Genomic DNA, 231,195 nt, shown 5'->3' with positions numbered 1-231,195 from the left:
AGATCAAGTAGAGTTCTGCAGGAACAAGACCCAGTAACTATTTATGTGAGAGAGAGAGGGAGGGGGCAGAGGATTCCCTGGTTTGGAGGCCCTCCTCCCCGCTTTAGAAAGCATGGGGGGAGGGAAATGTCTACTGGGCACTCTTATTCCCTATGGAGAACGATTCCCATAGGGAATAATGGGGAATTGATCCGTGGGTATTGGGGGCTCTGGGGGGGCTATGTTTTGAGGTATTTTTATTATAGCATCTAGTGCCTCTCCCCAAAATACCCCCCCCCAAGTTTCAAAAAGATTGGACCAGGGGGTCCAATTCTATGAGCCCCAAAAGATGGTGCCCCTATCCTTCATTATTTCCTATGGAAGAAAGGCATTTAAAAAGGTGTGCTGTCCCTTTAAATGTGATGGCCAGAACTCCCTTGGAGTTCAATTATGCTTGTCACACCCTTGTTTCTGGCTCCACCCCCAATGTCTCCTGGCTCTGCCCCCAAAGTCTTTCAGTTTAATTACTGAAAGAGCTATCTCAGCCCCACCTACCTTGCAGGGTGCCTGTTGTGGGGAGGGGAAGGAAAGGCAATTATAAGACACTCTGGAACTCTGAGCGAAGGGTAGAAATCCAGTCTCCTCCTCCTCCTTTTTCTTCTTCTTCCTTCCACAATGCAGCCCTCTGAAGCAGCCTGGAAATATGTATTGATGCATGACTTTCCATAGGCAACAACACATTTCATTGGATTGAACTTTATGAACTGCGGACAAAGGAGGAGCAGTGCTTTGTGAGGGAAAACAAAAGAAACAGAATGTAACTTTAGTGCCAAAGATGCTAGCAAACAAGGAGGCAATGAAAGGGCATGCAAGAGCTCCCCCTTTAAAGCTGATTTCGGCTACAGAATCAAAGACGTTAGGGTTGCCAACACTAGTTTGGGTGGAATCTGTGGAGGGCAGGGTTTGGGGAAAGGAGAGACTTCAGGGGGGAATAATGTCGTAGAGCCCACCCTCTGAAGCATCATTTTCTCCTGGGAACTGATCTCAGTAGTCTGGAGATCAGTTATAATTCCATGAGATCTCCAGCACCCATATGGAGGTTGGCAGCCCTGGGATTCTTTCCCTGCCTAAACATACTGGCCATGCCAGGATTTCCTCCTCCTGTCCAGAATCATGTATAACACAAGAGAAGCAAAGTTATTTTTATTTTCCGAAATGTTTTGATACTGAAAAGGCCCTATTTCTACAGGGGAGGTATGTGAAAGGGACTTTGCACATGCTCAGAGACACCATGTACAATCCATATTTCAAAACAGAAGATGGGTTCCTTCACAAAATAAAAGCATCCTGCATATACACAGCCACAACTTCCCCTTCAAGTATTATTATTATGAATTGTCACATGGTCACATATGACTGGTAGTTGGTGTTCTGCAATTCGAGATCTACCCAACTTCTTGAGAATTACAGATGTATCTTTGCAGCATTCTTGTTGTTCCAAGTGACACTGTCTTCTGGAGCTAAACTGGTGTTATTTGCTCAATGTCCAAAAGTTTCTTGAGACTTCTAGCCATTGCTCCAAAGACAACTGGCATGATGGTAACCTTCTTCTCCCAGAGGTGATGGAATTCTGTTTGTAGGTCTTGCTTTGTGATCTTCTCCTGTTCTTTCTTTTCTATTCTGCTGTCTCCTGGGATTGCAGTGCCAATCATTCAAACCCTATTTCTCTCTCTCTTTTTTGAGATATCAGGTGTCAGGGAATTATGCTCTAGTTGTATACCTGTTGTAACCAGAAGAAGAAGATATTGGATTTATATCCCGCCCTCCACTCCGAAGAGTCTCAGAGCGGCTCACAATCTCCTTTACCTTCCTCCCCCACAACAGACACCCTGTGAGGTGGGTGGGGCTAAGAGAGCTCTTACAGCAGCTGCCCTTTCAAGGACAACCTCTGCCAGGGCTATGGCTGACCCAAGGCCATTCCAGCAGGTGCAAGTGGAGGAGTGGGGAATCAAACCCGGTTCTCCCAGATAAGAGTCCACACACTTAACCACTACACCAAAGAACCGTTTCATCATTCTCCATGACCTTGTCTCATTTGTGCTCCTATGGATTTCTGGCTGATGCTACCATACTTTGCAAAGATCCAGTGCAACGTAGCTGCAACTCTACCATGGAGATCTTTGTAGTCAGTTTGAGCAATTTTACTGCAGGCACTGACCATGTAGTCAACTGTTTCATCCTTTCTCTTGCAAAGTTGACATTGCTGTAATTGGTCTTCTGAATCTTGCCTGTTCTTTTGCAGCTAGAATGAGTCCTTTCATTTCTTTTTTCAAGTGCTCATTTTGGAGCCACTTCCAGGTAGTTCTACTATCAACTTTTTTTCCTCTGTCTTTCAAATATTGTTCATGTAAGTGCTTTTTCTTCCAGTTATTAAAGTGAATTTTGATTTCAACCTTTTTGTAGTCTTCTCTGGTTTCTGTAACCTTAAGTAAGTCTGCCTTGTACACGTCAACTAGAAGCTTCGTTTTTCTTAGTGTAGTCATTCAGTGCTTGGTTTTTTTTTCTTCAACTGGTTGCTTAACTTTCAGGAGACCTCTTCCTCCTAACTTTCTTGGTAAGTAAAGATGAGCAACATCACTTCTAGGGGGTACTGAGTGATGCACCGTCATTATCTTGCAAGTTTTTGATCTATTGCTTCTAATTCTACTTGTTTCCTATCAATAATGTATCTTAGATGTACCGTCAAACTGGGACTGCCCATGTGTTAATTGCCTTTACTGTGCTGCCTCCATTTAATTTTTTGTTCACAATAGCTTTTCAGATCTTTGGTAATACTTGTTTGTATTTTTGTTAACAATGATAAGTTTGATGTCAACTTCCAAAATTCGAAGATATAGTTTTCTTCAAAGTTCAGTGTTTTGATGTTGTTTGGCATTTTGATTTCTTCTTGTTTAATGGGCTTTTCTCTATTTACTGCTAACGCTGCACACTTCATAGAGATGCCAGCCTCCAGGTGGGTCCTGGGGATCCCCCAGCAGTATAGCTCATGTCCAGAAGTTTCTCTGGAGAAAACCGGTATTTTGGAGCGTGGACTCTACAGCTAGGTTTGCCAGCCTCCAGGTGGGGCCTGCAGATCTCTCACTTTTACAACTGATCTCCAGCTAGCAGAGATCAGCTCCCATAGAGAAAATGACTGCTTTGAAGGGTGCACTCTATGGCATTGTACCATGCTGAGGGGCCCCTCCCCAAACCCCAGCCTCTCCTGGCTCCACCCCCAAAGTATCCAGGTATTTTCAAACACAGACCTGGCAACCCTATATATGGCACTGTACTCTACTGAGATCCCTGTCCTCCCTAGACTCCACCTCCAATTTGAAGCTGGCAACCCGACCCCCCCATCTCCTGCTGGTGGTCATAGGGCACCTGGCAACCTTACACACTTGTCAAGGCCAAATTCCATAGCTATGAATACTCAAATTGTGTTTAGTAAAGAATCAGTCTCTGATTATGGCTTTCCATACATTTCCCAGTCGTCCATATACAATAAGTGTGGACTCTTTGAGCCTTTTTTTTGAAAGATGATATCCCAGACCCGTGCCGTTGGCAATGATTGTGAGTGGTATTGGGGCAATAACAAAGAACAGCAGTGATAGCGAGGAGTTGTTATTTCATGAAAATAAATTAGCTAGGCACAGGAATCTGCTTGCACTCCACCTTCGCTCAGAGGCTCAGAGCTTAGAACACTAACATTTCTGAACACGGAAGATAGCTAAACCAGCAAAGGGGAAAGGAGCCTCCTTAACAACACCTGCTGTCGGAGGTTGCTATGGCAGCGGCAAGAGGAAGCAGTCCCGGGCAGTTCAGAAGCACTTCCGGGCGACGAGGTCTAGCTTTGGCTGGAGGAACAGGGAGGTAAGATATGGTTTGGAACGGAGTAAAGGGGCTGGATCATGGTGCTACCTGATCCAATGCATACGTACTCCTAAAACATTAAGTAGAGGGTTGCAGTATTAGGCACCTAAAAACAACCAAGCAGAAAATCTCCTGCATGCAACAGCGGGTGAGATTGGTCAGCTCCACCCCTATTTTTTTTTTCTCATGCTAGATCAGTCTGCGCCCTGGTCGGGATGCAAAAAGTGCCTCAAAAGCATCCTCGCCTGTTCTGATTAGACTTCGCTTCGGGTTTCTAAATCCCCCTCCTCCTTTTCTTAACTCGTGTAAAATAATGCGTTACTCGCCCACAGTATAATTAGCAATTAGTCTAGTTCTTTCCCAGCGGGCCGGAGTAAGAAAGTAGGTTAGTTAATGTTATTTTATTGGCTCAGCCTTCCTCAAAAATATAACGACGGAAATTAGCAGTGGGTTTAGGAACGTATGTTATTTTGCAGAGAGAGAGACTGGGCCCAGCCTTTGAAGCATATTTTAAAGAGGACCCCTAGTCTTACATCTTTCTAAGCCCATTGTGTTCCATAGTGTAACTGTAGGGTTGACTCTGTGAGTGGGTTATGCTGAAACAGTATTTGGGGTTTTAGCAGATAAGGTTGCCAACCGCCTGGAGAAAAAACGTATCTTTCTTTAAAAAGATGCAAAAGGGATGTTGATTTGTTTCCAAAGCCTCTATTACAGGACATTTTTCTCCAGGCCTACTGGCAACCCAGCACCTATGTGCTTCTGGAGGAGGGGTGGTGGTATTGTATGGAAAATGGGCTTATGGTTAGGATTGCCAGTAGGCCTGGAGAAAAAATGTCCTGTTCCTTTAATGGAAGCCTAAAAGTGTGGAAATGGATAGCTAAAGCTTTCAAGGGGAATGAATAAATAACATTATCTAGTAAATAACATCTCTTTAAAACCTCTATTCCAGCAGTAGCAGTTGGCAAACCTTCTTGTGGTGCTTCTCACTATGTGGGTCCAGCATCCATGATTAACTGGATCAAGATTTTTGTGTTTAGTACATTGAAGCCCCTGTTTTGCATATGTTGTGCCGGGGAGAAAAGTGGTGAAATATGCAGTGCTGTTTGTTGGAAAGAAGATTTAGGTTCAGTTTTTCACCATATTGTGATTGTATGCAGCCTTGTGAGGCAAGTATTGTCTCTTGCATGGCCTACTTTACCCGGTTTGGTGTAGTGGTTAAGTGTGCGGACTCTTATCTGGGAGAACCGGATTTGTTTCCCCACTCCTCCACTTGCACCTGCCAGCATGGCCTTGGGTCAGCCATAGCTCTGGCAGAAGTTGTCCTTGAAAGGGCAGCTGCTGTGAGAGCCCTCTCCAGCCCCACCCACCTCACAGGGTGACTGTTGTGGGGGAGGAAGGTAAAGGAGATTGTGAGCCGCTCTGAGACTCTTCGGAGTGGAGGGCGGGATATAAATCCAATATCTTCTTCATCTTCTTCTACCCTATGTTGCAATATTTATTTTTGTTAAATAGAGCATTTATTTGTGTTATGGTTGTAACTAGAATTACTAACTGCCTGGAGGAAAATTGTCCTATCCCTTTAATAGAGGTTTTGTGGGATTTTATTTATCAGATGTTATTTAACCTTCATGGCATAAGAAGTTTCAACTGCCAATTTCCTAACATAATGCCTATTAAAGGGACTTTTTTTCTCTAGGGTGCTGCCAACCCTGTGTTTTTTCCTAGGGGGCCATAGTGGCTTATAAAACTCAAAACCCCAATAAATAACCACAGACTAAAACATAATTAAGAACATCACTAAAAAATAAAATAACTCCCCAAACAACCTTCCTCTCAGGTATACAATTGTTCTTAACAACCTGCATGGAATCTGTTCAGTGAATGTCATGAAAGGCTTGCTAGAACAAGTTTTGTCTCTCTTTAAAAAAAAAAAAATGCCAGGAGATTTGGGGCAAAATGCAGGGCTTCTGGCAAGCTATTCTGTAGTGCCAGAACCACTGCCAAAAGTCCACAAGGTGGGGAGGAGAGTGACAGTCTGTCCAGGCTGAGATGGGGGGATTTTAAGGAGGCCCTCCTGAGCAGATAAGGATTTTAAGGTTAAAATCAGTACATTGAATGGGACCTGGAGCAAACAGCCAGCGTAAAGTTTGAGTCAACATAGTACCTGTTGTTTCATTGTGCAGCTGGAAGTGTCACATGATAGTTTCTTCCTGTGGCTGTAGCTGCCATTTGGTAAGATTTAAGTGCCTTTGCTCTGCAGATAATTCAGGTGAAATTGCCCTGAAATCTTGGGTTCTCAAGATGCTGTCCCTGTTTTATAGCAATATGGGTACTATATTTTACATTATCTCCTGCTTCTCCATGGCCATCCAGATCAACTTGTTCAATTAAAGGTTTTATGGTTTTTGGACTGCAACGGATTCATTCCTTGCTTGGATTCTGAACCTGAAAAATAGTCAAAGTACTACTATATGCCACTGTGTTGCTTTGATAACTTTTACAAAAAATAATGGAAAATGTGTATTACAATACTGTTCTTTTCATTGCAAAAAGAAGAGATTTGAGGTCACTGGAGGCACAGCTGGAAATACACACCATGGCTGCTGAATTGGACTTCACACCCCCAGAAATCCCAGAGCCAACATTCATGGAGAACATCCTACATTATGGCTTGTTTTTTGGAGCCATTTTCCAGCTCATCTGTGTATTGGCTATAATCCTTCCCATTCCAAAGTCATATAAAACGGTAAGCAGTTGTTACTACCTGCAGAAAAAAAATTGAGGTTGCTGGTGAAATCTTGTAAATCTTGTTGAAATGCTGATATTGACTCCAGTATCAGGATTTTGAGAGTCAAAGAAAAGGGAGATTTGATTCTCAAAAGCTTATAAGGTGTGGCTGGAATAAAATATAGTTCAGGGTGGCCAACGGTAGCTCTCCAGATGTTTTTTTTTTTGCCTACCACTCCCATCAGCCCCAGTCATTGGCCATGCAGGCTGGGGCTAATGGGAGTTGTAGTCAAAAAACATCTGGAGAGCTACCGTTGGCCACCCCTGATCTAGCTGATTATTGACTGGCAGTTTTGCAACATTGTTAGGAGACTTTCATACAGGTATTGAGTTTAATTTCTTCAACTTACTGAGATCCTCAAGGATATATTAATTATATGGCCTATAGCCCTGAGCTGGGTAGCCCAGGCAAGGCCGATCTTGTCAAATCTTGGAAGCAAAGCAGGGCAAGTACTTGGATGGGATACCTCCTTGGAATACCAGGAGTAAAGAGGACAGGGGCAGGCTTTATTCAGCCAATTCTCTGAATATCCTCCAAGCTTCTAGTAGGGGTCAGTCACCAAAGATTGCCATGACTTCCAGGTGTAGACACACACACATAAAATTTAAGAATACCAGTAATTTTTTAAAAAATGATATGGCCTATGGATTTCAGAGAGGGGCCATGGCTTGGTAGTGGAGTACCTGTTTTTTGCATGCAGAAGGTCCCAGGTTCAGTCTCTGGAATCTCTAGTTAAAGGAAGCAAATAGATTATGTGAAAGATCTCCATTTTCACCTGTGTACATTTGCCTGTGTACATTTGTTTGTAAGAAAGAGCCAACACATGTTCACTTTACAGATAAAATTGGAGATCAATACCTGAGTAAGTGTGGGGTTTAAATCATAAGTTCAGTTGTATATGTGTTGACTTAACATAATTACTCAGTGTACATATAAAGAGAAAATCAATTGTGCATTGATTGTATGTATGTTCAACATAACTTGTGAACAGGGCTGCTATAAAGCAACTTCATGTGTTCACCAAAGGTGTTTTTTTCCTAAACTGATTGGTCCACAGCCTTCAGTAGTCTTGGAGAAAGGCCCTGGTAAACCCAGTACAGACTGAGAACCATATGTTTCCTTGTCACTGTTCAGAAGGTCTCATGGCCATAACAGTACTCATAGTCAAAGCTGCGTGCATGTATTTTGTGGATTTGTAGGTTTCTCCAGCAGAGGGTTTGGCATCCTGAAAGTCACCGCTTTTTTATGCTTCCAAAGCATGTTTGTAGTTCTCTTGGCTGCGAACAGTACTGTGGGTATGTCAGCAGGTGAGATTTTAGTAGGCTGCACAGTTGCCTTTCTCATAGCTGCTATTAGATAGGAAGTGAACTGATGAATGTGTCTGCCCAGGAGATCTCTTTATACAGTAGCTTCAGCTTCTTCCTTGGCAGTTATGCAGCAAAGCACCTCAGAAGGGGAGGGTGATTCATACTGGCATTTTACTCTTGGCTTGGCTGAAACGAGCCGGAAATCCATCTTGGCCCAGAAGAACCATTAGACTGATGACCTTGTGGTCCATCTCCTTTAGGTTCAGTATGTGTTCTTTTTTAACTGCATATGAGTAATTCCCAGAACCATCTGAGTCTTAAATCATACCAAAACAGAACGTTTTCAGTGCTTTGCTTTATTTCTAAATGATCACATTACAGTAATAACGAACATAAGACAAGTGGTTATGAATGAAATGAGAATAATTTCAAAGCCTTACAAATGAAATGCATTTTAAAGTAACAGCCAAAAAAGAGAGAGACATATTTCTGTATTTTTTTAATTATGCAAGCAGTGCTTTATACATCAGGAAGACAATAAAACCAATTCATAGAAAAATACAGTTGAAACAACAGAAATAGGAGTCGATTAAAGAAGAAATATCAGTGTAGCCATTTAAGGCTATGGGCAATTTTCTTGTTTTTAGCTAGATTAGAGATGAAAATGACTTCCTGTCGAGCAGGCCAAAGTTGTTCAACGCACAACTGGTATTTAATGACAACCTGGAGTAGTTACCTTAAATTGGTTCAGAAATATTTATCTTGCTATTCCATCATCCATTGAATACACGAGACCTTTGATGAAAGATTGAGGCTTTGATTATGCCATTCCTTTAACAATCCCAGAATAATTTTTATGCGCGGATTGTTGACAACTTTTATTTATTTATTTATTTATTTATTTAGTTCCATTTATATCCCACCCTTCCCACCGAAGTGGGCTTAGGGCGGCTTACATGCTCATGCGTATGCATGGGTATAAACATATAATAGAACATAAAAATCATAAAACAATTTAAAAACATAGAAAATTAACATTTTCATGCTATGATCTTACATTCAGATTTATGTTTTCTATAGGCAGATGGTCCTTTCTGCTGCTGCTATAGAGCAGCTTGCAAGAGGTGGTCCAGATGTTTCCTGAGAACTGTAGTGGCCAGCAGTCTAGATTGCAAATGCCTGGTGGAAGAGTGCCGTCCTACAGGCCCTGCGGAACTGTATGAGCTCTTGCAAGGCCATAACTTCTTCTGGCAACTCATTCCCCCAGCATGGGGCCACTACGGAGAAGGCCCTGGCTCTAGTTGTCATGAGCTGGCCTCCTTAGGACCCCAGATAGACATTTGCCTTTTGCCCCCAGATAGCTTTTGCCCTCAAATAGACATTAAGGCCTTTATTTCCAGTCCAGTAGTACTCAACCTTGTTCCTGGCATCAGATGCCTTTGGTATAACTGATCTTTTTGTCTTGCATTTGATATTTCTTCAGTGTTTTGCCCAGAGTTGACCTAAGGTGCTAGTAAACCAACTATGGATCTTGAAATTGCTCCCCTTTTGAACAGGAGCTGTTTCATCTTTTGAAGGGGAACTGAAGATTATGACTTGGATTCTGTGAACAAATGCTGCATGCACTAGACAGACTTGGCCACAGTGCTCCCTTTCTTTTCTGATGGCACTTTTATTTGTGCCAGGTCCATGATTTTCCATGAGCCCTTGCATGAAGAGGAGGTGAGCTCTGTGGCAGAAGCTGTCCAGCATGTGCAGCACTTGTTCATAGGATCTCAGTCTCTATTTTCAGCACCTTACTAGTGTATTGATCTACAGTGGTCTTGCATCTTAGGACTTGATCTTTCCTCCCAGCAGACCAATATACACAGTGGATATCCTGATGCTCTTCAAAAGCTTTTTCAATAGTCTTTTTAATATTGTGGGTGGAGGGAGAGATCCTTTATGCTGCTTCTGCAGTTGACTTGATTCATGATAGCTTGTTTTGTTAGCTATACACTAGTCACCTTGAAGGCTCTCCTTGGAAGGAAAGATACAATATAAGTATTTTAATAAATATAATACTTGAAACATGTGCTCCAGGAATGATTCTTTTTAAAAAATCTTAGTAATATATTGATAATATGAGATAGGATTCTAGATTAGATGGACCACTGGTTTGATGCATCAGGGCTCTTCTTATGTTCTTAATCTTGTTGAGACTTAAAGTGTATTTACAACTTAAATGATGCAGTAAGAGCTCCATAATACTTACAAACAACAATTACTCAATAGTATTTTTCATTTAAAAAATAGAGGCAAAAAAGCAGGAGCTACAAGATGGTTGAATAACACAGTGAACCATTATAATACATGTAACAGACAAGGTAATAAAATGGATTACAAAATTTAAAGCAATTGAATAAATACAGCATAATATACAAGTTTATCATGATTCAACTATAGCTCAGCTAACCATAAGGTTGGATCAACTAACCACCTGGTTGAGTCACATGATGCTCTTGTGAGTCAACTGACCATCTGTCTGCATCTAAATGTTTAAATAAACAGCTGGGGGGGATCTGTGGATTGTTCTGAAAGAATTCAAGGTTGCTTTTCATGTCTTACTCTTCTGCTTTTAATATGTTTTGAGCTATGCTGGTTTGTTACCTTTTCTGTAAGCTGCCTTAAGTCTTTTTTGTACCCTTATAGAAGCTAATTGATTCGCAAATCTTGAGCAGCAGAACATACTTACTTCTTATTTTTTTTATGAAAGGCTGCCTTAAGTCTCCTTTCATGGGAGGAAAAGCAGAACTTGAATATTCTAAGAAATCAAATAGAATAAAACTACGAGTTTTAGGAATGTAGGGCTCTTCTGGTTGGATTAAAGGTGGACATCTTAATTGGTGGGAAATACACTAGAAGGGATTCCCATCACGCTGCCAGAAACTACTACTACTAATTTCATTTTTAGTTTTCCTTTCTCACTGAGACTCAAGGCCAATTACAAGATATGAAAATGAATTCAGTCATACAGCAAGGGTCTCAAATGTACAATAGAATATGACTAAAATTAATCTCAAAAATTGAGGATAATATTTTTTTTTAAATCAAAAGCTGAAATTTTGGGGTTAGATCCTGCCTTCCCAAGACATGAAAAAAAGCTGATGGTAGAGATTGTGGGACCCACAGGAACCAAAGGAACTGTGGTCTGGGGGGATGCATTGAGGGAGGGGGAACCAAGCAGATACAGTCAAGTTGTAACCAACTTACTACAACCCCAGCAAGGGGCTTTGTAAGCAAGTAAGAAGCAGAGATGGTTTGCCATTGCTTTCTTTTGCAGAATCTTCCTTGGTGATCTCTCATCCAAGTATTAAATGTGCTTTGCTTCCAAGGTATGATGAGATCTGGCTGGGCCATGTCACCCTCCCTCCTCTAGTCTTAGCCATCGTCGCAAGTTTTCAGAATGCCAGGCAAGCTTTCCCATAAGGTAGGGACCCCAGCAGAGAATGTATATATACGGGCACTTTTTGATCTTGCCCATTTACAGCACCTGAACAAGGCTGCGCTCAGATGAATGATTTTGATTTTGTAATAATGCTGTAGGAGAGCCTTTTTATTGGATTAGGGAAAGGTTTCTCGTGTTCTGTGTTACTGTTTTGGGAGGACTTTTACTTGGAATGAAGGGAGAAATGTGCACCATTCTTGAAAGTTTCAGTGCTGTCACATCTTCCTTTTTAAAAAGTATCTTAAGATTATTTAGGTGTACATGTGGAAGGGTGAACCACAGAGGTTGATAAACTTGTTTTGAAAAATACATGTACGGTCCTTAAGGAGACAGCTTAGCCTGAGGCTTCTTGTCTATACATTATTTGGGAAGGCCCATAGTGAAGCACCAGGCCGTAGTCTGTGCCAAGTACTTATCTACAGTGAATATAAACTGGGACCTATTTTGCAGAATGAGTTTGTCTCTGTCTCAGACCAGTACTGGTAAATCGGTGGCCTTAAAATAGTTGAGAATCGATAGTTGTACTACACAAACCTGCACAACTATTTTCATGGGTACAATGGCCTTTTGATGGAGAAATCTGCCGGTATCCTCTATGGAGAATTACTGTAGGGTGGAAAAATCAAGCCCCTTGATTTGGAAGATGTATGAGAGTATCTGTGGGAGTGGAGGGAATGGTCGTATTGCACTAGCCTGCCTGCTCATTTGTTTCTGACTGATTGTGTTTAGCAAGCTAATAAACAAGGCAGAATGCTCCCTAGTTGGGCTAGCAACACTGCTCTCTTCAATCTGCTTTGTATTCCAAGTGACCTCTATGTTTGCACAGCAATCAAGCTTTGGAAGCTTGCCTTGGACTGAACATTAGAAGGCAGTAGTGATCTCCTTGCAGTGACTGTGAACTTTGAGTCTCTGGATAATAGAAGTCTATTGCTCTAGTTTGTTAGAGCACTGGAGCTCTTTTGGCCAGCTTCCTGTGAGTGAATCACATCCCTTAGGAAGTGAGCCAAGTCTCCTTTCTCAGAAGGCCTCATGGACATGAATGACAATAGCCCTGTAACTTGAGAAAGGCTTGAATGAAGCTCATGAATGATAAAGATACTGTCAGCTATTCTCTCCCTCACCCTTGTTCACTGCTGTTTTCTTACAAGCATGGCGGATTAGCACATATTTTCCCCTGCCATTTTTGTAATGGCCTTTTCCAGTTGGCTCACATGGAATCTGAGAATCTCTAGAAGCCTTAAAAAATATTTATACCAAAGCTTGTTTAATGAGAGGAAGCAATCTGCGTGTGCATGTGGTTTTTCCCAGGAGCCTGGCTTTTCTCCCAAGCATGTGGGATTTTAAAAACATTTTTAATGAGATGATGAGATTTTAGTTCCCAGAGAAGAAATGTTTTCTGTTGTTGCCTCTGACAGATGACAGTGAAACAGTTGCTGGGTGTGTGTGTCAGGGGAACTGTATTCTTGTCACATTTCCAAGAGGGAAAAAAATTAGACTGTTTTGTGTCAAAGGAACCCATCAGAAATTGTTCTCTTTGATTGCCATTCCAAATTAACTACCATATTTCCCTGAAAGGTAGATGGCCCTGAATGTAACTCAGTCCTGCTAAAAAAAAAAAGTTTATCAAAGTTTTTTTGTTACTGTACAAAATGGTAACTTTTATGCAAACTGCAGATGCCTCCCACTCTCTTGTTCTTGAGAAAACATGTTGGGGGGAAACTGAGTCTTCCTCCATTTTATTTTGCATTGGCAGCCTGAACAGACAGGTTTTTTCATGTGCTGAACTCTGTGACACTCCCATGCATTGAAACTTACCTGGATCAAAGGGCCTTTGATCCAGGGTTACACTGTACAAAATGGTTCACAGACTTGCTTGGATAAATGATTAGAGACTGTGGTCTATGCTATTATGTTCCTGTTATGTAATTTTTGTCCTGCATAATGTGTCACATGCTGTGCTTCAGTTGTTTCTGGTGGTTTCAGACTTTTAAAATCCTAATTTATTGGATATTAAATGTCCCATTTTGTTGATTGTACTGATTCATTATGAGTAATCTGCCTTGTGTCCCTGTGAGAAAGGCAGACTTTAAGAATAACGTAAATAAATAGATTTAGAAAGCCTCTCTGGAGATATGCATATTGACTTAGAATTCCAAAGTCTACGGGCTGGTGAAAAGTAGAGGAAGTGGTTCTCTTTTGGTCACCCAAAAAGCCTTTCATGGGAAAAAGTTGTAATGATGAGGGTAAATTAGGTGAGCTCAAGTTTAAAAAGTTGGCTGGATCTAACCCATTGGTTCCTTCCCCCCTTCCAGGTATGTTATTCCTCAGATCTCAAAAGCTAAGCAGGGTCAACCCTGGTCAGTGTTTAGATGGAAAACCACTAAGGAAGTCCAGGGTTGTTACACAGAGGCAAGCAATGCCAAACCACCTTTATTCTTCACTTTTCCTGAAAAGCCTACGGGGTAACCTTAAGTCAGCTGCAACTTGAGGGCACTTCCCCCCAGATCTCTTATGCACACATACAACTGAATAAGTTAGGGCATTACTTTAGTGAAGCACAAAGAAGGTGTTAAAGAGACCCAAACACCTGGCATGGTATCTGTTTACTGCTTTTTTAAAATCCTTGCCTTCCTGGGAAGAGCTCAAGGTATTGTTTGCATGGACTCCCTGACTCCATTTTATCCTCACAACAACCCTGTGAGTTAGGTTAGGCTGAAAGAGAGTAACAGGCCCAAAGTCACCCAGCAAACTCCATAGCAGAGTGGGGATTTGAACCTGGGTCTTCCAGATCCATTCTAACCATTCCACCACACTGGCTGTCTGTCTTGGGAATAAACATCCCTGAGCTCCATGGGATTTGCTTCTAAGTACAAATAAATAGGATCTGGTGGCATAATTTTCCCCCATTTCCCCTGTAAGTGACATTACTCTACAACATGCAGTAGCTAGAATTTGCGTTTGATTATAGCATTTATTTATTTAGAACGTTTCTGTGCTGCTTTACCACCCGAATAGAGTCCCCAAGGTGGCAAACATCAAAACATTTAGTTTTGACACCACAACTGAAAAGGCCCTTTCCTGAGTTTTCACCCATGTAGCCTCAGATAAGTGGCACCTGAAGCAGGGCCTCCAAAGATAAGTGCTTGGGCGAGTTCTTATGGGAGTAAGCAGTCCTTCACATAGGCTGGCCCCAAGTGACAAGAGTTTAAAGGTCAAAAACGGTACCATGAGTTTGACCTGGAATATGGTTCTCCTCCATTTGTGTCCTGTGTTAACAATCTTTGCATGTGTCAACAAACAGCAAAAGAGAGGTTCGCTTGAAAGAACCTTGTAATGATGTGAGAAGCAGACACCGGTAACTGCTGTTGACTTTATCTTCCTTACGAAACTGTTCTAGGATACAGAAGGCTTCGAATCAAAAAGCTCAGAAGTGGTGAAAAAAAACAAAGCTACTGCTGCATCAGCAAGCAAGAAACCAAAGAAAGAAACGAAGAAGAAACGATAAAACAGCAAAAAAGATTGTTTGTGAACAGTTTTGTTTGAATACATTGGTGAAGAAGAACATAAGACATTTTAAAAGCACCCAATACACCTATGCTTATATCCTCATTCCTGGTATAGCAAAGCAATTTTTAAAAAGGTGACAATTATTGTTTCTTATGATGTGCATTTCCTTCTTTAGGATGCAACGTCTTACCAAGAACTGGAGGTGGGAGGAAAGTGGGATATTTCCTTTGTGACGCTTGAGGTGTGAAATACAGGTCTTATAAAAGGAAATTGGATCATGCAAAATGCCTCCCCCCCATATTTGTAAGAGCAAAGGGATCATGTAATACACTTTTGGATTTTGTATGTTAATGATGTGTTCAATATGCCTGATTTTGTAATTTAATGATCATATTTTCACTTTATTAAAAAAAAGTCTCTGGATTCTAATAATGGTTTTCATGAGTTTAACTTTCCTTGGATAATGACATTCTTTGACTGTCTTTTCTTCCTGTGTGTGCCTAATTATGTAAGTAACTCATCTCTGCTTTGACAGACATTTGGAGCCTTTCTTTTTAGGTTCTGGTGAGCTGAATGAATGAGATGTATGACTCAACCACAGTGATTCAGGTCTTCTTGTTAGTGGAGATGTTCTTCCAGTGGAATGCAGAGGGGAAAAGACAAGTGACACCATACTGCTGAAAGTCCACAGTACGGTCAAAAGTAGCAGTGTACAGAATTCTGCAACATTAAGGAATGCTGTTTTTATTTCTTCTACTAACCAAGTACAAAAGCCATTCTGATAGTGTCCCCAGCTTATTCGTTTGCAAGTAATGGGCCACTTCCCATATTGCTTTTTGCTAAGGGTTTCAAGCTGCCTTTTCTTTATTGTATTTATACACTGCTTCATTAACTAAAGTTCCCAAAAATCTTGTCAATCTCATTTTTGAGTGATCAGATCACTTTCAATCCTGGAATCTCCTGCGTGTCAGTTTCACCCAGGAATCAAGCTTTCTGGGGGAAACCTGGAATTACTGTGAAATAGTACTCAAAGATGCTATTGATACAGGGCAAGAGTACATGGGATGTTACCTTTACAAATATGCTTCACCTTCAATTGAAAGAAAGGATATGAATCTTGTGTGGCTTTTGCCCCTTTTGCTGCTCCAGTAAGATGGTGGCAATCAAAGTGAAGCTTATCAGAACAATTAAGGCTCTAGTCCTCTACCTGCTTCTTCTGTACTGAAGAAGCCTTCTGAATTCAGTGAGAACCTGCTTGACCTTCTCCAGATTAGTTGATTGTGCCTTTTAAACCTTCCTGTACAATCCATTCAGTAATTTAAAGATCACTTTTAACAAAAAGCCCCTGAGTTCTAGCCTAGCTAGAATGAATCATCTGCCGGTGCAACAAACATTAAGTTGCTGAAACTTTCCCTACTGCATCTTACAGAGGACAGATATTTGTAAAGGGTCAGCGGTCTTCTGGTATGCATTCCACCTCAGAAACTTCAGGTGAATAACAATCATCATTGCTGTCCCCAGCTAAGTGCCAGAGGCTGCTTTCACCATTTTTCATTATTAAATGAGGTCATATCACACACTGCATCCCTCAAGCAGTTCCTCCTTGAGTGACTTAAGAGAACAGCATATTTTTGGATACTTTGCCTTCCTGGTAATAAGTAGGTCTCCTGCAACCGGAATACTATAGGGCAGTTGTAGAGGTTAGATAACCATTGTTCCTTCATTTCACTACCCAGTAAATCTTTCACTACACCTTAGAGGATTGCCATAACTTTTGTTTAGGAACTGTAAATAGGGTTGTTGTTTTTTAACTGGAAAATCAATTTTTTTCTCTCTTCAGAGGTAAACATAATAGGCACACAACCTCCAGTCCACTACAGGCATGGTGCCTACATATGGAGGATTCCCAGCAAAACTTTTTGCCACTGCTTATACCTTTGCAGGTAGTCAGCAAACTGTTAGGACATTCTTTGTGCATGCCTCTTATATTCCCACTAACTTCTTTCCCCTCTGCTCATTGCAAACTAATCATCCTCTGTACACAAGTCCCATATTTACCCTAAAGGAAGACCTAGACTTTTCATTCTCCCAGGTGTGATGTAAAAAAGGAGGGGGGTGTCTTATATTTGCATATAAATTACAAGAATGCACAGTAGTGAAACAGATCTCCTTGTATATAATATTTTTTGAGGGGTGTCTTACATTTAGGGTCACCTTCCAGGTAAATATGGTAACTGGTACTGATGTGAGAGGAGGCAGAACTGAGGGATCGGGGAGGCATGCAGTGTACTGCTTATGCATGTCTAGGGGGAGGGACTCGGAACATTTTGGTGATTGTACCTTTAAACCTTCCGAGGAGGTTTTGGAAGCCTCTGCCAGGGGGGTGTCGAATCTGCAGTTGGCAGGGTTGTTGCCAGTGTCTTGAACTTCAAAGCTGATTGGTGATTCATTGTGCTTGAATGTTGTTTGTTACCAGTGTGCAATAAGCATGATGTGTAGATTGCATCTGGCTAGAAGAAAAGAGTTCGTGTTGCCAGGGAGTTGTGCCTTGCCTCTTTCTGAAAAGGGATCTTCTGCAGCTTATGCTTTAAGCTGAAAACTTTAGACTTCTAGTCTAAACTCTGCGGGGCTTGCTGAGGCAAGTCAGTGGCATGAGAAATGCTCTCTTACCTTGATTTTTACTTTTTTGGAGTCCATGGATTCCATCTCTGTAACTAAGCGCTACTTCCCCTTCTTACAGGCACTCTATATTGATTTATTTAGATATTTATATCTTGCTTTTCTCCCCCCAAAAGTGTACAGCATCATTCTCCCCTTTCCCACTTTATATTCACAACAGCCCTATGAGGTAGTGTATGCTGAGATTGTCCCAAGGTCATCCATGGCACAGTGCGGATATGAACCTGAGTCTCCAACATCTAGTCCAACACTCTAACCATGACACCATGCTGGCTCTCAGTGTAAGACCACATCACAACCCCTTGGAAATGGAGGTAGTCTCTTACCTGCACATCTCCAAAGGAGAGAAACAACTTACAGCAAGACAAAATGCCTTTCTTTTTCACAGGATTCTTACTCTGAGGAGGGAGCAATGACTAAAATGCACCTTGAGCACGTATTTCCCATTTATTTCAGCAGGCTCTGCTGCAAAAGTTCCCAATGGACAGTGCCCCAGATTCCTGCAGTGACTTCTCTCTCCTGGACCCAATTTTCTTCCTTTCAGCAGAAACGAGGTAGAAAGCTCGTGTTCTGTTTCAAACGGGAAAAAACCCCACATTTTTATGTTGAGATTTTTCACCCTCCCTTTGCAATATATTATGGCAAAGCTGCTGCTGCTATTGTGGGCCTGCTGTGTGTGTTCGTCCCTTCCAGGGAAAGTGATTATGTTAACAATGTGTCCTTGTGCCGCTCCTGTGCTGGTGGCACAATCCCCAGTAATAAGTAGCTCATGACCAAAAAATCCTGGTGGGCACAGTTTGTTGAAATCCTCAGTAATCTCATTCAGACCTCATTTACTTTCATTCCAATGCATGCCTTATCTGCTTCAGATGCACCCGGGCAGGAGAGAAACGCGAAGTCTTTGTGTGGGTTTGGAGAAGACAGGGGCCTGCCTCAATCACTTCTCCCACGATCAGAAATGCTTCACAGCCAGATGTTTTACACCTAGCCAAGCAAGATACTGGAGATGAAAATATGCCTAAAGAACTTAAAACATCCAATCTTAACACAAAGACTGATTTGATGCATACCCCACTCCATCTCAAAGACTCCAAGCAGCTAACACATATTTAAAATTTTATATTGGTAAACAGAGGAGAGCTCCTAGGCAAAGTGGGGGTCTGGATGTGCCCTAAAAGTAAACCAGGAAAGAGGCCTCACTTAGATCACCTTATACACAGAAATGCCATTTCAGTAGCGGAGGAAGGGAAGAATTAAACTAAGCTTAATTCACAATTCAATGTTTGTTGGTTTGTAAGCAGTGTATTTTAAGTAGAACTGGGCCAAATTTTTGTCTGTGAACATTACACTTTTAAGAGAGAAGAACTATATACACTGGGTGTTTCTTTATTCTGTATTTCCACTTTCTAATAGTCATGACACTATTTCACTGGCTTTAGGAGGGCTTTTGGATTTGATATTACTACAGGTCCTGATTGCTTGAGCTGTTTTGTCAGCTGAGGCTGTGTGTATGTTAGGCAAGCAGGACAAAAGCCTTTGCTTACATATGCCCAAAACTGGGCAGGGCAGGTGGTGGAGGGATAGAGGCAGAGACTGTGGCTTCACTGCCATCTTACCATATGATAAATAGGTAGAGCTAGCCAACCCACATGCCATGTAGAGGACAGAAGGAAACACTTTGTTTGTTCTAACTGGCAGGCAGGTAGGACTGCAGAAATGGAAGGAATAGCGATGCATGCTCCCTCCTCCCATGATAGGGGACCCTTCTGCCCTGGAAACAGATAAAGGCTAGGGATTTAATCCCCAAATGATTTTCCTCCTGTACAAATTGTCCCCTCTCTCTAGCTACTTCAGCCTCAGTAAGGGGGAAAAGATAACCCCACTTGCTTTATGTGTCAAAAAACCTCACATCCTATTCAATATGCTGGAGAAACATGCAGAAACTGCTGCAGCAAGCACAGTAAGGGCTTAGCTCCTGTGGCCTGCATAGTCCATTTTTGTTTAAAAATAGAAGCCCACTCTCCCTTCTTTCTCAAATGCACACATGCTGCTTGATGAATCTGGGAAAGGTGGGAAAAATACACTCCCAGGACAATTCATGCTTGTCTTTGTCAGCTCTGCAAGTGAGAAATTTAATTACCTATAGAATGGGAGTGCTTTTTCCTATCTGCCTGAAAATTGAGGGTGAACAGGCGTTCTTGGTAAAGCGTACAAAACCTTAGGGAATTTCATATTAGCTAGGGGAGGAGGTCCTAGGAAGAAGTGTATTTCCCATTAAATCAATGAGAACAGTTATCGAATGAATTTTCTAATATGGCTAAACTTCTGATATTGGAGAATCCAATGCAAGTTTTAAACTGACTTCCAAATCTGGTTTACCTTACATACCCCTATACTCTGCTAAACCACAACATGTCATTAAATAATCAAAAATATATGTTGTTTATTTTATATTTTGCTTCAAGTTAACCAAGTGAAAGATTTTAACATTTATTTGTGTGTATTTTGTGTGTTATGTGAAGTAAAGTCACTTGTGAGTTATGGTGACCCTATGAATTAATGACTTCCAAAACATGCTATCATTAACCGCCTTGTTCAGGTCTTACACACCAAGGGCCGTGGCATCCTTGACTGAGTCAATCCATGTCATGTTGAGTCTTCCTCTTTTCCTGCTGCCTTCAACTTTTCCTATTTTTTCCCCAGTGAGTTTTGTCTTCTAATGATGTGACCAAAAATAAGAACCTCAGTTTAGTCCTTTTAGCTCCTGGAGAGAATTCAGGATCGGTTTGATCTGGAACTCACTTATTTGTCTTTTGGTGATCCATGATATCCGTGAAACTCTCCTCCAACACAACGTTTCAAACAAAACAACTTTCTTCCTGTCTGCTTTCTTCATTGTCCAGCTTTCACACCCATATTAATGAAGAATACCATAGCATCCAAGACTATTTTATATCCCATTAAATTAGCCCAACCAACACAAGACTACATAAAAGCCAATAACAACTTCCACTGGGTAGACCTCAAATCCCATTGGTCTTACCTAGGTATCCATATCCCTCTGCGATGGAATCAGTTAATGAAAGTGAATTATGACAGTTCATTCACAGAAATCTCCAAATTATTGAAACAATGGGACCTCTCATGGTTAGAACAGATCAGCACCATTAAATCCTTTGTTTTTCCCAAATTACTCTACCTCTTTCGAGCACTGCCTCTTGACCTAGCACCCACACAAATCAACAATTGGCAAAAGCTCTTCCTATAATTTATTTGGAGTAACAAGAAACCTTGACTTAACCTAGCCACTCTCAGTAAACCCAAATCACAAGGGGGCCTACCAGTCCCTAATGTACACTCATACTATCAGGCTACTATCATGACAGGTATATCCAAAGTGCTCTGCAATAAAATTTTACCCGCATGGGCCCTAATCGAAGAAGCCCACATCACCCCGTGTAAGTACTTTGAATACATCTAGCTCAAAAAATCAGCCAGACCCCTTTGGCTGATTATTAACCATTTCATCAAGGCAATCACAACAACATGGGATCTACTGAGACGCTGCTTAGCTCCAGGCATATCCCCTATCTCATCCTTTGTAGGCCAACCTTGGTTCAAGCCAGCTCAACCCCCAAACTCCTTCCCAAAGTGGAGACAGGCCTCCCTAATCTACCTCTCAGATATCATATCCAAAATTGAAATCCTTCCAAAGTCCAAACTCGAGGAAAAATCTAGTGCCACTATACCCTGGTTTGAATACCTTCAGGTCTCACACCTATTGGACAGTCCGGAAGTTAAGGCTGGTCTGAAACACCCCCGCACAGCTTTTGAATCCTTGGTTATGCAGTCTAAAATACAGAAAAAAGGACTCATCTCCAAAATCTATCAAATCTTAATATCCCTTTTCTTTGACAAGCCTCTGCAATACACGAACTCTTGGCACAAAGACTGTGACACAATGTTATCCTCTACTAACTAGGAGTCAATCTGGCAGCCAGAAGCATACCAAACTAAATCCCTAAACAGCTTCCAACAAAACTTCAAGACATTAGTGAGATGGTACTATATTCCAGCCAAACTAGTCCACATTGTCCCCAATTACCCACCCCTATGTTGGAGAGGGTGTGGTGAGACAGCAAACTATCTTCACTGTTGGTGGGATTGCTCAATAATCAAAAAGTTTCACTGATTTTTCTCAATCACTGGCAGGAGATCAAAATACCTACCCACAAACAACCCCTACTAACTACCCTCCTAATCTCAGCAAAGTCTGTAATAGCCCAAAGCTGGAAAAATACAAGACTCCTTACTATTGATTAGTGGCTATCCAAGACTTGGGACAACTTGATCATAGATAAGATCACATCTAGTTTGGTACAGACTGACCCATATGAATCTTATCTACAATTTGTCTCCAAATGGTCCCTGATCCTAGAGAAAACAGACACAGAATATAGGTGTTCCACCTGTTTTAATCAGAAAATAATGTACAAAGAAATCTTGTTGTTATAATGATGCTGCAGGCAACTTAACACAGTACTATTCACATGACATGGTATCCTTACCTCATATGGGGAACAGTTGTTATTGTTTTTGTTATCTATTGTGTAATTCCTCAGTAGTCATTGCATTTATCTTATTGTGTGTATGTGTGTGCATCTGCACCTGAAAGTCATGTTGACCTAGGGGGACTGATCCCTACTGGGCACTTGGAGGACATTCAGGGGGGTGGCTGAATAAGCCTGCTCCTGCCTCCCAACTGGTGTAGTGGTTAAGTGCGTGGACTCTTATCTGGGAGAATTGGGTTGGATTCCCCACTCTTCCATTTGCAGTTGCTGGAATGGCCTTGGGTCAGCCATAGCTCTCGCAGAGTTGTCCTTTAAAGGGCAGCTTCTGGGAGAGTTTTTTCAGTCCAACCCACCTCACAGGGTGTTTGTTGTGTGGGAAGAAGATAAAGGAGATTGTGAGCTGTTCTGAGACTCTGGGATTCAGAGTGAAGGGTGGGATATAAATCCGATATCATCATCATCTTCTTCTCTGCCATGCATTCCCATTCAGTGGGCAGAGGGAATACATATCCTAAATATAGATAGCTCAATCTAATAGGATATACACTGTGTATAGTTCAGTGGTAGAGCACATTCTTTGTATACTGATGGTGACTGGTCCCATCTCCTGTGTGAAAGGCTATGAGCTAAAGGTCTAACACACCAGGAAGCTGAATTCTTTGTTCAAGCCAGCTACCTAAATTTCACTACTTCATTCTGACTGAGAACAGAGTGGTCTATAGCAATCATATGGTGCAACGACAGTACAGTATCAATGATGTGTGGATGTACAGAGGCAATAGAATATAGAACATTTTCAATCCTCAAGAAGCAGTGAATCATACTGGGTTAGATCCACCAGCTGAAGAGGGAAGGAGGGGGTCCCTTTACCCAAAACCACTTTCCGGGGATCATTGGATCTGTCTGTACAAAAGCCATTGGCAGTGGGGTAGAAAGGAAGAAAACTGGGTAAGATTGTGTGAAAAGAACCTTTGTGGATCCAACTTATTATTATCAATGTCATTGTTTAACGTGTGATCATTATTGCCCCATCCTTTCTTCATCACAGTCCCCTCATCTACATTCATCTTACGCCTCACCCTCTACCTTTCAGTTCACCTCAGTAGTCCTCATGGGATGAAGGATTGCTCAACATGGCTGACTGTGGCCCTAGTTCTTTTCCTTGTAAATCAGCCTGTGTGATCAGCTAATCTGTTCTGTGAAGCAACTAGACTGAGGGAAGAGTCTCATCTTGAGCACCCTAATTGTGAAAATGCCTCAGGTTACACATCTCTCTCTTGAAGGAGATTTATAGTTCTGAGGACTAGGAATAGTTTAAGGTCACACACTTTGCTGGCTGACCCAACAGATTTACATTTGATTGATGCTCCTATACACTTGACTTTTAATAGCACCAGAGCACATACCCATTGCCGGTAGTAAAATGAGCCCCTTTGTGTTACTTTTATAGAAACAGTCCATATTAGATTTGGAATAGTTAGTTGAGTTTGTTTTTATAGCTGCCTTAAGGGTTTTTAAATTAAAGATATCTCAATGCTTTGCTAGAATTATCCTTTATCAAATGGAAGAAAAAGACGACGACATTGGATTTATATTCCGCCTTCCACTCAGAGTCTCACAGCAGCTCACAATCTCCTTTATCTTCCTCCCCCACAACAAACACCCTGGTTCTCCCAGATAAGAGTCCACACACTTAACCACTACACCAAACTGGCTCTCTTAACCACTACACCAAATTGGATTGTTTTAATGTTTTCTTTTTTCAAAATGACTCACATATCTTTATGAGTGTTTAGATATTGTAAACTACTATAAGAGCACTTCTGGAACATGTGGAAAGATATACATTTCAAAAATAGACAAATAGATAGCTAGATTTAGCCCACTCTGTCATGAGGCTTTGACCACTCGCTGGTTTCCAGCTGTGCATGCCAGATTGGGCTTGGGTAGTTATGATTGGTCTGTGGTGGTCTCTTGGCTATTTGCATTGCAAATCAGAATCATAATAAGTGAACCTACTGAGTGGGGGAGGGCTACAGACAGCACCAGTAGATCAAAATAGCTGTAGTGTTCTCCTGTACATACTTCAGACCTTTGCAGATTTGTGCTTGGATCCAGAAGAAGAGCATTCAGGAATACGGATGCAGCAAATTTGGCAATGAATGGGCTCAGCCGCTGAAATGACTACTGTGAGGAACCCGGTCAGAGACTTTACTCAGGAGGCAACCACTTTAAAATTTCTTTTCGGTCACCTTCCCTCAATCCCTCTGTAACACTCCCAGAAATCCTGTCAGAACTATTTATAATTGGCACCAGGTGGTTTTAAAGTTAAAAACCACAAAATATTTATTAGGTAACAAAAGGCAAGGAGGGGGATGAAATAATATTGATTATAACTGTTCAATATTAAAAGGGCAAATCAGTTGGCAGCTGGTTGGCAGAATAAAATAATGACAGCGAGTAGAGACTTTTTCAGGCTGAGGTAAAAATATAACAAGACTTTGGCAGAAGACCCTTAAAATAAATAATAAACCAGGCAGGTTTCAGAATCCCACTAGACTCTACTTCACACAGGCTGTCTGTGCCTTCTGGGCACTCAGAATGCGGTTTCTTCAGATGTTTTACCCTAACTTAGGCAGTGCCAAATCATATAAATAACAAACTTCAATCACTCTTCCACACACACATAGATAACTCCTGACTGGTGTCAGTATTCTCCCTCACAGATTCTTTCACACTAGCTATATTCCAGGACTCGCACCCCTCAATTCCGATGCGTCTCAGCACCCCCCCCCCCACACACACACAGCTAATCCTCTGGTTTGAGTCTTGGGCAACCCTGCTGACCACCAGAATCCTATTCTCCCTTCAGTGTGTATTTGTGTGATCTAGTCTGTACCTGGAGATTGCCTGATGCACAGGCAAAATCTTCCTCAGAGAGTTTCAAACCGTCTGAAAACTCCCTCTTCCAGACAGAGTCCACTTAGCTCTGTCTCCCACAAGAAGCCCAGCCACTCTGGCTGCTCTCAGCCCCTCGTCCAGTTGGTTTTACAACTGCCCAGACTAAGCCCACTGTCTTCACTTCAGACTGATATACTAAAGACTTCTCTCGAAGACCCCCTGGCTAAGACTAACTATCCTGAGGTGATTTTCTGCTGAGCAAACCTCCAAAGGATACTTTTCCATTGCTTGGGCAACGTTCCAGCCAATCGCTGCAAGCCTGTTTCTCAGCTACTCAGGCTAAGAGCCTGAGTCCGTCACAACCACATTCAACTGTAACAGTTGTGAGTTGGTCACTGGGTCTGTTCAGTACCGAATTACTCTAAAGTCTGATGGACTTGCTTTTTGCGTTTGGGTTTTTCACAACTGTGTACACATGAAAACATTGCTGATTCAAAGATACCAGCACCAGTGTTCCCTCTAAGCTGAGTTAGTGTGAGCTAGCTCACAGATTTTTAGCCTCCAGCTCACACATTTTTGTCTTAGCTCAGGAAGGATGACCCCAAAGCACAATAATTTATGCAGTAGCTCACAACTTTAACTCACAATAGCTCACAAAGTAGAATTTTTGTTCACAAGACTCTGCAGCTTAGAGGGAACATTGACCAGCACCCGTTAATGTCACTTAGGATCTAGTTTAGACCATCACCAAATGGTATGGTCTAAAAAAAACAAAGTACTATTTATTTATGATCAATTTGTATGACTTGGGGCTGATTTAACTGTTAGTTTAATTGCCTGTTGATCATAGCAGCAAAGCAAACTAGAATTCAACATGCATCTGCAAAAACATAACTTCACACATAACGTTTCTAAGTGTTATCTAAGCCATCTTAACTGTACAACTAAAAAGCATTAAGATAAAAAGTGGGCCATTGTTCTGTACATTATATAAGCATAGTATACACATATATGGCAGTCTAGATGTGCTTGGGGCCATGTTAATCTTCTCTGTGCTTTTTGATTGCAAAGTTAGGAAAGAAAATGGCAAAGCAGCCTGCTGAACAGCCACAAATAGGTTGATGAACAGATGAGCAGTCCATTAAACACTGGCTTGTTCACTACTGGCAAACAGGACATCAGCCAAACTGGTGGGAGTTCCAGCATCCCTATGAGAGAAGCCCATACAGAAGAATCTGAGTTTCTGATCCATGATTGTCATTTCATACATCCCATCTCCACAGGGTCACTTCACACATAACGTTTCTAAGACATCTTAACTGTACAACTAAAAAGCATTAAGATAAAAAGTGGGCCATTGTTCTGTACATTACATAAGCATGGTATACACATATATGGCAGTCTAGATGTGCTTGGGGCCATGTTAATCTTCTCTGTATCAAATTTTAGTATATGTGCAAAGAAGTTGTGTGCACTTGCATGTGCCTTTTCAAAGATAGGCACATGTGGTTAACATAAAGCTTTTATGAAGTGTAGTTCAAGAGATCACAAACAATTCTAATCTACTTAGCTTTTTTTATAGGGTTAAAAAAATCCTAACAGTGCAATCCTAAAACCACCTTCCGGGGGATAAGATCTCACTTGTTAAGATATGGCTTATTACCCTATTACATCTCTTTGATCAGTTAAATTCTTTGGCTATCCATGAGACTAATCAAAAGGCCCAGGTTATGGCATCATCATGTCGTACATCGCTGCCCCAGGAAATTAATATCTCTGTAAACTTGCATAAACTAGTCTGTCTACTTTCAGTTTACAGCTGTTCTACACAGACCGTACATTCCATAAAGCTATTAAGGTGTCTTGCTGAAGCCCCACTGTCTAGACCCTTGTGAAGCAAAATTATACATTAATTGTTTATTTCATAACTTCTGTTTTGTGACTGTGATTCTCTCTGTACCACCATTTTGAAGGATCACAGAACATCTACCTGAATCTGAACTTGCTGCCATATAGAGTGTCAGATCTTTCAAGTCCAGAACGATCTACTTTAACAGGACTCAGGAAGAGGTTTCCCTAGCTTTGATATTAGTCAGTACTACCTGGGATTGGATCTCAGACCATCTATATGCAGGGCTTTTTTGATCAGGAACACAGTTCCAGCTGGCTTGGTGTCAGGGATGTGAAGCCTAATATGCAAATGAGTTCCTGCTGGACTTTTTCTACAAAAAACCCTGTGTGAAACAATGCTGGCATCGTGGGTGTGACCTAATATGCAAATGAGATCCTGCTGGGCTTTTTATTTAAAAAAAAACCCCTGTCTATATGCAAAGTGTATGTTCGTCCCTGACAAACAGCTCACTGGAGGTGTTAAGCAGTAAGTCTGGAACTCTCAGTTCAGGTTGTGAGAGACTGGCCAAGGGTGACATGAGTGACAGGCAGCAGAAGAGGGGTCCTGGGGGCAAGGCCAAGGAGAAGACTAGAGGGGGGGGAGGAGAGGGGAGGGGGAGGAGCCAGGTTTCCCCCCCCACACCTGTGCGTAGGGCCATTCCACAGCCGCCTTCCAGCACTCTGACCTCTGGCTGGAGTGTGATGAAGAAGGCCTGCCTTGGGCCCTTCATCGAGGCTGCTGCTGGGGCGCCCCCAGCAGAGGTGCCATTAAGTGCTGGCACTGAGCAGGAGTCTGCTGCTCGGGCAGTCTCTCTTCCAGCTGATGTAGCTCGGCCTCAGCAGCCGGAGGAGGGGCAGCAAGAGCAGCCCTCCTTGGCGATGAGCTTTGGGGACAGTTTTCTATCCAAAATGATCTCCCCAAGGAGGGTGCAGAGTGTCGTGCAGGAGCTGGAGGAGAAGCTGGTTGAGGAGTACCAGCCCCCTTCTTCGGTTCCTTTGGGCAGCAGCAGTCCTCCAGGGCATGGCCAGGAAGGCTGCATGGGGTGGAGGGTGAAGAAATGGAGACACACGAGGTGCCTCCATCTCCGCCCACTTCCCCCCGGCAGCCAGCCCCTCCTGCCACCCCAAGACATGATGTGTCTGCCCTGAGCACCTCACAGGAGGTGGCTCCAGACACCCAAGCTGCCGGTAAGCTTGGGCAGCCGTACACCTCCAAAGTCTGGAAGCATTTCCGACTTATGGAGGATCCACGCTATGCGCAGTGCCAGCTGTGCAGGGCCCGGATCAGTCGTGGGCAGGACCCTGCCCACCTGACTCCGGGGGGAGATGCGGAACCACCTGCGGAAGCACCACCAGGCGGTGCTTCATAAGGGGGAGAAGCAGGCTGGTGCTGGGGTGCCCAGGTTGCTCGAGGTGCTGGGGTGCTAGGGTTGCTCGAGTACCTGGCACCCTGCTACAAAGTTCCTGCTAGAACAACCATTAGCAGGACCATTGTGCCATCTGTTTTCAGGGCGACCAGATCTGTGGGGAAGGAGCATTTGTCCCGTGCTGTCGGGGAGACTGTTCATTTCACCTCAGATATCTGGAGCTTCCAACATGCGTTCGAGGGGTATCTCTCCCTGACTGCGCATTGGTGGCAACCCAGTGAGCTGCAGGGTGGGGGTGGCAGTAGCAGCAGGCAGGGTCAGGGCCGCCAAGCCGGCTATTGCTGGACCTTGCTGCACGCCAAAGCAGTCGATGCACATCACATGGTGGACATCTCGGAGCCACCCTCTCACGGCAGTTAGAGGGCTGGGTAGGCAGCAGGGACGTTGCCACGAGCTTCGTGGTGACTGACGGTGGCTCCAACATCAAGGCGGCTGTCCAGCATCAGGGCCTAAAATGCCTTCCTTGCGTGGCCCACCTTCCCCACCTTGTGGTTAAGGACATATTTGGCCATACGAAAAGCCAGGATCGTCGGTATCTAGCCACAACCCATGAGTACCGACTTCTGCTCCAGAAGTGCTGGCACATCACGGGTCACTTCTCACGCAGCAATACAGACTCGTATCAAGGGAACATCTCTGCCATGCAGGGCCTATCCAAGTTTTTTGGCACCCTAAGCAAACTAGAACTCTGGCACTCTGGCACCACCATTCAATACACAGAAATGTTGGCTATCTACAATTAACGTTTTATTTACTGTCCATTAAAAATGAAGGATGTAAAAATAGATAAGCTCTTCAAAATCCCTCCATGTTCCATTATGGCATCTACAGAAGATTGGAGTCAGAAAATGTGGAAATTTCTAAAGCCAGTTAATGTCAGTCTACCCTTTAAAGTCAGTAAAGAAGTCTCCTCTCGCTTTCTGGCACCCCTCAGAATCAGGTACCCTAGATGACTGTCTAAGTTTGCCTAGTGGTTACACAAAAACAGAGATTTTTTTTTTTCCTGGGAAAAGAGGTGCCAGAACTCTCAAGAAGGAAATTAAGGAGAAACACACAGGTGCCCCTCATGAACTTTTAAACATTTTCTGAGAATTTTGTTTCCACAAAGAGGTTCTGGAAGTCCATCCCATCATGTTCCACCAGAAAAAAGACCTACATAGAAAACTCCCCTGGTCTTTGAGCTGCTCACATTGGATGACTTACAATAGAAAGGACAGCAGATTCTCCACCACTGTGCCTTAGGTACTGCATCCTTCTGTAACTTAGAGATCTGTACCTTCCTAAGCAAGGAGCATGTCCTATATTTTAACTTTGATAGGACATGTACGGAAAGTAGGGATAGGCACGAACCAGAAAAAGATCTGATTCAGGGCAGTCCCAAACTGAACCCAAAATCCCCAGATCAAACCAGATGATTTGGGCATTGCTTTCTCCTGATGACGGAAAGCTATGGCTGGGAGAAAAGGGAGGGGAGAATCTCCCAAGAAGGGTTAAATGGCTGGCAGAAAGTGGAAGGGAAGCTGGGAGTTCTGATCCTTCCAGCGAGCAATTCCTACAAAGGTCAGGTGGTGGGTTACCAGAGAGGGAGAAAAGCATCTCCAGGTGTTGAGAAAAACTTCGAGGGCTGGGTGGAACAGGGTCTGCAAGCCAGAGCAGGCCCATCCCACCAGTTAGTAAAACATATTCTAGTTGCTTCAGATACATTATGCTGCTGTAGTAATCCCCGCAATACTCCCATTAGGTAGATTAATATTTCTAAAAAGTGACTGAGGTTAAGAGAGAGAGAGCTTTTTATAGAGAGAGAGAGAGAGAGAGAGAGAGAGGGCGTTTTCGCACTGACCTTAATCGGTAGTGACGTTCCTCTTCACCACACAGGATCTGCGCGGATTTCGCACTAATTGCCGCGGAGCACCCGGAAGAGCCGGAAAGTCCCGCGGCTTTTGCGGCGCAAACGGAAACCGCCAAAAACCAGTTTCCACTTGCGCCGCAAAAGCCGCGGGACTTTCTGGCTCTTCCGGGTGCTCTGCGGCAATTAGTGCGAAATCTGCGCAGATCCTGCGCGGTGAAGAGGGGCGTCGCTGCCGATTAAGGTCAGTGCGAAAACGCCCAGAGAGAGACAATTTGGTGTAGTGGTTAAGAGCAGTGGACTTAATTTTGATTCCCCACATCTCCAAATGAAGCCTAGTGGGTGACTTTGGATCATTCCCAGTTCTTTCAAAGCTGTTCTTGAAGGGTGTCTGTTGTGGGAAGAAGAAGGAAAGAAGATTATAAGTCTTGTAAGAAGGGAAGAAGATTGTAAGCCCTCTCAGCTCCACCCACCTCACATGGTGTCTGTTGTGGGGGAGGAAGGTAAAGAAGATTGTGAACCACTCTGAGATTCAGAGTAAAGGGCGATGTATAAATCCAATATCTTCTTCTGCTTCAACCCATATGGTGCAGTGCTTAGAGTAGAAGCAAGGTCTTGTGTTCAAAACCCTACTCAACTATGAAACTCAGTAGGTGTTAAGTGGGTCAGTCACCCCCTGTCAGCTTCATCTACCTGCTGTGAGGATAAACTGGAGGGAGGGAGAACCAAGTATGCCAACCTGAGCTCCTAAGAAAGCTCAGGAATACAGTAGTAGAGATAAGATTCCAGGATTCCTGATTTATTGCTTAGTTAATACCACCTCTCAGATGGTATAATAGTTTATACCACCTCTCAGCCCAAGGAAGTGGTGAGATGCTGTGTAGGCAGAGAAGCTACATGCAGGGCATACCATTTTTAGTGCTCTCTTGTATATCTCTATTTAAAAGCCTCCCCGAAGAGAGTCCACAGGCACAGCTGGCAAAGGGGGGAGGCTAATAGAATCTTTATGCATTAGTTTTCTTTATATAAGGGAGCTTTATATAAGGGAGTGTTCAGTTGTGGCATCCCCTTCTGACAGCTTGCAATGGTACAGTTCACTTTACCACCTCAACAGGCTTCCTCATCTCTAAACTCACTCTGACTGAAGTAATGAATTGACTTGCTACAGGGCAAATTTGAGTGCCTGAAGAAAGACAGGAAATCAATCCTTGCCTTGGCCTGGTTCCTCTCCCCTACTTTCAAGCCCTGTTTCCTCACCAGCATTGGGTTAGGTGAAAAGGAACATGCACTTTGACCCAGATAACCCACTTTTATAGTTCCCAGGCAGGCCTAGCTTTTATTTTATTTATTGACTTCATTTAGATGCCACCTTTCTCCCCAGTAGGAACCCAAAGCAGGTTACTTTTGTTCTCTTCTGCAGTGTATCCTTCCAACAACCTTGTGAGGTAAGTTAGGCTGAGAATGCATGCAACTGACCCTAGGTCACCTGTAGAACAGTGGGGATTCGAACTTGGCTCTCCCAGATCCTAGTCTGACACTCTTAGCATTGAAAAATGGGGCAGGCAGGGAGGCAGCCCTCAATGTAGACTGCCATTGCAACCCTCTGTGCGCTGAATTAGTGGAACCCACACCAAAGTAAAGCTGTTTATTTTCCTGAAAGTAAAGCTCATTAAATACATTTACTTCTATATAACCATGCAGACTGATGAATGTATGTATATTTGCAGAAGAGCAAGTTCTACTTAAATCAGTAGGACTTATTTCTGAGTCAGTATACATAGGACTGGGCTTTTGCATAGGACCTATAGCCATTTAGCACATTTAACACATGTCCAAGTGCAAAATAAAGATGAGCCATGTTCTATTCTTGCCCAGGCTTTTGTGGAGTAGAGGCCACTCTTCCACAGCTCTGAGTGGATCCTGCCTGAGCACACTTTATATAGGTATAAGGTATACAAATTAAAGGCTCAGGGTGGGAGAAAGTGCAGGGTGAAAGTGAATGCTGTGCAATTCAAATCTAATCATGAAAAAAACCTAAGTCATTCTCTAGTTATGCTAAGATAATTATTTAGGACACGTTTTGCTAAAACGGCCCAGGCTAGCCTGCTCTTGTGAGATCTCAGGAGCTAATTATTATTTGTCTGGGAGGCCACCAAGGAAGTCCAGGGTTGCTATGCAGAGGCAGGCAATGACAACCCACCTCCAAAGGTCTCTTGCTTGGGAAATGCTATGGAGTCACCATAAGTGACTTGACTGCACTGAGTCCCCAGCATCTTCAGTTTAAAAGAACCAGGTAGTAGGTGATATGAAAGACCTCTGCCTGAGACCCTAGAAAGCCGCTGCCAGTCTAAGTAGATAATACTAACCTTGATAGACCAAAGGTCTGATTCAGTATAAGTTTCATGTGTGAATTAATTGCAGACACAGTCTGTGGCAACAAAATAAAACAGGAGTCCACTGGCACCCAGAAGACTAACAAAACTTGGGTGCCATCAGACTCCTGTTTTATTATAATTGGCGAGAAATCTGTGGCTTTACTCCATCCAGGCAAGGAACCTCCGGAGGTCGTGTGAAACCTTTTTTCAAACCCCCTATTCAGAAATGCTGTTAGCCCAGGAGAACTCCTGTCTATTTTTGCTACAGCAAAAAAGCTCAGCTTCCCACCTCTGGAATTATCAACATTTCCAAAGAAGACGAGCAAAGGATCGGGGCCCACAGCTGCAAACTTTTGTGCGCCTGTTCGGACGTATGCCTCATTTAAAAACAGGAGGGAAAAAATCGTGAAGAGAGTGACAAGCGTGCACACAACTACGGCCCGCTGGCTCTTCCAAGCACTCTCCAACTTCAGCAGTTGCCCAGTGCCACCCCTCCCTTACCTACAGCTGTCCTCCATGGGAAAGACCAGCAGCAGCCAGCAGGTGGTCTCTCGATAGACAAAACACCCAGCTGGCCGTAGAACAAAGCAAGAGTCAAATTGCACCGTTAAGACCAACGAAGTTTTATTCAGAATGTAAGTTTCCATGTGCTAGAAGCACAGTTCATCATAAAAAAGTAAGGAATGGCAAGCAGTCCTAAATATAGAGAAATGGGGCAGTGAGTTAGCATGCAGTCATGGAAATGTTTTTTTGCAGATGAAGAGAATAACAAGTTGGGAACTGGTGTTCCTTAGTTTCTGTTAACTGGGCTGAAAAAACAAGGAAGGATAATTACGTAAGTTGGAATAGCAGATTGATGTCCATGTACTACACCCATTAAGTATCCTGGGTGTGAATTGCAATAAATGAGAGTCTATTGTAATGTTAGCTCTGGGTTCAAATGAGAGCATATTTTTGTCTGATGAAGTGCTTCCTTCCAGCACAGGAAAGCTTACATTCTGAATAAAACTTTGTTGGCCTTAAAGGTGCCACTTGACTCTTGCTTTGTTCTACTGCTTGCTTCAGACCAACACGGCCGCCCACCTGGATCTACCGGTCGGTTCCCTTCCCGGCTAGGCCACGTGCGCCCCAGGAGCTCCCACCTCCTTCGGCTAAACGCAGGTGGAGAAACGCGGGAGCGAGGCGAGCGCGGGCCTTCTTTTCCCACCCTTTCTTGAAAGCGGCTTCCGGTGTCGCTGCCATATTCCTTTTTTGGAAGGAGGAGGGGAGACAGGGCTCGTAAAGGAAATAAAAGGCAGGCCGCCGGCCGGCCGCGGCTGTGCTCGCAGGAGAAGGAAAGGCAACCGAGGCGGGCTTGCGCCAGTGCCGGCCTACCTACTGCCCTAGCAACGGCCCGCCCCAAGAAGCAGGGGGCGCGTATACGTGCCGGCCCCTCTTGGCTCGGCGGCTAATCCACGGAGATTCACTTTGGGGGAGAAAGAGCAACAGCAGCAGCCGGTGGCTGGAGCCGCAGGCGGGCGTGAACCTCCGCCGCTGACATCACTTCTCGCAATTGCTCCAAGTTGCAAGCAGCCTTTCTCCTCCAGCCTTTTGCCTTCGCGGCACCGGGAAGGGGTTGGGGCAGCGTAGCCAGGAGACGTAGCCAGGGGCTGGGGCAGCGGAGCCAGGGCTTAAGGACATCCCTCAGCCCGGCTGGGGAAAGACAGCCAAAGACACGCGCGACACGCTCGCCCATTTACCGGCAGGCTCTGCACAAAGCTGAGCGCGCGGCTTCCTTGCCTTCCTCGCTCCTCCTGCTCCTCCCCTCGGTTCTTTCTAATGGACAAGAAAAGCAGCGCCAGGATGAACCAGCCGGAGAGCGCCTAAGGTCCTCGGAGGCTGTCCAGCTCCGGCTGTCCCCCTTCGGGATCGTTTGCTGACTCGGACGATTGCGTAGTTCAGCTCGGTCCCACTGCGAGATCTGCGCCCGGCCTTGGGAAGGCAGAGACGGAGGGAGACGGTTTGAGGAAACCACCGTCTGACTGTTGTGGTTGCCTCTTAACGAGGCTGAAAGGAGGAGGAAATACGAAGGTAAGGAACTGCAGCTCGGCGCGGCTTGCAAGAGGGGGCTTGGCTGGTTAATGTGCAGCTAAAGGTCTCTCCCTTCCTAGCCGCCGGGCGGCGTCTGCTATTGACTAGCCCTTGGTTGCAATTGATCCGCGGAGCTTTGTTAATAGCCGGAGCCGGGGGAGGTGGGAGTCGGACGGCCCATCGGCTGCGAAACTCGGGATGTTGTTGTCCCTCCTTTTGAAAACGACAGCGGTTAATTTCCCGTGAGTGGCACCGATTGGTTAAGTCTCGGGATTTATTTTTTTTTTAAAGGAGGCAAAGAAAAGGGGTTGTTTGGAAAGCGGCTCTCTCGCTCTCCATCTCCTTTCTCGCCTGCGTGTGGGGGCTTTGTTTTGGGAGGGGTTTGCGGAGGAGGAACCGGCGGTGAAGAAAGGGAGGAGAGAGCCTGACGCACGACTTGTGCCGATTCACTTTCTTTTGTTGTGGTCCCGCCTTTGGATCGCTGGTGAGGATTTGGGTCCTCTGCGTAACTGAAGACCCTCGTTCCCTCCCCCGTAGTACATGTCAAATCTTGGGGGAAGAAACAAGGGCAGAGGGGCGGAGGGCAGCCGTATCTAGGCCAAAACATGCAATATTAATAACGCCCCGCGTCTATGATTTTCCAGTCCAGCTCCTTTTACACTTCTTCGTTTTCAGGGGGAGTGTAGAGGGCGGCGGGGGAAGGGGTAAATGGAAGGTGTGTGTGGCTACGTGGTCGTAGTATATGATCTGGGAGCGCCGCCCCCCGCCTCTCCGCCTTGAAACCCGGTCACGCCTTTCAACGGGTGGTAGGATTTAATCTTGTGGAAAAACGGGGAAGCGATTTCAGCCACAAATGGGGCAATCGTTGGCTGCAACTTCTGCTGCTTTGTGCCGAAGCGGCTGGAAGGGGTGGCCTGTCGAAGACCCTTCATTGTCACGGTGCCTGTTGTTCTTGGGAGCCTGGGGGATGGGTGTGTTTGTGTGTGTGCCCTTCAGAAAAATCACAAGAACGCCTAGTCTGGTTAACTCTTTCGTGGCTTCCGGGGAAACTGGTTAACCGGCATTTGCGGTTGAAGCGAGGGTCCCAGACCTTTCTGTGCTGCTGCTGGTATATTTTTGTCACTAGGCCGGGCTTGAAATGCTTGTGGAGTATTTGATCCCCTAGGATGGTTCAGTATTGTATCTTGATGTTGGCTGCTTGTTCCAGCCAGGGTTTTTCAGTGCCTCAAATGAGAATTGGATAATGTGTTCTGCCTGGCAAGGGTGTGAACTGCCAACCCGGGGATTCAATTTCACCTCCACCCCCAAATCACTAGGAGCTCTCTCAGCCTGGGATGATATAGTGGGAATGATGCCTTGCAGAACTAGGATAAAGCTGGCTGAGAAAACTCAGGTGAAGCCCCCTCTGAACACATAAAAAGTGTTAGCTGAATGCCACTGTGGATGTAGTAACAAGAAATCAATTTGTATATATGTAACTGTGTACTCTGTGCCACTGTTATTGCTTTAAATTCTGAGGGAGGAAGTATCTTAAGAGCAAAGAACTTTGCTTTGATCCAGCCATTCTGGTTTGGACAGTGGCTGGCCAGATGCCAGGGCACGAGGACAGCAGCCGGTCTGAAAATCCTGCTATTCAGAGGAAAAAATAGTTCTGAATATGGAGGGCCTGTTTCCATGCCACCTTTCCATTTTCATAAGGTGGCTAAGATCTTATTTTTAAAGTAAAATCAATCATTGGAAAGGAAGTAACAATAGCACACCATTATCAAAACAGAAATACAAACACCCTGACCTGGATAGTCCAGGCAAGCCCGATCTCATCCGATCTTAGCAACTAAGCAGGGCTGTCCCTGGCAAGTACTTGGATGGGAGACCTCCTTGGAATACCAGGAGCTGGGAAGCAGGGGCAGGATTTACTCAGCCACCTCTGAATGTCCTCCATGCCCCAGAAGTCTCTGTGACTTACAGGCCTGCAGATGTACACCCAAAAAAAACCACCCAGGAATTTTATTTTATTTTTAAACACTAGCAGGATAGAAACCATCAGCAAACTAAATCAAGCCTAATAGGTATTGTCCTATGCAGAGTTATTCCAGGCAGGTTGATAGAGGAGACTGTCCCACAGATAGTGGTTTAAAGGTCAAAACCACCTCCTTGAATAAAGGCCTTATCTGATCATCTCAGTTTGCAGCTGGGTGGAGGCAGTCCTACAAAAACTGTGTAATATTGGAGTTAAACTAGCATTCCAGTTGCGGCAGTCTTGACTACTTGATTATCATAGTGAATTGCTGTAGACAGATCTAACTTTCATGAGCTTGTTTAATCTGATTTAAACTATCACTTAATGGGATAGTAAATTGCATAAGTAAGTTAATTTGCAGAAATGTATTCTCTGCTGCCAATTAGCTGCTGATGCAGAGGCCTACCTGTCCCATTCAACATATATGCCTTCCTTTAACCATGAACCAAGAATGGGTTTGAACATCAAGCTAGTAAGAGTGATTACAAAGTGTCTCTTGTGTCACCTTAAAAGACAGACACATTTATTGTGGTATAGCACATGCCCTTCATATACCAGTCATCACAATAAATAGGTTAATCTTTTTAAGGTGCCAGCATAAGGTCTTTTTGTTTAGGCTAATACAGGCTAGCATTGGTGGCAATGTGTGATAAAAATGAGAGTATTGGAGACAAAACATTTAGAAGTACTGACTCACACATCTACCTCCTAGTGTCTCAAGACACAATTGCTCAATGCTCTGACTCACAGACAAATATGAGAGCTGGCTCCACTGCTAAGTATTGTGTTTGAGGGGATTGTCAGAGGGAACTGAAAACTCTATCATGTTAGATTAGATGTGTCTGATCCACATATCTAAGATACCATATGTAAACATGCCTGTGAGCTGTCTGCTGTGCTGAAAATAATTTGTTTTCTATAATTTTTCCTTGTTTGACACATTAAACATAAAATTATTTTTCAGTTTTCTAAAATGTAGTAGTCTAAACTAATCCTATTAAGAGATGAGTAGTTATAAAGTGGCATTGGTCGACTACTCTGTTGGTTTGCCAGGACTCTTACAAGGCAAATGAATATGATTCATCAGGAAGCATCCCTCCCAGTTGTAACTAGTCAGGGAGTGGCTGGTGTTCCTTCTGGGCTTCAGCTAGACTGGTTATTTTAATGCTCAGGGGGATGCCATTCAGTTGTGAATGTGCATTTATTTCTCAAATTTTTATTCCACCCTTCCTCCAAGGAACTCAGGGAAACATACACGATTCTGCTTCTAACTTCTTCCTCGGAATAAACCTGTAGGGTAGCTTAGGATAAGCAGATAGCAGTTGTCCCAAGGTCCGCCAGGGCATAGCTACACATTACATTTCCATACCTGGGTCTTGTTGTGGATGTATTCTGGGTGCTCCTTCCCTTTTGTGTTGTAGGTAAAGTCTGTCATGTTGTAACCAACTTATGGCAACCTTGTAGAGTTTTCAAGGTAAGAGGTGGCTTGCCATTGCCTGCCTCTGCATTGCAACCCTGGACTTCCTTGGTGGTCTCCTATATACGTAAGTGCTAACCAGGGCTGACCCTGCTTAGCTCCCAAGGTCTGATGAGATTGGTTAGCCTGGACCATCCCATTGTCCTGTGTTAGGTCTTTGGTGGGATTCCTGGCAGACTGTGGAGTGGAACCTGAGTCTCTTGTCCTAGTCCAATACTCTGACCTTTGCATGACACCTGTTCTTAGTCTGTTCTCATGCTGTATTTGTAAGGAGCTTGGTTCTTGAAAAAAAATAATTCATTCCAGTCCATAGACTCCAAAAGCAGTGGTGGTTGTAGGTCAAATAGTTGACCTTCAAACACCACTGCTTTTGGAGTCTATGGACTGGTATGAATTATTTTTAATGATATCCCTGAGGCATTTCCATATGGAAGGTCAGTGCCTGGGATCAAAGGGCCAATCAGTCGAGAAATCTCCATTCTAACCATTATTATGGAAGACAGAACTACAGTCATGCAAAAGGAGCACTAAACTCTTTAATTAATGAAATGCTTTGTTTTCAAGCCAGGTTTGCTTTTTGGATCTGTTTGTGGAGGTGCTCTGGTTCACCTCTGAGAGAGGATGGAAGGGAACCACAAAACAGTCAGTTTAAAGCACCTCCATGGTAGGATTCTCTTTTAATCATTCTTCCTTTCTAAAGCCTTCTAGAGATGGCTTGTCCTCAACTTCTGAGAACAAACCCTTGCACTGATTGTTTCATCAGTTATCCATTTGAAGCAGGATAAGACCTGATAGCCAGTTGTTAGGATGTATTTCTTCTGATCTTGTCCCTCTCCACTGCCTAGGAGATCTGAATCAAGCAAGGGAGAACAGATGGCTGCAGAATGAAACTGACCTAACACTAGGAAAATGAATCAGTTTTTCTGCCTTTACAAGTTGCGCAAACATTTTTTGTATGGAAATCTGTATTTTATATGTCTTTCTTGACCGGAGAAAGAAGTAACGTCAACTGAAAGCTAGTATAACTATTATAAGTACGAGGTCTTTTAAATTTTTATGGTGGTATATACTTCCTGTACCCTGTGTTTAAGAGCCCCGTGGTGCAGAATGGCAAAGCTTCAGTCCTGCAGTTCTAAGCTCTGCTCACGACCTGAGTTCGATCCTGGCGGAAGCTGGGTTCAAGTAGCTTGCTCAAGATTGTCTCAGCCTTCCATCCTTCTGAGGTCGGTAAAATGAGTACCCAGCTTGCTGGGGGGAAAGTGTAGATGACTGGGGAAGGCAATGACAAACCACCCCGTAAAAAGTCTGCCACAAAAATGCTGTGAAAGCAACATCACCCCAGAGTCGGAAACGACTGGTGCTTGCACAGGGGACTGCCTTTACTTTTTTTTACCCTGGGTTTCCCCATAATTTCAAATGGGGACTTTTAGATTTGCCTAGAGATGAGCAAGCTGGCCTCTGCCTCAGGATTTTGTGGCTCTTACCACAGGAAGAGGTGCCAAAGTTTCCCTTCCGCACAATGAATTGGAAATAGGAGGCAGAAATCGGTGGTAGTTTTTGTATCTATTACTGAAGCAGACCTCATTTTGGGTGTTCTTAACATGTGTTCTTCAAGCTTTTAATAAGTTTAGATGCTGGTAAAATAGCTCTCATATTGAAAATCAAGCAGTTTTTTTTCTGCCATGGAAGCAACTTTAATTCATCAGTCACTGGAAAGTCACTGGGGACTTGTTCATCTGTAAAGTCTGGAATTTCCCTCCAAAAGATGACTCTGCAGTTGCTTAGTTATCCTTTTGAAGCACTGAATCACCTGCCCTAATTCTGAAGTGAAGGTTCACTCTGTCTGCTGCTGAATGGAAAGAGAGGTCATACCTAGTGTACTAGGTGGCCTTTGTTGGAAGATATGAATCACTTCGAGGACATAGAATCAGTGTAGAAAGGTCATTGGTTTCATGTATTTAAAATCTGGATCATGCTACTGTGGATGGTTCAAGGAGATTTGCTCAAATCTGTAATAAAAGGATTCGCCTGTCTGTATAATCAGAAAATGAAACTAGGAATCTCAAAAAAACCCAAGCCCCTCCAGCAACAAAGAACTCACCACCTTGTGAGGGAGATGATTCCAGTGTTATGCACACCTGACCATCAAGAAGTTCTTCCTCAAATTTAGACAAGACTCCTTTGCTGTGATCCGAGTCTTCCAGCATGACTAAAATTTATCCTCCACATGCCATTCCTTTTGCTATCGGAAGACTGCAATCCCACTGCTTCACAGGCATCTCTTCTCCAACATGATGATTCCCGGCTCTTTCCCCCTTTCCTCATAGAACATGGTCTCCAAACCGCTCACCAGCTTCATTGCCCTGTACTAGTTTTATGTATCCTTATCCAACTGAAAGACAGCTCTGGCTGTCAGCGCGCTCACCTTTCAGCTCCTTTATAGTGGGCTTATTGAATATTTACTGGCAGAAATATCTCTGGAACTGAAGTAGATATTGCCTAATCTTGTATGTTAGCAAAAATGTGTTGAAGAAATAGTTTCTGGTTCCGAAGGCAGTGCTCCTTCCCAGTCTACAAGAGTTCTCATTCATTCCAGTGGGGCTTAGACTGAGAACTTGCCAGCACATTAGATCTAATGAAACTGATTGTCCTGTACAAGGTCAAGGTCTGAGAATTAATCACATAGATGTTCCAGCAAAGGCTGTGGGTGATTTGAGGCCTTAAATGCTGCTGCAAGGAGATGGAGATATTGGCTTCTCCCCTTTACAAGCTAGCTGTTGGTACTTAAAAGTACCATGTCTGATTATGCCAGTGAGTACTTCATTCAGATGAGGTGATTCGGGGGCTCAGTCCAAATGCAGGGCTTGTTCCCAGGGTGAGCAGGCTTGCTCAGACTCTTGGGGGTCCTCCTTAAAATTAAAGGAGGTGCTGGAGGTGTCTCAACTGCCTTATTCTGCAGTGGTGCCCAGCTTCCTTCTCTGAGTCTTCAGCCGCCTCATCTGAGGAGGAGTCTGCATGCTGGTCCAACACAGAGAATGGTCTTTGAAGTGATGAATAACACCCTAGCTTGACTTGAGCTGCTTCCATTCAGCTCAAAATGCCATGCTGCTTTCATTGCTACTACAGATGTAGAGACATGCAATGTGGTGATTGAGTTTCTACACACTTTCTGTCTCTTTTAATTGTTCTGTATGCTTTTTTGGTTTTTACATTTATTTCCTGTTCAGTTTACCCCTCTTTTGGGATGGGGAGACAGCCCAGACTGAATTAATTCAATTCATCCATCCCTTCCTTTTCTGACAGATTTTTAATATAAGCTCTGTCTTAGAACCACTTCTACTAATGACTGCATTTTTTGGCATCGCTTGAGGAAATTTGAAAGGCTATCTAAAGATCTATTGTTTCCTGTGCTGTCTGCTTTTTGCAGCTCCATTTCTAGCTTGTTCCTTTATCGGCTCAGAATGAATTCCCAGATGACCTCACTTCCTCTCGCCTCCTTTCTCACAGCCCTCCTGAAAACCCTTCCAGTGATCTTTCATTTTAGTGGGTGTTAAAATTCCTTGGAGTTAGTCTCCCCTTTGACTCCTGTCACTTTTAAAAAAAAACCCCTCAGTGGCATAGATCCAGTTTGTTTTAAAGCAAACAAACATTATTTTGTCTCTTGGAACCATTTGCTAGAATAGGAGAAAGTATTTTGTAGGCTAGAAATAGGCAAACTACTGCACCTGAGTGACCAAAAGGCTACAATGTCTTGTCTGAAATAGGGTTCTGAAATTCAGGATAGGGAAATTCCTGGAGATTTGGTAGTGGAGCTTGGGGAGGGGGAGTTTGGGGGAGGGGAGGGACATCAGCAGGAGCACAATGCCATAGAGTCAGTCCATTCTCTAAAGCCTCCATTTTCTCCAGGGGAACAGTTGTCATCTGGGGAGCAATTGTTATTCCAGGAGATCTCCAAAGCCCCAAATCTGAGACAATGTTAATGTGTCAACAAACAAACAATGAGATGGCCACCAAGTAGATGGGGTGGAGATGAAGACTGTACTTGGTCAGCTGCACAGGGTTGGATCCCATTTAAAAATTTGTGGAGTTTGGGGTTTTTTTTGCCAGTTCCTCACTTTTGCAGCAGACTTCCCTCCCCTCCTACTGTGGCTTAATCTCCCCGGAAGTCACATTCTGTGGATGGAAAATCTTGTCTGTGGGAGTATCAGTCAGGAGCTAGGCCCCTGGAAACGAGCTCAACCCACAAATGCTGCCCTAGTTCAGTGAGCAGAGAACAGAGCACTCTGCTGGCCAAACAAAATGGTCTGGAGTACTGCTCTTTAGCACAGATGCTGGGAATTGCCTACTTCTGCTTTGCACTGTACCACTTCACACTGTATGCAGATAGGAAAGCTTGCATTGAACGCTCTCCCATGCAAAACACTCCTTGCACATAGATGAGGAACACATCAAGGAGAAGTCTAGGCTGAAGCCTCCTCCCAGCCATGGAGAGTCATTCCATGTGCAGGAGAATGCCCCCCCCCCCTTCAAACATGCAGACATCTGTTCACCTGCAGCCTGAAGAAGTGCAGTCCAAACAGCCCTGGACTAACAATTAAGCAAAGTAAGCAGGTCCTGAGGGCACCACAGGGAAGGGGGACACCAGAGTTTTCCCCTGTGCTCTTAACTCCAGTGGGTGACCGTGTTGGTCTGAAGCAATAGAATAAACAATTTGAAAAGATTCTCTTACACAGACGTATCGCCTATTTTGACATATTTATTCCTTCAACCATTGTTCTCCCTCAATTGAATCCATACAGCTGTTGACCCTGTACACTTGGCTTGTTGTTCCCAGTTTGTCTCAAAATGTCTTCATCATGCTACATTCTAATTGGCTACTCAGCCCTGTCTATAAGTTTGAATGGTTTTCTTCCATTTCATTGTATCTGAGGAAGTGTGTGTGTGCACACAAAGCTCATAGCTTGAATAAAACTTTGTTGATCTTAAAGGTGCCACTGGACTCTAACTTTATTCTATACGACTGACTTTAGTTGTAAGTGAATAATTTAACTTATCTTGCTTACTGCTATTTAGTGTTAAACAAGTAACACACACACACACATACATATATATATATACACACATATATACATATATACACATATACATATATAAGAAAACGAGTGTTTAATTTCTTTTTTCACCTTCAGCACTTACTGAGTCTTAATGTCTTATCAGGTAAGTAATTGAAGGGCTGAGGGGAACCATTATTGGGCTGTGCTGATGGCATCAGTTGGCCTTAATCCATTCCTGAGTCCTAGCGAGCTTTACTATTTCCTTTTGCCAGTTATACAGAATGATTATTAAAGAATTTTTAATTCTATCCTCCAAAATGTAGAACAAGCTTACATCGCTCTAGCTTGGAAGAGACTGTTTCTGCTAGCTCATTTCATTCATGCTATAAGTGATCGTATTTTCCATTTTGACCCAAGCTTTGACTGTCTAAGTGGGGAAAGGATATAATTCTGAATTATATCCTCTTGCCCTAATCTAACCCTTCCCATAAGAAACTAGTTTCTTTTTGCTATAGTTTTAGGGTTGACTCCCACAGCCATGGCTGGTTCAAGATTGTTCTTCCTAGCCCTAGATGTGTGAGCCTGGTGTTCTCCAGAAACCCCACTGGGTGTCTGGGGTGTACTCTGAAATTTTGCGGATAACTGGTTATGCCAGAAGCCATGTACAAGCCTAGAATCACACACTGTTTCTAATAGATTAAAGCCTCTCGAATTGTGTTGTCTTAAACAGCTGCCTAGTCCATTACTGTAATGGATTTGCTTTGTTTTGAAAGATTACTGTAATAATCCAGATGCTAATCTTGGCTCTAAGCACAGTGTCTTGTTTTAGAGCATTACAGTGCCGTATCATAAGCCACCCAATCCAACACCATAATGTCTCATAATCTTCAGTTTTTCATTTTGCGTACCTTACCATTCAGAATCTCACCCAGTGGCGAAGACTGATAGTTGAAACGAGGCACATATTTAGAAATTTTGCAGGCTGTTTGAAGAATGAGTTGAAAATTAATGTGTTTTTTTGTGACCAAACTGCTGAATAGGGAAACAGGAAGTTCTGAGAGCTAATTCTGTCTCTCTGCCAAATTTCCCTCTGGACACTTATAATAAGGTCTTTATCATCAACTTCCCTTTTAGTAATATGAACATCACAGCCAGTAGTAGTCAGCTTGGGCATTTGGAAAGTAGCTTGAAGAATACAGATGGGGGAATGCCCAAAATGCACATTCTTATGAGTCCCGTCTGTCCATAGCTACTCCTTTGTTCCTCTCTCTTCTAGGTAACCAAGCAGGGAAGCTTTTATAAACTGGAAATTTGGACACTGAGACAAGTTTTGCACTAGACTTTTAATCCTGGTTTAACCCTGCCCCAAGATTGCATTCTACACTAAAATCATAGAATTATCAAGTCATAGAGTTGGTTTCTCTGATTCAAGTATAGAATGTCAGTTTGGGGACAGGCCTAAACCAGGATTAAAGGTCTAGTGCAAAACTGGTTTGATTTAATGGGCCTCAGCAGCAGGTATAACAGCTTGTTGTAGAACAGTGATTAGCAGTGAAATCCTAAGCAGAGGTACTGACCTCCAGCCTATGGATTTCAGATTCAGATGGGTAGCCATGTTGGTCTGAAGCAAGTGAACAAAGCTTGAGTCCAATGGCACCTTTAAGACAACAGAGTTTAATTCCAGGTATAAGCATTTGTGTGCATACACACATCTTCATATGCCATGCCTATCTGATGAAGAGTGCATTCACACAAAAGCTTATACCCAGAATTAAACAATCTTAGGTGCCACTGGACACAAACTTTGTCCTCTGGATGTCAGTGTGCTTTGACTGGCTTTGCCTTGGATTGCACTGCTGGTTCCCCCCCTGTAAAATGAACTCTAGAACTTGCGTTCACAGCCAGTGGGATTTCATTTGAATCAGGCATAGCTCTGGAAACCTCAGAAAAATGCCTATGAGTACACAGAGTGTATCTTTGTCACAGAGTAGCCAGCCCCAAACCCAGAGAAGGGTGTAGCTTCTAAGGCAGCTGTGATGCCAGAGCAATCATTCTTTAGGAAATAATCTCTGCCAGAATATTGTTGTGAACATGACCTCCTAGTAGTATTGCCGTTCCAGAGAGGAATATGTGTTAGCTTGTTGCAGCAAACACATAAGCGGGAGACTTAAAGGTATCATGAGGCCCCTAGTATTACTCTAAAGCGCTTAGTGCAATTAACTGGTCTGTCAAACAAGTACAAGGATCCTTGCTGAGAAGAATATTTGCATGTTACTGTAGGTATTTCTGCCATAACAAGAAGCAAAAGGGTTTAGATCGCTGATCTCTTAAACATCCTCATCCTCTTTCCCCGACTTCTGGAGCCCTCTAATGTCACTCTGTGCAGAGGTTATCTGTATTTACTGAAGCTTCTTTAATTGTCTGCAGTATTAAAGCCTTCAGTAGGTCTGACCAGTAAGATTCATCAGTCATTCCTATCCCGGTGAGTTTAATTCACAAACATTTAACAGCAATATACTTTTTACTCTCATGACTGAAGACATTTACTTTTATTGTTGCAACCAGTTTTTGTGGTGTTTAATGTCAACTATGCAACCAGTAGAGCTGCCAATCTCCAAGTGGGGCCTAGAGTTCTCCTGCAATTCTAACTGATCTGTAGATGACACAGATCAGTTCCCCTGGAGAAAATGGCAGCTTTAGAGTGCAAACTCTGTGGTAGGTTTTATGTGAAATCCCTCCTCTATAGGGCTGCCAAGTCCAATTCAAGAAATATCTGGAGACTTTGGGGGTGGAGCCAGGAGCAAGGTTTGATAAGCATAACTGAACTCCAAAAGAAATTCTGGCCATCATATTTAAAGGGACCACATGCCTTTTAAATGCCTTCCTTCCATTGGAAATAATGAAGGTTGGGGCACCTTCTTTTGGGGCTCATAGAATTGAACCCCCTGGTCCAATCCTTTTGAAACGTGGAGAGTATTTTGAGAAGAGGCACTGGATACTATGCTGCAAATTTGGTGCATCTGCCGCAAAAAATAGCCCCTCAGAGCCCCAAATAACCATGGATTGATTTTCCATTATACCGTATGGGAATCGGTCTCCATAGAGAATAATGGAGTGCCCAGCAGACATTCCCCCCCTGCTTTCTGATGACCCTGAAGCGGGGGAGGGCTTCCAAACCAGGTGATCCCTTGCCCCCCCACCTGGGGATTGGCAAACCTATTCCTCTAGTTTCTTCTCTCTGCAGGCACTGCTTTCAAATCTCCAGGAATTTCCCAGGCCTGAGTTGGCAACTGTTTGTGTGTATCGTCTGCAGGGTCATGTGGTTTGGCACTGCAGTCTTCAGCTGCTTGGTGGGTGGCCAGTTGAGTCTTGGAAGCTGCTGCTGTTGGCAGGGTTGCTTGAGGCACTGCAGTCAGATGAAGATCAGGGTGAAGAAAAGAGTTGCAAGGAATGCCAGAGAAGTTGGTGCATGTTTTCTTTTTAACCTTCTCTTTGGTGCAACACTTGGAGGCAATAGGGAGCAGGGTCTTGGATGGATGTAGTTTGCTAGACCACATGCTCTGATTCCTGAAGATTCCTGCTTCAGTCTCTGGCATCTTCAGTTCAAGGATCTTAGCAACTATTCGGAAAGACTTTCTTTCTTTTGTCTAAGAGTTTGGCACATGGCTGTCAGTAGAATAGGCAATCTGACTCAAGGAATAGACAGTGGTCTGACTCAAGTTCATATGTTCAAATGTCGATGTTCTTGGTGTAGCATGGTAGTCTGGAAACTTGACTATGAACTGGATTGCTGGTCTTTTACCTGTCCTATGAAATATCTCAAAGGCTTAAGCAAGCTGCCAGATCTCCTTGTCTCCTTAGAGTTGCCAATCTCCAAGTGGGGCCTGTAAAAATCCTGGAATTATAATGCATCTCAAACAGAGATCAGTTCCCCTGGAGAAAATGGCTGCTTTGGAAGGTGGACTCTGACACTATACTTGTGAGGACCTTGTCCTCCCCAGACTCCACCCCCAAATTCTCCAGATATTTCCCCACCCAGAGCTGGCAATCCTACAGTATAAGGATAGTATTACTGACCTGCCTGATGGGCAGTGCTCATGAACTGCTTTGAATTTTGGATATAATAGTGTGTGGACAGGAACAAGCAAAAAGGCCAGGTTCTTGTCTATAGTTTGACTCCAAAGATAGTCCTGCTTGGGAGGGTGTGGAAAGAAGATTTTGTTCTCCCAACACTGATTTTGATCTCTCTCTGCTTCACTGGGTTATTTGGTATGAGCTGGCAGGGCAGGTGCCTTTCTCATATGATGATCTTCCTTTGTTTCCCCGTGTGCAGAGTTGTGGGTAACCAGCCCTCGGATTCCACTTGCATATTTCCTTCCTAGTCCTGTCCATGTCTCTTAGCTGCTCCAGCTTTGCTTCCGCAGCCATAAATCTTCTTGGCTGCTTTGGCATGCTGCAAAAAACACAGTCAAAAGTCCCACTCTGAAGATTTCCTTACTTAGCGTGTTTTAATACTCTTATTAATTTCAAGTTGGAGGCTGCATGGCGATTGCTGCATGGAAATGTACCCACGTCAGAACAAAACTTATACAGACTCAGGCAGAGGTCTGTCCTTCCATACCCAGTAATTTTCTTCTCTGCTGGTAGTAGCTCACCAAGTTGTTTCCCCCCCTCCAGCCTGTTAACTGGAAGTCTTCTACCTGGAGATTCTGGGGATGAAACATTTTACAAGCAAAACACCTGGTCTATCATTGGGCTGTGTTTCTCTCCTCACATTCTGGAGGAAATCCAGCCTTGCTGTGGATTTCACACTGGATTTCCTTGTTTATAGTTTTAAACTCAACACAGCCTTGAAGGTGGTGGGGGGGAGGCATGCTCAAAACTGTGATCTCCCTGCACAGCTGTGTGAATAGAAAAGGCTCTCAGGCTTGTAGAGAGAAAATGTTGGGGGGGGGGAGGGGAAGAAAGAAAGAAAGAGCACTGCACTTTTGTCGCTATTGGAAAGCAAGATTCAGAAGTTGATGGGGGAAAGTTAGTTCTGTTTGTATTGTGAACAAGCATGTTGTAAGATGTTCCAGGGAGGCCGTAGAAAAGAATGCAGGTTTATAACTGAGTGTGCTGTTAGGGGCAGGGAGAAAAGCCGGCTCTGACTTCAGGTCAGAACTATTTATTCTACACTGCTGAGACTAAACATTCTGGAGCATTTAGTTTGTGAGGCACAAAAGCTAGGAGTCCTTTGCTTTACAAGGACTGAGCTGGGATATGACTGGAAGAGCAACCGCTATGTTTCCTTATAAGTAAGCAAGCCAGCAACAGCCATGGAACTGCTGAACCGATCAGGTGACAATTGGTCATTCTGCATTTTTTGCCCTTCCCCAGAGAAGGAAGCTCCTTACATTTTAATGAATTGATTTAAAAGCTTGAATGGGAATGTGACTCTCAGGCTGTTTCCAGGCTCAATTCAAAAAGTTGTAAATGGTACGGAGCACATGTATCTTGAGGGACCACTTTATCCAACATTAAGCCTGACCATATACTTGTTGTTCAGTCGCACAGTCGAGTCCAACTCTTTGCGACCCCATGGACAAAGTCACACCAGGCCCTCCTGTCTTCCACCATCCTCCGAAGTCTGCTCAAATTCATCTTTGTTACATCAGTAACGCTGTTCAGCCTTCTCATCTTTTGCCGTCTCCTTCTTTTGCCTTCTGTCTTTCCCAGCATCAGGATCTTCTCCAGTGAGTGCTCCCTTCTCATTTGGTGGCCAAAGTATTTGAGCTTCAGCTTCAACATCTGACCTTCCAGGGAACAGTCAGGGTTGATTTCCCATGGGACTGACTGATTTGAACTTCTTGCAGTCCTGGGGACTTTCAAGATTCTTCTCCAGCACCACATCTCAAAAGCATCTATTCTTCTGTGCTTGACCTTCCTTATGGTCCAGCTCTCACAGCCATACATTACTACTGGGAATACCATCGCTTTGACTATACGGACTTTTGTTGGCAGGGTGATGTCTTTACGTTTTATTATACTGCCCAGGTTCGCCATAGCTGTCCTCCCAAGGAGCAAATGTCTTTTAATTGCATGGCTACAGTGACCATCTGCGGTGATCTTGGATCCCAGAAATGTGAAGTCTGTCACTACTTCCATGTCTTCCCCTTCTACTTGCCAAGGTGTGATGGGGCCAGATGCCATGATCTTAGTTTTTTTATGTTGAGTTTCAAGCCTACTTTTGTGTTCTTCTCTTTCACCCTCAACAAGAGGTTCTTTAGGTTCTCCTCACTTTCTGCCATTAGAGTAGTGTCATCTGCATATTGATGTTTTTCCCGGCAATCTTAATTCCGGCTTGTGCTTCATCCAGGCCAGCATTCCGCCTGATGTATTCTGCATATAAATTAAATAAGCAGGGTGACAATATACATTCTTGTCGAACTCCTTTTCCTATTCTAAACCATTCAGTTGTTCCATATCCCGTCCTGACCATTTCTTCTTGACCATTATACAGGTTTCTCATGAGACATGTGAGGTGGTCTGGTACTCCCATCTCTTTAAGGACCTGCCACAGTTTGTTGTGATCCACACAATCAAAGGCTATAGCATAGTCAATGAAACAGAAATAGACATTTTTCTGATATTCCTGTTTTTTCTCTGTAATCCAGCAAATGTTGGCAATTTGATCTGTAGTTCCTCTACCTCTCCAAAACCCAGCTTGAACTTCTGGTAGTTCCCGATCTACATACTGCTGAAGCCTAGCTTGTAGGATCTTTAACATGACCTTGCTGGCATGTGAAATGAGTGCAATGGTGCGATAGTTTAAACATTCCTTGGCATGTTCAATTCTTTCTTTGAGATTGGAATATAAACTGACCTTTTCCAATCCTGTGGCCATTGTTGCGTTTTCCAAATTTGTTGACATAATGTGTGCATCACTAACAGCGTCATCTTTGAATAGCTCAACTGGGATACCGTCATCTCTGCTCGCTTTGTTGTTAGTAATGCTTTCTAAGGCCCATTTGACTTCACACTCCAGGATGTCTGGCTCAAGCTCAGCGATTTCACTGTCATGGTTGTCAAGGACATTGAGAGCCTTCTTTTATAATTCTTCTATGTATTCTTGCCACCTTTTCCTGATCTCTTCTGCTTCTGTTAGGTCCCTACCGTTTTTGTCCTTTATCATGGCCATCTTTGCATGAAATGTACTCTTGATTTCTCCAATTTTCTTGAAAAGATCTGTCCTTCCCATTCTATTGTTTTCTTCTATTGCTTTGCATTGTTCTTTCAGAAAGACCTCCTTATCTCTTCTTGCTGTTCTCTGGAAATCTGCATTCAGTTGGGTGAATTTTTCCTTTTCACCTTTGCCTTTCGCTTTCCTTCTTTCCTCAGCTATTTGTAAAGCCTCATCAGACAGCCACTTTGCTTCCTTGCATTTCTTTTTCTTTGGGATGGTGCTGATGGCCGCCTTATGTACAATGTCATGAACCTCCGTCCATAGTTCTTCAGGCATTTTGTCTATCAACTCTAGTTCTTTAAACCTATTCTTCACCTCCACTGTATATTCATAAGGGATGTGATCAAGGAGACCATATATTTAGGTCTCCTTAAAAGACCCTGGTTTGTGTTGCTCTGCTGTAGAGCTCATGACTGTCAGTCTGAAATGGAGCAATGGCCCGACTCATGTTCTTATGTTCAAATGTGGATGATCTTGGTGAGCCCAGTAGCCCAGAAATTTAGCTATGAACTGAATCGCTGGTTTTGTCTGTCCTAAGAGATCTCGAGAAAGCTTATGCAAGCTGTAAGATCTTCTCTCTCCTTCTACAATATAGTAGGGTTCACTGGATGCTTGTGTGAGACCAGGGCCTTGTCAGTGGTAGCACCAAGGTTGCAGAATCTTCATTTCCTGTGAGGAGGCATTCTGTCTCTTCCCTCTTAGCTTTTGTCCATTGGTTGGCTGGTTTAAAATAGCTATGGTAGTCCTTAGTGTGGCTGAACTGTTGAGTTGCTGTTGATTTTGCTTCGGGTATTGTTTCTTTGTTGATCTGTTTCCTCTTCTTGTTGTTTTAATGATATATCTTATATGGTAACTGATTTTGTAAATGGTGATTACATAGTGCTATGGGAGTCTTTGACAGAAAACAGGGTTAGAACTTTGGCTATACTGAAAAAGGCTAGACTGGCAGATCTAGATTCAAGCCCTGACTCTGCTACAGACTTCCTGTGTGACCTTGGGGTAAGTCTAGAAACTTCTTTCTTTGTTTGCAGGGAAAGCTTGCCAGTAAGGAGAATTGCTTAATATTACACAGGTAACTCATTGCATAACAAGGTGATGCTGCAAAGCTGTCGCTATCCTTGGTAGAGTTTGTGACAGACCATCAAGGGTTAATGACTCATGCTTTTGTGAAGGGTTAATGCCTTGGACTCTGTGAAGCATTAACCCTTGACAGTCCATCACAAGTACATACTGATCCAATGCTACATAGCAATTTCAAGCATTGATTCCCAAGTGATGGCTCTACACATCTGCACATCTTTGGGAACCTTTTATTAGCTATAGGTGGAATGAGGATAATGCAGCCTTAACCTTAGCGGTGCTTAAATTAGCACAATGCACATGTATGCAAGAACCAGTTTGGTGTAGTGGTAAAGAGCATGGCCAAAACCGAGGTGTTATCAAGAGGTCAAAACTCCAGACGTCCACTGAAGCACCACCAAAACACCAGTAATACAGAGCATCACTGCCCCAAACATAGTGTTCTTCTGTCTATTAGCCAGTGATGGATTCTGCTCCATATGTTCATCCAATCCCCTCTTGAAGCTGTCTGTGCTTGCAGCTGCCACCACTTCCTGTGGCAGCGAATTCCACAAGTTAATTACTCTTTGAGTGAAGAAGTACTTCCTTTTATCTGTTCAAAACCAGTTCATTTTTATACCTGAAGTTTAACTATAATGACTCATCTCCTCTTAGTCAAGTAGAATTCCTCAGGCTAAATGAGTGAGTCTGAACAACTAATCCATGCATTTTCTGACTAATGCTTTGAGATGATTTGGGAACTAGGTGACAGTGGTGGGGAGGCAGTTCTAGAAAACAGTGGGCTATGCATTTGTTTAATGGACATAGGGATGGCCAATCCTCCATCCTTACAAAAGACTCATAGGTCCTTGGTTACTGCCATGATCCCCAAGTGGTCCTCAGACCACTCTTTCAGAGCACTGGGTGTGATTGTGGAAGTACCTGGTTTGTTTTATTTGTTTATACCTATTATTCTCCCCAGTGGAGACCCAAAGTAACTTGCAGCATCATTTCCCTTTCTCCGTTTTATCTTCACAATAACCCTGAGGTGAGGATGAAGGAGAGTGACTGGTTCACACTCTCCCAGTGACCTGCCATGGCAAAGTAGGGGTTAGATTCTGGTCCTCCAGAGCCTAATCACAGTAACCACCGGCTGGTCAAATCTTGCCACTGCCACCAACTCATTCCTTGTGCTAAACCTCTGCTTCAGTCCATCTGCAACATAGGGGGTTGTGTCAGGGATTTTGAAATGCTTTGTATACCTGAAAAACATTATACTAGATATTATTTTTTTTAGCTATATTGACATACAATGACAAGCTCCCTAGCCATAAAGTCTTGATTTTTTTTAAAAAAATGGTACCATGGTGATTATAACTGGGTTTTTTTGTTGTGGTCCAAGGGTTTAGAAAGATTTTTTCTTTAAACATGAAACAAGAAGAGCCTACCAAATTTTTTTTTTACAGAAAGAGCAGCAGATTCTTGTAAATTCATGGACCCCCCCAAAGATGTACAGGGGCTGATTTTAAAGAGTATGGAGTTCTCTTGGGCATCCTTGATGAGAACAGAAAAAAGCTCCATAGACATGAGAGTTTGTTTCACACTTGAAGATCTGGCCTTTGGATAAGTATCTTTCACTGGTTTCTTGTGGGGGGGGCAGGGAAGGCACAGATGCTGAGTTCCATTTTAATGGTCTCTCTCCTCCCTCCCCTGCTCCCCCTGGGGGGTTTCCAGCAGCTCAGTTTGTGCCTTTGACTTGGAGACTGTGATGTGTTGCTAATGTAACTGGCTGAGGCTCCCAGAATTCCTTGACAGGCATCTTTTGTGCTCCCTGCTGAGCTGAGGCAGCTTCAGAGAGGGAAGAGAGCTACTCTTCATCTTAGTTCTTGTGTGGAGAGGAGGGAGTGTGCAGATGATTACCCAGTCCCTTGTCAGGAAGCGGCAGCAGCATGTGGTATGGGGGGGGGGGGGACTGGAGCAGGCGAAGCACTTAATTTGAGCTGCGGTGGGAGGGGAGGATGCTTATCTTTCATTTGCCTTTGCTGGGATTTGGGGCATTAATGCTTAAGGGTAGTGGGTGGATGGGAGATCTTTGTTGTTGTTCTCTAGCTGTGGTTATACAGACGGTATTTATTAGGGCTGTGTGTGGCAGCTGGTGTTTATGTGTTAATTTGTGGAAGTGGAATGGTGAGGGAGCCACAGTGAAGACCGGCTTGCTTTGACAGGGCTGAGGGGAAGACGAAACCCACTTGTTAGGAAGGCTGTTAAGCCCTTTATTAACTTTGAAAGGGTTAACTGGAGTGAACAGTTCTGAAATTAAAAGCCTTTCATCATAATCCCAGAAGTGTGGGGCTGCTTGTGAATTCTCAGTTGTCAGGAAAATGCATTTTTGTTTAAAGGCACATTTCTTCACTCCTATGTCCAGTGCAGGGACCCCGGCATAGAATTTATGAGGTTAAGCTGTGATCTGACAATCTGAGGGTGCCGTCATACTACACTAAATAATGCACTCCACAACTGGGTTTTTACTGTGTAAGAATAGCAAAAATCCAGTTGCAAATTGCATTATTTAGTGTAGTGTAAATGTACCACTACTTAAAGAGGAAGACTTTGTCTGAGTATATATTTTGCCTTCACTGCCTCAGTCTTTAGTACGGTATCTGAGCCTAACTGTGACTTCTAGCAGTAAGCTTACTGTTCTCTGTATTTCTATGACAATTGGGTAAAATCTATTATTTTCTCTTCACAAATTTGTGTCTTTTAGAATCACTGTACTGAGCTCAGAAAACTTGTGTGGATGTGGCTGTTAAAAAAAAAAAGATAGTTTCAGAATCAAAATTTTTAAAATTGAAACTAGATATAGTCTTTGATCCATCTATGCGGTAAAAATTGATCAGTATTCTAATGCCTCCACATGATGAATGGGATGGGACAATCAGTAGTATAGATTAGACCTCCTTTTAGATTATAACGGTCCTGTTATTATTGCACCACAATCAGTAGGGTTCCCAGCTGTGTACTGGGACCCCAGGGAGCTTTTGTAGGCCAGCATATGAAGAAGGGAGCATTGATGACATGGCAAGTCTGTTCTGGGTGATCACCTCGAAGTGCCACTCTAGGAATACCCCTGATCTCTATGGTAAAGACCACAGAGATTAGGAAAATTCCTAGAGCGTTGCAGACATGGTGGCAGGAAATGACTTCAGCATATGTACAACACCATTCCTCCCGCTCCCCATTTTTACCTCACCAGGCAATCTAGTAAGCCTAACAATCAGACAATCAGTTTGTCAGTCTTTAATTTGCCACATTGTTTGGTTTGTTTTCCTTTAATATTATAACCTTATAATATTCTTAAAATATTACAAAGAAAATGTATATATTGAAAAATCATTTATATTTATAAGAAACAGTCAGTGGCAGTGGGGTGGATCTTAACCCTATATTGTTACTTCTAAGGGCAAAGTTCAAAGCTTTCCTTCTACTTAAGTACAAGGAAGGACCTCAGGCTGTAGGAAGGCTCTTTGGAGGATGGTTGGATCCACCCCACTATAAAGAATAATGAATTAATTTCATCAGATGCAACAAACTCCAGTAAGGTTATGTTGCAATAAAGGTGGCAGCCTTTAAGGTGCCAGAAAACACATAGTTATTTTGACTGTAGCAGATTAACACAGCTACCCCTCTGGAATTCACAACTGTGGTTTTTCCACACTCTGTTGGGCAATATCCCCAAGCTGAACAGCTGCAGTGACTAAAACCATATCCTTTCTCAAAGCCTGTAAAGCTGCTGTGACATAGTGGTTAGCATGTTGGACTTGGGATTCAAACCTTGCTCTTCAAGACCCTAACACCCAACATAAAAGCTTGTTGGGTGACTTTAGCATAGTTGATCTCTCTCTCCTTCACAGAGCTGTGGCTGTGAGGATAAAATGGGGGAGAAGAAAACCCATGTTGTGAGCCACTTTGGTCCCCACTGGGAGAAGACTGGGGTATAAGTGTCTACGTAGAAAAGTCCTAGATTCAGTTCTTGCTTCAGCCACAGACTCATTTGATGATTTTAGCCTAGGTAGTCTTCTCTGTGTTCTCCTTTCTTCTTCAGTACAAGCATAATAGTACTGACTGGCTTCTTGTCAGGATTCCGGGGATAACAAAGTGCCTTGACTTTGAACTCTGGATAATTATCACCAAGGGCATTCTCCATTCAGTCCACTGTAAACCAATAAAGAACGTGGATTAATTAGCTTTGTGGGTCTTTTTTTACTCTCTTACTAGCCAAAAACGTTAAGAGGCAAATAAATAAGCAGGAGAAGGGAGATCCAGGAGGCTAATCGGGACTGGAAAAGTGGTTGAGGGAAGGGTTCTTAATTTTTATACGTCACCATTAACTCCTCCTCTGCTAGGGTTGCTAGGTCTGGAGATTTGGCCGTAGCGCTGGAGGAGAGTGAAAATTTAGGGAGCAGGGAAGAGCCTAGCAGGGATGCGATACCATAGAATCTACCCTCAGCACTTGCTGTTTTCTTCAGGGGAACCAATCTCTGTAGTTTGGACATCAGTTGTAATTCTGAGAGATGTCCAGGCCTCACTAGAATTTTGGTAACAGTATCCTCTCCTACCATGAGAGAAAGCAAACTGAACAGGCTACAGGCTATAGTCTCTTGCGTTAGCAACTAGGGGTGCTGGCAACCCCTGGAAGATGGTGTGTGTGTGTGTGAATCCTGTTGGTGTCATGGCAACACCACAAGATCATTTTAGGTGTGGCCTGGAAGTAGTATTACTGCATTGGGTGACACTCCAGGATTCATCTGAAACTCTTGAGCATCACCCCGACACAGTAATGTCACTTCCAGGTTCAAGCCAGAAGTGACATTATAGCCTTGATGTGAGCAGTGGTGGGCTGGGGTAGCCGGAGATCTGGCTACCTTAGAGGCAGCAAATGTGGGCCAAATGGTTCAGGAGATAGAGGTTGCTAGCCTTGTAACCAGCAAAGGAAGGACTGCTTAAGCAGAAAGCATGGCTGAATGGGCTTCTTAGACAAATGACAATATCCAGGGCTTGTCTGAACCAGCGACTGACTAGTTATACCCAGCTATCCACAATAATACATAAAACTTGCCTTTGCAGTGTAAGATACTAACAGAATTCTCATCTCTGCAGGCCTGTTAGAGCGAAATTTGTGAGAGAATGTCCTTTAGAATGGGCACCAGACTGACCACTTTTTTATTTCCTGTTTTTCTCCCTGAAGGGAATGATCCTTTTCAGGTCTACTTGGAAGTAAGTCCCATATTATTCAGTAGAACTTGTACCCAGATCAGTATCCTTAGGACTGCACCCAGAGGAGCATACAACAATAGTAAAAAAAGAAGTCAAATTACAGTAGAAGGGAAAGAAACAGTTTTTAAAAATTGTTTGTGACCAGAAATTTGATGTACTAGGAAGAGACTATATTCTCAGCAGGTGATTTTGTAACGCAATACAGGAGTTATTGGAAATCTATAAAGAATCATCCTTGATATGATTGCCTACAGTAATTTTGCTTGACTCTTTGAAACATGGTGGAAAACTTTGATAGGGAAGGTCATTATCAAATCTATTGATTGCTGTAAAAATGAAATGGGCTTTGGAAAACTGGAAAGCTGCAGTACTATCAAGCATTTGTAGCTGGATATGAAAACTCATTTCACTGAATTGGGTTTGCAAGTACTGCTGTAGTCTGTGTTGGTCATGAAAAACTATATAACTTGTAGGTAAATGGATTTTATTTACAAATTCCTGGTTCAACAGAAAGTTACAGGTGACCTTAATGTTGTGGTACAGGATAAAATGACAAAAATCATTGACTTTCTGTGGATACGTTTCTTTAGAGGAATGTATCACGTTTATAGCTGCATTTCAATCTTCAAAATATCATTTATACCCATGACACATCTGCATACTCTCCCTTTAAACTGCAGGGTGGTGATGCACAAGGCTAAAGCTTGGATCCATGAGCACATTTCCATGAATGGAAAGATTTCTGCCTCTGGAGAACACCTTTCTCAACTTTTCCCTCCTGCTCTAGCCCATAATGTACTGATATATGCTGGTTGTGAGGATCAAGGACCCCTCCCCACAAAAAAGGGCATTTTAGTACATATGAACATGAACATATGAAGCTACCTTATACAGAATCAGACCCTTGTTCTATCAAAGTCAGTATTGTGTACTCAAACTGGCAGCAGCTCTCCAGGGTTTCAAGCTGAGGTTTTTCACGCCTATTTGCCTTGACCCTTTTTAGTTGGAGATGCGGGGGATTGAACCTGGGACCTTCTGCTTATCAAGGAGATGCTCTACCACTGAGCCACTGTCCCTCCCCGAACACTTGGGTTGTGATGGGGAAGAAGAAAGTGAGAAGTAGAACTTCCATCCACACAAATGCTTCAGTGGATCCAAGTCTGTATGTCTTTTGTTGTGATTCCATAATGATTTGGTTCTGAACTGAATATTGGGAACTCAATTCAACAGCATCTCGAGAGCCTCAGCTTTCAGGTTTCTAGCCCTTATGGCAGCAAAAACAGTGTGAAAAGGGTGTGGGCAGTGTCTGGTGAAATATCATTCTGCCACTCCTCTAGCTTCTTGCTTTTTATCCAGGGACTGAGCTTCAGTGTCGCTACTTCCATGAATACCAGAAAGACAATAAATTATGCAGGTTCAATGTGTGCAGATGGTACCAGTTATCATAATTTACACAGCTCCCAGAACAGAATGTTTTCATTTTTGAAGTACAAAACACACACATCTTGTAATGGGATTGCTCTAAATCTCGATTTCTGGAATGGTCTGGGATCTTTGGAAGAGAAAAGGCCAGACACAACTTGGACTGCATGTTTTGGCATGTAGAAAACCATATGATGGAATTATAATGAATTATGCTACATTACATTTATACTGTTCATTTACTGAAGGCATCTGGTTACAGTGTTTGCTGTCTGGTATATATGCATTACAGATGGCAATGATTGCTTATGTTCCTTGGCACTGGACAAAAGCAGTTGCACAAACATGCCCAGTGGTAGCACAGTACTATGCCAACAGTTATTTATTGGTTACTCTGGTGTTGCACAAATGATAGGTGTTTCAGCCAAATCACAGCTGGAAAATGAAGAACATATCTTCTGATGCCGATGATTTGAATCTTTAAGGGTGGAATTGCATGCTAGCAGAAACTTAGAGGTGTTCCAGAAATGGTGTCTCTGTACCTAGTTCTCTCCCAGCACATTGGATATCAAAATTTACCCTGTGTACTTATATGCTCACAATAAGGATTTCCCTGTTCCTGTAGGTAGGAGCCAATCATATAGAATTTAATCTGGCGGTTGGGGGGTTATTCTAATGGATCAACATGGCTACTCACCAGGCTGTACCTCTTAAGCATCTGAGCTGACTAGAATTGTTTGGATACCATGGACTGCCAAAAAGACAAATAAGTAGGTTCTAGATCAAATGAAGCCAGAATTGTCCCTGGAAGCTTGAATGACTTAACTGAGGCTATTGTACTTTGGTAACACAATGAGAAGACAAGAGTCAATAGAAAAGACTATAATGCCTTGAAAATTTGAAGGCAACAGGAGGAAAAAAGACCCCACATGAGATGGATTGACTGAATAAAATAAGCCATGGCCTCCAGCTTGCAAAAAAGGAGCAAGACTGCTAATGATGGGACATTTTGGAGGTCATTAATTCATAGAGTCTCCATAAATCATAACTGCCTTGACAGCACATAGCACACACACAGGTCTTTCAAACATGAGCTATATAACCTGTGTTTGAATGGCAAATACTAAATCTCAGGGGTGTTCGGGAATGAGGGATGCTCTGTAGGCAGTGTGAGTCTTACCTGTGGCCATGAACAGAGGATGAGGGAAAGGGGGATACGGGTTAGAGACAGGCTTCAGAATAGCATTTCAACCCTTGGTTTTTGATCCTGGCATTTACAATTAACCTCTTATGGTTACGCAAAGAATATGTTGTAGTGGCAGGTAACTTTCCTCTCACTTTCCTTGTTAAGCACAACTGTTCATTAAAGGATGAGTCTTGTGTGCTAATATAATGGACAGTGGAGTTTTTAAAAGCACACAGTGAGTAGGCAGTCGGCATGTGTGAGTGAGTTCCAGTTATATTTTGATAGATGTCTGAGGGTGTGAGAGAGATGAGTACATGTGGGGCAGCTGTCAAGTATGAAAAATCTGTCCCAGTTGGCTTTGGGCCTCTGTGCACTGCAACCATCTGTCTAGCTCCAGAGCAGGTCTGCTAAAGAGGAGCATTCTGCTGGGAATAGATCTTTAGTACTCCTTTGGGATTAGGTTCAAGCCATTGTTCACTTGCCATTCTCAGCTCCCAGGAACTCCATAACCCAGAAATAAATCCTCACAGTACCCTGAAAGAGACATGGAAGGAGGCAGGCTATCCTGGGAACAGCCAGCAATTTCCTAATTTCATAATATGCAGAATGAAGAAACTATCTTATTTGGTGGCTCCTTCGTAGTACCATTCTTGTTAGATCCAGGTGGGTAGCTGTGTTGGTCTGAAGCAACAGAATAAAGTTTGAGTCCAGTGACCACCTTTAAGTTTTATTCAAGGTATGAGCTTTCATGTGCAAGTACACTTTTTGGATGAGCATTTTATCTGAAGAAGAGTGCATATGAAAGCTCATATCTTGAATAAAACATTGCTCTCAAAGGTGCCACTGGACTCTAACTTTATGCTATTCTTGTTAGTTGCACAAAGCCTAGCCCAGCATAGAGATTTTCAGCCTTTTGTTATCCCTGAAGATTCTTCTGCTACCACCAGAACGGTTGGTTCTTGGTGCAAGTGGCGGGTATACCCCCATCTGAATCTGGGAATCTAAACTGTGAGGGTGATGCTGAAGCTCTTAAAGCATGAGTGAAAAATCAAGGCAGAATACTTCTTTTCTTAAAGAAATATGGAAAATGGAGGCTTACATTGACATACCGATCAGATGAGACTGTCACCTGGCACTTGAATCTCTGATTTCCTGAGAACTTAATTAATAACAATAAAGATTTCTTGAGGGCCTGTTTACATGTTGCAGTGTCCATGGGGCTGCCTCATGTTTTAGGGTTGCCAACCTCCAGGCAGAATCTGGAGATCTCCCAGAATTACAACTGATCTTCAGACCTGGAGAAAATGGCTGCTGGGGGGGGGGGGTGTACTCTTTGGCATTATAACCTGCTGAGATTCAATCCCCACAACCCCATCCTCTCATGAATCCGTTCCCAAATCTCCAGGAATTTCCCAGCCTGGACTTGGCTGTCACTGATTGGTTGAAATGTAAATTCTCAGATACGTGGCAAGTCTAAAGGGCTGTAGGGAGCCTGGAGAGAGGGGAAGGCTTAAGTCCCCTCTCCCAGTTTTGATTTGGTTTGCTGCTGTCAAGTTGTAGCTGACTTATAACAAGCTCATAGGGTTTTCAAGGCAAGAGACATTAAGATGTAGTTTGCCTTGCTGGCATCTGTGTAGTGACCCTCGTGTTGATTGGTGGTCTCTGATCCAATTAGTAACCAGGGCCACCCCTGGCTTAACCAGGGCTTAGCTTCCAAGATCTGATGAGATCAGGACAGCCTGGGCTATCTAGGTCAGGGCACCACTATCATGGTTTCTGTACCACATTCAAATCAGCCCCCTCCCCCGGGAATTAAGTTTCTACAGTCACCTTTCAGTGCAAGTTGGCTTCACAGGAGACATGTAAATAGTGTAGCATGTCCTTTAGTGCCTGATAGTTGAGTTAGGCCAGCCATAAGGCGCGAATGTCTTTTTAAAGTTTAAACGGCCACTTTTCCAGCCAAGGTGGAAATCGTAAGGCTGGTGATAACCTGTCTTTCACTGCAGTGATGCTTTAACTGCAAGAATGCTTCCATTGTAATTATGCAAGACTGGATATTGGTTTCATAGATTTAAACATAGCTGCTGGAAGTCTTGGGTTTTTAAACAGGGAATTTGAGCAATAAATTTTTGGCAATGTCTTGGAGGTTTTGGCAGTGTTTTGGAGTCTCTAAAAGAAGGCTCATGCCAAACACTTGTGCACAGCTCTGGAAGTGGTATCACAAGATACACCAGCAACCAAAGAAACAACTACATTCGGGCATCTCAGTGTTCTGCACACTTAAGTTGTATCTTACTGTGACATCTGAATGCCATGTAGGATGCAAGCTATTTTAAAGGTTTTTGTAAGGCTAAGCACTTTCAAAATACAGATTACTCATAATTTAGTAGGAACCATAAGATGATCAGCCATGTGGATGACAAATTTATTGAATAATGACAAGGCCAAGTGACAAGGGCACTCTTATGAAAAATTACAGGCCAGGTTCTTTCTCCCACCAAAAGCCACCCAAGCAACTGCTTGGGATGTCATGAGGGGTACCAATATGACAGTCAAATTCCTGTGAACTGAGGGAATCTCATGAAGACTTTGGGGGAGATCTACTGGCTGTGTGTGGCTTCTTAGGCAATACTGCAAGAGGAATGAAGAATGGAAGTGGAGGAAGCAGTCCAGCACCTGTCTGAAGAGAAGTGTGAGGATGCAGGGAATCCCAAAGCTAAGTTTCAAGGTATGACCTTGAAATGGCCCTGGGCCTGAACAGGAAGTGACCTTTTTTTTCTTTGATGGGGAGCAGTAGCTTTTTCTGTGATCACCATATGTTTCTCAGACCTTGCCACTCACTGACTCAGAAGATGCCGGATCCGATGCACTGTGGCTTTCCACACTGAACGAATGTTCTTAAAGTGGGGACTTTGATCCCTACAGGATGGCCAGAAAGAGAATTGGTGGGGGTGATGGTTTTCTAGGTTAATTCAAGGACAGGATCTTGCATACATGCTGCAGTATAATGACACCCTCAATAGAGAATGAGAGGTAGCCTTGGATGATGATTTATTTCACCAGTCCAGAGGCTTCTTGTGTACAAGCAGGATCCGATGCCCATGGAGGTGGGTCATTCACAGACTTTGCATACCATTGGAAGCAAGGTGACTCAGTGTGCCAGAGACTGTGTTGAACAACTGAAGTAAAGACGGTGACAAACTGAGAGGAGGACATGGCATCCCTTTGGAGTCAACCACTGAGAGGATTTCATCCAGAAAACTGTTGCAAATCTGCCATCTAAATAGTTGCCAATTACAGGAAGGTCCACCATGTTCAGAATGTACTGCTCTATTGTGCAAGGAGAGATACCTTAACAGGTTATGTTCTCCACTTCCTGCCCTGACAGACACACAAACACACACACATATACACCCCTCATTTAAACAGGAGTCTGATGGCACCCTAAAGACTTAATGAAGGTTATCCCAGCCTTTGTGAGTGCATCTGAAACAGCAAGTTCTGACTCACCAAAGATGAAGCTGGGATAACTTTACTCAGCCTGCAAGGTGCCTCTGGACTCCTGTGGTGTTTCAGACTGACACAGCTACTCAACTGGAATGACCAGGTCTGCTCTAATGATCCAGTGGTAAAGTTCAGGTATTGATGCTGGTTTTTCTCCTTCTCTGCGACTGAGCGATTGCCAAAGGGTGAAGAGCTTACTCTCTGTCAAATGGGGCCTGGTTATCAAGGCATCTGAAACCCCTGGACCTATGGTAATCTGGTCACACATGATAAATGTGAGATGGAAGGGAAAGAGGAGAGGAACTGTACAGGGCCATGTTATGAAAAATGGATTAAATGATATTGTGGGATTAGTGGGGGAGGAGTGTATCTGGGCTCCTTCCTCCCACAGAAGGCTATTTCCAGGGATGCCGGAATAGGAGAAATAATTGCTTTTTCTCATGTTCACTTTTTATTAGTGAGGGGAGGGGCGGTAACCGTCGATGTCTCTTGGGACATGTTTTATGCCTGCCCTGCTGCCTAGATGTCTGCTTGCCCCATCTCTCTCTGTGTTTCAATGCACCTCTCTGCAGCAGGAGCAACAAAGGTGGGTGTGCCTATCTCACAGTGCTGCACTTCCCTTGTCTGACTTCCCCTCATAAGCTGCTGCCTTCTTCTGTGCTGAGCGCTTTAAAGGAAACGCTTTCAAATGGATTAGTCCTTCCCTTTTAATGGGGAGGGACAAAATCCATCAACCATTCCAGGGATTAAACCAATAAGATTTTGCCCCAAGACAGGCTAAGTGATCCAATCAGAAGGCTGTCTCGCTGTTTACATTGCTGCTATCCAAAAGATAATATTGGTATTTGATAGGATTTTAGACACAAGGGTTAATCCAAACGGTTGCCCTCTGTCCTTTTTTTAATTAAAACAGTGATGTAAGACAAGGTCAGTAAACCCTCTTTGTCTATGTTGATTCCTTGTTCAGCTGGTACTGGGTGTCTTTGCCTGGTTTCCATAGTTAATGGATATCATTGCTGATGGCACAAAGTGGGAAAATTAGCACAAATTTTAGGCTGTGATCTGCTAGGACTGCTTTTAATTTTTAACTGTCGCTTTGTTTATGTACCAAAGATTCATTTTCTAAGGAACCATAAAAACTCCCACTGGCATAGAACAGCTTCTAAGTAGCTGAGTTTATTTTTTACAAGGTAGTGGGTAAATGCACCCACACAAGTAAATCCTTGATCAGCTGGTGGCAAACCCTCCTTAATAGTAGCTCTGCTTTAGAAGGCAGAATTCTTGTTGCACCAATAAATTGCATAATCATACAAAAAAGCAGTAGGTTGATAAGATTTAAAAAGGCAGAGCAAATACTTGATGGTTAAAACAATCTGTGTTGACTTTGGTGTGTGTGTGTGTAAAGACTGTATCCTGATCTGATTGTCACATGGTTGTGAAATTAACAGCTGGTCTGCATACACAACACTGAAAAGATAGCAAAGTGCTGGCATGTAGCATTTCACTCAAAGCAACAAGCCCCATTGTTTGTTTGTCTCTTGCGAGCATATGTAGGCGGTGTGTTGCATTTTAAAAATATATGCGTTTGTTCATTTTTTTTAATGCTGTAGTTTTATGATTCCTGAGAATTTTTGCAGCCAGGGGCACACAGACAGTATTAAAGTGAGGGAGCTTAGCTTAGTGAACTGTCAGGACTGCAAATTCAGCCGCTGAACCCTCTTTGGGTGCAGATAAAAGGGTACCGTGTCCTTTCAACCCGTGTTATTGCTGGAAAGTATCAGAGGGTTGCTGATGCTGACTCTAGTTTTGGAAACTGGATTTGGGTGTGGTGCCTAGGGAGGGTGGAGTTTGGTGGGACCTAAGCAGGGATTTAATTCCATAGAGTCCATCCTTCAAAGCTGTCAGTTCCTCCAGGGGAAATGAGGAATGTAGTTTGGAGAACAGCTGTAATTCTGGTAGAATTCCAGGCCGTGCCTAGAAGTTAACAACCTTAACAGTATGATGCTCCTGAAGTGACTAGGCTTGGTGAAAATGCCATGAGCCAGACATCGAGTCATTGCTTGTGGTGGTGCAGCTGGAACTGGACTTTTGGGGCAAAAGTTCAGGGTCCTAGTTACTCCGGCTCAACATAGTGATTCCCAGTGCTAGAGGTGATCTCCACCTTTATGCTTTAACCTCCTTCCCAGAGCATCCTCAAGGAACCAAAATGACTCACTTGGCATTGATGAGGAAGTTCCCCCAATAATTAACCCCAAAGTCTAAACAAGTTCAGTTGATTGCCTGGACAACAAAGTACTACCTGCCAAACTTCAGACACTTTCCACAGTTGCTAGCTCAGTCAATTTCTTTTGATTTCAGCTTGTCAGCATAACTTCAGACCTAGAGTCTTATGAGAGTGACCAATTCTGGGTTGGGAAATACCAGGATATTTTGAGGGTGGAGCCTGTGGGGAGGGGCAGGAGCCTTAGTTGGTCCACCTTCCAAAACAGCTATGCACTCCAGGGGAACAGAGCCTGAAGATGAGTTCTAGTTTTGGGAGATCTCCAGACCCCACCTGGAGGTCGGCAACCCTAACTTGGACCCAGGGATGCTCTCCTATTGCTTTATTTGGGTCCAGGTTGCTTATTTTGATAACTCCACTCCTATGTCTTTGTAGGAATTCCCAGCATGCAGAAATAAATGGATGTGTCAGGGTTGATCAGCAAGAGAATCTTCTTCCGCCCCACCCCTGTAGAGGCTTCAGCTTTTGTTTTCTTTCATCCTCCCTGTGCTGTTTCAGCTAAGGTTGCCAGGTCTGTGTTGGAAAATACCCGGAGACTGGGGGTAGATCTGGGGGAGGGCTGGGTTTGGGGAGGGACCTCAGTATGATACAATGGCATACAGTCTACCCTTCAAAGCAACTATTTCCTCCAAGGGAGCTGATCTCTGCCAGCTGGAGATCAGTTGTAAAAGCAGGAGATCTCCAGGCCCCACCTGGCAACCCTATTTTCAACTCTTTGTACTATTGTGTTCTTGGAACACTGGTGCTCCAGGGACCCAGTTAAATTTCATGCAAGACTTCAAAACACATAATGGGTGGGTTCTTAATATTGGTGTTTTCCTTAATATTTTAATATTTATTTTAATGGCAACATGTGCTATCATCCTGGACACAAAAAAGAGATGGCTTTTGTTCATTCGGTGAAACCTATTAAGGAGGAGGGAAATCCCACTGAGTTCTTGATATGTGCGCCATTTTGATATAATTTCAAATATTTATATATTCAGTCCTCTCCCCCCCCACCCCCCAAAGCAGCTCCTAGAAGTAAAAACAAAAATACAATATAAAGCAAGTCAATACAGTTTGGGCTCATTGGGGTCCAGTAACTGGCCCATGGGGTTGTGAACTCTTAGGTAGGAAATACCTAGAGATTTTGGGAGTAGAGCCTCAGGAGGACAGGGTTTGGGGAGGAATACCTCAGGAGGGTATGATGGCATAGACTCCACCTTCCATAGTGGGTATTTTCTCCAAGTGAACCATTGTAATAGCAGGAGATTTTCAGTCACCACCTGAAGGTTGACTGCCCTGTATCATCCAAGGCACTGCCTGCAATCCAGAGGCTAAGAGCTTAAAAGCTACATAGGCCAAAGGGGTCATGCCTTTACAGTACCTTCAGGAAAAGGAAGACAACACTTAGCCTTGATGGAACGCAGCTTCTGTTTGCTTGCTGCTGGGAAACCAAGAAGATCTTTCTCATCACCACCCTGGTTCACCACTGAGACAGTTTAAGAGTTCCTGCTGTAACAAAAAGGTATTGTGATGTTGGAGGGCCAAAAGAGATTGGCTGTGCTTGGAAAAATACTTTATTGTTTTTAATAGGAAAAAAGTATTTCATCTGGGCACATAACATGTAAGCATGTTGTTTGTGTTAGTGTTGATATTTGTTCATTACTCCCACCCCAACATTATTGCATACTTAATATGTAATATTTGTTTCCTTGAGTCTCATACCTTTCTAAACTATATGCCACTGTCTCAGAATCTATTTTATTTGTTTTCTGCCTAAACTGTAAACAGCAAAGGAACTAGAGAGTTTTGTTCATCTCCGTAAAAACCCAGATCTTCTCATAGCTGCCTCTTCCTCTACCAATTTGTTACTCAATACCAGTGAGTTGTTGGAGGGCACTTGGGGAATAAAATGTGCATTTCTGAAGTACAGCGCATAGGCAGCAACAATCCAAGTAAGAAAGTAAAATCCCCAGGAACAGCTTTTCAGGGGATACAGGAGATTGTGGGGAGGAGGGGAAATCTCTTCTGGGAATTGTTTGTAGTTCACCAGATGTATGCTTCACTGCCTTATTCAGAATAATGTGCAAGTTTTGGTAAAAGTCCAGTTTACATGGTGGCATCATTCACCAGACCAATTCAACTCTTGTGAATCAATTGAACTTGGCTTGACCCAGAAAAGTAGCTGTGTGAATCCACCCAGAAAACAGGGTGTGTTGGAGCTGAGATCCTCACAAGTTTAGTTGCCAACAGCCTGGAGAACAAACACCCAACCCCTTTACCAGAAGCTGAATGGGATGTTGTTTACCGCCATGCCATGAGAAGCTTCAGCTGCCCATTTCCACAGAATTAAACCTCTATTTAAAGGGACATGACATTCTTTCTCCTGGTTGTTGGCAACCCTGCTTTACAAGCAGAACAAATAAGGGAGCTTTTCAGTAAAGTGGTTTAACAACAACGAAAATTAGTGTTAATTAATATAGTTTACAAATCCCTATTTTGGTGCCAAGATCAAAGTAGTGGGGGAGGGTGAGAGAATGTCGAAGGAGAAGAGGGGAAGGCATTTTGTGCCTTTCCCATCTCTACTTCAGCTGTAAAAAAGAAGCCCAGAAAGCTATATTGTTTGGGCCTTCAGCCACAGGAGTTCACAGTGGGACTCCTTTGATACAGCTTGGCTTTGATTGAGTGAGAGAGCCCCAAAGTGCCAAGTGGAGTTTTGGAGGGGGGTTTCTTCTCCTGTCTTGGAGCAGAGCACGTTTGACCGACAAAGGTTCACTTCATTCTGAAACTGAAGGGAACATAAAAGGGACTTTAATTGAATTAGAGGCATCATATATCAAGGGGAGTCTGCACAGCACCAGAGGGTCAGAATAGCATAACTTGAACAGTACAAGGGTTGCCAACCTTCCTAGAGTTTTCCTGGAAATACAACTTATTTCCAGACTACAACAATCACTTTTCCCTTGAGGAAATGACAGCTTTGAGGTGCATGTACTATAGAGTCTAGGAGAAATTGAAGTCCTAGAGTGACATCACAGCTCCACTGCACTTCCTCCCTTTTCCAAACTACACCTTCCCCAGGCATAATCCATAACCTCCCAAGAATTTCCCAAAGCAGAGTTGGCAACCATGTACTGGCCACGAACATGGTTGTTTTCCGGAGCTCTCTCACACAACTATAAAAAATATCTCAATCTTTCCTGTAAATTCAGCTTTTGAGGTTTTATTATATGCATGAGCATTGAGCAACTTGGAGTTGCTGGCCAGTCTGACCTTGTAGTAGAATTATTTGGGAATTACTCTGGTTCATTAGGAATATCAGGTGGAATATATGTTGCAGCATAGTTCAGAATGCCAGGCTAAACTTAGGTTTGCTGTCCTTCAAGTGGGGTCTGGAAATCTCCCAACTACAGAGGTTGGTTCTCCTGGAGAAAATGGCATCTTCAGAAGGCAAGCTATATAGTATATCCTAGAGTCTAAGTAAAATCCCTCCCCATATTTCCACCTCCACAGGTGTTGACCTCCAAATCTCTAGTAGTTTCCCACGCTAGAGTTGGCAAATTGCAGATTAGGGCCTTACAATGTAAGGGGTCTCTAAAAAAGAAAAGAAGTTAAATTATCCCAAGCCTTGAACAAAAAGTTACCTCCTGCCCAGGCTTGGACCAACAGCACCATCCAATTTGTAGCCCTATTATTATCTGAAGTTACAATATAAACTAAGAGGGGTCACAGTTATATGAAAACGATTCCAATACACTTTGCACCCAAATTACAATGATAGTTTGTAGAATAATTATCAGTTCATTAGTATCACATATGATTACACTTAGGATAATCAAATGTATGAGGCAAGCTTCAAAAAACGAATACACACCTTATTCCAATACAATACATAAAGCAAATGAGAGGATCAAATGGACAATGTAATCACATTTAAGTGCTGAAAAGTTCAAGTATACATATCTAATGTCCAGAAAATCCAAAATGTCCCAATGAAGGCTTTTGGAAATGTGTTCTTTGTTTTGAAGGGTGCTCCAAAGAGTGATGGTGAGAGCACAGAAGATTTGTGGATGTTCTCTCCCCTCATTGGTGGATCTGTATGATAAGGGATGTAGAAGGAAGATACAAATGATCTTAAGGGACCCTTCACATCTGGGCCACTCGCTATTTGAGATTTTACCGTCAGGTAGGCGATATAGAGTGTTGAAGGCAAAGACAAATAGATTCAAGGGCAGCTTCTATCCAAGTGCTGTGGTTAAGCTAAATGCAGGGTTATGAATGGTTATGTGTTTTTAGATGCATTTAAATGGTCTATGTATATGTCCTTTTGTGGGTGTTGATGTGTTGGTATGTTTGTGGAAGAGCACCTCATTTCGTTGCTCTCATTTTCTTGAGAACAATGACAATAAATTTATCTATCTATCTTTTACTAATGGACTGTACACAGTTGACAAAAATTGCTTTGATGGTTGCCGCACATAGAACCATAGAGAGCCAAGTGTCTTCCCTTGTTTCACTTCCTTGCTTGTTTCACTGCTTTTTAGTGTGTGAACTCTTTTTTTAAAAAGAGTAGATTTATATCTTTTCTTTGTATTGTATATATATTTTTTAATCTGCTTAAGGTCCTCGATTGAGGCCTGGTCTAGAAATAACTTAAATCAAGCCATCGTTTTTAAAACAGCATGATTGCTGGCTCGCCCTGACTTGGATGACCCAGTCTAGCTTAATCTTGTCAGAATTTGGAAGCCCTGCTTAGCATTTGGATGGGAGACCACCCAGGAAGTCCAGGGTTCCTAAGCAGGGGCCAGGCAGTAGCAAAATGGTCTCTGAGTCTCTTGCCTTGAAAACTGTACGTGGTCTTCCTAACTTGGCTGCATCGTGATGGCTTTTTCCTTGCTTCCGTTGCTGGCTCTCAAGAACTGCAGGTGTTCGTGAGGGACTCTTCATTAAAAAGGAACAGACACATGCACGTTCAGAGATTTTCATTTTCCCAACTTTATTTTTAAGAATGCAGAGATGGTGCAGCTGCAGTTCACAGTTCCTTTATTATGTGGACCTTGGAAATTCCACCTTGTCCTTAGAGCAGCACCGGGTGGCATATGTCGGGGCATCCATTTCAGGACTGGGAAATGAAATTGCTTGTGCATTCCGAAACATGACTCCTTCCTCAATATGTCCTTCTCCTTTTTATTTATTTTTATTTATTTAATTCCACTTTTATCTCACCCTCCCCGCCAAGGCTTTTTTCCTGACCCAGACCAAATGTGTTCAATATTAAAAGCTGCTTTTCATGGATTTGTTGGATTCGAATCGTGGATGATTAGAAACTGGCACTACTCTTTTTTGGGGGAGGGGGTATAGTCTCAGTGTTGGTTAATGAGCAATTTTTAAAATTAGGTTTATGCCCCTTGCTGCTGAAAGATGCGGCAATCGGCATAGAAATATTGTCTCACTACTTCAATGACTAGATGAGAGTTCATGTATTTGATAACAGGCTCAGCTCTGTCTATGTGTGTTTTTAAAAAAACTTTTAGCACACAGAGGCTCATCCAGGAGAAGGTAAAGCAAAACCTGTGCTTCTACATGCCTGATAATCTTTGTAAAGGAAGTTGAAACATGATCTCACTTGTGTGCAGACTCTTATCTGGGAGAACTGGGTTAGATTCCTCACTCCTCCACTTGCAGCTGCTGGAATGACCTTGGGTTGGCTATTGCTCTCGCAAGAGTTATCCTTGGAAGGACAGCTGATGTGAGAGCTCTCTCAGCCCCACCCACCCTGGCAGCAGGTTCTCTGTTGCACAGCACAGCTACTGAGCCAAGCCTCTCTTCCTTCTATTGGCTGAGGCTCCTCCCCCTCCTGGTCCCCTGAGGAAGGAAGGAAAGAGTCAGAGCTTGCTTTGCCCAGTTCTTGGATCACACAGGAGAGATTCAGTCCCTCTCCACCTTTAAGATCGATAAATGCTAATGTTTTAAGCATGTTTTATTTTAAGTTTTTAAAAATCTTTGTGTTTGGCTGTGTCCTTTATAAAGTTTATATCTCTGCTATCGGGCATTACATTTTATAACATATATTGCCCAGCCCGACAAAGTCTCATTTATGTCAGACCTGACCTTCATAGCAACTGAGTTTGACACCCCTGCTCTAGCTCTTTTTGTGGCGAGCTAGATTTATTTTGGGGGCTGAGAGAAATGTGACTGACCCAAAGTTACCCAGCTTGCTTCAAGAGGAGGAGTGAGGAATCAAACCAGTTCTCCAAATTAGAGTCCGCTGCTCTTAACCACTACACCAAACTGGCTCTCATTATTAAACCTATAATGAAAGTGAGAGGCCAGCCCTGAAGGAGCAATTGCTATTCATGATTTCCTTCTCAGAAAGGAAGGGTTGCTTCCCTCTGGTGTGGCTGACCCCTCCTTTCCACTTTGGATGATCCAACAAAACACCCAAACTATCAGCCAGCATAGCACAATTTTTTTGGGCAGAAAATGTGGTTTCTTTGTTGTTCTTCTGAAGTGATAGAGGGATCTTAGGGAACGGGATGATCTTAGGGAACGGGATGTTTTTCTAATATGATTGGTCTTTCCAAGGTTGAACTCATCTCTATAGATTCAGGTGGGTAGCCATGTTGGTCTGAAGCAGTAGAAGAGTTCTACTGAACCCAAAACTTTTTTCTGTGCGGTACTCACAATAGTTACTGAGAAGGAGCATCCAGTTCTGGGAGTCCTTTGTTGGTGCTAGCTTTTTAATGGGCAGTCAGAACATAAGAAGAACTTACGAACATAAGAGCTGGATAAGATCAGTGGTCCATCTCGTGCAGCATCCTGTCTCGCATGGTGGCCTTCCTCTGGAGGGCTAACAACAGGGCAGAGGCTAAGGCACTAAACTTTTGAATCCCAGGGCCAGACGGCAACATCAAGGGAAGGTCTTAGTCTCTGTGGCCTGTTGTTGGCCCTCCAAAGGAACCTGTTGGCCACTGTGAGATGGGATGCTGGACTGGATAGGTCGTTGGTCTGATCCAGCAAGGCTCTGAGGAATTAAATCCATGGCTAAATGGGGATTTGAATTCTCGTCTCCCCAGCCTGGCTTTGATACTCTCTAATCACTGCATCACCCTCACCTGGATAGCCCAATCTGTCAGGTTTCAGAAGCTAAGCAGGGTCAGCCATGGCTAGTATTTGGATGGGAAGTTCAGGGTCACAACAGAGAGGCAGGCTATGGCAAACCAGCTCTGAACATCTCTTGCTTTGAAAACCCTACTGGGTCACCTTAAGTCAGCTGCAACTTGACAGTAGCAGCAACAGCAAACACACTACATCCCACTGGTTTGTATGGTATGGTATAACGTACGGAGACCCAGACTGGAATCCCAGCTATCCTATGTAAGTTCATTAGGAGACCTTGGGCCAGTCACCTTCTCCCAATTTTCCTTACAGGATTGTGGTGAAGATAAAATGGAGGAAGAAAGAATGATGATGCAAGTGGCTTTAGGTCCCCATTGGTTAGAAAAGCAGAGTATACAATATTTAAATATTGCTGTCTGATAACATATTCAGTATCATCATTTGCAAAGGAAGGGTTTTAGGGGCCAACCTGTTCCTGGTTTGTTTTCCTCCCTTATCAGGCTCCTACCCAGGTCATTTATAGACTTTTAGCTCCTGAACGTGCGTGTGTGCGTGCTTTGCCAGTCATTTCCTTTCACCAGGTCTTCAGATAGTGATCCTCTTTTGGGTGTTTACCAATGGCTTCGGTGGAATGTTGCCTGTCTTAGCAAGTTATTCGCATCTTGTTGCAAAGAAGCTAAAACACTACTGATGGCAGGGATGTCTCTAATTCTCCCCCCCACCCCCAATCTGTGCAGTAAAGACTGAAACTCTTGTTTGCCATCTAGTCATGCAAATGGATTTGGAGATGTTTGTCCAGGCTTTCTTGAACAGATTAAGATAATTATTCACTTTGTGTGTGTGAAAGACTCTCTTGTTTTGTCCCCTAATAGATTGAAATAAAACTAGGATCACTCCACCCCTGTGTGGAGAGGGAGTGAATGCTCTAATTAAACTGTTCTTTCCTCCTTTCTGTAACCTTCAACCTTGTAAGGTCTCGCTTCTAATTAAGATGGCTTTTCAGATTTTTAACATAGCTGGCAAGATTTGGATGAGACTGTAAGCCCACTTTTGTGACCAGCAGGCAGCCTTATTTTGTCAATTGCATTTTCCAGCCCTCAATTCCGATAGGTAGGGGCTCAAAACAGTGTACAATACATGGTATTCCATCTCCCTACATTATCCTCACAACAACCCTGTGAGGGTGAGCAGGAGAAAGATGCTGACTCCAAGTTACGTCTGACTGGTGATCTGAACCTGGATTTCCCTAGTTCTACTCAGGCACTGTAATAACTGCAGCACGTCAAATACCTGAATAGAAATTATTTATATACTTCATGTATAGCCTGCCTCTCACCGAAACTCAAGGTGGGTTGCAAGATGCGTATTTTTTAATCAGTTGAACATAAGACATCTAAAACTGTGGCAGGCAGTTCCCTGCCACTAGACAAACTAAGATTGCCTAGGCACTGGCCTTCTGGGGGAGCTGAATGGGGCACCCCGCATGTGACTCGGTGACATTATCAGTGCGGGGGGTGGGGGGGGTGGGGGGGGCGCAGAAGTTAGCCTTGCCTAGGGTGCCAGACAGTCTAGGGCCAGCCCTGGCAGCAGGACTATGATTACAGAACTGGGAAACAATGTAAATAAAAAGAAACATTTTTAAGGTATGACATAACCACCCTATAATGTGGGAGATGGGTGGTAAAGGTAGAAGGCAGTGCAGTCAAAAGCAACATGATGCATACAGTAAGCAGCACATCAGAATGTCATCCTATTCCCTTATAAAAGAGTCCTCCTAAACTGTTCCATTATCCTGCAGTTCCAGTCCCTTTATAAAAACAGCCTCCTGAACTTTTCTGTTTTGCATGTTCTGTGAATTGACAGAAGGGCAGGGGCCTTCCTGATCTCTTCAAGCAGGCTGTTCCACAAGGTGGATGCTACCGCAGAGGAATGCACGTGAATGGGCAGTTGCAGATTTTTGTCCATTTGCAGTGTGGGACGTGCAAAGGTACATGTTCAAAGGGATTTTCTATACAGTGGTTTTCAAAGACTTTTTTGCCTAAATGCAGGCACTGGGGCTGCTTATTTTAAGGAGGAAAATGGTGCAGAGGGTGCTTTTTAACCCCTTGCCTCTTCCTTACTTGACAGTAGCAGCAACATCAGTAACAGTGGATAGTGTCCCTTTTTTGCAGTTGTGATCAGAAGCAACATTCCCTCTAAGCTAAGTTAGTGTGAGCAGTTTTTAGCCATTGGCTCACACATTTTTGTTGTAGCTCAGGAGGGATGGCCCCAGAGCAAACTAATTTATGCCCTAGCCAAATTGCTTGCTTATTACTTTACTGTCAGTAGCTCATGAAGTAGAATTTCTGCTCACAAGACTCCACAGCTTACAGGGCACTGGAAGAAAGGGTGGAAAACTCCTTCTCTCCTACCTCCTTCTCCCTCTTGCAAACGCAGCTCCAGAAAATTCCCACTTGGGAAAGTCTTTAAAACCATAATCTGTTGCCTGATCTCCACCCCCAATACATTGATGCAACATCTGTTATCTGCTGGTAATTTCCCTTCATTAGCCCTTTTCAGCATGTGTCCCAGGAGGCCCTGAATCTACCACTGAATCTTCTAGAGTCCTGGTTTGCATTTCTTAAAGCCGTACACATGTGCAAAACACATGAGGTGCCCCCATTCACATAACATGGTGGCCATGTGTATCCATGCTTCAGATACATGTAGTTTCTGGATACCCAGAACATGCAAGCATAATGTTTGTAAAGGACTATTTTCATAAACCAAAAGGAATACTGTCTTCAGCAGAGGATGAGCAGATATGAATTAAAAGTGGAGGGTCTCTTCTCCTTCCCTGGATGTTCCACTCCTGACGTAAAAGCAGCTGTTCTGTACTGAAAGGCACAATGCTTAGAGGATCAGAAGATGAAGAACCTGCCAACTTAGAATTCATTAACAAATCTGATACTGTGTCTCTTAGCTTAAGTAAGGAGTGGAGAGCTTATCTCATTAGAAAAAGTAATTATTGCTTAGTGGTCTTTGATGATCCAGCAAATACCAGTTACATTTTGCATAGTGTTTGAAGTTGCCTTCTAACCTGAGTCTAGATATAGAAAAAGAAAGCCCCTGTCTGATTCTATCTGATGATCAAGTGTCCTTGAGATGCCCCAGTGCGCTTAAGTTGGTCAGTTACAGTGGTCGGTGTCCCTTTTTTGCAGTTGTGATCAGGAGCAGCTAAGTTAGTGAGAGCAGTTTTTTTAACCTCTGGCTTACATTTTTTTGTCATAACTCAGGAAGTTTGGCCCCAGAGCAAACTAATTTATACCCCGCCCTCCACTCCGAAGAGTCTCAGAGCGGCTCACAATCTCCTTTACCTTCCTCCCCCACAACAGTCACCCTGTGAGGTGGGTGGGGCTGGAGAGGGCTCTCACAGCAGCTGCCCTTTCAAGGACAACCTCTGCCAGAGCTATGGCTGACCCAAGGCCATGCTAGCAGGTGCCAGTGGAGGAGTGGGGAATCAAACCCGGTTCTCCCAGATAAGAGTCCACACACTTAACCACTACACCAAACCGGCTCTCCAAATTGAAGCTCAGATTGGGAAGCTCAGATTGGGCAGCTATTAAAATCCAAATTTGTAAAGTAATAATCATACTGAGGGGAGTGGGAAATGGAGCTGATGATAGTTTTTCTTTTCATTTGGAGCACTAATTCCAAAACTGTGTGTACCTGAGTCTTTTGCAAGTGAAGATGCTGGCTGTTGCATCTCTGAATTATTCACTCCTAGCTTTGTTGTCATCTTTGGAACATTTACTACTGTGGTAGGTATGCACCCCATTTCTGTACTGACAAGCTTTAGTCTTGCTGTAGAGATGCAACAGAAGTATTCTCCATGGAGACCCACCCCAGAACAGAACCTCTGAGAGCAAATAATGTGGTTGGTGGAGGAAAGTGCTGTCAGGTTGCAGCTGAACTGTAGTGGCCCATAGGGTTTTCAAGGCAAGGGACATTCAGAGGTGGTTTGCTATTGCTTACCTCCATGTTGCAACCCTGGATTTCCTTGGTGGGCTCCCATCCAAGTACGCCATTTAGCTTCCCAGATCTGATGAGATTGAGCTAGCCTGGGACATTCAGGGCATTCAGCATCCAAGATCTAATTAGATTGAGCTAGCTTGGAACATTCAGGGCAGAGCCAGGTAGTTTTAGACCTACTAAAGAGTAGCCTCGGATGTAAGATTGTAAGGTAAGCCTCCAGCTTTTTAAAATGTGCTTTACCTGGAAGATGTTTGCAAAATACTGGTTTAGAAGTACCTGGGAAATGTAGACTTGCTTTGGAGATGGTCAGATAACCATGTTCTGAACCAATTGTATTTCCTGGTTGTTTTCTAGGGCAGGCTAATGCACAGTATGTTATAGCAGTCCAGCTGTGAGGTATCTCCTGTTTCAGTCAGATAGGTAACAGCCAGGACTGACTTTGGGGAAGAAGTAAATGGGCATCAGGAAATGCATCAGCAGGTACCATGGTAGCCAGGGGCACTATGTTTGGGACCACTGTGCTAGAATAGACATTTTGTTACCTGATGTTTCATGTTGGCAGCTCTGTGCTGGAGGTATCTATTTTACTGCCTCCCTAAACCAGTTGTGTTGTTGGGGTAGGGAGCCAGAATTTCTTCCATTCGGACTTCACTCCTCTAGGATTTTGTAGACATAAATATTTGTGGTTGTTTGTGCTGTCCTCCTTCCTCTGCTGTCCCTTATTGTGAAACTGATAAAGAGCTAGCTTTATCCCCATCCTTCCCAAGTGTGGTGTTAGGAGAAAAAAACCAGAACAGTCAACACTGCATTGATATCTCTCTAGCCTTGAGATATTTGGGTGCAACAAGCAGCCCTTTATGCGGCAAGGCAGCAGGCAGTCAATCAGGAGCAGCTCTCAGACAGAACTGAATTAACACTCCAGTGCAGCTGGATGTCCTTGGGCTGCAGCCATTGATGTGGTCTGTCTGTGGCTGGGTTGGCTTTCTGCCCCTGTTGCCATCTCTGTGCTTGCCTCCCGAGGGCAGGCCATGGGGTAAGATGTGTATATGTCCATAAAATGATTGTTTGGTCTTCTCAAAGGCAAGGCTCAATGTGCCATAAGGGACTAGTTTTATTTTATTTTACTTCATTTATACCCCATTTTTCTTCTCAATGGGGATGCAGATTGGCTTACAACATTCTGTACACTGCATCAGTCAGGCCGCAACTGGGGTATTGGGTGCAGTTCTAGAGGCTTCACTTCAAAAAAGATATGGATGAAATGGAGGCGGGTACAAAGAAGAGCAATGAGGATGACCAGGGGGTTGGAGACCAAGCCCTACGAAAAAAGGCTGAGGGCCTTGAGAGTGTTCAGTCTGGGGAAGAGGAGGTTGATTGCTCTTTCTATTTGAACTGCTCTTACTTATTGGCAGCAGAGGACAGGACTCGAAATAATGGGTTTAAATTAAAGGTGTGAAGATATTGACTGGATATTAGGAAAAAACTTTTTTACAATAAGAGTTCAACAGTGGAATCAGCTGCCGATAGAGGTGGTGAGCTCCCCCTCACTGGCAGTATTTAAGCAGCAGATGGACAATGTTGGGTCTGGGAGTCAGGGATGCTCAGTCTAGGCTGATCCTGCATTGAATGGAGGGGTTGGACTGGATGGCCTGTATGGTCCCTTCCAACTCTATGAGTCTGTGATTTTCACAGACTTAAATCTTGATGTTAAGAGGCTTTTGTTCCATTGTTTTCCCCCAAACACTTCATTACACTTTGAGTGTTCTATTTGAGTATTCTTTTGGTTTTCAGAAGGCTGGTACGCTTTTTCTATCTTGAAACCTCAATACTCCTCTTGACCTTTTGACTGATTCTTAAGGTCTCTAAAGGCAGTTTCTAATCACACTAGACCAGGGATCTCTGCATTCTTCAGAGCTAACTCCCTGTTTGACTGGTTAGATCTCTCCTATTTCATTGGCCCAAATGGGAGTTTCTGTCTTACTACTCACTTGTCCTTGTCAACTTTCCCCAGTTCTCTCATCTGTGTTAAACTGCTCTCAGTCAGAGCTGAATTCCGAAACTGTCAGAACGTGACTCTTCTCAGCTAGGGCTAAAATCAGACTGAAGCCTCCTTGGCGTCCAGTTCCAAAGTCTGTTTCTGTTCAGCTGATGCTAACCAGTCTTGAAACAGCCTCTCACTCAAGACTGTTTCTGTGAATAATTGACTCTGTACAAACCTTTAGCTGTTTGTACAGCACTTCTAAGCTTTTAAAAGTGTCACACAGGCCTGTACAACTGGCCTCTCACTTTTCTCCCCATCCCCCTTTCCACCAAAGCAATTAAAAACAAGATACAGTCAGCTGTAAAATTCAGCTTCAAGCATTTCAGAAATGGTATCTTCTGTCATCCTCTCCCCCACTATACACAACAACCCAGATCAATCCAGTCTTTGAACCCTCTAGGGCTCTTAATTTGGATAAACCAGAGGCAAGTAAACTGAGCATTAACATGCAAAGATCAGAATGACAGACAGATCAGGGCACTAGATTACTTAGGAAAGGGTCAAAAAAAGAGTCCTTGGGGGTATCAGCAGATCAGCTTACAAGCTTTTGTTCACACAAACAGTTTGCTTCCAGAATTCTTGGGGAACTACTTGTTTGTCTCTCTGTATGTGTAGGCACATGAAGGGGGCGGTGGAGAAGGAGAGACTAACTCTGGTTATGCTGTTATCCTATTTGTATATAACAGGTAACTTGAGCTAGTCCTCACACCTTTTCACTAAAGCTGCCCCCCATCAAATAAATAAAGCAGTTCATTAAAAAATACAGTTGCAGCTCCAGGCATCAATTAAAACAGTGCACCAGTTAAACAGGCGAACAAACCACAGCAATTTTGCATTCTGTTATCTGGCTGTAACCACTGAGATCACCTATTCCTTGCAACAGCAGTCTAGCCAAAGGTCTAAGGTCAAAGGTAGGTACTTAAAGGTGGAGGCAGTCCTTCAGATACTCTGCTCCATGACTAGTGAGAGCTTTACCAGTCAGGCCTGAGATTGCCACGATATCAGTTGCCCTTCTGTCTGCTGCAAGCTACAGGGAAAAGTTGCCAGAGTATGAGGAAGAAAGATGGATGATGAGGCAATTTCTTGTTTTTTCCTTGGCAGGAGAAAAAAAAAAGCGAACCACTATTTTTATGAGGATGGTGACATTCAGCAAGGGCCACAAGAGTGTCTGTTTGTCTGTCTGTCTCTCTCTTTCCCCCCCCCCCAAAACCCCATGGGCTTTTCAAGGTAAGCGATGTTCAGAGGTGGTTTTCCTTTGCCTGCCTCCACATTACAACCCTGGTATTCTTTGGAGGGCTCCCATCCCATCCAAATACTAGCCAGGGCTTCCGCTTCTTAGCTTCTGAGATCTGATGAGATCAGGCTAGCTTGGCCTATCCAGGTGAAGGCTACACAGCTACAGTTGACAGTAGCTACTGTTTGAATTGGAGTCCACCAGAGGTGCAAGGAGAGGGCTCCTGCCATGGAGGGTTGCTGGGTGACCTTGGACCAATCACTGAGGTTCCCTGCAGGTTTTTTTTTGTTTTTTGGAGGGGGTGTCCACAAAATATTGTCCCATTGCTCACTCCCAAATGTTCCTTTTCTCTGCTAAATGTTTTCCCAAACCTGCTTCAGTATGATCTTTCCAGAAAGAATAGGGATCCATGTGGACAAGAAGTTCCCTGCCTACATCCAGCACCACAGGTGATCCCATTCTCCCTTCCCCCACCACCAATGGGCTTTTTCTTTGCTTGCTTACTTCGTTTATACCACAATGGGGACCCCAAGCAGCTTACATTATTTTCATCTCCATTTTATCTTCGCAACAGCCCTGTGGCGTAAATTGGGATGAGAGTAGGTGACTGCTCCAAGATTCCCTCAGAGTGGGGATTTGAACCTTGGCCTCCAAGATCCTAGTCCAATATTTTAACAGCATACTGTCTCTGGCTTTCTTCTTTGAATAGCAGCAGGGATATTGCTATAATGTCATAACATGAGGACTACTATGATTTTTTAAAAAGAAGCTAGCAAAAACACCTTTCTGGTGGGAGGGTGGTCACAAGGAGATATCACAACCCCCTGCAATCTGGGCCTGCTTTGCCTCTATGAATACTTCTGCATTCCCAGCAGCAATGAGACCAATATGGCAAATTATCCCCCTAGGGGGAAACAATATAGTCAAGCACACAGAAAATCATTCCATGCATGCCATAATAGCAGAACTCAGGACCATCTGATGAAACTGACTGCCAATAAATTCAGGATAAGTAAAAGAGGCTGTTTAAGTTGGAACCAGCTTTCACCTCCACATTCACATCAAATGACTCAGTTTGCTTTTGTCTTCTTTCCTTCTCTTGAGTTCTGGAGATAGCAGTGGAGGGGAAATTTGCTCAAAAAAATTTAAGCTCTAGTATTTTACAGTGTGTTAAATTATATTTTGTTTGTTTTTGAAAAGGGAAGCATTCTAGATACTGTTTTAGGTGCTTTTGCAGGTTGCAGAGAGACAGACACCATTTTATCCATGACTACCTTTCAAATAGACCTGCAGCCCATGTTCTAGATGTCATCTGTGGAAGAGTCAACTGCAATGTGGGGGCCAGGAGGGCTCATTTGTATGTGCTGCGACCTTAGTTGAGACACTTAATTCCAGTGCCTGGCTTCATGCTGTACAATTATATCGAGGGAAGTATTAGTCAAGTACAAATTATAAACCCATTCTCTCTTGGAGTGCTGTCAGTCAAACGGTGATTTTCCTAATCAAGCATACTAAAATTAGGGGAGGGGAAGTCATTAAGAAAGATTGGCAGGGTGAAAGTAAGTAACTGCTTTATTTTTACTGCAGCATAGAATCAATGTATAAAGGCTGCATTTAAAACGATGGCTGAGAATATTACCCCCCACACATCTGCACACCCTTAATCAGAATAGTGCTTATTAATTATCTATGGATGGTTAGTGTCAGTTTTGCCTGATGCATTCTGGGAACTGTTGCTCAAGGCTCCCACTCACTCCATTATACTTCTGACTGGGGTCCCAGGTGGTGGCTTGTTTTTTGCCATCCCTCCAAAGTAAACACTTAACAAAGATGCTTGCTGCTTTTGCCATGTTCTTGATGTGACTAGACAGTGATAGTTTCAGGTCAGTAGCCATGTTGGACTGCAGCAGAACAGCTAGATCCGAGTTCAGTAACAGAGAGCTTTGACTCTTGAAAGCTTATACCCTGGACATCTTGTTGGTCTTTGAAGTGTCAGCAAGCGCCTTAAGTGTTTTGAGTCTGAACACCCCCTCTCCATACTTGCTGCCCAAAAACCTTTAACCAGGAAGGCCAATGATCAAGCATGGGAGCATCTGCATTCTTTCTGTCCTCTGCCACTGCACGATAGTTAAGCACTGAAGGGCCATAGTTCCATATGCTCTCAGATTTGCTTCCCTGGTTCAGTACACTGTCATGGTCAGCCAGAGCCAGCCCTAGCCTGTCTGGCATCCCACACAAACTGATAACATCACCAAGTCTCATAGGGGACACCCAATTTGGCACCCTCAGAAGGCTTGCCTAGTTAGGTAATTGCCTAGTTTGTCTAGTGGCAGGGCTAGCCCTGTGGCCAGCAGCATGGAAAACAACAGCCATAGGAAAGAGCTCTCTGTGTGTAGAGCGTAAGTAGATCAGTGACTGCCTTTCTGAGGAGTAGAAGAATGCTTGAGGCCAGTCTTTTAAAGATTTCCACAAGAAAGTCTTGTGGAAATCTTAATCTTCCACACAGTCTTGTTAAGATTTCTACAGTGAGTGCCATTTTTCTGACCCCAGTCTAGGGATGTTAGCCTCCAGGTGGGACCCGAGAATCCCCTGGAATTACAGTTCTGGGTGGGACCTGAGAATCCCCCAGAATTATAGTTCATCTCCAGACTACAGAGATCAGTTCCTCTGGAGAAAATGAATGCTTTGGACTCAATGGCACTGTACCCCTCTGAGGTCCCTGTCCTCCCTAGACTCCATCTCAAAATTTCCAAGAGTTTCCCAATCCAGATTATTTATTTATTTAATAGGTTTATATTCCACCTTTTCCCATTACGGACTCAAGGCAGATCACAACTTATAAAAACAACAATAAAAACCTACATATCAAAGTTAAAACACCAGTTTTAAATTAACAGTAAAAACAATAAATAAAACGCACCACCGGCGGACAGGGCACAGCATATCAATAACCAGTTGCACTGTAAGCATGATGTTACCACAAGGGAGGCCCGCTGCCTCAACCATAGGCCCGGCGGAACAGCTCTATCTTGCAGGCCCTACGAAATGTCAGTAATTCGGGTAGGGCCCGGATCTCCACAGGGAGCTGATTCCACCAGGCAGGGGCCAGGGCTGATTGAGGCAAATCAGACGTCCTTAGGACCAGGGGTGGTCAGGAGGTGTTGCACAGCCAATTGCAACAATCTCTGGGGCATATATGGGAAAGGCGGTCCCTCAGGTATGTTGGTCCCAGACCGCGTAAGGCTTTAAATGTTAGTACCAAAACCTTGAAGCGGATCTGGTATTTAATAGGTAATCAGTGTAGTTGGCGCAGCACTGGCTGAATGCTTGCCTGTAAAGGCAATGCAGTTAACAGCTGTGCTGCCACATTCTGCACTAGCTGGAGTTTTCGGATCAGCTGCAAGGGTAAGCCTGCGTAGAGCGAGTTACAGTAATCCAACCTGGAAGTGACCGTTGCATGGATCACAGTAGCTAAATTCTGGGGGTATAGGTAGGGCGCCAGCCGCCTGGCCTACCAAAGGTGGTGAAAGGCAGATCGAGCAACTACTGTGACCTGGGCCTCCAGGGTAAGTGAGGCATCCAGTATCACTCCCAGACTCCTCACCTTCTGAACCGGCGCAAGAGATGCACTGTCCAGGGTTAGGAGTCAGAGGCCCAACTCTAGTCCCCCACGGCTCAGGTACAGGACCTCCGTCTTGGTTGGATTGAGTTTCAGACGGCTTTGTCACAACCATCCAGCCATGGCTTCCAAAGTCCCGGTCAAATGCTCCAGATTGGTGTCTGAATGGCCGTCCATCAACAGATAGAGCTGGGTGTCATGGGCTTCCGGTTTTGGATTCATGGAGGATTGACGTGCTTCTCAGTGAGGAGCAGCCCAGACCCTCTGTTTTGGGCAGAGAAGGTGTTTCAATGCCTGCTGTCCACATCTTCTTGGCAAGAAGGTGGCTAAGACATGTTTATTAAATTCTGAGGAGATTTACTTTGGCTAACAAGGAATCCCAGTGGGGTTTCTTTTTGGCTTTGAAGAGTCTCTGAAGAAGAATCGCATTCCAACGTCTACAGAGGATATCTGGAGTCATTAAATCGACTTAAATTCATCATGAGCCAAAGCTTCTTTGGGACTAATTCTAAGGGAGTTTGAACGGTGCTTTTGAAGGATCATGTCGTTAAAAGGTAAAAGATCTTTGTCTACTGCTCCAGGACTAAATTAAGATTTATTTGGAAGAAAAATAAAAGGCTGGATACTAATATAAGACACTAAAACGAAGGAGGAGGAGGGGGAAAATTGGAACTGAGAAAATTAAAGTAACGGCTAAAAAAGGAGGAAATTGAAATTGTTATGCATACCTGTGGTCAGCTACTCCCTCCAAACTAGAAGAGGACTGCAGAACAAGATGTCACAGGAAGTGACATCATAGAAATATCATGAGACTTCTTTACCATAGAGAACGAGACTTCGTGGCAAGACAGGGAAGTGGTGGCCATTAAGAGAAGGGAAAAAAATAAGCCTAAGCCTCTCTAGGATCACAATCATAGAGAAACATCGGCAGCCATTATTTGGAAAGTACAATGTTTTAAAAATTAATATCTTGGCTTTGGAGCTTAGGAGGACAGCGATTTTGGGCTTGCCTGAAAGGGTATGTCCTGATCTATAAGTGTACAATTTTAAAGAACTTTGGTGACATCAACTTTGGTGCCTATATTTATAATGGGAAGGCAGTAATGTCAGCTCAAAAGCCAGGGAAACAGATACAGACAAGAGCCAAAACACTAGAAGAAGTTAAAAAATCTGAAAAAAAGAACAAATGGATGCCATGCAGGCAAGACTGGTGAAGGTGATTAAGGAATCTGTAAGTGAAAAAAAAGAGGAAATAGAGGCGGTAATTAATTCAATGAAATTGGGGAAAGCTCCTGGTCCAGATGGATTTACAGCAAAGTATTATAAAGTTTTGAAGGAGACTCTACTTCCAAAGCTTCTGAAATTGATGAACATTATAAGAGCTGAAGGGAAGCTACCTAATACTGGGAAAGAAGCAGTAATCTCATTAATTCCGAAAGAGGACAGAGATGCCACATATGTAAAAAATTTCACAACTCCTGAAGCAGCATTTGAATAACTTTATTAAAGAAGAGCAAGCAGGGTTTCTTCCCAGACGGCAGATTAGAGACAATATCAGAACGGTAATTGATATAATTGAATACTATGATAAGCATCCAGAAAAAGAAGGGGCTTTGTTCTTTGCATATGCAGAGAAAGCTTTTGACAATCTGCATTGGGAATTTATGTTTGCAGTAATGGAGAAATTGAGATTGGGTGAAGACACTGAGCGAATGGTAAAAGCAATATACGCTGACCAACAAGCAAGACTTTGTATTAACGCAGATTTGACAGAGAAAATGGTAATTAGTAAAGGAACAAGGCAAGGATGCCCTCTATCCCCATTGATATTTATAATGACTTTAGAGATATTGCTTATGCAAGTCCAAGAAGATAAGGAGAAAGGGGGTTTGAAATTGAAAGGTTGTTCTTTTAAGTACAGAGCCTTTGCAGATGTTTATAAATGAAAACCTGACTCAAGTTACACCGTTGCTGCTTCAAAAAATTAAGGAATATGGTGAACTGGCAGGCTTTTATGTGAACAAAGAAAAGTCAGAAATTCTGTGTAAAAATATGACAAAGAGCAAACAGGCAGAACTACAAAATTTAACAAATTGTGAAGTAGTTTCTAAAGTAAAATATCTAGGAGTAGAAATCACAACAAAAATATTGATTTATATAAGAATAACTATGAAAAGCTCTGGCGGAAAATTGATGGAGATTTATTAAAATGGAATAGGTTGAACCTGTCTATACTGGGTAGAATATCAGCAATTAAGATGAATGTATTACTAAGAATCATGTTCTTATTCCAAACAATTCCAATAGTGAAAGAAGATAAACAATTTAATAAATGGCGGAGGAAACTTTCAGAATTTATATGGGCTGGCAAGAAACCAATGAAGATCTTGACTGATGCAAAGGAAAGGGGAGGTTTTCAAGTGCCGGATTTAAAATTATACCATGATGCAGTTTGTTTGGTGTGGATAAAGGAATGGATAATGTTATTAAATAAAAAACTATTAACATTAGAAGGCCACGGAAATATTTTTGGTTGGCATGCATATTTGTGCTATGGGAAAAGTAAGGTGGATGGTTTTTCCTCACATCATTATATAAGAAGTAATTTGTTAAAAACTTGGTTGAAATACAAGAAATATGGTGATGAGAGGAAACCGCTTTGGATTGTGCCGAAAGAAGTAATAAAATTATACTCTGATATTCAGGAAGAAAAACGGATAACATACAAACAATTGCTAAAATACAAGGTGGCAAGGTGGAATTAAAATCAGTGGAAGAATTGGATTATAAATATAATTGGTTTCAATTGCAACAAATTAAAAGTCTGCTTGAACAATATATTAGAAATGATGGCATAAGAAAAGATCAAACTGGACTGGAAAGAATGCTGTTTGGTGAAAATGAAAAAATGATTTCGAAGGTATATAAACTATTATTGAAATGGTCTACAAAGGATGAAGTGATTAAATCTCAAATGATAAAGTGGGCAATTAACGTAAATAAAGACGTTCAGAAGGAACAATGGGAATATCTATGGAAGAACTCTATGAAAATATCAACATGTAATAACATCAAAGAAAATTGTTTTAAAATGTTATAAAGATGGTATATGACTCCTAAGAAACTGTCAAAAACGAACAGTCAGATGTCTGATCGATGTTGGAAATGTAAAAAACATGAAGGGTCTTTTTATCACATGTGGTGGACCTGTGAAAAGGCTATACAATTTTGGCAAATGATACCGCAAGAAATTACAAAGATTTTGGGTTACAATATAAAGAAGGCACCAGGAATCTTTTCGTTGGGATTACAAATGGAAAATTTTTCAAAACAAGACAGAACATTACTTTGGTATATGCTTTCAGCTGCATGGACATTATATGCGCAGTTGTGGAAGCAAAACAAAATACCAGAAAAATGGGACTGGATTATGAAAATTATGCATTGGAGCGAAATGGACAAGCTTACTAGAATATTAAAAGAACTCAACATAGATAAATTTAACAAGGAATGGGAGAAATTTCAAAAATATGTTGAAAAACAGTGGAAGGTGAAAGGACACTTGGTGATTTTTAATAATGGTTAATCTTTTTTAAGTGAAATGCTACTAAGTGTTAGTTAATTATAGAAATATATAATGTTTTTCATTTATAAGGTTTGGGACCAATGGATTACAATTAAGATAGGCAATGTTAAGAATTAAGTATAATAATACTATAAATGGATTATTAATTAAGGTAGATAATAATAGTAGTAAGTAAATTTGCTCTTATTTGTATCTTATTATAGTTATAAGTTCTTTTTAAAAAATAGGTTTTTAAAAAGGTTAATATTATCTTTTATTCTTTCTATATTTTAAGTAGAATGCACCAGGGAAGTCACAGAAAGGGGGGAAGGAGATGGGAAATGTGATGCAATATTCTGATGTTTATTTTTGGATAGTAATTGATTAATGTTGCTGAATAATAAAAAAATTGTTTTACTTAAAAAACAGAGCATATTGGTGACAACCCAACCCAAAACCTCAAGCAATCTGGGCAAGGGGGCGCATATAGGTGTTAAACATCATTGGTGAGAGAATAGCTCCTTGTGGTACCCCACACCCTAGTGAGTGTCGCAAGGAGGTCTGCTCACCAAGGGCCACTCTTTGTCCCCAACCACGGAGAAAGGAGGAAAACCACTGTAAGGCAATCCCCTGGACTCCTATGTCGGCAAGGCGGTAGGTCATTAGATCGTAGTTGACTGTGTCAAATGCTGCTGAAAGATCTAGCAGTAGTAGCAGCGCTGACCCGCCTTGATCCAGATGCCTTCTGCAGTCATCTGTGAGGGCAACCAAGACAGTCTCCGTGCCATGCCCAGGGCGAAAGCCGGACTGGAAAGGGTCGAGGATAAAGGTGTCCTTCAGGAAAGCTTTACATCCTCATTCCTGGCTGACAGCCAGGGGGACCTGGCAACCCTATCCCAGTCTGTTATATCTTTGTGGGGGGGGGGGCGCTTCAGTGTAATATGGGAATCTGTGTGTTGTTTTGACTGTAGGTTTGAAAATGACTATCCGGCTACCACTGAAAGGTGATAATCAATGTTAACTTTTGTAGAAGTCGGATGGGTACTCATTACAATTAGAACTTTCCAGCACAGCAGAACTGAAAATCTTTCGATTTACAGTTCCTGTTGTAAGATAACGGCTATGCAAAGCTGCTTCAGTGTTTCTGCGTTAATTAAAGCTGTTTTATCAGCAGTGCAATGTAGCAAATAATTACAAGGAACAAAACTATTAAAATCATGCCTTCTAACAGTAAAGTGACTAGCTCTTTTTGTGGTTATGAAAGCCACCACATCACCAGGCTACTCACGGACAAGGTAAAGGCTTCTACCTATCTGGGGAGGGAGTGACTTCTCAGGTAATGTAGAAAAACATGACTCTTTAAACAAAAAAAAGTGAGATATAAAAAGTGAGATATAAAAACTACTTAAAACGAAACTGGTTGCCAGTGCATATAAGCCTACTGGATAGGGAGGTGCAGCTTGGCAGTGGACAGGATTGCACACGCACAGGCATCTCCCGTATGGCAACTGGTGCTGGTGGTTCACACAATCCAGTCTGATAAAATTGCCGGTGGGTGACTGACACTAATAGCCAACTTTTTTGACTTAACTGCTTTTGGTTTTGTAGATAGCATTTCTTAATGCCTGCCTAGAAGTTGGCCCAAAAAGTTTACATGAAAGTTGACTAGATTCCACCTCTGCTAGCTAGGCACTAATAGTCATTAGTGGCTATTAGCCACAAGGTATAGATGGAACACTCTGTCTGAGGCAGTGATGTTCTGTATTCTTGGTGCTTGTGGGGCAACAGTGGGAAGGTTTCTAGAGTTCTGGTCCTGCTGGTGGACCTCCTTGGGTTTTGGCCACTGTGTGAAACAAAATGTTGGACTGGATGGGCCATTGGCCTGATCCAGCATGGCTTCTCTTATGTTCTTAAAGCAGAATTTTCATCCTTGTAAGGTGTCATAGGTTAATAATTTATGTCAGTCTGGAGACTCTTGTGTGAGCTCATACATCATCAAGTGCCTTGCTGCACAAGATCAGTTAGTAGCCTTGGGCTTCCAGCGGCCACAACCATCTCCTTTCTTTGCCTTGTTGATTTGGTGAAGTAGAGCAGAGAATTGTCCCTTTACACATGATGAATCGGAAAGGCTGTCTGCTGCGCCACCCGTTCCAGTGAGCCACCAAGGTAGAAAATGTGCAAGAAACCTATGTCATCCTTTTATAATGGTTACAGTGCTATGATGGTTTCTCCTTTCAAGACAGAATAGGTCTGGTAGTTATTCTGAAATAGAAGGTGTGGGGGGGGGACAAATATTAGGTGTTTGGAGGCCTTTTTTTGTTGTTGTTGGATATTGTAACTCTGTATCCACGAGGATTTGGGAGGGAAAGGGTTAAGAGAATTTCTTTCTCACTGGGATACACATGGAAGTTGGCCCCACCCTCTCATCTGTTAGATGTTGAGCCTCTTTGGCTGTTATTGCCTTCTGTTTTATCTCATATAAGACCTCCCTTCTCTCCCTTGCCTGGGCTTGGAGCTGCAGCAAGTTAACTTTTAGAAGCTAATCAGTTCACAATAGATTATTAACTATAGCACCTACATTAATATGTCATGTAAGATGTGCTTCTATTTTTGTTAGTAAAAATTTCTTTCTCTTGTTAGCATTGGAGCATGATCATCTTTGTAATTTTTTTGAACAGCATTTCCCCCCTAACCAGGAAATGTGGAAAATCAGGGATACTGCAGAAAAGCTTCTGTGCTTGCAAAGCAAATGATGATTGCTTTGGCTACATTTTCTTTTCTTTGGGGCAATCATTACAATGTGTGGGATCCCATATTTTTGGGAGGACATTACATTTTCCCAGTAGAAAGGACAACCCTTCTCTCTCACACCATGCTTGTGGCTATTCTGAATACAGCTTCTAGGATGTATCACAATTTCTGAACAGAACGAAGATAGTTTCGGGGGGGGGGGGTAGCAGGAGAACAGCTAGATTTGAGTCCTGTAGCACCTTAGAGATCAACAAGATTTCCAAGGGATAAGTTTCAAGGGTCAAAGCTGCCTTTGTCAGATTATCTGATGAAAGGCACTTTGATTCTTGAAAGCTGACACCCCAGAAATCTTGTTGGTCTCCTAAGGTGATACTGGACTCAAATCCAGTTAAACAGAATGAGGTCTTGCAACGTAGTAATGGCCACAGGAATGAATAGCTTTGAAAGGGAATCAGATAGACTTATCCTCCGTGAATCTATCAATGGCTACTAGCTATGGTGACTGAGGGGGACCTCCACATTAGAGGCAGTAAGACTCTGAATTCCAGTGCCAGGAGGCAACATCTGGGAAAGGCTTTTGGCTCTATGCCCTGTTGCTAGCCATCCAGAGGAACTGGTTGGCTACTGTGTGAGGCAGAACGCTGGACTAGATGGACCATTGGTCTAATCCAGCAGGGCTCTTCATTTTACGTTCTTAATGTAGTCCTGTACAGACTAACTGAAATCCATAGGCTTATACTAGAAAAACTGCATTGGATTGCATTGCTGGATACCAGGGCCAGTTTGATGTAGTGGTTAAGTGCATGGATTCTTATCTGGGAGGTTTGATTCCCCACTCCTCCACTTGCAGCTGCTGGAATGGCCTTGGGTCAGCCATAGCTCTTACAGAGCTGTCTTTGAAAGGGCAATTTCTGGGAGAGCTCTCTCAGCCCCACCTACCTCACAGGGTGTCTGTTGCTAGGGACGAAGGTAAAGGAGATTGTGAGCCACTCTGAGATTCAGAGTAAAGGGCAGGATATAAATCCAATATATTTTTCCTCCTCTTCCTCGATGCTCTAGTGATAAGTGATACAATTCTTTCCCCTCTACCTTCTAGTATTTTGGGTAGTTTGAAAAAGAGTTCCTGTTTGTCGAAGCATAATGAAAATATAATTTACATTTATTATCTGAGTACTCCATAGTGGCAGCACTCAAGTGCCAGGATGCTCGCGTAGGTCTTTTAAAAAAGAACAAACTGGGCGAACACCATTGAGGAGTTCCTATCCCCTGTGAAAATTATTTTATTTTATTTAAAACATGTTAAAGCTGCTTTTGCTTCCCAGTTGAGGGTCCCCAAGTCAGTGAACTATCAAATGTTCTCAGTTGTGTGTTTGTGTCAACACCAACACAGAAATGCATACACAAGAAAGGAAGGTCAATGATGGAACACCAAACAAACCAGAGAAATCAGAACTTTTTTTGAGCAAGAATGCAGTTCTGGTTGGCTTGGTGTCAGGGAGTGTGGCCTAATATGCAACTGAGTCCCTGCTGAGAGAAATTATCACTTGCTGGCTGATCAGTGGGAGGAGGGGACAGATGAATCTCCCAAGAGAGGATGCTACATAGTTTTGGTGTCAGTGTTGGACTTGGATTGGGGATACTGATTTGGGATCAAATCCTTTCTGAGATGGAAAGCTTTTTGGATGATCTTGGGCCAAGCATATACACAAGACTGTTATGAAGATACAAGCAGAACCTCAGGAGCGATCCTTTGGGCTTCTTACAGGATGAGGGTGATCCAAATTTAATTAATGGAATTACTCATGCCATTTCATGAACCCTTTACTTAATTTGTAAGGCTGTTCACACTTTCTTCATCAAATGCTACAACTCATGTTTCCTTTGCTTTGTGTTCAGCTTGCACATATTACTTCTTCTGAGCTTAATAAACAGACGGTGATTTTTCTTTCAAAATACTATTGTCGTCTTGACTGCAAGGACAAATTCCACAGGGGGTAGCTGTGTTAGTCTCCTGAATCCAAAATAACAGGGTCTTGTTGCATCTTAAAGACATGCAAATTGAAATCTCGGTGACTTCTTTAATTGTTCATGTGCTTAGGATCATGCTGTAGGTGTATGTCCTGTTATCTGCCTTTGATTATGAGGATTCTGAATTTCCTTTTCCCTTTTTTCCTTCTTAGATTCTCAAAGAGTTCTACCGGACTGATTGCCCACCCCTCTGTCATAGAAAAACTGTCTCCTGACAGAATTAAGTAAGTAATCTCTTCCTCTTTGAATGCAGCCAGCCAGTTCAAAATGCCCAGAACTTTAGGAGCCTTCCTTCTCAGTATGATGACAGTGGTTTTTAAACAGCAAGTTGTAAGTCACTCGATACACAGCAAAGTTTGTGTTTTCATTGAAACTCCAAATGTTGCTGTGGTTTGTGTTAGTAGCGTGTGTAAGTCTGGATGCTTGAGAAACATGTCACTTATGAATCAAACCCCTTGTTTAAGGAGAATTGGAAACCACCTGGGGTTTAGCTGTGCTTCAGAAATTTCACAGAAGCATTGAAAAGAGGATGTGAAGACACTCACACATCTTTTTGTAGCTTCTGGATGACCTTCAAAGCCAAATGATTGTGTTTTCACTTTATCTGCTTCCCTTTAACAAACCAATTTAGATGCACTATATTTGTTGAGCTAGAACTTGGCAGCCACCTGAAGGTGTATTCAAGCTTGTATTTGTGGGGGAGGGGTGGAATGTGAGAAATACAAAGCCAAAAAGGTGGTCTGAAGTGTTTGCATCAACTTTTATTGTGGAAATATGAGAATTCTGTAATCGTATATTGTTGGTTGTGAAGGTTCAGGACCTTCGTATAATGCCAGTCTCTCTCTACTGCTATTTGGATCTCTAAGAAGGAAGGGACATCGCGGAACTACCTGATTTAAATATTTGAAATGATGGAGGATGTATAAGAGTGTGATATGTATCACAATATAAGACTTTGGACTGTCCGGTATTCCTCTTAAAACAAGTGCAGTTTAGTAGACAAAGGACTGAGTTTGCATGCAACAGACCAAGTAGGGATGTAACTGCCAGGGGATAGTGCTGCCATCTCAGGTTGGGAAGCTCCTGGAGATTTGGGATTGGAGCCTGGGGAGGACAAGGACCTTAGTGGGGCACAGTGCAAAAGAGCCCAACTTCCAAAGCAGCTATTTTCTTCAGGGGAACTGATCTCTGTAGTCTGGAGAGAAGCTATAATTCCAGGAAATTCCCAGGCTCTGCCTGGATGCTGACCAAGTCTTCATTATGCAACCCACATTTCCTCAGCCTTAGCTCTGTACCTGCAAAATGGCAGCAACCATTATCTGCTTCACAGCTTTGTTGCATGACTGAGATTTAAAAATTATAAATTGCTTTGCCAGGGCTGGCCCTAGACTGTCTGGCACCCCAAGCAAGGCTAACTTTCTGATGCTCCCTCTGCACTGATAACGTCACCAAGTCACACGGGGGCACCCAATTCATCACCCCCAGAAGGCCAGCACCCTAGGCAGTCACCTAGTTTGCCTAGTGGCAAGGCCAGCCCTGTGCTTCACACAAACAAAAATGTTAGATCAGTAGTTATAATCATTAAAAAGCAAAACAGATGCAATACTGAAGGAAACCATGACTGGATCTTCCTGGTGTCTCTGAAATCTATTTGGATTGGGGTTGATGGAAAAGTGGAAAAGGGTTTTAACCCTACTTCTCCCTAATGTGGTTCTGTCAAATGAAACTGATCCCTGTGCTACTGGTAGCTCTGAAAATGAAAAGGCACCCTTTCCTTTCCAGTTTTTTTTTTCTTCCTCAGCTGCCAGCTGCATGAGGAGGGGTCAACCCACAAAACTGCATGAGAGAAAAAAAAGTTAAATTCTCCTCTGCTTCCCTCAGGCTTGATCTAAACTGGGAGCACACATGACTACTATTGCTATCTTCAAAAGTGCTGGGGAGGTGAGACCTTGCTGTGCTTAGTCATAATGTTCAGTGTGCTTAAAGGTATGAGTCACAATTTGAGGAACACATTTCTTGTTTAAGGAGGGTTTTTTATAAATAGGTAAAAGTTTCGAGGGGGGAACTGTTTTATTCAGGCTGTTACCAGCTCCTAGGCAATTTAGGGTTGCCAGTTCTTCCTGGGGGTTGAAGGGGTTAGGGTTGCCAGCTCCAGGTCAAGGAGTCCTAGAGATTTGGGATGGAGCCTGGGGAGGCCAGGGACTTCAGTGGTTACAGTGCCATAGAGTCCACCCTCCAAAGCATCCATTTTCTCCAAGTCTGGAGGTGAGGTGTAATTCCAGGGGATCCCTAGGTCTCATTGGAGGCTGGCACCTAGGCTTCCCAACCCTCCCGCCCTGGGGGGGGACCCCAGGATTTCCACCCTCTTCCCCCGCTCCCCCAAAAATGGAAGCGGGGGGAGAGGGGGGAAACGGCGCCGAGCCGCCAGATCCTGGAGCCGGCGAGGCCGCTGCGCCGCTGCCGCCCCCTCCCCGCCCACCGCAGTTTCTCCTCCGGGATGGGCCCAGGCTGAGCCCATCTCGGAGGAGCAGCCAAGAGGCGGCAGCAGCGCAGGGGAGGGCGAGGCAGGCCAGGAGCATGGCGAGCCGCGAATCCGGGCCCTTCTAGGACCCGGACTTGCGGCTCGCCACGCTCCCGGCCCGCCTCCACCCCCCCCTCCGCTTCCATCCCAGAGGTGGAGCGGGCGAGGCCGCCGTGCCGCTGCCGCCTCTGCTCGCCGTGGCTGCTCCTCCGAGATGGGCTCAGGCTGAGCCCATCTTGTAGGAGCAGCCACGGCGAGCGGAGAAGAGGCCGCCGCGCCGCTGCCGCCTCTACTCTGCTCACCGTGGCTGCTCCTACAAGATGGGCTCAGGCTGAGCCCATCTCAGAGGAGCAGCCACGGCGAGCGGAGCAGAGGCGGCAGCTGCGGGGCGGCTCGCCAGGCTCCCCGGCGCTGTTTCCCCCCTCCCCCCTAGCTCCACCCCAGTGTCTCCTGGCTCCGCCCCCAAAGTCTCCCGGCTTCACCCCCAAAGTCCCCAGATACTTCTGGGGTTGGATTTGGCAACCCTACTGGCATCCCTTGTGGGTTTTTTGACCTGGTAATAGAACTACAAAAATTTCTGTTAACTGATTATGGGGAAATAATTGACTCTTGCCCCCTTTCCATTAGAAGCCCCTTGAAGAAAAGTGGCAGCCTCAGCTAGGAGGGTTGGCCATGACCCTACTTCCGGTTCTGTGGTTCATGGGGTAGAGAGAGTAGAGAAGTTAGAAATCACCTTAGAAGAGGCCTCTGCAGTTCTCTTCCCTCAAGTCTCAACCAGTCTGAACTTGCCTGCATTTCTAATCCAGTTGCAGCCGTCTGATGCTCTGTCTAATCAGTTGGAAAGACTCTGCTGAAAACGCTGCCGGCTTTTGATTGCACTCCATTTCACCTTGGCACGGGGGAGGGGGGCAGGTGGGGAGGGACTGCGCTGAGGAGAAAATTCTATTGTGTCAAATATTCATGTCAAACCTCCTCACAGGAAACCAGGTGTGAAATCAATTGCGAGCAGATTTAAACAAATGGAAGGTGGGTTTTGCAAACGTTCCAGTCAATCTAATACGGTTCCATTTTATAACACGTGACTCACAATGTATGAAGAATGTAAAGCACAAATGACACAAGATAGGGGGAAGAGGGAGTGGGAAGTGTGTAGGCCAAGCTCTGTATAGTTCAAGGCTAGCTGCTGAAATGGTTGTGGAGGTTGCTGGTGCAATTAAGATCATCTCAACAACAAGTGGATTCAAATGTTATAGCTCTCATGTGGAATTCAGAGAAGTCTCTGTAGTATGGAAGTCTTCTTTACAGTGGGGTTTGGTGGGGAACCTAGCTGTGTGGGGCCTGGCAGAATAGCCTTAGTGTCTATGCTTTTGCATAGGTGCAACAGTTAGAGTTGCCAACCTCCAGGTGGTAGCTGGAGATGATTATGATAAATCTCCAGGAGAGAGAGATCAGTTCACTTGGAGAAAATGATCACTTTGGAAGGTAGACTGTATGGCATTCTATCCCACCCAAGTCCCTCCCCTCCCTAAGCTCCCCCCTCTTTTGTCCCCATCCCCTCAAATATCCAGATATTTCCCAACCTGGAGCTGGCAGCCCTAACAGAGGAAAAGGGGAGGAATAGGTGGTGAAGGAAGCAGCAGACAACAGAGGAATGGATGTGTGGGGATGCCAGTCCCACACGCTTCAGCGTTGCTTCCACCATGTCAAGGGCACATTTTCATACACTTGTCTGGAATGTGGCTCCCTCCTATTCCTGCCTCCACTTCATAAGAAGGGTTGCTAGCTCTGGGTTGGAAAATATCTGGAGATTTTGGGGGTGTGGCTGAGGAGGGCGAGGTTTATGGAAGGGAGGGACTTCCATGGGATATAGTGCCAGCTTTCAAAATGGCCGTTTTTTCCAGGTGAACTGATATCTGTCTCCTGGAGATCAGTTATAATAGCAGGAGATATTCAACTGCCACCTGGAGGTTGGCAATTGTAATCACAGGTCAACAGGAGAAACAATGAAGGGGGTTTGTCAGCATTGGGCTAATGTGACAAAAGTAATGCTGTGACCCTTCCCTCACCCCCAAATTTCTCCCTTAGTCTAAAAGCAGGTTTTGATTTGTTGACTGGAATCTTCTTCTGCGTGTAAGCAATGGCTAACTAGAATAGGAGCTCTTGATTCACTGACCATATAAATGATTCAGCAGTAATAGGGTGGTGATTATCTCAGGAGGGAGGAGTTTATAATTCTTCAGAGAAACTGACAAGCCGGTTCACATTTCACTCAGTGAGGGGGTGTGTGAAGCCCTTTGGCCTGCTGCCAGTTGTTGGGACTTGCAGAAAAACCCACACAACATACACACATGACACAGAATGTTGTTTTCCTTCAGCGGCTGACAAGGTGGCAGGCGGGAACTGGTCTTGGCTTCATACACATGGTGGAAAGGAGTACTAGGACCAATCCATTACCTGTCCCAGCTGCTGAGAAAAAGCAATCTGCTGCTCCCTCTCAGCAGCCAAGCAAAATGATATTAGGATACGAGGCAGCAACCGCAGCAAGAACTGAATTCCACAAATGCCCTCATTGAAGAGGATAAAATTATACCATTAATTTGTCTAGACCCTAGATCATAATAAAGCATAACATGCAATCATCAGCACCATACAATCAATTTTCGCTTAGCATTCAGACCACAACAAAATCCCATTAGGATTTTTACCATAACATTTTAAACTGATTGTGGTTTCTGGATATTTTTTCAAGGGCTGCCCACATAGAGAGAGTAATAAAGTCAGTTGATGTTACCAAGGCTGGTATAACTGTGGCTGGATTGAGTTTCTTAATAGCAATCAAGCAAGCAAGACTACTGTTACCTCTTTTCTCACCAGTGATTTATCTCAGCTGGCCCTTGACTCAGTTTTTGGATTTAGCATTGGAATTACTCTTGTTTTGTTCCACAGACAGCAGAGTTAATTGTGCCTGTACTCTTTGGTGTCCTAAAATGCTTCCTTTTTTGCTCTTGTGTTCTATTTTTCTGTACCCAGAGCCCTGAAAACACATGGGAGGGGAAAGGCCAAGCAAGACGTTGTCAGTAGGGAAGTGTGCCCCCCCCGCCATGGTTTGCTTTAGTTGTCAAAATTGCTATTCTTATATTACAGCTGTTACTTGTGTTTTGTTTTCTTTACAGTAATGAAGAGGCTTCAAGGAGCCAGTGAGGTGTCATGGTTAAGAGCAGACTCTAATCTGGAGAACTGTGTTTGATTCCACACTTCTTCACATGCAGCCTGCTGTGTGACCTTGGGCAGTCACAGTTCTCTCAAACTCTCTCAGCCCCACCTGCTTCACAAGGTGCTTGTTGTGGGGAGAGGAAGGGAAAGGCGATTGCAAGCTGCTTTGAGACTCCTTAAGGCAGAGAAAAGCAGAGTGTGAAAACCAGCTCTTCTTTTTCATTACATTTGCATGCATGCATGCATGCACACACTTCCCAGTTGCAATGACTTGCTGGGATTATACTTCCCGGAGGGTCCTTTCTGGCAGCTTTCAGATAGATAGCAGAAATGGTTCCCATTTTTAGAGGCAATTAAAATTCTCACTGGGATAATAGGCTGCCAAAAGCTTGCCTCAGTCTAAGAAGGATGGTCATGAACATAAATAATTTATTAAAAAAGGAATTCTCTTAGGGGTCCACTCATGCCCACTGAAAATAGGAGTGGAGTTGGAGTATAGTTGAAAACCAAACAAGAAGTGTAGAGGAACAAAACCTGCTGCACTATGGAGCTTGGAACATTCCCCCACCTCCACCTCAGATCCGATATTTTAAAAATGCTTTGGACACCAGCTGAGAGCACGCTGAGATATGGTGTGGTAAAAGATAGCGTTCAGTGCTGTCAGTGCTTTCCACTTTTTTTAAAAAAAATAGATTTCTTTTTAAATAGATTTTTAAAAATAGATTTCCTTCTCTCATTTTCTTCATGAATGAAAGCTAGTTTGTATAGCTGCTTACAAAAGTACATTAAAGACAGAGGAATCTGCCATTCTTTTTCCTCACTGATCTCTTAGGTCTCATCCAGTTTTGCCCATGCATCCACACAGTATGGCAGATGCTGTATACTGCAGGGGTACATATGCTTGGCTTTTGCCTCCCCAGCCTACCAAACTTGTAGCACGGCACCGTCAAACTGGCATGCTACAGTGTGCAAAGAAATATTTGAGCGTAAAGGCATGGGAGAAAATGCAATGGTAAGCAAACGGGATCTGCTGTACTTATAGAGAATCAAATCAAAGCACTGCCTACAAGCCAGAGATTGGTGAAATACTTTGGGAAGACCAGTCTGTTAGCACAGACCTCTCTGATCCAAGATAGTTACATGACACTGCTGATTGGTAAATGACCCTGTCACATAGTTGCCTAGTTCTCACCTGCTCCTCCCCCCAAAAAACTACTTAATTTTTTTAAATTTAAATTGGTACTTATAAAAGTGTTCACTTATAAAACTGACATCCTGAGCTGTTTCATTATACTAGATCTCTAATTCCTTTATAAAAATGACTTCCTGAACATTTCTGTTTGGTATCTAATATTACTAGCTACTGTTATTATTTGTTTTAAGTTTTGATTTGGTATAACTGCCATGGTACTCATGGTACCATGTGTTCAGTTTGAGTTTTGATTAGTGAACTTTGATTCCACATCCCTGCTTCTCTAAGAAGTGCCCGCTTGTCTAGCACTTGGATGTAATTCTCTGAGAAGTAAGCGTACTCCAAAATGCTAAGTCAGGCAAAATCCTGAACTCTGCATGGACGTGTAGCCAAAATAGTTGCTCTCCCAGACATAGTGATTATGGAACTAAATGGGCCATATGTTCATACTTGTCAGGTTTTGAAAGTCCAAAGGGAGGAGATCTAAATTCCTTCCTGTGACCTTGAATCCCTGTCTCAGACCAGTCTCTCCTAACTGAAAGTAAAACTAAGACTTTCAAGAACCAAGTTTTAAAATGTGCTCACCTTCAAATCAATTTTTTAAATATATATTAAAATGCAAAAATGATTTATAATTCAAAGCATAGCAGTAGTTTGCTTTTATAACAGTATAGAATAAATTCTAAACCAGATTGAAGCCAGCAAGATTACAAATCTGAGCTAGGTAGCATCTCAGGTTTAGCGAAGTTTACCATAACTCATAACACAGCTGAGGTCATGCAGGGAATTCTGCTTTGCTCCAGCAGTTCAGGTCCTGTAACATATATTTATTATTCAAGTTTGCAAAGGAATAGTTTTTCAATGTATAACAGTTTGCAACTTGAGTGTTGCAAACTTTAACTTCATTGTCAAATACACTTCAGAAAACCCAAGCAAAGTGGAAAATGGGGAAATGCACTTAATTTTTTTTTAAATGTGCCAGAATAAGATAGTTGGTCAGCCTTCACATTAGGCAAGACAATAAGTGGGATTCATAGCTTTTTTAAATGTCAGAAATTCCTGATTGCACTAATAATGATGGTAAAATGTAGGTCTTTTTATATAACTTTAAAAAGAAGATTTAATGTTAGCAACCATTTTTATCAGGAGAGTTGTAGTGTATTTACATAACAAAATCTACATAAAAAGAGTGCATGGTAGGTACACAGAATTATAGCATCTTTCAGGCCCTCTTGCGTAAGATAGGAATTGAGGTTTCTGTGCTCTAGCAGTTCCAGAAGGTAGTGTTGGGTGACAGCTGCTCTGCTTCTAGGCATTTACGCCTCTCACGCTGTGTTTCAAAAACACTTTGGTGGTCTGGATTCTGTGGGGAAGCAAACTAAAATTGTTTTAATAATAAAGTCAGAAAATAGGATGCAAAAATTGTGTTCTACTGGCTACAATGAAGACGGTTGCACCAGTTGGCTGAACTGGAGTAGTGGCATGGAACATTCACTTGCAGAGGAAGCTAGACAGTTTGCACAGAGCTCAGAGAGAGCAGAGAAGAAGTGCTACAAGGGTGAGGTTTGGCTTTCTAAGCAGCTGGGGAAGTTGCTGAGAATTTCTGAGTTTGTGTGACTGTGTGATTGCTGAAAATTCTGAGTTTGTGGTTGCTGGGGAACTGCTGTTTGTTTAGTTTGAGTGGGCTGAAGGTGATTGTTGCGGTTTGATTAGGAGTAGCTATGTTCCGGGGGCAGACTGAGGCCCCACCCTCTTTGCATTATTAAGCTGTGCCTTGCCAGAGGCACGAGCTGAAGGGCGAGAGCTAAAGGGCTCTTGGCCTATGGCTCTTAGCCTGGGGACTATGTAAGGATCAGGAACCCAGATCCCTATTTTCCTTGTGTTCCCAATAAGGTAAGTAGACCCTCCAGAAGGAGAGCCACATAAACAAACAGGATTTAAAAGGGGACTGTATATTTTGAAAAATGCTATCATGAAGGTAGAATGCCAACAGGGGGGTGGGGGCTTTCCAGTGTTTTGCACTGAGTGTCACAGGTATGACTGTCTGCCCACAGGACAGAAGTCTTGGGTGTGTGCTCAATGCAAGGAGCTCCTGGTCCTCAGGGAACAAGTTCGTATCCTTGAGGCCAAGGTGACTGACCTGGAGAAGCAGAGACAGTCAGTTAGGCACTCAGAGAAGACTCTTGGGGATGTATTAGATGAGCCCCATTCTGAATGTGGCAGCCTTGTTGCTGCCGGGGAGCATGAGGGTCGAGAGGAAACAGGGCACCGGGCTGAGGATAAGGGGAATGCGCCCTCAGTAGGGACCTCTTCTTCAGTTGGTGAGCGGGTATCCTTTCGCGCCAAGGAACCATCTCTGGGCAGGGAGAGAGGGGAGGGTCTTGGTAGTTGGTGATTTGATCCTTAGGCAAGTAGACAGCTGGGTGGCAAAACCACGTACTGACCATATGGTGACTTGCCTGCCTGTTGTGAAGGTAGCGGACATTACATGTGTTGTAGATAGGCTGATAGACAGTGCTGGGGAGGAGCCAGTGGTCGTGGTGCATGTTGGCACCAACAATGTGGGGAAATGCAGTCGTGAGGTCCTGGAGGAAAAATTTAGGCTGCTAGGCAGGACACTTAAGGTCAGGACCTCCAAGGTAGTCTTCTCAGAAGTGCTACCTGTTCCACGTGCAGGGCTGGAGAAATTAGAAGTCTCAATGTGTGGATGAGATGATGGTGTAAGGAGGAAGGCTTTAAGTTTGTTAGGCACTGGGATGCTTTCTGGAACAAGTGGGAGCTGTACAAAAGAGACTGTCTCCACTTGTCCCCAGATGGAACCAAGCTGCTGGTGCTTAAAATCAAAAAGGTGGCAGAGCAGTTTTTAAACTAAATCTTGGGGGAAAGCCGACAGGAGATGAAATGTCTCTGGTTCAGGAGGACTCATCTCAAAGAGATGAAGGGTTAGCTGTTACTTTTCTACCGAGTAATGGATCAGAGTTGTCCACTGAGATGGTGACAAACGGTATGGGCTGCCTGCCAAAGTTTCGAGGCTAATGTAGGGTTGCCAGATTTTTTTTAAAAATGCTGGATGCTCTGAGGATCTACCCCTTTCTCATAGGGTACCCCAAAGCATGCTTGTTCTCTGGTAATTGCTCCCAGGCCAAGCGTGAAGCAGCAGCAATGACTGCTGTTTCATACTGCATGCAGCCTCCAATGCGAATTGCGCTGTTTGCCCTGCCAAGAGCACCAAGACTTGGTGCAAAGCAGCAGCAGTTCAGGTGCCGTTTCTTGCTGGACACTGCCTCCTCCTGGGGCAAACAGTGGAACTCTGTTTTTCTAGGCAAGAGCACCTAGCCCAAGCTCAAAGCATTAGTGGGTTGGGCTGCCTCGGCGTTGCCAGTTGACCTGGACAGTCCAGTGTTCTGACTGACTGTTTGGGGAAAACAATGAAAAAATACTAGAAATTTCAATGTGAAAATACCAGACTGTCTGGGTTAGTACCAGACACCAGGCAACCATAAGCTACTGAGTGAGAAATCCAAGAAAAGTAGGAGAATAAGGTTTTTAGGGAAGTACAGAAGAGACTGGGAAGTGAAGCACAAAGGGCCTAGTTATTGAGAAAGCTCGGAAGACCTCTATAAGGTCAGTGTGGAGGTTTCAGCTATGGAAGGGAAAAGAACACTAAGGGCAAACAACATGGAAGGGGAGGAGGATGAAAAGCAGGCTTGCTTGTCACAGCAGCAGCTGCTTGCCTGGTTTTGGGGCAGGGTGGGTCAAGTGTGGGGGGCAGCGCCCAGGCAATCACCCTCTCCCCCAGGGCTTTTCCTGGTGGCCTTAATGGCCAATCCATATGTGTATAAATAGCTCCATGGATTTCCAAATTATGCCATTTGCCTTTTATTAAACTCATAGAACACCTGGTCCACATTTCCCACTGAGCATCCTTTGCATCCTTGGCTTAGTCTCTGCCTTCTTGTTTAAGAATCACAAATGATGGTGTAAAACAAAACAAAAAAGTTTATATGAGAAATCAGTTTGCAGATCATCCCTTGTTTCCCTTTACGGGAGGTTGAAGGCTTTTGGAGCCTGAATGGTCAGTGTCCATGCATGAACATTTACATAATGAGCACTGAATTCTTGTTTTTGTTTATTTAAGGGAGAGTCAATGCGGTAAATTGTTGTTCCCTTACTTGCAGCATTTGTATCCCACCTTTCTGCCCAATCAGGGCTACCAACAATTAAAACAAGCTTAATAAAAATGCATCATAAAACCAGAGCTAAAAATACTGCCATCTGTGAAGTGCATGGCCCTGGCAAGTATTGACCCAGTGTGATTTCCCTGGCCACATTCTTGCAGCTTGGTCTTCTGTCTATTTACTCTGCACTAACTCTCAGGTAGTGTCTGTCCATGCTGCCATTCGCATGCTATTCATCTTGTTATGAGAGAGCTGGTTTGGTGTAGTGGTTAAGTGTGCGGACTCTTATCTGGGAGAACCGGGTTTGATTCCCCACTCCTCCACTTGCACCTGCTGGAATGGCCTTGGGTCAGCCATAGCTCTGGCAGAGGTTGTCCTTGAAAGGGCAGCTGCTGTGAGAGCCCTCTCCAGCCCCACCCACCTCACAGGGTGACTGTTGTGGGGGAGGAAGGTAAAGGAGATTGTGAGCCGCTCTGAGACTCTTCGGAGTGGAGGGCGGGATATAAATCCAATATCTTCTTCTTCTCTTCTGTTGCAGTATAGCAGTGTCTCAGCTCCTGAATTGTTTTACCCACATAGGAAAATATAGTTGCAAATGATTGCTGCTGCCCAGCTGCAGCACAGTATTCAACAATATGCGGATTGCAACCTAGAATTGTATCCTTAGCCACCAGTCCTGTCTGGCACCAAGTGAAGAGGAGCTTGTCTTCTGAGAGAGTGGATGTTTTGACACCTCCCCCCTCCTTTCTCAAAGGGGTAGCCTAAAAGAAATGATGTTTGTCTCATGGTGCTCAAACCCTACAATCAAAGGTTAGCAAAGACACCGTAGCACCAGGTAGCGATCAGTTTAGTTCCTTGAAGTGTGAAAATGGCTGCCTCCAACTGCCAGCGTTGGCTTCACTCACAGAAGTTGTCTAATCCTCTTGAAGGTTGCTGTGACAATTTCAATTGTGCTGACATGTGGTCATGTCATTCAGGAAGCTCAGTCCCAGTGGGCCAGACTGTTGTGTGAGGAGCGAAGTTCTCTCTGTGTAGCTGGGTTCATTGTTCTTTTAACTGTCTCACTGACCTCCAGGTTCCTCAGCTAAACAGAATAATCAGAGGGTTTTTTTTAAAAAAAAAAAATAACGGTGTGCTCATGAGAGCTGCCTCACTTCTCTCCGTCTTGCCCACTTTCCATTTCCCCATTTTTAAAGTAAGAGATTTCTCAAGGAAATATTCTATACGCTTTTAATATTGAATACTAGTACTGTTTTGGATGGTTGCCCCTCTGGATAGCTCACTTGTGATGTCCCCTAGGAGCTATACTTTTTAAACATTTATATGAAACTTCTGAGGGAGATTCCCAGGAGGTTCTGAAGCAGGTTGTCATCAGTATGCTATTTTGCCTTTGTATCTGGACCAGGTGAGGAAATTTAATTCCATGAATGCCTGTCTAACATCCATAACTTGGGTTAAGGGTGAATAAATTCAAAATCACTCTAGCTAAGATGGAATTGCTCAAGATGTATAAGGCTGGTAAAGCTAAGGAAGTACCTTTGGCCTATAGTTTTGACAACACTGGAGTTCAGGCTTTCTTCTGAATGGACAGGTTGAAAGAGTGGCTCAAACCACATTTTAGCAGCTTTGGCTGATCAGCTGGTGAACTGACCAGCTGTTGACCTTCCTGGAACAGAATGTACATGTACCTGTTTTATATTGAGTCAAATAATTGGTCAGTCAACATCTGTTCTGTCTATTCCAATTGGCTGTAGCTTTCCAGTGCCTTAGATAGAGGTCTTTGTATCATCTGTTCCTTTTTGAACTGAAGATGCTAAGGACTGAACCTTGGGCCTTCTGCATGCAAGGAGATGCTGTGCCACTGAGCCACACACTCTTCTGACTGCTGTGGTACATACTATACTAATTTTATGGGCTGTGTTGGGGGCTGTCCTTGAAGACTGTTTGGGTTTAGATTGATTTCTGCTTTAATTGCACAGGTTGTGTAGAACTCTGGTACTCTGAAAGCTCCAGTAGATTTCCAGGCTAAATTCAAGGTTCTGATGCTGACCTTGAAAGCTCTTTACAGTCTGGGTCCTGGATATCTGAAAAAGTGCCTAGAATGAAATAAACTGCTTTAAATCAACTTAGACCATTGGTTCAGCTAATTTCTTGGTGGTGGCTGCTATGATGGGCAGCAGCAGCTCTCCAGGGTCTCAGAGAGAGAAGGCTCTTTCCCAGTGCCTGTTTGCTGAAATCCTTGAACCAAAGCTGTGAACAGTCTGCTGGTAGATCTTCTTCGTGGTCTCTGTGCCTCACACTCATGGGATAGTGCGCCTGCGCCGATCCCCGAATCGGTATCTGAAAAAGCCCGGGATTTTTCCGCGCTCGGCGCCAACGAGCATGCGCAGGCGACCCACTGCGCATGCCCACCAGCGCCCGCGCGGCAATCCCGCCAGTTCCTTTCTGACCGCTGCGCTGAGAGGTTTACCTTTCCGTTTTCCCCGGTCGGTGAGAAGTTTTTGGCTTCGCCTTTTCTTCTTGTTAGCCCGTTTAATATTGTTGTTTAGTAGTTAGTTGTAGTTTATAGTTGTTAGTTAGTTAGTTAAAAAAAAAAAAAAAAAAAGCGTTTTGTGTTCGTCAGGCTACGGCCCTTCGGGGCGCTTCGCCCGCGCTTTTCCCCCGCTCTTCTTTTTCTCGCTCAGATTGTTCTGGGGAGTTTTTTTGCGGCTACTTTCTATGGAAAGTCGCTGGGGGTTTTTCAAACGCTGCCGTGCGTGTGGGAAGAAGATCGCCCCTCCAGACGGTCATTCCCTCTGCCTACTGTGCCTGGGAGAGGCCCACCGAGTAGACGCGTGCCCGCATTGTCTCCGCTTTTCGAAGCAGACGAGAAAGAACCGGGCGGCTCGTTTATCGGCGGCACTGATCGAATCGGCGCTTAGACCCCATCGACCGATGGAGGCATCGGCACCGAAGTCGTCCGAAACCCCGGCACTGGAGCTCGCATCGGCCGATGCGGCTCCGATACTGACTCTGGACTTGCCGGAAGAGCGGGGCTCCACTAAACGTCCCCTCGAGGGCACGGTGGATATGCCTGCTAAAAAGCGCCAGGAGGATTCGGGGACCCGACCTCCGAAAAAGGCGAAGTCGAAGGAGAAGCGAAAGCGACCCCGCACTCCTTCCCCATCGGGCGGTACGTCGGCATCGACGTCGACAAAACCCCCGAAAAAACCTCGGACGCCTCCGCGCCGTAGCCCAGCTGACCAGCAGCGCCTGTCGGCGTCGGAACAAGAGCCGGAAATCGACTTGACCCAGCGGTCTTCGTCTTCGGGCTCCCGTCGTCGCTCCGAAAGCGGATCGACCTCGGAGGTTGACGCGTCGGCACCGGTGATCGATCCACCATTCAAGCCCCGAGTCAGGCGAGAAACTTTCTACCCTCCTCAACGCTTCCCGATACCATCGTGGGAGCAACGCAGGTGGCAGCCTCCCTACTCCCGGTTCGAGACCTGTCGTTGGTACCCGGACGACTACCCCGATTGGGAGCAGGCATCCCAATTTTCATCGGTCTCGAGGGTTTCCCATCGGTCCCGAAAGGCTTCTGCGTCGGCATCGGTTCCCCCGGATCGACAGCTGGTTCCGGTAGATGCGGATCGAAGAACACCAATCCTTCCACCGCGAGAGTCGACCCCGATGCTCTCGGAGCACTCTACACACAGAGACTCCTCGTCGTCGGAATCGGAGAGTGAAGTCCAGGGACTGGAGCCTTCACCGGGTTCCCAGACGGCCGAGGATCTTCCGATCTCACCGTCGGAGGATCTGAAGTCCTATGGGGACCTTGTGAAGCGGATTGCTGCCACCCTCAAGCTGCCTGTAACGCAACCAGAGCCTGTAGTGGACGACAACGTGTTCGATATAATGCAACGGAACACATCCACTGCGGTGGCTCTGCCAGTGACCAAGGTGATCCTTCAAGTGGTCAAGGAGCCTTGGGCACGACCCTCCTCGACGCCAGTCTCATCCAAACGACTGGACCATATGTATAGGGTCCAGGAGCCCGGGGCTGAATTTTTGTTCACCCATCCGCGCCCGAACTCGGTGGTAGTTTCCTCCTCTTCAAAGGCAAGGAAGGTCCACTCCTCCCCACCGGACAAAGAAGGGCGGAAGATCGATGGAATGGGCCGCAAGGTCTACTCCGCGGGGGCACTCGGCATAAAGGTGTCTAACTATGCCGCCTGCATGGCTAGATATCAGTATGCCATGTGGGAACAACTTTCCCCCTTCCTTTCCTCGTTAACCGAGGACAAGAGAGCTGCTGCAACCAGGCTACAGAAAGAAGGTCTCGCTGTGGCCAGACAACAACTGGCCGCAGCAAAACATATGGTGGAAGCTTCAGCCAAACAGATCACGTCTGCAGTCTGTATCCGACGGCACTCCTGGCTCAGGTCTACCACGCTCCACCAGGACACTAAGACCTTCATTGAGGATCTGCCATTCGAGGGTGACGGGCTTTTCAGTACAACGACTGACTCGGCCCTCCAGGAGTTCGACAAGAGCGTTAAGACATCTAAGAACTTGGGTGTCCAATCTGCTGCTAAGGCTTCCAAATCCAAGCAATGGTCCAAACCCTGGACCAAAAAGCCTTACCAGAAGTTCTCCCCAGAGCAGTGGCGTCCTCGCCCTGCCCAATCCGAACGATCACCCTACTCAGGCAACGGCAGGAACCGTTACGGGTCACAACCGCCCAGCAAGTCGAAGGGGGCTCGCTCCCAGAAGCAGGGGGTTTGACTTCTTCCAAGCACGCGTCATCGCCCCCATTGGGAATTCATCCATCCGCCTACGCCCTTTCCTACCGGCCTGGGAGTTGATCTCCACAGACAGGTGGGCTCTGTCCATCATAGAAGAGGGCTACAAAATAGAGTTTGTTCAGACCCCGAACCAGTCCGTGGTAGTCACCACTCCCCCTTCCCCACCTCTGCTGACGGAGGTGAACAACCTCCTACAGAAACAAGCCATAGAGGTAGTTCCACCGGAGGCCAGGACGGGAGGCTTCTACTCCCGGTATTTTCTGGTCCCCAAAAGGGACGGAGGCCTAAGGCCTATCATGGACCTTCGGAGTCTGAACAAATTTATTCTGTACCAGAAGTTCAGAATGGCTACGCTGCAAACAATCCTGCCCCTCATCAATCAGGGAGACTGGATGGCGACTCTGGACCTCAAGGATGCTTATTTTCATGTCAGCATCCATCCAGCGTTCAGGCGTTTTCTACGGTTTGCAGTGGGTGCTCGTCACTTCCAATTCAGGGCCCTGCCGTTTGGACTGTCTACTGCTCCTCGGGTGTTCACGAAGCTGATGAGTGTGGTGGCTGCCCATCTTCGTCTGCAGGGAGTCGTTGTCTTTCCATACATCGACGATTGGCTTCTTGTGGCGAAGTCGAGGGAGAGTCTAGCAACCCACATCGCTATCACTCTGCGTCTTCTTGGCACCCTGGGCCTGCAAGTCAACCTGGAAAAGTCCCATCTCACTCCTTCAAAGACAGTTCAATTCATAGGGGCTCTGTTGGACACTCAACAACATCGAGCATTCCTCCCTTCGCAGAGAGCGAAGGACATTATCACTCTGGTACAGCTACTTCAAAGGCGGCAGTGGGGCACGGCTCAGCAGCTTCAGCGGATGCTGGGGCTGATGGCCGCGACGACAAGCGTGCTACGTTTCGCAAGACTGCACATGAGAGGCCTACAGATATGGTTCTTGCGCCATTTTCGACCTCTCAGGGACTCACCTCGGAAGAGGTTCACCATTCCACCCGGGACTCTCCGCTCCCTGCAATGGTGGGGAACAGAGAGCAATATCCGTCAAGGGGCCCCTTTTCATCTGCCGACCCCTACAGTAACCATCGCTACCGATGCCTCCATGTGGGGGTGGGGAGCCCACCTGGAAGAGCTATGTGTGGGGGGCAAGTGGCCACCGAAACTGAGCCGGTGCCACATAAACTATCTGGAACTGCTAGCAGTTCACTTTGCCCTTCGATCGTTCCGCCCGCTGCTGGTGGGACAGACTGTGGCATTGCTTACGGACAACACCACTGCCCTGTGTTATATAAACCGACAGGGGGGGACAGTGTCTCGCAGGCTATGCTCGCTGGCGATGGACCTCTGGGAGGAGTGCCTCCAGTGGGACATTTTTGTAAAAGCTACACATCTGCCGGGGGTCCTCAACATACAGGCGGACTCGCTCAGCAGGGGTGGAGCCTCCCCTCACGAATGGGAACTGCATTGGAGGTTCCTAGAGCCGGTGTTCCAACTTTGGGGCTACCCACAGTTGGACGCTTTCGCCACAGCGCAGAACAAGAAGTGCCCATTGTTCTGTGCCAGGGGAGGTGCGGATCCGGCTTCCTTGGGAGACGGACTTCTACTTCAGTGGGAGGGCTGGTTCCTGTACATGTTCCCGCCCTTACCTCTGCTAACGAGGGTGGTCCACAAATTAGTGCAGGAGAAGCCACGTTGCATCCTGGTGACCCCGTGGTGGCCCCGTCAGAGCTGGTTTTCGATCCTGCTCCAGCAGTCGAAGGGGACCTTTTACCAGTTCCCGGCAGAACCGGACCTGTTGTCGGCCCAGGGAGGGCACGTGTTCCATCACAACGTGCCGCACCTGAAGCTGACAGCGTGGTTCATCGACCACTAGACTTTTCCACCAGGGTTCAGCAAGTGCTCCAGAGTAGCAGGAAACCTTCCACCCGTGCCTCTTACGAGAGGAAGTGGAAAAGGTTTAGTGACTTTGTGGCTGACTCTCCAATGTCACCTGACACTGTGGGGCTGCCCACAGTTTTTGAGTTTCTTTTGTCCTTGGTGGATGAGGGGCTGGTATTCTCATCCATTAAGGTCTATTTAGCAGCTATTTCTGCTTTTCATGGTTCAGTTGAGGGTTACTCCGTCTTTGCTCACCCGCAGTCCAAGAGATTTATGAAGGGGTTGTTCCGCCTTCATCCCCCGTCTAGATCCCCTCCACAGCTGTGGGACTTGACTTTGGTTCTGGACAAGTTGACTCGTCGTCCCTTTGAGCCTATGGCGACATGTTCCCTGCAACTTTTGTCTTGGAAGACTGCATTTTTAGTTGCCATAACTTCGGCACGTCGTGCGGGGGAGCTCACAGCGATGCGTTGTGACTACCCATACCTTGCCTTTAGGGAGGCTGGGGTCTCTCTGGCTCCAGACATTACTTTTCTCCCGAAGGTGGTTTCCCAGTTTCACCTTAACTTAGAAGTTTGGTTACCCACCTTTTACCCTAGTCCTTCCTCGGATGAGGAACGCAGACTGCACGCGTTAGATGTTAAGCGTGCCCTCCTGTTTTATTTGAATCGTTCACGGGGTTTTCGTAAGGACAATCAACTTTTTGTTTCCTACTCTGCCCCAAAGTTAGGGTCCAAAATTTCCTCTCAGAGACTGTCCAAATGGCTTACTGAGACGATCAAACTTTGTTATTTGTTGGCTAAGAAGCCTTTGCCTGGACCTGTTCGTGGACACTCCACAAGGGCGATGGCCACGTCGGTGGCATTCCTGAAGGGGGTGTCCCTTTCCGATGTCTGCAAGGCGGCTACCTGGTCTTCTCCGCATGCCTTCATGAAGCACTACGCGCTGGACGTGCATGCTCAGCAGAGGACTCGGTTGGGAGCTGCGGTGTTGCAAGCTGTTTCTTCAGGCTGACCGTCTTCCCGCCTCCAGGTATGCTTTGCTTGCTAATCTCCCATGAGTGTGAGGCACAGAGACCACGAAGAAGATAGACAGGTTGCTTACCTGTAACTGTAGATCTTCGAGTGGTCATCTGTGCATTCACACTACCCGCCCTCCTTCCCCGCTGCTGACGGTCTCTCTTCAGTAAGGGGCTTTCAGCGGTCAGGGAGGAACTGGCGGGATTGCCGCGCGGGCGCTGGTGGGCATGCGCAGTGGGTCGCCTGCGCATGCTCGTTGGCGCCGAGCGCGGAAAAATCCCGGGCTTTTTCAGATACCGATTCGGGGATCGGCGCAGGCGCACTATCCCATGAGTGTGAATGCACAGATGACCACTCGAAGATCTACAGTTACAGGTAAGCAACCTGTCTTTCCAACTTGCACCAACTGGTGGCCATTTCTGAGCAGCTGTTGTCCACCATAGTTCTCCAATTATGGAACCAGCTTTCTACTGTGATTTGCAGGATTAATGATCTTATTTTAAAAGAAGGGTTTTTAAGATCCAAATACTTGATGTCATCTGCCAAGTTGTTTAGTGATTACATTTATTGGGTTTTTTAGCTCTTGGGAAATCATTTAGTGTGTTATCATCTTGTAACAGCGTACCTCAATTTGGGAGTGTTCTTTCATTGGAAAGTAAATTGGAATTCTTTAAAAAAAACTTCTAAGAAAAATAACCTAATAAAATAAGCCACAGCTAAGAAAGATATTTAGCCGGCAGGTAGCTGCTAATGCTGCTATGAAATTGATTTGCTGGACTGTATGAGATGATTGAACATATGAACATATGAAGCTGCCTTATACGGAATCAGACCTTTGGTCCATCAAAGTCAGTACTGTTTTCTCAGACTGGCAGCGGCTCTCCAGGGTCTCAAGCTGAGGTTTTTCACACCTATTTGCCTGGACCCTTTTTAGTTGAAGATGCCAGGGATTGAACCTGGGACCTTCTGCTTCCCAAGCAGATGCTCTACCACTGAGCCACCATCCCTCCCCAATTGTATGTGAGATGTGCTTAATTGCTGCTGAGCACCCTGAATAGTCCAGTTTAGCCCAAGCTTGTCAGAGCTTGGAAGCTAAGTGGGGGATAGCCATAGTTAATACTTGGATGAGAGACCACCGAGGAAGACTGGGGTTGCTACAGGGCCAGGGCTGTGCGAACTGCTCTGGCTGCCAGTGGTATACCGGGTTCGTTACAAAGTGCTGGTCATTTCCTTTAAAGCCCTATATGGCCGAGGACCTGCCTACCTGAGGGACCGTCTCTCCCCATATGAACCCCAGAGAGTGCTGAGGTCAGCTGGAAAGAACCAGTTGAATATCCCTGGGCCAAAGGAGGCCAGATTGAAGACTACCCGGGAACGGGCCTTCTCTGTCGCAGCTCCACTACTGTGGAAACAACTCCCGGAGGAAGTGCGGGCCCTGCGATGCTTGGACCAGTTCCGCAGGGCCTGCAAGACCATTCTATTTAAATTGGCCTTCATTTAATGCTGAGATAAGATAGATACGGTGAAGATGTTAGCCACTGAATTTCATAAGATCTATGTTATAGCGCCTTAATGTTAATTTAATTTTAATATAAGCTGTTTTAAATGATGGTTTTATCTAAATGTATTATTATGTATTATGGTTTTATTGTATACTGTATTTATGTGTTGTAAGCTGCCCTGAGCCTGCTATGCGGGGAGGGCGGGATATAAATAAAAAGTTATTATTATTATTATTACAGAACAAAGTTCAAGACCAATGGCACCTTTAAGACCAACAAAGCTTTATTTGAGGCATGAGCTTTTGTGTGCATGCACACTTCCTCACATACATGGGAATGGGAGTTACCACTCCATGCATATAGGTAGAGGTTGGACAGCAAATTAGCATTCAACAGAATGAAGATGTTTTAACAGATGCAAACAGGAATAACAAGCTAAATTTATATGTTTGGATTTAATGCTAGGGGGGCAAATAGTGAACTGCCCCAGAATTCCCATACCTTGAATAAAACTTTGCTGGTCTTAAAGGACCCACTGGGCTCCAACTTTGTTCTGCTGCTTCAGACCAACATGCCTACCCATCTGGGGTTGCTATGCAGGGGAAGACAATGGCAAACCACCTCTGTTTGTCTCTTGCCTGGAATGCCCCATGGATGGGGTCACCGTGAGTCATGGTATGACTCATGGCGTCGTCTTCTGGTTGCTGCTACAGCCTGCTGGCAGCATAGGCATGAGGCCAGTTTTTAGAAGAAACAATAAACAAGATGCCTGTAGTAAAACAATAATAAATTGTGACAGCTGTTCATTTGTCCTCACAATCCATTCCTGGCAAGTCATATCAGTTTTCCTTATGGTATGGCTGGTATTGCCCATTTTTTGTTTGACCTTCAAACAAAGGCTGTGCTTTTTTTAGTGTATAAAGTGTAGGGTTACCAGCTCTGAGTTGGGAAATACCTGGAGATTTTGGGAGTGGGGGCTGGGGAAGGATGGGACATATGACTCCATAGAGTCCATCCTCCAAAGCAGCCATTTTTGCTAGAGTAAACTGATTGTGGTCATTTGGAGAGGAATTGTAATAGCAGGCAATATCCAGGTGCCACTTGGAAACTGGCAACCCTGCTTGAAATGATATTTGGAAATCTGGCAGATATTACTTGTGTATGGATAAGTTTGTCACATGGTGATCATCTAATGGGAAAATGGCACCATATGGGGGAAGTGAATGGGACCCATTTGCTACTTAGAGAAGTGAGCTTCACCAGAGCCAGTTTGGTGTAGTGGTTAAGTGTGTGGACGCTTATCTGGGAGAACCGGGTTTGATTCTCCACTCCTCCACTTGCACCTGCTGGAATGGCCTTGGGTCAGCCATAGCTCTGGCAGAGGTTGTCCTTGAAAGGGCAGCTGCTGTGAGTTCTCTCAGCCCCACCCACCTCACAGGGTGTCTGTTGTGGGGGAGGAAGATAGAGAAAATTTTGAGCCGCTCTGAGACTCTGAAATTCGTAGTGGATGGCAGGATATAAATCCAATATCATCATCTTCTTCACACACGCCAGTGAGTGGTTGATGAATCTGTATCTCATTTTCATGTGTGCTGCATCTTTTGAGTAAAGTGGGAGATGCCTTCATGAGCACACTCAAGAGGAGAAGTGCTGTTCCTGTTACACTCTCAGTCAAGCAAGTCAAAGACCACATCGTGATAAGGAGTGGATTTGTCTCCCTCTAAGTGGATGGTTATTGATGACATGTAGGGTTGCCAACTCTAACTCAGAAAATACCTAGGGACTTTGGGGGTGGAGCCAGGAGACTTTTCCATTTCCTAAAATAAATAAAAATACAGCAGTGCATTTCTCCTGAATATAGTCTTCATTTCATCATTCCCCAGGAACTGGCTGCACTTCCGCTCTCTCTCACATATGCACACAGACACACACGGCAGCCAAAATAAATACAGTTTGGAAGCACACACTTTGTGGTCTCACTGTGGCAATTTACTCATCATGGGAGTTGTCGATTGCCCTATACTCAACCCAGTTTGTCAGACTTAACATAGGGAAACCAGAGGTTACTATTTTAGTGTGCAAACTGCTTCTTATGGGACTGTAAAACAAACGGAGGTTCTGGGCTTCTTTTCTTCCCTTCCAACAGGCACATTGTTCTGCAGGCTCGCCCCACCCCCATTCAACCTGGCTGGAAGATTTAAAGGAGCACAAACACCTTTCTAGAAGCAAGCTGTTCCCAGCACATTCTTAAGCCTTCTGTGGTTTGAAGGCACATGGAGGCTGTTGGAGCCGGGCTTCCCCCTGCCAGCCAGCTGACTGGGGGTGGGAAAGAGCCTGCCAAACCAGGAGATCCCCCACTAGGACCTGTGGATTGGCAAGCCTAATGGAATGGGATTGCTGGTGTGGAGCCAATGTGGGTTAGGGATGCCAACCTCCAGGTGAGGCCTAGAGATTTCCCAGAATTACCACTGACCTCCAAACCAGTCCCCTTTAAGAAAATGGCTGCTTTGGAGGGTGAGTTCTATGGCATTATACACCACCAAAGTCTCTCCCCTCCCTAAATCTCACCCCTCAAGACTTCATCCCCAAATCTTTTGGAATGTCCCAGTCCAGAATTGGTAACCCTAGGATGAGTGAAAACAGAAAAGAGTCCTGTGGCTCTTTAAAGACTTATTTTTATGTCATCAAATCCATGAAGTCACCCTCTGCGTGACACTGAATGAGTACCCTGAAAGAAATGTTTGCAGACAGTGGGGCCAAAAGGCCATGAAATGCAGACTTGGCAGGGGGCTGTTACATTTCTGTTCAGAGGTCAATTGTATCAAAGGAAGATAAGAGGATTTGGTCAGCTGGCAACCTTTCATGCATCTGGCCATGTGAACTCCAGTCCAAGAAAGAAGACACTACCAAAAAACAAACAGTACCCAAGATATGTAGGTTGCAACAGAAGCCTTGTGCAGACAATCCATCTGTGCACTGAATCTCCACTCAGGAAGGGACAGCACACATGAACATGCTGGCCTGCCACCCCCCCTCCATGAAATTGCTATGTTTGCATGATGTGAACATGTGGAGGAAGTACCCATGCACACACTCCCTCCCCATAATTAGCAGGTGAGGGTGGTGTACATTTACATTTCCTCCACATGTTTGCTTCATGCAGACAACCCAGCAAAGGTGGATCAGCCCACTCTTCTGCCCCACACAGTGAATCGACACCAGACAGGTTGCCTGCACAGTCCTGTTCACAAATCATAGTGAACACATATATAGTCTGTATATACTTGACATTTTAAAGAATACATGTGTTACATATACAGAGATGTTTTAGGCTGATCCTGCAAGGAGCAGGGGATTGGACTAGATGTTCTGTATGGCCCCTTCCAACTCTATGGTTCTATAACTCTCACATTTTATTCAATGCATGTATAGCTGGGTGTGTGATACAAAACCCACATTTATGCAGCTACTGATCCCTAGTGTCCATTACACGGTGAACATGTGCTGGCTCTTTCCTACGTATGTATGAGATGCATGTAGAATATCTGTGTATTCACTGTAACACATGAGCAGGGTCTTTGTGGAATCATTTGCCAGCGCTGTCTGGTTTTCTAGATTATACAATCTTTCTTCCAAGCAGTTCAAGATGGTGTAAGATGGCTAATGTTTGAATTTAAAAAGGCAGGTACAAAAATGGGCAACAATATTTCCTCTGGCCAGATCTGGATCTTACTTGCCAGTCTGGTAGCTCTGAAACAGTGACTGTTACTTGGAATGAACCTTGACCTCTAAAGCATCTGCTGTTTCTTGTTCAGATGAGGGAAATGGTCATGGCTCGGTGTTGGGGCAATTGATATGCATGCAGAAGGTCCCCGGTTCAGTCTCTGGTTTACAGGGTTCAGTGATGTGAAACCTTGGAGAACTGCCAGTCAGAGTAGACAATACTGACCTCAATCAAGACTTTTTTTGAGCAGAAATGCAGTTCCGGCTGGCTTGGCATCAGGGGGTTTGGCCTAATATACAAATGAGCTCCTGCTGGGCTTTTTCTATATAAAAGCCTTTCCTGTGAAACAATAGTTATATCAAGGGTGTAGCCTAATATGCAAATAAGTTCCTGCTGGACTTTTTCTACAAATAAAAGCCCTGACCTCAATAAACCAATGTCATAAGGAGGCTGCATCTGTGTTCATGTGAATATTTTGATCTGGCAAACTTGTACATGATAAAAAGAAGATGATGATATTGGATTTATATCCCGCCCTCCACTCCGAAGAGTCTCAGAGTGGCTCACAATCTCCTTTACCTTCCTCCCCACAACAGACACCCTGTGAGGTGGGTGGGGCTGGAGAGGGCCCTCACAGCAGCTGCCCTTTCAAAGACAACCTCTGCCAGAGCTATGGCTAACCCAAGGCCATTCCAGCAGGTGCAAGTGGAGGAGTGGGGAATCAAACCCGGTTCTTCCAGATAAGAGTCCGCACACTTAACCACTACACCAAACTTTGTTCCCTCAAGAAACCATAAACTGGCTGATGAGTTTACTTCTTAGTGGGCAAGAGACTTGAGATTAACCTGTTTGTGACTTCTCTTTTCCTGCAGCTTGGATCATGGGGAGCAGTAAGAGCAAACCCAAAGACCCCAGTCAGCGGAGACGCAGCCTGGAATCCACGGAGAACATCCACGGGGGCTGTTCTGCATCACAGACACCAAACAAGACCACTGTCTCGGATGCCCACCGGACTCCCAGCCGTTTACATGGCAGCACCACTCCAGAAACAAAGCTCTTTGGGGGCTCAAATACATCTAGTATGGTCACCTCTCCTCAGCGCTGTGGGGCACTATCTGGTCAGTATGGCTCCTGTCTTGAGCAAGACTTTTGAATCCTGGTTTCCAGGGCTTTTTTTCTGCTGGAGCCCCCAGGAGCAGAGCTCCGCCAGGTCTCCGGCTGGCCTGACCCACCATGTGACAGCCACGTACTTCCAGACCAGGTGGTGTGGCCTAATATACACATGAGCTCCTGCTGAGCTTTTTCTGCAAAATAAGCATGGGTGGTATCTTTCACCAGTTTTATTCCTCTGTACTTAAACCTGCAGAGGCGGGATAGTTCTCAAAAGCTGCAACATTTACCTACATGTGCCGCAATCAAGAGGGCACCATAACCATTAGGATAGCATGTGACTAAATGTGTTAATTTCCTTGGTGCATGCTGCCCCTAAGGTATAATATTGGTCTCCAATAAAGATAATGTGGCCATTGAACTCACCTGAATCGGTTTCCTTCCCAGGTGGAGTCACTACATTTGTGGCCCTCTATGATTATGAGTCCCGGACAGAATCAGATCTTTCATTCAAGAAAGGGGAACGTCTCCAAATCCTCAATAACACGTAAGTACCATTGGCTCAGGGACTGAAAGATGCATCAAACAGCTCAGTAAACTTTTTCTTTGATTGCATGCTACAGCTGTCCATGCTTGTGCTCAGGAAGGTAGAAAGAGCAGCATGGTGTTGTTTTCTCAGGTTCATTTAGGCTGTTGGGTCACTTGAAAGCAAACCTACAGCAGCTCTGGCTTAGAGGGTTGAGATTGTCTTTACCAGCTCAATATAAACTAAAGTGCCCTGTCCTTTGCTGGATCATGGCCTTCAAGGAGCAGTTCTTGGTTTAAAGTGGCTTCTTTTTTTGCCTCTCAGTAATCTAGCAGTGCTGGAGAAAATTATACAGTACATATAAGCTCGCACGCAGTTCTTTCTCCTTTTCCTCCTTGCTTGCAGAGCTGCCAGTGACAGGTAATAGAACCCTGCTTTGGCAGGAATCTCCACCTAGCAGCCTTCCCTACCAAGGGCTGAACTACATATTGCAGGGCTTGAGTGGCCATTCCTCCACTGTGCTTCTAGCATCCCCCCCACCCCCCCAGTGGTGTTGAGTTAAACAAAATGTGTGACATGCAGACATTATACTCAATACATTCTTTGCTGCGTTTCACTTCTTTGGCCACCGCTGGCAGGGAGGGGCCATGAGTCCAGCCTTATGCTTTTGTCAGTGCAGGAGAGCAGACCAAACCTTTAACTTACAGAGAAGTCTCTTGGTGTGCTGCTACCCTGGAGGGTCATTGACAGCCAGGGGGTGAGCCTGAGAAGCTCCCCCAGTGCTGCAGGAGTTGCTTGGCTCAAACCCTTCAGCGGTGACAGTGCTCACCAGTTGCCTCCTTGCATGCCACTACCAGAGTCGGTGGCTAAGAGGATGCCTGTCTTTGGTGCTGCTGATGTAGTCTGAGCAGAGTGACCCCTGAAATGCTGGCTTGCAGTAATGCAGACATTAACCACCTGCCTCATCCCAGGGCCATTTTAATTTCCTAGTCTGCTCTGTGTCAGTACTTAAGCACTTGGAAAATGATTCAACTCCACATGTACTTTCTTCCCAGCTCTCTAGCAGCCAGTGGAGATGAATCTTGATGCCCAGGAAATTGGGCTAATACAGTCAGATAGTGGTGACAATGCAAAACCTCATTTGGGTGGAAGTAGAAGAACCACATGAGAACTTTCAAGCTCTAAGATAGCTGAGTCAAGTTTCTCAGCTAACATCCCTCTGTAATTTCAAATGACATGCTTAGTCAGGATTCCCAGCGAAGGTCCTTTTGTAGTTTCAAATGTAAACCTTTCCCCAAAAATTCTTTCTGTATCCATCATGGGCTATTGATTCTGGACAGAAATACCCCCATTTCAGCGTGAGTTGCAGAAAAAGAAGCATCTACAGGATGCTTCCTAGAGGGGATACCCACACATATGTGGAAGGGCAAAAACGTCTTGATGGGATGGGTCATTTGCTGTTCAGTTGGGCTCTGCAAGATCCAACTGTTCAGGTATCCATCTTCTACACCCAGGACCCTGAACAAGCAGCTTACATGAGCAACCTGTTCCAATGAAAAAAATCTACCCATGGCAAATTTGCCTGGGAGTGTTTAGCTCCCCCCCCCCCCTTTTGAGAACTAGAGCAGTCTAGTGAAGAGTGGAAGGTCTGTCACATCCCTGTTTCAGAGATAGGGGGAAAATATGGTGATACTTCCTGGGGTCACAGACAAGAGGCTGAAGATTGTAGAGCACTTAACACATTAAAAAAAAAAACCTTGGTAAACAATTACTGATATTATTGCCATATGACTGGGCAGATGGATGTGGATTCTTCGTAGCAGATGTTGCATCCTCCTCCTAGCAAGCATGTTTTTCAGCCACTTGCTGTTCTCTCTCAGTGCTGCATTTGCCCTGTCAGCTATTTTGACACACCTCTGGTCTATTGGTATTTTTCCCCCTCTGAGCCTGAAACTTCTAACACAATGAGGTCTTCGCAACAGGCCACAGGTTGGCTAACGGGTTTGTTGCTTCTTTTTAATCTCCCTTCCCTCCTTTGAACATGCAGTTTATCTCTTACCAGATGCTGCGGACAAACAACATATTGGTAGGAGGAGGGAATAGTTATCCCTGTCGTGGCCCTGTTTGCAGTTTCTCCTAGATGCACTTTTTGTTAGAGATGGAAAACTCTGCATGGCATATTAAGGGATTTCCAATTTAAAGAGGGTTAGTGGTGCATCGCTAAGATGGGTTTAATCTTAAAACTCTAAGGTTTTCTGGCACGCGGGCTCATCCCTTCAATTAGAGAGATTTGGATGAGTGGCCAGTCTCCTGGGGTGAGCAGAATTGAATGTCTGCCCCCTCTGAATGATATAGACGGTGTGTTCCAAAAAACACTTGTCGCTTGGAAGGCAGAATGTCATTTTTACCTCCTTGGTGGAAAAATCTGACTGAGGTCTTGGCTATGCCCTTCCTTGTGTTGCTAGGGTACAGGCAGGGGGAAAGCAAGATCTTGGGGCAATCGTGTTCAAATGCTACTTACCCTTCCAGAGGCCTTTTTTATATTGGCTTATCTATCATGGAGACCCTTAGCATTATGGGAGGATTCTGGCCCATACTTTATGGTGCACTGTTAGTTCATGCAGAGTGTTAGTCAGGCCTGCTGTTCCATCTGTATTGACTGTCTCCAGACAAGTTCCAAATAAACCTTGGAAGAACTCCATAGATCCCAGGAATGTAGTCTGAAAACCATGGTTTTACAGCTTTCGGTGCTTATGCATACATACTTTCATTCACTTTTGAATAGCATCTTAAACCTGCAGTTCTTTTAATCTAAGCCCTGTCTCTTTTTCTCTCTCTCTTTCTCTCATATCCTGCCTCCTCATGCTTTCATTTAGGAGAAAGGTGGATGTCAGGTGTGTATCTTCTATTTGATTGATATTGGAATAAGCCTAAAAGCTGTTCTGGTGCCTAAACTGCAGACTAAGGATGGTGGGTGGAGGGCAATGTAATGTTACATATTAACCTGAAGTGCTTGTGGCGTGGCTGCATAAGTATAATTCTTTCGTGGGGGTTGCTTTTACCTTGTATTCAAGCAGATGGCATATCCCAAAAGTATTGCTGCAAATGGATTTAGAATCTGCATTCCTGGTTTGGTGGGGAGATGAGAGGCAGTATGTAGAGTGGTTAGAATGTTGGACTGGGATCTGGGAGACCCAGGTTCAAATCGCTGCACTGCCATGAAAGATAGCTGGGTGACCTTGAGCCAGTCACTCTCTCTCAGACTGACTTACTTTACAAAGTTGTTGTGAGGTTAAACTGGAGAAGAGGAGAATGATGTAAGTTGCTTTGGGTCCCATCAGGGAGAAAAGTGCAGAACATATATCTAAATAAATAAATGCAGTGATCAGTTGATCCAAAAGAACTCTGAGTTATGAGCTACAATAATCAAGCTTAATACTTCTGATATATGAAAAGCTAGACATAACTAAATCCCATTATATCTTTCTCTATGAGTTATTAAGAAGTTGGTTCCAAAGGGTCCACTGGAGAATCATTGTCTTTGTGTTATTGGTCCTTATGCATACATTCTTCCATTAATACTGTCAACATAAATTTTAAGAATAGTAATGCTGTATTTCTTGTTCCTGAAGTATCATAAGCAGTGAAATCATGCGAATACCACAGTGTCTGCCAAACATGGTTCTTGGCACCTGCCAAGTGCTTTTAGAAAGTGGGAGGGGGCAGGTGAAGATTTTGCCCTCAGATCTTCTTATTGGCTATTGGAGATTTGATTGGTTGTGAAGATTTTTTTAAAACATTGCTTTCACAGCAGCTGCCACTACAGCACAAATAGCTTCATTGTATGAACTGATAGGAAGCTATAGTAGCCATTTGTGGCTGGCTCCACCTCCTGCAGCAGCCATTTTGTTGCAACAATTTCATGTATGTGCCTCTGATAGTGTCAGAATGTGCCTGCAAGCACAAAAATGTTGGGGACCTTTGCTGTAGGGATACCCAAGAGCAGGCCTTGAATTCAGCCGGAGCTCACAGGAGCACAGCTCCTGAACCTTTCTGAGAGTTCCACCTCCTCCTCCCCACCTACCTTGTCCATTGAATAGTAGGTACAGCTGCATAATAATCCCTGGGTTAGGAGAGTAGGCAGCCAGCCTGCCACTAGGAGCCTTGCCACACCCCCAGCAGCCCTCATTAATACTTGGAGAAGCTGCGCCACCCTTTCCCCACTTCTTTTGTGATTTTTGGTGGCGAGTGGCTTGCTGGCCTTTTGACTGTGGGGGGAGGATGGCCAAGGAGAGCCCCAGGTGAGTGAAGCCTGCTTGGGCTGGTTGGATCTCTAGCTAGCCCAAGCAGGCCTCACTCGCCCAGGGCTCTGCTTTCTTGCATTGGGTTGCTTTTGGCTGGTGGAGGGGAGGGGTGGCATATGCTAATGAGTTATGCTAGTGAGCTCCACCACCTATTTTTCTACAAAACGACCCCTGCTCAAGAGAAATTCTTGACTCTTCTTCCTCAGTTATAGTATCAAAAATCTCTGTAGTGGAAACAGGTACCCTGATAAGGGAAGAGACTATTTTCATTCCCCATGAGCACTTTCCTCATATTGTCACCAAAAAGGCCATACTTCTCTCCTCCTTCATTTGAATTCCACTCTTCTGATCTATATATGTAGCAAAATATAGCAGCATCCTTTGGAGGACTGTACTGTTTCTGAGAGCTGGTGGTGGGAAAACCATACTTTAAAAAAAACCTCCTTCCATGGTTTAAGCTGAGGGCTAGGATGGACTCTACTGTATTTATTCACATGCAAGACTAGATCCCCCCACACCTGTTAATGCCATCAAAAAGGGTGGGTTGTCTTACATTCCTGTACTAGTTACAGTCCAGTAATGAAAATATTTTTATTTGTATAACTTTGGAGTGGGGTCATCTTACATCCAGGGTTGTCTTCCTTTCTCGTAAAGATGGCATCTGTGGGTTTCTTTGGGAGGGGGTGATTAAAAATGAAATTTTTCTTTGCAATGTGAAGGGGATGCAGTCCTATAGGAACGCTATCCTTGTGACTTGGCAGGATATGAAGCTCAGCTTTTATGTGCACAATACAAAAGTATTATTACAGTATGTTGAGTAAACGGTACAATGCTTAGTAGACTGAGCCTGCCTTGGCGGGGAGGGTGGGATATAAGTGGAATAAAATAAATAAACAAAAACCTGTGAGGTAGGTTGGGCTGGTCCCCAGGTCACCCAGAAAGCTTCCCTGGCAGAGTGGGAATTTGAACCCAGGTCTCCCAGATCCTCTTCCAACAGTCTAGCCACTACATCACACTGGCTATCTAAACCAATGGCTACAGAAGGATGTGGGCCTGTTTGATTGCATTGTATAATAGCCATTAAATTCACCATGGCTCCACTTAGGTGATAGTGTTAAGCAGGCTATCTGGTATGCTGGAATGGTAGGACCCCCTCATCCTGCTTGACACAAAGTCTGCCTGCTCTTTATTGAAAAGGGAATATAACCAACACTCAGCTGACTTGGAACACAATGGAGTAGTGGTGGGCTGAGGTCTGCTAGAATCTAGTGATTTGAATTGGACAGAGAATATGTGAAGTGGGTGCACCAGGCACAGGCAGCATGAAAGCACTGTTAATTTAAGCTTATTCTAATGTCTGTGTGATTCCACCCCTCCCAGTTTTTCCATTCATTCATGACTTCCTTCTCCATTACTCTAATCATGCACAAAGCTGGGCTGCTTAAATTGCCTCTAGTGGGATACAAGCGACTTGGATGAGGATTGCATTCTCTGTCTGCTTGTGCCACTAAGCCATGCAGATGATAAAGTGTTACATCTGCCCCCCTGCACCTGCTGTTGAGGTTCCTTCAGCTGACCCAGCTGCATACACAGAATTTCTGCACTGCTCAGTGAATGTAGAAGCAGGAGCTCCACTGTGCCTTCCCCAGCAGGCACGCTGAGGAAGGCTGAAGCCATCAGGAAGCCATTTAAAGATGCCTCCCTGTGCCTTCCCCAGAGTGCCAGCTGGAGCCCCAGCCAGCCCAGGTGGAACTCCGCTCCTGTGCGCTCCTGCCCCAAAAAAGCCCTGGCTGTTGTGACTGCAGAGGCAGAAGCAGTGGTGCTTCTGTACAGAGATTTACTCAGTAGTCTCCCCTCCCACTTGTCTCTCCCTGCCACCATCAGACTTTTTTCTGGCCATCTTTTAAAGTAATATTTTGAGAGTTAGTACATCAGCCCTGACCTGGATAGCCCAGGCTAGCCCAGTCTCGTTAGAGTAGCCTTGGTCAATATTTGGATGGGAGACCACCAAAAAATACCAGGGTCACTACACTGAGGCAGGCAATGGAAAACCACCTCTGATCTTTTGCCTTGAAAACGCTATGGGGTTACCATAGCTTGATGGTGATTTAACAGTGTGTGTGTGGGGGGGGGAATTGCTATATATAACAAAATAGTGATTTACCTATTACTACTTAAAAACTTGGCAAAATCTCTCTGGTAGTAGGGTAGGGAGGGAATATGGTGCCTGATGTGGACAGGGAGGTCTGAAAACCCATATCTTCTCTTCCACACTTGCCCAAAGGCCGAACAGCAGGTGATCGTGTGAAGGGAGGGCATGGGGCCCAGAGAACGTGTATCCACTATCTGCCCTCCCTGCTGCTCACCACATGGGGAGGGTCTGTACCTGGTTCTTTATAAGTGGGTGGCTAGAATACTTCCTCACATTTGTGCATGAAAAGACAGGAAAAACATCTAAAAACACATGGAGGCAGCTCTTCCTGAGAAATGGTTTTTTCTAAGTAAAACTTTGTCTTGCACCTATCAAATCATCTTGACCGTCCCTTTAGGTTTTTCTCTCCAGATGTTTCTTACATTTTAAGAAATATTTAATTCATTTGTACCCCACCTTTCTCCCCAGAGGGAACCCAAAATGACTTACATTGTTTTCTTCTGCTCAATTTTATCCTCACAACAACCCTGTGAGGTAGGCTAGGCTGAGAGACTGTGGCTGGCCCAAGGTCACCCAGTAAACTTCCAGCCATGAATGTGGATTTGAACATGGGTCTCCCAGATGGTAGTCTGACATTCTTTGCCACTACATGACACTGGTTCTCCAAGAGATGCAACATTTTCCTGCACTTTAAATCTATAAAACCACTTTCAAAAAATGTTCAGCACTACATTTTGTTCTTGCAACATTGTTTTCTAGTAGTAATCTTTCCCCCCACCCTCAAAATACAAAAAACCCTGTGATCTTCAGTATGGGAGCACTGATGCTGTGAAGAAAATCCAACAGATTGGATCCTTTGAAGGCTTCATTCCAGCCAGAGCTGAGTGCCAGACTAGAACTGTTTTTAGTGCCAAAGGCACTAAATCTGGGATGATGGAAGCTATAATAAAAAGCATGCTTCTGAGCATGTGCAAAGTGCCTTGCCAGGCTAGAGACTGTGGCAGAGCAGACTATTAGAAGTGTTTCCTGGCAGTACCATGGAGCAATTGCCAGTGGCCTCATTACTCAGGGACACTTGAGAAGGCATCCAGTTAATAAGCGTAGCTTACCAACAGGAAGCTCTGTGTTCAAAGGTCCTCTTGACGTGTAGGGCAGCTCAGCTACTGTTGCTATTTTTGGCAGGACAACTGTCTCTTGTGCCAAGAACAGACAGCTCTCCCACACACATCGGAGTAGATTCAGATTGCAGCAACAAGAGACTGGAGTGTGTTTGGATTGGTGCATTTGGAGCACATTCAGTGTATCTGAGCAAGATATCCTGTTCTTACTAATGGGTTCTCAGCCTACCGGGAAGTCTCCCCACCCCCCGTACCAGTCCCATTGAAATGGGCAGGAACTGTTCAAAGCAGTATTTCAAATCCTCCACTCAGCCATGAAACTTGCTTGGGTGACTTCAGACCAGTTAAATACCTTTAGTTTGATCTATTTCACAGGGTTGTTGTGAGGATAAAATGAAGGAGAACCAGAGAGGATTGTGAGGCACTCCAAAGGGATCTGTTGAGGCTGGGTGAGTGGGTGTCAATGTGGCAGATGAGGTTCAATGTGGCCAAGTGCAAAGTAATGCACATTGGGGCCAAAAATCCCAGCTACAAATACAAGTTGATGGGTTGTGAACTGGCAGAGACTGACCAAGAGAGAGATCTTGGGGTTGTGGTAGATAACTCACGGAAAATGTCAAGACAGTGTGCGATTGCAATAAAAAAGGCCAACGCCATGCTGGGAATTATTAGGAAGGGAATTGAAAACAAATCAGCCAGTATCATAATGCCCCTGTATAAATCGATGGTGTGGTCTCATTTGGAATACTGTGTACAATTCTGGTCACCGCACCTCAAAAAGGATATTATAGCATTGGAAAAAGTGCAGAAAAGGGCAACTAGAATGATTAAAGGATTGGATCACTTTCCCTATGAAGAAAGGTTGAAACGCTTGGGGCTCTTTAGCTTGGAGAAACGTCGACTGTGGGGTGACATGATAGAGGTTTACAAGATTATGCATGGGTGTGTGTGTGTGTGTGTGTGTGTGTATATATATTTATTTGGCCACTCTGTGACACAGAGTGTTGGACTGGATGGGCCATTGACCTGATCCAACATGGCTTCTCTTATGTTCTTAAGGAGAGGTGAGGAATATGTAGAGACATAGAGCTGGAAGGGACCTCCAGGATCATCTAGTCCAACCCCCTGCACAATGCAGGAAATTCATAACTACCTCCCCCCACTCCCCCAGTGACCCCTGCACTATGCCCAGAGGAAGGCAAAAAAAATACCTTCAGGATCACTGAACCAATCCAGCCTGGAGGAAAATTTCCTCCTTAAGCCAAAATGGCAATCAGCATTATCCAGGGCATGTCAGAAAGGGCCAGGAGACGAGAGCCACTGGCTGAACCTTTCTTCTTAAGATCTGCCTAATTCACAGAATTGTGTGACATCCCTGATGCAATGACGTCACCTGGATTGGGTTTAAACCATAGATTTTGCACAAAACCCAGAGCACCCACCACATGACGTTCCTTTTTAGGTGGACCTCCTGATGGCAAGTGGTTTTTTGGCCATTGTGTGACAGAATGTTGGATTGAATGGGCCATTGGCCTGATCCAACATGGCTTCTCTTATGTTCAAACTTTCTGTCTAGAAGCTTGCACTATAAGAACATGAGAAGAGCCCTCCTGGATCTAACCAGTAGTCCATTTATTCAAAGCAAAATATTACCAGGAGCAGGCTGGAAAGCCAAAATGACCCTGGAAAAGGCCCCAACCCCACATCAGATACAGAGGTGGCTCCTACCCAGCTTGTACTCCCTGATCTTGTATGATGAGGGGGCTGCTGGTTCACAGTGGCCCCTACCTACATTCCCATGCAAAACAGGAGAGCTGCCAGTGGGTTGTGATGGCTCCCACTCAACTCACATGGGGCTGGCCAAATGTTGGAGGAAGTGCTGGTGGAAGGGGGCAGCCTTCCAAGCCACCTGCCCATAAGGACTTTTCCCAGCCCCTTTAATCGCCAGTCTGCCTCTGGGCTTTACTATCATCCCAGCTGAAATGTTGAAGGAAACCTAGTGTTCCAGCCCAGCTTAAGTTTTTTCCCTTCCTTTTTCATCGATCAAAATAAAAATAGGTGTTTCATTCCAAAAGTTCTGGACATTTAGTAACTGTGTAATTAAGCCTGAGTATGAGGAATATTTGCAGTTTCACAGCTGTTTTGTATACAGTGCTGGCCCTAGACTGCCTGACCCCCTAAGCAAGGCTAACTTCTGCACTGATAACATCACTGAATCAAATTGCGGGCGGGGGGGGGGGGAGGATTCGGGGGCCCCAGAAGGCCAGCACCCTAGGCAATCACCTAATTTGCCTAGTGGCAGGGCTGACCCTGTGTGTATGAATAACAGGAACAAAATGATCTTCCTAAGAAAATAAAGGAGTTTTTAAAAAATAAAATAACATAAAAGACATTCTAATGAAGTATGTAGAAGGGGAGTTGGATGACTTTCAAGCCATATATTCTGTGATATCCAATATTGCTTTGCTTTTGGGGCTGAGTTCTAACAGTGATCTTGTGGCAGTGATGAACCGTGACTTGTGGAATGGCTGAGGTGGATGGTCATCTGCCTTGGCAACACACTGCAATGAGAGGTTGGTCCTGGGAGAAACGTGTGCCTCATGCTGGGCGGTGCTGACTCAGCAGCAGAATTCCATAGTTGTGGTTTCAAATTAATATAGAGATTGACAACAGAATAGAATTATAAATCAATGGCAGCTTCCCCCCCCACCCACACACACACACTTCTAACAGGTGTAGTGGTTGTTGTTGGACTCAGATAAGGTTCAGATTCCCTTTGGCCATAAAACTTAGTGGGTGACACTGGGTACTTACTCTCAACATAACCAACCTTGCAGAGTTGTTACGAGGATAAAATGAAGGCAAGAAGAGATCCATGTGTGCCACTCTGTGCTTTGGAGAAAGGGTGGGGATGAAAATGCTCTATATAAATAAGCACTTTACCTGGCTTTTTATCCTGATGGTGGCAGGTGGCAGTTGTAAAATACAGGTTTATAAACAGAGGGACGTGGGGAAGCATCTCTTTTAATTAAATGAGGTCTGAATCCTGTCAGGATGAGGGGGCAGCTGGCTGCTTCCTCTTCTCCTGATTGTGAGGCTGGGGCTCCCCCATGGAGTGGAACCAGGACCAGTGCCTAGCAGCTTCTCCTAGAGTGGCATCACTAGACCTTGGTTTCTCTGGTGAAACCCATTATATTATACTTTACAATGGAAGCCGAAAATCAGTTCAGCTTTAGTATGGCAGTGCCAATGAGGACTGCACTGTGGTTGTGACTTCTTGAGGGATTGGGGGAGGGGTGGGTCTGGGCAAGGGTATGCAAATGAGAACATTATTTTTGTTACTTCTGCTGAAAGTAGCCCAGTGGATGGGACTGGAGAATTGCTCTTCTCAGGGAGTGTCTTCAGTTAAGGAGCCCATTCCACTTCTTCCATTTCTGCACAGGGCCGGATCTAGAGCAGGAGGGGGGTGCTTGCCGCGGGCGCCACCAAAGGAGGGGGTGCCAAATTGGGTATGGAGTCCATTATATTCTATGGGCCCATAAGATAGAATGGACCCATAAAGGGGGGCCATTTTTTAATCTTGCCCCCCCCTCAAAAAACATGTAGATCTGGTCCTGTTTGTGCAAGATTAGTTGCTGTCTTTTAGCAAGTTAGGGTTACCTTTAGCGGCATTGACAGTATTTCTGCATTGCCAGAGTAAGAACTGTCATATTTATTGTCCTCATACAATGTCTGCCTAACTGGTTTTGTTCCTAGCTTAAAATTGCACCTGTGGACTTTCAAACCTCCTTGTTCCACCTTTTAACACTCTTATGATCCACATTTAGAGAAAAATATGTCTACAATAATGATACAGTGTTGGACTGTATGGGCCATTGGCCTGATCCAACATGGCTTTTCTTATGGCTTTATGTTCTAATCCCCCCCCTTTAATTCATTGAAGTTTCCCAAGCAAAGCCTTCACAACACTTTGGATGAAAGTGACCAGAGCAAAAGCAAACTAAGAGACATGCAACAGCAGAATCAGGGCTGCTCCAAATCCAGTTCATGCGCTCATATGCACATGTGATCTGTCCATTGAACTGAATGCAGAAGAACCGTAGGTGGGGAGACTAAACATCCGCTGGACTGGGGATAATCATAAGCAGCTTGTCACTCAAATGAGGTAAAGCCAGCAGCATCTGCCTCTTAACTGTTTGCTTTATAATGGATTTTCCCTGGCACATGTTTACAAAAGCTGTACTTTTCTATCATGCTAGCCATACTGGGCAGTGTGGGGTTTTCCAGCCTTTTGGCTTTTCCCTTTGCTGCTTCCTCCCTTGTTGTTTCTCACTCATGCTTCCATTTCATACAGCTACAAACCTACAAAGGCAGTGGGAGAAGCCCAAGAAGCACTTGGTATTTTGGAGGTGGTAGGTGGTGATACATCCTGGCAGAGCCACCTCTGGTTTCTCTCCAGCTATGCCTGTTTAAGATTTGGACTTTGACATGCACGTTGCCATACCCCCTAGCACACTGATCTAGCCAGACAACCTTCCTGTAACATCTCCCTCCTCTGCCTCTGGAAGTGGTATAATAAACCCTCTCTGCTTCAATAGGGTGTCTGTGATGATGATGATCATCCGTATGCATAGAAGCTGCTCTGCATATAAGCCCTGTGGCTGTAACAAGCTTCAGGGAGCAATTAGGCAAGATGCTTCACTCCCCTAATCAGATCCCCAGACATCTTGTCTTTTTTGGGGGGGCGGGGTTAAGTAGCCATGGGGTAATCTGGTTGAGATTTGGGTTGCAGCACAAGGAAAGGATTTCTGGACCCTTTCCTTGCATGTTATTTCTCCAAGAGAACACCATCCAAGTCACTACTGTCCCTGGTAAGTTCAAAAGATCATGAGTATTATGTTGTCTCATACATATCCATAAAGAACAGTACTGCATGTGGTTAGAGTGTTGGACTAGGACTGGGGACACCCAGGTTCAAACACCTTCCCACATGAACACGCATGAAGCTGCCCTCTACTGAGTCAGAATGTTGGTCCATCAAGGTGAGGATTGTCTACTTTGACTGACAGCAGCTTTCCTGAAGCTCAGGAGGAGGTCTTTTGCAGCACTCACTACCATATCCTTTTTAAAAAAATAGAGATGACAGGGATTGAACCTGGGATTTTCTTCATGCAAAACAGGAGCTCTTCCATTGAGCCACAACTGCATCCATATGGGCAGGGCTTTTTTGTGGCAGGAGCTCCTGTGCATGTTAGGCTACATACTCCTGATGTAGGCTATCTTCCTGGAGTTTACAGTAGACCCTGAAATAAGAGCCCTGTAAGCTCTCAGAGGACTGACTACATCAGGAGTGTGTGGCCTGATATGCAAAGGAGCTCCTGCTCCAAAAAAAGCCCTGCATGTGTATGACTTTGGACCAGTCCTTCTCTTAACCTATCATACCTTAAAGGGTTGTTGTGAGAGTAAAATAAAGGGGGGGACCCATGTCCTTGGAGGAAAATTAGGTGTGTGGGGGTATACAGATGTAATACAGTTCTCTAGTTTTAGAAATTTAAGTAGTGTGGCTGCATCAAGCTAACTGTTGGTGTGAGTTTTCTAGTGGCCACAGATCCAGTGTTCAAAACAGCATGTGTGGTGGGGTCCAGAATCACTAGCAGTTGACTATTATGCTGCTAAGAAGAATTCCGCTTCAGAGTTTCTGCTAGAACAGTGCCTGAAGACCGTCAGACAGCTTGGTGTTTCTCACAGTATTTGAGGATATTCTTAAATCTTACCTTCCCAGGCTGTGTGTTAGAAAAGAAAAAATGGGAAACCAATTTTTTTCTAATTGTCTTGAGGGTAGGGAGGCTGGCAGTTTACATATATCCTTGTAAAATCCATTTTCCTCATTTATTGATTTCAATTGTGTATTATGCTTTCTCCCAGAAGTTATGATGGTATGGCTAAGAGAATGGTGCTATCATTTGAGACACCCCCAGTTCAAATCTGCTTATGAACTTTATCAAGATGAGCCTTAGGCAACCTACACAGCCTCAGCCCTCCATCAGAAACATGGCGGGGGGGGGGACAACATTGGCCTACCTTTTAGGGCTGTTTGTATAGGATTCAGGGCTGGCACCAGGGTTTGTGGTGCCCTTGGCTCCCAGCCACCCCTGCATCTGCAGCAGCAAGGGCTAGTGTGGCAGCAGCAGGTGGCACAGCGCCAAGCACCTCTGAGAGCACCTGCTACTGCGCTGCCCTCACTCATAGCCTTCCCGGTTCTATGCTTCCACTGGAAGCACAGACTCGGGAAGGCTGAGTGGAGTCAGCGGGGTGGCATATGCACTTGGAGGTGCTTGGAGCATGGCTCCAAGAATTACGAAAGATCATTTGTGAAGTCCTTCCAACACTGAAAATGTGTTAAAGATAATTTAATCCTCGTAACAGCCCTGTGAGGTGAATTAGTCTGAAATAAAAAGAGCTATTTTCTCACATGTACCCAATGAATTTCACAGTCAAACAGAGCTTTGAATTCAGGCCTGGCCGGTCCAAGGAAGGAGATTTGTACTCCTACTAAGTTATTCTTCATAGGTTGTTTTGCAAAGTTTATAATCACCTGTTAAACTCTCTCAAGACTGCTTGGAAGAAGTTGCAGTTTCTTTTTTAAAAATAGCCCATTTCCCCCCCATGGATGCAGTAAATTAGATGCTGAAATATCATGGGGGGGAGAAGGGGGGTGCTCTTTTCTATTATGCAAGGTACCCCTCTCAGTCGCAGCCGTCTTCTCAAGTGAATAACATTCCCACAGTTCTCTGGCATTCCTCCCTGCTTCTGCCCCAATTACAAGAACCCCCTTAGGTAGTAACCCTGTGTGAGGTGGGAAATCTGAGAACCATTTTTAATAGGCTTGCCTCTGTGGGCATGCAAACTTATTTTACCTGTCACATCCAACAAAGCATTTCACTGTGGCTGTGTTAGGAGGGTGAAAGGATTTATTGAACTATTGGTGGGATTAAATAGATGGGTTCATTAACTGTAGGCTAAATTTTAACTAAGCATTATCAATGTGTCTTTGTAGATGTTGCTTTTTTTTTTTTAAAGGCAATATTGCACAATTACTCAGCTGCTCCGTTCAATGTAGTCATCTGTCCTTAAGGTCACATTTCTTTTGTGGGAGAAATGCATTTACCTTGCACAGACAGCTGAATATTTGATACAGACTCCACACTTACCTAGCTTCTGGTCTCTGATTTGATTTATAAAGCAAAATTGCACTGGCTCTTCTTACATTCAGATGTATGTGTGTTCACTCCAAACAGGGCTACAGTCAGTGAGAGAAAAGGAATCTTGCCTCCAACCTTGCATATGGCATATCATTTTGAAGTCATGTTCTGCGGAATATGGATGTGAGAACACTGAAAGCTTCTGTTGGCTTGTGCTTGTGCCATCACTAATATTAGATAGCACAAGTCCTTCCTCTTCCAATGGCAGTACTAATCTGTGTGTTTTTATTTTGAGAAAATTATTATTTTTGAATTAGTCCCCTATTTTCCCTATTTGGGATGCATAAATAAAAGGTATGTGGATTTCAAGGGTCAGATGTGTTGAACAGGTATTCCTGATACTTGGAAAAACTATTTGTCTGGAACCTGATATCCTTAGCATAGGTTTTTATTTATTTTGTTTAGAATACCTTTATGCTACTTTTTCACCTACTCAGGGTCCACAAGGCAGCAAACATTAAAACAATTAAAACACAGTTAAAATATACTAAAACAATGTCAGAAGCAGGACCAATGACCATTATTGGGGGTATGCAGGACAAAACAAAAAAGTTTTCACCTGCTGGTGAAAGACACTGATGGGGGGAGGCAGACAAATTTCATTGAGGAAGGCATTCCAAATAGCCTCAGGTGTTAGGGGGCTCCAGGGATGGACCAGACTAAAAAGGCAAATACAATTTTGCTAAAAAGGCAAATACAATTTTGGACTGTATCAACAGAAGTATAGTGTCCAGATCACGTGAAGTGATGGTATCACTTTGCTCTGCTCTGGTAAGACCTCACCTGGAGTATTGTGTTCAGTTTTGGGCACCACATTTTAAGAAGAATATAGACAAGCTGGAACGGGTCCAGAGGAGGGTGACGAAGATGGTAAGGGGTCTGGAGACCAAGTCCTATGAAGAAAGGTTGAAGGACCTGAGGATGTTTAGCCTGGAGAAAAGGCGGCTGAGAGGTGATATGATCACCATCTTCAAGTACTTGAAGGGTTGTCATATAGAGGATGGTGTGGAATTGTTTTCTGTGGCCCCAGAAGGTAGGTCCGGAACAAAAGGGTTGAAATTAAATCAAAAGAGTTTCTGGCTCAACATTAGGAAGAACTTCCTGACCGTTAGAGTGGTGGGCTCTCCTTCCTTGGAGGTTTTTAAACGGAGACTAAATGGTCATCTGACAGCAATAAGGATCCTCTGAATTTAGGGGGAGGTATTTGTGAATTTCCTGCATTGTGCAGGGGGTTGGACTAGATGACCCAGGAGGTCCCTTCCAACTCTATGATTCTATGTAAGTTCATATGGGAGAAGGCAGTCCTTAAGGTATATTGGTTCCAGGCTGCACAGGGCTTTAAAGGTCAATACCAGCACCTTGAATTGAGTCTGGAAGCAAATTGAAAGCCAGTGTAGGTGGAACAAGACTGGAATGAATATGGTCCTTATGACCCACTCCAATCAGCACTTTAGCTGCAGCATTCCATACCTACTGTAGCTTCTAAACAGTTTTCAGGGTTAGCCTCTTGTCACCAGGGCATGCACCACAGTGGCAAGATATTTTCTGTCCAAGGGCCACAACCGGCTCAGTCTGGCCACCACTACCACCTGTTTATCCAAAAAGAGGCCTAGGTCCAGGAGTACCCCCCAAGCTACAAACCTTCTCCTTTAAGGGAAATGCAACCCCATCCAGAACAGCCCCATATCTTCAGATGATCTCTCCCAGTGACTTCACATAGATGCTGAAAAGCATGGGGGACAAGATTGACTCTTGGGGAACCCTAAGGCCAAAGGGCAGAGCAGCAGTCCCCCTGCACCACACTCAGAAACGTACCCTCAAGGACCAGAACCACCACAGAAAAGTGCCTTCCAATCCCTAAAGGTGACCCAGATCAATGGCAACCCATGGTCAACGGTATCAAAAGCCTGTGAGTGATCCAACAGAATTAACATGGTCTCATTCTCCTGGCATATGTCAGCCACCAGGACAAGCAAGGCAATTCAGAACAGCTAGACCCAAAAGCAGGTTTGTATGGATCTAAACCATCTGCATCATTCAGGAATATCTGAAGTTAGCTACCCATCATTCATTCAGTCAGTCACTTTGCTCAAGAATGGTACATTTGGGACTGGACGGTAGTTATTCAGCCTTCCTGGGTCTAGAGTAGGTTTCTTTAGGAGTAGAAGCACCACTGTCTCCTTCAAGGTATGAGTGGCCACATTCTCTCTCAGGGAGGCATTTGCTGTCTCCTGGACCCATCTTGCCTCTGCACCCCCAGTAGATTTAAGCAGCTAAGAGTATAAGCAGGTGGCAGGTCTCAAACCTCCTAGAATCCTGTCCACTTCCACAGACTGCACAAGCTGAAAGGTATCCCACACAACTGAACAAATCAGCACTGTTGGGATCACCCAGTCTTGTTGCTGCAAATGTAGAGCAAGTCAGAACAGAGATGAGAAATTAAGCAAAGAGTTAGCAAAAAGATTGCAGTGAGCTTCAGAGCAGTCCATCACCTCCCACTGGCCAGAACCCAATAGGCCTAGGCTTACCAGTCCCCAGGTCCTGGCAGGGAATCGCCTTATTTTGCAGGCTCCTCACCAGTGCCAGCCAACTGGCCAATAGGGGGAAGCCTTGCCCCAACAGCCAGCATGTGCCTGTAAGCCTCAGCAGGCGTAATAGAACTTTACAGACTGCTTGAGTTTTGGACTCTGTGTGTGCCTTCAAATCTCCCAAAGGCAAAACACACAGCTGAAATTATTATACAAAATTTCTACAATTTATCAAAGCACAGGTATCAAAAATTTCAACAAGGTGACATAAGAAACTATCATTCATACAATTTTTTTACAAATTCTTCAATAGGCATATGCATTAAGTAAAAGTCTCTAAACACTTGACTCGAAAAAGCCACATGCGCTTAAAGTTGCAGTAATCCATTTCATATTGTGTAACAACACATCCATGGTGCTTGCAGAAATCTTTCAAAAATTCATCTGTAGACCTGTTCCTTTGCTTTTCCAAATGCATGAATGTGCCCCGCAGTCCTCCGCAATGGAACCGCTAGCTGGGACAGCTGTTTCACTGATTGCTTCATCGGGCTTCAGATTGGGGGCTTGCACCAAATATTATCCTTAAAGCTATAATCAAAGACATATTGAATCAAGATAATGCTGGCTCCTCCAGGAGAGAAAGGAAGAGAAGCCAGTTCAGTCACTTTGTTTGTTTTGCATTGGTTTCAGAAATCATGTGTATAGTAAAATGGAGTTAACACCTGATTATGGCACTGAGGAACACTCCACCCCCTGAACTCTTCCTAGAAGCTAAAATGATTAAACTGAGGCTGTCATACTTTGGTCACATTATGGGAAGACAGTGTGCGATTGCAATAAAAAAGGCCAACGCCATGCTGGGAATTATTAGGAAGGGAATTGAAAACAAATCTGCCAGTATCATAATGCCCCTGTATAAATCGATGGTGCGGTCTCATTTGGAGTACTGCATGCAGTTCTGGTCGCCGCACCTCAAAAACGATATTATAGCATTGGAGAAAGTCCAGAAAAGGGCAACTAGAATGTTTAAAGGGCTGAAACACTTTTCCTATGAAGAAAGGTTGAAACACTTGGGGCTCTTTAGCTTGGAGAAACGTCGACTGCGGGGTGACATGGTAGAGGTTTACAAGATAATGCATAGGATGGAGAAAGTAGAGAAAGAGGTACTTTTCTCCCTTTCTCACAATACAAGAACTCGTGGGCATTCGATGAAATTGCTGAGCAGACAGGTTAAAACGGATAAAAGGAAGTACTTCTTCACCCGAAGGGTGATTAACATGTGGAATTCACTGCCACAGGAGGTGGTGGCAGCCACAAGCATAGCCACCTTCAAGAGAGGTTTAGATAAAAATATGGAGCAGAGGTCCATCAGTGGCTTTTAACCACAGTGTGTGTGTGTGTGTGTGTGTGTGTGTGTGTATAATTTTTTTTTGCCACTGTGTGACACAGAGTGTTGGACTGGGTGGGCCATTGGCCTGATCTAACATGGCTTCTCTTATGTTCTCTTATGTTCTTATCTGCCAGGCCATTTTAATGGGACACGTAGAGTGTTTTGGTTTGAGACAAAAATCCTTAGTATGGTGTGCAAGGAGATTACTGGTTTAGTTTCCCTTTGTCTAAATGTTCAGCTTGAATTTAAAAACAGACCCTCTCACTTGCTGCTTTGGATGTGAATGGGTCGACTCAGAAATGTGGATATCTCAGTTAAAAGTCATGTGCACTCATCACTACTTGCTTTCTTGGGTTGCCAAATATCTGCCTCTGTCTCCTCTGCAAGTGAGAATTTTAATTGCCTACGAAACAAGGACTCTTTCTCCTATCTGCTTGCAATTTGACAAGGAGAATTGTTTGGCAGAGGAGTAAATCTCTGAGAATTTCATTCCAATCCAACCCAAACTGGAAAGGAATAAATATCTTGTGCACATCCCTAATTTGCCATTGGCATTAATGTGTGGTAGGAATCTCTTTGCTCATCTCTACTGCAGTCACACTAATTTGTTTGCGGAAGGCAATGATCACTTGTCAGATAACTAAGTACCTTTTTTTTGTCTGAGACTGAAACTTCCTCGGTAAGCAAGTGCATCTTTGGCTTAGTTTTCAATGAGCATGCAAGTTCAGGTGCCAAGACTGTGTTTCCTGTTTCAGTAACAGTGTATGCAGCTGCTGAATTTTGCAAGTGTGCAACTTCTGTCCATTTCTCTAGTTATGAAACTCTAGTGAGGGGCAGGGGGCTGGTGGTGATATGGGGCTTTTGCTGATATTCTTTGTTTTTGTATAATAGCAACACACATTCCAAAGATCTGTGCAATCAAAATGCCCAAAGCCGCTGTTATCCGAGGAATTTGTGGCTTTTCAGAAGTATCTCTCAGGAGGACATTCAGGTAGTCAACAGGGAGAAATCTAACCAGGCATGCCATTGCTCAGTAGTTCTGAACGTGCTGAGCATGGCAGAAAGTTCCTGGTTCAGTTCCTGGCATCCTTCATTTAGCAGGAACAGGAAAAGTTTTTCCAGAGACCTTGGAGAGCCATTGCCAGTTAGAAAAGGCACTGAGTTAGTTGGACTAGTTTTCTGAACCAGTAGGTTGGATCCCATGGATCCATTGTGCTAGCAGTGGCACTTTTCTTCCGTGTAAGGAGCTTTCCCTTGAATCAGGCCTCTTGCATCAGGGAAATAACTCCTTACACCAGAGGAAATAATCACCACTAGCACAACAGACCAGTGGGATCCAACCCAATATAAGGCAGAATGATGTCCCCAGTGTTAAAACTTGTGCAATTTCTGTTCCTTATGCGCATCGTACAGAAAAGTTGCCTTTGACAGAACGTGGCCTTTTATTGGATGGCTGTGTGCACACCTGCCTCATTTCAGAATAATGGGAGACTGTGACTGCATTCAGATGTCCCAAACAAGCTGCTGTTTGTTTGGATGAAGCATGAATCTGGTTAGTGATGGGGTTTGCACAATCCATCTCTTCTCCCGTTATGTATAGATGGAGGACAGGAGACTTTCTGGTTTTGTTGCAATGTACAAATGTGGGTGCCTGAACAGACAGGGATTTGTCTGTATGGATGAAAATGAATAAAGCGGGCAGGGCTGGATTGCGACATACTGAGGCCCTACATTATTTCAAGCATAGTAGGTCCCTCCAAAATGATAGTTCAGTTGTTTTTAGTAATTTATTTGTTTAGATGCCTCCCATAATCTGAAGTCCTAAATTGTAGTGCTAAGTTTGCACATAAATCCAGATCTCAAAATAAGAGTCCAGTGGCACCTTAGAGATTTATCAAAATCTATTCCAGTTTGAACTTTAAGTCAGAACTCATTTTGCCAAATGTATGAAAGGGTAAACCCATCAGGCCAGCTGGAGGAGGGATCTTGTTTTCTGGCCTTTCTTTGTAACATTCCGCCCCCCCCAAAAAATCCTCATACCTTTCTATGGTATCTATAAAAGGACTGATGGGTTCATGCTTCACTGCTTTGTCTCACAAAAAAGTTATGTTGGAATAAATGTTGTTAGACTTCAAGGTGTTAGTGGGGTGTGCGTTTTTAGTGCCATCAAGTTGCTTCCATCCTATAGCAACCCTATGAATTAACAGCCTTGCTCAAGTCTTGCAAACCGAAGGCCTTGGCTTCTTTAATTGAGTCAGTCCCTCTCATGTTGAGTCTTCTTCATTTTCCTGCTGCCTTCCACTTTTCCTTGTCTTTTCCAGTGAGACTTGTCTTCCCATGATGTGACCCAAGTATGACAGCCTCAGTTTAATCATTTTAGCTTCTAGGAAGAGTTCAGGCATGATTTGATCTAGAATCCACTCATTCTTCTCTTTGGTGGTCCACAGCATCTGCAAAACCTTCCTCCAATACCACATTTCAGATGAAGCAGCTTTCTCCCTCTCATGGACTCCTGTTTTATTCCACTGCTAGAGACCAACAGTGCTACTCATCAGGGATTAAACTGGGATCCTCAGAAACTAATGAGTGGTGTTTGGGGTTTTTTGCAAAGTAGCTCCACACCAGCACTTCAGTAAAACTTTGTAGTTTTACTACAAAGAATAGGACTTGGCTTGAGACATCAGCAGTGCTATTCCCTGGTCTGGGTAGAGAGTGAGACTGGCTATTTGCTGCGTCCTCTTCCTCTCTAGTAGCACAGCATGCAGTGATTTTGCAAGATAAAGGCATTCCAAGCCACCTGGACATTCTGTGAGTGCTTCTGGGCTTATTCATGCAGAGCAGAAGGGAAAGAATGTGGGCCTGGGGGAGTCCTGGCTGCATTCTTCACCTCTGACTGGTTTTGCCCTTGGACATATTTGAATCTGCAGGACCACACCTTGCAAGGATGCAGCTGGAAGCTGCTTGCAAACACTGAGATTTCTTACCTGCTTTTGGGGTGGGCTGGGATATATTTGGTGCACTGAACTCCTCTCTTGGCATTGCTGTTGTCCGCAGGGCCTTTTTTGTAGAAAAAGCCCAGCAGGAACTCATTTTCATATCAGGCCACACCCCCTGGTGCCAAGCCAGCCAGGACTGCGTTCCTGTGCATTCCTGCTCAAAAAAAGGCCCTGGTTATCCCTATTTCCTTGAAAGTCATTTCAATGTGTGTGCGTTGTACAGTGTATGATCTTCTAGGAGAGCCAGCTCATTTAAAAAATCTGGTAGTCTCTCTGGTAGAGTGCAGAGGTGGGCTGGAATATGGCTTGAATGTCCTCCCCATCCTGTTTGACCAGCTGCAACTTCTTTTGGGGAACCTGATTTTGCTGCTGTTGAAATCAGTTTGATTGGTGTAGGCATTTCTTGCTCTGCTAAATTACGGGTGGAATGAAAGGGGTGGGGGGGGGGGAATGCCAAATCAGTAGAGATGCTCATTCTCACAATCTGAGTTCTTCAACACTGATCTTCCATCTTTTTCCTGCATTCAGTACCCCTGCAACTTTAATAAATAATCAGTCAGGTAGCTTCTGCTTGGCTCAGCAGTAATGAGCCCAATCTCATTAATTGTGCGTTAACAAGTTTTGAGTGGGTTATAGGCTTATATTGTCATGCCCTTGCCTCAAGAGAATTCCCCCCTTTCCTGCCCTAATTGTGGCTAAGGGATAAGTTAGCACCAACATTAATTATAGTTATGACAAATCAGTTTCCCTCAGGGCTTGCGCAACCACCTTCAGAAGCTAGCTTTAACTTTGTAGGGTTGCTAGCCCTGGATTGGGAAATTCTGGGAGATTTGGGGGCAGTGCCAGGGGAGCGTCTGGATTTGGGGAGAGGATGGGGCTCATTGGAGATGTGATGTCCCTCTAGGACATCTGTTCCTCCACTTTCTGAACCTACCATTTCCTCCAGAGAACTGTTCTCTGTAGTCTGGAGGTCACTTATAATCCCAGAAGAGCTTCAGGCTCTACCTAGACATTGGTAACCCTAACTTCAAGCCTCAGTTAAATGGAGGAAAACTGGTTAGTCTTCATCTTTGCTAAGGTTGGAGGGGGGGAATTTGCACCAATAAGAGATGGCCCAGGCAGGAGTGTGCAGCCCTTTGGTTACCTCCTGGCCTCTTAACTATTGCGAAGAGATTTTTCCATTATATCTGTTGGGGTTGTCAGATTCCTGGTGGAGGCAAGGGTCACTGTCATCTTTGCTCCCAGCCACCAATCAGCTGGCTGGGGGGTGGGGGTGGGAAAGACCAGAGGAAGGCCCAGACCACATTGATCATCACACCAGCACTGTCTGGGTGACACTGTGATATTTGGGCAAAAACTACATGGTAGAAGCTCAGCTGTATATTCCACAGAGTTTTTGCCCAAATACCAGAGTGTTGCAGCAGTGGTGCAACGTGATGGGGTAACTTCTGTGCAATACCAAGAACATGGTCTGGGCCTTCTTCTTTATCCTGGTAAGTCTATCCTGCCACTTTTAGCAGCATCTGAAGGAACTAAAACTAGCCCTTATTTAATAAGTCCCCGGTGCTTCACTTTCTTTTGCGTTCTGTGTGATGAAGAGTTCTGTGCAGCTTTGAAGGCTGTAGAATCTTCCATCAACAAAAGCTGGTTCAGTAAAATACAGTATCTTGCCTATTCTTTGTGGCTTACCTAATTCAGTAGCATTTCTTCCACAGTCTTTAAAAGAAGCCTGTTGGTCTCTTTTCCCAGGATATAATTTCTCTTGATCATCCCCCTCCCCCAAACCAGGCCATGTGTGTGAGTGCTTTAATATTTAGTTCCTAGTGTTGTTTTAATGCTGCTGCATTCTTTGGGTATATACTCCTATTTACTATCACAGTCTTTCTTTTTTGTTTATCTGCCTATTCCACCCACCTGCTCTCTTTCTACCCCTGCTTTCTTGGATTCCCAATGCTTCATACAGCAGCCAGATCTGGCTCAGATTCAAAGGGCTCCAAAGGTATTTTCAATGGGTACTTGACATGCCTTTTTAAATAAGGAAATGCCTTATTTAAAAGGATCTTCTGTTATTTGTCACTTAACCATACTAATAAGGTGCCAGCTGTGTGGAATCTCTGATAATGACATAGCTCAGTTGCTATGGGGACCACCTTAAATTGCTGGAGTGGATCCTCATTCCCTGCATAGCTAATAGTCACACACTGTTAGAACTTCCTGCTAAGAAACCTTGTCTTCTTTGGCTGGAATAAGATAACGTAAACTATGCATCCGCTTACTACAAAACTATTTGGTTTGGTGGTTTAGAATTTTATTGGAATGTTCCTCTTTTTGTCCAATGTAATGGCCGATGGGTCAGGTCAAGCCCAACAAGCCACTGTGCTATTCAATCACTAGGGCTGCAGTCACACACGCTAAATAATGCATCTTCAATCCACTTTCAGTCCACTTTCCAACTGGATTTTACTGTGTGAACTGGCAAAATCCAGTTGGAAAGTGATTGAAAGTGCATTATTTAGTGTGTGTGATTGCAGCCCTGGTGACTTTGGGTCTGTCACTTTGGATAACCTACCTCACAGAGTTGTTGTGAAGATAAAACAAGAGAGAGGAGGAGTACTGGAAGAACTATGAACCTTGAACTCCTTGGAGGAAAGGCAGAACAAAAATTTCATAAATGCATACTCAATGCAAACCTTTATCTGATACACACACACACCGTGGCCCTATCAAATATAAATCAAGGTACAGGTAAAAATGTTGTTCCTAGTTAAACTTGTGCACGTGCATTACTTTGAATATTAGAATGTTGGTGTAATACAAACTTGCTGAAAATGCAGATGGGTATTACTGAGCTGCCATTGGGGGCTAGGAAGGAAGCTAACTTGCCGTGTTTCGATTTCACAGATGCACATGTAATAGTGACTCTTTTGTTTTGTGTTTTCCAGGGAAGGAGATTGGTGGCTGGCTCATTCCCTCACCACTGGTCTGAAAGGCTACATCCCCAGTAACTATGTCGCACCCTCAGACTCCATCCAGGCTGAAGAGTAATTGAAACCTTTTAGACAGTTAAAAGAACAGTGCAATGGTTTTGTCAAATCGTCCAGTCATCGCTACCAGCAGTGCCAGGTCCAGGTTATGGAGGGCCCTGGACAGACAATGCCCTTATGCCCACCACCAGGTTCCCCTCATGCCTCCCTTTCCTTCCACCCCCCCACCTGACTGTGCATCCCACATTCCTGCTGGTTGCATCACATTTATGCCCTTTCCCAGACAGCACACTTGCTGTGCAGTTGCTGCAATTCTCAGGAGTACCATCTCTGTGCATTGTCCTCATACGCTTTCTGTACTGAGCTGGGAAGCTGGAAGCATGGGTGGTGGAGGGCTTGCAAGCAAATGGGCAGAGAAAGGCACATGGACAGGTGACAGGAGAGGTACATTGGGGGCGGGGGGTCAGTGACACTGGGCCTCCACCAGAAGCCTTGAGCCTTGGCAGCTGCCTCACCTCAGACATGATCAGGCCAGCCCTGATTAGCGATGACACCTTTGAGTTTCTAAATATAATTCTCCATGAGTTTGTGACCTTGGGCTAGTTCACACACACACACTTATTTGATTACTGCAGTGACCCAGATCGAGTCACCTGTGCAGAGAAGCTTTTACACATAATGGCATCATTCTGACTCACCAACAGGCCATGGCTTATCACTGCAGAAATTAACCTAGAGGATCAGTGAGCTCACACACAGTCTGCTGCTCCTCTCTTATGCATAGCTAGTTAGGGAAAGAGCTCCAGCTTTGCAGCCAGCTGTAATTTGTCATTGCAGCTGTATGATGAACTATGGCTTGCATTATACTTTACAGACCGGGATGCTGAACCAAAGTTAATCCTGGTCAAAGAGCACAAAGCATTTCAGGTGAGGGGCTGTGGCTCAGAGAGCCTCTGCTTGGCATGCAGAAGGTCTTGGCCTCAATCCTAGGCATTTCCAATTAAAGGATTACATTACTGGTGATGTGAAACACCGTGGAGAGCTGCTGCCCATCTGAGTGGACAATACAGATCTTGATGGACCAATGGTCAGGTTCAGAATAAGGCAGCTTCATGTGCTTATTGGTTTGAAATACCCCAGTGCATTTCTGTAGATGGAAATAATTTCTGTTTGTGGAGTGTGACTTTTTCACCTTGCCCCTCCCACTGCAGCCTCAAATGCACCCAAAATCCTACTCTTGGGACTGGGAAGTCCCCTCCTTTCTGCGTGATTGCCCTGTAGGTGTTCAGTCTTTAGTCTGCCTCTTTCCTCCACCCTGTGCCTTGGAGGGAAGGTTGAAGAAGGAAAGCAGTATGCAGAATCCTCCTCCTCCTCCCCCCCCCCTTTGTAACTGGCTTTGATATGCTGTTTTGATGACTGGCATAGAGACTGGCCTTTTTATGCTTGGCATGAAAATGTGACTGTTTTATCTAATGACTGGTCTGTGAGTTCATACACATGTGGAAGTTATGCACATTCAAGTGACCCCTTGCTATGAGCACAATCAAAAGGCTATATATGCGTGTGATTGCTGGTTGGCATTATGATGCTTGTCTGCCTCAGAAGGGCTTATTCAGAATCCAACAATACCCATCTAAACATTTGCACACAGTCCAGGGGAAACACACAAGGTTAGAAAATGGCTCCATACTTGGTGCTCTGTTTTTCTTTTTATGAACTTTGGATTAGAGACAATGTTGGAAAGTGTCTGTCTGCTTCTAATGGATTTAACGGCAGTAACACTTTTGTAGCCAGGGCAAGCTAGACTACTCTGTGGATGAATCCCTCCCTCTTAGGTCATAAAACTTAATGTTTACAAATGGAAGAAATGTTTGTAACTGGGTTCCTTTATATTAGCAGTTTTCCCACACATTTATCTTGCAGGAAACAAGAGGCTGTGGATATACAGGCCCCTTTAGAAAATACAGGGGGAGGAGTATTCAACAGACACCCTCCCCCTGGCCCCATGTGACAGCAGAAACTTTCCTGTAACCCCTGAACTAAATTCAGTCTGGAATTCTGATGGGGGAGCCACAGACTAAAGGAAATTAGGAATCCAGCATCTTCTGCCAAGATCAGCTACATTTAATGTTCTCTTTCATTTAAAGTTAAGTGATTGGGTAAATTATAGAAGAGCCTTGTTGGATCAAGTGAAGGGGTTATCTAGTCCCGAATTAGGGTTGCAAACTTCCTGGCATAGCCTGGAGACTTCCAAGAATTACAACTGATCTCCAGGCTACAAAAATCAGTCCCCTGGAGAAAATGACTGCTTGGGAGAGTGGACTCTGGCGTTGTACCCCACTGAGGTCCTTGCCCAGTCCTCGCCGCACAAATATCAAGGAGCTTCCAACCCAGAGTTGGAACTCTATACCAGAATCCTATTTCCTGCAGAGGCTCAAAGGCCTCCCCATCCCCATGCCACCGTTATTCTCTTCAACTACCCTTTCACAGGTTTGCTGCCTATGGCCATGAAGTTCTACTGAATCACCATGGATAATAACCATTGATAAACTTGTTCCTCATTAATATGTCAAATCCTTTTAAAAAAAAATCTATCAGTAGGTCTTATGGCAGTGAATTCCATGAATTATGTGGCATGGTGTATACTTTTATCAAACTTGGCAGACAGAAGGACTGTGTATTCATTTCAAGGTAGCTGGATAATTATCCTTGGTTCGCAAGTATTGTTATTTTTGGAGCCCAAAAATGACTGCTTACATTGCTTTGGGTTTTTTTGTTTCAGAGTACCAGGGCTCAGAATTTCAGTTCCAACATTCAGGGGGGGAAACATATTGGTACAGTCCAGATCGTGCAGTGCCACCTTAAAAACAATGGAAAGTCTGACCTTTTGCCATGTCAGAAGATCCTTATACATAGAAAATTAACATTTCAGGGAAAATAAGGGTTCTCCCTTTCCAGATGTGGTCTTTATCCAGATGTGTCAGTTTTTCAAGGATACGGGGAGGAGCATATTGTCTCCATCTACCTTCTGAGATCATAGAGTCCCATTCTTTTCCTCAGCATATAAATCAGCTGTTTTTTTCCCAGTTTATCCTTAACTTTGTGCACTGCCAATCTAAACATTTCTCTTTGCAGCACAGTTTCTTGGTCTTTTGGGGTTTTTTGTTTCAGAGTACCAGGGCTCAGAATTTCAGTTCACTGAATGTTCACTGTACCAGTTAAGAAGCTCTTTTTTCTTCCTCTCCGCAAAAAAGGGGGAGCATCTAGGGCTCAACACCTGGAAAATGTATGTGTGTGGTGTGCATGAATGTTTCTTTTCTAAAAAAAACCAAGTAAGCAGTGGCTGAAGGAACTTGGGGCAGGCTGACTTGATTATGGAGTCCCTCCATGCTCATATGTATTCTGCCATTGCAGGTGGTATTTCGGCAAGATCACCCGTCGAGAGTCTGAACGGCTACTACTTAATCCTGAGAATCCCCGGGGGACCTTCCTGGCTAGGGAGAGTGAGACAACAAAAGGTAAGGGGCATTTGGTGGAGGAAAAGAAGTATCACTGGAAGGGCATGGTCTATAGGCTGGTATTTTGAGCCCACATCTTCTGGTATTAGAATATAAATTCTCTGAGCTTCCAGAACTCTGTTCCCAAACTTCTGGAAGCTGAGAGACACCTTTCTGAATTACAATTAGATATACACTTCACTTCTTTATATCCATCCAAGGCCAGAGTCACTGTGCATGCAGAGATGCAACAGGGAATCTCCTCCAAAAGTGGATGTAAAAGTCTGCTCTTTTGGGACTGACGAGATGATTCAAATGTTATTTTAAAAAAGAAAGAAGAGAATTAGATAACCTCACTGTATGCTGGTTGGAAAGAAATGAGACCAGAACAGTAAGCCATGTAGGGATGCAGTGGCCAGCATCCTCTGTGGGTGAGAGCTTAATTGATTAATTTTCTCAGGGGACATCATTTGCAAATCACTGTTTTAGAAGGACCTTTCTTCCTCACACAAAAATGACTTGGAGCAAGTTCAGATATTAGAAATCGCTAGCTTAAACCACTATGTGGTGTTGTTGTGAGCACCCATCTTAAGATATGCGCCTGTGATAGTAAGAGGCAATGATTTATAGTGACTTACACTCAATGTCATACATTAGCAGGGTGCTGAATTAGAACTACTGTTATTTTGCAAATAATATGCTAACTGGCTTGAAAAGCAGGCCATGCATTGGTTAAAGTTCAGGCCTGAAATCTTAGAGCCTGTGCAGTCTCTCTAGCTTCCTTTGTTCAGGTTCAATACTCATAACTTTTTTTAAAACCCAAAGCCTCATGTGTCATGTTCATACTCCTCTGCTCATCCTTTTTTAATGCATGTATTTCATTGGTGGTCTGTCCTCCCCACTACACACATTTGATCCAATTGGTGAAGAGCTGGGGTAGGATTTAAATATGTAAACAGAGAGTCTCCAGTCTTGTGGCTGTTCTCTTTTGCAAGAGAATGGCTCTGAAACTGGGTCACTGAGCTGGGAATAGCTGGGTAACCAATGGCAACAGGGAACTCGGCTGTTCCTTCCTTTCTGTACTGCCAAGAGTGGCTTTTTGTTGTATTTATGGGAACAGGGTTCCAGAGTTTGTATGTGTGTGTGGCATTATGGGCATTGGTCAGATGCAGGATACTTTCAGCATACACATGGCTTAATAATAGAAACCTGCAGAGTGAAGAGTTTAGCTGTGGACATTTTCTGCCCTCCCATTCTTGATCCATACAGTGGGCTTGCCCAAAGTGGATGTTACACGATCTATGAACGAATCAGATAGTCAAACTTTGTGGGGAAGTGGGTGCTGGGAACAGGTTGGCCACAAGGCCATTAGTGCAAGAACAGATTGTCTTTATAGAGCACATAATCGCTCAGTTTGGAAATTCTCTCTACATTCTTTCAAGAAGATGAGTTGCTAGCCTCCAGGTAGCACCAGGAGATCTGCTGCTGCTACAATTGAGCTCCAGATGGCCAGGATCAATTCCCAATGAGAAAGTGGCTGCTTTGGAGGGTGGGCATTTTGGCATTATACCTTGCTGAGGTCTGTCCCAAGCCCTGCTCTACCCAAGCTCCACCTCCAAAATCTCCAGGAATTTCCAAACCCAGAGCTATCAACTCTGTCCCTGAAAATTGTGGCCAGTGTGTTGCTCCTTATCACACAAGGCACTAGTGTGTTTTCAGTGGTTGTTTTATGGTAGCTTTGCAGTAGTTTGCAACACTAGGTGAGCACTTTGAGTTGGAGCCTGTTTGCTACAGTCTCCTTCAGGGATCAGCAGGAGGGGATTGCTTAGCCTCAAATTAAGCCCAACAGGAAATCAGCACTTTTCTTTACACATTCTGTGCATTGTCTACATCTTGTAGAGAGCTACTTCTGATGAATAAATATTTTTGTAGCTAAGCATACTTGTCCTTTGGTGTTCGGCTCTCACAGCGTAAGAGGTAGCATGCAGGAAAACTGGAGAGAGTAACTGTTTTGAAAAGCCAGTTCCAAGTGCCGTGTTTCTTTGTTTTTGAAAAACCTGCCTAATGATCCAGGCCACTGTGTAATGTTCAGAAGCTGACACTTGAGACAAGTTAACAGCATTTCCCCCAATCTATATAATTGGAATGTTGCATTAGCAGCAAAGGAAGAAAACATATTTCCCTATAGATCTTCTGGCTGCCTCTGCCCCCCGCCCCCAACAACCCCAGGAGTTACAACAAAGGTATTCTATCTCTGCTGTCTGTGTTAACCCCCCACAAATTAACTTGCAAGGTCTGACAGGATCACAGTGGAGGCTGATCCAGCTACAGGCCATAATTAGACAGACCTGGCCTGGCTGTCTGCTTTTGTTCTTCTGAGATAATTTGCTCTGCATGTTCCTCCCAGTCCTGTGAATCTGCCATCCTGCTGACTGCAGCCCTCTTTCATTGACGTGGCATCAAGGCCTTCCAGCACAAGAGATTTGCTTGAAAACCTTCAACATTTCCTAATTCTAAAGTGCCACAAGGAAACGATACATCAATAGGGTTTTATGTGCTGGCTTTCTCTCTGTTCTCCTGTCTTAAGAGACAGGCCAAGGTGTATATAAAGCGAATGCTAAGTCCATGTTTCCCCTTTGGACAGCTTTGTTCCTTGAGCATCAAAACCTGACAATGCCATGAATACTTTTTTTGAAAACTTCTAAAGACTTAAAGAATGCCTGGTAGTGGAAAGTTCCATCAAGTTGCACTCACAGGGTTTTCAAGGCAAAAGACAGTGGTGGTTTGCCACTGCTTGCCTTTGTGTAGCAACTCTGGGCTTCCTTAGTGGCCTCCCATCCTAGTACTAACCAGAGCTGACTCTGCTTAGCTTCTGAGATCTGACAAGGTCTAGCCACCCTGCACAATCCATATCAGGGCACATAATGCATAGATGGGCTATAATTAGAAGATCAGTTCTGTTAAGCAGAAGACCTGACCTGTGTACATTTGTTCTTGCCAGGTGCCTACTGCCTCTCCGTCTCTGATTTCGACAACGCCAAGGGCCTCAACGTCAAACACTACAAGATCCGCAAGTTGGACAATGGCGGTTTTTACATCACCTCCCGCACACAGTTCAGTAGCCTTCAGCAGCTGGTGGCCTATTATTCCAGTAAGCCTTGTTTCTGCACAGCTTCTAATTAGGCAGGATGCTTCTCAGGATGCAGAAGCTCTGCCGAAGGTTCCTTGATCTAAATGAATAAGATTGGGCAGCAAGGGAATGGGGCTAGAATCAAACAGTTTGATGGGATCTTTCATTTCCCCCTGGCCTATGGCAGCCCTTGCTCTACATAGTTACCAGGCCTCAGTCAGGATGATAAGGCAGACCGACCAAGGTGCACCATAGGAGAAGCCACTGCTGCAGAACAAAGTTCCGTATTGGGTGGGGAATAATGGGTATGACGGAGAAAGCTTCATTTGAAAAGAATAAGCTGATACAGAGCCAGTTTGGCGTAGTGGCTAAAAGCACAGACTCTTATCTGGGAGAACCGGGTTTCATTCCCCGCGCCTCCACATGCACCTACTGATGTTACCTTGAGTCATTCACAAGTTCTTGCAGAGCTGTTCCTCTCGAGCAGTTTCTGCTAGAGCTCTCTCAGCTCCACCTACCTCACAGAGTGTCTATTGTGGGGAGAGGAAGCGAACGGAGATTGTAAGACACTCTGAGACTCCTTTGGGTAGTGAAGGGCAGGGTATAAATCCAGTCTCCTCCTCCTCCTCTGGCATTTCTCTCCAAATGAGCCCAAAGTAGTTTGCAGCGTCATTCTCCCCCTCCTCCATTTTATCCTCACAACAACCCTCTTTGAGGTAGGTTAGGTTGAGAGTGACTGGCCCAAGGTCACCCAGCAAACTCCCATGGCAGAGTGGGGGTTTGGACAGATCTCCCAGTTTTTAGTCTAATGCTCTTGTGAGTACATCGCCATGGCTTGTTGGATAAAAAGAGACAGAATGGCAAACAGTAAGATACAGAGAGAGTCGGATTTCATCTGACCATCCTGTGGAATTATTTCCATTGGAATGTCTAAGATGGAAGATGCTGAACATAAGAGTTCCTCCTCATGCATGACTGCATTTATGCTGCTGGGTGGTTGTTGCTTGTGGCTGCACCATCCAGCGGGGCAGGTTCTTCAGTGATGTTCTACATGGGAGCACTGACATGGGAGCCCTGAGTACACCAAAGTCAGGTGTATTGCATCCAAGATAACCCTATGGGAGAGTTTCTGGTCACATGCTAGCATTCTTTATTTCCAAAGAAAAAGCCCGAATTGAGGTACCTTTTGAAACCCAACAGAATGCTGGAAGATAATGCTCATATAGCTATTTTAGAAGACAACACCTTGTCGTGCAAAGTGCTGGGTACAACAGCTGGATTACAAATGCCAGCAGTGGATAGCAGCAGTGTGTTTCCTTTGCATACTAATTGCTGGATGTATACACATGACCTCTGCATGCGCAAGCCAATGGGTGTGGTGGCAGAGTGACAGTGAGCAGTCTGGGCTCCCATCGCAGCTGGGCACACAGGTGCACAAATGTTCATGCAAATGTAGACACACTGTCCCTTATGCACGTACAAACTGGACGTCTGTAGACTTTGTTTTCCATGATCAGGAACATTGCTTTTTGAGCGCTGAATCTTGGCAGTGGATTTGCACACATAGCGTTTGTACAGATGTAGGCACTGGAGAAATGCAAAGTAAACTGGGGCAGATCTTTTGTACTCGGTTATGTGAGGTAAGGAGCATGCTGGGTTAAGAGGAGGATCAAAGTGTGATGGGACACAGCACAGAGCTCTAGATCAAAGAGCCCTAAGCCATACTGAGATAGAGGCTCAAGAGGGATTCAGGCTGGGTTTAAGACAGAAAGAAGGGGCTGTAAGTCTTCAGAAATATTCCGTAGGAACTTATTTTGCTGTGTTCATTTCACTTTCTCAGAGCATGCGGATGGCCTGTGCCACCGTCTCACCAATGTCTGTCCAACTAGCAAGCCTCAGACACAAGGCCTGGCAAAGGACGCCTGGGAAATCCCTCGGGAGTCGCTGCGGTTAGAGGTGAAGCTTGGGCAAGGCTGTTTTGGAGAAGTATGGATGGGTAAGGATACCTAGCAGGGCCTTGAATCAAGAACACATCTCCTGGTCTGGGTGGCTGTCAGAGTTTTGTGGCAAGAAAGTGAATTTCTGATGATCTTTTGGGAGGGTGTGAAGTGGAAAATCAGTAGCCGTTGCACCTTATACAAGAAGCATCTTTTCGTGGTTGTCTTGAATTCATTTCCCTGCAGCCTGATCTTATGATGCAAGTCAAAAAGCTTACAGGATCTAGTGCAATGGCTGTTTTCACCAGTACATTGGTGGATTAGTGTAGCAGAAGATTTCCAGGGTGTTGCTCGAGGCACTACAATTGTCTCTTGACAGTCTCACAAAAGCTGGAAAAGTATGAAGTTGTAGCGTGCCTGGGGGCTATGTCTGATATTGAAAGCATTTTCTCATTTGGTTCAAAAGGGCCTTGTTTCTAAGCAAAGGAGGCTGCCCTTGTTGATCTCCTTCTATTTCTTCTCCAGGCACCTGGAATGGCACCACTCGAGTGGCTATCAAGACTCTAAAGCCTGGGACGATGTCTCCCGAAGCATTTCTGCAGGAGGCTCAGGTCATGAAGAAGCTCCGCCATGAGAAGCTGGTGCAGCTGTATGCTGTCGTTTCAGAAGAGCCCATCTACATTGTAACAGAATACATGTGCAAAGGTGCGCTGTTGATTAGTAAGGGCCACATAAAAGCTGAAAGGGCAGGACATTTTCTGTGCTACTCTTTTCCTCTTCTCCTGAGCAAAACCAATGGAGAAAACTGGGTGGGTAGGAAAGCAGCAACATTTGGAACACCAAGCTTGTCCGTTTTGCAGTACCTGATTCACACAGTCAAAGGGATGCATCATAAACATGGATTGTGGGTTCACGCAGTGTTTGGCAAGTGCTGAAGAGGTCATGTGGTTGTTTCAGCTCATGGCCAAATCACAATTCAGCATCTACCATGCTATGCCAGTGCCAGCTTGCCCAGAGTTCTCAGGGGTTGGGAACTACAGCCAAATCAGGAAATGTGACAAAATGTGATGAAATTTTCAAGTTTTAAACATTTTCCACACTTTTAAAGAACAGTTGCATAGCTCTGCTCAAATGTTTTCTTTCCTCTGAACTGGCCTCCCTTCTTCCAAAATTCTATGGGATTAAAAGAGGAGTGCATTTGTACAAAGGGGTAGACTCCTGCAAGTGTTCCTGTGTTGTTTAAGGTCATGTTCACCCAAACTTTCTGTATAAAACACCCAGGCCAGCTTACAAGCCACTCCAGATACAAAACTGCAAGACAAAACACTTGATGGGGATTGCTCCTACCGTACTTGCTGACCACTGTTTTCTCCTGCTGTAGGGAGCCTCCTGGATTTCTTGAAAGGGGAGATGGGCAAGTATCTGAGGTTGCCCCAGCTGGTGGACATGGCGGCTCAGGTGAGTGTGACACGCTGGGGCCCTTCAGAGCCAAGCTGCACCTGGCACAGGAGTATCCATAAGAGCTTTTCTGAGCTAGGGCTTCCAAGCTTCTGGTGGTGCGTGGAGTTCTTCTGGAATTACAATTGATTTCCAGGTGACAGAGATGAGTTCCCCTGGAGGAAATGGCTGCTCTAGAGGGTGGATTCTGTGGCATCACATTGCTCCTGAGCTCCCTCTCCAGGCACCACCTCCTGATCGCCAAGAATTTCCCAAACTAGAGCTAGCAGTCGTATTTTGAGCTGGTATGATGTTGGCCTACAGACAGGAAAGTGCTTCTCTTCAAAAAAGGCATTCTTGACATAAACGGGGGGGGGGGGGGGGAGTTACTTTAGGACCCATCTTCCCAACAAGCTAACTTGTGTTTGGAGAGGATTCCTACCCCCACAGTAAAAATGTTCAAACAAGTTGTTTCTCCATTCATAGACAAAAGAAATATGGCTGGAAAAACCGCACCATGAGATTCTGCTGCATGTATAGACTGATTCTATGTTTGCATTGCTTTGAAAGCTTTCAGCACGTGTTGTTGATGGTGGTGGCTTGAACTCATGCAGGGTCTGCTTAAATTCCCTCTTAATGGACTTCTGAGCCACCCTCCACCCAGTTTTCTGAGTGTGCTGAGTTGCAAAAATGCAACACGACTTAGGATTGCCAGGTCTCCCTCCCATTAGCAGTCTGTTTCCCTGTACCACTACTCAGCGAGGCCGGTAGGGTGCAGTGCTGTCATTTCTGGCATGACTCAGAAGTGACATCATCATATATGGGCAATACTCTTGCATTGTCCTATACTCTATGGTTAATTCTAGAGTGCCACCCCTACATGATGATTTCACTTCTAGGTTGTGTTGGAAATGGTACCACAGTACTATTGATGATTACAGTGTCATTGGTGAGCTCCCCATCATGCCAGTAAGTCTCCCACTTCCCATTTGTTCCAATCCTAGCTATTATGTAGGGTATGATGTTGGCCAAGGGCACTGCTAACTCATAGGAGCTTCCTTTTATTCCTTTGCTGACTATTTTCCCTTGAGTCACCATTTCAAGTAAACTGTGGTGTCATTGGGACCATGGCATTCTCTTTTTTTCATTGAGATCCTGAGTATTTAAGAAAACCCAAAAGCTTCACTGCTTTGGTTGCCATCTTCATTGGTGACTTAAGTCTACTTTGAGTGGGACTATGAGCTGAATAGCTCTTCTTCTTTTGGCAGTTCCTTTATTGGCAAATCCTGAAAAGGCAGTAATGATAGTTCTCATTAAAATCCGATATTCTTTCCTCATATTATTGGGTTTATGTGTCTCATCCCTCAGTCCAAGGGCTCTTGGGGCAGCTCACGGCAAATCAAAATACAATAAATATTAAACCTAACCCCTAAAACCACAGCAGAAGTATTCTTAAAGCAGCACGAACTGACTACGAGTAATTCAGACCCATCCTTGAACCCCCATCTAAAGCAGCAGAGTAACAAAATTAAAGTGAATGTAGAAACCAGAGCAAAATCACCTAATAAAAGAGGGAAGTATAAATTAACTGACTAATTGCAGAACAATAGAACAGATAGTAAGCAAGAAAATAATAAACTAAACCATTTAACAAGATGCATAGATGAACAAATATGCTTTTACCAAAAACTGCAAGTCCATCAGATCTGGCACCAGGCAAGCAATTAGGGGAAATGAGATTCCTGAAATGGTGAGCCACCACTGAAAAGACCCTGCTTTTTGATGTTATTTTTTTGCATTGGGATGGCTGTAGATTGCGTCTGGCATGGCATATGTGGAGAGGATGAACTACGTTCATCGAGATCTGCGAGCTGCCAACATCCTTGTGGGTGAAAACCTGGTGTGCAAGGTAGCTGACTTCGGACTGGCTAGACTGATTGAGGACAACGAATACACAGCTAGGCAAGGTATGGTTGGATCTTGCTCTCCTACATTACCTGTCTGGGGAAAATAACCAGCTACAAATTACTGGCTGCTTCAGAAAGGGAGGGGGATATCCATGATGCAGAATGAAGCCAGGAAGCTTCTGCCAAGACAAACTGAAAAGCACCTCCATGTGTCTTTGCATGTTTCCCTCATTACTACTTATGCTGCAGGTATTTCAAGGTTGCAGTTTTACTTATGTGTTGTCTCACTGCTTCCTCTTTGCTTGCTTTGGCACAGAATAAAGGTTAATTTCTGTATTACTTCATTAATACGCTGCCTTTCTCCCCGGTAGAGACTGAAAACAGCATACATTGTTCTCTCCCCCCCCCCCCATTTTATCCTCTCAACAACCCTGTGAAGTAGGTTAGGATGCAATCATATGACTGGCCCAAGGTCACCCAGCAAGCTTCCATGGCAGAGTGAGGATTTGAACCTGGGTCTCCCAGGTCTAGTTTGGCACTCTAATAACTATACAATAGTGTCTCTCACGGTCTTGTGGTTGGTCAAGGAGAACATCCAGATAGAAATGGCATTGGAGATAAGGCACACAGTTTTTTTGTTTTCTAACATTTTTACATCTCCTCCATCTTATCCTCACAACAATCCTGTGAGGCAGGTTAGGCTGAGAGTATGTGACTGGCCCAAGGTCAACCAGCAAGCTTCAGTGGCAGAGAGGGAATTCGAACCTGAATCTCCCAGATCCAATGTCAACACTGCTAACCACTACACTGCACTGGCTTTCTTGGTCAGTAGTTTACTGACTTAGCAGACTTTTTATGGTGGCTTAAGAGTCCCCCTAGACTAGTGATGGACGTCTCTGTCATTCCCGTTGTAGCTCCAGCCAAAGACTATGTCAGGTATCACCTCTGAATCTGTATATATGCTTGTCTGTCCTGTAAAGGTGCTAAATTCCCCATTAAGTGGACTGCCCCAGAAGCAGCTCTCTACGGCCGGTTTACCATCAAGTCAGACGTGTGGTCCTTTGGGATATTGCTGACTGAACTGGCCACAAAGGGACGGGTGCCGTATCCAGGTAAGTCTTCATCCTGCTCTCATTTTGGTCAGTAGTTTTTATGTTGTGGCCAGGCTTTGAAAGTCTGAATCACTGACATTCAATAGCTATTTTCACCACGGGCATCTGTGTGTGTTTAATGTTGGTAGTGCGCCTTAGGATTGTGTTTTGAAATTGGAGGCTGCTCTCCTTGGCAGGTTGCCCGTTTTTAAACTGTGTCAGTAATGGTTGCACTTTCTGTTGTTTTATATCTAATGTAATCTGCCATAGGGATCCACTTTGAGGATGGAAGGGGGGGCAGGGCTTAAAGGCTTCTAATGAATGGCCAATGGAAAAAATAAATATTAGATTGTGGGCTCACTCAAGAGACTCCCATAGTCCCCTAAAGCCTTAAAGCCCAGAGCTCTTCTCTGAGCTTTCATCAGATGCCATGATATGGACAGAAAGCAGAGAAATGTGTTCTGATTATGTCGTTTCCTTCTTTTATTAAATGTTTCCCTTCATTGAACATCCAATTTTTATCACTCAAATGGAAGCTCAGCTCTGACTTCACTTTGGCTGTCCATTATTGCAATGCCCAGCCTGCTCATTTCTCTCTGCCTCCCAAAATCGTGAGCGAAATCTAGAGCTTTGACAGATGCCGGATGACCATCATGGGTAATACATAAGAAGAGTACAAAGAGCATTACCAGTCCTCTGCATACAGCTTGTGAACGGGAAAATGCAACATATTATTTTTCCTCCCAATGGAGGATACACATGGACACTCAAGACCTTCCACACTGGAAGACAGAATTTGTTTTGTTTTTCTTTAATTTATGCTCTGCCTTTCTCCCCAGTGGGAATCCAAACTGTCTTACATCGGTCTCTTTCATTTTAATCCTCACAACAACCTTGTAAGGTTGGCTAGGCAGAGACTTTGTGACAGGCCCAAGGCCATGCACCAAGCTTCCCTGGCAGAGTGGGGATTCAAACCTGGGTCTCCCAGATCCTAGTCCAACATGCTCACCACTACACCACACTGGTTCTTCCAAGCATTGTACAGAAAAAGGACTTCCCCATAATTTGGATACAACTGCAGGTCTCCATTTACCTTCAGAACTTTAAACACATAGGCTAACGTGTTGCCAGTGAAAAACTGATTACTTCTCCCCATGGTCCAGTTTTTCATCACATCATTCCATGCTATGGATATTGTGATTTGTGTAGATGGTCCAGAGTGCATGGTAGTTTGTCCTGCCGGCCTCTGTGGTCCTGATGGAGGAAGGGAGGCCACTGGCTTAGGCATCAACTGTGGGATCTGCACCATCAACCCAGTCAAGATTTTTGTGTGCTACGAAGGTGGCATGGAGCTGGGCCATGAGAGGGAGTGTTTTTTCCCTATTTATCATACCGCAATGAGTTGAGTTCAGTCTTCCTCCATGGTGAGTTTCTGGCTGTGTGTTTTGGCATTGGGGAAACTTTGCCTGAAGACAAAGAAAGTGGGTCACAGATCTTAACGCTGAACTTGAGGAGAGCTTCTTCAGTGGCTGTCTTGAATCACAAGGGGAAACTGTACTCAATTAATGGAGCTTGAGATATTAGGTTGCATCCTACTGCTCAGCTAAATGTGGAGCCTTCCTCTTGCTTTGACTCTGCATACTGATTGAACCAGTGTTATTGAAAAGCCCAGGATCTAACATGAGCTTGCTAAGATGTATATTTAGGGTCACCAACTCTGGGTTAGAAAATTCCTGATGATCTTGGAGTAGAGCCTGCAGAGGGCAAGGTTTGGAAAAGCACCTCCTTCCCATTACATAGGCAGTATAATGTCATAAAGCACAACCTCCAAAGCAGCCATTTTCTCCAGAGGATTTGATCTGTGTAGTCTGGAGATCAATTGTAATTCCAGGCAGGGTTGGAATTCCAGCAGGAGCTCCTTTGCATATTAGGCCACACACCCCTGATGCAGCCAATCCTCCAAGAGTTTAAAAGGCTCTTTTTTGTAAGCTCTTGGATGATTGGCTACATCAGGGGTGTGTGGCCTAATATGCAAAGGAGCTCCTGTTAGAATTCCACCCCTGATTCCAGGAGTCCTCCAGGCTCCACCTGGAGGTTGGCAACCCATTATGTATACTGCATTTGTGCTAGTGGATGATCTCTCTCTCTCTCTCTCTCTCTCTCTCTCTCTCTCTCTCTCTCTCTCTCTCTCTCTCTCTCTCATTAACCAATAGGCATGGTGAACCGAGAAGTGCTAGACCAAGTGGAGCGTGGCTACCGAATGCCCTGCCCTCCAGAATGCCCAGAGTCTTTGCATGATCTGATGTGCCAGTGTTGGAGAAAGGATCCTGAGGAGAGGCCTACCTTTGAATACCTGCAGGCTTTCTTGGAGGACTACTTCACATCCACAGAGCCTCAGTATCAGCCAGGCGAGAACTTATAGATCTAGGAGTGAAATCCGGTGCCAAACCCTTTGCGCTGCTTCTTGGGCAGAGGTGTTTTGGGAGAGACTTTGAGACGACAAACTAGGAAGGTTCCAGAGCACCCACCAGGGCTGTGTCCTCATTTGGAGGAAATTTGGCCTTCCTTGCAAAGATGGTACGAGGCCCTTTGTTAATTGAAAGCAGCCAGGGGCGCTGTATTTGTCCGACAAAGGCCTAATTGATAGGTCGTGGATTAACCGAGTGTCACAGTTTTCCTTCTCAGTGTGGGATTGGCTGTGGTGCAGTAGACAGGGTTGTAGGAAAAATAGAAAGAGTCCTTCCAGGAGAGACATAAAGGATATACCGCCGTTAGGAAGCCAAGTGAGAACCAGGGATCCTATTCTGCAGGGCCCGTCAGCCTTCTGGAGTTCGTCCTCTCTCCAAAACCACTCTTAGGTTCAATCAGAAGGAACGACTGCTTCACCTCCAACATTGATAAGCGCTGCTTTGCAGTCTCCGTGACTTCTGAGCTCTTGGCTCATCTATGATTAACTGGAGTGGTTGCACGATAGAATGATGCCTTTTGGATTTATATGGCTTCCATTCTCTTTTCTTTCTAAACCAGCACAATTTCCCCCCCTCACCCTTTTTCATATCCAAATGCCACTGCCCAGAACTAAGAGGGAAGGTTGTACCCTACTGATGTTCTGGACACTTGATGTTCCATGTACTTGTGTCTGTCTTCTGTGCCGCTGATTAGGCAGCTGTGCCACTGTCAGCCTAGGCTCTCCCCTTGGCACGGGTGCAGTTGCAGATGTTAGGCGTGTATGACATGTTGGATGTGATGGGCTAGTATGGGGAACTCAGTTGGCAGGATTTGGGTTGGGTGACTCTCTGCCCTTTGCAGAGTTGTTGAAAAATGACATGAAATTTTGGGAGGGTCCCACATGACTCGTACAGACTTTTAATTTTGAAGCTTGTGGTTCTGGTGAGTATGTTTGCATTTTTCAGGACTGCAGGCTTGCCTTCCGGTCTAGTCTTTCAGCCCAATAAGGAGAGCCTGTCAAGACTAACATTTTTTAGACCCATAAGTGGATTCTCAGCTCCTCTTCCCTTACTCATTCCCTGCTGCCAGTTCCTTAATGGCTTTTGTAGCTAACCTCCCTCCCAGGTATTCCTCGTCTTCCATGTAACCTTTGAATGACCCACCAAGCACACAGATCCCTTTTCTCCCCACATGGATACATCTCATTCATCACCCAGTCTGAAGCTCCTCAGTGCCTCAGAAGCATAGTACTGTGCCTGGGTAAACCTCAGCCGGACGAGCAGTTTTGCAAGCCTGCATCAGTAAAGTGGATGCAATTCTGGTCAAGCAGGGTAAAGGAACCGTGCAGGGTCTTGTTGTCTTAGCCATAAAATAATATACCCTTAGATGTTTGTGTGCTCAAATTCTCTGCTGGTGAGCAGCCCCCATTCTCTCCCACCCCCAACAAATTACATGATTATGCGACATGGTGGGAATTAGATCCCAGCAGAGTGAAGTTAACAAAGCCCATCGAGCTTTACAAAGCTTGGGCCTGTCCTGAAGCCCTAGACCTACTTCTCCGGTTGTCTGTCATCCTGGGGATGAGTTTGCTAGCAGCAAATTCACATCGAAGGCTCAACTCAGTCTCCTGATCCAGTAAGCACATTCAGAGTTTGTAAGCTCCCTGCACAAAGTAATCTTTGAAGAAATCTCTTTAAAAAAAAAAAAAACCTTAGTATCTAGTCCCCATTGTCCAGTGGATGTAAATTGTCTTCCCCTCACCTCTTAGGAGCTCTGTGGTCAAAGCAATTGGGGAAGAGGAAAAGAGTAGCAATTCACAGTTTCAGGACAAGGGCAGGCTACACTTTATGCACAGCTGCATGCATCTTTTGTTGGAGACTCTCTCTCTCTTACCAAAAGCAACCTCTGAGGCTGAGAGTTTCAGTAGAGGAATTGGGAGTGTGTGTGTGGGGGATACAGATGGTCTGCTTAACCTTTTCCCTTCTGGAGGTGTTTCCATTCAGAATTTTTCTTCCCAAGTTGCTTTTCACCCCACAGGAAGAAGTAAAGAAGGGGCAGGGGTTACAGTATCTACATGAAAGTCTTAAGATAAAGGGTTAAGCAACCTTTCATCCCTCTTTTTGTTTTTATTTACTGAAAAGTCATATGCAGTTTCAGATGAGGTAGAGTTTGGACCTCAGAAACCTTATTCGCTCACCATGCGCCCTCTCTCTTTCAGTCCCTTGTTTTTCTTGAATTCTGCAGGAAGGAGCTTCCCATGCCAGAATCCGTCCTGCTGTGTCAGAAGCTGTTCAAACAGCCACTGGCATCTGAGCAGCTGGTAGCTGCTTGCTTTTGAGCTTGTGCATACCCAGCAGAAATCAACCTTGGCCTTGTGTGAAGAAGCAACTAGAAGCCACCACTGGTCTGCTTCATTGCACTGCTCATTTCTTAAATCCCCCAAACCATTTCCTTTGGAAGGGGAAACAGAAGAAAATTGTGGCAGGATGGAGATTTGGGTACCAGCTTTTGGACCCATTAGCAATGGGCACTCTGATGACCTTGCTCGCTTGACTCGCTTCTAGACAGAGGAGCAAAAAGCAAAATGCTGTTAGCTTGCTTGTCAGATGAGAGCCTGTGAAGCTGAGGAAACCAGTTCCTGAGGGTGGATGGAGGGATAATGTGCAGTGTGCTAGGAAAGCCTAAGATGCATCCCAGGAGCTGACATGAGAATCCAGATTCTGAGCCATGGTGTTTTCTTATCTGAGACAGCTCTGCAAAAATAAGATGTGTGTCCCAGATTCATAACCCGTGAACAGCCTTCAACATGATTGAAAAGATAGCCCCTCAAGAGCTTCTATGTGCCCATTAGGTGAGGCTGAAGCTCTTAAAAAATTTTTTTTAAGGTGAGGCTGAAGGAGTAGTTTAAAATCAATATAGCTGACTACCGCATCTTGGGCTGAAAGATTCTCAGTAAAGTAAGACGTAGACCACTGGGAATTAACTTGCTCTCTCTGCTTTTTTCCTCAAGATGAATTTTCAGTGCTCTCACTTGCTCTCTCTTGCTCTCTCTCACACACAGCTTCATTTCTGTCATCTGTATTTTGACCTTCCAATATTATCACCAAAAATACGTGTGGGACAGTACAGTGTCACTCTGACGTACTCCCAGCATCCAATTAGGTCTGGCCCTAAACATCCATGTTTCTTCCCCTTGAAACAAACAGACAAGAATAGTTTTGCACAGGTATTGATAGTACTTAGCTGGCCCCAGTACAAAGAAGGTTAGCTGTGCTGAACAGTGCCAATCCCATGCAGGGCGACTGCAGTCTAAGGTTATTGAAAACAATGGATTCAGGGTAATTCAGCATAGGATCGCTGTGTAAATCTTATGACAATGAAATTTTGTGGAATCTCTGAGGCTGAGGCATGGTTGCACAACTAACTTTCTCATTCAGGCCAATGGTTCCAGTGAGGGTTCCCAAGCCGACAGTCCGAGGAAGAACCCAACACCTTAAAGAAAAAGTAGATTTTGATAGTCTTCTGAAAAGTTTGTTGTCCATCTTGCATCACCAAGTATGCAAATACAAGGCAACGGAATCTAGCAGTCTTCACTGAAGTGGCCTGCCACTTCTCCCCTCCCCATCCTCCACCCACCACCACCGAAAAAAAAGAAAGTGTTATCAAGCTTTGTGTCAAAAAAAGTCCAAGTAGAAACAGAAAGCCAAACCGTGCATCAATGGATATGCATTCCTTACAACAGTAAATGCCAGTGATGTACCGAAACCTCCTTCTGAACTGGTTTCTTTTGTCAGGAGAAGTTCTTACCAGCTGTAAAATAGCCCCTCTTTCTGTACATAGCCTTTGAGATCACCTAAGCTGTTGCTTGGTGGCTTTGGATGTTGACATAAGTGCATGTGATCCTTTAAGGTAATGAGAATGTTTGTCACAATTGTTTGTAGCTGGAATTCATTGTCATTAGCTTGCAAGACTTTGGTTGCTGCCTTCACATAGTCCTCTCATTTTTTTAATGTCTACATTTTGGATGTTCTGTGTGCCAAAAAACCCTCCAAGAGTAAGATTTAAAAAAAAATTCTGATTAACAGTGGCCTCCTATGCAGAGCTGCATCTTTCTAAGTCCACTCAATCAAATGGATTTAGAAAGATGTGACTCTGCTTGGGCCAATTTATGTCAAAACTGAGGTTTCATTACGAGACTTTTTTGCTGTAAACAGGTGTCTTGTTTCTTTTGTTCTTTGTGGTGCTGTTTCTCAGGTGCAAGCCAAAAATTCTCAACATTAGGAACACTTTTGGGTCTCCCCTACAAAAAAAATGGTTCATAGCTGACTCCTTGATGCCACTGCCTGTGATTCTTGCCACCTGAAGGAGAATGAATTTCAGAAGGTATAACCTCTGTTGATGGTCCAGTTAGTGCTGGAAGATTGTTCAGCTTAACAGAATGAGCTTGACACCAGAGGAAGCACAACCATCAAGACAAACCCAAATGGCTTGAAGCAGCAAGATCCATGTGGTTCTCTTCCACTCCATCCTAGAACCTCACCAAATTGCAAAGGATGGAGCACAGTGAAGTTTCCATATTTTGCACAAACTCCTTCCCCACATAGTCCTCCTGATTCAACTTTCAATCCCTCAGTATCTTTTTAAGGCAACTGAGCCAAACCACTGTCTTATGCCAGGTCAGTGGCTATGTTAGAACCACACAATATTCCATGCCTCACAGCAATAGTGTGAAAAACCAGCAACAGGGTCCCAGAGGTGGCACAACAGCAGGGTCCCATGGCTCTGCTGTACCTTTAAGCAGTCATTTTGTCTCATGCCAAATTCCACCTCCTGCAGAACTTTTTGACAAAAAAAATTCCTTTTTTCCTTGGGAACAGGATCTGGCCTCTTTTCTCCAGTGTGCCAATGTTCAGTCAGAAAGTCAGCTCATTTCTACCGTTCTGTGTTGCTCATTCATAATCCACTTTGTGTGCTTCTTTCCAGATATCCTATGAGACTCAGTGCTGGCTTTTTTGTTTTTTGTTTTTTTAAAAAATCCCTCTTTTTCTGTGATGCCTTCAAGTTCTAGTCCCTTTTTGAAAGCCAGAGTCTTCGTAATGGGCACTCTCAATCAATCACATCAACTGGGGAGGAATCAGTTTGGGAATTCAGGAGACTCTGTGCCTTTCCAGACCTTTTTTTCTCCTTCAAGTTGAGCATCCCCATGCTGATGCCTCTTCTGTCACTGCTGAGGGGGAAGTTAGGGTCAGCATGACTTTCTTCCTTACAGGTGTTTTCTTACATCCCAATGTACCAGCATTTAGCCGACTCTCTGCCTTCCCTTCCAAAAGTAATTTGAAATCACCAGTGTGGATTAATAACTACCCCACATAGACAACAGCTTTCCTTTCATGTATTTATTTTTAATGAAATGCTCCTCTATCTACAGCCCCCCTTCACTCACTGCTTTTTCAGTCATTCCCAGCTCTCACTGAGCTGGAAGGCAATGCCTGGACTGTACCACTGCAAACCTCTAAAGGGGGAGCCTCACATGACTAAATGCTGCTCCATACCTTAACACACACACACACCTGCATCCTTTGCTGAAAATGAATATTTTTAATTTATTTTAATAAGTTCTGAACATAATACAGTCATGTGAGGAGACCTATAGTCTGAAATGATATAGTCCAAACACAAGTTTTTCCACCTCAGCAAGGGCTATACTAGGCCTGGCGAGGAGAGAGCCATGAATGCTCCTTTTAAATTGGAGTTAGGGGTGGTAGGGGGCCATCGTTTGGTTTAGGGATATGGTATATATGTGTGTGGGGGGGGGGTAGCTTTAACCTTTCCCATTTATACCATTTCTATTATCTGGATTCCTCCCATACCTACCAGGGTTGTTATTTGTCTTGTGTGAGGAAATAAAGGTACCATCCTTTCAAATAACCCTGACTGGGATGGGGGAATAAAGGTTGCCAGAATAGCCCAGGTGGAAGGATTTATACACCCATCCCATCCTATTGTACTACTATTATTTCTACCAAAGCACTGATTTATAGTTTTAAAAACCATCTGAGATTCATGAACAGACCCTCTCATAAAACCAAGGTAATTGCGCCTCAAAATCTGTTCTCTGGAGAAGTCTGACTGAGCTGTTTCCCTTCCTGTCTCCTCCACCCCACCTTTCCCACAATACAGTGTTGAAGCATTTTTTTTAAAGCCGCCTTCATTTGTGAGCAGAGAATTGCACTTTTTTTTCTCATGTCTCTAGGGGTTTTTCTGTATAATCTGGTAGAGCTGTGATGGGGAAGGACCCTTCTCTCTAGGGAGACGCCACTTTTTATGCTTGAACTAGACTGAGAGAAAGGGGAAAGGAAGGGGGGCCAGTGTCTCGTGCCAATGATTCTTGGATCCCTTGTATCCTTTATCTTTCCCCAATATCTGCCAACAGGGAAAAACAACTTCTTGACAAATACAAATGGACCAAGCTAGGGGAGAAGCTTCATTGTGGGAGCGAGACCAGATATATGTGTCTGTGTGTATATAAGTATATAAATATATATAAATGTGTAAAGATTTTTTTTTCAAGTATGTACATTTGTTTTTGTTTTGTTTTGTTTAAATCAAGGCAAATAGATCAGTTTTAAAATCACTGGTTTATCTTTCTGGTTTTGGTATAGCAATAATGAATGATGGATGTTAATTTAAATGAACAGTGTATTTATTTTTGCTGTTCTTCTATGTTAAGGGCATCTGTTTGAAAAGAAAAGACTGCATCCGTGGCTCCCTTTTGCAAACTCCTGCCCCTGTTCGTGCATGACACAGGCTTCTGGGACTGAAGGAGGGTCACGGATGCAAAAGCCTGCCTGTCAGGATTGGAGGCAGAGCTTCACAATGCATTTCTGACCAGAAGGAACATTAAGCCCTGGCAGCCACCTTCCTTATTCCATTTTTTTATTTGAAAAGCCCGTAATGGAGGACTCTTTTCAGCTAGAGAGTTCCAGTGAGTTTCTGCCATTGCTTGAATGAAGTTGAAACAATTCCATAAAAAGATTTATTCTATTATTGTTAATTTTTTTAAAAAACACACACACATTTTGTAAAGTCTCGGGATAACTATGCAGAGAATGTGTCAATCTCTCTCTTCCCCTTGCCTTTTTAGCATTTAAAATCTTAACACCTTTTTTTTTTAAATAAAACTTTTTTTTTGAAAACTAAAATTCCTAAACATATGGAAGTGTTCTTGTAAGTTGGTGGAGTGTGTGATGCGGGAGAACAGATCGGTTAGAAACACACGGGGGTCACAGGTATGAATGAATAAAATGAAAAGGCTCTTTGAAGAAAGAAATGAATGGATTCATCCAAAGAACTAAACACCATCTACCTTCATCTACATATAATCCTGGCTGGAAATTTAACTTTACTGGGGTTTGGTGAAAGGTAAATGAGCAATGGGAAAGTCAATGGCCAGGGGGTGCACTGTTACAGATCTTGTACAAAGGAGCCAAGATTACTGAATGATAGGGACTGGTATGGATAGCAAATGCTGTACATTGGAACTTTTATTTATGTATTTTTATCTATAGACTGCGTTTCTTGCTTAAGATTCCAGGCATATTACAAAATATAAAAAATACAATCAAACAGCATAAGTTATCAAATGAACAATGCAACGCAACTAAGATTACACAACTAGAAGACAACACAGACAAAACAAGGTTTCAGTCCATTCCAACAATGCCAGTATATTCCTTGGGCACAAGGAACATCTCTGCCATCCCAAGTCCTCTTCCCCAATGAAAAAGTCCTTGTGCCAGAGGAGTATGCAGCCATCAGCAGCACAGAATGGCAGAAGCCAACCTTGGGTGTCCACAGTGTAATAGTAAAAGGACAAAATGTAGATTGCCATAAGAATACTTAGAATTATCCCCTAGCACTTTCAAGATTTGAAGTTTGCACATACTGTCTCGACAGCAACTTTGTAAAGTAGGCAAGTATTTTCATACTTATACTCTGGATTAGGGGTTGAGAGACAGAGAGACTTGCATAAGTCCACTTAGTGGGGTTGTGGAAGAGGTGATATTTGAAGTCGAAGATGGCTCATCTCTTAACCTCTATGCTACACCAATTGTCTGTAATTGTCTACACCTAGATTCCATAATAATTTTACTATTACTAAAACTGGCTGGAACTCTGCTTTTTTCTGGAGAGAGGTGGCAGCTTGGCAAAGATCCACAGCAGAGGTGCTAGGATTCCCCTTCAAGCATCGTGGTTGGAGCTGGTTTCATTTCACATCAGAATGGCTGGATGTGTTCTGGGGTCAGCAGCTCACTTTGCTCATTTTAGCACACCCTAAGGCTATTTTCACATCTGCTTTATCTCCAGACTTGCAAAGAGCAGGCCACCCTGCCGGCAAAAGAATCCTCCTTGAAGAGAATGAGCTTGGCTTGGTGCTAGCATCCAGCTGCTGAACCCTAGGCCACCTCAGAAGTGTTCTGGGCATGGGCAAAATTTCTTAAATGAATGCACAACAGCTGTGCCTAGGTTAAGACACAGAAGCTGTGCTCTTTCACTGTGTTAGGCTGCAGTCCACGATGTCACAGAGGATATTTTTGCAGCTGGATCCAAGCTTTCCTGGCGCTTCCAGGGATCTTTAGAAATAGCCCTTGGCTTGCCTTCTGCCGCATAGAAATTTTAGAGCTCTGTCCTTCAGTCCCAAGAAGCAAAGACCTGATGCTTCTATAAGAGAGGGGACTTTTTACCTGCTGAATCTGCTCTGCCTTCCTGCAGAGTCTCTTCCAGTGATGTTGTCCCTACAGTGCTTCCTACGTATTTGCCTGCTGCCATCTGGTGTAGAAATCTTGCCAAATATAGCCAGTTGACTGTTTGAGCTTAGCAGAATTCATTCATGCATCCAGCCAAAGTAGAGGAAGTTAGTATGATGTACCAGTTCAACCATGTCAGCACATGAGTTCTAGAGAAAAGTCTAGGGTTTCCTGAACCCTTAAGAAGTCTAGGGTTTCCTGAACATCTTTCAGAGCAGCATGAGCTGTGTTGCTCACCATCAGCCTTGATGGAGGAGCCGGCCAATAGCTGCCTCTCATCTTTTGCAATCTGCCCACAGAGTCTTTCATTTCAAGACTGCAGCAGAAGTACCAACCAGTAGAAAGTGGGAAATGTCGTCTGAGCAAGATGGTATTGTGGACTTTCCCAGCACTGCTTTGGAAACTCACAAGCCTAATGAGGCAAGAAAGGCTGGCAGGGAAGTGGAAGTAAAAACAACGCAGTTGTCTCCTTTTAAGGAAGGGGAGTGGTAAAAGAAGTCCCCAAACTCCTGCAGGCCAAATGAGCCAAAGCAGAGGAGAAAGTTAAACTATTTGCCACACTCTGATCTGCAAGGCTCTGCTCCCAGACCTACCAAGACTCCTCAACCCTGGAATGCAATCCATCCCACCACCACCCCCGCCATCTTCACTCTTCATGCACCAAAAACACCTCAGGCTGCTCTTTCTCTGATCCTTACTTTGTTCATATGAAGCTGGCTTATACTGAATCAGACATTCAGTCTACCAGTGTAGTTTACACTGATGGGCAGTGGTTCTCCAGGGTCTCTGCTAAAGGTCTTTCACATCACCTACTACCTGAGTACATTAACTGGAGATGCTGGAAACTGAAACTGGGATCTCCTTTCTGCAAAGAGGATGCTGTGTCACTGAGCCATGGCCCTGCCTGTTGATGCAGTACTCGTGATTTTTGAGGGTATTTTGGTGGAGCCACATTCTCATGGAGATGTTAATCATACCCTGGAGTTAATTTCACTTTGACATTCACAACAACTATGCTGAGGCACATCTTGACCCTTGTATTTTTTTTTAAAGCTTTGAGGGTAAGGTCTTGAGGACTTCAGCATCTGCTTAAATTCTTGTGAGTTTAGGAGACCTGAACTGGATGTTGTTCCAAAGTTTGAAGCAGAGGTCTTTCATATCAGCTACTACTTGATTCTTATAACCAGAGATGCCAGGGATTGAACTTGGGACCTTCTGCATTCCAGGCAGACGCTTTGCCACTAAGCTAGAGCTCCACACCTAAAGACCAGATATCTTTAAAAGACCACAAGTTGGTAACCACGTGTGATGACAGAAGAAAACTATTAGAGACTGAAATTCAAGGATCTGGTATAAAGGAGTTGTGAAGAGTTAACACCAGATTCTCCTAACCCTAGTTATCTTCAATTTTTTTTCTTTCTCCACTTATTTTTTCGCTTCATCTCCCCTAACATCATTGGTGCTGTGCTAGTTCTTCTGTAGAAGCCCCAGAAAGCATCTATATGTTCCCTTCCTCCTACCAGCAGATTATCCATACAGTGACAGCCATTGCTGACTACCCCCTATAGGTTTTCGATCACTAATTATGATTGTGTGGGCATATTGCAAGGACTGCAATGACTAATGACTCTACTTTAAGCTGTAGAGCTATCACTGACCACCAAAGGTTCTTGTCAAATGGCAAGTTCTTTACACAGAGTGATTAAAATGTGGGATTCACTGCCTGAGGATGTAGTGAGGGCCACAGGACTAAACAGCTTTAAAAGGGGATTAGATTGATTCAGGGAAGATAGCCTATAGGCATGGTGACCAAGGGAAATCTCCACAATCAGAGGCACTAAACCTCTGAATCCCAGAGCCAGGAGGCAACACCAGGGGAAGGCCTCAGCCTCTATGCCCTGCTGTTGACCTTTCAGAGGAACTGGTTGGCCACTGTGTAAGACAGGATACTGGACTAGATGGACTACTGGTCTGATCCAGCAGGGGTTTTCTTATGTTCTTAAGTTTCCATCCTGCTTCAGATTCTTTGCTGGGAAATTCAAAACTAGCTCTCAGAAGTGTACCCAACATCGCAGCTGTAGCGGTGTGTTATTGTTATGTGAGGAATGTCCTCTTTCCCCAAGTGGTTACAGAGGCTGCACTCACATTAGTTCCCTTTGGATGAGAAAGCAGGATGAGGCTTACAGCATTCTTTGCAAAACCCGCTTTATTTCCAAATATGCAAGCAGAGATGCAACTAAAAGCAAAGAAACAGTCCTCCCAAGCAGCAGATCATTGTCCCCCATCCTTCTCCCATACCATCCAGATACTTTAGCCAGCTCACAACGCTCTCTCTCTCTCTCTCTCTCTCTGCCAGGCTCTAAAACCAATGTTCCCTCTAAGCTGCAGAGTCTTGTGAGCAAAAATTCTACTTTGTGAGCTACTGGCATTAAAGTTGTGAGCTACTGCATAAATGATTGTGCTCTGGGGTCATCCTTCCTGAGCCAAGACAAAAATGTGTGAGCTGGAGGCTAAAAATCTGTTAGCTAGCTCACACTAACTCAGCTTAGAGGGAACACTGTCTAAAACTGCCCTTTCTCTTCACGCTGGCACTTACCTGCTCCTTCACTGGGCAGGGGGGTCACTTCAAGCCCCAATGGATGCCTGGAGAGAGTCATTTGCTAATAGTTAATGTTCATTAAAGAACAAACAATGATCATTAAGAGACATTACCAATTTTTGTTTATCATGGGTTCTCGTTCCCTCCTGGGTGTGCTATCACAGTGATCCAAACTGGGTTTAGCAGGACTATTTGAGGGCCACTTTAGAAGTTTGTTTATTTCATGTGTGAAACGATGGATTCGTATCCAGATATCTGTCCATGTAGCTCTTAAAAAAAAAAAAAGAATGGTGAACACAAAGCAAGCCATTATATCTGGACCACTTACTTTCTTTGCAGTTCTGTTTTCCTTCAGCCGTGAAATTGACTAGATCTGAAATCTCTTGAGTGGGTTCAGTCAATTTCACCACCCAGGCTTGGAAGCTAAGCAGGGCTGCCCTTGGTTGGTATTTGGATGAGAGACTCCCCTCTCTCACACACGCATACAGGTGAGTTGGCGGGCTTCTTCTTGACTATTGCCCAGAATGAGACTCCCTCAGTTGTTACCAAGCTACCACTGCTGACGCAAGGTTAGTGCCACGTAGAAGAACTGTAGATGACTGGGGAATGCAATGGCAAACCACCCCATAAAAAGTCTGCCATGAAAACATTGTGAAAGCAATGTCACCCCGGAGTCAGAAACGACAGGTGCTTGCACCTTTACCTTTTTTTTTAGAAGAAGAAGAAGATATTGGATTTATATTCTACCCTATACTCTGAATCTCAGAGTCTCAAAGCAGCTTACAATCTCCTTTACCTCCCCCACAACAGACACCCTGTGAGGTAGATGGGGCTGGGAGAGCTCTCCCAGAAGCTGCCCTTTCAAGGACAACTCCTACAAGAGCTATGGCTGACCCAAGGCTATTCCAGCAGCTGCAAGTGGAGGAGTGAAGAATCAAACCCGGTTCTCCCAGATAAGAGTCCGCACACTTAACCACTACACCAAACTGTACTGCTGCTTTCTGCACACAGCCTTAACAATGCATTGATGCTTCTGAAAGGCCCTGGGGCCCAAGAGTCCCAGTCTTTGCTCGGTGTGCAGTCATTGAGCCTTTTTTTTCCAGCCCTGTTCGTCTATTGCCTCCAGTTCCTCTAGTCTAGTAGGGAGGTGAGTCACACTTACCTGTTTAACATTGTAATGCTTTGTACTACACCACAGCTCTTTAAAGCAGCTCCTATAATGAAAGGGAATCTCTCTCTGCAGCAGCACCTTCCCTGTGAATCTCTGACACACAGGCTGATTGCTTAATTGGTACATCCATTTCTTCTTGGGAAAAGGTAAAGAGGATTTCTGGCAGCCATTATTCCCCTGGAATCTAAAGGCACTGAGACAGCATGATGCTAGGAAGAAAGTGGGACAAGCTTTTTAGCACAACTGTGTCTCAGAGGAGTTGTCATAAAGGATGCTTTCCCCAGCACCCCATGGAACTCGCCAATCAAAATGGAGGCTGCTTAGAAAACTGCAGGCAAAGCTTTTTGCAGTGCTGAAGTTTGCTTGGGAAGAGAAAGGAAATGAGGAACTTTGCATTTGAAGAACTGTTCTGCACAATCTTGACTGCAATAAATACATATAAGTTGCCAGATCATCAGGGTGCTTTTTGCCCAGAAAATGCAACCTCACCCCCTTCAGATCATCTTATCATCTTGCAGAATGAGGAGGAGATACTTTCAGATGAGGACAGATAGAAGGATTCTTCCCTTTACCCTGCTTCAGGTCATGGATGCTAATTTTTAAAAATATACAAATCTCCTGGGCCTGCACATCCCCCCGCCAATGCTTTGTATAAAAAACGATGTGCCAGAAAGCCTAAAACCTTACTAGGGCTCAAGACTACCATCTAGAGGATCCAGGATTCTGGACACCTGGAGTTTACATTAGAATAACCTCACACATTTCCATTTCCTATTGGACCATCCCACCAGACTTAATTCTTTTTATACAAAGGACAATCTAGGGATCAGATCACCCATTTGTCATTAAAGTTCAGAACCATGGGGATTTTGAGGCAGGAGCGCATAGGAGTGGAGCTCCAGCTGGCATGCTGGGGAAGATGCAGGGAGGCATCTTTAAATGGCTTCAGCCTCCCCAATGGCTTCAGCCTTCCCCAGCATGCCCACTGCAGCGAGCACACTGGGGAAGGCATGGGGAAGCTCCTGCTGGGCATTTACTACAACCCCTGCACAAGAGCCATTATTTTAAAATCTTCTGATTTGAAACAGAAGCCTCTGACATCAGAGATGGAGATTTGCATGGGGTTGGTGAAATCAGTTTGTTACTCAGAGAGGAGGCTTGTTTTTTTAATCTGATTCTGGGGTTTCCATTTGTGTTCAGCAGAAACTGGGGTCTACAGGATCTTGTCACTGCAAGAAACTCTGCAATACAACATAGGTAACATGTACTTATAAGAGCCCCATGGCGCAGAGTGGTAAAGCTGCCCTCTGCTCACGACCTGAGTTCGATCCCAGCAGAAGCTGGTTCAGGTAGCCGGCTGCAGGTTGACTCAGCCTTCCATCCTTCCGAAGTTGGTAAAATGAGTACCCAGCTTGCCAGGGGGGAAGTGTATATGACTGGGGAAGGCAATGGCAAACCACCCTGTAAAAAGTCTGCCGTGAAAACGTTGTGAAAGCAACATCACCCCAAAGTCGAAAACGACTGGTGCTTGCACAGGGGACTACCTTTACCTTTAACATGTACTTAGCTGAGCTAGTTTGGCTTTATTGCTTTTTGTTTGAAAATCTCTGTGCTGTGCTACTGTGTGCCTTTCCTCTGTATAGTTTTGAGCCCAGAAGGGACTAATTTGCATATTAGGCCACACCCCCTGACATCACCATCGTTATGCATAGGGCTTTTTGCAGAAAAAGCCCAGCAGGAACCTATTTGCATATAAGGCCACAGCCCCTGACACCAAGCCAGCTGGAACTGCATTCCTGTGTGTTCCTGCTCAAAACAGCCCTGGTTTTGACCTTTCCCAGCACTTTTTAAATCCATCCACCCATTCCCCACTCCCTCTGTTTTATAATAAACCCTTTCAAAAGATGTTTTTCTTTGCTTAATACAATCTATTACTCTGACATAGTTGTCTTAATATGCCCCATGTATTAGGTTGCACTTTGGAGACTTCAGAGGATGGTAGAAGACAGGAGGGCCTGGCGTGACTTTGTCCATGGGGTCGCAAGAAGTCGGACTCGACTGTGCGATCGAACATCAAATTAGGTTGCACAGACACCACATAGCCTGTTGTGAGTTATTTTTGAGGGTATCTACCCTGTTCCTTTGTTATTGGTATAGCACTGTGATAGGATACCTTCTCAATGCATCACTCTAAATATTCTCAGCAGGTCCCTGAGTGGTGGCAGCTGGTTACCAGCGTCCTTTCCAGGGAACCCTTGATCTAAGGGAGCTTCCAGCAAGAAAACAGGGGAACTGAGGCTGCTGCCTGTTCCATCATTGTTCTGCCAATTTGCCACCCCTTTTAATAGTCCCTCCCCCCATTTAATTAGTCTTTTTGCTGGTCCTGTACCTGCCAGTCTGATGCTAAATTAAAAGTTGGCCCAGTTTCCCATGAGTAGTACAGGAAGGCACTTCGGAATCCTCTGGGGAAAGTCTTGGCTCCTGGCCCACCCATGCCCCATGGAATGCTGGCACTGCCCGGTGTTCTTATGGAGATGGGTGCTCATGATTGCACAAGCCATTGCAGAATGAGGATTCCAACCCAGGTCTCCCAAATCTTTGCCTGATACTCTAACCACTACACCACACTGGGTCTGTATGCCTTTCCAAATAAATCATGCCCATTTTTGATCCCCAAATCCAGGCCCGTAGCCAGGAATTTAAAAGTTGGGGGACATGTAAAAAAGTCAGGGGGCATTTAATGACTTCCCTCTCTTGGCTGCTGCCATGACTCAGGGCCCCCGCCACCACCACTTCAGGGGCCACAGAGGTGAAAGCTGGGGGCCGCCCCCTCCCCCCATGATTTAAATTGCACAGGAGGGATACCCAAGAGCCGCCATTTCCCCTCCCATGCCATTTAAAGGACTGAGAGGAGCAGTGGCTGCTCCCGGGTACCCCTCCCATGAAATTTAAATCGGGGGGGGGGAGGGGGCAGCCCCCAGCCTCTCAGTTTTCACCCCTGTGGTGGTGGCAGGGGGGGGGAGGGAGGAAAAGTTAGGGGCACCTGATTGGAAGTCATGGGGCAAGGCCCCCACAGGCCCCCCCTGTAGCTACAGGCCTGCCCAAATACCTTCCACAATGCTACAGCACAGGGCTGCTTTACCAGGTACAGGTTGGAACAGTTACAGCTCCAGATTAGAGCAGGCGGATGAACGTTCAGAGATTTGTTTTACAAAGAAATTAATCCTGCTGTTTGCATTAAGAATCTGATCACTTTGCAGCCAGTCTGAGTTTTGAACGTGCTGTTCCTGAGACCTGAGAAACCAAAGAGGTCCCTAGCAGACCTACTCCAATTCCATGAGATGAACAAAAAAGAAAATTCTACTCTGCTCTCTTTTTAGCCTTTTATTATCTTGTCCATAATGAAAACCATCACTCTGGGAGAGTCACTGGTAGACGTTACTCTGGTAATATTAACGAGCAAATAGTATAGAGATACCGGTGAAATGGAGGAGAAAATGTAAGTCACTTTGGGTCCCTTTTGGGGAGAAAAGTGGGTTACAAATTATTTAAATAAATAAAGCATCTACCTTTTACTGGCACTTGCCTATTGGAAGATCTAACTGAAGATGTTAGGGAAGAGATGAAGGGGAGATGTAACGGGAAGGCTCCCAAAAGGCAAATTTAAAGAAAGGCGGCATCTCCCATGTAGGGGTTCTTTGAACCTCACATCTGTATGTGCAGCACCAGACCAGCTAGATTTGCAGCAAAGCCCATGAATTCATCATGGAACAACTTGGCTTCTAATAGTTTGTGATGCATTCACTGGCATGACCTGAGAGAACAAAAGTTGGACAAGATGTTTCCGTTTCTCCCAAAGGATATATATTATTAACTTGGAGCCCCTGGAATTCTGCTGTCTTGGGCAGCTACCTCTACTGCCTACTAGTGGAGGCCAGTCCTGCTTACATTAACAATGACATTGCTTCTCAATAGGTAATGATGCATCCTTCAAAATATCTTTTTGCTGGCTTTTAGTAAGCCAAAACCCACAACTTCTTTGCAAAAGAGGTGGGAGGAGTCTGCGAGACTAGTTAACATATTCCTTCGGTGCTGAAAATCTTTTCAGCGCATTTGTTCTACAATGAGGACCATGCTTCAAGACAAAAACTTGCCCACTCCATTTCTTAGTCATGGGTAAATAGTGAGCAACTGAAGCATCCAGATTTGAAAATAGAATCCTGCCCAGGAGGCAGAGTTGCTCTGCTTTCCAGTTCACTGGAAAGAAATAGCTCTTGTGCTGATAGATGGGCCTGCCTTCCTGTAAGAGGCAGAAAACACAAGGGGAAAATCAGATCTGACCAATCTGACCTCCGCTGTGCTTGTAGCAGCTTGCTTGTGTCACAATATTGTCTCCCCCACCCTCCTTAAACATAAGCTCTGGCAAGAAGAGAGAAAACCTCTCCTGTAATAGCCTATGTGGGCCATTGCACAAGAAGAAAAAGAGAGAAAATGGGGAAATATAAAAATGGAATGAAAGAAAAAGAAGAACAAAGAGTAACAGGAATAGCCTTATATTAGGGAAAGCCAGCTGGGGCCCTGTGAGCCCTAAGTAATTTCATTTCTCACATTTTTATTCTGCCCTTCATGTGAGCAGCTTCGGTTCTTCCCTTCTCATTTTTTCTCCCATAACAATCTTCTGATGTAGGCTAGGGAGAAAGAGCGTGATCAGCCCAGTGAGCTACATATTTCAAAGTCCTGGGGTTGTCTGGGTCAATTATGAGGACTTTCAGTCAGGTGTGAATTTTGAATTCCCTGATGGGGCCACAATTTGGATTGGAACCACAGCACGCTGAGACAAGGTGGTTATGCCTTCCTCTGGCACTGTTTTCCCAATCTGAACAGCCCCAGGGGGTGCTATTTGGAGACTCCATGTATACTGCTGGGGGGACACAAAAGCTTCCCAATAAGGCAAATTAGCTCTCCCCCCCCTCCCATCCCTGCCCAGATTTTTCAGATCAAGAGAACAGCACAAGGGAAAGGCTTAAATAGCTACAGTTCCAACAGAGTTGCCAATAGCTTGAAGAAAAAAATCTCCTGCCCTCTGAACAAAGGCATAATGGGATGTTGTTTTTCGGGTGATGTTCTTTAGTTCCGCACCATGAAAACCTTCAGCTGCCCACTTCTACACATTAGGCCTCTATTAAGAGGGGGGCAAGACTTTCCCCCCCCCTCCAGGTTGTCCCACATTGAATTGAGGCCTTCCGCATGTGGGAAATGAGTTCCCAGAGTCCTCATGGTGGACATGACACTAATGGTGCATTCACACTACACTTAATAATGTGTTTTACATCTGGATTTTTGCTAATCTTACACAGTAAAAATCCGGATGTAAAATGCATTATTTAGTGTAGTGTGAATGCACCAAAGGGGTTTGTAATGTTTAGTTAGGCCTAAGTGGGGCTTTATTCTGGATCTCCCCAGAACTGATACTCTTAACTACTACGTCACATGGTCTTTCCTATCTTGCCCCAAGTGCCTTTACCAAGTATTAATCCAAGCGTGATAAAACATTTGATTACAACTATAATCATATGGGGAAAACCCATCCTGTTTAATTTCTTTATTGAAGGACTGCATGGACTGTGCTGTTCTGTATTTTCATTTACATTGGAGGATTCTTCTCCCTCCCCCCATTGTCATGCCATACATATGAGTATCTGAACTGAGCCCTTTTTTAGATGTTGTATGTAATGCTCTGGCTATGTCTGAGTGCTGTGAGGCATTCAGGGCAATGTAACTGGTTGATAGGTCACGCCCAAAGAATGCCTGTGAATAGTTCCTCATCCTCTTGGAGAGGAGTGGCAAGTGGAGTGCCTCAAGGATCTGTCCTAGGCCTGTTTTGTTTAACAACCTTATAAACAATTTGGAGGAAGGAAGAGAGGGAATGCTTATTAGGTTTGCAAATGGTACTAAATTGGGAGGGGTAGCAAATACAGTAGAAAACAGAAATAGGATCCAGGATGATCTTGACAGGCTGGAAAACTGGGCTAAAACCAGCCCGGCAGGAACTCATTTGCATATTAGGCCAGCTGGAAACCAAACCAGCTAGAACTGCATTCCTGTGTGCTCCTGCTTAAAAGAAAAAAAAAAAGCCCTAGCTAAAACAAATAAAATGAATTTTAACAGGGACAAATGTAAAGCTCTTCATTTAGGTATGAAAAATGATCAAGGGGTCCTAGTGATGCATACACTGAACATGGCAACAGTATGATGCGGTAGCTAAAAAGGCTACCTCTTGAAGGACTGCATAAGCTGTATCTACAAAAGTATAGTGTCCAGATCGTGTGAAGTGATGGCATTACTTTACTTTGCTCTGGTTAGACCTCACCTAGAGTATTGTGGGGAAATACTGTTTGGGATCAGGCAGCAATTTTTTCCAGGCCAGTTTTTGCTAGGGATCCCTGGGAGTTTTTTCCCTTGACTTTTTGCCATCTTCTGGGCTTGGAGCAGGGATCACTGGGTGTGTGTGTAGGAAGAAGGTACTTGTGAATTTCCTGCATTATGCAGGGGGTTGACCTAGATGACCCTGGAGGCCCCTTCCAACTCTTATGATTCTAGGTAGCAGGGCTTTTTTTGAGCAGGAACGCAGAGGAAAGCAGTTCCAGCTAGCAAGGCATCAGAGGGTGTGGCCTAATATGCAAATAAACTCCTGCGGGGCTTTTTCTACAATAGAAGGCTGTAGTATGGTACTTTGGTAAATGGCTTGTTTTACTGTTTTTACTGGTTTATTGTTTAAATGTTGTAAATTGATGTATTTTAAAACTTAATCCTATGTTAGAACTTTTGTGTTGTGAGTCGCCTGAGCCGCTTTGGTGGGAAGGGCGGGATATAAACTAAATAAAATGAAATGAAAATGAAATACAAAAAACCCTATGTGAAACAGTGGTAACATCATGGGGTGTGGCCTAAGATGCAAATGAGTTCTAGCAAAAAAAGCCCTGCTAGGTAGCACTGACTGCTATGGAGCTAGACATGAGTAACAACTGTAGGGGAGCCTGTTCGCCTGGCCTGGTATATTTCTGGCCCCTGTACTGCTGTCAAGCAGCTATAGTAGCCTCCAAGAACACAGAAGTTGAGCCCCATCATTTACTTACTTGGGTTGGTTCCCTTGGAAGAAGCGAGCACCAGAGTCTTGTGGTGTCTTACAGTTTGCTTTATTTAGAGCTCTACAGATAGAGCACAGGTGGCGGCATAGAGGCAGTTATATAGCCTAAGAGATCGCTACCCTTCATCGGATCCCACCCAAAAGAGTCCCCATCCATCAGATTGGGCTTCAGCCAACTTCAATACAGTCTGCCTGCTTCTCTTTATCCAACCTGATGTTTTGTTTTGTTTTCTGCACCGACATCCATCCTCACTCCCTCCTTCCAGGTGTTTGCCAGTATAAAAAATGGTCATGCTGTTCATTTGAATCTCATAGTACCTTGTCTGGATTGGCCCTGGTCCTTAGTTCGGAGAGTCACCAAACATCAAAGCAATAAGATCTGGCACAGCACACAGTTGTGTGGGCCATAAAGTATGTAGACTCTGATCTCACTGCACAAATTTGCAATTACGCCTCAGACAGCCCAGCATTAAATGTTTCTTTCTTGACCTATCTCTGGGCTTGCAATTCAAAAGCCTTTTGAGATTTCCAGTCTGAACCTTTCTGTTTGGGCTGCTGGTGCATTAGTAAGCCATGAGACATCAGATGTATCTATTGCTTACTGATCTAGGGGCTGGTGAGGAGCAAGGGAAAAGAAGGAATGGGAAAAAACTCCCTTGACCTTGAAACTGTTGCCAGTCTGCAGAGCTACATAAAAACCAGCTCATTCAGCTTCTTTAGACCTGCATCCCTTCCTTGTTCTCTTAGTACATGGCAATCCAAATAGCCAGAGAAGGCTATTTGGATAGACAAGATAATAAACAACATGCGTGGGATTTCTTTTACATACAGGGATCAAGTTTACAAGATTATGCATGGGATAGAGAAAATAGCGAAAGAAGTACTTTCCTCCCTTTCTCACAATACAAGAACTCGCGGACATTCAGTGAAATTGCTGAGCAGTCAGGTTAGAACGGATAAAAGGAAGTCCTTCTTCACCCAAAGAGTGATTAACACATGGAATTCACTGCCACAGGAGGTGGTAGCAGCTGCAAGCACAGATGGCTTCAAGAGGGGATTGGATAAACATATGAAGCAGAGGTCCGTCAGTGGCTATTAGCCACAGCATATAGATGGAACTCTCTGGGGCAAGTGGGGCTCTGTATTCTTGGTGCTTGGGTGGTGGCAACAGTGGGAGGGCTTCTAGTGTCCTGGCCCCACTAGTGGACCTCCTGATGGCACCTGTTTTTTTTGGCCACTGTGTGTTGGACTGGATGGACCATTGGCCGGATCCAACATGGCTTCTCTTATGTTCTTATGTCTTAAATTGCTCTTACTTTCCTTACAGTTAGAGAGCTCTGCCTGCATTGCTTCAAAAAGTAGCCATTTTTCTAGAGAACATTCTGTCTGTTTAACGTGTATACCATGGAAATGTTTATGTAGCAGCTTACAACTTGTTTGAAAGCCCTTTTCCTTACTGGAATTTGAATGTGATTGAATGTAATACATGCGATATAAAAATAAATATTACCCAACAATGTGATTTATTTCAGAGAAAACATATTTAGCTTTGCAATTTCTCCACGAAACATGTTTTATTTTTCTTTCTGAAATCTCTTTACATCTCTGTCAAGCTTGCCCACCCAGAAAAATGCTCCCCAGAATTTTTTTTCCCTGGTGCCATCACTGGTCCCAGCTGGGAGAAAGAACTACTGGTTCCACAGCTAGCTGATGAGCATTCCTGATCTGGACATCTATCCACTTGGTCTCCTGAAGATCCAAGCACCGCAGGGGCCGCTGGTCAGCTTGAAGAGCAAGGCTGGGGCTTCAGCCATCCTTAAGTGCTGAAATGACTGAGGATGGAAACCCTGATGGCGGTGCAGTAGATCCACATGGCCGACGAGAAGCTGGCAGCCCACTTTGCATGCTCTCTCCAGGCTGCAAAGGCATCCTCTGGTGAATCAGAGCTGGCACTTAAGGTGAGCAAGAGGCTCCACCCTAAAAAAGTTAATCAGATGTCAGATGCAATTACGGTATGTGGTTGCAAAGGCTGGAAGTCAAAGAGAGCTCCTGAGTGTCTGTTTCGTTTTTCTCCCAATTTTGTTCTGGCTAGCAGGAAGGCAAAAGGAAGCAGGTAAAATAGAGAAAATGCATTTAAATATATATTGGGGAATATATATAATGGCAGCAGCCATTCCTAAGGATCAAGAAAAGGTCAGTGAGTTCAGAGCACACAATCAATATATGGTTTTGGCTACCCCAGTTAGGTGCAAGAATCTTTTAATAGACACATGCTCTCTGGAGTGAAAGGGAGCCCCGTGGCGGTGTTAAAGCTCCAGTACTGCAATCCTAAGCTCTGCACACGACCTGAGTTCGATCCCTGGGGGAAGCTGGGTTTTCAGGTAGCTGGCTTGAAGTTGACTCAGCCTTCCATCCTTCCAAGGTCGGTAAAATGAGTACCCAGCTTGCTGGGGGGAAAGTGTAAATGATTGGGCAAGGCAATGGCAAACCACCCCGTAAAAAGTCTGCTGTGGAAACAACGTCACCCCAGAGTCGGAAACGACTGGTGGTTGCACAGGGGACCTTTCTATTTCTCTGGAGTGAAACATGTAGATGCTTGCTGCCCCCCACCCTTTGTTAAGGTTTGTTGCAATACTGATATTCTTCCCCTAGGTGTCTCTCTAACACTGTTTCTTTCTGCAGTAGTGTCTTTATGAAGGAAAAGACCACACCACCCTGCAGGGTTCCCCTCATAAGAACATAAGAGAAGCCATGTTGGATCAGGCCAATGGCCCATCCAGTCCAACACTCCGTGTCACACAGTGGCCAATATGTGTGTGTGTGTACACACACACACACACACATATGTATATATACACACTGTGGCTAATAGCCACCAATGGACCTCTGCTCCATATTTTTATCCAATCCCCTCTTGAAGTTGGCTATGCTTGTGGCCGCCACCACCTCCTGTGGCAGTGAATTCCACAAATTAATCACCCTTTGGGTGAAGTACTTCCTTTTATCTGTTTTAACATGACTGCTCAGCAATTTCATTGAATGCCCACGAGTTCTTGTATTGTGAGAAAGGGAGAAAAGGACTTCTTTCTCTACTTTCTCCATGCCATGCATAATCTTGTAAACCTCTATCATGTCACCCGGCAGTCGACGTTTCTCCAAGCTAAAGAGCCCCAAGTGTTTTAACCTTTCTTCATAGGAAAAGTGTTCCAAACCTGTAATCATTCTTCATATGGAAAGTGTTCCAAACCTGTAACCCTTTTCTGCACTTTTTCCAATGCTATAATATCCTTTTTGAGGTGCGGTGACCAGAATTGTACACAGTATTTCAAATGAGACCGCACCATCGATTTATACAGGGGCATTATGATACTGGCTGATTTGTTTTCAATTCCCTTCCTAATAAATCCATACCAGGCAGCATGAATTAGTGGAAATGTGGACTTGGATCCAAAGTGTTATTTATCATTCCATAAAGGCTTTCTGCGAGCCTAGATTTTTTTTTTAAAGGCTCTCACACTGGCTGGCTTGCTATTCAACTAGGAGTGTAAACTCAAGGGGTTTTCAGTTTGCTTTTCTCCAGCAACAGCAGCAGTAGTCCCTCCTTGCCCCAGGTCACCTGTGCTCTAACTGATTTGAAAGCAGAAGACTGTGTGATCAGTGGACTCCCACACCACCTGCCTGAGTAGGGTTGCCAGGCCTGACTCAGGAAATATCTGGAGACTTTGGGGGTTGAGCCAGGAGCCAGGTTGTGACAAGAACAACTGAACTCCAAAGGGAGTTCTGTCCATCACATTTAAAAAGACCACATTCCTTGTAAATGCCTTCTTTCCATTGGAAGTAATAGGATAGGGGAATCTTTTTGGAGGGCTCATAGCATTGGTCCCTCTGATCCAAACTGTTTGAAACTTAGAGGAGGGGGTTAGGAGAGGCACCAGATGCTATGCTGAAAATTTGGTCTCTCTGTCTCAAAAAAAGCCCCCCCCCAAGCCCTAGATACCCGCAAATTGATTCTCCATTATATCCTATGGAGACCATAGGGTATAATGGAGTGTCCAGCAAACATTTCCTCCCCACCTCACTTTCTGCTAACTCTGAAGCAGGGGGTGGGCCTTCAAACAAAGGAATCCCCTGCCCCTAATTGGGGATTGGCCTGAAGCTGTTTTGAGAAGAATAGAATCCAAAGTTGCCTTAGGTACAGGACACCCATTTTATATTTCTTTTTATCTGGGTCATTCTTTAGGGCTGGTTGTAGTGGGCTTTACTGATAGTTTGTAACTTAGGGCTAACCCATACCACCATCAGACAGGGAAATCCACACATCCTCTTGCTCACACAAAGAGGAGGAGGAGATTGGATTTATATCCTGCCCTTCAGAGGAGTTTACAATCCCCTTTCCCTTCCTGTCACCACAACAGACACCCTGTGAGGTAGGTAGGGCTGAGAAAGCTCTTTTGAGAACTGCTCTTGAGCAGAACAGCTCTGAGAGAGTTATGACTGACCCATGGTCGTTCCAGCAGGTGCATGTGAAGGAGTGGGGAATCAAACCAGGTTCTCCCAGATAAGAGTCTGCACACTTAACCACTACACCAAACAGGTGTTTGTGTGGAGTAGCTGCTTGTCTGATTGACAGATGGTGAAGACTGCTACCCTTCCCCTTTCCCCAATCTGTTCTTTTAGCTTGGAACCTTTTTCTTCCAGCCTAGCCCTATCCTGCTATTGGAGCTGGGCTGGGGAAAACAAAAATGCTCCTAGCAGCAGAGTGACATTTAGTGGGGGGAGTAGTTCTCACAAGTTTCATGTTCTATGAAAAAGTCTCCTCTCTTTGCAGCTTGAAATGTGAACAGGAGCTATATGAATTATATACAGAGAGAGTTAGAAGCCTTTGGTGTATACCTGTATAGAAAAAGAGAGTAAAAAATCCCGCTTACCTGAACAGCTAGATGTTCTAAGGCTAGCACTTACCCTTTGAAGGTGAGAGAATTGACTTAGGCAGTTCAGTATGGCTGTGCTTTGTTTACAAATTCATGAGCACACAGTGAGAGGCCTGTCGCTACCTAGACCTGCTCAGCCATATTAACTATTCCTTTTGTCATACAGGGCAGTCTGATCCACAGTAAGCGGGGCATCACAGTATACAATGATTCCCCATCACATCTAGGGAGCATCCACAAATCATGAAATAGTGTGCTATTGTTGCACTATAGCAATTTTTCACAATTGCATTTTCCTGCATGGACAAGGCAATCCTAAAGCACAGCTATAGCAACACCCAGCAAGGTGCGGGACAGGGCAGAGCCCTATTTTGGCATTTAGTTGGAGGAAATTGACTAGATTAGGAGAGCCAGGGAGGGAAGGCAAGAGAGTTCATTTCCCCCTGTGCCATAGTCAAAGCTTTTGCTTATTCTTGCTTGCAGCATCTGATTTGCTTTGGCTGCAAGTCAGCATTGCTGCTTCCCATTCTGCCGCCCCACGGGAGTCTTCTTGAGGCAGAGTCAAAAGGCACATTAGCTTGTCAGTGTAATTGCTCAGCAGGCAAACTTCTGCCATCAACTGGAGTGTTTCCCAACACAAAATAAAAGTGATAAGCCTGATGTAAAAAGTGTGTGTGTGGGAGGGAAGGATGTCAGACTAGGCACCATCCCTATTATACATTTGGAACATCCTTGAGTTATACTTCAGCTGGGATTTCCCCAGCCATATTTTAGGAATGCTTGTGAGATTTAACATGTAGAGGAAAGCACCTCTTTATTTTTCTTGCTATGAAAACCTTAAATGGTATGCTAATTCATTTTCTGACTTTTATAAATCCCTCACCATATCTCTGATTAAGGCAATTTCTCTCTTCATCCTCTTCCTCTGGCCAATTACCAATTTTATTCCTGAATCCAAACAAGATCCCCCTCCCCGAGCATTTCAGTCTTCATGAATTACTATTCTGCTTTCATTATTCCAAAATGACACAGCTGTCAGGCAGCTGTAGGAAGGTGGGGGGATCGCCTGTCTGGAATTATATTCTCTGATGTGATGTTCATTTGAAGGGGTGAACAAAGCCAGCTATTCGGAAAGCTACCCAAATATTAATTTAAGCAGGCCAACTGAACACCTCTTCCTTATGCACAGGCAGAAATTAGTTTAGAAATTTCATAGTTGTGTTTGTTAGCATAGCATCGAAGCTGAGTGATGTAGCCCATACAAGCAAATATTTTGTGATGTGAAAATGTTATATTTGAAAGGGTTTTAAAAGGCCCTCACCTGCCCTTTCTCTGGATTGAGTCTACAATTAGGGTGTGAATGTCAGACTAGGCACCATCCCTGTTATACATCTGGAACATTTCTCTGGATTGGGTCTGTGAATATGAAAAAGTGTAAAGCATATATAGTTATAGCTGCCTAAACTACAACCAAGTTAAGAGTCCAGTGGCACCTTAAAGACCCACAAAGTTGGGACTCTAACTTAGTTCTGTTGCTTCAGACCAACACGGCTACCCACCTGGATCTAAACTACAACCAGTTATTCACAGTCACTTCGTTAACATCCACACTTCTGTAAGCAATTCTGCCATCTTACTATACAATACCTGTACAGGATTAAGCAACTTTTTCTGAATACATGGTTAGCAGTTATGGACTTTGTACCAATCTCCACTCAGGCTTCTTCATGATATGAAGATAAAAATGAAATGGCTTGCATGGGTGACACCAAAGGCCTTTACCTAGCCAGTACAATGAGAACCATAACTTCAGCATTTAAGAGACCATGACTACACCAAAGTCCCATGTGAAGGCTCTTGATGTGTTCCATTTACGTGGTGAAACAGCTAAAGTAATACAGGCCTTTCATAGTTAAGAAGCAGCCTGCCCAAGATATCTATGGCAACATTAATGCAGTGGAAAGACAATATTTAAGTTCCGCATGTTCCCCTGTCCTACCTCTACCCCCTCTCCACTCGCCCTCAAGTCATTCCTGACTTATGGTGACCTCATAGGGTTTTCAAGGCAAGAATCATGCAGAGGTGGTTTGCCATTGCCTGCCTCCGTGAACTGATCCTGGTATTCCTTGGTGGTCTCCCAACCACATCCTAACCAAGGCTGACCCTGCTTAGTTTGCAAGAGCTGATGAGATCCGACTAGCCAGCTAGCCTAGTTCTTGCAAAATGGCTTACATACGTATATAGTTATGCCTCTCCCATTTGCCATTGGACTAAGGTGTGATGGAAGTGTATTTAATTCCAAAATTGTTAAAATTCCAGATTTTGGAATGTGAATCAATAGACCTTGTATAATGGAGTAGGGGCTTAGTTTTGTAAATTCTAGGCATACACGCTGTGTTTTAAGCTCCAAATGTGTTCATGCAAAGAGGAAATAAATGGGCATAGCTTTTTCTTTAATTAATAGAGGATCCAGTGCCACCCAGATAAAAACACTTCCATTAGAATGCAAGGATCCATAATACATCACAAAATTAGTCAGACCAAGGCAGGTATCTGTGATAGAAAAAATCTGAAACATATAACTAACAAAGCCTGAGAAGATTTCAATCAAACGGTGAACATTAAAGCTACTGAAACTTTGGGATTATAATGAGATAGTCACCTACAACAAACTGCCTCCACCCCTAACCCTTGTGAAACCATCTCTGGCAACCAGCTGAGAATGCAACCTCAGCAACAGCAGCACAGAAAGAGCTCCCACAGTTTCTAAAAAGACCACTGTTCTCAAGAAAGAGAGAACCATGAGCAGACCTAACACAAGCAATTTGGTTTGTTCACAGGTATAGCAGGGGCGTGGGAGGTTTCAATTTTTGAACTGAACAACAGTAGAGATTGAATCCTGCTAAAATGGAGGTTCTATGATTGGGTGGGGGGGGGGTGTGGATTAAGGTTTGGGATGCCATCTCCAAGCCCTTGATGGTGTGCCCTTAATATTGGCACCAACTGTCAAGAGCCTGGGTGTGATCATCGATGCCTCATCATTGGAGGCCCAGATCACAAAAGTTGCCAGATGGGTGTTCCTCCAGCTGCACCAAGTCAGACAACTTGTCCCCTATCTATCCTGTCCTGATCTAGCTACAGTAATTCATGCAATGGTCACCTCCAGACTGGACCACTGTTAACTCGCTCTATGTAGAGCTATCCTTGAGGATGACCCAGAAACTGATCCAGAATGCAATGGTGCAGGTCCTTATGGGAACCCTGCACATGGCACATGTTCAATCTGCACTCCATGAGCTGCACTGGCTTCTGGTGGAGTACCAGCTCAGGTTCAAGGATATGGTATTGATCTTTAAGGCCCTTAACAGTCAGGGATCCACATACCATTCGGACCCCTTCTCCTGGTATACCCTCTGGAGAGCGTTGCACTCAGTTGATAAGAGCCTTCTGGTGGTCCCCGGCCTGAGAGATATCCAGCATTTTCAGCTTTGGCCTCAACCTGGTGGAACTCTTTAACTCTTTGCTGGATTGTCACCATCTTATTGTTAATAGGTGTATTATTGTTTTAGTATATTGGGAATATTATTATTTAAACCAATGATGTTATGTCAATGCTTTTATTATGTATGTCACCCTGCGTCCTATTTTTAGGAGGAAGGGAGGTTTAAAAGTCTATTTAAATAATAACAACAAATAATAATAAATAATGGACAAAGTTGAGTGAATCCTGACCTGCAGATGGGAAGTTCCAGTTCAAAGGAAGGAGCTGCCTTCTGTATAGAGTGAAAAGTGGCAAAAATGGCAATCCTCATGCCCTTTCACTAAGTTGGGCAAGAACTGAAGTTGACTAGTAAGTAACTCAGGTATTTCCATTATTCCCCCTGCAGAAACACCTGCACACAGTTGTTTTCAGCAGGTATATATGCAATAATATGCATGCTTATTTGGAAGTAAGTTTCATTGAATTCAGTGGGGCCTATTCTTGAGTAAGCAAGGCCAGGATTGCAACTTTAGTATTTTGTGTCTGAGAAAACCAGTACTGAAACTCCTCCAGGGTAAAAGAAAGTCTAATTATTAGAGCACTAAAAGAGCACAGCCTGTCCATCATTGCCTGAGACATCATAGTGCTTTCTGAACTCCAGAAAATTATAATTTGAACACTTTGTGAAAAGGGTCAACAGGTCAGTGCCTAGATTTTCAAGACAGAACTCGTCTTATCCCCATGCACTCTGTGTTTTTGCTTTGGATTGCAAGCAGTTTCACTGTGCAACAGAATGTGTTTGAGGGAAAATAGAAAAGGCTGCAAGTCCAAAGAGTCCAGCAATAGTGAATGCATCATGACTGGCACTGCTCCACAGATCAAAGTTTATAAAGCTTTATTAAACCTTTTGAACAGCTGTGCAATGAACAAATAAAAACAAACGAAAATATCTCTGGAGGTTTCACAATTGATTTCTCAGTTCCAGCTCCTGTGGGAGAGAAAAGCCTTTCCAGCAATGCTCCTCCAGGGGAAGATTGTGTGGAGACTAATGGGCAGCAAACAAGAACGTAACCTTGAAAAGTTACAAGTGGGGGGTGGGCGAGAAGTGTGCTAGCCCTCCACAAGGACTAGCTTATGTTTCTTGCACAAGTAAACATTTGCTAGGGAAGGCAGAACAAGAGATCTGGAAACTGCTGATGTGCAAGAAAACAAACGGCAAACAGGGAACAATAAAGCTATAATCCAGAAAGCTCCAAATGGCTTCCCAGAATCATTGTGAAGGAAAATGCAAACTGGGGCTGGGGGTAAAAAAGGGCAGAAAAGAAGGAAGTCATTTGTTACTTCCTTCCTCCCATGCATGTAAGCAGCACCTCAAGTGCTTGTGACAAAGGACAATAATACTCTTCGCTTCAAAGGGGGGGGGGGTGAAGTGTCACTCAAATGACAGGTCCAATTCAGTATTCAGAAGCAAAAACCACCTCCCATGTCAAGTCCAGAACATTTAATCCCCCCCCCCCCTTGCCAGCACAATGCTTCTTCAAGCTAGATATATGGAAAGCTTAAAAATGACAAAAAGAATGCTAAAAAGGGATCCCCAAACATAAAAACAAAGCATGCTTCTTGCCAACTCAACACTTCATTAAACCATGAATATCTGGCTGGGAAAGGGTATGGTAGAACAAGACAAGCTTTCCGTACCTGTGATGTAAAAGTGGCATCATGACTAGGGGTGTGCACTTGGTATAAACCAAGCCAAAAAACCTCCCAATAAATACCTTATTGGTATTTCTTGGGTATCTTCTCAGCTGATACCTATTGAAGATTTGGCTATTTTAAAAAGGCCACCCTGGGGGAAAAAACAAAAATATTCAGGATTTTTCAGGGCTGCAAGACAGCCACAGTTACAGGGCATTTAAAGGGCTCTCAGTCCATTTAAATGCTTTCAGAGTGAACACTTAGGCATTTCAATGGACTGCAATTCATTTAAATGCCTTTGGCATTCATTTGCCAAGGTGCAGAATTGCACTACAGCTTGGAGAAGGCATTTAAAGGGACAACATCCCTTTAAACACCTCCCCCTCCTCCACTGGAAACAAAGAAGGATGGAGACCCCTTCTTCTGGGGACCACAAAATTGGACCCCCTGGTTTGAGGAGAGGCACCAGCAGCTATGCTGTAAATTTGGTGCCTCCACTTCAAAAAACAACACCACCACCCCCAAGTCCCAGTTACCCCCAGGCTGATTTGCCATTATAGCTTATAAGGACAATTGACTATAATGGTCCTCATAGGGTATAGTGGAGCCAGAAAAATTTGGCAATCCCAAATATTTCTCAAATCTCAATACCAGACCAAATTTGCGATTCAGGAATATCACAAAATACCAATATTTTCCGGGTTCAAACCCCCAAAATACCATTTTCTCTCACACCCCTAATCATGATGGCTCTGGGATTTTAGAGCTGTGATCTAGGCAGATACATAGTTGAGGAAAACACTCTGGCAGTGCACATATTCCATTCTGGCTAGCCGATGTGAATCGCAGCCTCTGGATCCAGCAGCTTCCATGCTTCTTAGCCATATGCAAGTTCTCCCTCAGATGTTCCAGGTGATGAAGACCAAAAGCAAGATGGGAAAAAGGCTTCCTGGCTCTTCAAACAAAGTCAGAGGCCATGCATTTGAGAAGGCCGTGCTGCAGCTTGAGCTGGACAAGGAGTCAGACAAATTCAACTCCAATATCACATAACATTTAAAAATTCAATTCACCACCCGGTCAGAGCTAGGAGAGCCTATTTCTGACAATACAGAAGGCAGGAGCACAAGCCAACCCCCCCCACCCCACCCCTATAAACCGCATGGCTTCAAACCCCAACACAGATGTTAACACCAGAGTTATCACCATAGACAGCTTTTGTCAAATTTTACAGGCAGATTGTGGGAGGGTAACTGATCATGGATGAAACACTTTTAATCGAGACACAGAGATAGGTTGCTTGTACTCCAATCACATGCCTTATAATTCCTCCATCTCATAGAACAGTTCTTTTAAAAGAAAACAAAAAGGAAGAGGAGCTTGCAACCAAGTGGAGGGATCTAGGTGCCAACTATGCTAGGATCGTGAGCAGAGTCCGGCAGCTGGGAGCCAGAGCAGTGATACAAGAAGCAGTTCCCCCAGCAGCTATAGCAGATAAGGAACAAGGCGGCCAAGAAGACCAAGGCACAGATTGTGCAAGGTTTCCGCTCCAACAAGAAACTCAGTAGGTAGAAGCCCATGAACATTGAGTGACTGAACCACAATGCTGGGTTGAGGGGCTTTGGGATAAGGAGAACAGGCAGTAGCCACTGGAGGCAGTACATGGTGTCTGATGATCAGGAAGTCACAGTGATGGCAGCAATCCAAAGAGACAGTGAAAATCTTCCTCTGTGCATTCAACTCCTCAGAAATCTGATGAGCAGATTTCATAAAACCGCACTGCAATGTGTGGATAAATCTGGACAGAAAAAGAGGGGGAAAGGACAAGTCAGCAAACTAGATTTCCAAATAAATTAGAACTCCTCAATCTAGCCTACAAACATACATCTCAAAGCCTACATGCATGTTCACATAGGGGGAAAATAAATCTTACATTTAATTACCATTTTCATCCAGATGTTATGATAATTATCTCTGATTTGGTAATGCCCAAGTTAAACTAGTGCTAACAGCATTCAAAAACATCAAATAGTTCCTGACAACTGCTCATTTATTGAATAGAACCTGTAGAGCCAATCACATCTCACCGGAACTTACAGATCTGCATGAGCTACCAGAAAGGTTATAAACACAATTCAAAATGCTAGTCCTGACCTTCAAAGCTCTTAACAGCATACAACGAGTCCACCATCTGTTCTGCTGCCATGAGCATTCTGACTCCATTTTGTGGTCCCAGTTTCTAACCCTTTTTGGTCTGTGTCTAGCCCCACTATCCTGCAGTACTAGAAAGATCTGCCCCACCTTTATCTAAGAATTTCTTGCCAAAAGATACAGGTGAGACTCAGTGAGAACAAGGCAAAAGAGTTAGAGCAACAAGGAAAATAGGCAGGAGAGGACTATGTTTGCATGACGTTTAATCATGTAATGCAATGACTGGCTAGTTCAGCTGCGGAATGATACAGACCTGGCAGAAAAGAATCAGCCTAGTGAGATGACTAATCAAACATAGTCAGTTCTGTAACTATTACTCTAAAAAGTTTCCATCCAGTCAAAGTACAACACTAGGGCAAAATTGTCACAAATTTTTCCCTGTTCCTGGTTCCCGAACAGAAGTTCATGATGGATCACGACAGATAGCTGTATATCTTCCACAGCAAAATACTTAACGTGTAGAACCAAAGGCAGTAAGGGAAAGCAGCAATGACTGCATCAAATACATAACTCAGGTTCTCTGCTAACAGGGATCTTCAAACCATGGCTGCCTTAAGGGCTGTCCTTGAGATAAAAATCAATTATAATTAAAATGCGATTTTAAAAAAAGTTTCACTTATAGTAAGCATCGTAGAGAAGAGGCAGATCTATAAAGCACAGAATCCTGAAAGGAAGCAGGAATATCATTTTCTAAAAAACACGCATTTCATGACCATTTAACCTATATTCCTTCATATCTATATGTGCATCTGTGTGACATGAGGACCAACCTCATGCATTCTACTCCATCCCTTATGCTGTTAAAAACAAATAAATGAAAGTGAGTCTTTAAAGCACTATTAAGTCACCTATTTAAAACAATAAACACTATTAAGTCACCTATTTAAAACAAATATCATGAATAAAAACTCTGATTTAAAACCAATGTATTTTATGGTTATAGCAAATACATAATTTGCTCTTTTATTTGGGAAGTATAACTAATTTTTACGATAAATAATTTTAATTTTTTTTTCTTGGATAGTTTTCTTGATTTAAATCAATCCACCCTGTCTGCACCACTGTTAGTTCCATTTCCAAAATACTGTTCTGCTGACCAGCACTCAGATTTGGTGATGGAATAGGGCTGAGAAAATACAATTACATTAGACAGATGGGAGGGGAATAGTGTTCAAATATTGCTGCGCCCTCCCCCCCCATATATCAGTAACTCTCATTGTGTTTACAGCAGAGGAGATCTTTTAAATAGGACACAAGTCAAGTCCAAGATATCTGCCAAGACCCAGACAAGTCAAGCAATCTTTGCTTTGGACTATTCACAGAAGAAATGTACTGAGTTAGCATGAAAGATGAAGACTCCTTCCAAAAGGATTGTTTGGAAATGAACAAATATTCACTGTCAAGCTCCAAATATGCAAGTGTGAGCCGTTCTCTTATAGACCCTGAATTATTGGGGACTGGCTGTACCCATCAATGCAAAGTGCCATCATCTACCACCACCCTCCCCATTCTCACTGGGACTTCTTTGCCTTTCCCACACAAACTGCAGTCTCATATCCTCATTGCCCAAATGGCAGAAGAGCAGAAAGAAAAGCCTCACTAACCTGATCTAAATGGCACACAGTGCACCTCTCCTTAATCCAATCAATATATGGAAAAGATAAGAATACCCAGAGTCAGGACTCCAGAGACAAATGCAAAGGAAAGCTCTACTCCAGCCACTCCACCATAAAGAGAAGGTTGGGCAGTAAGAGCCTAATGCAGAGCAAAAAAGAAATGTGTTGATCCGAAAGCAAAAGTATTTCTCTGTGGCTCCGTGAACAGATGGTTGCGGAGAGATCAGGCTGAGGAAGGGACAAGAACGAAACCTTAATTTGACCTAGGAGTGCGGTCCCCTTTCTCTCTCCAGTGGAATTTTTTTTTTATTCCTTGGTAGCAACGTGGAAGAAGACAGGAAGCAGGCTTTGCCCCATATATGAAGTTGTGCGGACTTTTTCACTGATAGACTTCTTCCGTGATTGTGTTTTGTAATCAGCTGATATTCTGGGAGCATTACTGTATGTTTAAATGTTGTTAAGTCTTTGTCACTAAAATATATGTTTGCACACACTTTGTTCCATATTTACACATTGGAACCTGTTGAATTTTATCTTACTCCACCGTAAGTGGCTTGGACTTCAGACAAGAGGAAGAGTTCTTCCATCTTGAATGTGGAAAACTGAGAAGTCAAGTTATTTTTTTCAGCATATGGCTGATTGGAAATCATGCCCTCCAGCTGAGCAGCACCTACTTTTTGGAGGTCAAAAACTGGAAGGCACAGTTCTGAAGACAAAGCTCAATTCACTTACAACTTTTTAATGCAGTACTTCCCTTTATTTCATGTAACCTCACACACTGTGCCCACAGTATTACTTGACAAAAAGCATTCCTTAGGCTCTATGCAAAAGCTATTAACTCTTACACAATACATATGTCCTCATGGCAGATGATTTAGCTGTCTTGAGGAGGTAGACAGAGCAATGTCTCCCACACAGATATTTTTTTTATTTATATCCTGCCCTTCCTGTGAATGGGTTCAATTTTACTCCAACAGGTGTCATAAGGCAGGTAATATGGCAGATCAATGTAAGTATAAGAACACAGTGTTCTGCTGGATCAGACCACTCGCCCATCTCTTGCAGCATCATGTGCCACACAGTGGCCAGTTGTTCAGGAAGCTCAACCAACAGGGCACAGAGACCAAGGTCTTCTCCAGATGCTGCCCCTGGTACAGTTACAGTTGCTGGACACAGAGGTTTCATTTAGTCACCTTGGCTAGTAGTCACTGATGGACCTATCTTGCATGAACCTGTCCAGTCAGCAAGCCATCTGTGCTAGTAGCTTCACATTCACAGAGAGCAAATTCTAGTGGAGGGAGGGTGACTAGCACAGATGGCAGTCGTTAAGATAATTTAAACCAGCATGACATTCTAACTGAAAGATGATGGGTGCTTTGAGGGACATCCAATGATGCCCATTCAATGTTTCTATTTTTAATTCCCACCATTATATAAATGATATGCAAACTATCACTGCACCATAAAGTAAAATTAACCTGTTGACTCGGCAAACATATAAATACACACTAAAACATTATTGTTATTCAATATACGTAATTACATAATAAAACCTAAGGGTCAGTCTGAATGACTGGAAAGCAGGAAACGGGGGGCACACGTTGCCATGTGATTAATGCACAATATGCCAAATCCTCCATTACCCTTCCACCGGTCGAAAGTAAAACTACAGGAACTGGGAATGTACTGTCCAGTCATGCACTATGCTGAATACAAGACAGCACGCACATAGTAGGACTACTTCCCACCATACATATTCTACCCCAGTTTTCCAAAGACATGACTTTTTAAAAAAGTTAATGCAGCTCTGCAGCCATAGAGTGCCAAGAGATTTTTGGGGCCTCTCAAGTTTGTGCTATACTAAGACACCTGGAAACCAAATATGATTCTTTATCATCCTAAAATAAAAAGCAGGCAATACTCTTTACTAGAGAACCTGAATATTCACTTCAAAGCTCATAGCAAATAATTGGATTTTATTGTGTTAAAAATTTCACGCTGAGTTTCAATCAAGGCATGGAGCTGTTGTTTTTGTTCTTAATGTCAACAAGGAAATAACTCCTCAGCCTGCTAAATTCCCATGCTATGGCCACCAATTGCAAGCAATTATTTCAACAGCAGCTTTATTTTCCAGAAACTGTTCTCAAACTGTGGGGTGTCTTCAATGAGACTAGGATTGCACAGCATACTGCCTTCTCTCTGTTGAATTTGTCCCTTGCTTTCAGTCATTCGCATGTTAATCTTGGTGCACAAGGCCTGCAAACGTGTAACTTGCAAACAATCATTATAACTTGAAACGTATGTTGGTCTTTAAGGTGCTACTGGAATCTAATCTAATTACAAAGATACTCATGGATAGATATGCCAATCTGCCATTGAAGCATCAGCCTAAGGCACTTAAATCGACTAAGATCTCTTACAGCTAGAGAAATGCTGCATGGGACATTACAGGAAAAGTTAGTACCCCTGTACTTAATCCTAATTGTGCAAGAACGCCTAGAAATAAAGCCCTCATCATTCCACCTAAATTACAAACGGAGCCAGGCCTCCTGGTTATTTCTTTTTTTTTTCTTTTTCTTTTTTTTAGTCCAAAAACTTTTTTATTGAATTTAATAAACATACAAATAAAACAATCAATGACTGTATCTGCAATCATTCTTTGTGTATAGGCATAGCATACCAGCAGAAAACAAAATATATATATATACACAAAATACAAACAAAACAACAAAACACAATATATACACACACACACACACACACACACACATATATAATTGGCAGCTGAATTAAAAAATAAGTACTCTGTCCATATATTAATTACATCAAATTAATAATGTCATAATATCTACCAGGTATACATGTACGTATCTGATCTACAGGACCAAAAGAAAATTTAAGAAATGGAAGCCACTTGTACATCAGAGAATCGTTACCTTCTGAATTGTTTATATTGCATAAACTATCTGCTATCTTGTCCATAGCATAGACCTCCCAGATTTTAGCATACCAGGCTTTAACTGAAGGAATATTGGGAGATTTCCAAAATTGCGCTAACACCATTTTAGCAGCAGCTAGTAAAAGGGATATCAGGGATTTATTGAGAGAGGTAATAGAAATACCTTTCCAACAGTCAAGCAAAATGAGTTCCAATCTTAAGGGTAAACTATAGCCCGTGATATCCTTGATTTTTGCCACAATTACTGCCCAAAACGACTGCACCCTCGGGCAAGACCCTGGTTATTTCTTAAGACATATGCCTAGTAGTAAGATGGAAAAGAAATACCATAAAGAGATACAGATAACTATTCAAGGAGGCCCCAATTCCTCTCTGATATCCAGAGCCTGTTTATGCAGTGCCTAGATTGTATCAAGAAACAGATTACCAATTGCCTCCCCATGCTATTGTGTTATATAATGGGCAGAAGTGCATCTTTATACTTCTTATATTAATTGCTGATACTAACCGCCAAAGAAATGCTCTCTATTAATTTAATAACTTTTTTGGCTTCTCTGTAGCTCCTGCCTTAGTAACAAAAGCACATTACTCTACCCTGTTTACGTCTCATATGCCGCTTCTTGGAATGACTTGCCAGCTGAGTCATCTTTGCTTAATGTACCAATCTGAACAGTCAGCTGCAGTAAAGATCAAGCTGGAGAGCCTCTTCCTTAAAAAGAAGACATAGGCAGAAAGCAGCCTGTGGCTTGGATCCTATGACATCATTCTTCTTGTGCTTCTCTCCAGCCACTGCGGAGGTTGTTCTCCATTGCAGAGCTCACTTCCTCTGCTGCTAACACATCAGCTTGCATAAGACCAATGTTTTTCAAAGAGTCCTTGTGTGAACATGAGTGCTAGTAGCAAGCTCCATAGTGGAGGAAAGCTTCTACAGTAGCTGGGGGAAAGTGCGAAGGGAATGACATCACAGAATCCAAGCAAGAGCCTACTAGTCGATCTTCAGTAGTCCAACAAGAACTTTCTAATAGATGAGATTGTTGCAGATAATACTAGACAAGATTATCTTAGTCAAATCCAGCAAGGTACCTGCATTCCAAACAAGTATGCCTAGGAATGATCCCTTGATATAAATTAGTTAGACCTAGTTCATTATTATTTATTTACTAGATTCAATTTCTATCCCACCCTTCCCAGAAGGTCACAACATTGGTTTAAACCAATCACATCAAAAACTATAAAAACTTCCATCCCTAACAAGATGGCATTCAATATTAAACACCATTATGAATGACTGTTCTGTAAAATATACATGTGTGACCAAAAAAGGGGAGAAAATCCCAATCTGACACAAGAAAGGTAACCAAAATAGTTGAGACAATGCCCCCGAAAATATAGCTACACATGTAGTGCTAGTGTACAAAATATCATATATCATTTAATTATACATTCAAAAGTCCTAAAATATCATTTTAAAAACACAATTATCTGGTTCTGCATATGAGTACCTAATCTTAATATAACGACAAATGTCTAATCATATAAATACAGGTTTAAAGGCACAAATTATATCTGTATACAAGAACCAATACCAAATCTGTTTCGGCTAAAGGCTTTCCTCAGTGGAAAAATTCAAATTTAGCACTCCATAAATTTAACAAAAATATACATACACTTCATCATACACAGAATGGATCTTACTTACGCTGAGATGTTCACTCATGGAGTAAGTGGTGATAAATATTCTTGAGATGCAACATGGGCAACTTATCAAGATGCACAATATTGCATATGCCCACGGATCTACTTAGGCCCAATCTGAAATGCTCAAACTCTAAGAGAGTGTTCAGGTAATTAAATTATATATGATATTTTGTATATTAGCACCATGTGCATAGCTATATTTTCTTTTTCTTTGTCTAAGCCTTTGTAAAATATACAACCTATGGAGAAAAAGGGATCTAGAAATGGAAAAAGGTTGTATAACAACTGAGCAACCTGAGTGCTCAATAAATGAATTTCATCATAGATAATCTCTTAGTACATATCTATGACCAACCCAGTCCCGTTCCCCAACCTACACATTTACAGCACCTTCAGGTCCTAAATTGTCACAACAAATCCATGAAAGCAGAATTAACTATTTCAGGAGAAATGTTTTTACAGGTTTTCATACAATATTATATAGTATCATCATGTCCCATGATTATATCTCTCATTATAAAACATGGCACATGAAGGAAAAGCTGTGTATGAAAATTTTGTAGCTGGCTTGATTTGTGGGGAGGTACAAAATATTATCTGGGAACAGGAGCCCCACTCCTGGCAGCAGAGAGAGCATAACTCAGGAACACAAAGAGAAAGAAAGAGTCAGCAAGGAGACGCAGTCCTATTTCACTCCATTTTGAGACTACAAAGCGATCAGACATGGCTCTGTTAAATGCGCAGTATTATGCACATTGCCATGGAAACATCAGATAAGACAACTACTTGGGGGAGAATTGATCATAGAAGGATCAGAGGCTCTCTTTGCTGACTGCATCAAATGCCACTGGTAAGACCAAGTGAACAAGGTCAATTGGTTTACACGGCCCTCTGCATTTCTAGACCGACTGTAACTGGTGCAGAAAGAAGGTGAGAGGTGGTGATGAAAGACATCACAGGAGCAGAGGAATGATTGATACCCCTCCCCCAAACTGACAGCTGCAGGAGACAGATTCTTTACTCCAACAAGTAGATCCCTGAACATTTCAAGTAATTAAGTCCTTTGTTAACAAAATGCAAAATAATATTAAATTGCTCTCACAAGTAAAAAGTTACTTTGCACTCTCTTGTTGAAGACCTAATTGCCTGAAATGCATTGGAATAAAGAATTCATATTGTGTAGCGGTTAAATTTCCATTCTCCCCCCACCCTCTCCCAACAGCCACTGATGACATACTCTCTCTGAAGCTGTATGATGCCTAAGGTAAACAGTCAGAAATGCAGAGTACTCTCAAAACCATTCTGGCAAATGCTTTTCCTGTGATTCCAACATAGGAGTTTCCATTACAGTTGCTGATCTCTGTGGCTGCCTTTGTTCTGACACAGAATTCTTAATTTTTATTTAAGCATCTATATCCCACTTTTCTCTCTACTGGGAGACCTGTTTTTTTTTTTTTTTGCTTTGCCATCAAGTCAGCTGACTTAAGGCAACCTGGTAGGGTTTTCAAGGCAAGAGATGTTCAGAGGTCATTTGCCATAGCCTGCCTCCACATCATGACCTTGGTATTCTTTGGAAGTTTTCCATCCAAATACTAGCCAGAGCCAACCCTTGCGGGGAACAGGGCTGGGTTGGTCATGAGCCCACTTGTGGGGAGGGTGGGAGAAAAATCCCAAATAATAAATAAAAATAACCCTGCTTATATCCCAAGATCTGATGAGGTCAGGCTAGCCTGAGCAATGGGGATATGCAACACTAAATACAAAAAAATGACGTACAAAAAAAAAAGAGGGGGGGAGACTTCCAAGAGCAAGGCAGGTCTTTCTGTCTCTGCCAGGAGAGCTTTCATTCAGCGTGAGGCTACAACTCACAGGTTGCCTACAGAGGATAGTGCACAGACACAGCTGTGAAGTTTTACAGCAGCTGGCTGGTATTCCAGCCCCTCCCAACCCCCTTCAGCAGCAGTACAGGTCACATAGTGGATTTTCAAGGTACAAAGTTTTAAGAGTCAATGCTCTCTTCATCAGATACAAGCTGGAACAGAGATCCCTGAGTCCTTATATCATAGTCCAAAGATGGGGGTTAAGATGCAAAATATAATCAGCTTGATCAAAGGAGGGGAGAAATGTTCAGGAGCAGAAAATTGACACCTGTAATGAGATAAGAATCCTGTTTCCCAGTTCAGGTGGGGGGGGGGAGGTTCAGTGTTCTGAATTGATGAATGCAACCGAATTCAGAAAACTCATACTCAGTGTTCCCTCTAAACTGAGTTAGTGTTAGTCAGTATTTTAGCCCTCAGCTTACACATTTTTGTCTTAGTTCAGGAATGTTGGCCCCAGAGCAAACGAATTCATGCAGCAGCTTTCTCACAACTTTAATGCCTGTAATTCACAAAGTAGAATTTTTGCTCACAAGACTCCTCAGTTTAGAGGGAACACTGCTCACACAATAATTTCTCCTTGAAGCTTCTCTGTTTGAGAACTGCCACTCTTAAGTCTGGGATGCCATTCTTTCCAAATGCCATTCCAGACCTGATGAATGCCAGCTACTTTGAACACAGCTTCAACCTCTGCCCAGGAGATGGGTTTCATAATAATATGGCTTGAAATTCCTTCAGTATTAGAGATGGAAAATAATAAAAATCTTCATAACTGAAGGATAAGGATTCATTTTCCATGTGTATATCACTGTGAATATTTTAAATGTTTCCCAGATATTGGAAGGTTATCTCTGCATTCTCTCTGTGCCTGCACAGCATGTATTTTACAAAGTTGGCCTAACAGATAATAGCCTGTGCACAAGAACACTGGAGCATATTGTCATATTATTTTTTCTTAATAAAAAACAGTATATCTCCACTCAGTGAAACATCTACTTGTTTCTGCTGATTACTTTAGCATTAATTGTCCAAGGGTTGGAAGATCAAGATGACAGCAGGGAAAAGGAGAACAGCAATATGTCTTTTATTATTAGGACCAACAAAAATGTTTCAAAGTAGACAGCTAGTTTTCCGTTTCTCCAGAACTCAGCATTAGACTGGTATAAACATTCACCAAGATAGAAACAGCTTATATTTGACTGGCTTATTAGTATTGATTTGCACCCCGTAGATGCTTTCTGTATACCCTCTGTTGACTCATTTTACTGATGATCTTTAGTTCAGTTTAAGTGTGGCATTATCTTCTAAATTCTCCCAAGCATTCAAACATGTTTGAATTCAGTTCAGTCTTCCCACTGAAGAATGTTGAGATTTAACAGTTCAGTAACAGAACACAAAACCTTACAAAGCACTAGGTACAAACCCAGGTATTTCTGCTTAGAAGGGTTTTAGGCTTGGAAAGACTTCTGCTAGAGATCTCAAAGAACTGTTGCTAGTCAGAACAGATGGCAATGGGCTAGAATCTGGGGATCCCACTGAAGAGATGGCATGCACAGCCTTGAAGTAACAAAGTTACTATGGTTTTCAAAGCAACAAATCCACATTGCTGCAAAAAGAGGGGAGATGGTCTTGTTGATGCTTACCTACCAGTTTTTACAAATTAGAACACGAATATCCCCACACTTGCTGCTGTTCTGAAACCTGCTTCTGCCTCTCTACTCAATGTGGAATCTACCTTAAAAGCAGAACCAATAAACACAGATGATTATACCTACATTCTTTCCTATCTCTGAAGTCAAGCACTGGAGAACTTGCCCAACATTATGGGTAGGTGTGAGAACTATCAGTCACCTCAATTATTCTATGAGCTATCAGCTATAACCTGAAACCTGTTCCTCTAAAAAGCACTCTGCTGATGATGATATAGGAACATAAATTTGCATGCAACTGGTAGCAGCAGCATTTGGGCAGCGCCCATAGCATTACTAACGACAAGTCACAATACCTCCTCAACCCATCCCCAATGTATTTGGAAGGTTTCAAAAAAAAAAAAAAAGACAAGTGCTTACCTCTATTATCTAACACATAGCTCTTTGAGCAATAACAGATGTTTAAAAGAGAAGGGTTACCCTAGAAAGCCAGTGTGATAGTGGTTAAGAGTGTCAAACTAGCATCGGGAAGATCCTGGTTTGAATCCACACTTGTGCCATGGAAGTTTGCTGGGTGATCTTGAGCTAGTTACACTTCGTCAACCTAACCTATCTCATAGGGCTGTTGTAAGGATAAAATGGAGGCGAGAATGATGTGAGCTGCTTTGGTTCCACATTGAGGAAGAAGGTGGGGTACACAGGATTTAAATAAGCTAAATAAAAATTTTCTTTGAGGACATGCATTCTTCATCACAAATGTATCACTTTTGTACATTTAATATAGCACTGATATAGCCTCTGCAGTGCTGATGACACAACCATAGCTCCAAAAATGATAATAACATAAGAACTTAAGAAGAGCTCTGATGGATCAGACCAATGGTCCATCTAGTCCAATATCCTATTGAACACAGTGGCCATCAACAGGACACAAAAGCTGAGGCTTTCCCCTGATATTGCCTCCTGGCTCTGGGATTCAGAGGCTTAGCACCATTGGCTAGTAGCCATTGAAGCTTTAAAAGGAGATCAGATAGATTCATGGAAGAGAAGTCTGTTTATTCCTGTGGCCATCACTACATCATCTGGTAGCAAATTCCACATTTTAATCACTCTCTGTGCAAAGTAGTATTTCCTATTGTCCATTCTGAACCTACTGCCCATCAGCTTCATTGGATGACCCTGAGTTCTAGTATTTTGGGAGAGGGACAAAAAGTTCTCTTTGTCGACTCTCTCTACCCCATGCATAATTTTAATAAAACTCTATCATGTCCCTCGTTAGTTGTCTCTTTTCTAAGCTGAAAGGTCCCAGTCTTTCCTCATAGAGAAGGTGCTCCAATCCCCGAGTGATCTTGGTTGCCCTCCTCTGTACTTTTTCCAGCTCTGCAACACAGTCTTCCAAATGAGGCTGCACCATAGATCTATACAGGGGCATTACAATATTAGCTGTTTTAATCTCAGTCCCTTTCCTTATAATCCCTAACACAGAGTTCGTATGATCATATACCGTAAACCCCTTATTATTTCAGAAATCTTATGATCATATAAACTTCTTTGTTATTTCAGAATTCCTGCAAGGGGCCATGCTGCTGAACTATAACATAAAAGCTCTTTCTTTTTAAGCCTGTAGGTGGAGGCCAATTTTAAAAGCATATCTTTAAAAAAAAAAAAAACCTTCCATAATGTTAGTGGTGAGACAGGGATTTGCCAGCAGCTGTTTTTGCCCAACAGGTAATAAGAAAAAATTTAAACCAACTCGGGTCTTTTTCAGGTTACTCTCGTCCACATTCTTCAACACTTCTTTTCTACCAATTTTCCTGTTAGTATTTATTATTCAATCAACAAAACAAGATGCTCAGTCTCCAAGGTGTTCCACCCCTTCCCTCCAGGAAACTGAGCATCACAAGTTTAGAAAACTTCTGCACAGACAACAGAGCCGAATTTTAGACTCGTTAATTTTATTTCATTTATATTCTGCCTAAAATTAGCCTGGCTGCAACCACCAACTTATCTGTCTCAAGTTTTCTTTTCTTCAGAGGAGCAGCCTTCAAGCCAATAACAGGGAAGTGCTCAGAATCTGGGGCTTTGTCCCAAAATCAGCTACAGTGGGGTTTTTTTCTCTTCCTTCAGCTCTGCCACTTGAAATGTTACATATTTTCTGTGCTGTGTTTTCATCACACACAGTTATCTTTAGCAAATGAGGAATCCAAGAGGAATCTCTCAGTATGCTGTGTGAAATTCCACAGAAAGAAATCTTTCCTATAACAGCTTTATATAAGTTTGATGTTCAGGGTTGCCCAAAAGGTAAGGCAAGAGAATCTTTCCTAAGGAAAGTAAAATCGTCAGCATCCGTTTGATACTTTCCAATTCACATAGAAAACAGGCAAAAGTATGTATTAAATAAGAATGACAAAGTGTGTGCTGGGAATGGTTTTTTCCCAAACACCACTGTAAGCCATCCATTTCATTAGGCCATCATAGCTAAAATCCATCAGTTTCCATCGTTTATTCTATCAGTGGATGACAGCAAACAAAACTAACACACTTTCCACAGAGAATTACTAGTAAAAGAACTGTACTATCAAGTCTTTCTTTGAGAATTTATTGGCGTTGTCAAGCTAGCCATGCCTGTTTCAGCAAAAAAGAAAAAGTGACAAGGACTGTCATGCTTCAGCAGGAGAAACAAAGAGTACCAGCAGTTCTGATTATTGCCCCAGACAAAGATTATATACATGCAGACAAACTCCTGTACCAAACAAGGTCATTTTATAGGGAAGAGAGAAGCTGTACTTGTTTGGCAGGCTAGGGAAATATACAGAATATATAGAATGAATGCAGATGAAAAGAAATTATCGAAAATGATTAGGGAATGAACAAATCCACAAGGAAAGTCAAATAGGATTCCAAATAAAACATACATCCACTGTTGAAGTTAATCATGATAAAGTATTCTTACTTCATAAAATGCATTGCAATATGTTTTCCAACCTCAGAAACATGTGATGCTGGACTTACAGAACTGAGAGGGAAGGCCATCAAGTGAGTCCAAAGAGGAGGGATTACTTGAACTCAGCTCTGTCAGGTTCAGGTCCAGCATCTGATTAAAGGGACCAAACTGTCTAGTATTCACTACTAGTTAGTTCATAACACCAATAATTAAATCTGAATTTAAATATGTACTTCCTGTTATGGTTTCAGCCTGCTCATCTACCCTCAACACACTTGAAATTAATCTTTACACTGATCCAGGGGTAACCTCAAATAGCGCCTAAGATGTGGCAATAGGGATGACTATCACCCTTCCCACACATTCCAAGCCAAGAAAAACACCTGGCCTTTCTGGCTAGAAAAGGTACGACAAGTGCCAAAACATACACACACAAACACTTCTGTATACTGAGCTGCAAAATGTTGTGGTGTCTCCCAATTATTTGCAGTTAGGATAAAATAATTCTTTTGTCTTAATTCTTCTCTCTACAGGCATCTCAAGTTATCACCATTCCTTATATTTTATAACCTATTGAACTTCTTGAACAGTACTCAAATGAGATGCAACCATAACCCAAATTAGGGGGAAAGTAGGTAGAAGCAAACACAAAACTTGCTGAATTCTGCTGTTCATTAAAAAATACAAAAATACCAACAAAAACACCCCTCTGCAGTTCAATTGCCACGATACATCTTTTAATTCAGAACTGCCAAATGGACTTGCCACTATTTGGTTATAAAGTACCTTTCCTACTACTTTTCAGATATTTGGTTTTATGGCATAAGGGTGTTGTGCAGAACACAGGGAGAGCAGGCAGGGAGGGACCAACTTCAAATAATGAAAAATGGTTAAGGGCAGAAAGGCAGAAGCAGAAAGTCAGGCAAAATGTGGTGCTACAAAATTCTTATTCAATACTGTTTTGTATGAACAGATCCAATGTTTAGCTATTCCCAACAATCCATTACCAGCAGTAATCCTCCAAATAACTCCAGGAAGTACATCAAGTATCTATGTTAACAATCAGTTAACAATAACTGACAGACTTTTCTCTTCCATGAATCTGTCTAGCTCTTTTAAAAAGTCATCCTCACATCTTACAGTGCAGAATTCCATTTGCAATTTTATGCTTCGTCTGTCCATACTGAACCTACAGAGTAAATTAACATCACTACTTGCTCCAAGTTTATTTTGTAAAAGAAACTTTTCACCTTTGGGGATGGGCAAAAGAGCCAGCAATAAAGTTACCATCACATGAAGAAATTAAGCTGCCTTAAACCAAGTCACTCTGGTTCTGCAGGGGCTGTCCAGGGTCTAGGGTGGAGAGTTTTCACATTGTCTTTTATTTTATGTTATTTATAGTCCATCTTTCTCATTTGGACTCAAGGAAGATTACACAGAGTGAATCAATACATCTGACAGATAGGATAAGTCAATAAACCGTGCAATAGAATTGGGAGTTGCAGAACCAACCAGAAGTCTAAAAACAGACCTGAAGCAAAACATTAGTATTAATACATTAAATTATGCAAAATTCCACAGTGGGATTCTGGTTCCAATAAGCTACACCCAGTAATATAGAACATAGCTTCTAAAGCATTTTGCAACTAGATTTTGCCATTCTTACACAGTAAAAATTCAGTTGCAAAATGCATTAGTGTAGCGTGAACACACCTTAAATGTGTGAATCATTTAGTACAGGGGTGGCCAATGGTAGATCTCCAGAAGTTTTTTGTCTACAACTCTGATCAGCCCCAGCCATTGGCCTTGCTGGTTGGGGCTGATGGGAGTTGTAGGCAAAAAACATCTGGAGAGCTACCGTTGGCCACCCCTGATTTAGTACAATGCAAGTTTATTGCCTGCATGTCAAAGCCCTCTTGAATAATTCAGTTTTGCATAGTTTGCAGAATGCCACAAGAGTGGCAAATTTCCTGGTCTCCTCAGGCAGGCCGTTCTATAAGGTGGGGGCTACAAAGAAGAAGGACAGTTGCTGATTTTGCCATTTGCAGGTGGGCACCTACAGATGACCCGGCTCTGATAAGCAAAGTTGTTTTTTATCTAATGCAAGGGTGGCCAAACTGTGGCTCGGGAGCCATATGTGGCTCTTTGACACATATTGCATGGCTCTTGAAGCCCCCAACATCCCATTGGCTGGATTGGAGAAGGCATTTCTCTCTTTAAAACACTTTTTCAAGCCAAGCCATCTGGTGGCTTGGAGAATGCATTTAAAGTTAAAGTTGCTTTCTTTCCACCTCCCCCATCTATTTTCCTTCATTCCTGTCTTGTAGCTCTCAAACATCTAACATTTATTCTACGTGGCTCTTACATTAAGCAAGTTTGGCTACCCCTGATCTGATGACTGAATCTGAAGGCTTCTGGATGTAAAGAAGATGCATTGCCACTGAGCCACAGCCCTTCAATTTGACTTGTTTAAAACAAGGAAACTCTACTGGGGAGACATAAACAGGAAAAGAACCAGATCCTCTCCTTGAATATTTACTGCCGTGTATAATGCCCATTCTCTAAAAGGAGAGGCATGCACGGTTCTCCCCAGCTTTCATTTTACCCTCACAACAACCCTGCGGTGCACGCCTGGCTAAGAAAGGATCGCCCAGTGAGCTCCCTACCAGATCAGGGGAAGCTGGGTTTAATCTCAGGCTCTTGCTCTCCTTCCCCTTCCCGTAGCCAGAGGCCGTGCTTGAGAGAGGAAAGAGGAGCCTTCGCCTCCCTTCGGGACCCAGCCCTCCAGGTCAGAAGGGACAGAGGAGGCCGCGGCTAGTTCCTGAATCCCCTCCCTCCCTTCGGGCGCCCCCGCGGCCGCCTTACCTGAGCTTCTCGCCATAGCGCCGCCTCGCCTGCGGGCCGCGCTCCGTGACGGCCTCCTTCTGCCCATCTCTCGTTGCTTCTGTCACTCTCCGGAGGACCTTCCAGCTGCTCACTCAAGGCCCAAGGTTCCCCAACGCACTGCCTGATTTCAAGACTGACGGAACGTTACCCTTCCCGAAGACTCCGGCTGTTCCTCGCCGTCAAGAGCCCGTCTTCATTTTCGCCCCTCGGAAAATGCCGGGCGGATTCTCAAGAAGGGAGCCGGTTTTAATCAGGCATCGCTGAAGACAGCCCAAAGAGATATTTCCCTTCCCCCATCTATGAGTGAGGAGGGGGAGGCGCTTTCAGCGGGCTAAAGGAGGAGTCTGGGGTGATGCATATGCAACAGATGGGCGAGGAGAGGAGCTGCTTTTGGGTGACAGTGAGGAGGGCCGCGGTGCGCATGTGATGAACAAAATAAAGAAGGCATCATCAGCTTCAGCCTCTTTTGTTGATTACGCACGGACAGAATAAGAAACGCAAAGGAATATGGAGCTGGTTGGCTCACCTCTGTTTCCCAAAATAAATGGGGGCCACCCAATATGCCCCCTCCCTCCCCGCACCTGCCACCGGCAGACCGCCCTGCAAGGTTGTCCGATCCAAAACATCGTTCGCTCACAAGACTTTGGCAACTAGTTTAGTTATAGTCTGCCTTTCTCTAAGCAGACTGCAGAATTTGAAAACAATGCGAAAGAGATAAGTACCAGGGCAACGAAACTGGACTACAGAAGTAAACATCAACTAAGAACAGTATAATACACTCAGTAAACAAAGCAATTTTCTAAAAATGTCTGTCCCCGCAAACATTAAAATTACAACCCTGTTCCCTTTATTAAAAGTGCCGTCTTGAATAATTCCATGTATGACTAATGAAAATCTTGAAATGTTTCAAGTTTGATGCTGTATGAACCTAACCTGCCTCACAGAATGAAGTTTGAGTCCAGTGGCACCTTTAAGAACAACGAAGTTTCATTCTGGGTATAAGCTTTTGTGTGCTTACACACTATGTGAAGAATTGTGCATTCACCTGAATCTACCTCACAGACTTATTGAAATGATGGGGAGGTGGGTTTTTTTGGAGGGGGGGTTGTTTTGTTTTGTTTTTAATTATCTACAGCACTAGCTTGGGATTCATGGAGGAAAGTGCTAGAACTTAGACCATATATACATATAGCCCCAGACTCCTGTCTATCTGGAGGCTGGGTAAATATGGATCATGTTTGGTACCCTGTTTCCCAGAAATGGAAAGAAGCAAGACAACATTCAAGTATTCAGTGTCATTTAGACTAAAGGGGTACAGCATAAGAGAAAGCAAACTCAAAACGAAGCAGTTGGAGCAACAGAATAATGTATATGCCCAGAGAAGGCTGGTTAACAATCTAGTCCTATGTAAAGATTGGGGAAAGGTGTTGCTGGCTAAGGGGTGATAAAAGGGAGAATAAAAAAGATCCTTTGCCTTTCTGGCAAGAAGTGGGTATGTGTTACTTGGTCTGAGATTCCTTGAAGAGCCTAAAGCAGAGATGATCTTTGAAGAAGGTTTTTGTTGTTGTTGTTCAGTCGCACAGTCGAGTCTGACTCTTTGTGACCCCATGGACAAAGTCACGCCAGGCCCTCCTGTCTTCCACCATCCTCCAAAGTCTGATCAACTTTGTGTTTGTTACATCAGTAATGCTGTCCAGCCATCTCATAGCCGTCCCCTCCTTCTTTTGCCTTCTGTCTTTCCCAGCATCAGGGTCTTCTCCAGTGAGTGCTCCCTTCTCATTTGGTGGCCAAAGTATTTGAGCTTCAGCTTCAGCATCTGACCTTCCAGGGAACAGACAGGGATGATTTCCCTTAGGACTGACTGATTTGATCTTCTTGCAGTCCAAGGGACTCTCAAGATTCTTCTCCAGCACCATAGCTCAAAAGCATCTAGTCTTCTACACTCGGCCTTCCTTATGGTCCAGCTCTCACAGCCATACATTACTACTGGGAATACCATCACTTTGACTACACAAACTTTTGTTGGCAGGGTGATGTCTCTACTTTTTATTATACTGCCCAGGTTTGCCATAGCTGTCCTCCCAAGGAGCAAATGTCTTTTAATTTCATGGCTACAGTCACCATCTGCGGTGATCTTGGATCCCAGAAATGTGAAGTCTGTCACTACTTCCATGTCTTCCCCTTCTATTTGCCACGGTGTGATGGGGCCTAGCATGTCCTTTTTCTGCATTCAAATTGCTGGGCCAGAGAGCCCTTTATATATTATTGGTTCTCTGGACTGTTGGGGTTTGAATTTGGGGCTAGAAAAATCCAGTTTTTAGTACAGTTATCAGAGGCTGCTGATGGACTGGCTGGGTGCGGTGGGGAATTTGAGTGAAAACAAAGAATTAGCTTGGGTTGGGATGGGCTTATTGTCCTACTTCTTTGGGTGACTCAGGATACCTGTTTTCATTTTAGTTGAGATTGATCAGTTTAAACCTTTGGGAGGGGAGAGCAGCATTCAGGGGGGGGGGGAGTTGAAGTAATTACCAGGCATTCAAGAGAGGCTGTTGACAATGGTGGCTCCAGGGCTTGGTTCACCTCTCATTTCTATGTAAGGTATGCCTAATCTTATCTCTTTAATGAGGGATGACCCTATTGACCCTTGGCTGCAGGACTGCACAGGTGCCCCCCCTTGGTTGCTCACCCCCATGGGAAACACCTTCTATGCAACAAATATGTTTTAAAAATAAAGACCTTCCCAAGAATTATATTACCACCCAGTAAATATATCTACAAATAAGCAGCTGGGAGGATGAAGCCCTAAAACACAATCTGCCAGCTGCCATACAAATAGGAAATATATACTATATATACTCTACATAGTTAAAAGGCACGCTGGTGCACAAATTATAATTCAGTGAAAGCAAAGGTAATGCAATATGCTTTGATTTTGTTGTTCAGTCGCACAGTTGAGTCGGACTCTTTGCGATCTCATGGACAAAGTCACACCAGGCCCTCTTGTTTTCTACCATCCTCCAAAGTCTGCTCAAATTCATGTTTGTTACATCAGTAACGCTGTCCAGCCATCTCATCTTTTGCCATCGCCTTCTTCTTTTGCCTTCTGTCGTTCCCAGCATCAGGATCTTCTCCAGTGAGTGCTCCCTTCTCATTTGGTGGCCAAAGTATTTGAGCTTCAGCTTCAGCATCTGGCCTTCCAGGGAACAGTCAGGGATGATTTCCCTTAGGACTGACTGATTTGATCTTCTTGCAGTCTAAGGGACTCTCAAGATTCTTCTCCAGCACCACATCTCAAAAGCATCTAGTCTTCTGCGCTCGACCTTCCTTATGGTCCAGCTCTCACAGCCATACATTACTACTGGGAATACCATTTTTTGATTAGCACCAACTAATCTATTGTAGCTGAAATTCAGATGCCAGATTAGAATAAGAACATAAAATAAGCTATGTTGGATCAGGCCAATGGCCTATCCAGTCCAACACTCTGTGTCACACAATGACCAAAAACCAAGTGCCCCCTGGAGATCCATCAGTGGGGCTAGAACTCCATTTTTGCCCCCCCCCACACGAGCACCAAGAATACAGAGCATCATTGCCCCATAGCGTTCCATCTATGCCTTACAACTAATAGCCACTGATGGACATCTGCTCCATATGTTTATCCAATTCCGTCTTGAAGCTGATGCTTGTAGCTGCACCACCTCCTACATGTGAATGAATGAACTTTTTATTACGGTCATAGACCAATATAAAAATTATAACACATCATGTAAAACCCCTCCTAAAATACATAAAATACAATAAAATACTTAAAACTTTTCCGCACCTATACAGGTCGGGGATAACTAAAATATAATTTAACCAATTTTAAAATCCAGAATCAGTTCAAATTAATATAAAATCCTTTAAATCTGAATATATAAAATCATTTATAACCTAAAATTCAAACAGATCATACAAAACCTACCATTTCTTGTTTCTTAGTATGGAACTTCACCAGGTAATGGCAGAATTTAGCTATCTGTCTAGAGATAGATGGACTTGCATCCACCAAAAGTTTCTCCAAACACGCCCCATCGGCATCTGCTATTGGTTTGACTACAAACAGGGAAACAAACCTGTCCCTATATGCTTGGTGGAATGGGCATCGAAAAAACATATGAATCATCGACTCCACCTCTCCCATAGCACAAGAACAGCGTCGATCTTCATACAGAACTTTTCTATATTTCCCTTCTAACACTTTTGAGGGCATGGCCTCCTACATGTTGATTACTCATTGAGTGAAGTACATCCTTTTATCAGTTCTAAGCCTACTACTCATTAACTTGAGTGCCCATGAGTTCTTTAATTTGGATAAAAGGAGAAAAGTACTTCTTTCTCTACCTTCTCTATCCCATGCATAATATTATCATTGTTTCTTCAAGCTAAAGAGCCCTAACTGATTTAATCTTTCTTCGTAGAGAAGGTATTCCATCTCTTTAACCGTTTTAGTTGCCCTTTTCTGCAACTTTTCCAATGCTATAATATCTTTTTAGAGGTGTGGTGACCAAAACTGTACACAGCATTTTAAATAAGTCGCACCGCAGATCTATACTGGGGTATTATGATACGTTATGATTTGTTTTCAGTCCCCTTTCAAATATTCCCAGCATAGCATTTGCCTTTTTTATTGCAGTTGTACACTGAGTCGACATCTTCAGTGTGTTATCTACAATGACTCCAAGATCTCTTTCCTGGTCAGTTACCGCCAGTTCAGACTTCATCAGCATATATAGTTACATTTTTTGGTTCTAATGTACATTACTTTCCCCCTGAAATTTGTCCCTCCTGAAATCGGTGGTTCTGGAGTAGGCAAGTGTAACCCTGACTCCACTAGAGGGAGCTACAGAGAAGGGCTTTTCCCTATAAGGAAAAAAAAGCACAATTTCCCTTTTAGACTAGAAGGGCCTGAGGTTACAAGAAGGAGCACTCCCACCACAGAAGCACTCCTTGCTGTGAATATTTATATTTTGTTCTAGGGACACCATAGGCTCTTGTGGAGAACAGAGAGGGCATCTGAGGGAAGAGGCACAGCTTGACGTGGAGCATCTTCCTCAAGAAAGACTGGTTGAACAAAAGACTAGAAAGACTGAGACCCCAAGTCTCTCAAAGAAAATCAACATGCCTGAATTGTTATGATTTTTGTACATAATTAATCACTGTTTCAGTACAATGTTCTTCTGAACGTGGTTTTGTTGCTTTCCTCAAAACTGCAAGTATCACAAGGTGGCATCACACTGTCATAGATGTGAACTTTCCCTCAGTTCTTTAATATATATATATATATATATATTTGGCACTGTTTTCATAAATCCCATAGGTTACAGAAACATTTTGGTGCCCAAACAGGGACAGTGCTACCTTGTGATCATAGCAGTCATATATTATTATTCTTAAGCAACTTGTAGTATTATCTCAACTAAAATGGAACTGTGTAAGATGTACAATTTAGATCGAGAACGCTCTGTCAGGTTGAGTGAAGTATTGCCAACAGTATCTGATGCAGATTTGGAATGTTCCTTAAGCAACTATGGTACTGTCAGTAAATATAAAAGAATGCCTGGTGCCAAAGGAGGAATGGTATTGTGCGAGTGTGAAGAGAAATTTTCTGTCCAGTTATTGGCAAGAGCCTGTAATACTTGTAAATTAGAAAATCAATGAGTAGTAACACCACTAAAGCATAGTACTCCACAAAAGAAAACCAAGTGTATAAGCAAACTGTCCAAGTCAGGGGAGACAGGAGAAGGGGCATCTGATTCTGAAGCACTTGGTAGCGATTCTGTTGTGGGAAAACCTATTAACAAAGAGTTCTCTGTCATTTCACCCACTGTAGCTGTAGCAGTACCTGAAGGGGTACATAGGATGGTTGTGGAGCATGTTATAAAACCATTAGCAACAGAAGGAAGTAGTTATAACCACGCTTCCTATAGATTAAGATGTTTTTTCTGGGAAGATGCCAAAACCTGTAGGAGAATTAGATTTTGATACATGGAAATGACAAATCCAGATTCTGAGATATCTGCCACTGGGAAGAAGCGCAAATTGTGAGAGAGCCTATTGCCTCCTGCTCTGAATGTAGCTCTATATGCAGGAAGTGGTGCCACAGTGCAGAACTAGAGAATGCTGTTGGAAGTACTGCAACTGCAGATGATTTATATACACAGTTCTTGGAGACTGTGCAAAAGAACACAGAAAAGCCCTTCTCTGTAGCTCCCTCTAGTGGAGTCAGGGTTGCACAAGCACCTCCCATCTTCCACAGTGAAGACAGAAGCAAAAATACATTCAGCGTCTCTGCCATTTTCCTATCATCCTATAATAATCCTTTTACCCCTTGGTCATCCTGTTTAGCTGGTTTTCTGCTTCTAATGTAGCTGGAAAATATTCCCTGGTCTCCTTTCAACACATTCTTCCTTTAATTGGCTTAATAAAAAGCTGATCTCTGCTTGTACTTGGGAGGACAGGAACATTAAAACAAGATCCCAGTCTGACAGCAGCAACTCACCCTTTTCTGAAACCTATTAACATTAGGCAATAGGCTAATAAGCTTACCTTTCTGCTTCTCATTATGTGAAGCAGGAGAAAGGAGAGAATGGCTAGTATACACTGTACTGGCAAACTCCCTCGTCTTCATATGCTGGTGAGCGTCCTGTAGATTCATTCTCTGTGGGATCCTCCATAGGATAGAACTCTAGGGCATCAGTCCATGCCCATTGCATTGAGGGGAAAAAATGGACATTTAGGATCTTATGGCCTTGCTGGAAAAAAAGTCAAGAGGTTGCAGTTGCCTCAAGGGGCTCTGCTGTGAAGCAGACTGCAAACCTGCCATGTAGGATGGCTCCATGATTGGGGGGAAGGATCCCTCCAAGTATGGGGGCGGCTACCTCAGTGTTCCCAAGGGACTGGGGGCTTCGTCACTGCGGGGTAATAAGCTTGAGTATCTCCCACATTTAAGGAACCTGCACCCTCCATTCCCCATTGAGTGGCAGATAATCTCTCATTTTGAAAGCATCTTAGATTTTGTTGTCATCTTCATAAGACATCTGTGCAATCTTAAGTAACATTTGCAGGTAATTTGACAGGTCTTAAAATATTCTAGTTAAAGCAGTATAACACATTCCCTAAGTGATAAAGAAGATGCCTTTATTATGGAAACAAAGGAAGGAAATGGTCACACTTGTGGCGATGTTTTGGAAACACCTTGTGGTTAGAAAAAGGCACTGCCTACTACTGGAAGAGGATGAGAAAGAGATCAATTGATATTGCCTGCAGCAGGAATGTAAGAATGGAAAATATCCTTATTCCCTAAACTAGATGAAATAATATATAAAAGTTAATAGATTCCAAGCTTCCACAAGGGACTTGTCTTTTATTTGTAACATTTCTAAAACATGTTTTATTTTAAGAACAGTATAAATAAATGGTATGAATTTTCTTTAGCACGGATAAATAGAAAGTACTAAAATGTAGAGATGGGCACGAACTGGCTCATGAGCTAAAATTCAGCATGAATGTGGGCTGGTTTGGAACCCATTTCGGGGGAAGGTGTCTTCTCCAAACATTTACCAGACCTTTGTCAAGCTCAGCTGTTCAGGCCATTTAAACATAACAGCTGAGTAGCACAGGTCCACAGCTGACCTGTTAGGCTGACATTTCAGGCACACCCAGCCCACTGTTAGGTTTAAATGCCTGACAGCCATTTTAACCTAACAGCAGGGTGTGTGTCAGTTATTAGATTTAAATGGCTGCAAGCCATTAAACCTGTCAGTTTTACCTTTCCCAGGTGATCCCCCCCCTTTTCTCCTGGCTATGGATTGCTGAAGCCAGGGGAAAGGGGGAAGTGAACTTGTCAGTTCAGGGCCTTTTGGTTTGGTTCGGGAACTGCCCCAAATCCCTAACTAAACTGGATTTTTTTGGATTTGTCCCCATCCCTAATAAAATGTTCTTGTGTTGACCAAGATACTTGAGAAGTTGCTCACTTCTACATCATCACCCTCTGCCCCTCTGGGGCAGTTCCCGACTTTACTAAAACATTCTACTATATCATTTAAGAACATAAGAGAAGCCATGTTGGATCAGGTCAATGGCCCATTGAGTCCAACACTGTGTCACAGGTGGCCAAAATTTTTATATATATATATATATACACACACACACATACACACACACACACATACACACACTGTGGCTAATAGCCACTGATGGACCTCTGCTCCATATTTTTATCTAACCCCCTCTTGAAGCTGGCTATGCTTGTAGCAACCACCACCTCCTGTGGCAGTGAATTCCACATGTTAATCACCCTTCGGGTGAAGAAGTACTTCCTTTTATCCATTTTAACCTGACTGCTCAGCAATTTCATTGAATGCCCACAAGTTCTTGTATTGTGAGAAAGGGAGAAAAGTACTTCTTTCTCTACTTTCTCCATCCCATGCATTATCTTGTAAACCTCTATCATGTCACCCCGCAGTCGACGTTTCTCCAAGCTAAAGAGCCCCAAGCGTTTCAACCTTTCTTCATAGGGAAAGTGTTCCAACCCTTTAATCATTCTAGTTGCTTTTTTCTGCACTTTTTCCAATGCTATAATATTCTTTTTGAGGTGCGGTGACCAGAATTTGCCAGCATCCCACTCCACCAACAAAGTCTTCCTAAAGCCTGGACTGTTAATTTGTCAAACACAGGGCAGAAGGTTCTCTCTATGAGCAGGGTTGATAGTTACCTAGCAACATCAACCCAGCCATCTCCTCCCTTCAGGCCAGCAAAATGGCTACATGGGCTCTACTGAGACGCAGTTCCTGTGCCAGGACATTATCCTACTTGGCTGCTAAAAAGGTATGATGGATGTATTGACAGTGGTTGCCCAGGAAACAAGGACAGCTTAGCTGATGAAATGGAATGTCTGTAGAGCAGCAAAGCCAAAGGGACAAAAGTTCACACACAGGTCAAGTTTATTTCCAGAATCTTTCCACAGAACATAAGTTATTCCACTCTTTCAGGAAAAAAAAAAAAAGCAAAACTAGTCCGTTTTTTTTCTTGACTGCTTTGTGTTTGTAGTCCCAAGATCAACGTGCATGAGATCTATAGCTTTCCATCAATAAGGAAAGTGACATAGTTTGTGGGCCATTCAGGAATTCAAAAGCTACAGGGATGGAAGACCCTGCCTGTCCTCTCATAGCTTCAAGTCCTGGCTGCAGAGTTCTCAGAAACTGGCTGTCTCAGCCGCCTTCAAAGAAGAGGGACACCTCTCAGTTTACGGATTACATTTGCCAGCCGCTTGGCGAGTCCTCCCCTGCTGGGTTCTTCCACATGGAATGTTCTGGTGAGGAGGTTATAAAAAGAACCATAGCACACAGCCACCACGGTACAGGTCAGACAGATGACGTTATAGGGCATGCTGAAGTCTGGGGTTGGCAGGTTCACCAGCAGCGGTTCTGTGTAGAGGCGTACAAAGTAACTGGAGCCATCAAAGGAAGGAAACCTGGGGAGGGAGGAGGGGGAAAAGAAGGTTGGGCTCGTTTCAGGGCACATTTCAGACATTCTGCTAATTGTGTGGCACATTTCCCTTATGAGAGACTGGAAGGGAGTTGAAGGTCAGATTAGAAGCACAAACTCCATGTTCTACTTGCAAAATGTTGATGTTGCAGGTACTTTTGCAATCCCCTCCCCTCTCACACATGCAGAAGTGGCAGAGTCTTGGAACAGGAGTACAACATGTCAGCAACTGAACCAGTCCTATGTTATCTGCAATCCCATGCAATATCTTGAATCTGACCCATAACCTGGGTTCCCGAGAGTCTTACCTTTCATTTTTTCCTGCCAGTAACCACGGACAATAGTTTAAAAACTTACAGCCCTTGTCCAAAGGACACAAAAATCAGGAAATGCAGCCTCGCCATAGCCTAAAGTAGCATGACAGACCTGAACAGTGGGAAGTGCTTCTGGTTAAAAGTGACCAAGGCTACATGATACAGTGCTTATAAAATAATACAGGCTGGGCTGGATGTCAAGGATAGCTGAACTGATGCTTGCTGACCAGTCCACTTTCCCAGCTCCCATGAAGCAAATGGTTTATTGTGAGTCCCAGGAGGAAAAGCTGATGGAGAGTAAGGATGAAGTGAAGATCTGTATGACACTGCTTTCTAGTCCTCTAGCCACTAAAAGAGAACACAAGGTGGCCGGGGTGGCAGCTAGACAGCACACCAGCACTGCCCACAGCATGCACTGGCAAAGTTCTATTAACACTGTTCAGTAATACTCCAGTTGATCAGTATCTGCAGCCTAGTGCAGACACCATCTACCTACACAACCCTGTCTCCTAACCATTACTAGGAGTCTGAAGGTGTGCCACAGACTGACACACTACCTGCCTCTCTCTTATGGCAATCCTCCCCCTTTCCTTCTCAGAGCAAACCACAGTGCAGTGGAATGCCAGCACTGATGGTAGCCATTAACCATGACTTCTGTTTACCCAAGGACTGTGAACTAGCTGCTAAGACTGGGTACAAACTCCAGTTTAAAGCCAGTCACAGTGGGGCAGAGGAGAAAATGCATGTCTGGGGGAGAGCAGATAGAAATGCATGAGCACAATATGTGTACCTAATCTAACTGCAGGAAATTAGGAACTTTCTGAATAGGACCCCAATGGAGACTCAAAGTGACTTATCACATCATTCTCTCCCTTCCATTTTATCCTCGCAACAACCCTGTGAGGTAGCTTAGACGGAGAGCCCAAGGTCACCCAGAGAGCTTCCAGGGTAAAGCATGAAATTTGACCCCCAAGGTCCTAGTCTGACACTCTGGCCACACCAGTGCTCAGAGCTGCATCCACACTGGGCCTTTATAGTGAAACCCCCTCCCCATCCTTGTAAACCTACTGATAAGTCAAATGGAAATGTTTCAAGTATTGACAGCCACGCAAAGAACCATTCAGGAGACTTGGCCTATAATGCCACCTTAAGCAGTTAAGCCGACATTATCTCTTCTCAAGCTCTGTAAACAGGGTTACAGCTCTGTATGGATTACATATTCTAGGTATATCCACCAGCAGTTCTTACCCACAGGAAGCCATTTCATGATAAATTATGCAAAGGATCTCCTTGCTCCAGGAATAACAGAAAACAACTGCAGAGCTAGCAAACACTAACTCCACGTCCACCCTCCCTTCTCTCCATTGGGACCAGACATCCCGATGCACTCACAGCGAAGCAAAGAGTGGGCTCCGCTCTTCGTCTTCCTCCTCCGTGGCAATAATGCTTGGCACCAGGGCACTCAGGACCGATGGACTGCAGGCAGAAAAACAAAGCAGGGGAGTTACATAAGTTTCAGCCCATTAGGAAAACAATTGAGAGAACATTGATGCCCAGGCAGATGAATGCCGAGGCTGACTCATCCAAGACTTGCTTCAGCCTCACCTCACGTAAAAGCCGTGGTTGGGATCAGGAGTGTATTCTGTCCACTTCAGCAAGGCCCTCTCAAACTGGATGGTGATCTTCGTGACAGAGTTTGCTGGCAGCTGAATCAGCATCTCGAGGAGATGAGGGCGTCGGCGATCCTGAGCGGGCTGGTAGTGGATATAACCTTGTGCCAAAAAGACGTGTGATCATCAGACAATCCTTTGCCAACCTCCTTACTTGATGGCTGCATAAAAGCCTTTCTTTGGACCTGATGATTCACACACACGCATGCAGCCACCTCTGTAGCAACTTTGGAGAGGAGAAAGGTCATGGACCACAATGCATTTCTCCAACAGCCTCCAGTGTCCCTGTTCAAGACACTGTTCCTCTTTAAGGCTCTTGTGAAAAAAGGATGAGTACAGAAAACGATCTGCAGAGGTATTAAAGCTGCCACCTGTACGCATGCTCCTTTGATACTAAGTGCCATTGAATCAAATGGGATACCCCTCCACACACACTTAGTAAGCATGCAGAAAACAGACATTTTAAGATTAACTAAAGGACAAACAACGCCATCCTAAGCAGAGTAATGCCCTTCTAAATCCACTGACTTCAGCTCTGCTTATGCTATTACTCTCAGGGCTGGGCCTTGTCTCATATCTCACTAAGCAGCCCTGAGCTTGTCAGTCTCATTCTGTTTCAATCCATATTCTTTAACACAGGAAACAACAGCAAGCAATTCCAGAGAGGGGAAGCTGAGGGAACTAATTATTTGTTAACTTCAATCATTTCTCTCTTGCGTTCCCTTACAGAAAGGCATCAGGGAGTCAACAATCCCACAGATTTATTTGTTTAAATGCCAAACCCACAAACCCATAAAACCACAATGTAGAATTCAGGATCAGCTAGCCAGCAGCTATTAATAAATAAAATCAATGTACGAAAGCACCTGAGACACAGCAATCAGAATCAAAGAAGGCAGGAACAACAAAGGCAGCAGTTAAAGGCAGCATAATCAATCCCCGAAGCCTTCAGGAATTTGACCTAGCTATACATTTTTACCCTGCTTTTCTTCAAAAAGAACTCAGGAATGGCATGCATGCTTGTCTCCCTCTGCTGCCATTCAAATTTATCTGAAGGAGGACCAGAAGATGATGTTGGATTTATACCCCGCCCTTCTCTCAGAGCAGCTTACAGTTTCCTTTACCTTCCTCCCCCACAACAGACGCCCTGTGAGGTGGGTGGGGCAGAGAGAGCTCTCCCAAAAGTTGCCCTTTCAAGGACAACTCTGCAAGAGCTATGGCTGACCCAAGACCATTCCAGCAGCTGCAAGTGGAGGAGTAAGGAATCAAACCCAGTTCTCCCAGATAAGAGTCCACACACTTAACCACTACACCAAACTGTAGCTGTAAGAGCTTGAAAGGGCAGCTGCTGTAAGAGCTCTCTTAGCCCCACCCACCTCGTAGGGTGTCTGTTGTGGTGGAGGAAAATAAAGGAGACTGAAAGCCACTCTGAGATTCAAAGTGAAGGGTGGCATATATATCATCATCATCGACTCTGACGATACAACCATGAACACTAGGTTGTACTTACAGCATTGTTATGAGTTAGTTCTGGGCACACATACTGTACAAAACCTTCCACCATTCTATTACCTTGCATTCAGATTAATGATAAACTGTGTCATGGAGAAAAAAAATACAGTGCCATTGCAAATGTTTCGTGATATTTTGCATTTTGGGTTGCAAGGGGCTCATCCTTACTTGGTTTGTTTTCCTTTCCTTTTGTGATAATGGTCAGCGTATGTATGTAGAGTCGCAGGTACCAGGGAACCGTCTCCAGCAACAGCACAGGGAAAGCCCGGTATGGGTGTGTGTTACAGACAATAGTGCTGATCTCTCCGGTCTGAAGGCCATAGCCGCTCACATAGCGCTGAGCGTGGAGCACAGGTGCTGCCAGATCCACTGCAGGAAGGAAACACAGGAGTTAGGGAACAAGCTTCATCTTCAGGTCTAGATGCAAAAATGTTGCTTCCCATCTGTTATAGCACATGACACAGAACTACCGGGTGGGAGCCAATAAAACCTCTCTAGTAGAATGAAGGATGAAACTCCAGATCCTATTCTGCAGGAAAAGTAAGGTCCTTCAACTTTCCCAACTGTACTGGAACCTTCCATTCTGCATTCTGAGCTGACAATAAGCGTGCAGAACAATGTTTTTAACAGAATAGAATCACAGATTTGAAAAGCACCATCTAATCCAACCCCCTGCTAAAAGCAGGATCAGCCTAGAGCATCCCTGACAAGTGTTTGTCCAGCTGCTGCTTGAAGACTGCCAGGAGGGGGAGCTCACCACCTCCCTCAACAGCAGATTCCACTGCTGAACAGCTCTTCCTGTAAGTTTTTCCTAATATCCAGATGGTACTTTCCCACCCTTAATTTAAACCCATTCTTGCAAGTCCTCTCCTCTGCTGCTAACAGAAACAGCCCCCTGCCCTCCTCTAATTGACAACTCTTCAAATACTTCAATAGATTTAGATATTGAATTTAGATATTGGATTTATATCCCGCCCTCCACTCCAAAGAGTCTCAGAGCGGCTCACAATCTCCTTTACCTTCCTCCCCCACAACAGACACCCTGTGAGGTGGGTGGGGCCGGAGAGGGCTCTCCCAGCAGCTGCCCTTTCAAGGACAACCTCTGCCAGAGCTACGGCTAACCCAAGGCCATTCCAGCAGGTATAAGTGGAGGAGTGGGGCAACAAACCCGGTTCTCCCAGATAAGAGTCCACATACTTAACCACTACACCAAACTGGCTCTCCAATAGAGCAATCATGTCCCCTCTCAACCTCCTCTTCTCCAGACTGAACATTCCCAAGTCCCTCAGCCTTTCCTCATACGGCTTGGTCTCCAGGCCCGATTGTCCTTGTCGCTCTCCTCTGCACCCGCTCTGTTCTGTCCACATCCTTTCTGAAGTGAGGCATTCCAGCCAGTGCCTTCCATTTGAGAGGACAGTTGCAGCAACTCAGAATCCCTGAAAGGCTTACGTTGCCTGTTTAATGCAGTTTCCCCTGAGATCCTTGGTCTTTGGCTGATAATCAAACCAAATTTAACACTCTGAATGAACCACCATGCGGGTAATATGAGCTCTGAGCAGGAACGATGCTTTCAGATACAGGTCCCACAGACAAAAAAAAGCCGTTAAGTACTATGCCAAGGGACTGAAGAGGATGTCCACAGTAAAGGGAGGAAAGCCACGAATTACTCACAGCTGTCCTGTGGCCGCTTCCATCTCAGCAGCACATTGAGGCTGCGAGATGCATTAAAGAGTCCTGGGTCCAGGAGATCGTAGACGGCATAGGTTCTTCTGTTTCCTAGGACAAATGCTTCATGTACAGACTGAGGAGCTGGGGAAACCTCTAGTAACTCGCTCTCCTGAAAATGCAGAGGCGTCACATTCACCAGCCATCAGAAAAACAGTCAACTTTCTTATGCCATTCATGCTAGGTTCACAAACAACTAGTTTTAACAGCTTGTCCTTTCATACAGCTATGTTTTATTGAGGAAAGGTGCACACCTGCCTAGTGACTGACTCAAGGTGGCTCAAACAATGTTGTAAATTATTTAAAAAAACTACAGAAGAATGATCAATGTTACAACAAGACATTCTGTAATCTGAAATGACATACACAAAACAGTCCTCGGAAGATTAAAAATGAAACCTTTCGGTTAGAAGCCTGGCTGAACAGAAATATTTTGGCCTGAAACTTAAAGGGCAATAGGATAAGTGCCAGGTGAGCTTCAAGGAGGAGAACATTCTAAAGGCCACCACCGTTGTTGCCGCCCCACCTCACCTCTGCAAGGGGTGTGGAGAATAAAAGTTAAGGAGATCTTAACTGGTCAGCTGGGGAGTGAAGGAGGAGGCAGTCTAGGCCATTCAGGGCCTTCACGGTAAGAATCATCACTCTGAATTGTGCCTGAAAACAACTAGGCATCCAGTGCAGATTCTTCAGCACAGGGAGTGGTATAATTCCTATATTCATTTCCCAATTATCACTGCATTTTGTGCCAACTAAAGTTTCCAAATAGTTTTCAAGGGCAGCCCACATAAACTGTACTGTAACAACAAAACTGGGATTAGATCAGAGCATGGAACACTACAGACAGGTCATGCTTTTCAGAAATGGCTGTAGCTGGTATCTCAGCTGAAATTGGGGGGTGGGGGGAAAGGCATTACATGCCGTGGAGGAAACCTGAGCAGCCTCCACCTACAAACTGATTCCTTCAAGGGGTCAACACTATGCCGGGCAGGGTGACTCTTCAACTCTTGAGTGACTTTGTCATGGCCAAAGAGTGCATCAGTGTTGTTTGGACTGCACTTCAGCTTACCAGCATTCACTGATTGCAATACCTTCTCAGGCATTTGTTCAGATGTCTACAGCGTCACCTGACTCAGCTGTTAGGGAGAAATGGAGCTGGGCATCATTCATAGATTGCTAGACATTCTGTTCAGTATCTTTACCACCCAACTTGGAAGGTAAAAGTGCTCTTAAGTTGCAGGAAACTTATGATGACCCCCCATAGGGTCTTCAAGGCAAGAAACATTCAGAGGTGGTTTGCCGTTGCCAGCCTCTGCATATGAACCCTGGACTTCCTCGGTGATCTCCCATCCAAGTACAAATCAGGGCCAACTCTGTTAGCTTCTGATATCTGATTAGATTGAGCTAGCCTGGATGATCCAGATGAGGCCTCTAGTAACATACATTTAGCTAAATTACTTCTGTACCTTCCACTGTAAATCCACACAGAGCTGAGATCAAAGACATTTCATGATATGGATATACCATGGACTAGATAATCTACAGAATTTGTGTCTAGATATTTTTCTAACAGCATACTACTCTACCACTATCAGAAAAGAGTTGAATGGAATATGTTTACCTGGCCTTTGCTTGAAATATCAACATAGACCTTGCTTTGAGATGCCAGGGGACATGCTTCAGTAAGAGTGCGAGAGAAAATCTTGAGAAGGGTCCAGTCTGGGGTGGAAGAGTGACACAAGAGGTCAGCAACACAATAAAGAGAGGTAAACTACATGAAAGACGCAATTCTGTGCAGCTCAGGCCTGAGTTACCTTTCTTCCCTTGGCTGGTGGCAAAGCTGTCAAAAACAACTGTGAGGGTCTGTCTGAGTTCCCATGAAGCACTCAGGCAAGCAGTATCCTGAGGAAGACCAGAAGGAAAAGAAAAAACAGTGATTTAAAGATTACTACAGAAACATAACGAACTGCCCTACTGGATCAGACCAAGTTCATGTTTCACTCGGTGGGCAACCAGTTGACATGGAAGGCCAACAAACAAGAAATTGCAATCAAGGCTTTCACTTGAGGTTTCCTCCTGGCACTAGTATTCAGAGGCTGAATATGCAGGCTCCCGTTAGTTTCCACAGCTAATGCCCACGCATGGACCTCTCCTCCATGAATAAGTCCATTCCCCTTTTAAAGCCATTGGTGCTTGTGGCCATCACTATGTCCATGGCAATGAATGAAACAGTTGAATTAATAATTAGAAAATTACATAAACCACCATATTAGAACACCAGCTTAGCAAACACAAAACAGATGTTCCTCTAAATTGCAGTGTTTACACACTCTGTTCTAATATTTAATTTATGGAACCTGTCTTAATAATCAAGCCACCACTGAAGTCAGTGAAGACAAGGTGAGGGACACAGACATGGAGTTGGATCCAACCAGCTTCTTTGGCTCTACCTTGCCCAATTCCCCTCCTTACTACAGTTCCTGTCCCTTGTGACTTTTTGTCCATGTATATTTTATGACTCCCAGCATTGCCTTTTGGGTGCTCAAAGGGAAACCTGGTTGGATCTACTTACAGTCTCGCACAACTCTGAAATGAGCACAGGGCTTTGACTCCCCCCCACCCCCACACTGCACTCCTCAAGATTGCTAGGTACAGCCAGAACACTTCGAGACATCTCATTCTTTTAGCTAGCACCAGAGCAAGGACAGAATAAAGAAAAACATTTATATTCATGGCAGCTATTCAGGTGCAGCCCTGACTAAACAGCGTCAGCCCTGGCTAGTATTTGGATGGGAGACCACCAAAAAATACCAGGATCATGATGCAGAGGCAGGCAATGGCAAACCACCACTGAACAGCTCTTGCCTTGGAAACCCTACAGCGGTCGCTATAAATCAGCTGCGACTTGACGGCACTTTCCACACCCTTTCAGATGCATCACTTATTCTGATCTATGAAGACACAACATCAAAGTCAGACTCACCCTGCAGATGGGACGGATGTGCACCGCTTGGGAATGATAGCTGCTGTGGAAGAGGCGCTCAGCCTTCAGCAACACAGCCAGGCCAGCCTGAGGTGAGGAAAGAGCAGACAGAGAAAAGTAAATGTGGCTGAAGAGCTACCTCAAAGAACTTCCCCAACCATGAGTGCTTTGAGAAAAACAAGGAAAGAGTTTTAAGTAAACCCTCTCCTTTGCAAATACATGCACTAACTGGGGAGAATATGAACATCCACAACATCAGTACCAAATGTCCGAACATGTCTGATCACATGGAATTGCCTCTTACTGAGCCAGATCCTTAGGCTATCAGGGTTGGTATTGCCCACTCTGACTGGCAGAAGCTCTCCACATGACCTACTAATGTTTAAACTTTCAATTCTGATTTGATTCTTTTGGGTGGAGAAGCCAAGGATCAAACTTGGGACCTTCTGCATGCAAACGAAATGCTCTGCCACTGAGCAATTATGGACCCTTCCCAACAGGACAAGGGAAACCAGGGTAATAGAATGTGGTGGTGGAGGCCCAAAGAGCAAAACATATAATGTTACAGTCTCCACTTGCTCTAGTGTTACAGGCTTCAAGTTCACCTTTGAACTGCAGGGCAACAGCTTCTTCCAGGGTGTGAGATTCTCAGTGCAGACAACTTCTCGAGGCAGAACAGCATATCGTAGGAAGTGATGATCTGTAACTGAATGAGGGAATGGAGAGGTCAAAAACCCTCAACCAAACAGATATGGGTGTGGAAGCACTCAATTGTGTGTTATGCTAATCCCTACATAAATGAAAGCAGAATCTACCAAGCTTGTAGAAAAGTCATGGGCAGCTCCCTTTATTCAGTGACATAAAAGCAAGAGAGTGCTGTCAGACTATCAAATACAGCCGAGAGTTAATAGCTATAGCGGCCCAGGTGGATTAGACCAAAGGTCCTAGACTAGCAATCTTATCCACAGTGTTCAACCAAATACACTAGTAGGCCCAAAAGCAGCCCTTGACCAACATCTGCCATAATTTCTAAAAGCTCCTTGAAGGAAGAAGTGAATAAAATGGAAAAGACAAACTTTTAAAAACATGATAGGCAGGGTAGAATAGGTGGGTAACCATGCCATCCTAAATTCAGTTACATCCTTCCAAGCCCATTTAATTAGACTGTAACTCTGCTTAAGACTACACTGTAATACACACAAAGGTATATAAAGCAGTTTGTCATAAAACTCACATTCAATAGGCACATAAACTGTAACCAACTTCCACCAGCCTAAATTATCATTTCTCCCCTGCAGCCAGCCCAAGTAATCTTTATCACACTCCCAAGAAGGATCTCTAAAAACTATCATCCCCAATAATAACTCCCCAAATACCAACCCTCCTGTCTTGTGCAGCATCACCTGCAAGTCACATGCACCTATCACCCTCTAAGTCTACTTGCTAGCCAAGCATCACATAAGGAATGAGCTCAAACAGCAACTAAATGCTACTCTTCTAGTGTGAAATAAGCCCGTCTACACCCACTCACCATTAGCCAATCCCAGAGGTTTGAAGGATGCTGTTGGAATGACTGTGTTAGTGGAATCAATGAAGTTCAGAGAAGCGCAGAATATCCCTGAGAGGATGTTACTGAGATCTTTCCATGCCTTGTCGACACTGGATGAAGGGAATATAAACATAATGTTCGAATACCTGGATCTCTGGAAGATGTAACCCAAACTGACTTGTTTTAAAACAAACACTGTTTTAAAACTGCATTGTCAGATTTTAAATAGAGTTTGAGGCTGAACACTCCTTTGAAAAACCATTTCATTTGTGAAAATTTGATATTAATAAACACTTGAAAATAAGTATGTATTGGAAAGTATGTCCTTCATTCCAGTGTCTATATTTTATAACATCATGGCTGATTAAAAGTTCACATTACTAAAAAGCAAGAATTTATACAATCACAGTTTAGAGATTATAAAGACCACCCAGCATCCAACAGCTGTTGCTGTCTGATGTTACAGTAGGTCTCCAAATGGTAGGGATACAATGGGCTTGATATAGGGGCTCTGAAATCATAAGGACATAAGAAGAGCCTTGCTGGATCAGACCATGTAGTCCAGCATCCTGTCTCACACAGTGTCCAACCAGTTCCTCTGGACAGCCAACAACAGGGCACAGAGGAGGAGACCTTCCCCTGATGCTGCCTCCTGACTGGGATTCAGAGGCTTAGTGCCTCTGAATGTGGAGATTCTCCTCAGTCACTGTCTAGTAGCCATTATCCTCCATGAATACATCTAATCCTCTTTTAAATCTGTTTATTCCTGTGGCCATCACTACATCCTCTGGCAGCAAATTCAACATTTTAAACACTCTCTGTGTAAAGTAGAATTTGCAGTCATCCTTGGATCATGCAGAGGATCCGAGAGATTATTAGAACTGCAGCTTTAAGATGGATAAAGCCACTTCTATAAACGAAAATGGTATCAATACTGCTTTCATGACATGGGTCTTTTGAATGCCACCTTGGCTATGCAGATTAACTGGATAGTCTTCAAGCCTTTCAATTAAAGAAGGCTTCATGAACCTTGCTACTTATGTATGTAATAAAACCAAGGGAAAATGACAAATTAGTCATAGTTCACAAAATAAGTAAACTCCTTACTGAGGAACAAACAGTTATTTTAGGAATAATGCATCAAGTTCAGTGCTAAAATCCGATCTTGAGATTTAATGTCAAGAATGCAGTGTAACTCACTGGGATATTCTAAGTATGTAATAGGTAGTTTATATAGAATTGCATCTGTCTGTAATGACACTCACAAGATTATTCACAAGGGTTACTTTAGATGCATTTTTAAAAAGAAATGTTAAGAACCCTCCTCTGCTTCCCCTTAATTTTTTTGTGAGGGGACTGATAAACCAACTACAAAGCATCATCTCTGGCACTTACTCAGCAACAGAGTCCTGAAACCAGACCCAGAGTTCGGCTCCAGCAGGAGCTTGTAGGTATGGCTGCCCCCAACTCTGTGTTCGCCAGAAGCCCTGAGTGAGGGAGAGATGCAACTCGCGCACTGAATACTTAGAGATGAGCTGTCCCAAAGCTTTAGGAAATAGCCTGTAGTGAGAAACTGGGAGAGAAAACAAAAGCATTAAGGCAAATCTAGAAGAAAAGACTCTTTTGCTTTTCAACTCCATACTGCAGCCCAATCCTAGGATTCAGCTAAAAGTGCATTCATAGGCATGCCCATATAAGTCAGTTGTTTTCCTATCCCTCCGCCTACCTGGGCACCAGCCTTTCCTTGAGTCTGCCCATTGTTGTTTGGTACTGGTTTCACAGGAAGCCCCGTGGCGCAGAGTGGTAAAGCTGCAGTACTGCAGTACTCTGCTCATGACCTGAGTTCGATCCCGGTGAAAGCTGGGTTCAGGTAGCTGGCTCAGGTTGACTCAGCCTTCCATCCTTCCGAGATCTGTCAAATGAACACCCAGCTTGCTGGGAGGGGGGAGTGCAGATGATTGGGGAAGGCAATGGAAAACCACCCTGTAAAAAGTCTGCTGTAAAAACGCTGCGAAAGCAATGTCACTCCAGAGTAAAAAACAACTGGTGCTTGCACAGGGGACTATTTTTTTTTTACTGGTTTCATATTCTATTTGTTTACTCACTTCCTGCCTCAGTGAGTCTTGCTTGTCTGCAGATACATTATCCATAAGACATAGCTTCATTTCCCATTCCAGGCCACTCCGTGAACCTTCCCACTACCAAGATACAGGAATCCGGTTCCCAAGAAAGCTCAGCAAACATTCATGGAGAGTATGCAAAACAATCATGCTGTGTCAAAAACTGGTTTTGGAGAGGCAGTTCGGTGTCATGGTTAGCATAACAGACTAAGACCTAAGAAACCTAGATTTGGATTTCTACTCTGCCATGGACGTTTGCTGTGTTCTCTTGGGTCAGTCAATCACACACACTCTCAGCCTAGCCTTCCTCACAGGGTTGCTGGGAGAGTAAAACGGAGAAAAGGAGAATGTTGTAAGCTGGTTTTGGCCTCCACTGGGGGAAAAAAGAAAAGGAAAGGTCCCCTGTGCAAGCACCAGTCGTTTCCAACTCTCGGGTGACGTTGCTTTCACAACGTTTTCACAGCAGATTTTTTACAGGGTGGTTTGTCATTGCCTTCCCCAGTCATCTGTGCTTTCCCCCCAGCAAGCTGGGTACTCATTTTACCGACCTCGGAAGGATGGAAGGCTGAGACAACCTCAAGCCGGCTACCTGGGGGAAAGGCAGGGTATAAATGATGCAAATAAACAAGCAAACATGCTTTAGAGAGTTGCCCACAAGAACAGCAAGGGTGCCTTGTGCACTTTTTGGTATCCTTGCAATCTGAGTGCGAGGGGGGGGGAGGGGGAGCACCTCTGCTCCATCCTAGTAAGTGCTACACTAGCAGTAGTTGCACCTTTTAATACCCTATGCATATTTAGTCAAGAGTAAACCTCACTATTTCTCATCTTTTGGGGTCTGTCCTTAAGAGGGCACAGGGCTGTAACATGAGTTTTGTTTTGAAGCTTAGCCTTGCAAAGGTCCACAGAAGGGGGGCAGATGCTGGTATATTGGCTAAGAAGCTAGCTAGACATCCCTACTAGAACATTTTCTGCTTACACTCACTCAGAATCGATGCATGGTATGCACCTAAACTCTGCGCTTGTATAGGGTCAGGCCTTCCAAATGCAAGGCAGAAATATGCACTGTTGCATGGAAGCTTCCCTCGCAGTGCTATACAGTGTAAGTTCATCTTCTTGCCTAGCCATCAATCCTTTCAAAAACTTGGCAGAAGAACATTTAAACTTGCCTTTCACATGTACAGTGGCACGTGTGGTGAAAAGAGACTGAAAAAAACTTTCAGTGGTGTCTGTAAACTTACTCTAAAACAATTCTACGTGCTTGTCTGGGATTAAGCTCCACTGGAACTCAGCAGGGTAACTGCATTACTGCCCCATCCATCCATATTTCTTAGGCATGTCCCACTCTGTTTAGCGGTCAACTCTCATAGGGTTGCAGTACTAGTCTGTAGCAGTAAAAATTGCAAGGAGCCTAGGAGCACCAAACAGGGCAATTCTAAGGACATTTATTCAGAACCCCAATGAACTAACACAGTTATCTGCCTGGAATTATTAATTAGCTGATGATAGATGATACTATCTATATAAATAGATGATACTATCTATATTGCTAATTAATAATTCCAGGCAGATAACTGTGTTAGTTTGTTACAGCAAAACTAAACAGGAACCTGCTAGCACTGAGTACTAGACATATCCCAGCACAAGGTGGTGGTTGCTGTTGTTTTGTGACAGAACAAAGTTTGAGTTCAGTGACACCCTGAAGACCAACAAAGTTTAATTCTGGCTATAAGCTTTTGTTTGTATGCATGCTTCTTTAGATACAATGAGCATACACGCGGAAGCTTATACCCAGAATTAAGCCTTGGGTCTTAAAGGAGCCAGTAGACTCAAATTTTGTCCTGTTGCTTCACACCAACACGACTGCCCACCTGAATCTAAGCTTTTTGTGAATCCTGTTTGATTTTGTTTACAAGCAAGTATGCAAGAGTTTAAAGTACCACGGGACCCCTTTGGGGTTTTGCCAACATAAAATGCAATTTTAAAGCACACTGACGTGTGTCAATCAACCAAATCCTCTGACCAGCATTCTACACAAGCAGCCTCCACCTTCCCAATGGCCGAGCATCCCCTCACCCTCTGCCCCAAGACCCGCCCTCCCCAGTGGCCACGCCCCTTACCGCCCTCCCGCTGCAAGTCTGAGTCCCAGCGCGTCCGGAACTGAAAAGTGGCGGCCAGGTCACCGGAAGGGAGGGGACTAAGCAATAATTCCTCTCTCAAGGAATCGCGGAAGGGCTCAGCCGCTGTCGCCGCAAGCGCCGGCACCAGGAGCAAAAGCCCCAGCAGTGCCTTGGCCCGCTCCATTTCCCTCGCCCCTTCCTAGGCTAAGCTTCACCGCGGTATGTTGTCTGTAGCCAATAGAAAATGCGAGACCATCCCTGTGTTCCCGCCTCTATTGCCCCGCCAACCAATAGCAAACTTCGGTCTGAGACGCAGGTGGTGTTCGTGGTTTTTCTGTGGACGCGGGCAATGCCTGATGGGAAAAATGGCTCTCCTTGTATTTTCTGCTCGTTATTTGCAACATGAGAATAACGTGCTGTTGGGGGAAGAAACTGCGTATGTTCCCACAAAGAGGGGGAATTATATGTATAAATTGCAATGTATTCTTGTTCCATTCGTATGGATAAAGTAGGGACAATCTTTGAAGTAGCGCTTAGGTAAGCAACAGGCTTTATCAACGTTTTTGTTACTGTTGTTGCTTTTGTCAGTTATGATTCAAATTGTAATTTACATTGTGGTTGATTCTTTCAAATTCAATTTGTTGTTATTTGATTAACAGCCTACTGGATTTTTTAAAAAAAGGAAAAGTGGAGATATTGGTATTGGAAGCGCAAGTGCCCTCCCCTGGCATTTGATTGATGTGAGTAGGCAAGGAGCTATGTGGTTTGAGGAGAATTGCAGATTTATACCCTGCCCTTCTCTCTGAATCAGAGACTCAGAGCGCTTTACAATTTCCTATATTTTCTCCCCCCACAACAGACACCCTGTGAGGTGGGTGGGGCTGAGAGGGCTCACATAGCAGCTGCCCTTTCAAGGACAACTCCTGCGATAGCTATTGCTAACCCAAGGCCATTCCAGCAGCTGCAAGTGGAGGAGTGGGGAATCAAACCTGGTTCTCCCAGAGTCCACGCACTTAACCACTACACCAAACTGATAACAGGCAGAATTTTTTTTTTTCTTTTAAAATAAGCCTTGTGGTAACATAATGACTTAAAGTTTTTACAGTGCTGTCCTAAGCATATATTTGTTTACTCTGAAATAAGTTCTGCAGAGTTCAGTAGGGCTTGCTTCACAGAAAATCCATTTTGGAGCTGGTCTGTTGCAGTACATAAGAACATAAAAGAAGTCATGTTGGAACAGGCCAATGGGCCATCTAGTCCAACACTCTGTCACACAGTGGCCAAAAAACCAGGTGCCATCAAGAGGTCCACCAGTGGGGCCAGGACACTAGAAGCCCTCCCACTGTTGCCCCCCCAGCACCATTACTTGCCCCAGAGAGTTGCATCTGTGCCCTTATGACTAATAAACACTGATGGACCTCTGTTTCATATGTTTAACCAGTTCCCTTTTGAAGCTGTTTATGCTTGTAGCTGCAGCCTGCCACCACCTCCTATGGCAGTAGAAACAAAGCAAAGACATGTTCATTGAAGCATAAGCATTTGTGGTCTCAAGTAAAGTGAGTAGGGCATGTGTGAACTATTGTGCCCCTTCTCCCATCACAGAGACCAGAGTGGAATGCATGATGTAAAGCCTTTCCCCTGGAGTAGCATGAGGATGGAATGTGACTGGGATACTTGGAATTTTAAGCGTTCTTGAACAACTTTGTTGTGATGCCTCCACATATCAAGTAAAATTATGATTCCATTTATTAACAGGTTTGTTTATGCAGCTCATAGACTTTTGGACAAGACAAAATGTTGTACAAAGTGTTAAATATAAAGTAGAAGAAGAACCTAAACCACCAATGTAAACAATTAAAAGTATCAAAAGCGATGGCAGAATAAAGTGATTAAAACAATCTTAAATGAGGGAAAAATGGAGTACTTGAAGATTAATTTCTCTGGGGCCAATCATAAGTATTATAGAGTCTCAGAGTTGCAGATATCTATATGGCAAAAAGAAAACTATATGGTTCTCTTTCCCCCTCACCATAGAGGCTTGCTTGGCTTCTGGGGGGTTCCAAGTTCAATCCCCACCATCTCTACAAACAGCTGTGTGACTTCTTAGAGTCTTGACCTCTGAAATGATAGTAGGTCACTCTGCACATTAGGTCCTCACTCCAAACATGCTGGGTCCAGGTGGACACCCTGTGTTAACAGTTGGTCTAATATTCACACAAGTAATGAGTTTTCAAGGCCTGCATGTGCGATATCTGATTCATATTGCCACAGTGGTGTATGTGAAGAAGCTTCAGCCTCATAACCCTGTGCTGTTTTCCCAAATCGCAGTGATGTATTCTAGGCTTGTGGGTTTTCCAAACAGGCTCTCCCCCACGGACTGTTTCAAGTCAGGAAAATCATGTGGAAGGGGAAGGCCTTTTCCCCCATGCACACTGGAGTCATCCAAGTTGTGTACAAAATAAGTGGGAGCCTGTAGTTCACGTGAGTAAGAATATTGGGGACGGAAGATTCATACAGAAATTATATTACTATCCATCCCTTCATCATAGTTCACCAGTTCTTGCATGCTACAGCAGAATA

General features: G+C 44.0%; 4 protein-coding genes across 5 annotated transcripts; 2 read left to right on the top strand and 2 right to left on the bottom strand.

Moving 5' to 3' along the window:
• Positions 1–3,657: 3,657 nt before the first annotated feature.
• Positions 3,658–15,409, top strand: MANBAL (mannosidase beta like). Its single transcript, XM_060230907.1, has 3 exons — positions 3,658–3,891; positions 6,445–6,637; positions 14,871–15,409. The coding sequence occupies exons 1-3, from the start codon at positions 3,806–3,808 to the stop codon at positions 14,976–14,978; spliced, it is 387 nt and encodes a 128-aa protein (XP_060086890.1). The 5' UTR covers positions 3,658–3,805; the 3' UTR covers positions 14,979–15,409.
• Positions 15,410–33,987: 18,578 nt separating this feature from the next.
• SRC (SRC proto-oncogene, non-receptor tyrosine kinase) lies at positions 33,988–164,631 on the top strand. Of its 2 annotated transcripts, XM_060230905.1 has the most exons (14): positions 33,988–34,739; positions 91,750–91,821; positions 116,485–116,730; positions 117,170–117,269; positions 120,125–120,142; positions 141,941–142,039; positions 145,397–145,500; positions 148,481–148,630; positions 150,450–150,605; positions 151,072–151,251; positions 151,928–152,004; positions 153,797–153,950; positions 154,871–155,002; positions 157,195–164,631. In XM_060230905.1, the coding sequence occupies exons 3-14, from the start codon at positions 116,493–116,495 to the stop codon at positions 157,401–157,403; spliced, it is 1,617 nt and encodes a 538-aa protein (XP_060086888.1). In that variant the 5' UTR covers positions 33,988–34,739; positions 91,750–91,821; positions 116,485–116,492; the 3' UTR covers positions 157,404–164,631. The 2 variants fall into 2 exon arrangements, with proteins under 2 accessions (XP_060086888.1, XP_060086889.1); XM_060230906.1 differs by lacking the exon at positions 120,125–120,142.
• A 21,812-nt stretch (positions 164,632–186,443) lies between these two features.
• BLCAP (BLCAP apoptosis inducing factor) lies at positions 186,444–205,221 on the bottom strand. The gene is made up of 2 exons (XM_060230912.1): positions 205,077–205,221; positions 186,444–189,055 (listed from the first exon to the last, which is right to left on the bottom strand). The coding sequence occupies exon 2, from the start codon at positions 188,919–188,921 to the stop codon at positions 188,658–188,660; it is 264 nt and encodes an 87-aa protein (XP_060086895.1). The 5' UTR covers positions 188,922–189,055; positions 205,077–205,221; the 3' UTR covers positions 186,444–188,657.
• Positions 205,222–214,066: 8,845 nt separating this feature from the next.
• Positions 214,067–228,922, bottom strand: PIGT (phosphatidylinositol glycan anchor biosynthesis class T). The gene is made up of 12 exons (XM_060230904.1): positions 228,616–228,922; positions 225,774–225,951; positions 224,361–224,488; positions 223,435–223,535; positions 222,830–222,916; positions 221,661–221,748; positions 221,468–221,565; positions 219,796–219,961; positions 218,293–218,493; positions 216,548–216,713; positions 216,335–216,418; positions 214,067–214,614 (listed from the first exon to the last, which is right to left on the bottom strand). Exons 1-12 carry the CDS (start codon positions 228,797–228,799, stop codon positions 214,362–214,364), a joined length of 1,734 nt encoding a protein of 577 aa, XP_060086887.1. The 5' UTR covers positions 228,800–228,922; the 3' UTR covers positions 214,067–214,361.
• Positions 228,923–231,195: the final 2,273 nt, after the last annotated feature.

This window comes from Heteronotia binoei, chromosome 2, assembly GCF_032191835.1.
Source record: "Heteronotia binoei isolate CCM8104 ecotype False Entrance Well chromosome 2, APGP_CSIRO_Hbin_v1, whole genome shotgun sequence".
NCBI classification, from domain to species: domain Eukaryota; kingdom Metazoa; phylum Chordata; class Lepidosauria; order Squamata; family Gekkonidae; genus Heteronotia; species Heteronotia binoei.
Note: the sequence above shows the minus strand (reverse complement) of the source record. Positions and strands in the feature narration are given on the sequence as shown.

Coding starts and splice junctions, on each gene's coding strand:
- BLCAP (XM_060230912.1), bottom strand. CDS start 188,921: ATGTACTGCCTCCAGTGGCTACTGCCTGTTCTCCTTATCCCAAAGCCC.
- MANBAL (XM_060230907.1), top strand. CDS start 3,806: ATGGCAGCGGCAAGAGGAAGCAGTCCCGGGCAGTTCAGAAGCACTTCC. Junction 3,892..6,444: donor TTGGCTGGAGGAACAGGGAG/GTAAGATATGGT, acceptor CATTGCAAAAAG/AAGAGATTTGAGGTCACTGG. Junction 6,638..14,870: donor TTCCAAAGTCATATAAAACG/GTAAGCAGTTGT, acceptor AAACTGTTCTAG/GATACAGAAGGCTTCGAATC.
- PIGT (XM_060230904.1), bottom strand. CDS start 228,799: ATGGAGCGGGCCAAGGCACTGCTGGGGCTTTTGCTCCTGGTGCCGGCG. Junction 225,952..228,615: donor AGACTTGCAGCGGGAGGGCG/GTAAGGGGCGTG, acceptor TTTCTCTCCCAG/TTTCTCACTACAGGCTATTT. Junction 222,917..223,434: donor TGTTGCCCTGCAGTTCAAAG/GTGAACTTGAAG, acceptor TCCTCACCTCAG/GCTGGCCTGGCTGTGTTGCT.
- SRC (XM_060230905.1), top strand. CDS start 116,493: ATGGGGAGCAGTAAGAGCAAACCCAAAGACCCCAGTCAGCGGAGACGC. Junction 142,040..145,396: donor GACTCCATCCAGGCTGAAGA/GTAATTGAAACC, acceptor CTGCCATTGCAG/GTGGTATTTCGGCAAGATCA. Junction 151,252..151,927: donor AACAGAATACATGTGCAAAG/GTGCGCTGTTGA, acceptor CTCCTGCTGTAG/GGAGCCTCCTGGATTTCTTG.